At 47.6% G+C, this 288,358-nt stretch overlaps 1 protein-coding gene across 1 annotated transcript; it reads right to left on the minus strand.

Moving 5' to 3' along the window:
- Positions 1 to 47,474: 47,474 nt before the first annotated feature.
- On the minus strand, positions 47,475 to 193,832 carry LOC139230923 (acid-sensing ion channel 5-like). Its single transcript, XM_070862480.1, has 9 exons — positions 193,576 to 193,832; positions 188,620 to 188,857; positions 168,072 to 168,194; positions 119,622 to 119,771; positions 111,661 to 111,808; positions 108,627 to 108,683; positions 104,956 to 105,124; positions 63,746 to 63,837; positions 47,475 to 47,668 (listed from the first exon to the last, which is right to left on the minus strand). Exons 1-9 carry the CDS (start codon positions 193,830 to 193,832, stop codon positions 47,475 to 47,477), a joined length of 1,428 nt encoding a protein of 475 aa, XP_070718581.1.
- Between the last annotated feature and the right edge of the window lie 94,526 nt (positions 193,833 to 288,358).

The following is a 288,358-nucleotide window of genomic DNA, read 5'->3' on the forward strand; positions in this document are numbered from 1 at the left end:
CGGGCTGCTCCTGCACACCCTCAACTTTGCCATCCTCGCCGGCCGTCCGGACACGCCATGGCGTACCATCTTGCCGTCCGGAGGAGGCGGAGGTCCCCGATGGAGGGCACTCTACGCAGGGGTCCTCCCACTATTCATCGGGGACTTGGCCTGGAGGGTGGTGCACGGAGCAGTGCCGTGCAACAAATTTTTAAGCCGGTTCACGGACTCCCAGGCCGCCTGCAATTTCTGCAGTCTGGAGGAGTCCGTGTTCCATGTTTTTATGGAATGCACAAGGTTGCAGCCCCTGTTTTATTATTTGAAGGGGCTGCTCCTGAAATTCTGGCTGCACTTCAGTCCCACTCTCCTGATCTTTGGGCACCCTGTGCGGAGGGGAGCGGGTAGGTCCGAAGGCCTCCTCGTAGGACTGCTCCTGGGCACGGCCAAGGGTGCCATCAGCCGGTCCAGGCAGCGGGCGGTCGAGGGGGTCGTTCAACCTGACTGCCTGCCTCTCTTCCGCTCTTACATCCGGTCCAGGGTGTCCTTGGAGATGGAGCACGCGGTGTCCACCGGTACGCTCGCGGCCTTCCGCGAGAGGTGGGCACCGGAGGGACTGGAGTGCATCATCACGCCCGGCAACCAAATTTTAATTTGATTTTACGTTTTTAAGTTTAATTTGTTTTAATTGCCGGTGCTTTTAGTGTCCCCCTTCCCTTTTATAGGGGGCACTGGGTAAAATTGTGATTTTAGTGCCCAAAAAAAAAAACAAAAAAAGAAAAACACAAAAAAAAAAGGGGGGAAAAAAAAGGGCCTTGTAAATGTCTGGAGTGTCACCCAGGTCGGGTGGCACCGTTTAATGTTTTATGTTTTTGCAGGTGAACTCCAAAAAGAATTTCATGCACAAGGACCAATTGTGGAGCAGTGGAGGCGTGTCCTGCTCAGTTGGAGCTGAGAGCAGTGAGAGGAGCAGCTACCAACCTTAGCTCCTGCCTGGAGAGCCCTGAGACCAGCCCAGGAAGAGAAGGAAGGAAGGGGCTTCACCACCAACTTTCACCCAGAGGGAGAGGAGGAAGCAGAAAACTTTTAAACAACATTTTACCATTCTGCAAAGAGTTGGAGAGAGGGGGAAAAGACCAACAAACATCCAGTGTGGAAGGAGGGAGACTCTACCATTCAACAGGTGGGTGTATTGGTGCAGTCCCAAAAAGACTTTGTTGAATCGGTGGGGGGAGGAAAGAAGACCACTGAGGGCCGGAACATCGCGGGGGGTGTGTGTGTGTGGAAAGTGTGTGTGGGGGCCTTGCTACAACTAGGCCCCACACACAACTGAACCCCCCCCCCAATTGCCTAGCCTGGGATAGCTGGAGCTACCAGGCTGAAGATTTTCCTTAATCACCCTATTTAAACGTCATTAGGAGTGTGTGCCTGGTGGCTCGAGCTGCCCCAGGTGAAGACATCTTCTCCCCTCACCTGAAGACCACCCCAAAGACTTTGTGTTTTGCCATCTGGGGATTGCACCCACCCACAGCTGCGAGGGGAGACCTGCCCTCGCAGTTCCCCCCCGCCTTCCCACCCCCTTCTCTCTTTCTCTGTTACTCTGTTTCTCCCCTCTCTCTCTGAGGCCCCTTCCTCCTAATTTTTTTTTTTTAAAAACCAATTGAGACAACTGAGCAGAGGGAGCAAGGCCCCTCCCCAATTGCCAACTAGGGGAGAGGTGTGCCTCATTAAGGTCTCCTCTGCTCAGTCAATATACAAGAGGCCAATAAAGACCATTAAGGCCTGTTACTTTGGGGTGGGTGTAGCCCTTAAAGGGACCCCGTGATGGCGACCCCATCCACGCCGGTGGCAGGGCCAGCGAAGACGTATGCGCAGGTGGCAACCGCTTCCACAGCACCTCCTGCGCCACCCGCTGCCCTGCCACCATTCAGATTAATGACTAGAAAACACGGGGTCAAGAGCTACACTCACCCCACAATGAGCATTGAGGAGTACGTGCGGGCGATGGCTGGGGTGGTCGGCCCCTCGGCCATTGTCGCAGCCTCCAAGATGTCTGGGAAGGCCGTGTTCTTCCTGGGGTCGGAGCGGGCGGTGTCCCTGGCCCTCGAAAAGGGGCTCACGGTGGGCGGGACGTTCCTGCCGGTGGACCCTCTCGAGGCCACCGCGCAGAGGGTCATCATATCGAACGTCCCGCCCTTTGTTCCCGCTGAGCTCCTCCTCCCTCACCTACACCAACTGGGGGAGGTAAGGTCGGGGATCAACCCCATACCGCTTGGCCTCCGGGAGAACAGCCTGCGCCACGTGTTCTCCTTCCGCCGCCAGCTCTTTGTCCGTCTGGCGCGGGAGGAGACGACCGAGGGGAACTTTAATGTGGTGCACGAGGGGACTGCCTACCGTGTCTTCTGGACGTCGGATGGCGTGCGGTGCCATGCCTGTAGGGAGGTGGGGCACGTTCGCAAGAACTGCCCCGCCTCCAAGGCCGCCAAACCACCGAAGGCGGCCAAGGCTGGCGCCACCGCCACCCCTCCCCCTAGTTGCGTCCGCGTGCCGGGAGCCATGGGTGCGCGTGCATCGTCGGGGGCCTTTGTTTTCACGGCCTCTGGCGGGGGGGAGGGAGAGCGTCCGACCGGTAAGAAGGCGCGGAAGAAGGCAAAACACCCAGAGGCGGATCCCCTCAGTGCGCCAGAAAATTTGACCACCGCGCTCAGCCCAACCCCGTCACCGGCAAGCACGGGGTGCCCTGAGCCCGTGCCTGAGCCCTTGACCAATACCGCAGAGGGGCCCGGGCGCGGGCAAGAAAAGGAAAAGGGGGGAGCGGAGCGGGAGGCTTCGGCAGACATGGAGGTCTCCCTGCCTTCGCGCGCCCCCAGGAATAAAAAGAGGCACCGCCCCAATGAGGCGGAGGGGGAACAACATCCCTCCGCGGAGGAGGCGGTGCCCGCCGCGTATCCCGCGTCCCCCACCAGCGCTCCCAAATTGCGCTGCAGGCGCGAGGAGTCTGTCCCCGGGGAGGGTGAGACAGTCGAGGCTGCCCAGCCGCTGCCTCCTGGGGATGGAGTGGAACATCTGCCTGTCGTGGGGGGCGTGGGGCCAGCGGAAGAATGCATTGCCGCCGGGCCGGGCGTCCCGGGGACTGAGGCGGGCGGGGCCGAAAAGGCCGAACCTGAGCCCGCCCAGCTATTAATCAACTGCCCCCGGGAGTCGCTCGACCCGGCAGAAACACAAATTAATGTTTATTATGACACTGTAGATGCTGGGCCGGGGGGTGGCAGCGGGGAGGGGGAGGAACACCCACCCTCGCCTCTTGCTGTGGAGCTGGAGCACTTGGAGAGCCTGGGGATTTCCTATGGCCGGGTCTCTCCTTGTTCCCCGGTTCCTGGGGCGGAGGGGGAACCCTTTCCGCTGTCATTTCCCGACCCAGCACCATTTTTAAAAGAGCCCAGTGGGGACTCCTCTGCCGACGATCCTGGGGGTGGGATCGGGGCAGAGCCAGGGCCAAATGGAGCGGCCGGTTCATTTGCCGTACCTCGTGCGGTCGATGGGCCGGCTGCTGGCGGCCACCTCCCGGAGGAGGACGGGGACTCGGTGGGGGACGCGGGTGAAGACCTAGAGACCACCGCAAGCGAGGCGGTGGATCTGCTCGCGGCCGCCGCCGAGACCATCCTCATTCCTGCAAAGGAACTCCGGGACTTTTTGGCCCAGAGCCGGGGACGCTGCAACCAAGCCCGACTGGCCCTGGAAAAATGGTCTGAGCCAGAGCTGATCAAGGGGTCCGTCCGCGCCGCCGTTAAAACCTTGGCCGCGGGCGGGCCCTTGACAAAGGCGCAACACCTTGAGCTGCGCGAGCTCGAGGGACTCCTCGCTGGGCTGCGGAGGGAGCGGAGTTCAACAAAAGACTCCGCTCCCTCCCCCACAATAGGTTAAGGTAGAGGTTGCACTATGCTTTTGCCATGAAGATAACCATAGCCAGCCTCAACATCAACGGCGGCAGAGGGGCACGCCGTAGATTTGACAATTTTTCGCTCCTGCGGGAGGGGAAATATGCGGTGTGCTTCCTGCAAGAAACCCACACCGTTCCGGGAGACAAAGCCACGTGGCTCCTGGAATGGCAAGGAGAGGTCCGCATGAGCCACCTCACCGCCATTTCTAGTGGGGTGGCCATCTTGCTGGGCCCGCATTTTCAGCCGGAGATCTTGGGGGTCGAGGAGCCCGTGCCAGGCCGCTTGCTGCACGTAACGGTTCGCCTGGGGGACGTGCCGCTCCATCTCGTGAACGTGTACGCCCCTCAGCCCGGCCCGCAGCAAACGCGCTTCTTTGAAGAGGTGTGCGCTCTTCTTGGCTCCGTCGACGTCGGCGACTGCATTGTCCTCGGGGGGGATTTTAACTGCACCCTCGAGGCGAGGGACCGCTCCGGTGCCCTGCAGTGCATGACGGCGATGGAGAAGTTGAGGGACCTGGTCGGGTCCTTCGACTTGGTGGACGTCTGGCGAAATCTCCACCCCGACTCCAGCGCCTTTACTTGGGTGAGGCCTGGAGTAGGATGGTCTAGAGTCGACCGCCTTTACGTGTCTCGGGCGTACGTTTCCTGCGTCCCGGCGGCCTCCATGCGGCCGGTGCCGTGTTCGGACCACCACCTGGTGTGGGCGGAGCTCGCTTCGCTCCGCGCGAGGACGGGGTCCGCGTACTGGCACTTTAACAACCGGCTGCTGGAGGACGTGCGGTTCCAGGACTCGTTCCGTCGATTCTGGTCCGACTGGAGAAGGAAGCAGGGGGGCTTCCCCTCCTTGAGGCTATGGTGGGACGTGGGCAAGGCTCACATCCGCGTCTTCTGTCAAGAGTACGCGAGGGAGTCGACCAAGAGGCGGGCGGCCAGAGTCGGGCGCCTAGAAAAAGAGGTGCTCGACCTGGAAGCCCGTCTCGGTCAAGTCGTCCGGGACCCGGCCCTGCGGACGGTGTACGAAGCGAAGAAGGCCGCGCTGAAGGACCTGCAGCTCGTCGGGTCCCGAGGCGCGTTCGTGAGGTCGCGGATCCGGTTCCTGCGGGATCTGGACCGCGGCTCCCCCTTCTTCTACTCGCTGGAAAAAAGGCAGAGTGTCCGTAAGCAGCTCTTGACGCTGCTGGCCGAAGACGGCTCTCTCGTCTCGGATCCGGAGGGCGTCAACAACAGGGCCCGTGAATATTACGGGGCTCTGTGCTCTCCGGATCCGTCCAGCGAGGAAGCGCGTAGAGTTTTGTGGGAGGACCTGCCGAAGGTCAGCCCGGAGGGCGCCGAAAATCTGGAAGCTCCGCTAAGCCTGGCGGAGCTGACCGGTGCCCTCGCCCGGCTCTCGAGGGGAAAATCCCCGGGGCTGGACGGGCTGACCGTGGAGCTCCACAGGGCGTTCTGGGACGTCCTGGGGAGCGACTACGCGCGGGTCCTGGGGGAAAGTCTGGCGACCGGGGAGATGCCCCTCTCTTGGCGCAGGGCAGTCATCGTCCTGCTGCCTAAGAAGGGCGATCTCCGCCTCCTTAAGAACTGGCGCCCGGTCTCCCTCCTCAGCACGGACTACAAAATCTTCGCCAGGGCGATGTCTGCTCGCCTTGGTGCCGTGCTGGACCACATGATCCACCCCGACCAGTCCTACACGGTCCCGGGCCGGACAATCCACGATAACATCCATCTGGTCCGGGACCTCATCCATTGTTCCCAGGAGGCTGGTCTGTCGGTCGCCTTCCTATCCCTCGACCAAGAGAAGGCGTTCGACAGGGTGGATCACGACTATTTGCTCGGAACTCTGCGCGCTTTCGGGTTCAGGACGCATTTCGTCGCCCGGATCCGACTTTTGTACACCCACGCGGAGTGTCTGATTAAGGTTAACGGGTCCTTGACGGCGCCCCTTCGCTTTAGGAGAGGGGTGCGCCAGGGATGCCCCATGTCCGGCCAGTTATACGCCGTTTGCGTGGAGACTTTCCAGCGCCTCTTGCAGACGAGGTTGACGGGACTGGCTCTGCAAGGGCCGGGCGTGGAGGTCATCCTCTCGGCTTACGCCGATGACGTGCTCCTCGCGGTAGAGGATCCCGCGGACCTGCGGAGGAGGCGTGAGTGCCAGGAGATTTACTCGGCCGCGACCTCCGCCAGGATCAACTGGGAGAAATATTCCGGACTCCTGGTGGGTCAGTGGCGGGTGGACTCCCTGCCGGAGGAGCTCAGGCCTTTTGCCTGAGCACGACCCATCTCCTCTTTCTGGGAGTCTACCTTAGCCCTGACGAGGGAGCCTGGCCGGCGAACTGGCAGGAGCTGGAGGCCAAGGTCGCCGCTCGCCTAGGGTGCTGGACAGGACTGCTCCGAGTGCTGTCCTACAGGGGTCGAGCGCTAGTCATAAACCAGCTGGTGGCCGCAATGCTGTGCTACCGGCTGGTCACTTTGACCCCTCCCCCTGCGTTTGTCGCCAAGATACAGAAGAAGCTGGTGGACTTCTTCTGGAACAACAGGAAGCACTGGGTCTCTGCCGCGGTCTTGAGTCTCCCGCTTGAGGAGGGCGGTCAGTCGTTGGTGTGCGTCAGCGCCCAGCTCGCGACTTTCCGTCTTCAGACCCTGCAGAGATACCTTTACGTCGAGCCCCCTCCTAGGTGGTGTGCTCTGGCGAGGTATTTCTTCCGCCAGCAGCGCGACCTCAATTATGACACGCAGCTCCTGTTTGTGAACTTGGGGGGTGCCAGGACCGCCCTCCGGGAGCTGCCTGTCTTTTACAGGGAACTCATCAGGGTCTGGAACAAAGTCTCCACCAAGCGCAGCTCTCCGCCGGCTGGAGTGGCGGCCGTCCTGCAGGAACCGCTGCTCGGGAATCCGTACCTCCACGGCCGAGGTTTTATGTGGCGGTCGGAAGAGAGGGCTGTGGCTGGTGAGGTGACCAGGGTCAGGGACCTGCTCGATGGCGGAGGAGCGGGCTGGATGGCGCCAGACACGCTGGCGCGGCGCCTAAATTCTGCCAACGTCCGCCGCGCGGCCGATGCCATCGAGTCGCTAAAAACAGCTCTGGGCCCTGACTCCGTTAGGTGCATCGAGGAGGCTCAAGCACGTGGGGAGATCCCGTCCGAACTGACCCCCGTCCGGACGGAATTCCTCATCGGCGCCAAACCCCGGAACCTCCCTCGGGGGCCGGCGCCTCACAACTTGAGCCGCCTCGGGGAAATCCCCTCCGTGCCTTTCAGATCCGCGCGGAGGGGTTTCCTGTACGGGCTGCTCCTGCACACCCTCAACTTTGCCATCCTCGCCGGCCGTCCGGACACGCCATGGCGTACCATCTTGCCGTCCGGAGGAGGCGGAGGTCCCCGATGGAGGGCACTCTACGCAGGGGTCCTCCCACTATTCATCGGGGACTTGGCCTGGAGGGTGGTGCACGGAGCAGTGCCGTGCAACAAATTTTTAAGCCGGTTCACGGACTCCCAGGCCGCCTGCAATTTCTGCAGTCTGGAGGAGTCCGTGTTCCATGTTTTTATGGAATGCACAAGGTTGCAGCCCCTGTTTTATTATTTGAAGGGGCTGCTCCTGAAATTCTGGCTGCACTTCAGTCCCACTCTCCTGATCTTTGGGCACCCTGTGCGGAGGGGAGCGGGTAGGTCCGAAGGCCTCCTCGTAGGACTGCTCCTGGGCACGGCCAAGGGTGCCATCAGCCGGTCCAGGCAGCGGGCGGTCGAGGGGGTCGTTCAACCTGACTGCCTGCCTCTCTTCCGCTCTTACATCCGGTCCAGGGTGTCCTTGGAGATGGAGCACGCGGTGTCCACCGGTACGCTCGCGGCCTTCCGCGAGAGGTGGGCACCGGAGGGACTGGAGTGCATCATCACGCCCGGCAACCAAATTTTAATTTGATTTTACGTTTTTAAGTTTAATTTGTTTTAATTGCCGGTGCTTTTAGTGTCCCCCTTCCCTTTTATAGGGGGCACTGGGTAAAATTGTGATTTTAGTGCCCAAAAAAAAAAACAAAAAAAGAAAAACACAAAAAAAAAAGGGGGGAAAAAAAAGGGCCTTGTAAATGTCTGGAGTGTCACCCAGGTCGGGTGGCACCGTTTAATGTTTTATGTTTTTGCAGGTGAACTCCAAAAAGAATTTCATGCACAAGGACCAATTGTGGAGCAGTGGAGGCGTGTCCTGCTCAGTTGGAGCTGAGAGCAGTGAGAGGAGCAGCTACCAACCTTAGCTCCTGCCTGGAGAGCCCTGAGACCAGCCCAGGAAGAGAAGGAAGGAAGGGGCTTCACCACCAACTTTCACCCAGAGGGAGAGGAGGAAGCAGAAAACTTTTAAACAACATTTTACCATTCTGCAAAGAGTTGGAGAGAGGGGGAAAAGACCAACAAACATCCAGTGTGGAAGGAGGGAGACTCTACCATTCAACAGGTGGGTGTATTGGTGCAGTCCCAAAAAGACTTTGTTGAATCGGTGGGGGGAGGAAAGAAGACCACTGAGGGCCGGAACATCGCGGGGGGTGTGTGTGTGTGGAAAGTGTGTGTGGGGGCCTTGCTACAACTAGGCCCCACACACAACTGAACCCCCCCCCCAATTGCCTAGCCTGGGATAGCTGGAGCTACCAGGCTGAAGATTTTCCTTAATCACCCTATTTAAACGTCATTAGGAGTGTGTGCCTGGTGGCTCGAGCTGCCCCAGGTGAAGACATCTTCTCCCCTCACCTGAAGACCACCCCAAAGACTTTGTGTTTTGCCATCTGGGGATTGCACCCACCCACAGCTGCGAGGGGAGACCTGCCCTCGCAGTTCCCCCCCGCCTTCCCACCCCCTTCTCTCTTTCTCTGTTACTCTGTTTCTCCCCTCTCTCTCTGAGGCCCCTTCCTCCTAATTTTTTTTTTTTAAAAACCAATTGAGACAACTGAGCAGAGGGAGCAAGGCCCCTCCCCAATTGCCAACTAGGGGAGAGGTGTGCCTCATTAAGGTCTCCTCTGCTCAGTCAATATACAAGAGGCCAATAAAGACCATTAAGGCCTGTTACTTTGGGGTGGGTGTAGCCCTTAAAGGGACCCCGTGATGGCGACCCCATCCACGCCGGTGGCAGGGCCAGCAAGGACATATGCGCAGGTGGCAACCGCTTCCACGGTACCTCCTGCGCCACCCGCTGCCCTGCCACCATTCAGATTAATCACAAAAAAACACGGGGTCAAGAGCTACACTCACCCCACAATGACCATCGAGGAGTGCGTGCGGGCGATGGCTGGGGTAGTCGGCCCCTCGGCCATTGTCGCAGCCTCCAAGATGTCTGGGAAGGCCGTGTTCTTCCTGGGGTCGGAGCGGGCGGTGTCCCTGGCCCTTGAAAAGGGGCTCACGGTGGGCGGGACGTTCCTGCCGGTGGACCCTCTCGAGGCCACCGCGCAGAGGGTCATCATATCGAACGTCCCGCCCTTTGTTTCCGCTGAGCTCCTCCTCCCTCACCTACACCAACTGGGGGAAGTAAGGTCGGGGATCAACCCCATACCGCTCGGCCTCAGGGAGAACAGCCTGCGCCACGTGTTCTCCTTCTGCCGCCAGCTCTTTGTCCGGCTGGCGCGGGAGGACATGACGGAAGGGCACTTTAATGTGGTGCACGAGGGGACTGCCTACCGCGTCTTCTGGACGTCGGACGGCGTGCGGTGCCATGCCTGTAGGGAGGTGGGGCACGTTCGTAAGAACTGCCCCGCCTCCAAGGCCGCCAAACCACCGAAGGCGGCCAAGGCTGGCGCCGCCGCCACCCCTCCCCCTAGTTGCGTCCGTGTGCCGGGAGCCATGGGTGCGCGGGCATCGTCGGGGGCCTTTGTTTTCACGGCCTCCGGCGGGGGGGAGGGAGAGCGTCCGATCGAAAAGAAGGCGCGGAAGAAGACGAGACATCTAGAGGCGGGTCCCCTCAGTGCGCCGGAAAGTTTGACCACCGCGCTCAGCCCAACCCCGTCACCGGCGAGCGCGGGGTGCCCTGAGCCCGTGCCCGAGCCCTTGACCAATACCGCAGAGGGGCTCGGGCGAGGGCAAGATAAGGAAAAGGGGGGGGGCGGAGCGGGAGGCCTCGGCAGACATGGAGGTCTCCCTGCCTTCGCGCACCCCCAGGAACAAAAAGAGGCACCGCCCCAATGAGGCGGAGGGGGAACAACATCCCTCCGCGGAGGAGTCGGTGCCCGCCGCGTGTCCCGCGTCCCCCACCAGCGCCCCCAAATTGCGCTGCAGGCGCGAGGAGTCTGTCCCCGGGGAGGGTGAGACAGTCGAGGCTGCCCAGCCTCTGCCTCCTGGGGAGGACGTGGAAGATCTGCCTGTCGTGGGGGGCGTGGGGCCGGCGGAAGAATGCGTAGCCGCCGGGTCGAGCATCCCGGGGACTGAGGCGGGCGGGGCCGAAAAGGCCGAACCTGAGCCCGCCCAGCCAATACCCAACTTCCCCCGGGATTTGCTCGACTCGGCAGAAACTGAAAATTTTAACATACATCCACATGCTGGGCCGGGGGGTGGCGGCGGGGAGGGGGAAGAACAACAACTCTCGCCCCCTACTTTGGAGCTGAGGGACTTGGTGGACCTGGAGAACTTCCTAAACCAGGTCTCTCCGTGTTCCCCGGCTCCTTGGGCGGAGGAGGAACCCCTTCCGCTGTCGCTTCCCGACCCAGCACCAATTTTAAAAGAGCCCAGTGGGGACTCCTCTGCCGATGATCCTGGGGGTGGGATCGGGGCAGAGCCAGGGCCAGATGGAGCGGCCGGGCCGTTTGCCGTACCTCGTGCGGTCGACGGGCCGGCTGCTCGCGGCGACCTCCCGGAGGGGGACGGGGACTCGGTGGAGGACGCGGGTGAAGATCTCGATTCCATCGCCAGTGAGGCGGTGGATCTGCTCGCGGCCGCCACTGAGACCCTCCTCATTCCCGCAGAGGAACTCCGGGACTTTTTGGTCCAGTGCCGGGGTCGCCGCGACCAAGCCCGTCTGGCCCTGGAAAGATGGTCCGAGCCGGGGCTGCTCGTCGCGTCCGTCCGCGCCGCCGCTAAAACCATGGCCGCGGGCGGGCCCTTATCAAAGGCTCAAGGCCTTGAGCTGCGCCGGCTCAAAAAGTTCCTCGCTGGGCTGCTGAAGGAGTGGAGGTCAACAAACGACTCCACTCCCTCCCCCACAATAGGTTAGGTAGAGGTTGCACTATGCTCTAGTCATGAAGATAACCATAGCCAGCCTCAACATCAACGGCGGCAGAGGGACACGCCGTAGATTTGACAATTTTTCGCTCCTGCGGGAGGGGAAATATGCGGTGTGCTTCCTGCAAGAAACCCACACCGTTCCGGGAGACGAAGCCACGTGGCTCCTGGAATGGCAAGGAGAGGTCCGCATGAGCCACCTCACTGCCATTTCTAGTGGGGTGGCCATCTTGCTGGGCCCGCATTTTCAGCCGGAGATCTTGGGGGTCGAGGAGCCCGTGCCAGGCCGCTTGCTGCACGTAACGGTTCGCCTGGGGGACGTGCCGCTCCATCTCGTGAACGTGTACGCCCCTCAGCCCGGCCCGCAGCAAACGCGCTTCTTTGAAGAGGTGTCCGCTCTTCTTGGCTCCGTCGACGTCGGCGACTGCATTGTCCTCGGGGGGGATTTTAACTGCACCCTCGAGGCGAGGGACCGCTCCGGTGCCCCGCAGTGCATGACGGCGATGGAGAAGTTGAAGGACCTGGTCGGGTCCTTCGACTTGATGGACGTCTGGCGAAATCTCCACCCCGACTCCAGCGCCTTTACTTGGGTGAGGCCTGGAGTTGGATGGTCTAGAGTCGACCGCCTTTACGTGTCTCGGGCGTACGTTTCCTGCATCCCGGCGGCCTCCATGCGGCCGGTGCCGTGTTCGGACCACCACCTGGTGTGGGCGGAGCTCGCTTCGCTCCGCGCGAGGACGGGGTCCGCGTACTGGCACTTTAACAACCGGCTGCTGGAGGACGTGCGGTTCCAGGACTCGTTCCGTCGATTCTGGTCCGACTGGAGAAGGAAGCAGGGGGGCTTCCCCTCCTTGAGGCTATGGTGGGACGTGGGCAAGGCTCATGTCCGCGTCTTCTGTCAAGAGTACGCGAGGGGGTCGACCAAGAGGCGGGCGGCCAGAGTCGGGCGCCTAGAAAAAGAGGTGCTCGACCTGGAAGCCCGTCTCGGTCAAGTCGTCCAGGACCCGGCCCTGCGGACGGTGTACGAAGCGAATAAGGCCGCGCTGAAGGACCTGCAGCTCGTCGGGTCCCGAGGCGCGTTCGTGAGGTCGCGGATCCGGTTCCTGCGGGATCTGGACCGCGGCTCCCCCTTCTTCTACTCGCTGGAAAAAAGGCAGAGTGTCCGTAAGCAGCTCTTGACGCTGCTGGCCGACGACGGCTCTCTCGTCTCAGATCCGGAGGGCGTCAACAACAGGGCCCGTGAATATTACGGGGCTCTGTTCTCTCCGGATCCGTCCAGTGAGGAAGCGTGTAGAGTTTTGTGGGAGGACTTGCCGAAGGTCAGCCCGGAGGGCGCCGAAAATCTGGAAGCTCCGCTAAGCCTGGCGGAGCTGACCGGTGCCCTTGACCGGCTCTTGAGGGGAAAGTCCCCGGGGCTGGACGGGCTGACCGTGGAGTTCCACAGGGCGTTCTGGGACATCCTGGGGAGCGACTACGCGCGGGTCCTGGGGGAAAGTCTGGCGACCGGGGAGATGCCCCTCTCTTGGCGCAGGGCAGTCATCGTCCTGCTGCCTAAGAAGGGCGATCTCCGCCTCCTTAAGAACTGGCGCCCGGTCTCCCTCCTCAGCACGGACTACAAAATCTTCGCCAGGGCGATGTCTGCTCGCCTTGGTGCCGTGCTGGACCACATGATCCACCCCGACCAGTCCTACACAGTCCCGGGCCGGACAATCCACGATAACATCCATCTGGTCCGGGACCTCATCCATTGTTCCCAGGAGGCTGGTCTGTCGGTCGCCTTCCTATCCCTCGACCAAGAGAAGGCGTTCGACAGGGTGGATCACGACTATCTGCTCGGAACTCTGCGCGCTTTCGGGTTCGGGACGCATTTCGTCGCTCGGATCCGACTTTTGTACGCTGCCGCGGAGTGTCTGATTAAGGTTAACGGGTCCTTGACGGCGCCCCTTCGCTTTAGGAGAGGGGTGCGCCAGGGATGCCCCATGTCCGGCCAGTTATACGCCGTTTGCGTGGAGCCTTTCCTGCGCCTCTTGCGGACGAGGTTGACGGGACTGGCTCTGCAAGGGCCGGGCGTGGAGGTCGTCCTCTCGGCTTACGCCGATGACGTGCTCCTCGCGGTAGAGGATCCCGCTGACCTGCGGAGGATGCGTGAGTGCCAGGAGATTTACTCGGCCGCGTCCTCCGCCAGGATCAACTGGGAGAAATGTTCAGGACTCCTGGTGGGTCAGTGGCGGGTGGACTCCCTGCCGGAGGAGCTCAGGCCTTTTGCCTGGAGTACGACCCATCTCCTTTATCTGGGAGTCTACCTTAGCCCCGACGAGGGAGCCTGGCCGGCGAACTGGCAGGAGCTGGAGGCCAGGGTCGCCGCTCGCCTAGGGCGCTGGACAGGACTGCTCCGAGTGCTGTCCTACAGGGGTCGAGCGCTAGTCATAAACCAGCTGGTGGCCGCAATGTTGTGGTACCGGCTGGTCACTTTACCCCTCCCGCTGCGTTTGTCGCCAAGATACAGAAGAAGCTGGTGGACTTCTTCTGGAACAACAGGAAGCACTGGGTCTCTGCCGCGGTCCTGAGTCTCCCGCTTGAGGAGGGCGGTCAGTCGTTGGTGTGCGTCAGCGCCCAGCTCGCGACTTTCCGTCTTCAGACCCTGCAGAGATACCTTTACGTCGAGCCCCCTCCTAGGTGGTGCGCTCTGGCGAGGTATTTCTTCCGCCAACAGCGCGACCTCAATTATGACACGCAGCTCCTGTTTGTGAACTTGGGGGGTGCCAGGACCGCCCTCGGGAGCTGCCTGTCTTTTACAGGGAACTCATCAGGGTCTGGAACAAAGTCTCCACCAGGCGCAGCTCTCCGCCGGCTGGAGTGGCGGCCGTCCTGCAGGAGCCGCTGCTCGGGAATCCGTACCTCCACGACCGAGGTTTTATGTGGCGGTCGGAAGAGAGGGCTGTGGCTGGTGAGGTGACCAGGGTCAGGGACCTGCTCGATGGCGGAGGAGCGGGCTGGATGGCGCCAGTCATGCTGGCGCGGCGCCTAAATTCTGCCAACGTCCGCCACGCGGCCGATGCCATCGAGTCGCTAAAGACAGCTCTGGGCCCTGACTCCGTTAGGTGCATCGAGGAGGCTCAAGCACGTGGGGAGATCCCGTTCGAACTGACCCCCGTCCGGACGGAATTCCTCATCGGCGCCAAACCCCGGAACCTCCCTCGGGGGCCGGCGCCTCACAACTTGAGCCGCCTCGGGGAAATCCCCTCCGTGCCTTTCAGTTCCGCGCGGAGGGGTTTCCTGTACGGGCTGCTCCTGCACACTCTCAACTTTGCCATCCTCGCCGGCCGTCCGGACACGCCATGGCGTACCATCTTGCCGTCCGGAGGAGGCGGGGGTCCCCGATGGAGGGCAGTCTACGCAGGGGTCCTCCCACTATTCATCGGGGACTTGGCCTGGAGGGTGGTGCACGGAGCAGTGCCGTGCAACAAATTTTTAAGCCGGTTCACGGACTCCCAGGCCGCCTGCAATTTCTGCGGTCTGGAGGAGTCCGTGTTCCATGTTTTTATTGAGTGCACAAGGTTGCAGCCCCTGTTCCATTATTTGAAGGGGCTGCTCCTCAAATTCTGGCTGCACTTCAGTCCCACTCTCCTGATCTTTGGGCACCCTGTGCGGAGGGGAGCGGGTAGGTCCGAGGGCCTCCTCGTAGGACTGCTCCTGGGCACGGCCAAGGGTGCCATCAGCCGGTCCAGGCAGCGGGCGGTCGAGGGGGTCGTTCAACCTGACTGCCTGCCTCTCTTCCGCTCTTACATCCGGTCCAGGGTGTCCTTGGAGATGGAGCACGCGGTGTCCACCGGTACGCTCGCGGCCTTCCGCGAGAGGTGGGCACCGGAGGGACTGGAGTGCATCATCACGCCCGGCAACCAAATTTTAATTTGATTTTACGTTTTAAAGTTTAATTTGTTTTAATTGCCGGTGCTTTTAGTGTCCCCTTCCCTTTTATAGGGGGCACTGGAAAAATGTGATTTTAGCGCCCCAAAAAAAAACCAAAAAAAAAAATGAAAAACACAAAAAAAAAAGGAAAAAAGGGCCTTGTAACTGTCTGGTGTGTCACCCAGGTCGGGTGGCACGGTTTAATGTTTTATGTTTTTGCAGGTAGACTCTAAAAGAGTTTCATGCACAAGGACCCCCAGGTCCCTCTGCACCGTAGCATGTTGTAATTTCTCCCCATTCAAATAATATTCCCTTTTACTGTTTTTTTTTTCCAAGGTGGATGACCTCACATTTTCCGACATTGTATTCCATCTGCCAAACCTTAGCCCATTCGCTTAACCTATCTAAATCTCTTTGCAGCCTCTCTGTGTCCTCCACACAACCCGCTTTCCCACTAATCTTTGTGTCATCTGCAAATTTTGTTACACTACACTCTATCCCCTCTTCCAGGTCATCTATGTATATTGTAAACTGTTGTGGTCCCAGCACCGATCCCTGTGGCACACCACTAACTACCGATTTCCAACTGGAAAAGGACCCATTTATCCCAACTCTCTGCTTTCTGTTAGCCAGCCAATTCTCTATCCATGCTAATACATTTCCTCTGACTCTGCGTACCTTTATCTTCTGCAGTAACCTTTTGTGTGGCACCTTATCGAATGTCTTTTGGAAATCTAAATACACCACATCCATCGGTACACCTCTATCCACCATGCTCGTTATATCCTCAAAGAATTCCAGTAAATTAGTTAAACATGATTTCCCCTTCATGAATCCATGTTGCGTCTGCTTGATTGCACTATTCCTATCTAGATGTCCCGCTATTTGTTCCTTAATGATAGTTTCAAGCATTTTCCCCACTACAGATGTTAAACTAACCGGCCTATAGTTACCTGCCTTTTGTCTGCCCCCTTTTTTAAACAGAGGCATTACATTAGCTGCTTTCCAATCCACTGGTACCTCCCCAGAGTCCAGAGAATTTTGGTAGATTATAACGAATGCATCTGCTATAACTTCCGCCATCTTTTTTAATACCCTGGGATGCATTTCATCAGGACCAGGGGACTTGTCTACCTTGAGTCCCATTAGCCTGTCCAGCACTACCTCCCTAGTGATAATGATTATCTCAAGGTCCTCCCTTCTCACATTCCCGTGACCAGCAATTTTTGGCATGGTTTTTGTGTCTTCCACTGTGAAGACCGAAGCAAAATAATTGTTTAAGGTCTCAGCCATTTCCATATTTCCCATTATTAAATCCCCCTTCCCATCTTCTAAGGGACCAACATTTATTTTAGTCAACCTTTTCCGTTTTATATATCGGTAAAAGCTTTTACTATCTGTTTTTATGTTTTGCGCAAGTTTACTTTCGTATTCTATCTGTCCTTTCTTTATTGCTTTCTTAGTCATTCTTTGCTGTCGTTTAAAATTTTCCCCATCTTTTAGTTTCCCACTAACCTTGGCCACCTTATACGCATTGGTTTTTAATTTGATACTCTCCTTTATTTCCTTGGTTATCCACGGCTGGTTATCCCTTTTCTTACCGCCCTTCTTTTTCACTGGAATATATTTTTGTTGAGCACTATGAAAGAGCTCCTTAAAAGTCCTCCACTGTTCCTCAATTGTGCCACCGTTTAGTCTGTGTTCCCAGTCTACTTTAGCCAACTCTGCCCTCATCCCACTGTAGTCCCCTTTGTTTAAGCATAGTACACTCGTTTGAGACACTACTTCCTCACCCTCAAATGTAAATGTAGATTCTTTTCTCTCAATCTGGTTCAGCAAAATTACTGAAACGAATACCGTTTGTGCTTTAAACAAAGCAAGCTTTTATTTAAAAAGCATATCCCGATCGGGGACTTTATCAGACAGAAGGAATGCAAGTCTGTTCGAACGCACTCACTTCCTACGGACAAAGTGACGTTACATTGTAAAGGGACGATGGTTATACATTTTCGGCAAAAGATAACAAGATAGGGCTAGAGTGACATCCGAGTTCAGCCTATCTCTTTGGATCCCTCTTTCCCTTTGTCCACTCATAAGCCGATCTAAGTATGGTCTGATTTTAAACAAAGACCTTCTGTTAATGTTTCAGGTTAATAACATGATTTAATAAGACCTTGAGGTTTTTCTGCAAGCTGTGGGTTTTGTTTCAATACGTGTTAGTGTTGTAACATTTCGCAGTCTCGAGTCTGAGATGTCATGGCTAGTCCTCCATGAATTCTTTGTTAGCTTATACTGTCCCTATACAATTCCCACATTCTCAACTTCAATGTCTCTATACATTTTTAAACATTCACACAATCTGTATTACAAATTCAACCATACTGTGATCACTCATTCCGAGAGGATCATTTACTAGGAGATCGTTTATTATTCCTGTATCATTACACAGGACCAGATAGCTTGCTTCCTTGTAGGTTCTGTAACATACTGTTCTAAGAAACAATCCCGTATTCATTCTATGAATTCCTCCTCAAGACTACCCCGTGCGATTTGATTTGATCAATCGATACATAGGTTAAAATTCCCCATGATTACTGCCATTCCTTTTTCACATGCCTCCATTATTCCCTTGATTATTGTCCGCCCACCGTGAAGATATTATTTGGGGGCCTATAAACTACGCCCACCAGTGACCTTTTTCCCCTTACTATCTCTAATCTCCACCCACAATGATTCAACATTTTGTTCATTGGAACCAATATCGTCTCTCACAATTGCCCTGATATCATCCTTTATTAACAGAGCTACCCCACCTCCTTTCCCTTCTTGTCTATCATTCTGAATTGTCAGATACACCTGTATGTTTAATTCCCAGTCTTGGCCACCCTGCAACCACGTTTCTGTAATGGCCACCAAATCATACCCATTGGTAATGATTTGTGCCGTCAACTCATTTACTTTATTTCGAATGCTGCGTGCGTTTAGGTAGAGTCTTTTAATACTCGTTTTTAAACCATGATTTTTAGTTTTGACCCCTCCTGCAGCCCGTTTATATTCATACATATTATCCCTTCCTATCACCTTGTGGTTTACACTTACCCCAGTGCTACTCTGCTCTGTTGCCTCCTGCCTTTTGCAATCTTTCTTGGGGTCCTGTTCATCTGAGCTCTCACCCAATCTAACTTGCTCAGAGCCCTCTCCTGGGTTCCGAATACTCCTCGCATTGAGGCACCGAGCTTTCAGGCTTGCCTTTTTATCACACTTTGACCCTTTAGAATTTTGCTGTACAGTGGCCCTTTTTGTTTTTTGCCTTGGGTTTCTCTGCCCTCCACTTTTACTCATCTCCTTTCTGTCTTTTGCTTCTGTCTCCATTTTGGTTCCCTCTGTCTCCCTGCACTGGTTCCCATCTCCCTGCCATATTAGTTTAACTCCTCCCCAACAGCACTAGCAAACATTCCCCCTAGGACATTGGTTCCGGTCCTGCCTAGGTGCAGACTGTTCGGTTTGTACTGGTCCCACCTCCCGCAGAACCGGTTCTAATCTCCCAGGAATTTGAATCCCTCCCTTCTGCACTACTGCTCAAGCCACATATTCATCTGAGCTGTCCTGTGATTCCTACTCTGACTAGCACGTGGCACTGGTAGCAATCCCGAGATTACTACTTTTGAGGTCCTACTTTTTAATTTAGCTCCTAGCTCCTTAAATTCGTCTCGTAGGACCTCATCCCTTTTTTTACCTATATCTTTGGTACCAATGTGCACCATGATGACTGGCTGTTCACCCTCCCTTTTCAGAATGACCTGCACCCGCTCCAAGATATCCTTGACCCTTGCACCAGAGAAGCAACATACCATCCTGGAGTCTCGGTTGTGGCCGCAGAAACGCTTATCTATTCCCCTTACAATCGAATCCCCAATCACTATCGCTCCCCCACTCTTTTTCCTGCCCTCCTGTGCAGCAGAGCCAGCCATGGTGCCATGAACTTGGCTGCTGCTGCCCTCCCCTGATGAGTCATCCCCCTCAACAGTACTCAAAGCGGTGTATCTGTTTTGCAGGGGATGACCTCACTACCTTCCTTGCACTGCTCTTCCTGCTGGTCATCCATTCCTATCTGGCTGTGGACCTTTCACCTGCTGTAAGACCAACTCGCAACACGTGCTACTCATGTCATTCTCAGCATCGTGGATGCTCCAGAGTGAATCTTCCCTCAGCTCCAATTCCGCAACGCGGTCTGTCAGGAGCTGGAGGCAGATATACTTCCCACATACGTAGTCCTCAGGGACACCGGAAGTGTCCCTGAGTTCCCACATGGTACAGGAGGAGCATATCACGTGACCGAGCTCTCCTGCCATGACTTAACCCTTAGATACACTTAATTTGGCGACAACACTGTTAACAGGTTACTTACTGATATAAAAAAGAAAAAGAAAAGCTACTCACCAATCACCAGCCAATTTCTTACCCCTTTGGCTGTGACGTCACCTTTTGATTTCTTTCTACTTCTTTTTTGCTTTTTTTCCCGGCTGGAGCTGCACCAGCATGCTTTTTGTAGGCCTCACCAATGCCATGAACTTCTGCCTCCGACTGCCACCGCCTCTCGCTGCCACTGGGCCTTTTGTAGGCCTCACCAACGCCACGAACTCCCGCCTCCGACTGCTGCCGCCTTTCGCTGCCGCTGGGCCTTTTGTAGGCCTCACCAACGCCACGAACTCCCGTCTCCGACTGCCGCTGCCTCTCGTTGCCGCTGGGCCTTTTGTAGGCCTCACCAACGCCACGAGCTCCCGTCTCCGACTGCCTCACCAAGCCTCACCAAGCAACGAACACAGCTCTGTCACATTCTGAGGCTTGGGTGTATTTTTGATGGCCTTGGTTTTCAAGTCCGTGGGCCTGCTGCCGTCAGCAGCAATTTCCTCCCCAGGAATTCGACTTCCAGTGTCATGAAGACGCAATTTGAACATTACAGTCTGAGTCCCACTTTGTCCAGACGATGCAGAACCTCTTCCAGGTTGTTCAGATGTTCGGCGATGTCACGACCTGTGACGAGGATGTCATCTTGGAACATGACGGTTCTAGGAACGGACTTCAATAGATTCTCCATGTTCCTCTGAAATATGGCTGCAGCCGAGTGAATTCCGAAAGAACACCTGTTGTAGATAAACAATCCTTTAGGAGTGTTGATGCACGCAAGTTTCTTCGATGTCTCGACCAGCTCCTGTGTCATGTAGGCCGATGTCAGATCCAGTTTAGTGTCCCCCGGCTCACGTTGCAAACAGGTCATCAGCCTTCGGTAATGGGTATTGATCCTGTTTCGAAACTCGGTTGATCATAACCTTGCAGTCTCCACAAATCCTGACAGCTTTATCACTCTATAACACAGGAACAATGGGGCTGGCCCATTCGTTAAATTCGACCATTGATATGATCCCTTCACTCTGGAGTCTGTCCAGTTCGATTTTGACCTTCCCCCTCATCATGTACGGAACCGCCCGAGCTTTATGATGGATGGGTCTTGCATCCGAGTCCACGTGGATCTGCACCTTGGCTCCCAAGAAATTGCCGATGCCTGGTTCAAACAGCGAGGAGAACTTGCTCATCCTCTGACAACAACATTTTGATATCATTCCAATTTCATTTGTTTTTTTCTAGCCAATTCCTGCCGAACAGCATTGGACCATTGCTTGAAACAATCCATAAAGGTAAATCATGAACCGCATCATCATACTACTGCACTGCCAATCACCGTTATGAGTTATTTAGCGTACGTATGCAATTGGCATTGACTGGACACAGCTTAGGCCTCACAGTCTTAGTATCCCACAGCTTGTGGAATGTCCTCTGGCTCATTATTGATTGACTCCCAACCGTGTCCAATTCCATCGGTACCGGCACACCGTTAAGTTTCACATTAATCATTATTGGTTGGCTGTTTGTTAGGAATGAATACAGTCCATACACTTCCTCCTCTGGTATCTCGGATTGCATATCCAGATCCGCGCTATAGTGGTCATCATCCTTCACGTTGTGTGTCGCAGCACACTTGCTCAGTTGCAGACACATGTGCTGGAGATGCCCCAATCTTGAACAGCCTTTACAAATGTACTGTTTCAACTGACACTGATGAGGTCGATGATTACCTCCACAACGCCAATATGGTGAAATCGAATTCATTCCCGTTGGCGGACTTTGGGCAGCCACAGGTTTCACATACACAGTTGAGTATGCCCTGCCATATGCAGCTCTACCAAAAAAACAATACAATCTTGTTTACAGTACTTGCCGAGTTCTGATTTTTCGATGATATCTGCTTTAAGTTTTTGTCCGTCGTCATGCATGCCTGGGCACTCGTGATGGCCTTGCTCAAATCCAGCGTCTCCGCCACCAGTAGCTTAGGCAGGATCACCTCATGGTTGATGCCAATTACAAAGAAGTCCCACAGCATGTCTCCCAATGTGTTTTCGAACTTACACAGTCCAGCAAGACGTCTTAGGTCAGCAACGAATTCCGACACATCCTGGCCCTCAGAACGATCATGCTTGTAGAATCGATATCATGAGATAATGATGCCTTCTTTTGGTTTGCGATGGTCACATACCACAGTACACAATTCCTCATAGTCCTTGTCTGTTGGACTTGCAGGCAAGAGAAGATTCTTTATGAGTCCATAGATTTTCGGATCGCAAACCGTGAGGAAGACTGCACTGCGCCTAACTGCATCAGTGGGTTCCTCCATCTTGTTGGCCACAAAGTATTGGTCCAGGCGAGCTACAAAATCTGCCCAGTTCTCTCCCTCCACGAATCTCTCCAGAATTCCAATTGTGCTCATTTTTGCATGCGAAGGTTCTGAAGTTACCTCATTGTCAAATGTTATGTATGTAATAACTCGATAGACTGAAAACTGTAAACTAACACAGGTACAAACCTGGCTCTGCTTTAATAGGTCCCAAAATTATTACATTACATGATGACTTGCCTTTTATACCTGGGCCGCACACACATGCTCACAGCCCAATGACCTCCGACAGTGGCGCCACCTGGTGGCTAGTAACCCCAAGCATATATACATGACAGAAACAGCTAGAGGTCGTGGTCCATATTGGGACCAATGATATAGGTAAAATGAGGGATGAGGTGCTACAGGAAGAATTCAGGGAGCTAGGAAGAAAATTAAAGAGTAGGACCTCAAAGGTAGTAATCTCCAGTGCCACATGCTAATGAGTATAAGAATAGAAGGACAGAGAGGATGAACATGTGATTGGAAAGTTGGTGTAGGAGGGAGGGCTTTAAATTCTTAAGGCATTGGGACCACTACTGGGGGAGACGGGACCTGTACAAACTGGATGGGTTGCACCTCAACAGCGCCGGGACCAATAACCCCATGGGGTGTATTGCTAGTGCTGGTGGGAAGAGTTTAAACTAGTTTGGCAATCGGATAGGAACCTGAGAACAAATTCAAAAGGGAAGAAAGTAAAGCAGAAATTGGATAGCAAGAATCTAGAAAGCGAATCTGCAAGACAGAGGAAACAGGGCTTAGTATGTAGTGAGCAAGGAGGTCTTCCTTTGTTGAATGGTATGTATTTAATGCAAAGAATAAGCGAATAAGATGGATGAGCTAAGAGCACAGGTTGACACTTGGGAGTATGATATTATAGCCATTACAGAAACATGTAGCCAGGAATATTGACAAATCAATATTCCTGGCTACAGAATTTTTAGATAAGATAGAGAGGGGGGTAAAAAGGGGTGTGGGGGGGCATTACGGTACTGATTAAAGAAACTATTACAGTGATGAGGAGGGTTGATATGTTAGAGGGATCATCAAATGAGGCCATCTGAGTCGAATTGAAAAATAAAAAAAGGGCATGTATTATAGACCCCCAAACAGTGGGAGGGAGATAGAGGAGCAAATATGTAGGCAAATTGCTGCGAAGTCTAAAAACCATAGGGTAGTAATAGTAGGGGATTTTAATTATCCAAATATTGATTGGGACAAATTTAGTGTGAAGGGTATAGAGGGTGCAGAATTCTTGAAATGCAATCAAGAGAACCTTTTTACTCAGTATGTAGCAAGCCCAACACAAGAGGGGGCGGTCTTGGAGAATGAAGCTGAGCAGGTTGAAGGGGTATTAGTGGGGGAGCACTTGGGTGCCAGGGACCATAATTCAGTCAGATTCAAGTTGGTTATGGATAAGGACAAGAATAGGCCTGGAATAAAAGTTCCAAATTGGGAAAAAGCTAATTTTGCTAAGTTAAGGAGTGATTTGGTCACAGTGGACTGGAAACAGCTTCTTGTGTGTAAATCAGTGTCGGAACAGTGGGAGGCATTCAAGGAGAAGATCTGGAAGGCTCAGGCCAAACATGTGCTCTGAAAGAAAAAGGCTGGGAAAAATAATTCTAGAGCCCCCTGGATGTCCAGGGACTTACAGGGGAAAGTCCTTACTCAACAGTATGAAACCACACGAGGCACATTCCAGGGATAAGGTCACTCCATGACCTTAACTCTTTATTTACAGGACTCCGGAAAGGATGACCCTGCGTGGGACCTCCCTTTTTATACCTGTGTGATCAGGTAAGGAGTGTCTCCCATAAGTTCACCCCTTGTGATCAAGGTGTGCATCTAGGTTGAGTGTATACAGTAATACAGTGGTGTTACATTGTGGTTACATACATGATATCACCTCCCCCCACAAAGTCTTATTTGGAATCAGAGGTTTAGTCTTTCAGGTGGTCTACGCTCCCTCGTGGAGCGCCGCAGTTGGGGCTCTGGTTGTTGGACACTGACGTGAGTGTCTGTCATCTGTGGTGATTCTGGCCTGTCCGGGCTGACCGCAGGGACTGTGCATTCTTCTGATTGCTCTTGTTGCTCATTCACTAATGGTGTTGTGAGCTCCATTTTGTAGTCTTCTTCAGGTTCCTCCGTGTCGATGCTGAACCTTTTTTTTACTTGGTCCAGATGATTACGGCATATCTGACCATTGTTGAGTTTTACCACGATGACCCTCTTCCCCTTTTTGTCAATTACAGTGCCCTCAAGCCATTTGGGCCCCATGGCGTGATTGAGGATGAATACAGCATAATTTATTTCTATACATCTCCCCCTCGCATTACGGTCATGGTACTCATTTTGTGACTTGCGCTTGCCCTCAATTATGTCAGTCAGGACCGGGTGAATGAGAGACAACCGAGTTTTGAGTGTCCGTTTCATTAGTAGCTCTGCGGGCGGGACCTCCTTGAGCGAGTGCATCGGGATCTATAGGCCAGCAGGAGGCGTGATAGGCGGCATTGTAGGGAAGGTCCTTGAATCCTGAGCAACCCTTGTTTAATGATTTGGACCGCACGTTCCGCCTGGCCACTGGAGGCCGGCTTGAACGGTGCAGTCCTGACATGATTGATGCCATTGCCCGACATAAACTCTTGGAATTCGTAGCTTGTGAAACATGGGCCATTATCACTAACCAGGATGTCTGGCAAGCCATGGGTTGCAAAGATCGCACGTAGACTTTTACAGTGATGGATGACGTGCATGAATTCAGAATGATGCACTCGATCCATTTCGAGTACGCATCTACCACAATAAGGAACATCTTACCCATGAACGGGCCCGCGTAGTCAACATGAATGCATGACCATGGCCTGGTGGGCCAGGGCCACGGGCTGAGCGGGGCATCCCTGGGGGCATTACCCAGCTGGGCACACGTCGTGCCCCTGCGAACACAGTGTTCCAGGTCTGAATCAATACCAGGCCACCAAACGTGTGACTGGGCAATGGCCTTCATCAGCACAATGCCTGGGTGCTCGCTGTGGAGTTCCCTGATGAATGCCTCCCTGCCCTTCTGGGGTATAACTACCCGGCTTCCCCATAGTAGGCTGTCGGCTTGGATGGAGAGCTCATCCATCCATCTGTGGAATGATCTGACCTCCTCAGGGCATGCTCCGTGTGCGGGTGCCCAGTCCCCAGTCAGGACACATTTCTTAATCAGGGATCGGATGGGATCTCTATTTGGCCAGATTTTGATCTGGCAGGCTGTGATGGGGGAGCCTGCTCTGTCAAAAGCATCGACAGCCATGACCATCTCGCCGCTTTGCTCCGCTGCCCCCTCAGTGGTGGCCAGTGGAAGCCTGCTGAGCGTGTCAATGCAATTTTCAGTGCCGGGCCGGTGTCGGATGGGGCAGTCATAAGCAGCCAGTGTGAGAGCCCATCGCTGTATGCGAGCAGATGCCTTGCTGTCTGACAACAGGGATGTTAATGGCTTGTGGTCCGTCTCTAATTCAAACTTCCTACCAAAGAAGTACTGATGCATTTTTTTTACACCATAGACACATGCAAGCGCTTCCTTCTTGACCATCCCATTTCCCCGTTCTGCTTGAGAGAGCAACCTGGAGGCATAAGCCACAGATCTTGGTTGACCCTCAGCATTGCCCTGCTGCAACACGCAACCAACCCCATAGGACGATGCATCACATGTCAGAACCAATTTTTTACGGGGTTGTACAGGGTCAACAACTTGTTTGAACAAAGTAGGTTTCCCGCCCGATCAATAGCCCGTTCCTGACAGTCCCCTCAAAACCAATTGCAACCCTTATGCAGGAGCACATGTAGCGGCTCCAACAACATGCTCAAGTTCGGCAGAAAGTTCCCGAAATAGCTCAACAGTCCCAGGAATGAATGCGACTCCGATGTGTTGCAGGGCCTGGGTGCTCGTCGAATCTCCTCTGTTTTGGATTCGGTGGGCCTAATCCCATCTGCAGCAACCCTCCTGCCCAGAAACTTAACCTCATAGGCTAAGAACTCACATTTAGACTTCTTGAATCGCAGGCCTACCCGGTCCAGTCTGCGTAGCACCTCCTCCAGGTTGTGGAGGTGTTCCTCGGTGTCTCGACCCGTGATGAGGATGTCGTCCTGAAATACCATCATTCCAGGAATGGATTTAAGCAGGTTTTCCATGTTTCTTTGAAAAATCACGGCCGCTGATCGAATGCCAAATGGGCACCTGTTATAAACGAACAGTCCCTTGTGCGTGGTGATGGTGGTCAGTAGTTTAGATTCGTCGGCCAGTTCCTGGGTCATATAGGCTGAAGTGAGATCCAACTTGGTGAACAGCTTGCCGCCTGCCAGCGTGGCGAAGAGGTCTTCCGCTCTCGGGAGCGGGTATTGATCCTGTAGGGACAACCGATTGATGGTGGCCTTGTATTCGCCACAGATCCTGACAGAGCTATCCGCTTTTAGGACGGGAACGATGGGGCTTGCCCAGTTGCTGAATTCAACAGGTGAGATGATGCCCTCTCTCAACAGCTGGTCCAATTCGCTCTCGATCTTTTCCCGCATCACAAACGGCACTGCTCTGGCTTTGTGGTGCACTGGCCTGGAGTCCGGGGTGATGTGTATCACTACTTTGGTGCCTTTGAAAGTCCCGATGCCAAGTTGGAATAGTGAATCGAATTGTTGTAGGACTTGTGAGCACAAACTTCGCTCCACAGATGACATCACGTGAACATCCCCCCATTTCCAGTTCATCTCGGCTAACCAGCTTCTCCCCAACAGTGCGGGACCATTGCCCGGGTCAATCCAGAGCGGCAGCCGATTCACTACCCCATTGTGTGTGACAGTTAACATTGCACTGCCTAGCACCGGAATGATTTCTTTAATGTAAGTCCGTAATTGTGTCTCAATACGAGCTAATTTGGGTCTACCTGCTTTAAGTGGCTATAGCTTCTCAAATTGCTGAACACCCATGAGTGACTGGCTGACCCCAGTGTCCAGCTCCATGCGTACTGGGATACCATTTAATAAAACCCTCATCATCATTGGTGGCGTTTTGGTGTATGAACTGTGAATATTCACCACATGGACCCGCTGAACCTCGGCGTCCATCGATTTGCCCCAAAAATCATCCTGCCTCAGAGAACCCTCTTCTGGTCCATCCACCTCATATATTAGTCTGGTTGCAGGCTTCCTGCACATTTGAGCTAAGTGGCCACTGAGATTGCACTTCCTGCAGACAAGCTGTTGAAATTTGCAAGATCTGGCTGAGTGTTTTCCCCCACACCTCCAGCATGAGTTGAAGTTTCCATTGCTGGGAACAAAGGGACTATGGCCAGGCATTCCGTGCTGACTGTCCCTTTGACTGCTCTTGAGTGCCCTATTAGTGGGTGTCAATGGCCCCATAACGGGCTAAATTGTCCACTGTGATGGCGTGAATATCCGTTCAGCCTGCCATTTTCTCTGTTGAAGTCCTACTCTGTGGTCTATAGCTGCCTGGGGAGTGTCGGACTGCCCCTGCTTGCCTGCGGGGCTCTGAGTCGCATTGATGATGTTGACTCCCAGATCCATCACCACGTTAGAGGCAGAATTGCGCGCGTATATTAAATTCGTCTCTTTCTCCCCCGCCATGAAAGTTTGAGCTATCAATGCCATCGCTTCCAAAGCCAAATCCTTGTTCTCAATTAATTTGCGGAAAATTCCCACATGACCGATGCCCTCGATAAAGAAATCCCTTAGCATCTCCCCCCTGCAGGCATCTGTGAACTTACAGAGGCTGGCCAAATGCCAGAGGTCCGCTACGAAGTCGAGTATGCTCTGTCCTTCATGACGGCGGTGGGTGAAGAATCTATGTCGGGCCATGTGTATGCTGCTCGCAGGTTTGAGGTGCTCCCCAATCAATTTGCTAAGTTCTTCAAAGGTTTTGTCCACCGGCTTTTCGGGTGCAGGTAAGTCCTTCATAAGCGTGTAAGTCTTTGGTCCGCAGCTGGTCAGGAGATGAGCCTGTCGCTTGTCGGTCGCTGCATCCCCCAGCCAGTCTTTTGTAACGAAGCTTTGCTGAAGTCTCTCGACAAAATCGTCCCAGTATTCCCCAACACAGTACCATTCCTCTGTGCTACCGGTGGCCATTCTCGTGGGTCATGAATTCCGGTTTCTCGTCGCCAATCTAAAGTCCTTACTCTACAGTATGAAACCACACGAGGTACATTCCAAGGAAAAGGTCACTCCGTGATCTTAACTCTTTATTTAAAGGACTCCAAAGAGGATGACCCTGCGTGGGACCTCCCTTTTTATACCTGTGTGATCAGGTAAGGAGTGTCTCCTACAAGTTCACCCCTTGTGCATCTAGGTTGAGTGTATACAGTAATACAGTGGTGTTACATTGTTGTTACATACATGACAGAGAAGATCTGGAAGGCTCAGGCCAAACATGTGTCCTTAAAGAAAAAGGCTGGGAAAAATAATTCTAGAGCCCCCTGGATGTCCAGGGACTTACAGGGGAGAATTAAGAAAAAAAGGGACAACCTTATGTCATATACCAACAACTAAATAGTTTAGAATCTTTAGAGGAATATGGAAAGTTAACAGGCAAAATTAAAAAGGATATTAGGAATGCTAAGAGAGAGCACGAGAAATTCTTGGCCAGTAAAATTAAGGAAAACCCTAAGATGTTCCAGAAATATATTAAGAGTAAGAGGGTAACTAAAGAAAGGGTAGAGCCTATTAGAGATCATGAGGGTAATCTTTGTGTGGAGACGGAAAATGTTGAGAGAGTTCTTAACGACTACTTTGTATCTGTTTTCACTAAGGAAAGAGGTAATGTAGATACTGCTATCGAGGAGGAGTGTGATATTCTGGATGAAATAAATATAGTGAGAGAGGAAGTATTAAGGGGTTTAGCAGCTTTGAAATTAGATAAGTCCCCAGGCCCGGATGAAATGCATGCGAGGCTGTTGAGCGAAGTTAAGGAGGAAATAGCCGAGGCCTTGACCATCATTTTCCAGTCCTCTTTGGATCTGGGCATGGTGCCGGAGGATTGGAGGAATGCTTGTTTAAGAAGGGGAAAAGGATAGGCCAAGTAATTACAGGCCTGTCAGCCGAACCTCACTGGTGGGAAAATTATTAGAAAAAATCCTAAAAGACTGGATAAATCTGCATTTGGAAGGGCAAGGATTAATTAGGGACAGACAGCACGGATTTGTTAAGGGAAGATCATGTTTGACTAATCTGAGGAGGTAACTAAGAGGGTCGATGAGTGTAGTGTGTACGATGTAGTATATATGGACTTTAGCAAGGCTTTTGATAAGGTCCCACAGAGTAGACTGGGCATGAGGGTTAACGCCCATGGGATACAGAGCAAAGTGGTAACTTGGATCCAAAATTGGCTTGGAGGTAGGAAGCAAAGGGTAATGATTGATGGATGTTTTTCTGACTGGAAGGATGTTTCCAGTGGGGTTCCGCAGGGCTCAGTACTGGATTCCTTGGTTTTGTGATATATAGTAATGATTCAGATTTGAATATAGGGAGTATGATTAAGAAGTTTGCAGACAACACTAAAATTGGCTGTGTGGTTGATAATGAAGTAGAAAGTTATGGGCTGCAGGAAGATATCAATCTACTGGTCAGGTGGGCAGAGCAGTGGCAAATGGAATTTAATTCAGAGAAGTGTGAGGTGATGCACTTTTGGAGGGCTAATAAGAAAAGGGTATACATATAAGCGGTAGGCCACTTAATAGTGTAGATGAACAAAGGGACCTTGGAGTGCTTGTCCACAGATCCCTGAAAGTAACAGGCCAGGTGGATAAGGTGGTTAAGAAGGCATATGGAATGCTTACCTTTATTAGCTGAGGCGTAGAATATCAGAGCAGGGAGGTTATGCTTCAATTGTATAATACTTTGGTTATGCCACAGCTGGAGCATTGCGTGCAGTTCTGGTTGCCATATTATAGGAAGGACGTGATTGCACGAGAGAGAATGCAGAGGAAATTTACTAGGATGCTGCCTGGAATGGAGAATCTTAGTTATGAGGACAGATTGGATAGGCTGGGTTTGTTCTCATTGGAACAGAGGAGGTTGAGAGGAGACCTCATTGAGGTGCGCAAAATATTGAGGGGCTTGGACTCCCTCTTGAATATATCCAATGAACTGGCATCAACAACTCTCTGCGGTAGGGAATTCCACAGGTTAACAACTCTCTGAGTGAAGAAGTTTCTCCTCATCTCAGTCCTAAATGGCTTACTCCTTATCCTTAGACTGTGTCCCCTGGTTCTGGACTTCCCCAACATCGGGAACATTCTTCCTGCATCTAACCTGTCCAGACCTGTCAGAATTTTATATGTTTCTATGAGATCCCCTCTCATCCTTCTAAACTCCAGTGAATGAAGGCCCAATCGTCCCAGTCTCTCCACATATGTCAGCCCAGCCATCCCGGGAATCAGTCTGGTGAAGCTACGCTGTACTCCCTCAATAGCAAGAACGTCCTTCCTCAGATTAGAGACCAAAACTGAACACAATATTTCAGATGAGGCCTCACCAAGGCCCTGTACAACTGCAGTAAGACCTCCATGCTCCTATAATCAAATCCCCTAGCTATGAAGGCCAACATACCATTTGCCTTCTTCACCGCCTGCTGTACCTTCATGCCAACTTTCAATGACTGACGTACCATGACACCTAGGTCTCATTGCACCTTCCCTTTTCCTAATCTGCCGCCATTCAGATAATATTCTGCCTTCGTGTTTTTGCCCTCAAATTGGATAACCTCCCATTTATCCACATTATACTGAATCTGCCATGCATTTGCCCATTCACCTAACCTGTCCAAGTCACTCTGCAGCCTCTTAGCGTCCTCCTTACAGCTCACACCGCCACTCAGCTTAGTGTCATCTGCAAACTTGGAGATATTACACTCAATTGCCTCATTCAAATCATTATTGTATATTGTAAATAGCTGGGGTCCTAGCACGAAGCCCTGCGGCACCCCACTTGTCACTGCCTGCCATTCTGAAAAGGACCCGTTTATCTCGACTCTCTGCTTCCTGTCTGCCAACCAGTTCTCTACCCATGTCAGTACATTACCCCCAATACCATGTGCTTTAATTTTGCTAACAATCTCTTGTGTGGAACCTTGTCAAAAGCCTTTTGAAAATCCAAATACACCACATCCACTGGTTCTCCCTTGTCCACTCTACTCGTTACATCTGCAAAAAATTCCAGAAGATTTGTCAAGCATGAGTTCCCCTTCATAAATTCATGCTGACTTGGACCGATCCCGTCACTGCTTTCCAAATGCGCTGATATTTCATCTTTAATAATTGATTCCAACATTTTCCCCACCACCAATCAGGCTAACCGGTCTATAATTACCTGTTTTCTCTCTCCCTCCTTTTTTAAAAAGTAATGTTACATTAGCTACCCTCCAGTCCATAGGAACAGATCCAGAGTCGATAGACTGTTGGAAAATGATCACCAATGCATCCACTATTTCTAGGGCCATTTCCCTAAGTAGTCTGGGATGCATACTATCAGGCCCCAGGTATTTATCGGCCTTCAATCCCATCAATTTCCCTAATACAATTTCCTACCTAATAAGGACATCCTTTAGTTCCTCCTTCTCGCTAGACCCTCAGTCCCCTAGTATTTCCTGAAGGTTATTTGTGTCTTCCTTTGTGAAGACAGAACCAAAGTATTTGTTCAACTGGTCTGCCATTTCTTTGTTCCCCATTATAAATTCACCTGAATCTGACTGCAAAGGACCTACATTTGTCTTCACTAATCTTTTTCTCTTCACATACCTATAGAAGCTTTTGCAGTCAGTTTTTATGTTCCCTGAAAGCTTCCTCTCATACTCTATTTTCCCCTTCTAATTAAACCCTTTGTCCTCCTCTGCTGAATTCTAAATTTCTCCCAGTCCTCAGGTTTGCTGCTTTTTCTGGCCAATTTATATGCCTCCTCCTTGGATTTATCCTTAATTTTCCTTGTTCGCCACGGTTGAGCCACCTTCCCCGTTTTGTTTTTACTCCAGACAGCGATGTACAATTGTTGAAGTTCATCCATGTGATCTTTAAACTTTTGCCATTGCCTATCCACCGTCAACTCTTTAAGCATCATTTGCCAGTCTATTCTAGCCAATTCACGTCTCATACCATCGAAATTGGCCTTCCTTTAGTTCAGGACCCTAGTCTCTGAATTAACTGTGTCACTCTCCATCTTAATAAAGAATTCTACCATATTATGGTCACTCTTCCCCAAGGGGCATCGCAAGACAAGATTTCTAATTAGTCCTTTCTCATTACACTTCACCCAATCCAGGATGGCCTGCCCTCTAGTTGGTTCCTCGACATATTGTTCCAGAAAACCATCCCTATTATACTCCAGGAAATTCTCCTCCACCGTATCGCTACCAGTTTGGTTAGCCCAATCTATATGCAGATTAAAATCGCCCATGATAACTGCTGTACCTTTATTGCACGCATCCCTAATTTCTTGTTTGATGCTGTCCCCAACCTTACTACTACTGTTTGGTGGTCTCTACACAACTCCCACTCGCGTTTTCTGCCCTTTGGAATTCAGCAGCTCCACCCATACCGATTCCACATCATCCAAGCTAATGTCCTTCCTTACTATTGTGTTAATTTCCTCTTTAACCAGCAACGCTACCCCACCTCCTTTTCCTTTCTGTCTATCCTTCCAGAATGTTGAATACCCCTGGATGTTTAGTTCCCAGCCTTGGTCACCCTGGAGCCATGTCTCAGTGATGCCAATTATATCATATTCATTAACAGCTGCCTGTGCAGTTAATTCGTCCACTTTATTGTGAATAATCCTCGCATTGAGGCACAGAGCCTCCAGGCTTGTCTTTGTAACATACTTTGCCCTTTTAGAATTTGGCTGCAATGTGGCCCTTTTTGATTTTTGTCTTGGGTTTCTCTGCCCTCCACTTTTACTTTTCTTCTTTCTATCTTTTGCTTCTGCCCACATTCTGCTTCCCACTGTCTCCCTGCAGAGGTTCCCATCCCCCTGCCATATTAGTTTAATCCCTCCCCAATAACACTAGCAAGCACACCCCCTAGGACATTGGTTCTGGTCCTGCCAGGCACAGACCGTCCAGTTTGTACTGGTCCCACCTCCCCCAAAACCAGTTCCAACGTCACAGGAATTTGAATCCCTCCCTTCTGCACCCCTCCTCAAGCCACGTATTCATCTGAGCTATCCTGGATTCCTACTCTGACTGGCACGTGGCACTGGTAGTAATCCTGAGATTACTACCTTTGAGGTCCTACTTTTTAATTTAACTCCTAGCTCCCTAAATTCAGCATGTAGGACCTCATCCAGTTTTTTTACCTATATCGTTGGTACCTCTATGCACTACAATAACTGGATGTTCACTCGTCCCCTTCAAAATATCCTGGAACCGCTCCGAGACATCCTTGACCCTTGCACCAGGGAGGCAACATACCATCCTGGAGTCTCGATTGCGGCCGCAGAAACGTCTATCTATTCCCCTTACAATAGAATCCCCTGCCACTATAGCTCTCCTACTCATTTTCCTTCCCTCCTTTGCAACAGAGCCACCCACGGTGCCATGGACTTGGCTGCTACTGCCCTGCCCTAATGAGACATCCCCCCCAACAGTACTCAAAAGTATAATTCCCCGTTTTCTCTCTCCCTCCTTTTTTAAAAAGTGGTGTTACATTAGCTACCCTCCAGTCCATAGGAACTGATCCAGAGTCAATAGAATATTGGAAAATGATCATCAATGTATCCACTATTTCTAGGGCCATTTCCTTAAGTACTCTGCGATGCAGCCTATCAGACCCTGGGGATTTATTGGCCTTCAATCCCACCAATTTCTCTAACACAATTTCCTGACTAATAAGGATTTCCTTCAGTTCCTCCTTTTCGCAAGGCCCTCGAACCCATAGTATTTCCAGAAGGTTATTTGTGTCTTCCCTAGTGAAGACAGATCCAAAATATCTGTTCAATTGGCCTGCCATTTCTTTGAACCCCATTATAAATTCACCTCATTCTGACTGCAAAGGACCTATGTTGGTCTTCACTAATCTTTTTCTCTTCACATATCTATAGAAGCTTTTGCAGTCAGTTTTTATGTTCCCTGCAAGCTTCCTCTCATACTTTATTTTCCCCCTCTTAATTAGACTCTTTGTCCTCCTCTGCTGAATTCTAAATTTCTCCCAGTCCTCAGATTTGCTGCTTTTTCTGGCCAATTTATATGCCTCTTCCTTGAATTTAACACTTTCCCTAATTTCCCTTGTTCACCACGGTTGAGCTAGCTTCCCCTTTTTATTTTTACTCCAGACAGCGATATACAATTGTTGAAGTTCATCCATGTAATCTATAAATGTCTGCCATTGCCTATCCACTGTCAACCCTTTAAGTATAATTTTCCAGTCTATCCTCGCCAATTCATGTCTCATACCATCTAAGTTACCTTTCCTTAAGTTCAGGACACTAGTCTCTGAATTAACACTGTCACTCTCCATCTTAATAAAGAATTCTACCATATTATGGTCACTTTTCCCCAGGGGGCCTCGCAAAACAAGATTGCTAATTAGTCCTTGCTCATTACACAACACCCAGTCGAGGATGGCCAGCTCTCTTGTTGGTTCCTCAACATATTGGTCTCGAAAGCCATCCCTAATACACTCCAGGAAATCCTCCTCCATCGCATTGCTACCAGCTTGGTTAACCCAATCTATATGTAGATTAAAGTCGCCCATGATAACTACTGTACCTTTATTGCATGAATCCATAATTTCTTGTTTGATGCCATCCCCAACCTCACTACTACTGCTTGGTGGTCTGTACACAACTTCCACTAGCGTTTTCTGCCCTTTGGTATTCCGCAGCTCTACCCATACAGATCCCACATCATCCAAGCTAATGTCCTTTCTTACTATTGCGTTAATTTCCTCCTTAACCAGCAGCACTTCCCCACCTCCTTTTCCTTTCTGTCTATCCTTCCTGAATGTTGAATATCCTTGGATGTTGAGTTCCCTTGGATGTTGGTTACCCTGGAGCCATTTCTCCGGAATCCCAATTACATCCTAATCTTTAATAGCTGCCTGCGCAGTTAATTCATCCACCTTATCATGAATACTCCTCGCATTGAGGCACAGAGCCTTCAGGCTTGTATTTTTAACACTCTTTGTCCCTTTAGAATTTTGCTGTAATGTGGCCCTTTTTGATTTTTGCCTTGGGTTTCTCTGCCCTCCAGTTTTACTATTCTCCTTTCTATCTTTTGCTTCTGGTGCCATTTTAGTTCCCTCTGCCTCCCCCTAAATAGTTTCCCAGCCCCCTGCCATATTAGTTTAACCCCTCCCCAATTAGCAAACACTCCCCCAGGACATTGGTTCCGATCCTGCCCAGGTGCAGACCATCCGGTTTGTACTGGTCCCACCTTCTCCAGAACCGGTTCGAATGTCCCAGGAATTTGAATCCCTCCCTCTTGCACCACTCCTCAAGCCACGTATTCATCTTAGCTATCCTGCTATTTCTACTCTGACTAGCATGTAGCACTGGTAGCAATCCTGAGATTACTACCTTTGAGGTCCTACTTTTTAATTGAACTCCTAGCTCCCTAAATTCAGCTTGTAGGACCTCATCCCGCTTTTTACCTATATTGTTGGTACCTCTATGCACTACAACAACTGGATGTTCACTCGTCCCCTTCAAAATATCCTGGAACCGCTCCGAGACATCCTTGACCCTTGCACCAGGCAGGCAACATACCATCCTGGAGTCTCGATTGCGGCCGCAGAAACGTCTATCTATTCCCCTTACAATAGAATCCCCTGCCACTATAGCTCTCCTACTCATTTTCCTTCCCTCCTTTGCAACAGAGCCACCCACGGTGCCATGGACTTGGCTGCTACTGCCCTGCCCTAATGAGACATCCCCCCCAACAGTACTCAAAAGTATAATTCCCCATTTTCTCTCTCCCTCCATTTTTAAAAAGTGGTGTTACATTAGCTACCCTCCAGTCCATAGGAACTGATCCAGAGTCAATAGAATATTGGAAAATGATCATCAATGTATCCACTATTTCTAGGGCCATTTCCTTAAGTACTCTGCGATGCAGCCTATCAGACCCTGGGGATTTATTGGCCTTCAATCCCACCAATTTCTCTAACACAATTTCCTGACTAATAAGGATTTCCTTCAGTTCCTCCTTTTCGCAAGGCCCTCGAACCCATAGTATTTCCAGAAGGTTATTTGTGTCTTCCCTAGTGAAGACAGATCCAAAATATCTGTTCAATTGGCCTGCCATTTCTTTGAACCCCATTATAAATTCACCTCATTCTGACTGCAAAGGACCTATGTTGGTCTTCACTAATCTTTTTCTCTTCACATATCTATAGAAGCTTTTGCAGTCAGTTTTTATGTTCCCTGCAAGCTTCCTCTCATACTTTATTTTCCCCCTCTCAATTAGACTCTTTGTCCTCCTCTGCTGAATTCTAAATTTCTCCCAGTCCTCAGATTTGCTGCTTTTTCTGGCCAATTTATATGCCTCTTCCTTGAATTTAACACTTTCCCTAATTTCCCTTGTTCACCACGGTTGAGCTAGCTTCCCCTTTTTATTTTTACTCCAGACAGCGATATACAATTGTTGAAGTTCATCCATGTAATCTATAAATGTCTGCCATTGCCTATCCACTGTCAACCCTTTAAGTATAATTTTCCAGTCTATCCTCGCCAATTCATGTCTCATACCATCTAAGTTACCTTTCCTTAAGTTCAGGACACTAGTCTCTGAATTAACACTGTCACTCTCCATCTTAATAAAGAATTCTACCATATTATGGTCACTTTTCCCCAGGGGGCCTCGCAAAACAAGATTGCTAATTAGTCCTTGCTCATTACACAACACCCAGTCGAGGATGGCCAGCTCTCTTGTTGGTTCCTCAACATATTGGTCTCGAAAGCCATCCCTAATACACTCCAGGAAATCCTCCTCCATCGCATTGCTACCAGCTTGGTTAACCCAATCTATATGTAGATTAAAGTCGCCCATGATAACTACTGTACCTTTATTGCATGAATCCATAATTTCTTGTTTGATGCCATCCCCAACCTCACTACTACTGCTTGGTGGTCTGTACACAACTTCCACTAGCGTTTTCTGCCCTTTGGTATTCCGCAGCTCTACCAATACAGATCCCACATCATCCAAGCTAATGTCCTTTCTTACTATTGCGTTAATTTCCTCCTTAACCAGCAGCGCTTCCCCACCTCCTTTTCCTTTCTGTCTATCCTTCCTGAATGTTGAATATCCTTGGATGTTGAGTTCCCTTGAATGTTGGTCACCCTGGAGCCATTTCTCCGGAATCCCAATTACATCCTAATCTTTAATAGCTGCCTGCGCAGTTAATTCATCCACCTTATCATGAATACTCCTCGCATTGAGGCACAGAGCCTTCAGGCTTGTATTTTTAACACTCTTTGTCCCTTTAGAATTTTGCTGTAATGTGGCCCTTTTTGATTTTTGCCTTGGGTTTCTCTGCCCTCCAGTTTTACTATTCTCCTTTCTATCTTTTGCTTCTGGTGCCATTTTAGTTCCCTCTGCCTCCCCCTAAATAGTTTCCCAGCTCCCTGCCATATTAGTTTAACCCCTCCCCAATTAGCAAACACTCCCCCAGGACATTGGTTCCGATCCTGCCCAGGTGCAGACCATCCGATTTGTACTGGTCCCACCTTCTCCAGAACCGGTTCAAATGTCCCAGGAATTTGAATTCCTCCCTCTTGCACCACTCCTCAAGCCACGTATTCATCTTAGCTATCCTGCTATTTCTACTCTGACTAGCATGTAGCACTGGTAGCAATCCTGAGATTACTACCTTTGAGGTCCTACTTTTTAATTGAACTCCTAGCTCCCTAAATTCAGCTTGTAGGACCTCATCCCGCTTTTTACCTATATTGTTGGTACCTATCTGCATCACGACAACTGGCTATTCACCCTCCCCCTCCAGAATGCCCTGCTGCCGCTCTGAGACATCCTTTTCCCTTGCATCAGGGAGACAACATACCGTCCTGGAGTTTCGGTTGCGACCGCATAAATGCCTATCTATAACGCATAAACCCTTACAATAGAATCCCCTACCACTATAGCTCTCCCACTATTTTTCCTGCCTCCTGTGCAGCAGGGCCACCCATGGTTCCATGAACTTGGCTGCTGCTGCCTTCCCCTGGTGAGCCATCTCCGTCAACAATATCCAAAGCGGTATATCTGTTTTGGAGGGAGATGACCGCAGGGGACTCCTGCACTGCCTTCCTGCTCCTGTTCTGACTGATGGCTACCCGTTCCCTATCTGCCTTTGTAACCTTTACTTGCGGTGTGACCAACTCACTGAACGTGCTATCCACGACATCCTCAGCATCGTGCATGCTCCAGAGTGAATCCATCCATAGCTCCAGTGCCATCATGTGGTTTAACAGGAGCTGCTGCTGGATACACTTCCTGCACACATAGTCGTCAGGGACAATGGAAGCGTTCCTGATTTCCCACATGGCACAGGAGGAACATGACATGGGTCTGGGCTCTCCTGCCATAACTTAACCCTTAAAATTACCTAATTTAGCAACAATGCCAAAGGTTTCTTACTGACAAGATAAGGAAAAAAGAAAAACTACTCACCAATCAACCAGCCAATCACTTACCTTCTTGGCTGTGACGTCACACTTTGTTTTCTTTTCCTCCCAGGTCGTGGAGTCAGCACTGGTGGGGAAAACAAGATAAAGCAACACCTCCCGCTCCCACTTGGCCGAATTCTCCTCCTTACCTTTGCACTCTGAGCTGCTGCTGCACTCCATATGCATCCTACCCACGGATGCAATGGCTACCCCACTGAGGGATCCCACAACAGTGGCACCCACATGGTCTGTGTGTGAAGGGGGGAAATGTATGAGGCCAGACTCAAGTACAGGGATCAACCTGGCACCCACACAACCCTCACTACACCTGGCACCCATACAACCCTCACCACAACCTCCAATAGCCCACTACTGATCACCTCCCCAGGTCATTACAATAAGGACTTGAAAAATGCTTAGCGGGGAGTCTTGTTATGTATGCTTGCTTGTATTGTTATATGATGTTTGTAACACTGAATGTACCTTACACTGTATACACCAGAGGGTGCTGCTGGAGACCTAAGGGTTACCTACACACTGCAGTTAACCCAGTATAAAAGTGAGCTCACAGTTTGGTGTCCTCACTTGAGGAGCTGCAAATAAAGGACTACAGTCCACACAGTTTAAGTACCATAACCTACCTTGTGGAGTCATTACCAAAGGTGCCTGCATACACTTTAAGAAGAAGCTTCGTTACCCAGAGAGTGGTGAGAATGTGGACCCCATACCACAGGGGAGTACGGAGCAATCATGATATCTCAGAAAGCAATCTTAATAATCATTCATGGCAAATAGGATGTCGAACTAAGCCTATCTATATGTCATGGATTTTAGGAGGCAACCCACAGAGTGCTAAGAGGCACCAACAGCATGAGAACAAATAATGTGTCAGATCCATAATTGAAGTAATGAATTAAAATTGTACTCACTCTGATGAGCCTTGTCAGATCAATAAACTTCTTTTGGCACTGTGTGCCAGTACTGACCACAGAGTCTGAGGCAAAGACCTCCTCAGCAATTTCCCTCCAAATCCTTTTAAATATGGATGGCAGTGGTCTAGAGTCACCCCAAAGATGCAACTCTTTCCATCTTCTTTCCACAGCTTCATTAGCCTCGTGGCTGAATCGCCTGGCACGGTATCTGGAATCGTCGTCCTCCATGATCAAAATCCAAATGTAAAATGGCTGCTTCAGCTCCGGTTGTACTGTGCATGCGTGTGGCAAACCTTGCATTAGCGTTTGTGACTAGAGACCAGACCAGATGCGCGGGAAGAAAAAAAAAAAATTTGCACATGCGCAGAACAGGCGATTTATCTAGCGCGGCACTTTCGGCTCCACCGCAAAAATGTGAGGTGCACCGCCGGAATTAACTCTAATGCTCCTTGTGAACTTTCATTTGGTGAAAGTTTCTTGTTGTGGTGCTAATGTTAACCTGGTGCTAAATTTTTGGCTCTGCCGCAAATTGTGCCCGGTAACGGGTGAAAACGCGAAAAGCCGAAAATCCAGCCCATGTGTTTTTTTCCCATTGCAGAGCAAACTTATGCAGCACACAGCAAAACTCTATGGTACAAGCCTCATCTCTCAGCTGTATTGACAGAAGCCACCAGACCCATCCAGGCAGTGTAATTAGTGCTTGTGCACTCCAATGGTCTTGTTTAAAAAATAAAGACTTGCATTTATATAGCACCTTTCATGGCCACTGGACATCACAAAGCACTTTACAGCCAATTAATTACCTTTGGACTGTAGTCACTGTTGTTATGTGGGAAATGCAGCAGCCAATTTGCACACAAGCAAGCTCTCACAAACAGCAATGTGATAACAACCAGATAATCTGTTTTTGCTATATCAATTGTGGGACAAATATTGGCCAGGATGTCAGGGGTAACTCCCCTGCTCTTCTTTGAAATAGTGCTATGTGATCTTTTACATGCACCTAAGAGGGCAGACAGGGCCTCAATTTAACATCTCATCTGAAAACAGCACCTCCGATAGTGCAGCACAGATTTATGTACTCAAATTCCTGGGGTGGGATTTGAAGCCACAATTTTCTGACTCAGAGGCAGATGTGCTACCCACTGAGCCACAGCTGACAGTTAAGAATAACTGACCCATGGATCTGGTTATAGCACAGCTTAACTGGCGAGCAGTAGTTTCTGAGAGAAGTCTTGAGACACATGTGCAGGGATAGCTTTCATCCCCAAGTAGCTAGCCTCTGACTTGATGTGCAATGGCAATAAGTGGGGGAATGGAAGATTAGTCCAATATAAATGCATCATGGCAGCTGCGAAGAAAGAAGACACAATGTTCAATGATCACACACCAGCTTTAATAAAAGCCCTTATGATTCACCTACACCTGAAAAGGTGATGGATGCTGATTCCATACATAATTTTAAAAGGGAGTTGGACAGATAATTGAGGATAAGGAACTTACAGGCTGACAGACAAAAGGTGGGGCTGTGGGACTAAGCATGACTGCTGTTTCAAAGAAACATGACAGGCTGAATAGCCTCTTTCTGTGCTATCAGTTTCTATGATTCTCTGAAATGCAACTCTGGGCATATTGGGAGGGTAAGGATTTCTCCTCCTCCTCCTCCGGGGTGGGATTTGAACCCACAATTTTATGACTCAGGTGTGCTACCCACTGAGCCACAGCTAACAGTTAAGAATAGCTGACCCATGCGCCTGTAACTCCGTGTGGTCCCTCCAACTCTTGCTGCTGCTCCTCTTCCTCTAATCAATATGGAGTAGCCAAAAGGATTCCCATTATCAGAGGAAACAGAATTGTCAGTACCCCTCTGAGCTTCTTGAAGGTTGTCCCACCACTACAGTAAGTAAATGGCAATTCTGCACCCAAAAATGCAGAAATATAAGCAAATTGTCTGCCAAAACTTTATTGTGATTTAAATTAGCGCAGTTGAGTTCTCCACTAAATATTGTTGGAACTGGTAGCTGCCTACCCCGTACTGCCCATTGTGTAGGCATCAGAAGAGACAAATAAAAAATAGCACCCAGGTCCTAATTGTAAATATATTTATTAAGCTCCTAAATAAAAACAGAAAATACTGGAAATACTCAGCAGGCCAGGTAGCATCTGTGGAGAGAAACAGAGTTAATGTGTCAGGTCGATGATTTTTTGTATGTAACTATGCAATACTTGTCACCAGAGGGCGCAACTGTTGGTGGAGTCCTAATGGTCACCTGCACACATGCGCAGGGCCAGTATAAAAGGTTGGCTGCCATGTTGTTTAGGCACTCTGGAGTTGTAATAAAGAAGACTAAGGTCACACAAAGTTTAGCTCACAGTTCTCAGCCTCGTGGAGTTCTTCTATACAGAACAATTGGCGACAAATAACAGAATACGAACCTTCACGCAACCATGGCTGCCATTGGAATATTAGAGAGATTCATAGAGGGTGATGATTGGGAAGCCTTCGTCGAGCGTCTCCACCAGTACTTCGTGGCCAACGAGCTGGAAGGAGACACTAACACGGCCAAACACAGGGCGGTTCTCCTCACTGTCTCTGGGCCTAAAATATACGGCCTCATCAAGAATCTGCTCGCACCGACAAAACCAATGGAGAATGAATATACAGAATTGTGCATGCTGGTTTGGAATCACCTCAAGCCAAAGGAGAGTATCCTCATGGCCAGATATTGCTTTTACACGCACCATCGCTCTGGTGGCCAGGATGTGGCAGATTACGTCGCCGACCTGAGATGCCTCGCGGGACCTTGCGATTTTGGAACTGCGTTGGGGCAAATGCTGTGGGACTTTTTCATGCTGGGCATCAGCCACGAGGTCATTCTTTGAAAGCTGCTGGCTGCCGAAACCCTAGACCTGAGCTGGACCATCGCAATCACCCAGGCATACATGGCCACGGACGATAACACCAAACAGATATCTTCTCAACACCAACAAGTACTGTGCATAAAATGAGGTCACCAGCAGGCCGAACTTCATATGGCAGGGCCTATACGTCTGCGGCTGCAAGACCTGTGATGACTCAGAGTCCGCCATAGGGAGTGAATGTGAATCCATTAGCACCGTGTTGGCGCTGCGGGGGTAATCGGGTCCATTAATGTCGATTCAAGTACTACGTGTGCAAAGGCTGCGCAACGATGGGGCACCTCCAGCAAATGTGCAAACGTGCTGCGACACACCACGTGGCAGAGGATGATCGATCCGGCGTGGATCACGCAGCACAGGAAAATCCACCCGAGGAAGAAGTGTATGGGGTACATACCTTCACCACCAAGAGCCCTCCTATAATGCTGAAAGTCAAATTAAATGGAGTTCCAGTATCCATGGAGTTGGACACGGGTGCAAGTCAGTCAATAATGAGTCAGAAGGCTTTCGAGAAACTGTGGGGCAATAAAGCACAAAGGCCCAAACTGAGCCCGATTAATGCAAAGCTGCGTACCTACACCAAAGAGCTCATACCAGTCATTGGAAGTGCCGCAGTGAAGGTATCGTATGATGGAGCTGTGCATGACCTATCATTGTGGATTGTTCCAGGCAATGGTCCAACGCTGTTCGACAGAAGCTGGCTAGAAAAGATAAGATAGAATTGGAACGACATCAAAGCACTATCTTCAGTGGATGACACTTCGTGTGCTCAAATGCTGAGCAAGTTTCCCTCGCTATTCGAACCAGGCATCGGCAACTTCACAGGCGCCAAGGTACAGATCCATCTAGGCCCCAAAGCACGGCTCATCCTTCACAAGGCTCAGGCGGTTCCATACATGATGAGGGAGAAAGTCGAGATTGAACTGGACATACTCCAACGCGAAGGAATCATATCACCAGTTGAGTTCAACGAGTGGGCCAGTCCAATTGTTCCGGTGTTGAAAATTGATGGCACGGTCAGAATCTGTGGAAACTACAAGGTAACGATTAACCGAGTCTCACTACAAGACCAGTACCCGCTGCCCAAGGCGGATGACCTGTTCACAACGTTAGCAGGGGGAAAGTCGTTCACCAAGTTGGACCTAACCTCCGCCTACATGACACAGGAGCTGGCTGAATCTTAGAAAAGACTGACGTGCATCCACACACACAAAGGGCTGTTTATACACCACAGGTGCCCTTTCGGGATTCACTCGGCTGCAGCCATTTTCCAGCGAAACATGGAGAGTTTGATGAAATCTGTTCCGCGCACCGTTGTGTTTCAAGACGACATCCTGATCACTGGTCGTGACACCATGGAACATCTACACAGCCTGGAAGAGGTTCTAAGTCACCTCGACAGAGTGGGACTCAGGCTGAAATGCTCCAAGTGTGTTTTCCTGGCGCCAGAGAGGGGAGAAAGATTGCAGCAGATGGAATCAGGCCCACGGACTCAAATACAGAAGCCATCAAGAATGCACCCAGACCACAGAATGTGACAGAGCTGTGTTCGTTCCTGGGACTCCTCAACTATTTTGGTAACTTTCTACCTGGGTTGAGCACGTTGTTAGAGCCTTTGCACATGTTGCTACGTAAGGGTGACGACTGAGTTTGGGGCAAATCTCAAGACACAGCCTTTGAGAAGGCCAGCAACCTGCTATGTTGAAATAAGTTTCTTGTATACTATGACCCATGTAAATGTTTAGTGCTAGCTTGTGACGCCTCATCGTACAAGGTCGGCTGTGTGTTACAGCAAGCCAATGTATCGGGCAAACTCCAACTGGTTGCATACGCGTTTAGACATCTGTCTAAGGCTGAGAGAGCCTATAGTATGGTCGAGAAAGAGGCATTAGCGCATGTGTATATGGGGTTAAGAAAATGCACCAATACCTATTTGGACTTCGGTTTGAGCTTGAAACTAACCACAAGCTGCTCATTTTGCTGTTTTCCGAGAGCAAAGATATAAATACCAATGCTTCGCCCCGCATCCAAAGATGGGCACTAACATTATCCACTTATGACTATCTTATCCGCCACAGACCTAGGCACTGAAAACTCTGCCGATGTTCTCAGCCGGCTACCATTACCCACCAGTGGGGTTGAAATGGCTCAGCCCGTAGACTTGCTACTGGTCATGGATGCTTTTGAGAGAGAGGGGTCACCTGTCACAGCTCGCCAGATCAGGACCTGGACCAGCCAGGATCCTGTGCTATCATTAGTAAAGAGTTGCGTCCTAAATGGGAACTGGTCAGCCGTTCCCGGGGAAATGCAAGATGAAATTAAGCCGTTTCACCGACGCAAAGATGAAATGTCCATCAAGTCGGATTGTCTCTTATGGGGTAATTGTGTGGTTTTGCCAAAAAAAGGCAGGGAAACGTTTATACGCGACCTACACAGTACCCACCCAGGCATTGTCACGATGAAGGCAATTGGCAGGTCGCATGTTTGGTGGCCCGGCTTGGACTTGGAGTCATGCGTGCATCAGTGCAACTCTTGCTCGCAACTGCTCGCACCAAGGGGCGCTCCACTGAGTTTGTGGTCATGGCCCTCCAAACCGTGGTCCAGGATCCACATAGATTTTGCCGGCCCCTTTCTAGGAAAGATATTTTTAGTAGTTTTGGACACTTTCTCCAAATGGATTGAATGTGTAATCATATCATCCAGCACATCCACAGCCACCATTGAAAGCCTCCGGGCCAGGTTCGTCACCCATGACTTGCCCGAACTCCTTGTCAGCGACAATGGACCATGTTTCTCCAGCTCGGAATTCAACGAGTTTATGACCCGCAATGGCATCAAGCATGTCAGGTCTGCTCCGTTTAAGCCCGCGTCTAACGGTCAAGTGGAGCGGGCAGTCCAAACAATCAAGCAGAGCATGAAACGCGTGACGAACGGCTCCCTGCAGATCCGCTTGTCTCGCATTCTATTCTGCTCAGTTACCGGACGCGACCTCACTCGCTCACCGGGGTTCCCCCAGCAGAATTGTTAATAAAGAGAGCCCTCAAAACCAGGATCTCTCTAGTCCACCCAGATCTTAATCATCACGTGGAAACCCGGCGACACCAGCAAAATATGTACCACGATCGCGCGGCTGTTTCATGTGACATTGATAACGACCCTGTGCTTGCGGTCATGGTCCCAAGTGGGTTGCTGGCACTGTTTTGGCCAAGGAAGGGATTAGGGTGTTTCTAATCAAACTGTTTAATGGCCAAATGTGCAGAAAGCATTTAGATCAGACCAAATTGTGATTTACTGACAACCAGGAACAACTTGAAGAGGACATCACCATCAACGATCCACCAACACACACCCAACCAGCAATCGACCTCGCTGTCAATCACGAGCATGAACCCACTGTTCCTGACAGTCCGGTCAGACCAGCCGCGGTGCAGTGCAGCAATGGTCCAACCAACTCACACACGCCAGGGTTTGAACTTAGACGATCAACCAGGGAGCGCAGGGCTCTGGATCGCTTCAACTTGTAAATAACTTGTTCTGAAGACTTTGGGGGGGGGGGAGTGATGTTATGTATGTAACTATGTAATACTTGCCACCAGAGGCGTGACTGTTGGAGCCCTAATGGTCACCTGCACACACGTGCAGGGCTAGGAAAAAGGTTCGCTGCCATGTTGTTTAGGCACTCTGGAGTTGTAATAAAGAAGACTAAAGTCACATTAAATTTAGCTCACAGTACTCAGCCTCATGGAGTTCTTCTATACACAGCAGATGACCTTGCATCAGGACTGGAAAAAAGTTAGAGATATAACTCTCACGCCCACTTTGATCTTTATGTTCTTATCCTACTACACTGTTCCAATGAAGCTTAATATAAGCTTGAAGAACAGGACCACATATTTCAATTAGGCACTTTACAGCCTTCAACATTAGTTCAACATAAGTTCAACAATTTCAGATTATAACCAATGCTTCCATTTTTTTGGACAGCAGCTGTTGGCAATGGCCGTGGCTCAGTCTCACTCCTGAAACTTGAGCAGAAAAATCTAGGCTGACATGCCAGTGCGGTACTGTAGGAATGCTGCACTCTTGGAGGTGCCGTCTTTTGGGTGAGATGTTAAACCGAGGGCCCCATCTGCCCTCTCAGGTGGACATAAAAGATCCCATGGTACTATTTTGAAGAAGAGCAGGGGAGTTATCCCCTGTGTCTTGGCCAATATTTAACCCTCAATCAACATAACAAAAAACAGACGATCTAGTCATTATCTCATTGCTGTTTGTGAGAGCTTGAAAAGTACTTCATTGGCTGTATAGTGATTTGAGAAGTCCTTTTCTGCTATTCCCATTTACACCTCCTCTAGACCCATCATTATTTCTTTACTTGTCCTATTACCATCCCCTTTGCCTTGTACTATCAAACCTTTTGTCATTTTGTCTTTCCTGCCTTCCACCCTATCATAGACCTTCCCTTGTATTCTTTTCTCCCCTCCCCCTTTCCCTGCCTCTGTACTAGCTTAAAACCTGTTACATCTCTAACTTTTTCCAGTTCCAATGAAAGATCGACCTGAAACATTAACTTTATTTCAGATTTCCAGCATCCGCAATCATTTGCTTTTGTATCAGCACCTCCCAGTTTCCGGTGATAGCACTAGCCACCTAAATCAAGGCCACTCAAAAATTGTAACAGACGATTTGCAGTAAATGTTTTTGTTCTGTTACCACCCCATTCACACCAGAAAATGGGCAGAACGGAAACAAGACTCAGCCACTGTATGTCAGTTGAAATTCTAACCTGAACTAAGGCTAAAATGAACAGCATTCACCAATTAGTTATTCCTTTATTTAAAAAGCGGCATAATATAAGTTCAGTTTTGCAATTACAAAAGAGTGGCTATTCCTTATCATTATCTGCTTTTAATAATATATGGATTGAGATTAGATTTTATGATGTCGAGTGATCTTTACATGCTTTTTCATGTACGCTTTGGAATGATCCATAACTCAAACTTCTTTTCCTCAATTTTAAACAATAAAAAGCATTTAATCTCAAGATACAAATGATAAAGATTATATATGCACAGTGGTAGCTAGTTTGCCTCATTAAATATGCAAAATGTTGCAATATGACAAAGTGAAAATCTTTATACTGAATATTTTCAATTCAAATTCATGGTAACATTATTACCTACAGTGAAATAAACAGTCTCAATTACTGCCATCTATTTAGGAGATATCTGTTTTGTTTCTTTTGGAGCAAGATGTTGAATGTTATTAATCCTATTTGGTAATTTTGGTGGTTTCAGTAGCCAAACAATACACATCCAGTAGGATTTGGTGAGCAGGTATTCTAGGATTTCAATGATAGTGATCACGCTTCCACCACAGAATAGGCCAAGTTGACCCCCAATGTCACCTGTGAAAAATAGATGGAAATTATGTAATTATTAACAATAAACTAAGCTACCTATAAAGAAGTAAATTATTTAATTTACTGTACCCCTATTCATGTGACCACTGCTTATGTATTTCTGTAATGTATCACAATTATTCCAAGTTCTTCTGTTGTTAATTGAACATTTCTCCATTTGCACACATTGGACCGAACATTGTGCGCACGCACCCGGTGAGATCTCGCAAATGCCGGTTCTCGGCACACAATGTGCATATGCCGAGAACCGGCTTTTCTGATCTGTCACAATTTCTTTTGGCAGTTCCAATGCATCCCCACAGGACGGACATCCGCGGGGCAGATTGAGCTATTGCCCAGCGAATGTCTTTCAAACTCTTACACCTGATAAAAGCAAGCGTATAGCTTAACTTTACCAGTGTAATATTAAAAACCCTGTCCATTAATGTAAGTTTATTTTAGTCCTGTTAAAACATATTGAAAAAAAATTCAAAAAAATTATTTTTTTTCTAAAACATTTAATTACATTCAATTTCAATTAATTTTAAATATATGAGGTGTTTTTATTTAATTATTGTGTTTTGTTTCTTGTTTTAGGGGGTATTCTCATTGATAGTAATGAGAGCTCGTAAAAATAGAGCTCCCATTATTACCAATGAGAATACAATATAGTGATTGGTGGTCCAGGCCCACGTAATTCCAAGATACGAATAAATACCTGGAGGATATGTTCCCGTTCGCTGCACAGCGAATGGAGGCCTCCGACCGGAATCCTACGTTTCTCTGGGACCACCAGGTATTTTCGTTAAATATTTTTGGGTCGAAATCATTCGTCCGAAGGAAGCCTCCGACCGCAATTTTCCCCCAATGCTTTTTCCCCTAAATCAAATTGAGTCATTTACCTGAAAGTCCCAAATTTTCTAACTTATCACTTACCATCATTTAAGTTATCCTATAAATTTTTCGCTGACCGCAAAATCCTGGCCATTAACTTTTCATGCCGATGTGACCTTACAAACATTTCCAGATCAATTATATGGTGTTCATCATGTCTGGGTGCAACAATTCACTCAGTGGTAGCATAGTGATGGAGGTTTAGTAGCGTAGTGGTTATGTTACTGGACTATTAATCTAGCGGCCTGGTCTAATGATCTGGAAACAGGAGTTCAAATCCCAACACAGCAACTGGCAGAATTGAAATTCAGTTAATTAAATAAATAAGGTCAGAATAGGGATGATTGCTAATGATTGCACAGAGTTCTATCTGCAACTCCTTAGCTAATGAAGCAGTCCGTGCCCACATGCAGCAAGACCTGGACAACATTCAGGCGTGGGCTGATAAGTGGCAGGTAACATTCGCACCACACAAGTGCCAGGCAATGATTATCTCCGACAAACGAGAATCTAACCACCGCACCTTGACATTCACTGACATTGCCATCGGTGAATCCCCCACCATCAACATCCTGCGGATCATCATTGACCAGAAACTTAACTGGACCAGCCTCATAAATACTGTCTCTGCAAGAGCAGGTCAGAGAGTAACTCAACTCCTGATTCCTCAAAGCCTTTCCACCATCTACAAGGCACAAGTCAGGAGTGTTTTGGAATGCTCTCCTCTTGCCTGGATGAGTGCAGCTCCAACAGCATGCAAGAAGCTCAACACTATTCACAACAAAGCAGCTTGCTTGATTGGAATCATATCCACCGCCACAAACATTCACTTCCTCCACCACCAGCGCACTATGTCTGTAGTGTGTACCATCTACAAGATGCACTGCAGCAACTCGCAAAGGCCTCTTCGACAGCATCTTCCAAACCCATGACATCTACCACCTAGAAAGACAAAGGTAGCAGGTATGTGGGAACACCATCACCTCCAAGTCACACACCATCCTGACTTGGAAATATATCGCCTATCCTTCATCATGGCAGGGTCAAAATCTTTGAATTTGCTCCCTAACAGCACTGTGCATGCACCTTCACCACAACTCTGCAGCAGTTCAAGAAGGCAGCTTACCACCACCTTCTCAAGGGCAATTAGGGATAGGCAATAAATGCTGGCCTTACCAGCGATGCCCACATCCCATGAAGAATTTTATTAAAAACCCTCTCAATATAAATCCAGTATTAAGAAGCTGGAAGATCAATGCATGTCAAAGGAACAGTGACAAACAAATGCAGATTAGAGTTGTTTTGATGAATTCATGTGAAGCTTTGTGCATCCAGAGTACATGTTGGGAATTTAAGCCTTAAAATCTACACCTTAGACTTGATTTTAGGACTTTTAAAATGACTGCATTTTTTAGCATGTATCCTTGTAGTTATGTTGTGGTTGACTTTGCTAGCTAACTTGATGTGTATTTTAGCAAAACTGGATTGATTTAAAGGTAACCTGCATCTTCCCTGTCGATAACGATGTTCCTGGTGATGGCATGGCTCTCATTATATGGGTGCTGGGCACGAGTGTTGGGGTTGCGGAGGGGATTCATGGCTGGATAGCCCTGTTACCAAGCAGCCAACCGCGAGCTTGATGTGGTGGCTGGAGGAGAGCTGGCAGGATGAATGCATCGTGGCTGCTGCCAAGATAGCGGGCATTGACGGTGAGGAATCAATGTGTGTAGTCACACATCAGCTGCACATTAAGTGAGTGGTAGCCTTTGCGGTTACGGAATATCTTAGGATTGTGATGCGGTGCCCGCAAAGTGACATGGGTGCAGTCAATGACACCCTGCACCATGGGGAAGCCTGCTATCCTGGCAAAGCTACATGCGTGCTCCAACTGAATTTCTCTGGTCATATGGAAGGAAATGTATTCCCTTTTCCTTCTGTACAGAGCATCTATGACCTCGCGGATGGAGCAATGGATGGCAAACTGGGAAATGTTGTAATATCTCCTGTTGCACACAGGAAGGATCCATTCATGTAGAAATTGTGCACAATAATGACCTTGACTGCCACTGAAAAAGCCATCCTCACCTTGGTCTGAGGCTGGAGGTCTGGTTGCAACAGATGGCAGAGCTCTGTGACCACGTCCTTGCTGAAGCGCAGCCTTCGAACACATTGTCCCTCAGTGAAATTGATGCAGGAGAACTGCTGCTGAAATACCCTGGGAGGGTAAGTTCTCTTGTTGCCAGCCCTGTTGGGTCTCCTCCCTCTCCCTGACTTTCACCCTGTCTTTCTCTCTGCTTAAGTTGCCTCTGACGGTGATGTCTGAGCAGGTGGGAACACAGCCCCCATGAAACAATATCGGCGATGTCCTTTCAAATCTTACCCCAATGAAAGAAAGGAATGTTAAAGAGCCAGAACAGTTCTTCAACTGAAAATCTCTGAAATCTGTCAAACGTCCTGTCTGCTTATGTTTAGTAAGCTGCAAACAGTAATGGTCGGCAAAAATTATTTCTAAAGATGGCGCCTTTAAATAGCACTCCTGCAGCCGACTCTCGACTGAAACTTGGCAGTTGAAGCTGTCGCTGTCAGTAGCAGGCAGTAAGACAGGGGGTGAAATGGAATTTAGCTTCCTGGGCTGTAACGTGGCACTGTGCAGAGCGATGATGTAAGCATCACTGTCCACAGCTGAGCGGGGTGCTACCTGTTAGCGCCAATGCAAACCTCCCACCCCATTTAGCGGGAGGCGCAGCAAAAGCCGCATCCAGCCGAAAACCCATTTGTGCCCCGTTAGCACCTCCCGTGGCCACTAACGGCAGGCACAAAGTACTCAAATTTCGCTCCCCTTCTTATTTGAATACTGGCATGCGTCTTTAACATCCACCTAAAGCAGAACAAAGTGGAAACTGTTCAACCTCCGTCGCCTCCAGTTCAGATCCAAGGTTTCCCCATCCTCTGTCATTGAATTACAGTATGCAGACGATGCTTGTGTTTGCGAATACTCGGAAGCTGAACTCCAAACCATCGTCAACACCTTCATAGAAGCGTACGAGAGCATGGGCCTTACCCGAAACATCGGTAAGACAAAGGCTGTCTACCAACCTGCCCCTCCAAACAATGCTGCTCCCCGATTATCATAATCCACGACGAGGCCTTGGACAATGTGGACCATTTTCCATACCTCGGGAGCCGACTGTCAACAAGGCAGATGTTGATGATGAAGTCCAACACTGCCTTCAGTGTGCCAGTGCAGCCTTCAGTCACCTGAGGAAGAGAGTGTTTGAAGACCAGGATCTCAAACCCAGCACCAAGCTCATGGTCTACAGAGCAGTACTGATACCTGCCCTCCTATATGCTTCCGAGACATGGACTATGTACAGCAGGCACCTCAAAGCACTGGAGAAGTATCACCAAAGCTGCCTCCGCATGATCCTGCAAATCCATTGGCAGGATAGGCGCACCAACGTTAGTGTTCTCGTTCAGGCCAACAGAATTTTGGCCTTTATCTCAAGAGGGCTAGAATACAAAGTGGTGGAAGTTATGCTACAGTTGTATAAGAAGATAAGAACACAAGAAATAGGAGCAGGAGCAGGCCATTTGGCCCTTCGAGCCTGCTCTACCATTTAATAAGATCATGGCTGATCTGATCATGGATTCAGCTCCGCTTCCCTGCCCGCACCCCATAACCCTTTATTCTCTTATCGCTCAAAAACTATTGAACTCCGCATTAAATATATTCAATGACCCAGCATCCACAGCTCTCTGGGGTAGAGAATTCCACAGATTTACAACCCTCTGTGAAAAGAAATTGCTCATCATCTCAGTTTTGTAGAATTTACCAATATTTCGCAAAGATTCATGGTACCTTTCCCCTGTAGAGGAGAAGGATCCCTTTCTGGACTTTTAAAATGAGTTTAAAGGAGCAGAGGAAGCTTGCAGGGGATAAAAGGGGGTGCATTCATGGAGACCGCCCCCCCCCCCCCACCCCACCCCCACCCCCCGCAGTGTTTGGACTCATAGGAAAGGGAATTCAAAATGGACCTAAATTACAGAAGCCTGAGATCCCCTAAACATCTATGGGAAGGAGCATATCAATTTTAAGATTCTACAACATTTTGGTTGCAAAAAAGAGTTACCGAATACAGGAGGTGGGGCTAACCTCTGTGAAGCACATTCATGTGTTAAGGATCCCAGACTGTCTGGGAGAACTATGCAACACCAATTCACCCCTGAAGAGATAATCAACTTATCCAACCAAGCACAATGGAAATCATGGGCCCAACTAGATGGTCAGGAAACTGGACAATCCTAAAACAATGCAAAACCAGTGATAGCACATTATCACACCCTAATCGAGTTACTGCTGACTAGCCCACCAAAAACACTGTCAAAGCAGACATTTTAAAATCAATGGACAGAACAGTTTAAACAAAGCCCAAGAACTGATTTGGCGCAAAGATAAGAAAGCCTGTTTTAGTATAATTGAAGGCCTGTTCTGGCAGTTAGGTGTGCTTCTAGAGACACCATTAAGTTAGCAGTCTCGTTGCATAAGTTCTAGACCAGCCTTGAAAAGTGGGACCCCGAAACATCGGCGAAAGAAATCTCTAAAACCCAGAAGGACAGCACCACGACAGCAAACAGGCTTTCAAAACGACTATTGGAAAGTTTCGGACCATCGTGACCAATCAAACAGTCAACCGGAACCAACCCGACAAAACCGAAGAAAAAGCAAAGATTTTTCCACTCTACAAGCTGGTCCTACACTACCAAGGGGTATAGACTACAGAACGTGGACAACTAAGGCGAACCCCAAGGACAACTAAGGTGAACCCCGGAGTTGGAACTGTCAAAAGGGGATTAGTGAGCATAGCCCCTGAACCCCCCAGAGCTATAACTTAGTTAGTTAGGGGAATTGGGAGGGGCGAGGCTGGGATAACTTGTGTAAATGTATCTGCATTCTCCTCTTTACCCCATTTAGAGTTTAAGCTGTATTCTTTTCCCCACAGACTGTAATTTGACATTTTATTCAATGTGTTGTACCCCTCAGTATGTATTGGTATTAATATTCTGTGTGTGTTATTAAAGGTGTGTCTTTTACTTCTTTTTAAACACAATAAAGCCATACCTGCTTCCTACATTGAAACTGATTGTCTGTCCAGGTCTGTCACAGTCCCTTCATAATTCCAAGGGTGTGGGAGCGATTCGGAACCGCTCATATAAGGTCAGAAGGGAAAGCTGACCCCCTGAAAACCACCCCTTACATAATGGCGACCCAGATGGGACACTGGTGCAAGGGACATGATAAGAGAGAGACTGGTTTCAGGAAGAGAAGCAAAATGGAAGAGGGGATTTCCTCGTATGTGTTTAAGAGGGTGAATGTGGCTAAGGAGTGGATACTCGATCTATTGTATGCTGAGCGTCCAGAAAATGCTGCACCTCAATGGACCGAGAGCAAGGACCATAAAAAGTCGATAGAGAAGGCCATTTGGCTAATGTGCCTTCAGTGACAGATCCGGCTTCTAGTTGAGGAGAATGAGAAATTAAAGGAAGTATTGAGGCAGGCAGAAGAGAGGTCCAGCGCAAGGGCCACAGTCGGGGAAAGGCTGTGGACAGAGGTGGGGCAGTTAAAGGAAAGTAGAGAGCTCACTAAAGAAAGGCACAAAACCCAATTGGACCTTTTACAGGGTCAGATTATTGAAGTCAAGAATAGTGAACTGGCGTTGCAGGAAGAGAATTCCTGCCTCGCCAAGCAAGTTAAAGAGTACGGGGAGAGGGTGAGAGACATTCGGTAGCCTATAAGGTAGCCAGTACCAGGGAATTTAAGGCAGGAGAACACGGCCCCTGCCAGCAGCAGATCCAAAGCTTGAACCTTGCTCTATCCCAGGCTAAAGGCATGGTGTGCCTGATAAACCCGGGTTTAGCCCAGGAACACCTAGTCGAGCAAGGAGAAACCCCTCAGTCATTGTCTGCAGCTCCCGGGAACGTCCCGGAGCAGCAGGGATGTCAGCCAGAGTGCAGGGCAGGCAAGGATTGCAAACTCGGCTTGGCAGCAGGGGGAAGTGGGCGAGCCAATACAAGGAGGGCCGGAACCAGGGCCAATGCACCCAGTCCGGCAGCGGAAGTTTGGCCCACCTGGCGCCAATGGGGCAGCAGGACCCCTAGAAAGCAACTTCGTAGTCCCCTACAACACCCAAAAACTGAGGGCTATGATAGGCCACCTAAGGGGGATCCCTCGGTACACTTCCTGGAAGTGGAACACACAGGGGATATTAACGGGTGCGATGATTCAAAGCAGGCTAAGCTGTTGCTCTTCTCGCTAGACACCAAGCTGTGCCATTCCCTCTCTGCAGACAGCAGAAAGGAGCGAAACACATACGCTACGGTTAAGGAGGAGGTTCTGGAGACCATGGGTATGAACGATGGGAGTCCTTTCTCCCGCTTGGAGAAGACAGTGCAGCTCGATGGGGGGACTCCACAGGCTTTCGCCGACAGGTTGTGGCTGGTCTACGAAAGGGCCTGTAGTGGGGTTCTTGACCGGGCCCACCTGAACCCTAACGAACTGGCTCACTGGCTCCGCAGCCTGGTGGAAAACAGCCTACCTGGAGTAAAGGCAAAAGCCAAGGTCTGGTTCGATCCAAGAGACCCCAGAACCACCGAGGAGACAGTGGTTAGACAGTTGACCCTGGCATACCGGAACGGTAGAGGGACAGAGAAGCCCTCCTCCAAAAGGAGGGTCCATGAGATTAAACCCAGCCAAGGCAAGAGAGAGTGGCATCAGGAAGGTGGGAACCCTCTCCACAAAAGGGGCGAGTGTTTTGGGTGTGGGAAAAGTGGGCACCGGAGGAAGGACTGTAGGAACCCTTGGAAAGAAACTAAGAGAAAGGCCGCTCCAGCCCCAGCCCGTAAGGCCGGGGCAGGAACACCCGACTCATATGAGACGAGTAGCCGCCCTACAGACACTCATAAATGGACAGAGAGCAGTAGCTATCGCAACCGGTGCAGTAGCCGGTACGGTAAAACCCTCTGCTCCAACCCACCCAGATGCATGACTAGAGCCAGCGCAGCCTGTGTACCTGTGTTCCCTAGAGTACGATGCCTGGAAGAGACCGTGTGTTACGATGGAGATGGAGAAAGTGAAAGGGACCTACCTGCTAGATACTGGTGTTTCCAGCACCCTTGTATATGCAGATAACCCAGCTACTTCACCTCTATCGAACGGGGTCCCGTACAGTCTCGTGGGGTTCACAGGCAATGAGCAAACTGGTTCGTTTTCCATCCCGCTCACCATTCAGTTAGGGACACTCAAAACCAAATGGAAGTGTGTCCTGATGAAATGGGAGCAGAAGGGAAAAGGGATCCCGGGGGCTGATTTTATCATTGGCCACCAGATCCTGGTGGATCTCAAGAACCACTGTCTATGGGGAGCCATAGGGACAGACAGGGAAGTTGAGGTGGCAGTGATCCCAGAAAAAGGGGCCAAGGGAACGTTGTGTACCGTGAAGCCAAAGGAGGGTTACGACTTGGAATTACTGGTCAGTAACACCCCAGTGGAGTACCAGGCATATGTACGGGCACACCTTGCAGCATTCGCCACCCACAAACATGACTGTGGTAGGGTAACGGGGGTGGAAGTTAGTATAAAAGGGGACCCCATGACCCGATCACAGAAGCAATATAACTTCCCCAGGGAGGCAGAGGCAGACCTGACAACGGCGCTGGGATCACTGGTAGAGCAAGGGGTGTTAAGACCGATAGCTACCCATGTAAACTCTCCACTGTGGCCGGTTAAGAAACCGGACAACTCATGGAGGGCCATCGTGGACTATCGAGTACTAAATAAGAATATCCCTGCCTGTGCACCCACTGTAGCAGCCATAGTGGATCTCATAGGGAGTATTCTAGCATCCGCAACCACTTTCACGGTGTTGGACATTTCAAATGGGTTCTGGTCCATTCCTTTAAAACGGGAGGACCAGTACAAGTTCGCCTTTACCTTTAAGGGCCAACAATACACATGGAACTGTCTTCCCCAAGGCTTCCACAACAGCCCCAGCATTTTTCACCAATGCATGGCGAACTGTTTAAAAGGCTTTAGCAGACCCCAGCAGTTGGTGCAGTATGTGGATGACCTGCTCCTGTTCACCGATCAGGGGGAGGAACATGGCCCACTGCTGGCCGAGCTGCTGGAGCTGGTAAAAGAAGAAGGGTTTAAAGTAAACCCCAAGAAGGCACAGATCGGCTAGAAGGAAGGCAAATTCCTGGGGCTGACTGTGCGTGCTGGGGAAAGGGCCATAGACAAGGCTAGAAGGGAGGCAGTACAGGAGTTACCAGCCCCCAACACGGTGATAGGGGTAAGATCCTTTCTAGGGCTCACCGGGTACTGCAGAGATTTTATTGAGGATTATGCAGCCACCGCAGCCCCTCTGCTCAGGATCCTACACAGGGTGTAGAGTGGGACTGGGATGAGGGTTGCAAGGCAGCATTTAATCAGCTCAAGAAGGACTTGCAGACTGTGCCAGTCTTAGGAGTGATAGATGTAGGAAAGGAGTTTTTCCTGGAGGTGGCATCCAGTGGCGACAGTTTGAGCTCAGTGCTTCTTCAAGAACGGCACGGCCAGCTGAGACCGGCGGTTTACTCCTCCAGGATCCTCACAGATATGAAGAAGGCGTACTCCAACTGTGAGAGACACCTCCTAGCCACACATTGGGCAGTGAAAAGATCCTTGATCTTCATGGGAGGGTCTCCTCTAACACTCCTAACCCACCACACACCTACTCAGATGCTCCAAGATGGGAGGATTAAGGACGGGGCGGTGAACAGTGCCTGCATTGCTAGCTGGACCCTGCTCCTCTCCCAGATGAACCTCAGAGTAGAAGGCCCCCGTGAGCCAAGGTTCGCAGCCAACCTAATCTACCCAGGGAAAGCCCACAGGTGCTCCATAGAAGGGGTATGGGAGGTGAACATTGGCCTTCGGGCTGGGTTACACCCTACAGGCCGGGACATTCACATGGACGGGTCCAGCACGGTATCTGCTGGCGAGCGACTCACTGAGTGCGGAGTCTATGACCCAAGGGCAGGTATTGCCCTGGCAATCAAGCTCCCCAGCACCATGAGCGCCCAGCATGCTGAACTTTCTGCCGTAATGTACGTGGTGACCCACCCCGAGGAACTCCCTACCCCGTACATGATTTGCTCGGACAGTATGTTCACCTGCAATTCATGTACGGAGTATCTGGCTATCTGGTCCCATCGCGGATACACGTCCGCTGACGGGAGACCCCTAGCAATCAAGCCCCTGCTGGAGAAAATCATGACAGCAGTGGGGGAAAAGGGAAATGTCTACATACATAAGATGAAGGCCCATTCAAAAACCGAACCCCGTGCAGAGGGAAACCAACAGGCTGACAAACTGGCCAAAGAAGGTGCCCGCATGGGAAACTTCTGGGACCCCGATGACACCGGCCGCATAGCAGCGGTCAAGAATAAGAACAGGGCAGCAGAGAGTACAGGGACAGCTTTGGCCCCGGACTTAAAAACAGTTCAGGCACAGGACCCGGCCCTGAAAGCTGTCCTGAACGCGCTAGCTGGAGGAGAGAGAGTAGAAGGTCCGTACGGCACAGCAGCCATTACCGTTAAGGAAGGCATGCTGGTTAAAGAGGGACAATGGGTCGTGCCACAGCAGCACCAGAGGGAATTCCTAAAACTGGCCCATGAGGGTCCAGGAGCGGGACACCCCGGGCCTGAGACCACCTGGCAACAGGTGGAACAGGCAGGATGGTGGCCGGGACTCAGGGAGGACGTCCGCGAGTTCTGTGCAAACTGCCTGGTGTGTGCTGCGAACAACCCTGACCCCTTGAAAAGGAAGGTGTCCCTAGAACACGTCAGGAGGGTAGAGGGACCATGGCAGTCAATCCAAATTACTACATCGGGCCCCTACCCACCGTCCAGGGAGGCTACAAATACTGCCTAGTCCTGGTGGACGTGTTCTCAAAATGGGTTGAAGCCTTCCCCTGCCGAACAGCCACTGCACTAGGGACAGCTAAGATTCTAGTGAGGGAAGTGTCCTCTTGGTTGGGACTCCCACAGTATGTGGAGTCGGACCAGGGGAACCATTTCACCGGGCAGGTAATGCAGGCAATCCTTAAGGTGCTCGGCATTGAGGGGAAATGGCACGTTGCCCACAACCCACAGTCATCAGGTATTGTGGAGCGTTTAAACCACACCATTAAAGAAAGGCTGTGGAAGGAAATGGGAGATTCACCCCAAAAGTGGGTGGAGGTCTTACCGTTGGTCCTAATGGGGATCCGAGCTAGCCAGTCAAAGAGCACGGGGTATTCCCCATACGAGCTCATACTTGGCCGGATCATGCGGACCCCCACCCATGTCCTAGCCCCGGTGCTCACAGAAGGTCAGCTCAGAAAGATGAACCGGGACCGGTTTGTCAGGAACCTGTTTGAACACCTCAAACAGATTCACTGGCAGGCTGCTAGTAACGTGGGCAGACAGCATCAGAGTAACCGATTGCTGCTCGAACCCAGCAAACACCACGAATGGGAGATAGGGGACCAGGTCATGGTGAGGAACTGTGCTCGGGTAAGGGTTTTTGAAGCATTATATATGGGGCCATACAGCATTGTCGACAAGGCAAGCCCGATGGTCTATGCCATAAAGCTGCCCCGCCGTACTAAGTGGTTCCACATCAACCAGTGCAAGCTGTACAACCCTGGGTCAGCCAAGCACAGAGGGCAGCTGGGAGGGGTGAACCGTCCTCAGGACAGGGACCCTCCGTTGGCCACCCCCGACGGTGGAGGGCCCACAGGGAATGTGGCAGGCTCAGAAACCGTGCCTATAGGGGCGGTGAATTGAACTACTGGAGGGGCTATCCCACCTATCGTTTGGGATTCGGACACACCCCCAGAAATCCAAGCCCTGAGAAGGACCCTCCGTACACCATGGCCAAAGATACCGTGGTCACCAGCATCTGAGCCTCAGCGATGTTACCCTCAGAGAAGGGCAGCCTGACAGGGAAGGCCAAAGGTCAGAAGTACAGAGGCCGCTCAGAGTAGGGACCCCCAGCCAGCCGCCTCCAGCGGTGAGAGTCTCACAGGAGCAGTAGCAACGAGCTGTCCCAGAGACAAGGGTCTCCAACTCACAGGCTGCGGGGAAACCTGAGCATCCAGGCGGCTATCAGACCGCACAAGGCATGGGCCTGACAGGGACTAACCAGGCAACCCGGACACGGGTGGAAATTGTACATAGCTCTAATTTTTAGTTTAAGGCAGCTGACTGCACTATTTTACATGTTAATTTTTAGTTTAGAATTGAGGTTAATGTTGCAGTAATGTTTAGGTGATTGTTTTGAGTTTGTCTTGTGTGTCATCCAGCCTGAGAGCAGTTCTCAAGGGCAGGATCCAGACGTTACCAGGTGATGGACAAACCTCAGGAGACCAATTGATGTTGTTTAATTTTAATCTATGTTTTTCCTTCTGTAATGTGGTTGTAGATTGCCTACAAGCTGGTGAATATAATGTAATTGAAAGGAAATGTAACTGTGCTGAAATGCAATTATAGTGATGGAACCCCCTCCAAGCTGGGAGGGTGTAAATGTAAAAAGTTTGTAACTGTAAAGGGAAAAGTGTGTATCCATGGTGATGTTGCATAAGTGTAATGCATATTTTGGGTATTAGTTTAGTTAATTTACGGGGAAGGTTATCTCTTGGGAGTCAGGAACTTTGCTCACCTGGAAGATGATACCATAAGCGATATGGTATCACAGGGGGGAATGTAGAATTTACCAGTATTTCGCAAAGATTCCTGGTACCTTTCCCCTGCAGAGGAGAAGGATCCCTTTCTGGACTTTTAAAATGGAAGGAAAAAAACTTCTGGACACAAATAAGTTTTAAAGGAGAAGACAAAGCCTGCGGGGGATAAAAGGGGATGCATTCATGGAGACCGCCCCCCCCCCCCTCCCCGCAGTGTTTGGACTCATAGGAAAGGGAATTCAAAATGGACCTAAATTACAGAAGCCTGAGATCCCCTAAACATCTATGGGAAGGAGCATATCAATTTTAAGATTCTACAACATTTTGGCTGCAAAAAAGAGTTACCGAATACAGGAGGTGGGGCTAACCTCTGTGAAGCAAATTCGTGTGTTAAGGATCCCAGACTGTCTGGGAGAACTATGCAACACCAATTCACCCCCGAAGAGATAATCAACTTATCCAACCAAGCACAATGGAAATCATGGGCCCAACTAGATGGTCAGGAAACTGGACAATCCTAAAACAATGCAAAACCAGTGATAGCACATTATCACACCCTAATCGAGTTACTGCTGACTAGCCCACCAAAAACACTGTCAAAGCAGACATTTTAAAATCAATGGACAGAACAGTTTAAACAAAGCCCAAGAACTGATTTGGCGCAAAGATAAGAAAGCCTGTTTTAGTATAATTGAAGGCCTGTTCTGGCAGTTAGGTGTGCTTCTAGAGACACCATTAAGTTAGCAGTCTCGTTGCATAAGTTCTAGACCAGCCTTGAAAAGTGGGACCCCGAAACATCGGCGAAAGAAATCTCTAAAACCCAGAAGGACAGCACCACGACAGCAAACAGGCTTTCAAAACGACTATTGGAAAGTTTCGGACCATCGTGACCAATCAAACAGTCAACCGGAACCAACCCGACAAAACCGAAGAAAAAGCAAAGATGTTTCCACTCTACAAGCTGGTCCTACACTACCAAGGGGTACAGACTACAGAACATGGACAACTAAGGCGAACCCCAGGGACAACTAAGGCAAACCCCGGAGTTGGAACTGTCAAAGGGGATTGGTGAGCATAGCCCCTGAACCCCCAGAGCTATAACTTAGCTAGTTAGGGGAATTGGGAGGGGAGAGGCCAGGATAACTTGTGTAAATGTATCTGCATTCTCCTCTTTACCCCATTTAGAGTTTAAGCTGTATTCTTTTCCCCACAGGCTGTAATTTGACATTTTATTCAATGCGTTGTACCCCTCAGTGTGTATTGGTATTCCTATTCTGTGTGTGTTATTAAAGGTGTGCCTTTTACTTCTTTTTAAACCGATTGTCAGTCCAGGTCTGTCACAGTCCCTTCATAATTTCAGCGTCTAGGACCAAAGGTGGGGGAGCGATTCGGAACCGCTCATATAAGGTCAGAAGGGAAAGTTGACCCCCCGAAAACCACCCCTTACAGTTTTAAATGGGCGGCCCCTTATTCTGAGACTATGCCCCCGAGTTTTAGTTCACCTTATCGAGTTCTCTCATTATATTATATGTTTTGATAAGATCACCTCTCATTCTTCTGAAATCCAATAATTATAAACCCAACCTATTCAAACTTTCTTCATAAGTCAACCCCCTCATCTCCAGAATCAAAATAGTAAACATTCTCTGATTCTTCCTTCAATGCAAATATATCCTTCCTTAAATACAGAGACCAAAATTGTATGCAATACTCCCGATGTGGCCTCCCCAATACCCTGTGAATTGGTAGCAGGAGTTCACTGCTTTTATATTCTATCCCCCTTGCAATAAAGGCCAACATTCCATTTGCCTTCCTGATTAGTTGCAGTACCTGCTTACTAACTTTTTGTGTTTCATGCACAAGGACCCCAGGTCTCCCTGTATTGCAGCACTTCGCAATTTTTCTCCATTTAATTTATAATTTGCTTTTCTATTATTTCTGCCAAAGTGGATAACCTCACATTTTCCCACATTATACTCCATCTGCCAAACTTTTGCCGACTCACTTAGCCTGTCTATATTCCTTTGCAGATTTCTTGTGTCCTCCTCACAATTTGCTTTCCCACCCATCTTTGTATCATCAGTAAACTTGGCTACATTACACTCAGTCCCTTCATCCAAGTCATTAATAAATATTGTAAATAATTGAGGCCCAAGCACTGATCCCCGCAGCATCCCACTAGTTACTGTTTGCCAACTGGAAAATTACCCATTTATCCTGACTCTCTGTTTTCTGTTAGTTAGCCAATTCTCTATCCATTCTAATATATTACCCCCAACCCCATGAACTTTTATCTTGTGCAGTAACCTTTTATGTGGCATCTTATCAATGCCTTCTGGAAATCCAAATACACTACATCCACTGGTCCCCCCTTATCCACCCTACTCGTTACATCCTCAAAGAACTCCAGCAAATTTGTCAAACATGATTTCCCTTTCATAAAACCATGCTGACTCTGTTTGATTGAATTATGCTTTTCCAAATGTCCTGCTACTGCTTCCTTAATGATGGTCTCCAGCATTTTCCCAATGACAGATGTTAAGCTAACTGGTCTGTGGTTTCCTGCTTTCTGTCTGCCTCCTTTTTAAAATAGGGACATTACATTTGCGGTTTTCCACTCCGCTGGGACCTCCCCGGACCCAGAAACCCCTGGTTAGATTGCATCTGGAGCAGTGCAATCAGTTCTGGGCACTGCACCTAGGGCACTACAAATTATAATTTAAATACATTAGCCTTGGAGCTGTGCAGTTCATCAAAATGATACTGGTGCTTTTTACGTTATGAGGATAGGATGTATAGACTAGGTTTGCATTCCCTCGAGTATAGAAGATAAAGGGGTGACATAATTGAGATATTTCGATAATTAAAATATTTGATAGAGTAGCTAGGGAGAAACTATTTTCTCTCGTGGGGAAGTCCTGAACAAGGGGGCATAACCTGAAAATTAGAACTATACCTTTCAGGAGTGATGTCAGGAAACATTCCTTCACCCAAAGGATAGTGGAAATCTGGAACTCTCACCCTCAAAAAGCTGTTGAGACTAGGTCAACTGAAAATTTCAAAACAGAGATTTATTTTTGTTATGCAAGGGTATTAAGGTATATAGAACCAAGGCCAGTAGATGGAGCTAAGGTACAGATCAAGTATGATTTAATTGGATGGTGGTATAGGCTCGGGGGCCTGAATGGCCTCCTCCTGTTCCTTTGTTTTTATGAAGGATTTATTTTGATTGCTACATATCCACTTGATTATTTATGTAAAACACAGAATTTAAGCCATTGCTCCTATTAAATTCTGGGCTACAAAATAAGTGCATGGTTATATATAGGACAGCATTTGACATTTTATTTTAATCATTGATCGAAATATTTTGTTTTCCCATTGCGGGCTAGAAAAGGAAGTGTGTCTGGAGGAGTAGAATAGTCCAACTCACCAATAAGCTCAGTAACTGACAGTGCCTTCTGCTGCTGCGTCATTTCATAGTTGAGATCCTTGTAAGCTATATCAATGTGAACAAAATTTTCCCTAGGAGTGAAATAAATAATATTTTATTTATGTTCCACCAAAATGTTTTTTGTCATAAAATGCTTTCAATATTTATTTAATTCTGTGTAACCATTTGCAAACATGGATTGTTAATGTTGATAAATAGACTTTAGTTTATTCATGATCGTTATTAAGATCACTGCTCTTTTTGAGATATATTAATGATCTGGTCTTAGGCATAGGGGGCATAATGTCAATGATTACAAGTGACACAAAACTTGGACAGCAGTAGACTTCAGGAGGACATAGATAGACATGTGAAATGGGTAGACACATGGCAGATGGAATGTAATACTGTGCAGTGTTAAGTGATGCATTTTGGAAGGAAGATTGAGGCCAGGCAATATAAACTACATTGTACAATTTTAAAGGGGGTACAGGAACAGAGAGATCTGGGAGTTTACATGCACAAATCTTTGAAAGTGGCAGATCAAGTTGAGAATGCCGTTAAAAAAGTATATGGGTTATTTGGCTTTATTAATTAGAGACAAAGAGTACAAAAGTAAGGACATTATGCTAAACCTTTATAAAACACTGATTAGGCCTCAGTCGGAGTAAAGTGTCCAATTCTGGGCACCACATTTTAGGAAGGCTGATTAGGTCTTGGAGAGGGTGCAGTGGAGATTTACTAGACTGGTACCAGGGATGAGGGATTTCAGTTATGTGGAGTGACTAGTGAAGCTGGGATTGATCTCCTTAGAACAGAAAAGGTTAAGGGGAGATTTAATAGAGGTGTTCAAAATCATGAAGGGTTCTGATAGAGTGGATAAGGAGAAATTGTTTCCTACATTACAACAGTGAATACACTTTTAAAAAGTACTTAATTGACTGTAAAGCGCTTTGGGACATCTGGTGGTCATGAAAGGCACTATATAAATGCAAGTCTTTCTTTTTCCTTTTTTAACCAGAAGATACAGAGTTGAAGAACAAGGGCGGGGTGGGGAGGGGGTAAGGGTGGTGGTGAGGAGAATTTTTTTAATGCAGTGAGTTGTTTTGTTCTGGAATGCAGTGCCTGAAAGGGTGGTGGAAGCAGATTGAATAATAACTTTCAAAAGGGAATTCGATATATACTTAAAAAGGAAACATTTGATGGGCTGTGGGGAAGAGCAGGCGAGTAGGCCAAATTGGTAGCTCTTTCAAAGAGGCGACCCGGACACAACTTCAAGATTTCATCATGAATTCAACTTTGCACACTGGTGGTCGCAAAGAAAAAGTCTCAGTTAAGCATGGCAAAAGGAGGTGAACCCAGAATTTCTCAGATGCTAACCTACAGATTCTCCTGGATGAGATCTGCCAGAGCACAGACCACCTGCTGGGCTCACAGGGAAGGAGGCTACTGAAGGCAGTCACAAAAGCCATGTGGAGGGATGTGGCACCTTCTCCCGGACCCTGAGGATAGTAGAACTGTGCTGCAAAACGTACAATGACCAGACGAGGGCATCGCTTTGGCACCATGGTTTGTCCTACACTGATTATCCTCACTTGTTAAATGGAATGGCGAATATCGATTTACAATGAACCGTGATTTAATGAGTTTTTAACTCTTCCACCTGGAACCTTCATTTGGAACTCTTCTAAAAGCCCTGCTTGCATATAGTTCCTTACAATCCAACCTCCTAAGTTGCAGGATCGTTCTGGTACTTTACCTACTGATAATATCTTTCCAGGAGAAACTGGCACACAATGCCCAAGCAAGTCAGACCACCGATGGAAAGTAACCTGAATATAACAGAGCTGATAAGATTTCAAAGAACAGTTTATTGAACTACAGGGGAGGCAAGGGGCTTTGGTATACAACGATGAGAAGGTTGGTGGGCCAGTGCCAACTGCAGAGGAGTGGGTGCTGAGCAGTACCTGCTCCTCTGCTTTATAGTGCCTTGGAATTCCAGAGCTATAGTTATCCTGTCACCGTCTCCTAGTGATGCACATCCATACTTCCCTCACTTCCTCTTCTGTTGTGGGTGTGGATCAGCGAGAGGGAGGGTCAGAAGATAATGTAGCAGTTCATACTCTCATGCAGCAAGATCTGGATGACATTCAGGCTTGGGCTGATAAGTGGCAAGTAACATTTGTACCACACAAGTGCCAGGCAATGACTATCTCCAACAAGAGAGAGTGTAACCATGGCCCCAATGTTACCATCTACATGGTGCACTGCAACAACTCGCCAAGACTTCTTTGGCAGCACCTCCCAAACCCATGACCTCGACCACCTAGAAGGACAAGGGCAGCAGGCACATGGAAACGACATCACCTGCAAGCTCCCCTCCAAGTTACACATCATTCTGACTGGAAAGTATATTGCCGGTCCTTCATCATCGCTGGGATAAAATCCTGAACTCCCTCCGTAACAGCACTGTGGGAGTACCTTCACCACATGGACTGCAGCGGTTCAAGAAGGTGGCTCATCACCACCTTCTGAACGGCAATAAATGCTGGACTTGCCCGTGACGCCCACATCCCATGAAATAATTTTTTTAAAGATAATTGTGCTGCTGATGATAAGGAACATACTGGTCTTTGCACCTTCCCACATGCCTGTCCCCTCTCGACCATCTTCATTACCTGTCTTATTGGTCCGACATTACAGCTCAGTGACCTTTACCCAGGCGATATTGCACTAAGTGACTCGCTGTGCATGAGGAAGCTGGAAGAATGGAGAGTGGATGAGGCCTTGGCCATTCCACAGCAGACCCTATGGAGATAGGCTGTGGACCTAGATCCTAAGTACTGTTATAAACATCATACCTATGTGCAGGCACTGAGGCTGCTTCTCCAGGATGTGCAGCAGATGACAGGAGTCTTGATTCATTCTACTGCCAACAATGGGGACATTTTACCCTCATTGCAGAGATGAATTGCCTCCTGTGATATATTCTTTATGACCTCACAAACACACAGGCTCCAAGATGGCTCAATTCCTTTTATTCTTGTCGTAAATAGCAATGGCTGCATTACCACAGTAGTCCTCTAGGTGTAGCAGTAGTCCACTAGGTGGAACTATATATTACAACTCCTGTTCATTGGAAGCACAGACTGTGGCCCTGAGGCCATGGGGGACAGATCCCTGCACTCCAGACGTGTCACACTTGGAGCTGGTTTGCAGAAGCAACACTTTCTAGAAGCTTTAGATCTACCATCCTGCTGATTAGTGGTCACTCTGAGCCTGGGCATAGTAGCAGTGACACTGCTGGAGTCAACTGATATGAGACTGCTGTTTCTCATGAGAGAAATATATGCTAGGCATAAAAACAGAAAATGCTGGAAACATTCAGAATGTCAGGCAGTGCTGTTGAGGGTTTTCAGCTTTCTGTTTTTATTTCAGCATCCGCAATTTTTGCTTTTATTTTAGCACATGCCAAAAGTCTGGGTTAGCCACTCAGGAACCTTCTCAAAAAAGCATGCCAGACTGCCCAGGCATTGCCATGAGGTGCAGCCATTAGCGGGTCAGTCTCAGAACACTTTTGTCTTGAGCCAAGTACTATATCAGACCATCTTGTAGCCAACCACCTGGGCCTCAAGTGACACCAGCACAAGTATTAGAAATACCGTCGCTGATGCATCTGTCCATGACTATTGGTAGCACTGACCACTGCACAGTCCTTATGGAGCCAAAGTCATATCTTCACACTGAGGACACCCTCCATCATGTATGGTACTACTACTGTGCTAAATAGGATATTTTCAGAACAGATCTAGCAGCTCAAAACTGGGCATTCATGATGCATTGTGGGCCATCAGTAGCAGCAGAATTGTATTTCATCACAATCTGTAACCTTGTGGCCTGGCATATCCCTCACTCTACCATCACCATCAAGTCAGTGGACCAACCCTGGTTCAATGAGATGTGTAGAAGAGCATGCCAGGAGCAGCACCAGGTGTACTTAAAAATGAGGTGCCAATCTGGGGAGGTTGCGACACAGGACTATATGCATGCTAAACAGCAGAAGCAGTATGCTATAGACAGAGCTAAGTGATCCCACAACCAAGAGATCAGATCAAAGCTCTGCCGTCCAGCCACATCCAGTCGTGAATGGTTGTGGACAATTAAACAACTCACAGTAGGAAGACGCTCCATGAGCATCCCATCATCAATGATGGCAGAGCCCAGCACACAAATGCAAAAGACGGGGCTGAAGCGTTTGCAACCATCTTCAGTCAGCAGTGCCGAGTGGATGATCCATCTCAGCTTCTTCCTGAGGTCCCCACCGTCACAGAAGCCAGTCTTCAGCTAATTCGATTAAATCCACATGATAGCAAGAAATGGCTGAGTACTGGATACAGCAAAGATTATGGGCCCAACAACATCCCGGGTGGCGTGCTGAAGACTTGTGCTCCAGAACTAGCTGCGCCTCTAGCCAAGCTGTTCCAGTACAGCTAAAACACTGGTATCGGCGACAATGTGGAAAACTGTCCATAAAAAGCAGGACAGCTCCAATCCAGCCAATTACAGTCTACTCTCAACCATCAGCAAATATCAAGTGATACTTACTCACCAATTACTTGCTCACTGTAACTCAGTTTGGGTTCCGCCAGGATCACTCGGCTCCAGACCTCATTACAGCCTTGATCCAAACATGGACACAAGAGCCGAATTCCAGAGGTGAGGTGAGAGTGACGGCACTTGACATCAAGGCAGCATTTGACCATGCGTGGCCTCAAGGAGTCCGAGTAAAATTGAAGTTAATAGAAATTAGGGGGAAAACTATCCACTGGCTGGAGTCATACCTAGCACAAAAGAAGATGGTTGTGGTTGTTGGAGGCCATCGATCTCAGCCCCAGGACATTGTTGCAGGAGTTCTTCAGGGCAGTATCCTAGGCCCAACCAGCTTCATCTGCTTCATCAATGAACTTCCCTCCATTATAAGCTCAAAAGTGGAGATGTTCGCTGATTATTGCACAGTGTTCAGTTCCATTTGCAACTCCTCAGATAATGATGCAATCCATGTCTACATTCACCCAGACCTGAATGATATTCAGGCTTTTGCTAATAAGTGGCAAGTAACATTCATGCCAGAAAAGTGGCAGGTAATGACTATCTCCAATAAGAGAGCATGTAACCACCACCCCTTGACATTCAATGGGATTACCTTTGCTGAATCCCCCACTATCAACAGCCTGGGGGTCATCATTGACCAGAAAATTACTGGACCACTGACATAAATACTGTGGTCACAAGAGTCAGTCAGAGGCTGGGTATTTTGTAATGAGTGCTTTACCTCCTGACTCCCCAAAGCTTTTCCACCGTCTACAAGGCACAAGTCAGGAGTGTGATGGAATACTCTCCACTTGCCTGGATGAGTGCAGCTCCAACAACACTCAAGAAGCTTGACACCATCCATGACAAAGCAGCTCACTTGATTGGCACCCCATCCACCACCTTAAACATTCACTCCCTTCAACACTGGCCAACCGTGGCTGCAGTGTGTACCATCTATAAGATGCACTACAGCAACTTGCCAAGGCTTCTTCGACAGCACCTCCCAAACCCATGACCTATACCAACTAGAACGACAAGGGTAGCAGGCACATGGGAACACCATCACCTCCAAGTTTCCCTCCGACTCACATACTATACTGACTTGGAAGTATATCACCGTTTCTTCATTGTCGCTGGGTCAAAAGCCTGGAACTCCCTCCCTAAAGCACTGTGGGAGTATCTTCACGGCACAGACTGCAGCGATTCAAGATGGTGGCTCATCAACACCATTTCAAGGGCAAGTAGGGATGGGCAATAAGTGGTGGCCTTGCCAGAGACACCCACATCCCGTGAGCAAATCCCGTTACGATGGTGTCTAGGCACACAGGATAAGTAGGTTTGATCACTGACATTGTAAACTCAGTATGTTGCAGTTGGAATTGGCTCTGTTGTTAGATGAACTCATGATGTCTCACGAGGTCTTGTAAATGTGCCATTTCTGTTCAAAGGAGGTCAAAAACACAGTTATTTAGATATGTAATGATTGTAGTTGACAGGAATTCTGGGAATATGTTGTGATGGAATATTCCTAACAGTCCTCTTTAATCCAAGGAGAATGTTCTGTTTGTGATCTGCCTACAAATTTTCCTTGAAGCTGACATGGATGAGTTCTCCTGACACTTTTCTCCTTGTTCCTCAGCATGATTACCATCCAGGCCTCCTCCCTCCCAATTATTAAATTGAGAAGGACACAATAAGCAATGATGATATAAGAGATCACCCAGAAGCAGATATCAGTGCCCCTCATGATTTAACAAGAAAATGACGCCTGCGCACAGACAGAGGCTGAACTCCAGGACATAGTCGACGTATTTACTGAGGCATACGAAAACATGGGCCTTATGCTAAACATCAGTAAGACAAAGGTCCTCCACCAGCCTGTCCTCATCGCACAGCACTGGCCCCCAGTCATCAAGATCCACGGCGCCGCCCTGGACAAGGTGGATCACTCCCCTTATCTCGGGAGCCTCCTATCAACAAGAACAGGCATCGACAACAAGATCCAACACTGCCTCCAGTGCGCCAGTGCAGCCTTTGGCCGCCTGAGGAAAAGAGTTTTTGAAGACCAGGCCCTCAAGTCTGCCACCAAGCTCATGGTCTACAGGGCGTAGTAATACCTGCCCTCCTGTATGGTTCAGAAACATGGACCATGTACAGTAAACACCTAAAGTCGCTGGAGAAATATCACCAACGATGCCTCCGCAAGATCCTACAAATCCTCTGGGAGGACAGATGCACCAACATTAGCGTCCTCGAGCAGGCAAACATCCCCAGCATTGACGCACTGACCACACTTGATCAGCTCCGCTGGGCGGGCCACATAGTTCACATGCCAGACACGAGACTCCCAAAGCAAGCGCTCTACTCAGAACTACTTCACGGCAAACGAGCCAAAGGTGGGCAGCAGAAAAGTTACAAGGACACCCTCAAAGTCTCCCTGATAAAGTGCAACATCCCCACTGACATCTGGGAGTCCCTGGCCAAAGACCGTCCTAAGTGGAGGAAGTGCATCCGGGAGGGCGCTGAGCTCCTCGAGTCTCATCGCTGAGAGCGTGCAGAAATCAAGCGCAGACAGCGGAAAGAGCATATGGCTAACTGATTTTTTTTTAGCTTGCTTAAAACGTATCAGATTGTAGTCATGGAATAAAGTTTGAATCACATTAATCATCATATTTAAAATAAATATTAATGCATAAAGCAGCATTAGAATGCATGAGTTAATAGTCATGGAGACTGGGAGGAGGGGGCGGGTGCTTCAATCTGATCTGCACCAAAGAATAACTATTACAGTAGAGCAAACAATGCTGGATTATTTACAAACCTGGTAAGAACTAATCATTAGCGAATGTAAATTTACAAATAAGAACAAAGGAGCTTTCTTGGTTGCCATGTATTTCTCAGATTAAGCCAGAGAACTCATTTATATTGTTCATTGGGTGTTTACTGTCCAGTGCAGATAATACTTTAGTAGAATAAAAATCTAGCTAGCCAGTATGTTTGATTAATCATAATGAGCAGTAGCAGAACAACCTCTGAGATATCAAGGCTATTTAAATAATTACTAAAGTACACAGGAAATTCCTTAGTTACAAAATAACAAATCCTTTAGGGCATTTGCAATGTTTCATCTGAAGAACTGTTAAATGGCCTCAATAAAATTGTTGAAAACCAGTGTAAATTACAGAATGAAAGTTCACAGAATTGTTGGTACAGTTCCCAGTACTACTGCCAGAGCTAACAAACTGATCCTTAAAATTCCTCGATCAGCAGATTTCCTCTACTGACAAGTTGCATTGGCCCGTGATTTGTAGTCAGCGATGAAACAAATGCGTTCGCCGCTCGTCGCAAATTAAGCTTCCCACAAAGATCTCGATCTCTGTGGTGAGAAGTTTGGCTTTTCTGACTTTCAATTGAGATCACTGTAAGTTAACGGGGAATTCCCAGTGCAAGCTGTTGTGATGGCAATAAGCTGTCTAAGCAACCAATTGTAATACAGAATCCTCACAGACCTGGAAACAGGAAGTGAATAAGCTCATTTTATTCTAACTTTTTAAAAATGTTAGAGAGCAAAAGAAAGATTGTAGCTGTCAAATGGGAAAAAGGTAAACCTGAGATAAAGATGAATAAACTTTAAAAAAAACATTTTTTTAAGTTCCTCAAAATTTTTAATTCTTATTAAAATGGATCAATTTGAAATTTCTCAAAATTAAAATTAGTTTTTCAGGGCCATAACATTTCTTTAGCTGGCAATATGCTGTTAAAATCCCAGTTGTACCTAATCCAAAAGGGTCTAACATTTGATGGGGTATTTAGCAGCAATATTACCATGGAAAAGCCAAAGTTTATCAGTTTCACTGATTTCCCTGATTATTCTGCCTGACCGTTGGACGCTGGCTTAAATGGGGCAGATGTAACATGTTTGATCCCATTGCAGGTCATGAATTCTTTGAACTGGGCACTGGTGAAGCACGGCCCATTGTCGCTCACAAGGACATCAGGCAGTCCGTGCATGGCAAACATGGTGGACGTGCTTGCTGACATTATCTCCATTCAATCCATTTGGAGTACACATCTACAACCTCAAGGAACATTTTACCCAAAAACGGGCCTGCATAGTCGACATGGACCCTGGACCACGGTTTTAAGGGCCAAGACCATAAACTTAGCCTCCCTGGGTACATTGCTTAACTGCGAGCATGTGTTATATTTGTGCACGCAGGACTCTAAGTCCGCAGTGATACTGGGCCACCACACGTGGGATCTGGCTATCGCTTTCATCATTACTATGCCTGGGTGAGTACTGTGGAGATCACTGATGAAAGTGTCCCTGTCCTTCTTGGGGACCACTAGCCGATTACCCCACAGAAGGCAGTCTGCCTGTATAGACATTTTATCTTTGCGTCACTGGTACAGCTTTATCTCTTCCTGCATTTCCACTGGGACACTGGACCAGCTCCCATGAAGCATACAATTTTTCACTAGGGTCAGTAAGGGGTCCAGGTTCATCCAGGTTCTAATCTGTCGGGCTGTGATGGGTGATTGCTCACTCTCGAATGCTTCCATAACCATTACTAAATCTGCAGGCTGTGCCATTTCCATCGCTGTGGTGGGCAACGGTAGCCTACTGAGAGCTTCGGCACAGTTTTCTATGCCTGGCCTGTGGCAGATGGCTTAGTTGTATGCGGACAACGTGAGCACCCATCTCTGGATGCGAGCCGATGCATTCTTATTTATCCCCTTACTTTCGGAAAAAAGGGATATCAGTGGCTTATGGTCAGTTTCCAATTCAAATTTGAGCCCAAACCGATATTGATGCATTTTTCTTACCCCATAAACACACGCTAACGCTTCTTTTTCAATCATGCCATAGGCTCTCTCAGCCTTAGACAGAGTTCTGGATGCATCAGCAACCAGTTGCAATTTCCCAGATTCATTAGCTTGTTGCAATACACACCCGACGCCATACGACGAAGTATCACATGCTAGTACCAAACGCTTACATGGATCATACATACAACACAAGCAATTTGTTTGAGCATAACAATTTTCTAGCTTTTACAAAGGCATTTTCTTGGCTTTTGCCCCATACCCATTCGTCTCCTTTACGCAGTAAGGCGTGCAGTGGTTCTAACAGTGTGCTGAGACCCGGTAAGAAGTTACCAAAGTAGTTCAGGAGTCCTAGAAATGACTGCAGCTCCGTCACGTTCTGTGGCCTCGGTGCATTCTCGATTGCCTCCGTCTTCAAATCGGTGGCCTGATGCCATCCGCCGCGATTCTTCTTCCCAGGAACTCCACTTCAGGCACCAGGAAAATGCACTTCGAGTGTTTTAACCTGAGCCCCACGCGGTTGAGTCAACTAAGAACCTCCTCCAGATTCTGCAGATGCTCGAATGTGTCCTGACCTGTAACAAAGATGTCATCCTGGAAGACCACCGTGCGTGGGACCGACTTCAATAAGCTTTCAATATTTCTCTGGAATATCGCCGTGGCTGATCGAATTCCAAATGGGCATCTGTTGTAGATGAAGGTGAAGAGACTTTTGATGCAGGTGAGGCCCTTCGATGATTCCTCCAGCTTCTGCATCATGTAGGCTGATGTCAAGTCCAGTTTCGTGAACGTCTTTTCTCCCGCCAGCATAGCAAAAAGGTCGTCAGCCTGTGGTAGTGGGTATTGATCCTTCAGGGAGAAACGATTGATAGTTACTTTGTAATCACCACAGATTCTGATGGTGCCATCTCCCTTGAGGACTGGGACAATCGAACTGGCCCACTCTATGAATTCGATCGGCGAAATGATGCAGCCGGTCTAGCTCGATCTCTACCCTTTCTCTCATCATGTACAGTACTGCTCTTGCATTGCGATGGATGGGTCGCACCCCTGGAATTAGGTGGATCTGCACTATTGCTCCTTGGAACTTCCCGATGTCTGGTTCGAAGGGAACTTGTTTAAGACCTGGGCACACGAAGTGCCATCAGCAGACGAGAATGCTCGCACGTCGTCCCAGTTCCAGCGTATCTTTCCCAGCCAGCTCCTGCGAGCAGCGTGGGACCATCGCCTGGTACCACCCAGAGTGGTAGCTTCTGCACTGCTCCATTGTAGGAGACCTTTACAGGATTACGGGAATCAGTTTCTTTGTGTAAGTTCTCAGTTTCGTGCAAATGGGAGTCAAGACTGGCCTTGAGGCCTTGCTGCACCACAATTTATCGAAAGTCGTTTTTGCTCATAATGGACTGGCTCGCGCCCGTGTCCAGCTCCATTGACACCGGGAGTCCTTTTGTTTCAACCTTCAGCATTATTGGGGGACACTTTGTGGTAAATGTGTGCACCCCATATACCTCTGCCTCGTTGGTCTGAGGCTCTGGTTCGTCATGATCCGCTGTGGATCTGTTCTCCTCTGCAACATGGTGGTTTGCAAGATTAACAGGGTTTTGCAACTCGCCTGCACATACGTTGGAGGTGTCCCATTGTTCCACAACCCTTGCAAACGTACCCTTTGAAGTGGCATGAATGAAACGATGATCACCCCCACAGCGCCAACAAGGTGTTAATGGCCTTGCATTCATCGCCCTTGATGGTGGACTCTGAGACATCGTGGATGTGCAGCTGCAGGCATGTGGGACCTACCCTGTATGTTGCGATTTGAAAACGACATCACTTTGTTCACAGTACTTGTAGCAGCACTCGTATGCTTAGTATTGTCACTGGTGGCAATGAAAACCTGGGCTATCCCTATGGCTTTACTCAAGGTTGGGGTCTCTACAGTCAAACGTTTGTGAAGTATCACTTTATGGCCAATGCCAACCTTGAAAAAGTCTCTGAGCATGTGATCCAAATGTGCTTCAAATTCGCACAAGGCATCTTAGCTCAGTGATATAACTTGCCACTTCCTGGCCTTCAGACCTTTTGTAGATGTAGAACCGGTACCTCGCCATTAGAACGCTTTCCTTCGGCTTCAGATGTTCCCGGACCAGTGTGCACAAATAATCGTACGATTTCTCTGTGGGTTTTGCTGGAGCAAACAGATTTTTCATGAGGCCATACGTTGGTGCACTGCAGACAGTGAGGAGAATCGCCCTTCGTTTGGCAGCATTTGCTTCTCCTTCCAGCTCGTTGGCCACGAAGTATTGATTGAGTCACTCCATGAAGTTTTCCCAATCATCTCCCTCCAAGAATTTCTCCAGGATGCCCACTGTTCGCTGCATCGTTGGGTTCATCATCTGTATCTCATCGCCAGTTGTTATTGATGAACTCAAAGTATAATGTGACCTTAGTCTTTTATTGCAGGTCTCTAGAGTGCCTCTCCAGCCTGTGAGGCCTTCTTAAGTACCTGTGCTCCCAAGGGATTGTGGGATCCCTTGGTACTCCAGGGGATGAGCCCTCTGGTGGCTAAACAAGGTATATACAGGTTTACATATGCAACGTGAGTGATATATCATGAAAAGAAATCTAAAGGAGCATATTTGTGTGTTTTGGAGATTTGATTTGAAGTGCCCCCTCACACAATTGCACACACACACTTATGAATCGAAACAGAATTTAATCCAGTTGATGTACTAAAAATGTTGTCCTATCTTTCATTTTCCTTTCAGTTTTTTTAAACTTTCAGATGTGTTGTGTGTGCACAGCAAGAAAGAATAGAGCATTTAAGGAGAGAAGCTGAAAATCCACTGAAGCAAAGCAGTGGATAGAGCAATGGTCAGAGCAGAGCAGTGGATGGAGCAGTACGGTGGACGGAGCAGTGCAGTGGACAGAGTGGTGGAGTGGACAGAGCAGAGGACAGCAGCGGGTGGAGCCGTGCAGTAGATAAAGCAGAGCAGTTCAGTGGACAGAGAAATGGACAGAGCAACAACAACTTGCATTTATATTGCACCTTTAACATAGTGAAATGTCCAAAAGCGTTACACAGAGACATAATCAAACAAGATTTGACACCGAGTCACAAAAGGAGATATTAGGACAGGTGACCAAAATCTTGGTCAAAGAGGTTGGTTTTAAAGAATGTCTTAAAGTAGGAGAGAGGTCGGCAATAGAGAAGTTTAGGGAGGGAATTCCAGAGCTTAGGGCTAGGCAGCTGAAAGCACGGCCACCAATGGTGGAGCGATGAAAATCAGCCATGGACAAGAGGCCAGATTTGGAAGAGTGTAGAGATCTCTGGGGGTAATCAGGTTGGAGGAGCTTACAGATATAGGTTGGGGCGAGGGCAAGGAGAGATTTGAAAATGTCTCTAACTGGGACTGAATACAATAGTTGGTGCTTCAAAATGGAAGAAATCACAGGTTTCACCCTCTCCACTCCAATAATTTCTTTATCTTAGTCACACCAGGGGGTGGTGATAGATAGAACAGAGCCCAATCACCTCAACAATGGCGGAAAAATCAGCAGGAGCATCATCATGAGGACAGTGTCGCATAGAATCATAGGTACAGCAAGTGATCAGGAAGGCCAATGGAATCTTGGCCTTTATTGCAAAGGGGATGGAGTATAAAAGCAGGGAAGTCTTGCTACAGTTATACATGGTATTAGTGAGGCCACACCTGGAATACTGCGTGCAGTTTTGGTTTCCATATTTACGAAAGGATATACTTGCTTTGAAGGCAGTTCAGAGAAGGTTCACTAGGTTGATTCCGGAGATGAGGGGGTTGACTTATGAGGAAAGGTTGAGTAGGTTGGGCCTCTACTCATTGGAATTCAGAAGAATGAGAGGTGATTTTATTGAAACGTATAAGATTATGAGGGGGTTTGACGAGGTGGATGCAGAGAGGATGTTTCCACTGATGGGGAGACTAGAACTAGAGGGCATGATCTTAGAATAAGAAATTTCTTCTCTCAGAGGTTTGTAAATCTGTGGAATTCGCTGCCTCAGAGAGCTGTGGAAGCTGGGACATTGAATAAATTTAAGACAGAAATAGACAGTTTCTTAAACGATAACAGGATAAGGGGTTATGGGAGCGGGCAGGGAAGTGAAGCTGAGTCCATGATCAGATCAGCCATGATCGTATTAAATGGCCGAGCAGGCTCGAGAGGCCGTATGGCCTACTCCTGTTCCTATTTCGTATGCTATTATGTTCTTATCAATAGTCATCATCATCATAGGCAGTCCTTTGAAATGAGGATGACTTGCTTCCATGCCAAAAATGGATGAGTTCACAGATGTCTCAATGAAGGACCTAATATTCCGAATCCTGAACTATATCTTGAAGGGTGGAAGATGCCTGTGCGTGGATTTTTTTTTTAAACGTGTGGTGGCTGCACCACACGAGCTTGACAGAGCTAGGGCTTGGTCCAGTGGCAAGGATTAACCAAGACAACTGGAGACCAGCTCTGCTACATGGAACGAGTGCGCACACATATTGCAGTGTGGGCTGGCCTGTGCTTCCCTGGGCTCTCGCCTTATAGAATAGTACAGCACAGAAGGAGGCCCATCAGCCAATCGAGTCTGCGCCGGTTCTTTCGAAACAGCAATCCAGTTAATCTCACCACCCAGCTCTTTCCCTATATCCCTGCAATTTTTTCTCCTACAAGTATTTATCTGATAGAGAATTCAAACAGGCTGCATTTAGACAGGTTGAGAAAACAGACTCCCATGCCTACGTGTGACTGAGCACATTGCATTAAGTCATCAATCAACTTGACAATTTAGGACCTTTGGGTAGCGAGCCAATTAAAGGTTAAAAGACTATAAAATGAGCCAATAAGGTCAAAGGAGGCGAGTTCATTTCTGTAAATTGAACCAGGTATAAGTACAGCCATTTGGACCATGTGATCTCAGAAGGACAAAGGCCTGGCTTAAAGCCAGAAGCTTGTTGCTGCTGCCAAAATAAAGTTACATTAAAACTACAATTGGAGTTCGCATTTCATTGAAAATTAAGAGATCTAACATATCCAATTCCCTTTTGATAGCTATTATTGAATCTGTATCAACAACAACAATAACTTTTATTTATATTGCACCTCTAACGTAGTAAAACGTCCCAAGGAGCTTCACAGGACTATTATAAGACAACGAAATTGATAGTAGGCCACATAAGGAGAAATTAATAAAATTAAGAAAAAATAAAAAAGCAAATTATTATTTAAATGGGGAGAGATTACAAAATGCTGCGGAACAGAGGGATTTGGGGGTCCTTATACATGAAACACAAAAAGTTAGCATGCAGGTACAGCAAGTAATTCGGAAGGTAAATGGAATGTTGTTTTTTATTGCAAGGGGGATGGAATATTAAAGTAGGGAAGTCCTGCTACAACTGTACAGGGCATTGGTGAGACCACACCTGGAGTACTGCGTAGTTTTGGTCTCCTTATGAGGGATAAGAACATAAGAATTAGGAACAGGAGTAGGCCATCTAGTCCCTCGAGCCTGCTCCGCCATTCAACAAGATCATGGCTAATCTGGCCATGGACTCAGCTCCACTTACCCGCCCGCTCCCCGTAACCCTTAATTCCCTTATTGGTTAAAAATCTATCTATCTGTGATCTGATCTTGGCCTCAACTCCACTTCCCTGTCCACTCCCCGTTTAGAAGAAGAAAGGTGATCTTATTCTAACCTATAAGGCTTGACAGGGTAGATGCAGAGAGGATGTTTCCCCTTGTGGGGGAATCTAGAACTAGGGGGCATAGTTTCAGAATAAGGGGTTGCCCATTCAAAACAGAAATGAGGAGGAATTTCTTCTCTGAGGGTCGTGAATCTTTGGAATTCTCGACCTCAGAAAGCTGTGGAGGCTGGGTCATTAAATATATTTGGTGGAGATAGACAGATTTTTGAACGATAAGGGAGTCAATGATTATGGGGAGCGGACAGGGAAGTGGAGTTGAGGCCAAGATTAGATCAGCCATGATCTTATTGAATGGCGGAGCTGGGGCGAGGGGCAAATGGCCTCCTCGTGCTCCTATTTCTTATGTTATAATGTAAATTAGGGAAGATGGCCAAAAGCTTAGTCAAAGAGGTAGGTTTTATGGTGTGTCATCAAGGAGGAAAGGGAGATAGAGAGGTGGAGAGGTTTAGGCTGGGAATTCCAGAGCTTAGGGCCTAGGCAACAGAAAGCACGGCAACCAATAGTTGAGCGATTATAATCAGAGATGCTCAAGAGGGCAGAATTAGAGGAGCGCAAACATCTTGGGGATTGTGGGGCTGGAGGAGATTACAGAGATAGGGAGGGGTGAGGCTATGAAGGGATTTGGAAACAAGGATGAGAAGTTGAAATTGAGGCATTGCTTAACGGGAACCAATGTAGGTCAGCGAGCACAGGGTGATGGGTGAGCGGAACTTGGTGCGAGTTAGGACGTGGGCAGCCGAGTTTTGGATCATCTCTAGTTTACATAGAATGTGGGAGACCAGCCAGGACTGCATTGGAATCGTCAAGTTTAGTGGTAATAAAGGCATGGATGAGGGTTTTAGCAGTGGATGAGCTGAGGCAAGGGTGGTGACAGATGATGTTAAGGAGTTGGAAATAGATGGTCTTAGTTATGCCACGGATGTGGTTGGAAGTTTATTTCAGGGTCAAATATGACAGCAAGTTTGCGAACAGTATGGTTCAGCTTCAGACAGATGTTAGGGAGAGGGATGGAGTCAGTGGCTAGGGAATGGAGTTCATGGCGGGGACTAAAGGCAATGGCTTTGGTCATTCCAATAGTTAATTGGAGAAAATTTCTGCTCTTCCAGAACTGGATGTCGGACAGGCAGTCTGACAATTTATAGACCACGGAGGAGTGGAGAAAAATGGTGGTGAGGTGTCATCAACGTACATGTGGAAACTGACGCTGTGTTGTCTGATGATGCCGCCAGGGGGCAGCATGTAGTTGAGAAATAGGAGGAAGCATGGATAGATCCTTTTGGGACTCCAGAGGTAACGATATGGGAGTGGGAAGAGAAATTATTGCAGCTGATTCTCCGGCTACAATTAGATAGATAATGGAACCAGGGGACTGCAGTCCCGCCTAACTGGACGATGGTGGAGAGGCATTGGAGGAGGATGGAGTGGTCAATCATGTTAAAGGCTGCAGAAAAGTCAAGAAGGAGGAGGAGGGACAAAAGCAAAATACTTCGGATGCTGGAATCTGGAATAAAAACAGAAAATGCTGGAAATCTCAGCAGGTCAGGCAGCATCTGTGGAGAGAAAGCAAGAGTTAAAGTTTCTGGTTAACGACCCTTCGTCAGAACTGGAGATGTTCGAAAAGAACAGATTCTTAACAAGCACTGAAAGGGAGAGAGGAAGAAAGAACAAAAGGGAAGGTCTGTGATAGGTTGGAAGACAGGAGCAATTAGAGACAAAATGGATGATGGCCCAAATTCAAAGGGTAATGCCAGTTTACCTTGTCACAGCTACAAATGATGTCACTTGTGTTTTGGTACTGTGACAGGGGCTGAAACCTGATTGGAGGAATTCAAACATGGAGTTGTGGGAAAGATGGACACGAATTTGAAAGGCGACATCACATTCAAGGACTTGAGAGGAAAGGAAGTTTGAAGATGGGGCAGTAATTTGCAAGAACGGAGTGATCAAGAGTTGATTTTTTGTGTCGACGGCAGATTTGAGGGAGAGAGGGACAGTACCTGAGGAGAGAGAACCGTTAACAATTTCAGCTAACTTGGGAGCCAGAAAAGCAAATTGGGTGGTCAGCAGTTTAGTGGGAATAGGGTCAAGGGAGCAGGAAGTGGTTCTCATGGAAAAGATGAGGTCGGAGAGGTTATGAGGGGAGATTGGAGAGAAACTGGCAAAATATGTGAGGTCAGGCTAAGGCAGAGGGAATCGTTAGAGGAAGTTTGATCCAGTGGGCTAGGGGAAGGAAGAGAAGAGACAGAGGCAGCTGATCGAATGGTCTCAATCTCAGAGACAAAGAAGTCCATGAGCTCCTCACACTTGTTGTCGGAGGTGAGGGTGGAGGAAACAGGGGAGAGTGGTTTATGAAGATGGTTAGTAGTAAAGAATATAAGCTGGAGTTTATCTTTGCATTCCAGAATTACTCTGGAATAGTGAGCACTTTTGGCTGATGAGAGTAGGAGCCGATAATGCTTGATGTGGTCCCGCCAGACCTGGTGGTGAATGGTTAAACCAGTTGTCCACCATATCCATTCAAGTCTGCGTTCCTTGGGCTTAAGGTAGTGAGAGAGAGTAATTGTTTTAATATGGACTAGGGCAGCAAAAGTGGTACTGAGGATGTGGTTGAGCAGCTGCAGAAATGTCACGATGAATGGAGGGCCAAATGCTGGACAGTTGGCATTTCATAAGTCCAGTTGTAAGAGAGTTGGAAGAGAGTGTTTTCCTGGGGCAGACATAGAGGAAGAGGAAGATGGGTAGAGGGGTTGGGAGGTGGAGGAAGTGTGATGTGGGTGGAGAGCGATACGAGGAAGTGGTCAGTGTTGGCCATATCTGTGATTGACACAATAGGTGATGACCACGAGAGATGGCAAGGTCGAAGGGTGGCCGTGAATATTGGTTGGAGAGTTTACATGGAGGGAGAGTTTAAGGGAGGATAGGAGGCTAGTGAACACAGATGAGAGAGACCATGATGAATTGAGATGGAGGTTGAAATCACCGAGGATAAGAAGTCGTTCGGTGCAGAGGCTGAGGGAGGAAAGCAGGGAAGATATCTTGGTATTAAAATTCATTTAGTACTTGGGTGGGTCATGGAGAACAAGAATTTTAAATGAGAAGTGACAGGGGTGAAATAAGGTGAGATGTTCAAAGGAGGAGAAAGTGCCGGAGGAATAGGGGGACAGACCAAGGTGTGATTTGCTGATGAGAGCCACACCGCCACCACGGCAGCCTGGGCAGGGCAATTGGTGGAAGGTATAGCCCAGCAGGGAAGCTTCATTTAAGGGTAAGGTATCATCACCCCTTAGCTAAGTCTCCGTCAGGGCCATGATGTCAATGCCATCATGCATGAAAAGCTCATTGATGGGAAGGGCCTTGTTCACAAGTGAATGGACATTCTGGAGGGAGATGCAGAGAGAGTTAGTGATGGTTGACCCACTGCCAGCGTCTACAGTGTCGGAACTGGGGGAGGTGGGGGGGGCGGAGTTGGGCGGAAGGAGATTGGCAAGATAAGTCCCCAGTGGGCGCGCTGGGTGGAAAGGTAGGCAAGAGAGTAGGATGGGTTAGTTAAGGTTGCTGTTCGTAAGGAGGCAGCGATGAGTGCCTCGATGGGCCCCTTCCTAGGATGCCAAGAGAGGGACAGAGGGAAGCTGTAGGCTTATCCAGGAATGAGTTAAGCCTGGGATGATGGCAGGAGAGTAGCAAGGTTGAAGAGTAAGGAACGATTGGCCATAGGGATTTGGGAGGGCATAGTATTCGAGAGAGGAGAAATAAAAGGAGGCACGATGACAGGAGATAGTGGTCAGGGAGGGATAGAGTGAAAAGGGAAGTATAAAGTGAAAAGGGAAAGGTGGGAGAAAGAAGTGGAAATAAGTGAACGGCTCGGGTATGGAGTGGCAGTCAAAGTGTGTATGTGAATGGACAAAAGCAAAAGCTTAGGTTACATAAGCCTGATAAGAACATAAGAACATAAGAAATAGGAGTAGGAGTAGGCCATTTGGCCTCTCGAGCCTGCTCCGTCATTTAATAAGATCATAAGTGATCTAATCTTGGGCTCAGTTCCACTTCCTATAACCCTCTACTCCCTTATCGTTAAAAAATCTGTTTATCTCCACCTTAGATACATTCAATGACCCAGCTGCCACAGCTCTCTGGGGCAGACAATTCCACAGATTTACGACCCTCTGAGAGAAGTAATTCCTCCTCATCTCAGTTCTAAATGGGCGACCCCTTATACTTAAACTATGACCCTAGTTCCAGATTCTTTTCTTTTCTTAAGTAGATTTTCTTTTTTCTTTTCTTTATCAGTAAGTAACCTTTAGCATTTTGTTGCCAAATTAAGTTTATCTAAGGGTTAAGTCATGGCAGGACAGCTCGGACACGTGTTACGCTCCTCCTGTACTATGTGGGAAGTCAGGGACGCCTCCAGCTCCTGATGGACCACATTGCGGCACAGGAGCTGCGGGTGGATTCACTCTGGAGCATCCATGATGCTGAAAATGACATGAATAGCACGTTTAGCGAGTTGGTCTTACCGCAGGTAAAGGATACACAGCCAGATAGTAAATGGGTGACCAACAGGAAGAGCAGTGCAAGAAAGGTAGTGCAGGGGACCCTGCGGTCATCCCCTTGCAAAACAGATACACTGATTTGGGTACTGTTGAGGGGGATGACTCATCAGAGGGGAGCAGCAGCAGCCAAGTTCATGGCACAGTGGGTGGCTCTGCTGCACAGGAGGGCAGGAGAAAGAGTGGGAGAGCTATAGTGAAAGGGGATTCGATTGCAAGGGGAATAGATCGACGTTTCTGCGGCTGAAACCGAGACTCCAGGATGGTATGTTGCCTCCCTGGTGCAAGGGTCAAGGATGTCTCGGAGCGGGTGCAGGACATTCTGAAAAGGAAAAGCCAGTTGTTGTGATGCATATAGATACCAACGATATAGGTAAAAAAAGGATGAGGTCCTACAAGACGAATTTGGGGAGCTAGGAACTAAATTAAAAAGTAGAACATCAAAAGTAGTTATCTCAGGATTACTACCAGTCCCATGTGCTATTCAGAGTAAGAATCACAGGATAGCTCAGATGAATACGTGGCTTGAGGAGTGGTGCAAAAGGGAGGGATTCAAATTCCTGGGACAATGGAAACGGTTCTGGGGGAGGTGGGACCAGTACAAACCGAACGGTCTGCACCTGGGCAGGACCGGAACCAATGTCCTAGGGGGAGTGTTTGCTCGTGCTGCTGGGGAGGAGTTAAACGAACGTGGCAGGGGGATGGGAACCTATGCAGGGAGACAGAGGGAAATAAAATGGAGGCAGAAGCAAAAGATAGAAAGGAGAATAGTAAAAGTGGAGGGCAGAGAAACCCAAGGCAGAAAACAAAAAGTGCCACTTTACAGCAAAATTCTAAAAGGGCAAAGTGTGTTAAAAAGACAAACTGAAGGCTCTGTGCCTCAAAGCGAGGCGTATTCGGAATAAGGTGGACGAATTAACTGCGCAGATAGCAGTTAACGGATATGATGTAATTGGCATCACGGAGACATGGCTCCAGGATGACCAAGGCTGGGAACTCAACATCCAGGGGTATTCAACATTTAGGAAGGATAGGCAGAGAGGAAAAGGAGGTGGGGTGGCGTTGTTGGTTAAAGAGGAAATTAATGCAATAGTAAGGAGAGACATTAGCCTGGATGATGTGGAATCGGTATGGGTGGAGCTGCGGAATAACAAACAGCAGAAAATGCTAGTGGGAGTTGTGTACAGACCACCAAACAGTAGTAGTGAAGTTGGGGACAGTATCAAACAAGAAATAAGGGATGTGTGCAATAAAGGTACAGCAGTTATCATGGGCGACTTTAATCTACATATTGATTGGGCTAACCAAACTGGTAGCAATGCGGTGGAGGAGGATTTCCTGGAGTGTATTAGGAATGGTTTTCTCGACCAATATGTCGAGGAACCAACTAGAGAACTGGCCATCCTAGACTGGCTGATGTGTAATGAGAAGGGACTAATTAGCAATCTTGTTGTGCGAGGCCCCTTGGGGAAGAGTGACCATAATATGGTAGAATTCTTTATTAAGATGGAGAGTGACACAGTTAATTCGGAAACTAGGGTCCTGAACTTAAGGAAAGGTAACTTCGACGGTATGAAGTGTGAATTGACTAAAATAGAATAGCAAAGGATACTTAAAGGGTTGATGGTGGATAAGCAATGGCAAACATTTAAAAATCACATGGATGAACTTCAGCAATTGTACATCCCTGTCTGGAGTAAAAATACAATGGGGAAGGTGGCTCAACCGTGGCTAAGAAGGGAAATTAAGGATAGTGTTAAAACCAAGGAAGAGGCATATAAATTGGCTAGAAAAAGAAACAAACCTGAGGACTGGGAGAAATTTAGAATTCAACAGAGGAGGACTAAAGGGGAAAATAGAGTACGAGAGGAAGCTTGCAGGGAACATAAAAACTGACTGCAAAAGCTTCTATAAATATGTGAAAAGAAAAAGATTAGTAAAGACAAACGTAGGTCCCTTGCAGTCAGGTTCAGGTGAATTTATAATGGGGGACAAAGAAATGGCAGACCAATTGAACAAATACTTTGGTTCTGTCTTCACGAAGGAAGACACAAATAACCTTCCGATTGTACTAGGGGACCGAGGGTCTAGTGAGAAGGAGGAACTGAAGGATATCCTTATTCGGCGGGTAATTGTGATAGGGTAATTGATGGGATTGAAGGCCGATAAATCCCTGGGGCCTGATAGTCTGCATCCCAGAGTACTTAAGGAAGTGGCCCTAGAAATAGTGGATGCATTGGTGATCATTTTCCAACAGTCTATCGACTCTGGATCAGTTCCTATGGACTGGAGGGTGGCTAAGGTCACATCAGTTTTTTAAAAAGGAGGGAGAGCGAAAACGGGTAAGTATAGACCGGTTAGGCCTGACATCAGTAGTGGGGAAAATGTTGGAATCAATCATTAAGGATGAAATAGCAGCGCATTTGGAAAGCAGTGACAGGATCGGTCCAAGTCAGCATGGATTTATCAAAGGGAAATCATGCTTGACGAATCTTCTGGAATTTTTTGAGGATGTAACTAGCAAAGTGGACAAAGGAGAACCAGTGGATGTGGTGTATTTGGACTTTCAAAAGGCTTTTGACAAGGTCCTGCACAAGAGATTGGTGTGCAAAATTAAAGCACATGGTATTGGGGGTAATGTACTGACGTGGATAGAGAACTGGTTGGCAGACAGGATGCAGAGAGTCGGGATAAACGGATCCTTTTCAGAATGGCAGGCAGTGACTAATGGAGTGCCGCAGGGCTCAGTGTTGGGACCCGAGCTATTTACAATATACATGAATGATTTAGATGAAGGAATTGAGTGTAATATCTCCAAGTTTGCAGACGACACTGAGCTGGGTGGTGGTGTGAGCTGTGAGGAGGACGCTAAGAGGCTGCAGGATGTCTTAGACAGGTTAGGAAAGTGGGCAAATGCATGGCAGATGCAGCATAATGTGGATAAATGGGAGGTTATCCATTTTGAGGTCAAAAACACGAAGGCAGAATATTATTTGAATGGCGGCAGATTAGGAAAAGGGGAGGTGCAACAAGACCTGGGTGTCATGGTTCATCAGTCATTGAAAGTTGGCATGCAGGTACAGCAGGCAGTGAAGAAGGCAAATGGTATGTTGGCCTTCATAGCTAGGGGATTTGAGTCCAGGAGCAAGGATGTCTTACTGCAGTTGTACAGGGCCTTAGTGAGGCCTCACCTCGAATATTGTGTTCAGTTTTGGTCTCCTAATCTGAGGAAGGACATTCTTGCTATTGAGGGAGTGCAGCGAAGGTTCACCAGACTGATTCCAGGGATGGCTGGACTGTCATATGAGGAGAGACTGGATCAACTGACCCTTTATTTACTGGAGTTTAGAAGGATGAGAGGGGATCTCATAGAAACGTATAAGATTCTGATGGGACTGGCAAGGTTAGATGCAGGAAGAATGTTCCCGATGTTGGGGAAGTCCAGAACCAGAGGACATAGTCTTAGGATAAGGGGTAGGCCATTTAGGACTGAGATGAGGAGAAACTTCTTTCTCAGAGAGTTGTTAACCTGTGGAATTCCCTGCCACAGAGAGTTGTTGATGCCAGTTCATTGGATATATTCAAGAGGGAGTTAGATATAGCCCTTACGGCTAAGTAGATCAAGGGGTATGGAGAGAAAGCAGGAAAGGGGTACTGAGAGAATGATCAGCCATGATCTTATTGAATGGCGGTGTAAGCTCGAAGAGGCAAATGGCCTACTCCTGCATCTATTTTCTATGTTTTTTATCTTTCTATGTTTCTCCCACGAGTGGAAACACCCTCTCTGCATCTACTTTGTCAAGCCCCCTCAGTATCTTATATATTTCAATAAGATCACCTCTCATTCTTCTAAACTCCAATAAGTATAAGCCCAACCTGCTGAACCTTTCTTCATATGTCAACCACTTCATCTCAGGAATCAACCTAATGAATCTTCTCTGAATTGCCTCCAATGCAAGTACATCCCTCCTTAAATAAGGAGACCAAAATTGCACACAGTACTCTAGATGTGGTCTCACCAATACCCTATACAGTTGAAGCAGGACTTCCCTGATTTTATACTCCACCCCCCTTGCAATAAAGGCCAACATTCCATTTGCCTTCCTGATTACCTGCTGTACCTGCATGCTAACTAGTTGAGGCCCCAGCACCGATCCCTGTGGCACCCCACTAGTTACTATTTACCAACTGGAAAATGACCCATTTATTCCGACACTCCGTTTTCTGTTAGTTAGCCATCTTCTATCCATGCTAATATATTACCCCCAACCCCGTGAACTCTTATCTTGCGCAGTAACCTTTTATGTGGCATCTTGTTAAATGACTTCTGGAAATCCAAATGCACCACATCCACTCATTCCCCCTTATCCACCCTGCTCATTACATCCTCAAAGAACTCCAGCAAATTTGTCAAACATGATTTCCCTTTCATAAAACCATGCTGACTCTGCTTGACTGTATTTTGCTTTTCCAAATGTCCTGCTGTTGCTTCCTTAATAATGGACTCCAGCATTTTCCCAACGACAGATGCTAACTGGTTGATAGTTTCCTGCTTTCTGTCTCCCTCCTTTTTTAAATAGGGGCATTACATTTGTGGTTTTGCAATCCGCTGGGACCTCTCCAGAATCCAGAGAATTTTGGTAGATTGCAACCAATGCATCCACTATCTCTGTAGCCAGTTATTTTAACACCCTAGGGTGCAGGCCATCTGGTCCAGGGGACTTGTCCACCTTTTGTCCCATTATTTTACCGACTACTTTTTCTTTCGTGATAGTGATTGTTTTAAATTCCCCCTTGATTATCTATTATTGGGATGTTTTTAGTGTCTTCTACCGTGAAAACTGATACCGACTATTTGTTCAAAGTCTCTGTCATTTCCCTGTTCCCCATTATTAATTTCCCAGGGAAATTAAGGGACCAACATTTACTTTAGTTACACTCTTCCTTTTTATAGACCTGTAGAAGCTCTTACTATCTGTTTTTATATTTCTTGCTTGTTTACTCTCGTAATCCATCTTCTCTCTATTATTTTGTCGTCGTCCTTTGCTGGTTTAAAAAAAAATTCCCAATCCTCTGGCCTCCCACTAATCTGGGCGACATTGTTTGCCATTGTTTTCAATTTGATACCATCCTTTATTTCCTTAGTTAGCCCCAGATGGTTCACCCTTCTCTTAAAGTCTTTCCTTTTCACTGAAATATATTTTTGTTGAGAGTTATGAAAAATATCTTTAACTGTCTGCCCCTGCTTATCAACTGTCTTACATTTTAATCTATTTTCCTAGTCCATTTTAGCCAACTCTGCCTTCATACCTTTATTGAAGATCAGGACCTGGTTTGAGACCTAACTTTCTCACCCCCCAACTGAATTTGAAATTCAAGTCTTTCCTCGAGGATCCTTTACTGTGAGATCACCTATTAATCCTGTCTCATTACACAGTACCAGATTTAAGATAGCCTGCTCCCTGGTTGGTTCCACAATGTACTTTTTAAGGAAACCATCCCAGATACACTATGAACTCTTCCTTAAGGCTACCTTGGCCAATTTGATTTGTCCAATCAATATAAAGATTAAAATCACCCATGATTATTGCTGTACATTTCTTACATGCCTCCATTATTTCTTGATTTATATTCTATCCAACAGTGACATCTTCCCCTTATTATTTTTTATCTCCTCCCAAACTGACTCTACATCTTGATCTTCTTGCAGTGTGGGGCTTGCGGCAGTAATGAGACGGTAAAAGTGCGCACTACTGCCACTCCGCCCCCGGGAGAGGGGGAGAGGGTGGAGAGAGAGGGGGCGAGGGTGGAGAGAGGGGGAGAGGGTGGAGAGAGAGGGGGAGAGAGAGAGAGAGAGGGTGGGGGAGAGAGAGAGGGGGGAGAGAGAGAGAGAGGGGGGGAAAGAGAGGGGTAGAGAGAGAGAGAGGGGGAGAGGGTGGAGAGAGAGGGTGGAGAGAGAGGGGGAGAGGGTAGAGAGGGGGAGAGAGAGAGGGGGGAGAGAGAGGGGGGGAGAGAGAGGGGGAGAGAGAGAGAGGGAGAGAGAGTGGAGAGAGAGGGGGAGAGGGTGGAGAGAGAGGGGGGGAGAGAGAGAGTGGGGGAGAGAGAGGGGGAGAGGGTGGAGAGAGAGGGGGAGAGGGTGGAGAGAGAGGGGGAGACGGTGGAGAGAGAGGGGGAGACGGTGGAGAGAGAGGGGGAGAGAGAGAGAGAGAGGGGGGAATGAGAGAGGGGGGAATGAGAGAGGGGGAAGGGAGCAAAAGAGAAAAGAGAAAGAGATAGAAGTGAGGAAAGGGAATGAGAAACAGAAAGAGAAAGAGAGAAAAGAATAGAGAAAGTGAAAAGGGAGAAAGAAACAAGAGAGAAAACAATAGAGATCACGAGATTCACAGAGAGAAAACTGAAATCTCAATCCAGGTGCTCAGACTGGAAATGTCACCCTAGCTCAGCATTCTGAGTGGTAACAAATGGGAATCTGTTTCACCTCTGCCGTCTCCAGGCTAGATCCAAGGTCGTCCCATCCTCTGTCATCGAACTACAGTACACAGATGACACTTGCGTCTGCACACACTCGGAGGCCAAACTCCAAACCATCCTCAACACCTTCACCGAGGCAAATGGAAACATGGGCCTTACACTAAACATCCGTAAGACAAAGCTCCTCTACCAAACTGACCCTGCCACACAGCGCAGCCCTGGTTTTCAAAAGCCACGGTGAGGCCTTGGACAACGTGGACCATTTTCCATTCCTCGGGAGCCTACTATCAGCAAGGGCAGACATCAATGACGAGATCCAACACCGCCTTCAGTGTGCCAGTGCAGCCTTCAGTCACCTGAGAAAGAGAGTGTTTTAAGACCAGAACCTCAAATCTGGCACCAAGCTTATAGTAACCAGGGCAGTGGTGATACCCGCCCTCCTATATGGCTCAGAGACATGGACTATATTCAGCAGACACATCAAAGCAATGGAGAAGTACCATCAACACTGCCTCCGCAAGTTCCTGCAATTGATTGGGAGGACAGACATACCAACGTCACTGTTCTCGCTCAGGCCAACATCCCCAGCATCGAAGCACTGACCACGCTCAATCAGCTCTGATGGGGGGGGGGGGGGCACATCGTCCGCATGCCTGACACAAGATTCTCAAAGCAAACACTCTTCGTGGAGTCTCAACATGGCAAGCGAGCCCCAGGTGAGCAGAGGAAACGCTTCAAGGACACCCTCAAAGCCTCCTTGATAAAGTTCAACATCCTATCCGGCACCTGGGAATCCCAGGCACAAGGCCGCCCAAAGTGGAGGAAGAGCATCGGGGAGGGCTCTTAGCACCTCGAGCCTCATCGCCGCGAGCAACCAGAAACCAAGCGCAGACAGTGGAAGGAGCGTGCGGCAACCCAAGCTCCCCACCCACCCTTTCCTCAACCATTGTCTGCCCCACCTATGACAGAGACTGTAGGTCCCGCATTGGACTCTTCAGTCACCTGAGAACTCACTTTTAAAATGGAAGCAAATCATCCTTGTCTGCGAGGGACTGCCTATGATGATGATGATGATAATGCTCACCTCACATTATACAGCATCCCAGATATAGGTGCGAAAAATAAAGATTTAATACATAATCAATATAACTCCAAACAACTACCAGAACAATAAACAGTGCAGAAAAATAACATATAAACATAATTTACCATTCTTGTGTATTTTGTTATAACCCCTCTTATGCGTGCCTAACCTATGACTTCGCCTCAGTGTCTCCCCTGTAGCTGACTCATGAGTCTGGGAGGGCTGCTGTGTTCCCTGTGTGGAAGTTGCAGATGTTCTTCTAGGATGCCCTCAAGCAGCTTTGGGCCTGGAAGGGCCGGCTGGAGATTGGTCAACACTCTCCTGGGAGGGTTCAGTCTGGCTTGGCTCGGATGAGGCACTGGCTGAGTGACAGGTCTGGGGCCAGGAATGCTGCGAGCCAAAGGGAGCACATTGTCCGTATCCTGGCCCGAGGAACCGGAGCAACTCAGCAGGGGCGGCACAATAGCACCACCACCAATCTGAGGGAGCTCATATTGGTGCTGTGGCACCACACCGGTAGGTCCCCCGTGGTGGACCCAGCCGTGAAAGCAACATTGAGGTCTCGAAGGGCATCCAGCTAAGACTGCGTGTGAGCAGCCACAGTCTGTAAGCCACCAGATATGACAGCATTTTGGGCCCAAGTTTCGGCCTCAGTTGCTCCTGATTTTTTGGAGCAACTGGTGTAGAACGGAGTATCTTAGAAATTCAAATTCTCGGCATTCAGTTTGCTCCAGTTCCAGTCAGTTAGAACAGTTTCACTTTGGAACAGAATTTTTTTTTCAAAAGGGGTGTGTCCGGCCGCTTACGCCTGTTTTCAAAGTTTCGGCAGTGAAAACTTACTCCAAACTAACTTAGAATGGAGTAAGTGAAGATTTTTGTACGCTCGAAAAAACCTTGTCTACATTTTAGAAAATCAGGCATAGGTTACAAATCAGGCATAGGGAATGGTGGGTGGGGGGGGGTTTAAAGGGAAGTTTACAAACATTAAACACTTCAGTTTTACAAATAAAGAGCCATCATCAATAATAAATGATAAAAACATCAATAAATCAACCAATAAATCAATCAAAAAAAATTAATAATAAATATATATTTTTTTAAATCAACAAATAAAACATTTTCTACTTACTGACTGCAGCACTGGGAGCCCTCCAACAGCGTGCTGGGATGCCCCCCACCCCCCCGCCCCCCCACCCACAGCGTGTCTCTGTCAGTGTCTCTATCTCTCTGTCTGTCTGTCTGTGTGTGTCTCTCACTCTCTGTCTGTCAGTGTCTGTGTTTCTGACAGCGAGGGGTGGGGGAGGAGGGGGGTTGAGGGAGAGGTGGGGGGGTAGAGGGAGGGAAGGGAGGGAGGCAGAGGGGGAGGGAGGAAAGGGGGAGAAGGGAGAGGAGGGAGAGAAGGGGGAGAAGGGGGGGAGAAGGAGAAGGGGAAGGGGAAGGGGGGGAGAAAGGGAAGGGGGGAGGAGGAGAAGGGGAAAGGGGGAGGAGGAAAAGGGGAAGGGGGAAGGAGGAGAAGGGGAAGGGGGAAAGGAGAAGGGGAAGGGGGAAGGAGAAGGGGAAGGGGAAAAGGAGAAGGGGAAGAGGGGGGGGAAAGGAGAAGGGGGGAAAGGAGGAGGGTGGGGAGGCTGAATGGGCCGGGCCTGGCGGCCGAGCCCAAGACTTCGGGCAGGGCCCATCCCCAGCACCAAATTTACAGGTAGGTGGCGTTGGGTCGGGTCGGGCTCGGGGCCCGGGGTCGGGTGCGCGGGTCGGGTCGGGGGCAGCGCGGATCGGGGTCGGGAGTGCGGGTCGGATCGGGTCGGGGCCGGTCCGAGGGGGGGGGGCGGTCGAGAGCACGGGTCGGGTCGGGGGGGGGGGGGAGGAGGAGGGAGGTCGGTTCGGGTCAGTTCGTGTCGGGGGCGGGGGAGGGAGGTCAGGTTGGGTCGGGTCCGGTCTGGGTGGGGGGAGGTCGGGAGCGCGGGTCGGGTCAGGGGGCGGGGTGGTGGGAGGCAGGTCGGTTCGGTTCGGGTCGGGGGCGGGGGGAGAGCGCGGGTCGGGTCCAGTCTGGGGGGTCAGGGGAAGCGGTGTAGCGGTCGGGTCCGGTCCGGGGACGGGGGAGCGGGAGTTGAGTCGGGTTGGGAGGAAGCAGGAGCTGGGCGTGGGAGGCAGCCTTATTCACACAGCCCCAGTGAGGACATTCGGCCAGGGCTAGGGGCTGCGTGCTTCGGGCCCCTCCCACACAGTTTTGGGCGCCTGGAGCTACTGCACATGTGCACCCACTGTAGCGTGCATGTGCAGAGGTCCCGGCACTGTTTTCAGCGCAGGGACCTAGCTCCGCCCCCCACAGCTCGTGCTGCGCTGCACCGAGGGCCAGAGGACCAGCAGGGAGCCGGAGAATCTGGAATTTTTTTTAGGCGCACTTTGTGGCGCGAAAAATGGGTGTCCAGGTCGGGGCTGCGCCGTTCTAGGTGCGTCCCGAAACTTGGGCCCTTAGATACTCCGTCAACTCTTGCAGAGCCGTGGCCATCCTCTCCAAAGCAGCACCGATACGCTCGTTCCCTTGCGCCTGTGCTGCAATGGCAGCTGCCACATCACCCCAAGGGTGAATTGCCTGTGGGAATAACGCCCCAATTAAATACTGCAATTTTCAGGTTTGAAGGGCTAATAAGACTGGAACACTTTTTCATGGTCAAAAAGCTGAATTTGGATCCAATTTGAATCGCAACGATTGCGGTGCTAATCGGGTAAAAAAGCTTTTAACACCTACCAGCTTTCTGGCAGCACTGAATTTCAGGGCCAACAACCTCAGTTTGTCCAGAATATCCACATAACTAATCGCTTATCCCTAGAACCATTCTAGTAAATCTCTTCTGTACCCTCTTCCAAAACCCCAAATTAGACACAATACTCCAGCTGTTTTATATAGGTTTATCATAACTTCCTGACTTTTGTACTCTTATGCCTCTATTTCTAAAGCCCAGGGTCCCATATACTTTATTAGCCGATTCTGCCACTTTCAAAGATTTTTTACAAGAGCACCCCAGGTTTCTGTGCTCTTGTACCTTTAAAATGTTACCATTTAGGTTGTATTGTCTCCTCATTTTTTCTCCCAAAATATGTTACCTCACTTTTTTTGCATTGAATTTTATTTGCCATATGTCTGTCTGTTCCAGCAGCCTGTCTATGAGATCTATTACTATCTTCCTCACTGTTTACGACACTTCCAAGCTTCGTGCCATTGGCAAATTTTGAAATTGTGTCCTACAGCCCAAATTCCAAGTAATTAATTTATTAATTTCATCAAAAACAGTAGTGTTCCATTACTGAGTAACACCACTGTATACCTCCCTCCAGTCTGAAAACTAGCCATTCACCACAACTCTCTGTTTTCTATCTCTAAAGGGGCAAAGTGTGTTAAAAAGACAAACTGAAGGCTCTGTGCCTCAAAGCGAGGAGTATTCGGAATAAGGTGGACGAATTAACTGCGCAGTCAGCAGTTAACGGGTATGATGTAATTGGCATCACGGAGACATGGCTCCAGGGTGACCAAGGCTGGGAACTCAACATCCAGGGGTATTCAACATTTAGGAAGGATAGGCAGAGAGGAAAAGGAGGCGGGGTGGCGTTGCTGGTTAAAGAGGAAATTAAGACATTAGCCTGGATGATGTGGAATCGGTATGGGTGGAGCTGCGGAATAACAAACAGCAGAAAACGCTCGTGGGAGTTGTGTACAGACCACCAAACAGTAGTAGTGAGGTTGGCGACAGTATCAAACAAGAAATAAGGGATGTATGCAATAAAGGTACAGCAGTTATCATGGGTGACTTTAATCTACATATTGATTGGGCTAACCTAACTGGTAGCAATGCGGTGAAGGAGGATTTCCTGGAGTGTATTAGGGATGGTTTTCTAGACCAATATGTCGAGGAACCAACTAGAGAGCTGGCCATCCTAGACTGGGTGATGTGTAATGAGAAGAGACTAATTAGCAATCTTGTTGTGCGAGGCCCCTTGGGGAAGAGTGACCATAATATGGTAGAATTCCTTATTAAGATGGAGAGTGACACAGTTAATTCGGAAACTAGGGTCCTGAACTTAAGGAAAGGTAACTTCGACGGTATGAGGGGTGAATTGGCTAGAATAGACTGGCAAATGATACTTAAAGGGTTAATGGCGGATAAGCAATGGCAAACATTTAAAAATCACATGGATGAACTTCAGCAATTGTACATCCCTGTCTGGAGTAAAAATACAACGGAGAAGGTGACTCAACCGTGGCTAAGAAGGGAAATTAAGGATAGTGTTAAAACCAAGGAAGAGGCATATAAATTGGTTAGAAAAAGCACAAACCTGAGGACTGGGAGAAATTTAGAATTCAACAGAGGAGGACTAAGGGTTTAATTAAGAGGGGGAAAATAGAGTACGAGAGGAAGCTTGCAGGGAACATAAAAACTGACTGCAAAAGCTTCTATAAATATGTGAAGAGAAAAAGATTAGTGAAGACAAATGTAGGCCCCTTGCAGTCGGATTCAGGTGAATTTATAATGGGGAACAAAGAAATGGCAGACCAATTGAACAAATACTTCGTTTCTGTCTTCACGATGGAAGACACAAATAACCTTCCGAATGTACAAGGGGACAATGAGTCGAGTGAGAAGGAGGAACTGAAGGATATCCTTATTAGGCAGGAAATTGTGTTAGGGAAATTGATGGGATTGAAGGCCGATAAATCCCTGGGGCCTGGTAGTCTGCATCCCAGAGTACTTAAGGAAGTGGCCCTAGAAATAGTGGATGCATTGGTGATCATTTTCCAACATTCTATCGACTCTGGATCAGTTCCTATGGACTGGAGAATAGCTAATGTAACACCACTTTAAAAAAAAAGGAGGGAGAGAGAAAATAGGTAATTATAGACCAGTTAGCCTGACATCAGTAGTGGGGAAAATGTTGGAATAAATCATTAAGGATGAAATAGCAGCGCATTTGGAAAGCAGTGACAGGATCGGTCCAAGTCAGCATGGATTTATCAAAGGGAAATCATGCTTGACGAATCTTCTGGAATTTTTTGTGGATGTAACTAGCAGAGTGGACAAAAGAGAACCAGTGGATGTGGTGTATTTGGTATTTCAAAAGGCTTTTGACAAGGTCCTGCCCAAGAGATTGGTGTGCAAAATTAAAGCACATGGTATTGCGGATAATGTACTGACGTGGATAGAGAACTGGTTGACAGACAGGAAGCAGAGAGTCGGGATAAACGGATCCTTTTCAGAATGGCAGGCAGTGACTAGTGGAGTGCCGTAGGGCTCAGTGCTGGGACCCCAGCTCTTTATAATATACATTAATGATTTGGATGAAGGAATTGAGTGTAATATCTCCAAGTTTGCAGATGACACTAAACTGGGTGGTGGTGTGAGCTGTGAGGGGGACGCTAAGAGGCTGCAGGGTGACTTGGACAGGTTAGGTGAGTGGGCAAATACATAGCAGATGCAGTATAATGTGAATAAATGTGAGGTTTTCCATTTTGGGGTCAAAAACATGAAGGCAGAATATTATCTGAATTGTGGCAGATTAGGAAAAGGGAAGGTGCAACGAGACCTGGGTGTCATGGTTCATCAGTCATTGAAAGTTGGCATGCAGGTACAACAGGCGGTGAAGAAGCCAAATGGTATGTTGGCCTTCATAGCTAGGGGATTTGAGTTTAGGAGCAGGGAGGTCTTACTGCAGTTGTACAGGGCCTTAGTGAGGGCTCAACTGGAATATTGTGTTCAGTTTTGGTCTCCTAATCTGAGGAAGGACATTCTTGCTATTGAGGGAGTGCAGCAAAGGTTCACCAGACTAATTCCAGGGATGGCTGGACTGTCATATGAGGAGAGACTGGATCAACTGGGCCTTTATTCACTGGAGTTTAGAAGAATGAGAGGGGATCTCATAGAAACATAAGATTCTGATGGGACTGGCAAGGTTAGATGCAGGAAGAATGTTCCCGATGTTGGGGAAGTCCAGAGCTAGGGGACATAGTCTTAGGATAAGGGGTAAGCCATTTAGGACTGAGATGAGGAGAAACTTCTTCACTCAGAGAGTTGTTAACCTGTGGAATTCCCTGCCGCAGATAGTTGTTGATGCCAGTTCATTGGATATATTCAAGAGGGAGTTAGATATGGACTTTACGGCTAAGGGGATCAAGGGGTATGGAGAGAAAGCAGGAAAGGGTTACTGAGGAATGATCAGCCATGATCTTATTGAATGGCGGTGCAGGCTCGAAGGCCCAAATGGCCTACTCCTCCACCTATTTTCTATGTTTCTATGTTTCTATGTGAGCCATTTTAGTATATATGTTGCTACTGCCCCTTTTATCCCATGGGCTGCAATTTTGCTAACAAGCCTATTAAGTGATACTTTATCAAATGTCCATATACACAATATCAACTGCACTGCCCTCATCCACAATCTCGTTAAAAACTCAATCAAGTTAGTCAAACATGATTTTTCCTGAACAAATCCATGCTGGTTCGCCTTTATTATTCCATACTTATCCAAATGATACGTCCTTACTATACGGTATAAATGCACACGAGGCCCATGCTTGAGAGAAAGTCAGTCTGTGACCTGTCCTTTATTCCATAGCACTCAAGTGATGAAGGTGGGTGGAGCTTCCCCTTTTATACCTGAAGGTCCAGGTTAGGAGTGTCTCCCAAAAGTTCACCACCTAGTGGTCATTGTTCTCACAGTGTACAACTTGTTAGTTTAAACATGGGTTACAATGCTGGTTGAATACATGACATCACCTTCCCCCCCCCCCCAAAGTCTTATTGGGATCACAGGTTAAGTCTCTCTGGTAGTTTACGCTCTCTTGTAGAGCGCCTGAGTTGGGGCTCTGGTTGTTGGGCGCTAGCCTGAGTGTCTGCTCTTTGCGGCGCCTCAGGCCTGTCCAAACTGCCCACAGTGACTGGGCTCTCCTTCTTTTGGTTCCGGTGTTCGGTCACCTGTGGTGGAGTGAATTCTATATCGTGTTCTTCCTCTGCTTCTTCTATGGGGTTGCTGAACCTCCTTTTTGTTTGATCCACGTGTTTGTGGCAGATTTGTCGATTGGTAAGTTTAACTACCAGAATCCTATTCCCCTCTTTTGCAATCACGGTACCTGCGAGCCATTTGGGCCCTGCAGCGTAGTTGAGGACAAAGTCAGGGTCATTTAGATCAATACATCGCGCCCTCGCATTCCTGTCATGGTAGTCACATTGTGACCGGCGCCTGCTCTCGACAATTTCTTTCATGGTGGGAGGTATAAGGGATAACCTGGTTTTGAACGTCCTTTTCATTAGCAGCTCTGCGGGTGGAACCCCTGTGAGTGAGTGTGGTCAGGATCTGTAGGCCAACAGGAAGCATGATAAGCGGGTTTGTAGGGAACTCCCTTGGATTCTGAGCATCCCCTGTTTGATTATTTGCATTGCTCGTTCTGCCTGGCCGTTTGAGGCCTGCTAGAACGGTGCCGTTCTGACATGGTTAATTCCATTGCCTGTCATGAAATCCTGGAATTTAGTGCTTATGAAGCACGGGCCATTGTCGCTGACCAAGATATCCGGTAGACCGCGGGCGGCTAACATTGCCCGTAGACTTTCCACCGTGGCAGAGGATGTGCTTGAATATAAAATGTCACACTCAATCCATTTGGAGTAGGCGTCTACTAAAACCAAAAACATTTTCCCCATGAAAGGACCTGCGTAGTCCACATGGATGCGTGACCAAGGCTTGGCGGTCCAGGACCAGGGGCAAAAGGGGTCTTCCCTGGGCGCATTGCCCAGCTGGGCACATGTGTTGCACCTGCCAACATAAAGTTCCAGATCTGCGTCTATCCCTGGCCACCAAACGTGTGACCTGGCAATTGCCTTCATCATGACAATGCGCAGGTGCTCATTCTGGAGTTCTCTGATGAACACCTCTCTACCCATCTGGGGCATGACTACACGGTTTCCCCACAGTAGGCAATCGGCTTGAATCAACAGTTCATCCCTGCGCCTGTGAAATGTTTTAAATTCCTCAGGGCATGCACTGTACGTGGCTGCCCAGTCCCCATTCAGGACACATTTCTTGACTAAAGACAATAGCGGGTCTGTATTTGTCCAGACTTTGATCTGACGGGCTGTGACGGGTGAGCCTTCGCTTCCGAAAGCTTCAACAGCCATGACCATCTCAGCAGCATGCTCGGTAGCCCCCTCAGTGGTGGCTAGTGGGAGCCTGCTGAGTGCATCGGTGTAGTTTTCGGTGCCCGGTCTGTGCCGAATTGTATAGTCATATGCGGCTAATCTGAGTGCCCACCTCTGTATGCGGGCCGATGCGTTTGCATTTATGGTCTTGTTGTCAGCCAAAAGGGACGTTAGGGGTTTATGATATGTCCCCAGCTCAAATTTCCTGCCAAACAGGTACTGATGCATTTTCTTTACCGCATATACACATGCTAGCGCCTCCTTTTCTACCAGCCCACACCTCCTTTCTGTCTGGGAAAGACTTCTGGAGGCATATGCTACCGGCTGTAACTGACCCTTGGCATTAACATGCTGCAACACACACCCAACACCATAGGACGACGCATCACATGTTAAAACTAGTTTCTTACACGGGTCATATAACGTTAACAGATTGTCGGAGCATACAAATTGTGTGCTCTATCAAAAGCCCTTTCCTGGCTGTCCCCCCAGACCCATTCGTGACCTTTATGTAGGAGCACATGTAGCAGCTCTAGCAGCATGCTCAATTTGGGAAGAAAGTTACCAAAATAGTTCAGGAGCCCCAGGAACGAACGCAGTTCCGTCGTGTTACGGGTTCTGGTTACTCTCTGGATCGCTTCCATCTTGGACGCAGTAGGGCTGATCCCGTCTGCTGCTATCCTCATCCCCCGGAATTCTACCTCTGGAGCTAGGAAGACGCACTTCGCCTTTTTCAGTCGCAGCCCTACCCGGTCCAGTCTGCATAACACCTCCTCCAGGTTGTGGAAGTGTTCTTCAGTATCGCAACCCGCGATGAGGATGTCGTATTGAAAAACCACCATTCCTGGAATCGACTTGAGGAGGCTTTCCATATTTCGTTGGAAGATCGCGGCGGCCGAGCGAATCCCGAACGGACATCTGTTGTACTCAAACAACCCCTTGAGTGTCATGATGGTGGTCAGCTTCTTCGACTCACTCGCCAGCTCCTGGGTCATGTAAGCTGAGGTCAGGTCCAATTTTGAAAAAAGTTTGCCACCGGATAGCTCTCGGTAGCGGGTACTGGTCTTGGAGTGACACCCGATTGATGGTGGCCTTTTAATCATCACATATCCTGACCAAACCATCCGCCTTGTTAGCGGCACAATCGGGCTCGCCCAGTCACTGAATTCGACTGGTGAGATGATGCCTTCCCTCAGCAGGCGGTCCAATTCGCCTTCTATCTTTTCACGCATCACGTACGCACTGCTCTGGCCTTGTGGTGTACTGGCCTGGCGTCCGGGTTTATGTGAATCACTACCTTGGCCCCCATGAAAGTGCCAATGCTGGGTTGAAACAGTGAGTCAAATTTGTCCATGATCTGTGAGTATGATACTCGCTCCACAGAAGAAATTGCATTGACATCGCCCATTTCCAGTTCATGACAGCAAGCCAACTCCTCCCCAGCAGTGCGGGACCATATCCCAGGACAATCCAGAGTGGCAACCTGTTCTCCGAATCTTTGTGGGTCACGACTACCGTGGCGCTGCCTAGCACCGGAATGATCTCCTTTGTGTAAGTCTGTAGCTGTGCGTCAATCGGCGATAATTTTGGCCTCCTGGCCTTGGATGCCCACAACCTTTCGAACTGTTTGATACTCATCAGGGACTGGCTGGCCCCCATGTCTAGCTCCATTGATACTGGGATGCCATTGAGGAGCACTTTTATCGTTATCGGTGGCATCCTGGTATATGAACTGTATATGTGCTCCACATGAACTCGCTGAACTTCAGCTTCCAGCGATTTCCCCCAGCGTTCATTTCTGCAATTGCTGTAGGTATTTTACTCATCTCTGCAAATTCTGGCTGAGTGTGTGTCTCCACGCCTCCAACATGAGCTGCTGTTGGAAACAAAAGGTTCCTTGCCAGTCGATCGTCTCTGGCTGCCTCTGTGACTGTCCTGAAGTGCGCTATTACCAGGTGTTGATGGCCCCAATACTGACCGCATTGTCCCTTGCAATGGTGTGAATCGCCGTCAGCTAGCCATTGTCTCTGTCGAACTCCCCCTCTGGGCTGGACTACATGTTGGGGCATGCCCAATTGCCCTTGTCTGCCTGGAGAACTGCGTGCTGCTTTAACAATGTTGATTCTCTGTCCCAACCATTCCTTAACACAGTACCTCTTGTCTGTTCTGCTAGTGGCCATGCTCGCGTGGTTTAAATCCCAGTTGCTCGTCGCCATTGATACGTCCTTACTATACAGTATAAATGCACACGAGGCTCATGCTTGAGAGAAGGTCAGTCTGTGACCTGTCCTTTATTCCATAGCACTGAAGTGATGAAGGTGGGTGGAGCTTCCCCTTTTATACCTGAAGGTCCAGGTTAGGAGTGTCTCCCAAAAGTTCACCACCTAGTGGTCATTGTTCTCACAATGTACAACTTGTCAGTTTATACATGGGTTACAATGCTGGTTGAATACATGACAAAATAGCTGTTAATTTTCTTTGGGATTATTGTTTCGAAAAGCTTCTCCACCAACAATGTTAAACTGACTGGCCTGTGAGTAAGGGTGTAATATTTGCAGTGCTCCAGTCCTCTGGCATCAAAGGTGAACTGAAAGTTTGTGGTCAGCACCTCTGCAATTTCTAGCCTTATTTCCCTCAGCAACCTAGGATGCACACCATCCAGACTGGGTGAGTTATCCACTTTAAGTACTGACAACCTTTCTAGTTCCTCTTTATCTATTTTTATCTTATCCTGACAGCCTCCTCATTTACCATAGTTTTGGCAAAGTCCTTTTCCTTTGTAAGCACCGATGCAAAGTAGTCAAAGTAGCTCAGATCTATTGGTGGAAGAAGAAGGCTTGGCTATGGAAGACATACGCTCCATTAGTAATCCTAGCTGTTGGCTAGAAAGCAGCTTTACTGAAGGAAAATATAGGAAAAGGTCATCTGCTTGCCTTCTTGGCAAGTCCTGCCGAATCTGTGTGGGAAGGAAAGGGAAATACATAGGGGCATGACAATCTGTGGCAACATGCTAGTAAAGGATCCCCTTGGAATGAGTAAACATAGCATAATTGAATTTCAAATTCAGATGAAGAGCGAGAAAGTTGGATCTCTAACCAGCGTACTAAGCTTAAATAAAGAAGACTATGAAGGTATGAGGGCAGAGTTGGCTAAAGTGGACTGGGAAACTAGATTATGGTTGATGAACAGCGGTGTACATTTAAGGAGATATTTCACAACTCTCAAGAAAAAGTGAGGAGGAAAGGGTGTAAAAGAAAAGATAGCCATCCGTGGTTAACTAAAGAAATAAAGGACGGTATCCAATTAAAAACAAGGGCATACAAAGTGGCCAAAACTAATGGGTGGACAGAAGATTGGGAAGCTTTTAAAAGCCAGCAAAGAATTACTCAAAAAATGATTAAGAAAGGCAAGATAGACTTTGAAAGTAAACTCGCACAAAATATAAAAACTGATAGCAAGAGTTTCTATAGGTATATAAAAAGGAAAGAGTGGCTAAATAAATGTTGGTCCTTTAGAGGGTGAGACCGGGGAATTAGTAATGGGGAACATGGAGATGGCAGAAATTCTGACAAATATTTTGTATCAATCTTTACGGTAGAGAATACTAATAATATTCCAACAGTGGATAGTCAAGGAGCTATAGCGGGGGAGAGGGGGAGGAACTTAACACAATCACAATCACTAAGGAGGTGGTACTCAGTAAGATAATGGAACTAAAGGCAGATAAATCCACTGGACCTGATGGTTTGCAGCATAGGGCTGTAAATCTGTGGAATTTGCTGCCTCAGAGAGCTGTGGAAGCTGAGATATTGAATAAATTTAAGACAGAAATAGACAGTTTCTTCAACGATAAAGGGTTATGGGCAGCGGGCAGGGAAGTGGAGCTGAGTCCATGATCAGATCAGCCATGATCTTATTGAATGGCGGAGCAGGCTCGAGGGGCCGTATGGCCTACTCCTGCTCCTATTTCTAATGTTCTTATGTATAACATTCCACTAATAAACTAATGTTTAATAATGCATGGATTAATACTGTTTGGCTTGATGAGCTTGAAAAATCAGCAAAGAGATATTTGTGCTGAGGAACTGAACATTTTTCTATTTCAGGCACTCAGTGTTAGCATCAGGTTCTTCCAGGTTGGTGCACATCAGTTAACCACAGAGTAAAGCTTCCCCGACTCTACATCAGCAAATTGTTCTAAATGCAATCTCGGAAATTACTCCCTACTGCAGTAGTGTAAATTTCTATTTCACATATCAGCCATTCTTTAGTCTATTGAACACGATTGTGAAATAGCTGCAAATTAAGGGTAGTTCTGAGCTGTAGAACTAGGTTGAGAATTTTTAATCTTGTTTTATGTAGAATCATTGTAGGCAGCAAATGGAGGAGAAGCTTTATCTGATCAATCTGATCTGGATTTCAATCCAGGTCGACCACCCAATCTCCTATAGGCTGATACTTTTTTCATGAAGTACCAAAAATCATTAGTTATTTCAGTACTGTTCTGAGTTAGTCAGTCAATCTCACCTGAGGTGACAATGAGAGTGGCTTAAAATAGCTTTTATGGTACCAGACTAGCAGGGAGAAGGGGTCTGGCCCTGATTATTAAGTGATCCCCGACATAAAACAATTCTGTATATAAAAATGTGGTGGAGCAATCTAAATGAAAATAGTTGTTCTTTTCTAGCTGACATATTTAGGGCACAATGGGGCAGGATGAATAATTATTTCTCTTAATTTGGGTTATAATCGGGCTGTGTGATATTAGTAACTAACACATTCTAATGAAATTCCTCTGTCCACTATTTTAACAAAACCTGTTTAGAATGTATACTTGGAACAGCCCAGCCCAAGTTCTGACGGACTTTGCAATTTTGACTTCAGAAGCCAGAGGATAGATCTCCCCAAAAGACAACACGTGCCAGCTGAAGTCACTTACCCCAGCGCAAGTGCATCCCTCCCCCAGCCAAAGTCCTTTATACCAGCAAAGTCCCTTACCCCCCGCCCCGCCATAGATTGGGCATTGTGTGCGGATTGTTAACAGGTTTATTCGGTACAAAGTGAATAGTCTCTCTCTCTCTCTCTCTCTTCCCCCCCCGCCCCGCCGCCCATCCCCGGGCTGTCTCGGTCTCTCTCTGTGTCTGTCTGTCTGTCTGCCTTTGAGGATCAGGAGGCCCGGTCGGCAGTCACACGGAGGCTCGCGGAACGTGGTCGGACAGATTGCAGGGTCCAACTTCTGGTTCCGGGTGGGAGACATCGGGGACGCAGGCACAGAAGGACCGAAAAAGGACAGTACAAATAGTCATATCATAAACCACGTGAACGTAAAAGATCCCATGGCACGATATGAACGAAGAGCAGTGGAGTTATCGCTGGTATCCTGACCAATATTTATTCCTCAATCAACATAACAAAACAGATTATCTGGTCATTATCACATAGCTCTTGTGGGAGCTTGCAAATTGGCTGCTGCATTTCCTACAGTAGAAGAGTAACTGCACATCAGAAGTGATTGTGAAGCGCTATGGGATTCCTGAGGTCATGAATGGCACTATATAAGTGCAAGTCTTGTCTTTCTGTATTTCAAGCCGAAAGATAGGTAGACCGCGGGCTAAATTTTCCCAATGGTTGCACGATTTCAGGCAGTGTCCCTGCAATATTCTGATAGGCCATCTGCTGTGCGGCAGACAGTACGGGCGGCACAGGGTCTCACAAAATTCCCTCCTACAAATATAAACATCTGTAGCTTTACTCTGATTATCAACAGGCAACATTACTCACCTGATGTACTGTTTGCTTTTCTGAAATTCATCAGACAGAAACTGCAACCCTCTGTGACTTGGAAAAGTAGAGTAAGAGACTGTGGTGGAGTACTTGGTATCTTCACATGGAACTGGACAGTTGAAGCTGTGTGCACCTGCTTTACAAAGTCCCTCTTTCTCTATGTAATCTTGGATATAAAACAGATAAGAAAACTATTTCTATTTTTAATCAGTAGTTGACAATATTCATACCACAAAATCCATGGTACTATATAAATGCAAGCCTTTCTCCTCTATCTTGATGCATGAAATGTAATATGTGGGGGAAGATGAGGGGTGGTGGGTGAGTGGGAAGGAGTAGAATTGGGGGAGGGAGGGGAGGGAGAGTAGGGAGAATAGGGGTGTGAGGGTGGACAGTGGAAGGGGGATGATTGTGGGCAGCAGAAATGTTGTGGGGCAACATTGCTGGCAGTGATGGCCTCGACGATCTGGTCCCACATCCTTCTTTCCGGAGGACCTTCTGGCTCCCTGTGGGTAGAGGACTTCTCTTTCAGTGTTGACCAATGCACAAAGATTCATATAAGATTCTAAGGTAGATGCTAAGAGGTTGTTTCCCCTGGCTGGAGAGTCTAGAACTATAGGGCATAGTCTCGGGATAAGGGCTCGCCCATTTAAGACTGAGATGAGGAGAAATTTCTTCACTCAGAGACTTGTGAATCTCTACACCAAAGGGCTGTGGATGCTGAGTACTTGAGTATATTCAAGGCTGAGATAGATAGATTTTTGGACTTTTCGGGGAAGCAATGGATATGGGGATTGGATAGGAAAGTGGCATTGAGGTCAAAGATCAGCCAAATTCTTATTGAATGGTGGAGCAGGTTCGAAGGGCAATATGGCCTGCTCCTCCTCCTAATTCCTATGGTCTTAAAGCTGGAGTGCTGTATGTGAGACCCTTGTTGCCCTTTCCCTGATTGTTGAGCCATTTGTGTTAATGCTAAAGCACTTTTACCATTTATTTACATGCACAAGGCAGTTCAGCTTTAAATTTTGGAATTATTTTAATTTGTTTTTCAGAAGGCCGTTTAGCTCAAAGGGCTAGAAACTGACTATTTTGAAATGATTTTTATTTTTTTATTTAGAAAGGCAGTTTCCCAGTAAGGGTTCGATACTGTTTTCTAAAATGACAGGCTAGCTTTAAGACAATGCTGGTGTGCTACGGCGACGCTACATTGGGCCTCCTGCTGGATGCACTGCCTGAAACAGCGTGCTTCATGGTAGGTTCTGCAATCCGATCACTTAAATCATCATGCAGCACCAAAATAACTACTGCCTGTGCTCTTTTTACAGACGTGAGTTAACTGTGCCCCGCGGTGGCTCCACACGTTTTCCTCCATTATCGGATTTCTACGCCATGTTTGCCGAGGTGTAACAAAGTAAAATCCTATGTGGCCACTTGATGCAGAGATTTTCAGACTGATATATTGATTTGTGGAAAAACATTTACATTTTTGCAAGCTATTTGTAATTGGTAGATGAAAATATTTGTTTTTAATTTGTTCACGAGATGTGGGCATTGCTGGAAAAAGGCCAGCATTTATTGCACATCCCTAAAGCTGGTGGTGAGCCACCTTCTTGGTGAAGGTACTCAAAAAGAGATGTTGGATAGGGAGTTCAAGGATTTTGAACCAGCGACGATGAAGGAAAGGTGATATATTTTCAAGTCAGAATGGTGTCTAACTTGAAGGGGAAATTCGAAGTGGTGGAGATCCCATGCTCCTGCTGCCCTTGTCCTTCTAGGTGGTAGAGGTCGCAGGTTTAGGGAGTGATGTCGAAGAAGCCTTGGTGAGTTGCTGCAGCTCATCTGGTAGATGGTACGCACTGCCGCCACGGTGCACCGGTGGTGGAGGGAGTGAACGTTTAAGGTGGTGGAGGGGGTGCCAATTAAGTGGACCACTTTGTCCTGGATGGTGTCGAGCTTCTTGAGTGTTGTTGGAGCTGCACTCATCCAGGCAACTGGAGAGCATTCCATCACACTCCTGATTTGTGCCTTGTGGGTGGTGCGGACGCTTTGGTGGGTCAGGGGCTGAGTCGCTCGCCACAGAATACCCAGCCTCTGATCTGCTCTTCTTTTTTTTTTAAGTGGTTGATCCAGTTAAGTTTTTGGTCGATGGTGACCCCCTGGATGTTGATGGTGGGGAATTTGATGATGGCGATGCCTGTGAATATCAAGGGGTGATGATTAGACCCACTCTTTTTGGAGGTAGGCATTGCCTGGATCTTGTGTGGCACAAATGCTACTTGCCACTTATCAGCCCAAGGCTGAACGTTGTCCAGGTCTTATTGCAAACGGGCATGGACTGTTTCATTATCTGAGAGTTGTGAATGGCACTGAACACTGTGCAATCATCAGCAAACATCTCCCCTTCCACCTTATAATTGAGGGAAGGTCATTGATGAAGAAACTGAAAATGGTTGGGCCTGGTACACTGCCCTGAGGAACTCCTGCTGCGGTATCCTGGAATTGAGAGGAATTTTTTTGTTCACAGGATGTGGGCGTCGCTGCCAAGGACAGCATTTATTGCCCATCCCTAATTGCCCTTGAGTAGATGGGGGTGAGCCGCTGCCCTGAATCACTGCAGTCCTTATGGTGAAGGTACTCCCACAGAGCTGGATTTTGACCCAGCGACAATGAAGGAACGTCAGTATACTTCCATGTCAGGATGGTGTGTGACTTGGAGGGGAATGTGGAGGTGGTGGTTTTCCCTTGCACATGCTGCCCTTGTCCTTCTAGGTGGTACAGGTTTGAGAGGTGCTGCCGAAGAAGCCTTGGCGAGTTGCTGCAGTGCATCTTGTAGATGGTACACACTGCAGCCATGGTATGTCGGTGATGGATGGAGTAAATGTTTAAGACGGTGGATGGGGTGCCAATCAAACTGCTTTATCCTGGATAGTGTCGAGTTTCTTGAGTGTTGTTAGAGCTGCACTCATCCAGGCAAGTGGAGAGTATTCCATCACACTCCTGATTGGGCTCCAATAACCACAACCATCTTCATTTGTGCTAGATATGACTCCAGCCATTGGAGAGTTTTCCACCTGATTTCCATTGACTTCAATTTTACTAAGGCTCTATTTCTTTTACTATGTCCAGTGCCATGCACTCAGCCTTCTTCTTGATATCACGTGGAATGAATCGAATAGGCTGAAGACTGGCATCTGTGATAGTGGGGAGTTCAGCTCTGTCTATAGCCTGTTGCTTCTGCTGTTTAGCATTTAGCATGCATGTTATCCTGTGTTGTAGCTTCACCAGGTTAGCGCCTCATTTTTAGATATGCCTGGTGCTACTCCTGGCATGCACTCCTACTTGAACAAGGATTGTTCTCCTGGCTTGATGGCCCCTCTACACTCTCCCCCCTCACCATTGTGTCCCAATTTTTGTACCAAATCCCTAGATATTGGTGAGGTAGATTTTGCAGGGTTGCTTGGGCTGGGTATACCTTTGTCATGTCCAAATCCAATGCCTAGATCACTTTTTAGTCTGCTTTGTATTGCCATTAAAGAATTGTTTTTGTTATGTTTAGTAAAAAGAAATCAAATTGTACTGTCTTGGCTTAATTTACCACTCCTGTTAAGATACTGTAAACATAAAGAGAAGAAGATTATTTTTGATTGCAATCAAGGCATGATACTTACGCAGCATGGGATATGCACAGTTGTAATACTTTTGTGGTTCACATTCAGGCCCATTTCCTTGAAAAAAATGCATTTTAATAATGTTAAAGCTGTGGCATGCAATAACCACATAGTTCAAGTACCTGTTGTTGCCACAGAATCACTAAATCTACAGTGGTAAGGATTCTGATGCAGCATTAATAGTGTCCCCACATTTATTTATATGTGTGTATGTGTATATGTGTATATATACTTATACTCCTGTAAATATATATATATATCTTCACAGGAGAGTTTGACATCAAGCCACAATAGGAGAAATTAGAGCAGATGACCAAAAACTTAGTCAAATAGTAGGTTTTAAGGAACAAAGGAGGAAAGAGAGGGGTGGAGAGGTTTAGGCGGGGAATTCCAGAGCTTAGGGCCTAGGTAGCTGAAGGCATAGCCACCAATGGTTGAGCGATTATAATCAGGGATGCTTAAGAGGCCAGAATTAGAGGAGTGCAGATATCTCGGGAGATTGTGGGGCTGGAAGAGATTAGAGATAGGGATGGGCAAGGCCATGGAGGGATTTGAAAACAAGGATGAGAATTTTAAGATCGAGGCGTTACTTAACTGAGAGGCAATTTAGGTCAGTGAGCAGAGGAGTGATGAGTAAACAGGACTTGGTGTAAGTTAGGACATGGGTAGCTGAGTTTCAGATGACCTCAAGTTTACATTTGGTAGAACATGGGAGGTCATCCAGGAGTGCATTGTAATGATCAAGACTCGAGGTAACAAAGGCATGGAAGAGGGGTTTCAGTAGCAAATGAGCTGAAGTGGGAAGGCAACGGGCGATATTAGGCGGTCTTAGTTATGGTGCAGATATGTGGTCGGAAGTTCATTTTAAGGTCACGTATGACACCAAGGTTGCGAACAGTCTGGTTCAGCCTCAGACAAATGTTAGGGAGAGGGATGGAGTTTGTGGAAGGGACCAAAGACAATGGCTTCGACCTTTCCAATATTTCATTGGAGGAAATTTCTGCTCATCCAGTACTGGGAGTCGGACAAGCAGTCTGAAAATTTAGAGACAGTGGAGGGGTCTAGAGAAATGGTTATGAGGTAGGGCTGGGTGTCATCAGCATATACATGGAAACTGATGCTCTGTTTTCAGATGATGTCACTGAGGAGCAGAATGTAAATAACAAATAGGAGGGGGCCATATAGATCCTTGGGGGACACCAGAGGTAACAATGTGGGAGCAAAGAGAAACCATTTCAGGTAATTATCTGGCTACGATTAGATAGATAAGAATGGAACTCAGCAAGTGCAGTCCCACCTAGCTGGATGACAGTGGAAAGCCTTTGGAAGAGGGTGGAGTGGTCAACCATGTCAAAGGCTGCTGACAGGCTGAGAGGGACAAGGAGAGATAGTTTACCTTTGTCACAGTCATATAGGATGTCACTAGTGACTTTGATAAGAGCCATTTAATACTGTGGCAGGGGCTGAAAAATGATTGAAGGGATTCAAACATGGAGTTCCAGGAAAGAAGGGTTTTGGAAAGTAAAGGGTGGTTGGAGATGGGATGGTAGTTTGCAAGGATGGAGGGATCAATGGTTGTTTTTTTGAGGAGAGGGATGATGTTGCCATTTTTAAAGTAAAGGGGGACAGTACCTGAGAGACAGAACCGTTAACAATGTCAACTAACATGGCAGCCAGAGAAGAAAGTTGGGTGGTCAATAGTTTGGTAGGAATAGGGTCAAGGGAGCAGGAAGTGGTCTCATGGACAAGATAAGCTCAGAGAAGTCATGAGAGATTGGAGAGAAACTGGAAAAAGTTGTGAGGTTAGGGCTAGGGCAGGGGAGAACATTAGAGCCGGTGGGCTAGCGGAAGGAAGGGAAGTAGCAGAGGCAGCTGAATGGATGGTCTCAATCTTGGGGACAAAGAAATTCCATGAGTTCCTCATGTGTTGTTGAGGAGACAGGAGAGAGCGGTTTAAGAAGATGGTTAGCAGTAGAGAATAGTATTATTTAGAATGGTTTATCTTTGCATTCCAGAATTATTCTGGAATAGTGTGCAGTTTTGGCAGATGAGAGCAGGACCTGAATGCTTTAAGTGGTCCAGCCAGGTCTGGCGCTGAATGGCTAAACCAGTTGTCCACCATATCCATTCATGTCTGCATCCCTCGAAGATGAGGGCGTACCAGAGGGAACGGCCGGGGTGTGAGAGAGTAATGTTTTTAATAGGGACTAAAGCATCAAAGGTGGTGGTGAGGGTACAGTTGAGCAGATTGGAAGCTGCAGAAATGTCGTGGTGAATGAAGAGCCAAAGGCTGGACAGCTGGGATTTCATAAGTACAGTTGTAAGTGAATTCAAAGAGAGTTTTTTCCAGGGGCGGACACAGAAGGAAGTAGGGTTGGGTGGTACCATTCTGTCAATGCCATCATCTCTAACTCTGAGGTGGTACCACTGTGCCACATTCTTTAAAATATACAACCCAAAAATACCCTTTTACTTGGAAATCGTTGATTGAAGTGCAGGAGTTTGCAATGAAGTTACAGGTGTTTTTCTTTTTCTTTTAATGCTGAATTCAACATCTAGGGAATGGATGACCATTATACTTTAGTATGCCTTAGTGCTCAATCTTAATTCTTTGGTGCAGATGTAAAAACAAAGTCATTTGATATACACTATCTGTGTTCCAGCAGAGAGGAATAAAATGTTTATCTTTTGTGTCATAGCAAATAGAACGGTGGTTAGAGTCATTGTTAGCCTCAACACAAATAATAGTGCAAACAATTTAGTCCTGACCTTTACCCTTTATTCATCGGTCCTGTTCCCTGTTTGATAAGAAAGTACATACATGACCATATTGTTATTGATGCCTATTCTGACCCCGAGCAGTTTCCAAAAATAATTAAAAAAATTATTGGAATATTATGTGATATTAATAGAAATGTGACTGACGAATTAAGAAAGCCATTAATATACATGGAAACTTCCCAAACTAACCATATTCAGTAAAGGCAGCAATTGATTTGGATAAGAGAACACGGGGGGTGAAATGATTACTAACCTGGCAGCAGAAAGGGTATGCAGCCACAGTGTTCTTTTATATGCTTTGACTTACACTCTTGTAAACAGCCGTAAGTTGTATAAGTGTCATGATATTCCAGCTGTATATTGGGATTACATTCGCCCCATGGATACTCCTGGTTTACAGTCTGCAAGAAAAGAAACATGAAAACAGAAAGGCTTTTCCAATCAAATGTTGATCCAGGATATACATATTCAGTTGCAGCTCAAAGTGACAGAGGCTTGGGAAACTATTAACTTTAAAGTGTTAAATACTTATCAGTGAAACTTTTTAGCTGGGAAATTTTGGATGATCACAAACAATGCATCCATTATCTCCACAGCCACCTCTTTTCGAACCCTAGGATATCGGTAATCAGGTCCAGGAGATTTGTCAGCTTTCAGTTCCTCAAGAACTTTTTCTCTACAAATCTTAATTGCTTTAAATTCCTCATTCTCATTAGCCCCTTGGTTCCCCACTATTTTTGGTAATGCTTTTGTGTCTTCTACTGTGAAGACAGATACAAAATAATTGTTTAAAGTCTCTGCTATTTCCTTATTCCCCATTATAATTTCTCCTGTATCAGCCTCTAAGGGACCAATGCTTACATTTGCTGCTACTCTTCCTTTTTTTGCATACTTGTAGAAGCTCTTACAATCTGTTTTTATATTTCTTGCTAAATTACTTTCATTCTATTTTCTCCCTTTTTTAAAACAATTTTGTGGTCGTTCTTTGGTGGTTTCTAAAGCTCTCCCAATCCTTAAGCTTACTACTATTCTTCACAACATTATAAGCTCTCTTCTTTTAATCTAATACTATTCTTAATGTCTTTAGTTAGCTATGGTGGATCACTTTTTTCCTGTGGGTTGATTATTTCTCAATAGAATATATATTTGTTGAGAATTTGGGAATATTTCTTTAAATGTTTGCCACTGCTTATCTACCGTTATACCTTTTAATCTAATTTCCCAGGCTGCCTTCGCCAACTCACCCCTCATGCCTATATAACAGACTCTAGTTTTTAATTTGAGTATTTCACTCTCAAACCCAATGTGAAATTCTAACATATTATGATCACTCTTCCCCAGAGGATACTTTACTGTGAGATTACTAATTAACCCTGTCACATTGTGCTCATTCGGTAGCATAGTGATTATGTTACTGGATTGTAATCCCGAGACATGTGTTCAAATCCCACCATGGCAGCTAGGGGGATTTAAGTTCAGCTAATTAAATAAATCTGGAATCAAAAGCTAGTATCAGCAATGGTGACCATGAAACTGACCGGATTGTCATAAAAACCCAACTGGTTCACTAATGTCCTTGTTAGGGAAGGAAATCTATCATCCTTACCTGGTCTGGCCTATATGTGACTCTAGACCCATAATGTGGTTGACTCTCAACTGTCCTCTGACATGGTGGTTTACCACCACCCTCTTAAGGGCAATTAGGGATGGACAATAAATGCTGGCCTTGCCAGCGACGACCATAATCCCAGGAACTAATACAAAAAAAAATTACACAATACAAGATCTAAAATAGCCTGTTACCTGGTTGGTTCCATGACGTATTGTTCTAGGAAACTGTCCAGAATGCATTCCCTGAACTCGCCCTCCAGACTACCTTCACCAATTTGATTTGTCCAGTCTATTTGAAGATGAAGTACCCCACAATTATTGAATTACCTTTGTGACAAGCTCCTATTATTTGTTAATTAATCCTTTATCCAATGGTATAGCTACTATTAGTGGGCTTATAAATTATTCCCACCAATGTTTTCTGCTCCTAGTTATTTCTTATCACCACCCATACTGATTCTATTTCCTGATCTTCCTTTCTCACTACTGTCCTTATGTCATCCTTTATTATCAGGGATACCCCGCCTTATTCCTCCTACCAAAGCATACCATCTCACACTTATCTATATTGAAATTAATTTGGAATTTCCATACCTATCCTGCAAGCTTATTAGTGTCATCTTATATTTTGCCGCAATCTTCCTCACTATTAATTATACTTTGCAATTTTGGTTTAATCTGGAAATGCTGATATTGTTCTTCCGATTCCCAATTCTAAATCATTTATGAAAATGGTGAACAATAGTGGTCTCAATGATCCCTGTGGAATACCACTTCTCACCTACCGCTAGTCAGAGTAACTACCTTTAACCCCTAATCTCTCTTTTCTGTTTTGTAACCAGTTTGCTAACCTGCCATTTGTTCCCTGACTGTGGTCCTTGTATTGGACTGTTCAGCCACCTAAGGACTCATTTTAAGAGTGGAAGCAAGTCTTCCTCGATTCCGAGGAATTGCCTATGATGATGATGCTACATGCTCTGCCCTCAGTCATGAGTCTACTATAGCTTATTAAAGGCCTTTTGAAAGTCTATGGGTGTGAAATTCAATTGGTTATCGCCTCCCATTAGTGCCCAGGAGTGGTGGTAAAGTGTCGCTCGTGGCTTAACGCCAGTCCGCCTCAATTTTAGCAGCGCCCGCAAAATTTTGTTCACTTTTACTGGCAGCACCAACAGTTAGTGCCTCACCCTCTAGCACCAGAGAGTTCATGGTGTCAGTATACATGCAATGCCCTGTTAGCACCCCGGACGCAAAATTCAGTTTGTGCGCCTCATTACTGCCAGCCGTTGAACAAGCCAGAGAAAGCAGGTGGTCCCAGCTTCTTTGGATGATGCCAGGAGGGTATTTAAAGGGATGAGCAACCGGATTGCTCAGAGATCACAGCGAGTGCTAAGTTTTCACATCGCACAATGTGTAATGGATTGCTGAGGCAGATATTGTTTTGCAATTTACACTTACCTAGCGATTTGAAGAAGTGCATTTTGATGGGTGCAGCGCTAGCACGTCACCTTTGCAACTTCCAAGCAATTGGTAGGCGGCGTCTACAGAGAAGGGACATTGGGAATGTGGGGCCATGAATGAGAAGCTCTATACACATCGAGACAGGAAGCCTTACCCCGCCCTGGGTTTATCATACGTAAACATGTCTGAGGAGCAGTGCGTTAGAAGGATAGAAGGTTAGAATCAGTTTGGGTGGAAATAAGAAATAATAAGGGGAGGAAGTCACAGGTGGGTGTAGTCTATAGGGCCCCCATCAGTAGCTAAAAGTTGGACGGAGCTATCCAGGGAGCACATCCACTCTGTGAATGCCTGCTATCCTGGCAGCGCACAAGATGCTTCCATCTTGCGGGAGAGCACTGTGCCACGACTCTTCGAGCCACCACATGAAGGTTGGGGCTGGCTGTTCAGTGCCAAAGGCTATGCTCTAACCACCTGGCTCCACAACCCAAACACCCCTGCTGAGCATCGGTACAAGAGCCATGACGTCAATCAGAACCTCATAGAACAGATCATTGGGTTGCTGAAGCAGCGTTTCCGCTGCCTTGATCGCTCTGGAGGGAGCCTTCAGTACTCCGCTGATCAAGCCTCACTCTTCATTGTTGTTTGCTGTATGCTGCACAACCTGACCATCATGAGGGCTCAGGCATTGCCACTAGGGATTGCAGCTCTACCTCTGCAGGAGGAAGAGGAAGAGAATAATGATGATGCACAGCATGGCGAAGCAGATGAGGAGGAGAATCAGCAGCCACAGAGGAGGCACTCTGCCAATGCTACCGCTGCAAGGGCTGCATATCAGCACCTCATCCGCCATCGATTCCGCTGAATCAACCAACAGATGTCGACTAGGCCTCATAGTTACATCGCTATGTGCTCGGCTCAGGGCACAACTCCGTGAAATTCTCAATTAATACACATGACGGCAATGCAAACGGTCAAATAAACATTTTATTATCTGTAACCAGAGTGTGCCCTCAAGCAGCACATCAATAACCCATCACCAGCAACTATTAAAGAATGTAACAAATGCCCCTTGAAACAGCATAACAAACAATCAACTTCATGAATATATGTACAAATGCTGCTCTCATCTGAAATGCAAGACCAGCTCCCTTGAAGCATGTTATGCCAAAACCCTTCCACAAATAACAGGTGTCAAACATCACCCATGAAATATGTACAATTATATTTACAAGATGTGGATATCTGACCATGGTGGGAAACACCTTAGTGAAAATTACTGACAGACTTGCCAGACATTCCCTTCCCCCCCTCCCCCCGACCCCTGCCCCATACCTACTGCTCCTCCTCAATGTGGTTGCAGTGCCTGCAACAAGGCTGCTTGAAGACTGCTGTGTCTGTGAGGCAGAGACTGCAGATGGCCTAGCATGACTCCTTGGACCAGCTCTGGACTGCACCACCTCTGCATGGGCAGCAGCAGCCTCTGATGGGTGGGCTGCAGATCGCGGCGGGTGAAAAGGCGGAGTGGTAGTGGTGGGCACGGGAATGCTGTCATTGATGATAACACCTTCCATTTCCATCAACACACTCCCGGGGCAGAGCCTCAGCATCCAGAGCAATCTGCTGCAGCACAGATTGCTGGCCTGCTTCAGCACCGTAAGTTCCCTGTTGGACTGTGGGGAATCCAGAGACAATGGCAGCAGTCAGTGCTTGCTTGGCATCAATCTGAGTCTGCATGAGAGCAGATTGAGTCTGCATGAGAGCAGACTGATTCTGAAATGTAGCAGACTGAGAATTGATGCCACCAACCAGGGACTGTATCACATCACAAAGACCTTGCATGACTTCGGCCTGTGCTGTAATAGCTGATGCCATGTCAGCCATGGCACGCACCATCACCTCTGGGTCACCATGGCTGCTCGTCGACTCCAACATCCATTGGTAAGTGCCAAGGATGGGCTCGATCGGCTGCTGAGAGGCATGAGCAATGTCTGAGGCGGCCTCCCCCAACCTCACAGCAAATGCATCCATGCTCTGTAGGACCCTTGCCAATGCACCCATAAGCTCGCGGTGCATCCCCTTAGACTCTGTTGCCGTACCATCAAAATCCAGGTCCACATCTGAGTCATGCTCAGCAGAACTTGGGCGCCGGCTCACCCTCCTGGGAGCTGGCCCCTGAGCTTCCCTTCGCTCTTGGCATTGCTGCAGACCACTGGGTCCAGGAACATCAGGCTCCTCAAAGCCCACAAAGATCGGATCATTCACCGAGGTGGTGTCCCCTCTGTCTGCAGAAGCTGGATCCTACTGGACTGACCCACAACTGTCATGTCCTTCCTCCTCATCTTCCCCCTTCGTTGGAGGTGGACAGCTCACGGACAGACTACTGCGCTTCTGGCTCATTATCTGTAAGCACAAAGCGACAGTGTGGTTTAACTGCAGGGGAGGGGGAAGGAAGGGATCAAGGATGTGACATACAACAGTTACATGTAATGTGGGAAAGGCATGTGGTTTCAGGGGTAAATGGTCGCATAGAGGAGGGAAAGGGAATGAACATACCGTCACTGTCCCCAGGGGGCTCATCTTCCCCGACTACTACTGCACCCACTTGTGCGCCCATGAGGGCGGACACTTGCTCTTCCACCTCCATGAGGCTCCCCTCCTGGTCTGCATTTGGTCTCGCCTGTTGTGTGCAGGCTTCACCTGCAATAACAAACAGAAGAATGTCTGAGTAAGTGCGCAGCTAATCCTCTGCCAGATGTGCCTTGCATAGTTGAATAGCTGCAGATGTCTATTTCATTCAACAGCTGTGCAGAGTGGCTGTGTGAATGGTGGGATTTGAGGGCTATCATCTAAAATTAAGGGTAAGGCTAAAGTTTTCCAAATGCATGTAAAGAGTGAAAAGGTAGTAAGAGGAGGGGTGGGGCTGAGTAGGGACCAAGAAGGAGAGCGACACATCGAGGCCCAGGATATGGCTGATAAACTGAGGCAGAACTTTCCAGCAATGAAGAGCATGGGCTGGTACACCTAGTGAAGGAGCAGGTACTGCACAGACCGTGTGAGACAGTGAGCTTCACATTATGACTTTGTAAGGTTAATGGAAAGGGTACTCAGCCTGACGACCCGAGTGAGGTCGTTCAACTTCTTGAAACATTGTGTCACAGTTCTGGGCACCGTGCTTCTTGCTGACACATGCTAAGCCACCTCCCTCCACAGATGTCTAAAGACTCTTGGTGGCCTCTTGCCACTCTCTGGCTGCAGGACATCCCTTTGCCTCTCCGCAGTCTCTATTAAAGCCTCCAGGGTCGTGTTTGAAAAGCAGTGGGCATGCTGCCAAATTCCACCCTCAGCCATGTTGCTGCTTTGACCAGACTGCAATAGTGAGACAGCACCTGCGCAGAAGAAGCGACTGGTGCCGGAATGTCTAACGACCATCGCCTCATCCACATTCGCTCTGGGAAGATAGCGCAATGATGTTTGGCTTCACTGCCCACTGAGAACTGTGCAATGCCTGATTAGCTGTACACCAGCCCTCTGGCACTGTTCCCTATCCTATTGATCTTTTATTTATATATCCTCGTGACTTTGCTATCTTTTCCTGAGATTCTTTGAGTGTGTTTGGATACAATCCATCTGGACCTGGCATTTAATCCTCTCTAAAAGATGTCTAATTTGGCACACAACAACACCAAGTGGGTATGAACAGGAGGAAAGCTGTCATCGATCCATTAGAAGAGGCAGCCATAGAAACTGTGAGCAGGGGACACATCGGGAGCACAGCCATGGGTGAGGTTGGAGGATACGCATCATTGGGTGTTTGGCCATCTTAATAACTTTTACTCCTCAATGAAATCACTCTCGCACACATTCTGCATGATAAGGTGGTGTTGCTTTGAGCTGCCACTCCAACAACACTCAAGAAGCTTGAAACCATCCAGGACAAAGCAGCCCGCTTGATTGGTACACCATCCACCACCTTAAACATTCACTTCCTCCACCACTGGCCCACCGTGGTTGCAGTGTGTACCATCTACAAGAGGCACTGCAGCAACTCGTCAAGTCTTCTTCAGCAACACCTCCCAAATCCACAGCCTCTGCCACCTAGAAGGACAAGGGCAGTAGGCGCATGGGAACATCATGATCTGCAATTTTCCCTCCAAGTTACACACCATCTTGACATGGAAATATATCACCATTCCTTCATCGTCGCTGGATCAAAATCCTGAAACTCCCTGTCCAACAGTGCTGTGGGGGTACCTTCACCACAAGGACTGCAGCAGTTCAAGAAGGCAACTCACCGCCACCTTCTCGAGGGCAATTAGGGATGGTCAATAAATGCTGGCCTTTCCCAGCGATGCCCACATCCCAGGAACAAATTATTAAAAAATCTAACTCTGCTTTCCCTTGCCAGTAACTGCTTACTCTTGTCCCTCTCTTCTAGGGCCAGCAGAAGTAGAAGTCCCAGTTGGATCAGAGGAAGAGGAGTAAATCTCTCCTGTTACTGAACCATAATCTTACAGGCACCAGCTCAGAAATTGTCACCTCGCTGAGTTTAGAGAGTCAGCTAAAAAGGTCCGCACTGGAAGATTCAAGTAGTACAAGTGTGGAGGAGAAAGAACAGAGGGATAGAATAAGTCAGGGAACCACCTTATTAGAGGTCAGCTTGTAACCTGGCCCTGCTGCAGAGGATACAGATGCTGGCTTCAAGGGCCCAGCCTATAAAGAAGAGTGCATTGGACTGCCTGCTTGAGCAAAATGTTGGAGAGCATGGAATCCAGCTCCAATTGTGTTGGGTATACCAGGAGGTCACAGACATGTTGCAATCAACCACAGAGCACTTGGTCAGCTCTATGGACACTGCAGCACTGAAATAATGAGTAAAGTCAAATTGAATTTCTCCAATATCCTTATTTTCTATCTACCAACCACCAGACTCCCATGCAAAATTCATCTACCAACATAAAGGTGCTCAATAAACTGTCGCTCACATTCAGAAGACTGTAAAATGGAATACTGGTCAATTATTCTCACAGTAATACCAACGACATTAGTAGCAAAACTAGAAGCTGGTTTGTCAATCTGTTGGAAAAAGCTCAAAGCATGATATGTTGTTGTTTTACAATTTGTTTTGGGTATTATTTTCCTATTTACCTTCAATTGGCGTATTGCAGCATGGGCATGCATCCCAACTCCTGTCAACAAGCCCATTGCCTTAACTTGTGGTGGTTCTTTAGGTGAATGGATGACAAAGTAAATTCCAGCATCGACAAAGCCAAGGGAAGGATTATCTGTCATCTCTGGCTACAAATGAAAAAAAACATGAACAGCATTTGGTCGAATAAGAATGTTGATGTTAAGGCTTGTTAAAGTGAATATTATTTCTCAACAATACCTTGTCTTAATGTTTTAAAAAAATTAACTTTCAAAATATCATGATTACAAACATTACATTAGATTGCCAATAAAGTTTGCTATTCCTCAATTGACTCAATTTAGCATCTTGTTTTCAAGATAGTTTATCAAGATGATGGGCTTTCTTCAATTACCTAACTAAAAGAATAGATTTTGAAACTTCCCCAATGGCAAAAGGTTTATCCAGTCACTAGCTGAGCTATTCACAGTAGGAAGATCCCAAATTTGATCCCTGTTTTATGCTGAATTAGCAGATCTCAACTGGGCAGCAATTGGACAACCTGAATTCACCTCAGCACCCACAGTTCCTGCTCCCAACTGCTAATCAGAGATCCCAGCTAGATATGTGCTTAGATGTGGACATGCAGTGAGGACAGATTGTTCTTGGATTTGTTATTTCCCTGTCCTACCCGAGTTGACTGCTGTTACTCATTGTCAAGGCTCACAATGAATAATGGCCAACTCATTGAGGTAATAAAAAATGTACATTCAATCATGGCGGAGCCCAGCACACAAGTGCAAAAAACAAAGCTGAAGCATTTGCAGCCATCTTCAGCCAGAAGTACCAAGTGGATGATCCATCTTGGCCTCCTGTTGAGGTCCCCACCATCACAGAAGCCAGTCCTCAGCCAATTCCATTCACTCCACATGATATCAAGAAATGGTTGAGCAAACTGGATACAGCAAAGGCTATGGGCCCTGACAACATCCTGGCTGTCATGTTGAAGATCTGTGCTACAGAACTAGCTGTGCTTCTAGCCAAGCTGTTCCAGTACAGCTATAACACTGTCATCTACCTGACAATGTAGAAAACTGCCCAGGTATGTCCTGTCCACAAAAAGCAGGACAAAAGCAATCCGGCCAATTACTGCCCCATCAGTGTACTCTCAATCATCAGCAAAGTAATGGAAGATGTCATCGACAATGCTATCAAGCGACACTTACTCACCAACAACCTGCTCAACGATGCTCAGTTTGGGTTCTACTAGGGTCACTCGGCTCCAGACCACATTATCGCCTTGGGTGCAAACATTGAATGTATTCAAATCACAGATAGATAGATTTTTAACCAATAAGGGAATTAAGGGTTATGGGGAGCGGGCGGGTAAGTGGAGCTGAGTCCACGGCCAGATCAGCCATGATCTTGTTGAATGGCGGAGCAGGCTCGAGGGGCCAGGTGGCCTACTCCTGTTCCTAATTCTTATGTTCTTATGTTCTTATGGACAAAAGAGATGAATGCCAGAGGTGAAGTGAGAGTGACTGCCCTTGACATCAAGGCAGAATTTGATTGAGTGTAGCATTAAGGAGCCCTCGTAAAATTGTAGTCAATAGGAATCAGAGGTAAAACTCTCCACTGTTTGGAGTCATACCTAGCACAAAGGAAGATGGTTGTGGTTGTTGGAGTTTAATCATCACGACTCCAGAAAATCACTGCAAGAGTTCTTCAGGGCAGTGTCCAAGGCCCAACCATCCTCAATTGCTTCATCAATGACCTTCCCTCCTTCATAAGGTCAGAAGTGGGGATGTTTGATGATGACTGCACTGTGTTCAGTTCCATTCTCAAATCTCCAACAATTGAGAGTCTAACCACTGTCCCTTGACATTCAACAGCATAACCATTGCCGAATATCCCACCTTCAACATCCTGGGGTCACCATTGACCAGGAACTCAATTGGAACAGCCATATAAGTACTGTGGCAACAAGAGCAGGTCAGAGGCTGGGTATTCCTGGTGAGTGTCCCACCTCCTGACTCCCCAAAGCATTTCCACCATCATCAAGGCACAAGTCAGGAGTGTAATGGAATACTCTCCATTTGCCTGGATGAGTGCAGCTCCAGCAACACTCCAGAAGCTCAACACCATCCAGGAAAAAGTAATCTACTTCACTGGCATCCCAACTTCCACCTTTAAACATTCATTCCCTCAACTATCGGCACACCGTGGCTGCAGTGTGTACCAACTACAAGATGCACTGCAGCAACTTGCCAAGGCTTCTCGACACAATCTCCCAAACCCATGACCTTTACCACATAGAAAATCAAGGGCAGCAGGCGTATGGAAACACCTCCACCTCCAAGTTCCCCTCCAAGTCACGCAGCATCCTGACTTTGAAATTTATCGCCGTGCCTTCAGCATCACTGATTCAAAATTCTGGAACTCGCTCCCGAACAGCACTATGGAAGTCCCTTCACCGCACGGGCTTCAGTGATTTCAAGAAGTTGGCTCACCACCGCCTTCTCAAGGGCAATTAGGGATGAGCAATAAATGCTGGCCTTGCCAGCAATGCCCACATCTCGTGAATGAATGAAAAAAATCTTGCCACCTGTGAAACCATGGCCTGGAACTTCCTTGAAACATATGCCAAAAAATGACGTAATGCCAATTTTCAGCTCAAAACATGAAGGAAATTCAGGCATCAGTGACTTATGCCCGTGTATAAGCTACACCCAGATTTGATGGAAATTCTGTGCAGGTTTGGCAAATGCCTCTGATGTGCCTTAAAATACCTCCTCCCCCCCTCCATGCAGAAGCCAGAGAACATGAGAGTTCTTCATTTACTCCAGATCTGAATGGGCTGTAAACTTCTACCTAAAATTTTAGGTGCAGCAGGACCCAAAGTCACATTTCTCTTTTTTAGAGAGAAAGAGAGAGAGAGAGAACGAATGAGAATGGACAGACTCAATGTCCCAGCACGAGTCCGCTGAGAATGAGGAGGACAAAGGAGACCCTCGTCGGGGAGGTGCACCAAGATGGGCCCAATTAACCCGGGGTGGGCGTGGGGAACTCCACCCCGGGCATACCGGAAGATTTGGGGTGAGATTACCGACATGGTAAGGGGGTCGGACCAGTGCCGCAACCGCTGGAACAGCCTGGTTGCTTCGGCAAGAGTAAGTATTAAATAGATTTTAAATTGTAATGATCTACATAATATGTAAATCTCCCGGATTGAAATTAAGCTGGTTATTCTTGCATATAATCCCTGCTAAGATCTGGGCAGGGCTCGGAACCTGCGCCCTTAAGTCTTTTTATGTCTAACTTTGGCACCGTCTCCTTTTGGATTAAATTGGTGGATGGGGCACGACTGAGCAATGAGGGGTCTGGTGACCTTTACCCAGACTGTGTCAGTCTCTCCGGCTGCTGTCACGTACACAGTGAGCCAGCCAGGATTGGTGGAGAGCTGCCCTGGCTCACTGTCTGCCCTGGGACACTTTCGGACATTAGCTCCTATCATTCCCGACCCGTCCTGATTACCACCCCACCCCCCCCTGGAGGCCCCCATGGAGATTGTATTTGAGATGTTTTGTGTCAAGCATTAGATCCTAAACACGATCATACGAAATATTTTATCTGAACGTAGATGTTATAACCACGCATCAATTGTGGATACAAACTGTATGAGCATAACCTGTTGTTTTTCCATGATAGTATCTGGTCAATTAGCTCATGCTAGATTTTACCTCTTGTCACGTTTGCAGAGGAAGATGTCTGTTATGTCTTTAGATGCTCTGATAATGACTCCACAAGGCAATGTATTGTATTTGAACTGTAGTGAGCTTAGTCCATTTAATGTAATTCCAGAGTGAGGATCACATCTGGTGGCCTGCCTTTTATACTAGGCCAGGCACACCTGTTTCGGTAACCTACAAGTCTCCCACTGCAGTGCCCTCTGGTGGCACACCTTAGTGACCATACAGCTGGTGTACAAGTTTCCCATAGTCGTGCCCTCTGGTGGCACATTTTATGTAATAGTACAAGTAGTAAACCTGTTTGGATACATGACAATATCTAACAACAGAATGAGCAGAGGCGCACCAGAGGAGGCCCTGCTCAGCTACAGATGCTGACAGACCTCGGAGCATGCATCAGCACTTGTGTGGACCCACAGTCGCTCGGCCACTACCCATGGTGTTGCAGAACCCTCCCTTGTGTCACGTGAGTAATGTGTAAAGCAGTGTTAATTCAAAGTAATGTAACGTCATTTCATTATAATATACGAATTATGTCATGTTATGCGTGCAGCTTCTGTGCTACTCTCAGGTTAACAACTTAAGAACATAAGAAATAGGAGCAGGAGCAGGCCATCTGGCCTCTCAAGCCTGCTCCGCCATTTGATAAGATCATGACTGATCTGATATAGGGCTTAGCTCCACATACTCTGTCCGCTCCCCAGAAACCTACACTCCCGGATCATTCAGAAGTCTGTCTATCTCCGACTCAAATATAGTCATTGATCCAGCCTCCACAGCTCTCTGGGGCAATGAATTCCACATAGATGTACTACCATATGATCATTGGTATGTAACATCTCTCAGTTTATTGTAGTAGTGCTGCTCCTCCTATATATACCAGCGCAGTGCAAGAATCATGTGTACCCTTCTGTTCTAATAAAGTCAATTGTGTTTTGCAGGTCACCCAGCTCCAGAGGCACATAGGGAGGCCACACCTGCACCTGCCCCATTGCAGCTGGTCAACACCATGGGTGTTGAGGAAGAGGAGACCACCGAGCCAGAGGAGGACGATGTTATGCATCCCTGTGAATGTTGTACTGTGGTCACTTCGTCGTCTTCGACAGAAGAAGTAGTGGGCCCAAGCGGCTTGCAGCAGGCGACTCCAAGGCGTACAGTGCCCACACCAACCCCGTGGAGGTTGAGTCAGTGAGGTCCGTTGAGCAGGAACCTGTTGTCCTCTCTCAGGCAGCATTGCTGATCCCTCCATTGCCACACCTCCATTGCACTTCTCCATGCCTGTCACCCAGCCATCCCAGCTTGGCACTGCCCAGCCTGAGATGGTGTAGTCTACAGCCGGGCCTTCCAGGCCCAGAGCTGGTGGTAGCTGCTGCTGCTGCTCCTGCTCCTCCTCCTCATTCTCTTGATCCTCCTGAGGTGGAAGGGCTATGAGAGGTGGCAATGGCTGTGCCCTCATGTTGGCCTGGTTATGCAGCATGCAGTACTCGACGACTAATAAGGACACCCACTCAGGTGAGTACTGGAGGACTCCTCCCGAGAGGTCAAGGCAGCGGAACTGTTGCTTCAGCACCCCAATGGTCTGCTCAATAATGCTTCTGGTGATAGGATGGCTCGCATTGTACGAGTGCTGGGCAGGAGTGGTAGGGTTGCACAGGGGAGTCATGAGCCAGGTGCATAGAGGATATCCCTTGTCTCCAAGCAGCCAGCCGTGAGCTTCATTTGGGATCTGGAAGAGCTGGCACACCGGTCTGGTGCAAAATGATGGCATCGTGGCTGCTGCCAGGACAGCGGACATCAATGGACATTATTCTGCGTGTGTGGTTGCACACCAACTGCACATTCAGTGAATGGGGGACTTAACGGTTAAGGAAGATCTCGAATTGTGCTGTGGTGCCCTCAAAGTAATGTGGGTGCAATCAATGGCACCCTGTAGCATGGGGAAGCCCGCTATCCTGACAAATCCATTTGCTTCTCTCTTGTCATGGGAAAGGAGATGTAGTGCCTCCTCCTTCTGTAGAAACCATCTGTGATGTCATGGATGGCACAATGGATGCCAAACTGGGAGATGTTGTAGATGTCTCCTGTTGCTCCCTGCAATGATCCATTGGTGTAGAAATTTAGAGTAATTGTCACCTTGACTGTCACTGAGAGAGCCATCCTCACCCGGCTGTGAGGCTGCAGGTCTCGTTCGAGCAGCTGGCACAACTCTGTTACCACCTTCTTTCTGAAACTCAGCCTGCACACACTCTTCTCAGTGAGATTGATGTATGAATATTGGTGACGGAATATCCTTGCAGAGTAAGGTCTTCTGTTGGCAACCATGTGGTGCCTTCTTCCTTTTAAAATAAAATGGGCAACAGAAAACACAAGTCAAAGATGGCGCCTGTCAATATCGCTGGCGCATCCGGTTGCCAACTGCAACTTGCCAACTCCAGCTGTTATTGTCAGTGCCAAGTGCTGAACTTGGCAGCGTGGGGCAATTTCATTTCCGGGGCGCTAAGGATCATCATCGCTGTGCATCGCCGAGCAGGGCGATTGACCCATGTGCAGAGAGCTACCTTCTTTTTTTATCAGTAAGTAACCTTTTAACATTGTTGTTGCCCAATTAAGTTAATCTAAGGGTTAAGTCATGGCAGGAGAGCTTGGACACGTGTTATGCTCCTCCTGTACTATGTGTGAATTCAGGGACGCTTCCGGTGTCCCTGACGACTGCGTGTGCGGGAAGTGCATCCGCCTGCAGATTCTGACAGACCGCATTGCGGCACTGGAGCTGCAGGTGGATTCACTCTGGAGCATCCACAATGCTGAGAATGACATGAATAGCACGTTTAGTGAGTTGATCCCCTGCGGTCATCCCCCTGCAAAACAGATACACCACTTTGGGTACTGTTGAGGGGGATAACTCATCAAGGGAAGGCAGCAGCAGCTAAGTTCATGGCACCGTGAGTGGCTCTGCTGCACAGGAGGGCAGGAAAAAGAGTGGGAGAGCGATAGTGATAGGGGATTCAATTGTTTGGGGAATAGATAGGTGTTTCTGCAGCCGCAACCGAGACTCCAGCATGGTATGTTGCCTCCCTGGTGCAAGGGTCAAGGATGTCTCGGAGCGGGTGCAGGGCATTCTGAAAAGGGAGGGTGAATAGCCAGTTGTCGTGGTGCATATAGGTACCAACGATATAGATAAACTACGGGATGAGGTCCTACGAGACGAATTTAGGGAGCTAGGAGCAAAATTAAAAAGTAGGACCATAAAAGTAGTCAGGATTGCTACCAGTGCCACGTGCTAGTCAGAGTAGGAATCGCAGGATAGCTCAGATGAATGCGGGCTTGAGGAGTGGTGCAGAAGGGAGGGATTCAAATTCCTGGGACATAAGAACCGGTTCTGCGGGAGGTGGGATTTCCTGGAGTGTATTAGGGATGGTTTTGTTGACCAATATATTGAGGAACCAACTAAAGAGCTGGCCATCCTAGACTGGGCGATGTGTAATGAGAAGGGACTAATTAGCAATCTTGTTGTGCGAGGCCCCTTGGGGAAGAGTGACCATAATATGGTAGAATTCTTTATTAAGATGGAGAGTGACACAATTAAATCAGAAACTAGGGTCCTGAACTTAAGGAAAGCTAACTTCGACGGCATGAGGTGTGAATTGGCTAGAATAGATTGGCGAGTGATACTTAAACGGTTGACGGTGGATAGGCAATGGCAAACATTTATAGATCACATGAACGAACTTCAACAATTGTACATCCCTGTCTGGAGTAAAAATAAAACTGGGAAGGTGGCTCAACCGTGGCTAACAAGGAAAATTAAGGATAGTGTTAGATCCAAGGAAGAGGCATATAAATTGGCAAGAAAAAGCAGCAAACTAGAGGACTGGGAGAAATTTAGAATTCAGCAGAGGAGGACAAAGGGTTTAATTAAGAGGGGGGAAATAGAGTACGAGAGGAAGCTTGCCGGGAACATAAAAACTGACTGCAAAAGCTTCTATAGATATATAAAGAGAAAAAGAGTAGTGAAGACAAACGTAGGTCCCTTGCAGTCGGACTCGGGTGAATTTATAATGGGGAACAAAGAAATGGCAGACCAATTGAACAAATACTTTGGTTCTGTCTTCGCGAAGGAAGACACAAATAACCTTCCGGATGTACTAGGGGACCGAGGGTCTAGTGAGAAGGAGGAATTGAAGGATATCCTAATTAGGCGGGAAATTGTGTTGGAGAAATTGATGGGATTGAAGGCGGATAAATCCCTGGGGCCTGATTGTCTGCATCCCAGAGTACTTAAGGAAGTGGCCCTAGAAATAGTGGATGCATTGGTGATCATTTTCCAACAGCCTATCAACTCGGGATCAGTTTCTATGGACTGGAGGGTAGCTAATGTAACACTACTTTTTAAAAAAGGAGGGAGAGAGAAAACTGGTAATTATAGACCGGTTAGCCTGACATCAGTAGTGGGGAAAATGTTGGAATCAATTATTAAGGATGAAATAGCAGCGTATTTGGAAAGCAGTGACAGGATCAGTCCAAGTCAGCATGGATTTATGAAAGGGAGATCATGTTTGACAAATCTTCTGGAATTTTTTGAGGATGTAACTGGTAGAGTGGACAAGGGAGAACTAATGGATGTGGTGTATTTGGTCTTTAAAAAGGCCTTTGACAAGGTCCCACATAAGAGGTGCAAAATCAAAGCACATGGTCTTGGGGGTAATGTACTGGCATGGATAGAGAACTGGTTGGCAGACAGGAAGCAGAGAGTCAGGATAAACGGGTCCTTTTCGGAATGGCAGGCAGTGACTAGTGGAGTGCCACAGGGCTCAGTGCTGGGACCCCAGCTCTTTACAATGTACATCAATTATTTGAATGAAGGAATTAAGTGTAATATCTCCAAGTTTGCAAATGACACTAAACTGGGTGGCGGTGTGAGCTGTGAGGAGGATGCTAAGAGCCTGCAGGGTGATTTGGACAGGTTCGGTGAGTGGGCAAATGCATGGTAGATGCAGTATAATGTGGATAAATGTGAGGTTATCCACTTTGGTGGCAAAAACATGAAGGCAGAATATTATCTGAATGGCGGAAGATTAGGAAAAGTGGAGGTGCAATGAGACCTGGGTGTCATGGTTCATCAGCCATTGAAAGTTGGCATGCATGTACAGCAGGCGATGAAGAAGGCAAATGGCATGTTGGCCTTCATAGCTAGGGGATTTGAGTATCAGAGCAGGGAGGTCTTGCTGCAATTTTACAGGGCCTTGGTGAGGCCTCACCTGGAATTTTGTGTTCAGTTTTGGTCTCCTAATCTGAGGAAGGACATTCTTGCTATTGAGGGAGTGCAGTGAAGGTTCACCAGACTGATTCCAGGAATGGCTGGACTGACATATCAGGAGAGACTGGATCAGCTGGGCCTTTATACACTGGAGTTTAGAAGGATGAGAGGGGATCTCATAGAAACGTATAAGATTCTGACGGGACGTGACAGGTTAGATGCGGGAAGAATGTTACCGATGTTGGGGAAGTCCAGAACCAGGGGACACAGTCTTAGGATAAGGGGTAGGCCATTTACAACTGAGATGAGGAGAAACATCTTCACTCAGAGAGTTGTGAACCTGTGGAATTCCCTGCCGCAGAGAGTTGTTGATGCCAGTTCATTGGATATATTCAAGAGGGAGTTAGATATGGCCCTTACGGCTAAAGGGATCAAGGGGTATGGAGAGAAAGCGGGAAAGGTGTACTGAGGTGAAGGATCTTATTGAATGTTGGAGCAGGCTCGAAGGGCCGAATGGCGTACTCCTGCACCTATTTTCTATGTTTCTATGTTTCTATGTTGCTGCGTCTCCGCTAAACCTGGGGGCAATTCTGCACCGGGCAATTTTAGCGCCACGTCGGGCAATCTCTGCTTAGTGCCTCCAGGAGGAGCTAATTGGACGTTAATGGCTGGCGCGATTAGGGGTCATTTCTGCCCCTAGGTATTCAAGAATGCCAAAAAGGTGGGATGTGGTCTCCCACAAGGATCGTTGCTGAGACCACTGTTATTCATTATTTACATAAACCATTTGGACTCTGGGATCGGAAGTACAATTTCAAAATTTGCGGACACCACATTGGGGAGTATAGTTGATACAAAGGAAGACTGCAACAAAATACAGTAAGACATTAATAAATGAGGCATGTAATTAGCAAATGAATTTCAATGAGAGAAAAGAAGGAAAGACTAGTATTTATATCACAGAATTATTGAATCATAGAATGGTTACAGCACGGAAGAAGGTCATTCGGCCTGTCGAATCCATGCCGTCTCTTTGCAAGAGCACTTCAACTGGTCCCACTCCGCCGCCCTTTCCCCACAGCCCTGAAAATGTTTTCTTTCAGGTTCTTATTCTACTCCCTTTTGAAACTCACAATTGGGTCTGCCTCCACCACCCTACCAGGCAGTGTATTCCAGATCCTAACCACTCACTATGTAAAAAAGTTTTCCTCATGTTGCCTTTGGTTCTTTTGCCAATCACCTTAAATCTGTGTCCCCTGGTTCTCTTCTGCCAATGGGGAGAGTTTTGCTTTCTCTCTACTCTGTCCAGACACCTCATGGGTTTGAACACCTCTATCAAATCTGCTCTCAATCTTTTCTGCTCTAAGGAGAACAACCCCAGCTTTTTCAGTCTATCCACATAACTGAAGTTCTCGAACACATTCTTGTAAATCTTTTCTGCACCTTCTCTAAGGCCTTCACATCCTTCCTACAGTGAGTGCGGTGCCCAGAATTGGACATCATAATTTCCACGCTTTTATACTCTATGGGCCAGAGTTTGGTCAAACTTAAGTTCCATTCATTTACCGTCAAAGAGACCACTAAGATCCTGACTGTAGTTTGGGTGGAAGTTTGGTAGAAAAATGGAAAAAAAAAACACACGGCGGAAAACATGAATTTTACATGCCAGCGGGCAGTAGTGCAGATTCTGGGTGGCGAAGGCTAGAGTCGGGTCCAGGGAGGGGAAACGGAAAAATAAAAATCTTCATCAAATGAAAAAAAAAATGACACATCCTTCATAGGAACCTATCAAACAAAATCGCTGAAAAGAAATAAAGCAAACCATTTCACTAACCTTTTCTTGCAGGTCTTCATACCTACCATTCAGGTAAGACCTGCCTCCATGTGGCGGTCTTTCTCCTGCTGGAGCGGAGGACTGCCCGGACCAATCTCAGGAGTGAGCAGGCGGGAGGATTTTTTTTGGTGTTGCACGCCAGCGGGCACTGCCCAGCGATCTTCTCACACCGCTGGCATGAGGGCCTCACCAAACTCGCTCGGAGGGGAGAGTGCTGAAAAAACGGTGACTGGCAGCTGGTGGTATGTTGACCAAATTCGGGCCCTATATCAGTATTCATGAAGCCCAGGATCCCGTAAGATTTTCTAACTGCTTTCTCAACCTGCCCTGCCACCTTCAACAATCTGTGCACATCTCCCCCCAGATCTCTCTGTTCATGCACCCACTTTAGGATTGTACCCTTTAGTTTATATTTTCTCTCCTCATTCTTTCTAGAAAAATGTATAATTTCACACTTTCCTGCATTAAATTTCATCTGCCACATGTCCACCCATTCCACCAGCCTATCTATGTCCTCTTGATGTCTATCACTATCCTCCTTACTGTTCAATATACTTCAAAATGTTGTCATCTGCAAATTTTGAAATTATGTCCTGTACACCCACATCCAAGTCATTAATATACAAGAAAAGCAATGGTCCTAGTACCGACCCCTGGGGAACACCACTGTATACCTTCCTCCAGTCCGAAAAACAACTGCTCACCACTACTCTCTGTTTCCTGTCATGTAGCCAACTTCATATCCATGCTGCCACCGTCCCTTTTATTCCATGGGCTTCAACTTTGCTGGCAAGCCTATTATGTGACACTTTGTCGAATGCCTTTTGGAAATCCATGTACACCACGTCAACTGCATTGCCTTCATCAAATCCGCACTGTGACTCCGGGAGGAGCTCCTCAGCCACAGGGAGAAGACAGTTGAGGAGGACTCTAGCGACGGCTTTCCCAGTGGCTGATAATAGGGAGATTCCTCTGTAGTTGCCGCAGTTGGACTTGTCGCCTTTTGCCGCCTGAGGAAAAGAATGTTTGAAGACCAGGCCCTCAAATCCACCACCAAACTCATTGTGTACAGGGCTGTAGTAATACCCGCCCTCCTATATGGCTCAGAGACATGGCCCATGTACAGAGGACACCTCAAGTCGCTGGAGAAATACCACCAACGATGTCTCCGCAAGATCTTACAAATCCCCTGGGAGGACAGATGCACTAACATTAGCGTCCTCGACCAGGCCAACATCCCGAGCATTGAAGCACTGTCCACACTTGATCAGCTCCACTGGGCGGGTCACATCGTTCGCATGCCAGACACCAGACTGCCAAAGCAAGTGCTCTACTCGGAACTCCTTCACGGCAAGCGAGTCAAAGGTGGGCAGAGGAAACATTACAAGGACACCCTCAAAGCCTCCCTGATAAAATGCAACATGCCCACCAACACCTGGGAGTCCCTGGCCAAAGACCACCCTATGTGGAGGAAGTGCATCCGGGAGGGCGCTGAGCACCTCGAGTCTCATCGCCGAGAGCATGCAGAGATCAAGCGCAGGCAGCGGAAAAAGCATGCGGCAAACCAGTCCCACCCACCCCTTCCCTCAACAATTATCTGTCCCACCTGTGACAGGGACTGTGGTTCTTGTATTGGACTGTTCAGCCAACCAAGGACTCATTTTTAGAGTGGAAGCAAGTCTTCCTCGATTTTAAGGGACTGCCTATGATGATGATGGTGATGCCCTCATCAACCCTTTCTGTTATCTCATCCAACAACTTGTTCAATTGGTTACATACAATTTGCCTTTAACAAATCCATGCTGGCTTTCCTTAATGAATCCACACTTGTCCAAGTCACTGTTAATTCTGTTCCTGATTATTGTTTCTAAATGCTTCCACATTACCAAGGTTAAACTGACTGACATATAGTTGCTTGGTTTATCTTTACACCATTTTTTGAACAAGGGTTTAACATTTACAATTCTCCAGTCCTCTGGCACCACCCTTGTTTCTGAGGAAGGTTGGAAGATTATGACCAGTAGCTCTGCCATTTCTTCCTTTACTTCCCTCAGCGTCCTAGGATGCATCCCATAAGGTCCTGGTGATTTATCTACTTTAAATACAACCGGCCTTTCTAGTACCTCGTCTTTATCAATTCTTATCCCATCCAATATCTCCTCTACCTCCTCCTTTACTATGTCTATGACAGCATTTTCTTCCTTGGTGAAGACAGATGCTATTTACTCATTTAGTACCTGAGCCATGTGCTCTGCCTCCATGCTTAGGTCTCGTTTTTGGTCCCTAATCAGCCCAACCCCTCCTCTTACTACATGGTTACTATTTATATGCATATAGAAGATTTTTGGATTACCTTTTATGTTAGCTGCCATTCTTTTGTCATACCTTCTCTTTGCCCCTCTTATTTTCTTTATCACTTCTCCTCTGAACTTTCCAGATTTAGCATGATTCTCAGATGTATTCTCGATCTGACTCCTGTCATACGCGCTCTTTTTCTGTCCTAACTCGCACCAAATCCCGTTCACCCATCATCCCTGTGCTCGCTGACCAACATTAGCTTCTGGTTAAGCAAAGCCTTGATTTCAAAATTCTCATCCTTATTTTCAAATCCTTCCATGGCCTCATCCCTCCCTATCCTTATAATCTGCTCCAGCCCACAACCCCCCCCCCCCCCCCCCCGAGATGTCTGCGCTCCTCTAATTCTGCCCTCTTGAGCATCCCTGATTATAATCGCTCAACCATTGTTGGTCATGCCTTCTGTTGCCTAGGTCCTAACCTCTGGAATTCCCTGCCTAAACCTCTCTACCTCTCTTTCATCCTTCAAGATGCTCCTTAAAACCTATCTTTTTGACCAAAATTTTGGTCACCTGCGCTAGTTTCTGCTTTTGCGGCTTGGTGTCAAATTTTTTATCTCATAAAAGTCCTGCGGAGCGCCATGGAATGTTTCACTACGTTAAAGGTGCTGTATAAATATAAGTTATTATTGTTGTTGTTCATCTTACACTCGATCTCTTTCGTCCCCAAGATAGCTCTGACTTTAGTTGCTCTTTCTTTTCCCCTAATGCGAATGTACCTCGACTGTACTCAAACTATTTCATCTTTAAAGCCAGCCCATTGCTCCACTGCAGTTTTGCCTGCCAATCTTTTATTCCAATTTACCTGGGTCAGATCCATTCTCTGAAATTGGCCTTCCTCCAATTAAGTATTTTTTACTCTAGCTTGCTCCCTGTCCTTTTACATAGCTAATTTAAACCTTTATGATACTACGATCACTGTTCCCTAAATGTTCACCTACTGACACTTGATCCACTTGACCTACCTCATTCCCCAGAACCAGATCCAGCGATGCCTCCTTCCTCTTTAGGCTAGAAACAAAGTGATCAAGAAAGTTCTCCTGAACACACTTCTGAAATCCTTACCCCTCTCTGCCCTTTACACTATTATTATCCCAGTCTATATTAGGATAGTTGAAGTCCCCCATTATCACTATTCTATAGTTCTTGCGTCTCTGCAAATTTGCCGCTCCATATTTTTACTACTAGTTGGTATCTATAGAATGCACCGAGTAGTGTAATGGCACTTCTATTATTTATTAACTCTAACGAAATAGATTCTGTTCTTGACCTCTCCAGGACATCCTCTCTACCCAGCACTGTAACATTCTCCTTAACTAATGCTGCCACACCACCTCATCTTTCCTTCCCTAGCTTCCCTAAACACGCTATATCCAGGAATACTTAATACCTAATCCTGCCCTTTTTTGAGCCAGGTCTCTGTTATTGCCACAGCCTGCAGCTCACCAACCTTGTTTACTATGCTCTCTGCATTCACATACATACATTTTAAACCTATCTTACAGAATCCTGCATTCTCTCTTAGTCTGAACCTGACCTTACTATTCCTTGTTTTAGTGCTATCTGTCTCTCCCAATCCTTTGTGCCCTTTGTTTCTCCTTTCTAATGCTACATCCTGGTGTCCATTCCCTGCCAACTTAGTTTAAACCCTCCCCAACAGCACTAGCAAACCTCCCGTGAGGATAGTAGTACCGGCTCTGTTGAGGTGCAACCCATCTGGCCTGTCTAGTTCCCACCTCCACAATAGCTGGCCCCAATGCCTCAGGAATCTGAAGGCCTCCAATTTGCACTGTCTCTCCAGCCACGCATTTATGTGCTCTATCCTCCTATTTCTATACTCACTCGCACGTTGCACTGGGAGTAATCCAGAGATTACTTACCTTTTGCGATCCTGCTTCTTAATTTCCTTCTTGGAGAGCAAATGCAAAATGTTTTTAAATTTTGAAATCGTTAGCGCCTGGGGCAATAGTGAATTTCTCCCCCAATGTTTCCACTTACCAGGGAGTCCAGAACGAGGAGCCATAAATATAAGATAGCTACTAATAAATCCAATTGTTAATTGAGGAAAAACTTCTTTACCCAGAAAGTGGTTAGAATGTGAAACTCGTTAGTTGAAGCGCATAGCATAGATGCATTGAAAGGAAAGCTAGATAAACACCTAAGGGAGAAAGGAGTAGCAGGATATGTTGATGGTGTTAGATGAAGAAGGGTGGAAGGAGGCTCGTGAAGAACATAGACACCTGCATGAACCTGTTTGGATGAATGGCGTTTATCTGGGCTGTAAACACCATGGCCGTAACTTTCACATTGCAGCGAGTGCGGGTATGGGAGAGGATTGGCAGTTAAAAGCATTGAAATTGACAGCGCATTGGAAACCCGCCATCATCCCATCAACTTCCTCATTTAACTGGGACGCATTTCGAAGCATGAAATGGACCCGTTCAGGAGAGGCGAGCAACCTTATTGAGGAATTACCTGCTTGTTGAGTGACTCTTAAGAGCATTTTTAACATGAGGATTTATCTTTAACTGCTTGCGCACAGAATTCACAGACTTCGGGAAGCTCACCAGTGAGGGCAAGGTGGTATCTCAGTGGCCATCGTACTACTTCATAAAGTGACAGCTGGAAAAAGCACATAAATACTCAGATTACACCTGCTTCCTTGCCTAAGGGAAAGGCTCTGGTTGGCACCATTTTGTGCAGAGATTTGCTTTTGCGAGTTTGAATGTGATTTCTGCAACCTCGGAAGCCATTCTCACCACATTGCAAGTCACTCTCACTGCACTGGAAGATTGTGCCTCTGATCTCCAATTTACCTGGCATCGATTTAGATCAGCATGGGATTATGCTATTTCACTTTGGACCTCAGATTCAGACTAAGAGAAGCCCCAACACCAACATCACCAGCCACAACAGCAGCAGCAGCAACAACAACACCAGCAGCCATCCCCTCACCGACCTGATGCTCCCCAAGAGAGAGGGTGTCAGCACAGGGGTGCACTGCACTGGAGGCGATACTCCCAACACAGGGTATCCAGGCATGACTGAACTTGAATGAACAGCAGTGCATCAGGAGGCTCAGACTATCGCACCAGGTCATATCAGACATTTGTAGCTTGCTGGAAGATCTGCTGTCCAGAGGACCTGGTGGATACTCCTTATCAGTGGCTGTCAAAGTCACCACCACCCTCAACTTCTTCACCTCAGGTTCCATCCCGGGATCCGCAGCAGACATTTGCAGGATCTCGCAGTCAACCACCCACAGATGCATCATCCAGGTGACCGGTGCCATATTTCACAAGTTAGCCACCTGTGAATACTTTGCCACAGATGAAGCCAGTGTTACTGAGCGGGCGCTCGGCTTTGCGGCTCTGGCTGTCTTCCCACAGGTGCAGGGCATCATCGACTGCTCACATTTGGCCATTAAGGCACCCCCAAATCACCCAGGAGTATTTGTGAACTGGAAGGGTTTCCACTCCCTCAATGTGCAGCTCACCTGCAACCATAAAAATATAATCATGCATATGTGTGCCAGATTCCCATGACTGTTTAGTGCTGCACTAGTCCACCCTCCCTCAACTCTTTGAACTTCCAAACAGACTTATCGCTGGCCGCTTGGAGACCAGGGCTGTCTACTGAAGACCTGGCTGATGATGCTGCCCTGGAGGAGGCCAAGCAATGAACCTGAGGAGTGCTATACTGAAAGCCACATGACAACGAGATGTGCTGTAAAGCAAGCCATCAGCATGCTGAAGATATGTTTCAGATTCCTTGACAGATCTGGCGGAGCCCTTCAGTACACACCAGGATCATCATTGTATGCTGTGTGCTGTACAACACAGTACAGCAGCGAGGATTGGAGTTGCAGGATGAGTTTCACAGCCTCTTCAGTGGAGGAACAGGTGGAACCTAAGACGGAGGAGGAGCCTGCAGTGCAGATGACACAAGTAACGACACACATTGCTGCCCGGGAGGCACTGGATGTCTCAATGTCCCAATTTGGTTAAGTGCACCCATTTGGCTCCCAAATGCTGTACCAACTACCCACCTACCCCCACACATCCCCAACATCACCACAAAGAAGTCCTAAAATGATCAAACCATTCATGTCCAACACACACCCATTGCTCAAGGTTAAGTAACGTCTCATAAGACCATAAGAACATAAGAAATAGGAGCAGGAATATGCCATTTGACCCCTCGAACCTGCTCCGCTATTTAATATGATCATGGCTGATGTGATCATGGATTCAGTTCCACTTCCCTGCCCGCTCCCCATAACCTTTTATTCCCTTATCGCTCAAAAATCTGTCTATCTCCACCTTAAATATATTCAATAATCCAGCCTCCACAGCTCTCTGGGGCAGAGAATTCCACAGATTTACAACCCTCTGAGAAGAAATTCCTCCTCATCTCAGTCTTAAATGGGCGGCCCCTTATTCTGAGACTATGGCCCTTCGTTTTAGTTTCTCCTATGAGTGGAAATATCCTTCTTGCAGCCACCTTGTCGAGCCTCTCATTATCTTATATGTTTCGATAAGATCACCTCTCATTCTTCTGAACTCCAATGTGTATAGGCCCAACCTACTCAACCTATCTTCATAAGCCAACCTCCTCATCACCGGAATAAACCTAGTGAACCTTCTCTGAACAGCCTCCAATGCAAGTATATCCTTCCTTAACTACGGAGATCAAAACTGTACGCAGTACTCCAGGTGTGGCCTCACCAATACCCTGTACAGTTGTAGCAGGACTTCTCTGCTTTTATACTACAACCCCCTTCCAATAAAGACAAACATTCCATTTGCCCTCCTGATTACTTGCTGTACCTGCATACTCACATTTTGTGTTTCATGCACAAGGATCCCAGGTCCCTCTGTACTGCAGCACTTTGCAATTTTTCTCCATTTAAATTGAAATGTGCTTTTCTATTTTGTTTCTGTCAAAGTGGATAACCTCACATCTTCCCACATTATATCCATCTGCCAAATTTTTGCCCACTCACTTAGCCTGTCTATATCTCTTTGCAGATTTTTTGTGTCCTCCTCACAATTTGCTTTCCCACCTATCTTTGTATCATCAGCAAACTTGGCGACATTACACTCGGTCTCTTCATCCAAATCATTAATATAGATTGTAAATAGTTGGGGACCCAGCACTGATCCATGCGGTACCCCACTAGTTACTGTTTGCCAACCAGAAAATTATCCATTTATTCTGACTCCCTGTTTTCTGTTAGTTAGCCAGTCCTCTATCCATGCTAATATATTACCTCCAACCCCGTGAAGCTTTATCTTGTACAATAACCTTTTTTGTGGCGTACTATTGAATGCCTTCTGGAAATCCAAATACACCACATCCACTGGTTCCCCCTTATCCACCCTGTTCGTTACATCTTCAAAGAACTCCAGCAAACTTGAACAAACATGATATCCCTTTCATAAAAACATGCTGACTCTGCTTGATTGAATTATGCTTTTCCAAATGTCCTGCTACTGCTTCCTTAATAATGAACTCCAGCATTTTTCCAATGACAGATGTTAGGCTAACTGGTCTATAGTTTCCTACTTTTCATCTGCCTCCTTTTTAAAATTATTCTCACCATTCACTCCAAGTGACAAGGCCACTTCCCAGGTAGCAGGCAAAAATGGAGAAGACGGGAAAGTGATGGAAATAAATAAATTTGTGCCCGTCATAAATAGAACTGAAACTTAACATTAACATTTTGGCAAACATCCATGTGCATAACTGTGTGCATCTACGATTGTGCCTTTTTTCTCTTCCGAGTGCTTCTACGAGCTGCATTCCCTATGGCTTCAGGAGAGGTAGAGGCAGGCTACTTATTTCACTGCTCTGACTGCTTTGACACTTTTGGCGGATGTCATATGCGTTTTGGGGCCTGTGAGGGCCCCGCCAAACACTACTCCTCCTACAACTGTGTAGGAGTAGACTCGGCCATTGGGATCCAAGGCAGCATGTGGGGCTCTGACTGAGGGGAAGGCAAATGGGGAGAAGTGGGAGCGCTTTGAGCAGAATCCCACTTCCATCATTCCTCTTACCAACATCCTGCTCATGGGCCACCCGCACTTCCCTGCTAGCAAGGTGCTGGAGAGCATCTTGCTGCACATCAGTGGGGTGATGAATACCCAAGTCTACATTGCTATCCCTTCTAGAGAAGAGTTCAATGAGAGTCTGCAATCTGTTGTTCACTGCAAGCATCTTCTCATTTGACTGGAGCATTTGCTGCTCCATGCAGGTGGCCATCCTTTCCATGGAACAACACATCGTCGCCACCACCTGCAACATGGTGCTACTCATGTTGGAGATGGGCTCCTCCATTCTCTGGACAAGCACACACATCGTGGCCAGAAAAGCTGCCAGAACCTTGCGCGTTTGTTGCTGCTCCTCCAAGATCAACCTGTTTGTTGACAGTCCCCGAGGTTTAGGATCTTCATCCAGCTGAGCAGAGCTTGGAGCATCTTGCACCCACTGGCGAGGATTCTCCACTGCTGTCTCTGTCTCCATCTGCTCTTGCACACTTGTGATGTGTAAGGCACCAGGTGAGATCACTACCCTGTATCTCGCTGTACCCACTGTGCTGCGCGTATATGCGCTGGTGCTGGGTGTGCTTGGTCTGGTGACCGTGCAGCCTCAGAAATGGAGCTTCCTCTGAGGAGTCGTCTTCCACCTCCAGCTGGACAATGGGAGCGGGGGCACTTGATGGACCTGTGGGAGAGTAAAGACATGATAATTATGTGTAATGTCACTATTATGCACATGATGATATTTCACTGGCTGCTGACATCAGTTACCATGAGTGACGGTTGTATGCCATGTGGAATATTTAATTCTGTCACCAGGTTGCTGGGAGGTCCCCCTCTCTCCGTCTCCCACCACCAGCAGCTCTGCCACTCCACTTATTTTGAGCACATCCTCCTTGGCTGGCGTCAAATTAGTGCATATTGGAGGGACACCTCCGGTTCCTCCTCTTTCTCTCCTGTTCTGTGCTTTCTTCTCATGCAAGACAGGAAAGAAGAGAACTTTGAGTGAGAGTGCTGGAATGATTGTAAGGGATGGATGGGCTACATCTGTAGAGGGTGATTATGAAGGAGTGGCATGGCATTGCCAAATGGCCGCCTTCTGTGGCATTACTTTCTAGGATCACATTAGGCTGAGGGTGAGTGTCAATACTGGTTAGTCAGATGAGGATGTGAGTCAGTGCATAGATAGAGAGGAATGGGTGCACCTGCAAGATAGGTTGGTGTAAGGAGTGACATGCAGGAGTAGACTTGGGAAGGCAGAGTGATGGGATTGGGGTGACACACACATCAGAATGTGGTTGATTGCGGCATTGTATTCACCTTTCCTGGCCTCATGAGATCATTAAATCTCTTGCAGCACTGTATCCAGGAGCAGCTGACAACACCACTGCTACTCACTTCTTGTGCGATCTCCAGTCATGTCTTGGTTTCATTGGATGGTCTCTTCCTGACGTTACCAGAGTATAGGACCTCTCTCCATGCGCAGACTCTCTGGACCAGGACATCCAGGCAGGCATCCGAGAACCTGGGCATGGCCTTCTTGCGCTGTGATTCTATTCTTCCTTGCACCCTCACTAAAGTTTTCGATAGATAAGAATAGCCACCTCTCCCAACGACCTGTAAGCCTCCTCGAACAACCTTCAATTGTGATGTGTACAAGGCTCCTTTAAATATCTGAGCGAGTCATCGGTGATGTCATCAGACCCGCTTCAGTTAATTGGCCAGGAAACCCACATGCCTCTTTCAATTGATCCAGTTAAATGCACAGTCGAGACAATGCTATTGAAAACTTCATGATGGTGACCCGCTATATGGCCCTCATGCACCCGCCCCGACTCAAAGGTAAAAATTCCTACCTATCTAATACTATGTAAAGGTTGTTATACAGACTGGTGGAAGGTGGGAAATGGTGTTCCGGAGGGATTGGTGCTGGGACTACTGTTGCCCACTATTTACATACATGATTTGGACTTAGGAAGCAGAAGTACAATATCAAAATTTGCAGACGTCACCAAATTGAGGGGTACAGTTAATACCGGGGAAGGACTGCGACAAAATACAAGACATTCACAAACTTGCAGAATAGGCATTTAAATGGCAAATTAATTTCAATATAAATAAGTGTGGGGTGGTGTATTTTGGTAGGTGGAGTAAGGAGGTCACCTACTCCTTGGAAAATAAGAGCCTAAATGGGATAGAGGCACAAAGGGATCCAACGGTACAGCTTCACAAATCATTAAAAGTAGCAAAGCAGGTTAACTAAGCCATATATAGCACTGAAGTTCATTTCTATAGAAATAGAATTCATTAGCAGAGAAATTATGTTAAACTTATATGGAACTTTGGTTAGACCACACTAAGGGGGGAAAATTCATTGTTGACTAATTTGAGGCGCAAACATTGCTTGGTCGGTAAGTTTAGCACCTGGCGATGATTAGCGCGGCGATCGCCAAATTCAGTTTTATCGTCCCAAGAGGGAAATGGAGCACTAAATCAAGTGGTGCACACTTATCTTAGGGCGATACAGGCGCCAAGTGGGGCGCTAACGTCAGATCACTAATCAATTTCTGGTGCGCTAATCTGGAGTCTCATCAGACATACTGGCGCGTTCTGGTTCTTAAAACGGAGGTTCAATGATGCGACACAGCCTCAATCCCATCATTGCAGTCTGTGCACTGGGCCAGCAAGCAGCAAGTTGACATGCTCAGAGGCCATGTCAAACCTGTGCATTTTAGCAATAATGCTTTGGAGGCTTGAGTCGAGGTGGTGAAGTGACGACGGCCACAATTGTTCCCTGATACTGGCAGGAGGCCACTGCCAAATGCTTTTCGACACCTGCGGAGGGAAGTGGCTCAGTATGTGTCGGCGAGGAGTGGGGTGGACAATACTGCCACCCAATGACGTAAAAAATTCAATAACCTCACCCAGGTGGTCAGGGTGAGTACGTTCTTCCAAAACCTATTTATGCCACAATGTCAGCCTCATTATTTACACACACTGTAGAAACGGCCACATCCCAGCACACACCCACAAACTATGCCCACCTAATAAAACATCCACATCTCACCACTTCCATACATTAACAGCTATTCTACTATGGTAGGTACATGTGTCAAACACATAGCTCCACATTCACTCACGTGCTTTCTTTTCTCTTGCAGGCCAAACTTGCTCATAACCGCCTTGAGCAGGAAAGGACAGGTGGAGGTGAGGTGGAACTCATGCCTCCTCACAGACCTGGAGGAGCGAGTCCACCAGATCATCGGCCCACAACTCCTGGGAATTGCAGCACGTGATGTAGCCAACCCCACTGGGGTCAATATTAATATGTTCCGCACCTCTCCCTTTTCTCTCATGTCACTTCCCCCTCAAACTAGAAACCTTTCCCACTTTCCAGTTAAGTATACTGTCTCCATTCCTTACTCCCTTCCTGCCCCTCTCCCCTGACCTTAACCACACCCTTGTGCCTTTATGCTTTCAGATAATCAGTCAGCACCACAACAGCCTGTCTCTCAGCCTCCCATTGGCAGCGATTCAGAAGAGGAAGGAGATGACACACCATCACTGCCTATCTCAATGCAAGAAGCTGCCTCCAACTCTAGGGAGACGATTTTGGTGAAGGAGGCAAGGTTTGAGGGGTTTGATTTGGGTGAAGCTCTGTGACCCAGCAGCATGCAGCAATGCCATTGGGCAAGGGGAGCTCGGGGACCAGATCCCTGGAGGGTGAGTTCACACACAAGTCCTGCGCAGCAGGACTCGGATGAGGATCTCGATGTGGAGCCTTTGGTCAGACGGTCAGCGGGCATATACAGCGAGCTTATGGGTGCAATGGCAAGGATGCCCGAGAGCATGAATTAACTTGCTAGGAGTTTGGAGGAGTCCGCCTCCAGCACCGCGCTTGTCTCCCAGCACACCTTTGAGCACATCCTTGGCAGTTTGCAAAGAATAGTAGACTTGCAGAGAAACCGTGGTGACCCAGACCTCATGGAGCATATTATGGGTGAAGTGGCAGCAGCTATTGCAGCACAGACTGAAGCAATACAAGCTGTAATGGAGTCAGTCCTTGGTGGCATGCAATTTCAGTCTGCTCTTGTGCAAACTCAGATTGATGTCATGCAAGCGTTGACTGCTGCCATCGTTTCTGGGTTCCCTGCAGTCCAACAGGGATTTCATGGTGCTGAAGCAGGCCAGCAATCTCTGCTCGAGCAGATTGCTCTGGATGCTGAGGCACTGCCCCAGGGAGTGGCAGTGTGTCGGTTGAAATGGAAGGTGCTGTCCTCTCTCAAGATGACAGCATTCCATCTCCCACCACTACCACTTCACCATTGCATCTGCCGCTATCTGCAACCCAGCCATTCTAGACTGCTGCCGCTCATGCTGAGGTGGTGCATGTCATGTTTGTAACTACAATGTAACACGACTGTATTACTGTATACACTCAACTTAGATGCAAACCTTGACCACAGGGGGTGAACTTGTGGGAGACATTCCTTACCTGATCACACAGGTATATAAAGGGAGGTCCCACACAGGGTCATCACTTCTGGAGTCCTGTAATAAAGAGTTAAGGTCACTGAGTGGCCTTGTCCCTGGAATGTACCTCGTGTGATTTCATGCGGTAGAGTAAGGACTTTACATTGGTGACGAGAAACGGGAACTCACGATCCACGAGAATGGCCACCGGTAGCACAAAGGAACGGTACTGTGTTGGGGAAGACTGGGACGATTTTGTCGAGAGGCTTCAGAAAAGCTTCGTTATGAAAGACTGGTTGGGGGATGCAACGGCCGACAAGCGACGGGCTCATCTCCAGACCAGCTGCGGGCCAAAGACTTATGTGCTCATGAAGGACTTACTGGCACGTCAAAAAGCCGTCGGACAAAACCTTTGAAGAGCTTAGCAAATTAATCGGGGAGCATCTCAAACTGGCGAGCAGCATACACATGGCTCGACATAGATTCTACACCCACCGACTTCATGAAGGACAGAGCATACCAGACTTTGTAGCGGACCTCCGCCGTTTGGCCAGCCTCTGTAAGTTCACAGACGCCTGCAGGGGGGAGATGCTAAGGGACTTCTTCATCGAGGGTATCGGTCATGCGGGAATTTTTCGCAAGTTAATTGAGACCAAGGACTTGACCTTGGAAGCGGCAGCGTTGTTAGCTCAAACCTTCATGGCGAGGGAGGAAGAGAAGAAAATGATTTACCCGCGCAATTCTGCCTCTAACGCGGCAATGGATCAGGGAGTCAACATCATCAATGCTACTCAGAGCCCCGCAGGCAGGCAGGGGCAGTCCGACATGCAGCAATAGATCTCAGAGCAGGATCTCAACAGAGACAATGGCAGGCTGAACAGACGTTCACACCATCACAGTGGATAATGCGGCCCAGGATGGGGCCATTTACACCCACTAATAGGGTACTTAAGAGCAGTCAAAGGGACAGTCAGCATGGAATTTCTGGCCACAGTCCCTTTGTCCCCAACAATGGAAACTTTAACTCATGCTGGAGATGTGGGGAAAACACTCAGCCAGATCTTGCAGATTCCAACAGTTTGTCTGCAGAAGCTGCAATCTCAGTGGTCATTTAGCTCGAATGTGCAGAAAACCTGAAACCAGACTAATGTATGAGGCAGATGGACCAGAAGAGGGTTCTGTGAGGCAGGATGACTTTTGGGGCAAATCGATGGACGCCGAGGTTCAGCGGGTCCATGCGGCGAATATTCACAGTTCATACACCAAAACGCCACCAATGATGATAAGGGCTTTGTTGAACGGTATCCCAGTACACATGGAGCTGGACACTGGGGCCAGCCAGTCACTCATGGGCGTTCAGCAATGTGAGAAGCTATGGCCACTCAAAACCAGTAGACCCAAATTAGAACGTATTGAGACACAATTACGGACTTACACCAAAGAAGTGCTCGGCAGTGCAATGATGTGGCTGTCACACACAATGGGTTAGTGAACTGGCTGCCACTCTGGATTGTCCCGGGCAATGGTCCCGCACTGTTGGGGAGGAGCTGGTTAGCCGAGATGAACTGGAAATGGGGGGATGTTCACGCAATGTCCTTGGTGGAGCTAAGTTCGTGCTCACAATTTCTACAACAATTTGAGTCACTATTTCAAACGGGCATCGGGACTTTCAAAGGCACTAAAGTAGTGATACACATCACCCCGGATGCCAGGCCAGTGTACCACAAAGCCAGAGCAGTGCCGTATGTGATGCGGGAAAAAAATCGAGAGCGAATTGGACCAGCTGTTGCGAGAGGGTATCATCTCGCCTGTTGAATTCAGTGACTGGGCGAACCCCATCGTTCCCATTCTAAAAGTGGATGGCTCTGTCAGGATCTGTGGCGACTACAAGGCCACCATCAATCGGGTGTCCCCACAAGACCAATATCTGCTCCCGAGAGCGGAGGACCTCTTCGCCACGCTGGCAGGTGGCAAGCTGTTCACCAAGTTGGACCAACCTCAGCCTATATGACCCAGGAACTGGCCGACGAATCCAAACTACTGACCACCATCACCACACACAAGGGACTGTTTGCGTATAACTGGTGCCCGTTTGGCATTCGATCAGCCGCCGCGATTTTACAACGTAACATGGAAAGCCTGCTTAAATCCATTCCGGGAACGATCGTATTCCAGGACGCCATCCTCATCACGGGTCGAGACACTAAGGAACACCTCCACAACCTGGACCGGGTAGGCCTGCGACTCGAGAAGTCTAAATGCATGTTCTTAGCTCCTGAGGTTGAGTTTCTGGGCAGGAGGGTTGCTGCAGATGGGATTCGGCCCACCGAATCCAAAACAGACGTGATTCGACGAGCACCCAGGCCCTGCAACACATCGGAGCTGCGCTCATTCCTGGGACTATTGAACTATCTCGTGAACTTTCTACCGAACTTGAGCATATTGTTGGAGCTGCTACACGTGCTCCTGCGTAAGGGGTTGCGATTGGTTTTGGGGGGACTATTAGGAACGGGCTTTTGATCGAGCGCGTAACCTACTTTGTTCAAACAAGTTGTTGACCCTGTATGACCCCTGTAAACGTTTAGTTCTGACATGTGATGCATCCTCCTATGGGGTTGGGTGTGTGTTGCAGCAGGGTAATGCTGATGGTCAGCTACAACCTGTGGCTTATGCCTCCAGGTCGCTCTCTCAAGCAGAACGGGGCTATGGGACGGTCGAGAAGGAAGCGCTTGCATGTGTCTATGGTGTAAAAAAAATGCATCAGTACCTCTTCGGTCGGAAGTTTGAATTAGAGATGGACCACAAGCCACTCACATCCCTGTTGTCAGACAGCAAGGCTGTCAATGCCAACGCATCAGCTCTCATACAGCGGTGGGCTCTCATGCTAGTTGCTTATGACTACTCCATCTGGCACCGGCCCAGCACTGAAAACTGCGCTGATGCGCTCAGCAGGCTCCCACTGGCCACCACTGAGGGGGCAGCTGAGCAAAGCATCATGGCTGTCGATGCCTTTGACAGTGCAGGCTCCCCTATCACAGTCCGCCAGATCAAAATCTGGACAGAGATCCCCTCCTATCCTTGATTAGGAAATGTGTCCTGACTGGAGATTGGGCATCCGCACATGGAGCATGCCCTGAGGAGGTCAGATTGTTCCACAGGCGGATGGATGAGCTCTCCATCCAAGCCGACTGCCTACTATGGGGCAGCCGGGTAATCATGCCCTAGAAAGGCAGGGATGCATTCATCAGGGAGCTCCACAGCGAGTACCCAGGTATTGTGATAATGAAGGCCATTGCCCGGTCACACGTTTGGTGGCCTGGAATTGATTCAGACCTGGAACACGGTGTTCGCAGGTGCATGACCTGTGCCCAGCTGGGTAATGTCCCCAGGGAGGCCCCACTCAGCCCGTGGCCCTGGCTCACCAAGCTATGGTCACGCATTCACATTGACTACGCGGGCCCATTCATGGGGAAGATGTTCCTCATTTGTAGTAGATACGTACTCGAAATGGATCGAGTGCATTATCCTGAATTCATGTACTTCATCCACCATTGTGGAAAGCCTACGTGCGATCTTTGCAACCCATGGCTTGCCGGACATCTTGGTTAGTGATAATGGCCTGTGTTTCACGAGCTATGAATTTTGGGAGTTTATGTCCGACAATGGCATCAACCACGTCAGGACTTCAAGCCGGCCTCCAATGGCCAGGCGGAACGTGCAGTCCAAATCATTAAGCAAGGTGTGCTCAGGATTCAAGGACCCTCTCTACAATGCCGCCTATCGCGCCTCCTGCTTGCCCATAGATCCCGTCCACACTCGCTCACGGAGGTCCCGCCCACAGAGCTACTCATGAAAGGGACACTCAAAACTCGGTTGTCCCTCATCCACCCAGTCCTGACCGACATAGTTGAGGGCAAGCGCAAGTCAAAAAACGAGTACCATGACCGTAATTCAAGGGGGAGATGTATAGAAATAAATTATCCTGTATTCATCCTCAATCACGCCATGGGGCCCAAATGGCTTGAGGGTACTGTAATTGACAAAGAGGGGAATAGGTTCATCGTGGTAAAACTCAACAATGGCCAGATATGCCGTAAGCATCTGGACCAAGTAAAAAAAAGGCTCAGCATAGACACGGAGGAACCTGAAGAAGACCATGAGATGGAGCTCACACTACCGCCAGTGAACAAGCAACAAGAGCAATCGGAAGAATGCACAGTCCCTGAGGTCAGCCCAGACAGGCCGGAATCACCATAGGTGACAGACACTCACGTCAGTGTCCAACAACCAGAGCCCCAACTGCGGCGCTCCACGAGGGAGCACAGACCACCTGAAAGACTAAACCTATGATCCCAGTAAGACTTTGCGGGGGGAAGGTAATGTCATGTTTGTAACTACAATGTAACACCATTGTATTACTGTACACACTCAACTTAGAAATACACCTTGACCACAGGGGGTGAACTTGTGGGAGACACTCTTTACATGATCACACAGGTATATAAAGGGAGGTCCCATGCAGGGTCATCACTTCTGAATCCTGTAATAAAGAGTTAAGGTCACAGAGTGGCCTTGTCCCTGGAATGTGCCTCGTGTGGTTTCATGCTGTAGAGTAAGGACTTCACAGTGCAGTCTGCAGCCGACTCTTCCAGGCTCAGAGCTGGCCAAAGGCACCCTGCTAGGTGTCTGTGTCGCAGACTGAACAGCCTGATACCAGCCCTGCTGCAGCAAGTGGGTCCACATTAATGAGGAGCAGTAGGGCTGGGAGGCGGGTGAAAGCAAAGGGGAGGGAAAGCATTCAAAAAGGGCCAATAAGGCACTTTGCTAACATCATGACTTGATGTCTTTGAAAATATATTTTTGTTATTTGTTGGTTCTTATGTTTGAAAACCGTCTTATCTTAGGCAGCCCTCGGATTCGAGGATGACTTGCTTCCACACTAAAAGTGAGCTGTCAGGTGACTGAAGAGTCCAATGTGGGACCTACAGTCGCTGTCACAGGTGGGGCAGATATTGTTTGGAGGAATGGGAGGTTGGGGTGCCTGAGTTGCCGTGCGCTCCTTCTACTGACGATGCTTGGCTTCAGCTTGCTCTCCCCGAAGAGACTCTAGGTGTTCAGCGTCTTCCTGGATGCTTTTCCTCCATTTTTGGTGGTCTTGGGCCAGGGATTCCCAGGTGTCGATGGGGATGTTGCACTTTTTTAGAGAGGCTTTGAGGGTGTCCTTGAAGCATTTCCTCTACCCACCTCGGGCTCGCTTGCCATGTCGGAGCTCTGAGTAGAGTGATTGTTTTGGGAACCTTGTGTTAGGCATGCGGACGAGGTGGCCCGTCGATCGGAGCTGAACGAGCGTGATCAATGCTTGGATGTTGGTGAGCGAGAACACTGACGTTGGTGTGGCTATCCTGCCAGTGGATTTGCAGGATCTTGCGGAGGCAGCATTGGTGATACTTCTCTCGTGTTTTGAGGTGCCTGCTATACATAGTCCATGTCTCTGAGCCATATAGGAAGGCCGGTATCATTACTGCTCTGTAGACCATGAGCTTGGTGCTGGGTTTGAGGTCCTGGTCTTTAAACACTTTCTTCCTCAAGTGACCAAAGGCTGCATTGGTACACTGGAGGTGGTGTTGGACCTTGTCGTCGATGTCTGCCCTTGTTAACAGTAGGCTCCTGAGGTATGGAAAATGATCCATATTGTCCAAGGCCTCGTCGTGGCTTTTGATAACTGGGGGACAGTGCTATGTGGCAGGGGCAGGTTCTTAGAGGACATTTGTCTTATGGATGTTTAGTGTAAGGCCCATGCTCTTGTACACCTCAATGAAGGTGTTGACGATGGCTTGGAGTTCGGCCTCTGAGTGTGCACAGACGCAAGAGTCGTCTGTGTTCTGTAATTCAATGACGGAGGATGGGATGACCTTGGATCTGGCCTTAAGGCGGTGGAGGTTGAACAGATTCCCGTTTGTCCCGTAATTTAGCTCCACTCCAGCGGGGAGCTTGCTGAGGGTGAGATGGAGCGTTGCAGCAAGGAAGATTGAGAAGAGCGTTGGTGCGATGACGCAGCCCTGCTTGACCCCGGTCTGAACGTGGAATGGGTCTGTGGTGGATCCGTTGGTCAGGATCACGGCTTGCATGTCATCATGGAGCAGGCAGAGGATGGTGACAAACTTTTGAGAGCAGCCGAATCTGAGGAGGACACTCCATAATCCGAGTGGTTGAAAACCAAAGGGTTGTTTATTAATAATTTGTTCCAATTGGTTGTGGTTTTTTATTTTTGAAAACCAAATGTTTGCTTGTAAATATATTCTTGCTGGTCATTTTGGGTACTTATGGATGACATTGTGGGTAGACTTAAATGGGTAATTTGACACATTAATTTTTGTAGTGTTTCTCATTTGACCTTTGCAGGGTTATAGGGGCTGCGCTCTGCACATAGCGATGTGTTGGTGCTGTGCAATCGCCATGTGATCACTACTTTAGTGGAACAGCTGTCTAATGAGGCGCTCATGCGCGGCCCTTGCAGAAGCAACATTGAAAGGCACCTTACTCCGTTGCTGTTGCTCCTCCTCTTCCTCTTCATCCTCCACCTCAGTCTCACCCTGCTCCTTCACTCCTTCTTCGTCCTCCTGTGGTGGACCTTCAATCCCTGCTAGCAGTGGCTGGGCCCTCAGAATGGCCAGGTTGTGCAGCATACAGCACACAATGACAAAAAGTGAGACTCAATCAGGGGAGTACTGCAGGGCTCCTCAAGAGCGGTCAAGGCAGCGGAACCTTTGTTTCAGCACCCCGATGGTCTGCTCAATGAGATTCCTGGTGGTGGTATTGCTCTCATTATATGAGTGATGAGCACAACTGTTGGGGTTGCGAAGGGGTGTCATCAGGCAGGTGGCGAGTGCATAACCCTTGTCCCCGAGCAGCCAGCCACGAACTTCATGTGGTGGTTGGAACAGTGCTGGAACACTGGTCTGTCACAGGATGAATGCATCATGGCTGCTGCCAGGATAATGGGCAATGACGGCGAGGATAAGCTGCCTATGGTCACATCCCAACTGAACATTCAGAGAGTGGTAGCTGTCATGTATCTTACATGATTATAGATAACTGTATCCTAACATGCTATACATGACTGTAATAAGATATGACCTTTAACCACCAGCATACCTTACCACCAGGGGTGTACTTGCAAGAGACAGGTATATAAGGACAGGTCTCAGGCAAGTGCAGCATTCCAGAGCTGTGAAATAAAGGTGCAGGTCCAGAGTGACCTTGACTTCACTACATGCCTCGTGTGAATCTGTACTGAGGGGACAGGACTTTACAGTGGCGACGAGTTACGGGATTACAGAATCCACAGAATGGCGAACAACGGATCAAATGAAAAGCACAATGCTGGAGACAATTGGGAGGACTTTATAGAAAGGCTTCAGCAAAGCTTTGTAACCAAAGACTGGTTAGGAGACGACAAAGCAGACAAGAGAAGAGCCCATCTCTTGACCAGCTGTGGCTCGAAAACATAAGCTTTAATGAAGGATCTGCTGACACCCGAGAAACCAGCAAGCAAGTCTTTTGAAGAATTGAGCACACTGGTAAGAGACCACCTGAAGCCAGCGAACAGCCTACACTTGGCCAGACACAGGTTCTACAACTACAGACGCTGTGTGGGCCAGAGCATACCCGACTTCGTGGCGGAACTTCGGAATTTGGCTAGTTTATGTGAGTTCTCTGATGAACTGAGGAGAGAAATGCTGAGAGACTTTTTCATTGAAGGAATAGGCCATGCAGGCATATTCCGAAAGCTCAGAGAGACCAAGAACCTGACCTTAGAGACAGCAGCACTGGTTGCACAGACATTCTTGGTAGGGGAAGAAGAAATGAGGTTGATTTACAATGCAGGTACGACAACTAACGAAATATCGGAACAAGAAGTTTGCAGCACTAAACAAGCTGCTACCCCCACATACACACAAAACCGGGAGAACAGGCTCTCGACAGCATGCAGTGGCGTCAGAAGCCATCAAGGGCCACAGGAACGGCCGTTCACACCTCATCAACCCACAATGCGAGCAATCAACTACAAACTGAGAGAAGCTCACGAGAGATCAGCCAGATGCAGCTCATTCTTTGGGAACAATAGAAGCAGTCTATGCTGGAGGTGTGCGGGTGGGCACTCGTCAAGGGGATGTCAATTTCAGCAGGCTGTTTGCAGGAACTATGAATATACAGGGCATTTGGCCCGCATGTGCAAAAAAACGGCAGCTCGGCTGGTATACGAATCGGATGCGTCAGAAAGCGGACCAGAAGACGGTGGGGACAGTACCCGGGACACCGATGTACAGCGGGTCAACACGATCAATGGCCGCTGCTCCTACAACAGGACGCCTCCTATAATGATGAGGGTCCTACTCAACGGGATGCCTGTCAACATGGAGCTGGATACGGGAGCGAGTCAATCTCTCATGGGCGCTCAACAATTTGAACAACTGTGGCCGCATAAAAGTGACAGACCAAAACTCACAAGGATTGACACCAAACTAAGGACCGAGACCAAAGAAATCGTACCAGTCCTCGGCAGCACCATGCTCTCTGTCACACACAAAGGGACAGTGAACCGACTTCCCCTGTGGATTGTCCCCGGAGACCACCCAGCACTGCTGGGAGAAGCTGGCTGGCAAAACTAAACTGGAAATGGGATGATGTCCATGCCATGTCATTAGAGGAACGGACCTCCTGCTCAACAGTTATAAAGCGATTTGAACATCTCTTTCAGCCAGGTGTGGGCACTTTCAAAGGGGCCAAAGTCAAAATCTACATCACACAGGATGCTAGACCGGTCCATCACAAGGCCAGAGCTGTACCCTATGTGATGAGGTAAAAGATTAAACATGAACTAGACAGGCTTCTACGGGAAGGCATTATATCACCTGTGGAATTTAGCGACTGGGCAAGTCCCATCGTCCCAGTCATGAAGCCTGATGGATCCATACGAATCTGTGGGGACTACAAATCTATCATAAACAGAGTCTCCCTACAGGACCAGTACCCGCTGCCCAGAGCGGAGGACTTATTTGCCACATTGGCTGGAGGTAAACTTTTCTCAAAACTAAACCTCACATCTGCGTATATGACGCAAGAATTGACCGAGGAATCCAAGCTACTCACCACCATCAACACACATCGAGGCCTTTTCATGTACAATCGATGCCCATTTGACATCAGGTCGGCAGCTGTCATATTCCAGCGCAACATGGAGAGTCTGCTCAAGTCCATCCCGGGGACAATTGTATTTCAAGACGACATAATTATCACGGGCAGGGACACCGACTTCCATCTCCATAATTTGGAGGAAGTACTAAAGTGGTTGGATCGGGTAGGCCTACGAGTCAAGAAATCCAAGTGTCTGTTTCCCGCACCCGAGGTTGAATTTTTGGGCAGAAGGATTGCCGCTGATGGAATCCGCCCAACAGAGTCCAAAACAGAAGCAATTCGCCTGGCACCCAGGCCTTGGAATGTCTCAGAACTGCGCGCCTTTCTCGGGCTAATCAATTACTTTGGGAACTTTATGCAGAACTTAAGCACGCTGCTGGAGCCTCTCCACATGCTACTCAGGAAGGGGTGCGATTGGTTTTGGGGGGACGCCCAAGAATGCGCCTTCAATAAGGCACGCAACCTTCTGTGTTCCAACAGTGTTTTGACTTTCTTTGACCCAGGTAAAAAGCTAGTTCTCACATGCGATGCGTCAGCGTATGGAGTCGGGTGCGTTTTACAACATGTCAATAGTGCGGGCAAATTACAACCCATAGCTTATGCCTCTAGGTCACTTTCGCGGGCGGAGCGCGGGTACGGAATGGTAGAGAAGGAGGCGCTCGCGTGCGTGTACAGTGTCAAAAAGATGCACCAATATCTTTTTGGGGCCAAGTTCACGATAGAAACTGACCACAAGCCCCTCACGTCCCTCCTATTCGAGAGCAAGGCAATAAACGCCAACGCCTCGGTGCGAATTCAATGGTGGGCACTCATGCTGGCGTCCAACGACTATACCATAAGGCACAGACCACGCTCAGACAACTGTGCCGACGCGCTCAGCAGGCTACCACTGGCGACCACGGAAGGGTCTGACGAACAGGACTGTGAGATAGTCATGGCAATCAATGCATTTGAGTCCACAGGTTCGCCCATGACGGCTCGCCAAATCAGAGCCTGGACGGCTAGCGACCCCACGTTATCCTTTGTAAAAAGATGTGTCCTAACCGGTGACTGGGCAGAGGCTCGCGATGCCTGCCCCGAGGAATTAAAACCCTTTCACAGGCACATGCATGAGCTATCACTACAAGCAGACTGCCTGATGTGGGGCAGCCAAGTAGTCATGCCTCTGCGAGGCAGAGAGGCATTTGTCCGGGAGCTCCACCACGAGCACCCGGGGATCGTTCTCATGAAGGCCATAGCCAGATCCCATGTCTGGTGGTCTGGTATTGACGCAGACTTGAAGCTCTGCATCCGAAGGTGCACCATTTGTGCCCAACTCAGCAATGCCCCCAGGGAGGCTCCCCTGAGCCCCTGGCCCTGGCCTACCAAACCATGGTCGCGGGTGCACGTACACTATGCGGGCCCATTCATGGGCAAAATGTTCCTCGTAGTTGTAGATGCATTTTCAAAGTGGATCGAATGCACCATTTTTAACTCGAGCACAACCTCCACCACTGTGGAGAGCCTCGCAACCATGTTTGCAACGCACGGAATCCCTGACATATTGGTCAGTGACAATGGTCCGTGCTTCACCAGCGCAGAATTCCAAGATTTTATAATTGACCACGTCATAAATCACGTCAAGGCGGCACCGTTCAAGCCGGCCTCCAACGGCCAGGCGGAGAGAGCAGTGCAAATCATTAAACAAGGCATGCTGAAAATCCAAGGTCCCACGCTGAAGGGTCACCTGTCGTGACTGCTGCTGGCATACAGATCTCGTCCGCACTCATTGACTGGGATCCCCCCCGCGCAACTGTTGATGAAAAGGACTTTAAAAATAAGGCTCTCATTAATCCTCCCAGACATGCATGAAATCGTTGAGGCAAAGTGCCGTAAGCTGACTGAGTACCATGACAGAAATTCGAGGGGGAGATGGAATGAGATAGGGGACAAAGTGTTTGTACTAAACTATGGCAGGGGTCCCAAATGGCTTGCAGGGACAGTAATGGGCAAGGAAGGAAACAGGCTACTGGTACTACAAATGGACAATGGCAAAACCTGTCGGAGGCATGTAGACCAAGTCAAAAGCAGATTTACCAACAACACTGCGGAACCAGAGGCATACTATAATGTGGAACTCGCACCACACCTGGTGGACAGACAGAGGGAACAACCTGAGGAAAGGGCAATTCCAACAGACAGCCCAGGCGAGTCAACAACAATCACACCAATCGAAACAGACAGCCCAGGCGAGATACCAGCCACCACACCCAAAGAAAAACAGACACCAAGGCAAACAATTGAACCACAACTCAGACGCTCCACGCGAGAGCATAGACCACCTGAGAGACTGAACCTATAAAGACAATAAGACCTTGGGAGAGGGTGATGTCATGTATCTTACATTATTATATATAACTGTATCCTAACATGCTATAAGATATGACCTGTAACCACCAGCATACCTTACCACTAGGGGTGCACTTGCAAGAGACAGGTGTATAAGGACAGGTCTCAGTCAAGTGCAGCATTCCAGAGCTGTGAAATAAAGGTGCAGGTCCAGAGTGACTTTGACTTCACTACATGCCTCGTGTGAATCTGTACTGAGGGGACAGGACTTTACAGTAGCCTTTCCTCCCGGCTGTACCTCCTGCGGCGACTGGGCGGCTGGCCCTGGCTATTGGGCCACTACCTCCTCCCCCCCAATCTGGACCTCTCCTACCCCACTGATGGCCTGGCCTTCTCGCCTCCTCCAGCACGTGGTGAGTACAATGACTGTGACCCCCCCCTGCCCAACACCTTCTGAACCCCAGTGCACCGCTGGCGCCCCCCAATGCCTGCCCACAACCAGGCCTTGGACCACCTACCACCAAGGGTGCTATCCAGCACCGAGCCTGCGGCCAACACCTCGCTGTAGGCAATTAGACCCATTTAGCAGTGCCTGGTCTCCAGTTGTCCTGGACCCCCTTGTCACTGGACCAAGACCTTGCTCAGCTAAGCCCGTGTGGTAGCCGGCATGCAATGATCACCCCACATTAAAAGAAATCAAGCACAGGCACCTTCCACTCCCCTAACATGAAGTTTGGGACCTGGAACGTCAGGACCCTCATGGACAACTCCAACAGTGACAGAGCGGAACGTTGCACCGCCATAGTTGCCCTGGAACTTAGACGTTTTGATATCGACATCGCCGCCCTAAGCGAGACCCTGCGGGCACAGGAAGGCCAGCTCGAGGAACAAGGTGGAGGTTACACCTTCTTCTGGAAAAGGAAACCAGAGGCAAAATGGCGTCTCCACGGAGTCGGCTTCGCCATCAAAAGCGAGCTGGTCGACTGCCTCAAAGACTCCCCCTGCGGGACGAACGAATGCCTCATGACACTTCGACTCACCCTATCTCGGAATCAGTGCGCCACAGTCATCAGTGCTTATGCCCCAACACTCGATGCAATAGATGAGGCCAAAGAGGGTTTTTACTCCAATCTTGAAAAATCCCTGTCCTATGTCCCCGCGGGCGACAAACTGATCCTCCTCGGCAACTTCAACGCCAGGGTCGGCAGGGACACAGACCTCTGGGGAGGTGTGATTGGGAGAGAGAGGGTAGGGAAAGCCAACTCCTGTGGTACCCTATTCCTGACAAAATGTCTGGAGCATGAACTTGTCATCACCAACACCTTGTTCCGCCAGAGGGACAAATACAAGGCATCGTGGCAACACCCTTGCTCCAAACACTGGCACCTGCTCGACTATGTCATCGTCTGAGCCAGGGATCGCAAGGATGTGCGCATCACCCGCGCCATGACAGGAGCTGACGACTTCTGGATGGACCATCGCCTAATCCGATCCATCATCAACATCAACATAGCCCCAAAGCGAAGGGGGCAGCAGAAGCAGCGTCGCAAAAAAGTTAATGCCGGAGCACTTAAGGACCCAGTTAAAAGAGTCCTTTCCAGTCAGCGCCTCACAGCTAACCTGGCGTGCCTTGATGACACCGAGATGCAGAATGTCCACAGCACTTGGTCTGCCCTCCAGGCCTGCATAACCAGTGTCTGCAAGGAGGAGCTAGGTCACTCAACCAGGAAACACCAGGACTGATTTGATGAGAATGATCAGGAGATTCAAGAACTACTTTATTGCAAGCGCAGGGCATTTCTGAGCCTTAAACAGCAACCCAACTCGGGAGCAGCAAAGCAGTATTACAGACGGCTAAAGGCTAAGGTCCAACAAAAAACCCGAGACCTAAAGAACAGGTGGTGGATGGAGAAAGCACAGGAGATACAGCAGCTGGCCGACATCCATGATATGCGAGGATTCTTCATTGCAGTCAAGGCCACCTACGGTCCAAACACCCTAGGCCCCACCCCACTCCTAGCCAAGAATGGGGAAACACTCATCAAGGACACTGAGGCAGTCAGGGCCCGCTGGAAGGAACACTTTGAAGATCTCCTCAATCGAGATTCTGCCTTTGACTCAAGTGTCCTCAACTCCATTCCGCAGCACGTTACCCGCCAGCACCTCAGTGAGACCCCAACACTGTACGAGGTAGAAAAGGCCATAAGACAGCTAAAAAACAACAAGGCTACGGGAGCGGATGGAATCCCTGATGAGGCACTGAAGTATGGTGGAGAGGCACCACTGGCGCGAATACACGACCTCATCTCTCTCATCTGAAGGGAGGAGAGCATGCCGGGAGATCTTAGAGATGCAGTGATCATGACCATCTTTAAAAAAGTTTACAAGTCCGACTGCGGCAACTACAGAGGAATCCCCCTGCTATCAACCACTGGGAAGGTCGTCGCTAGATTCCTCCTCAACCGTCTTCTCCCCATGGCTGAGGAGCTCCTCCCGGAGTCGCAGTGCAGATTTTGTCCCCTCCGGGGCACAACGGACATGATTTTTGCAGCGCGACAGCTGCAGGAAAAATGCAGGGAACATCGCCAGCCCTTATACATGGCCGCCTTCGACCTTACAAAGGCCTTTGGCACTGTCAACCGCGAGGGTCTATGGAGCGTCCTCCTCCATTTCAGATGACCCCAAAAGTATGTCACCATCCTCCGCCTGCTCCACGATGACATACAAGCCGTGATCCTTACCAACAGATCCATCACAGACCTAAATCCACATCCAGACCGGGGTCAAGCAGGGCTGCGTCTTTGCCCCAACCCTCTTCTCAGTCTTCCTCGCTGCCATGCACCACCTCAAAGTTGATAAGCTCTCCGCTGGGATGGAACTAAACTACAGAATCAGTGGGAAGCTGTTCAACCTTCGCCGTCTCCAAGCCAGGTCCAAGATCACTCCAATCTCTGCCGTTGAGCTACAGTATGCGGACAATGCCTGAGTCTGTGCACACACGGAGGCTGAACTTCAGGACATAGTCAACGTATTTACCGAGGCATATGAAAGCATGGGCCTTACGCTAAGCATTAGCAAGACAAAGGTCCTCCACCAGCCTGTCCTCGCCACACAGCACTGCCCCCCAGACATCAAGATCCACGGTCTGGCCCTGGACAACGTGGACCACTTCCCCTATCTCGGGAGCCTCCTTTCAACATTGACGATGAGATCCAACACTGCCTCCAGTGCGCCAGTGCAGCCTTCGGCCGCTTGAGGAAAAGAGTGTTTGAAGACCAGTCCCTCAAAACTGTCAACAAGCTCATGGTCTACAGAGACATAGTAATACCCGCCCTCCTGTATGGCTCAGAGACGTGGACCATGTACAGTAGACACCTCAAGTCGCTGGAGAAATACCACCAACGATGTCTCTGCAAGATCCTGCAAATCCCCTGGGAGGGTAGACACACAAACATTAGTGTCCTCGTCTAGGCCAACATCCCCAGCATTGAAGCACTGACCACACTTGATCAGCTCCGCTGAGCAGGCCACGTAGTTCACATGCCAGACACGAGACTCACATAACAAGCGTTCTACTCGGAACTCCTTCACAGCAAACGAGCCAAAGGTGGGCAGCGGAAACGTTACAAGGACACCCTCAAAGCCTCCCTGATAAAGTGTGACATCCCCACTGACACCTGGGAGTCCCTGGCCATAGACCGCCCAAAGTGGAGGAAGTGCATTCGGGAGGGCGCGGAGCTCCTCGAGTATCGTCGTCGAGAGCATGCAAAAATCAAGCGTAGGCAGCGGAAGGAGCATACGGAAAACCAGGCTCCCTGCCCACTCTTTCCTTCAATGACTATCTGTCCCATCTGTGACAGAGACTGTGATTCTCGTATTGGACTGTGCAGCCACCTAAGAACTCATGCTAAGAGTGGAAGCAACTCTTCCTCGATTCCGAGGGACTGCCTATGATGATGATGATGGATATGGAACACCTCTGCATGGTGATGAGATTCCAGCAATGCCACATGGGTGCAGTCAATGGTGCCCTGAACCATGGAGAAGCCTGCTATCCTTGCAGAGCCACATAAGCGTTTCTGCTGCTTCTCTCTAGTCATGCTGAATAAGATATAACGCCCTTCTCCTGCTGTACAGTGTGTCTGTTACCTCCCGGATGCAGCAATGGATGGCGAACTGGGGAATGTTTGCTGTATCCCATGCTGTAGCCTGGAGGGAGCCACCAGCTACCGTGAACTTAACTGCCACAGAGAGTGAAGTCCTGCTCCTGATTTGTGGCTGGAGGTCTGGCTGCAGGAGGTGGCAGAGTTCTGTGGCCACCTCCTTGCTGACACGGAGCCTTCTAAGGCACTGCTCCTCTGAGAGATTAATGGAGAAGAACTGCTCCTGGAAAACCCTGGGAAGGTAAGGCCTCCTGTTGCAATGTCTCACCCTGCCTCTACCCACATTTGGCATGATCTGTTGCTACAGAAGTAGTTGTTGGATGGCAAGGTGCATTGCCAGCACAGCCCCCATGAATGAGACAAAGCAGCAGGTCTAAATATTTAGAGAAATGCTAGTGAAGAAACTGTAAGAGCAGCAACAAAGCAACCATGTGCAAAATGTGAAAGCTGTCCAAATGCTATCTGTAAAGGTAACAATCAATCTGACCTCTCAATGACCTGGTTGCTCCTCCCTTTAAATATTGCCCCCGGAGCAGCAATTGCAGGTATGAATGTTTGCTTTTTCTGGCATAATTAGCGACAAGCGGTAAGTGAAGCGAATGAATTTTGCGAACAGGGCACTAGCGGGCCATTGCACATTCATTTGAGGTCACAGTCTCACAGGTTCAGGGGCTAATTATTCGTGCTGCCGGTAAAACGATACTGAATTTTGCATCCACCGCTAAAATCTCTGCACCTGGACGATCAGTCATTACCGCTTGAGCCCGGGCGCTAACAGGAGATGCTAATCAAATGAATTTCTAGCCCAAAGAGTATTGTGCACAGTTCTAGTCTCCATATTACAAAAGATATATAGAAGAACTGGAGCAAGTGCAAAAAAGATTTACAAGGATGATACCGGAACTGAGAGGGGCCAAATTTGGTGCAGGTTCTCTACTGTCCTGTGACAGTTTGAACTGGTGCTCTCCACTCTCTGTCCTGTGACAGTTGGAACTGGTGCTCTCCACTCTCTGTCTTGTGACAGTGGGAACTGGTGCTCTCCACTCTCTGTCCTGTGACAGTGGGAACTGGTGTTCTCCACTCTCCCGTCCTGTGACAGTGGGAACTGGTGCTCTCCACTCTCCTATCCTGTGACAGTGGGAACTGGTGCTCTCCACTCTCCTATCCTGTGACAGTGGGAACTGGTGCTCTCCACTCTCCTGTCCTGTGACAATGGGAACTGGTGCTCTCCACTCTCTCTCCTGTGACAGTGGGAACTGGTGCTCTCCACTCTCTGTCCTGTGACAGTAGGAACTGGTGCTCTCCACTCTCCCGTCCTGTGACAGTTGGAACTGGTGCTCTCCACTCTCTGTCCTGTGACAGTTGGAACTGGTGCTCTCCACTCTCTGTCCTGTGACAGTTGGAACTGGTGCTCTCCACTTTCCCATCCTGTGACAGTTGGAACTGGTGCTCTCCACTCTCCCGTCCTGTGACAGTTGGAACTGGTGCTCTCCACTCTCTGTCCTGTGACAGTTGGAACTGGTGCTCTCCACTCTCCCGTCCTGTGACAGTTGGAACTGGTGCTCTCCACTCTCTCTCCTGTGACAGTGGGAACTGGTGCTCTCCACTCTCCCGTCCTGTGACAGTTGGAACTGGTGCCCTCCACTCTCTGTCCTGTGACAGTGGGAACTGGTGCTCTCCACTCTCTGTCCTGTGACAGTGGGAACTGGTGCTCTCCACTCTCTGTCCTGTAACAGTTGGAACTGGTGCTCTCCACTCTCCCGTCCTGTGACAGTTGGAACTGGTGCTCTCCACTCTCTCTCCTGTGATAGTTGGAACTGGTGCTCTCCACTCTCCCGTCCTGTGACAGTTTGAACTTGAGCTCTCCAATCTCTCTCCTGCGACAGTTGGAACTGGTGCTCTCCACTCTCTCTCCTGCGACAGTTGGAACTGGTGCTCTCCACTCTCCCTTCCTTATATATATCAGTAATTAACTTTTAGCATTGTTGTTGCCAATTTAAGTGTATCTAAGGGATAAATCATGGTAGGAGAGCTCGGACACGTGTTATGCTCCTCCTGTAGTATGTGGGAATCAGGAACACTTTCGGTGTCCCTGACGACTACATGTGCGGGAAGTGTGTCCACCTCCAACTCCTGACGCACCGCGTTGCATAGCTGGAGCTGCGGGTGGATTCACTCTGGAGCATGCAGGATGCTGAGAATGACGTGAATAGCACGTTTAGTGAGTTAGTCTTACCACAGGTAAAGGGTCCACAGCCATATAGGGAATGGAAGACCAACAGGAAGAGCAGTGCAGGGAAGGTAGTGCAGGGATCCCCTGCGGTCATCCCCCTGCAAAACAGATACACCGCTTTGGGTACTGTTGAGGGGGATGACTCATCAGGGGAGAGCAGCAGCAGCCAAGTTCATGGCACCGTGGCTGGCTCTGCTGCACAGGAGGGCAGGAAAAAGAATGGGAGAGCGATAGTAATAGGGGATTCAATTGTAAGGGGAATAGATAGACGTTTCTGCAGCTGCAACCGAGACTCCAGGATGGTATGTTGCCTCCCTGGTGCAAGGGTCAAGGATGTCTTGGAGCGGGTGCAGTACATTCTGAAAAGGGAGGGTGAACAGCCAGTTGTCGTGATGCATATAGATACCAACGATATAGGTAAAAAACGGGATGAGGTCTTACGAGACGAATTTAGGGAGCTAGGAGTTAAATTAAAAAGTAGGACCTCAAAAGTAGTAATCTGAGGATTGCTACCAGTGCCACGTGCTAGTCAGAGTAGGAACCACAGGATAGCTCAGATGAATGCGTGACTTGAGAAATGGTGCAGAAGGGAGGGATTCAAATTCCTGGGACATTGGAACCGGTTCTGGGGGAGGTGGGACCAGTACAAACCAGACGATCTGCACCTGAGCAGGATCGGAACCAATGTCCGAGGGGGAGTGTTTGCTAGTGCTGTTGGGGAGGAGTTAAACTAATATGGCAGGGGGATGGGAACCTATGTAGGGAGACAGAGGGAAATAGAAGGGGGGCAGAAGCAAAAGATAGAAAGGAGAATAGTAAAAGTGGAGGGCAGAGAAACCCAAGGCAAAAAGCAAAAAGGGCCACATTACACCAAGATTCAAAGGAGGCAAAGTGTGTTAAAAAGACAAGCATGAAGGCTCTGTGCCTCAATGCGAGGAGTATTTGGAATTAACTGTGCAGATAGCAGTTAATGGATACGATGTGATTGGCATCACGGAGACATGGCTCCAGGGTGACCAAGGCTGGGAACTCAACATCCAAGGGTATTCAGCATTTAGGAAGGATAAACAGAAAGGAAAAGGAGACGGGGTGGCGTTGCTGGTTAAAGAGGAAATCAATGCAATTGTAAAGAAGGCTATTAGCCTGGATGATGTGGAATTGGTATGGGTGGAGCTGCGGAATTCCAAAGGGCAGAAAACGCTAGTGAGAGTTGTGTATAGACCACCAAGCAGTAGTAGTGAGGTTGGGGACAGCATCAAACAAGAAATAAGAGATGTGTGCAATAAAGGTACAGCAGTTATCATGGATGACTTTAATCTACATATTGATTGGGCTAACTAAACTGGTAGCAATGCGGTGGAGGAGGATTTCCTTGAGTGTATTAGGGATGGTTTTCTAGACCAATATGTCGAGGAACCAACCATGGAGCTGGCCATCCTAGACTGGGTGATGTGTAATGAGAAGGGACTAATTAGCAATCTTGTTGTGCGAGGCCCTTTGGGGAAAAGTGACCATAAAATGATAGAATTCCTTATTAAGATGGAGAGTGACAAAGTTAATTCGGAAACTAGGGTCCTGAACTTAAGGAAAGGTAACTTCGACGGTATGAGGTGTGAATTGACTAGAATAGACTGGCAGAGGATACTTCAAGGGTTGACGGTGGATAAGCAATGGCAAACATTTAAAGATCACATGGATGAACCTCAACAATTGTACATCCCTGTCTGGAGTAAAAATAAAACGGGGAAGATGGCTCAACCGTGGCTAACAAGGGAAATTAAGGATAGTGTTAAAACCAAGGAAGAGGCATATAAATTGGCTAGAAAAAGCAACAAACCTGAGGATTGGGAGAAATTTAGAATTCAACAGAGGAGGACTAAGGTTTTAATTAAGAGGGAGAAAATAGAGTACGAGAGGAAGCTTGTAGGGAACATAAAAACTGACTCCAAAGCTTCTATAAATATGTGAAGAGAAAAAGATTAGTAAAGACAAACGTAGGTCCCTTGCAGTCAGATTCAGGTGAATTTATAATGGGGAACAAAGAAATGACAGACCAATTGAACCAATACTTCGGTTCTGTCTTCACAAAGGAAGATACAAATAACCTTCCGAAAGTACTAGGGGACAGTGGGTCTAGTGAGAATGAGGAACTGAAAGATATCCTAATTAGGCGGGAAATTGTGTTAGGGAAATTGATGAGATTAAAGGCCGATAAATCCCCGGGTCCTGATAGTCTGCATCCCAGAGTACTTAAGGAAGTGGCCCTAGAAATAGTGGATGCATTGGTGATCATTTTCCAACAATCTATCGACCCTGGATCAGTTCCTATGGAACGCCACTTTTTTAAAAAGGAGGGAGAGAGAAAGCGGGTAATTATAGAATGGCTGGCCTGACATCAGTAGTGGGGAAAATGTTGGAATCAATCATTAAGGATGAAATAGCAGCCCATTTGGAAAGCAGTGACAGGATTGGACCGAGTCAGCATGGATTTATGAAAGGGAAATCATGCTTGACGAATCTTCTGGAATTTTTTGAGCATGCAACTAGTAGAGTGGACAAGGGAGAACCAGTGGATATGGTGTATTTGGACTTTCAAAAGGCTTTTGACAAGGTCCCACATAAGAGATTGGTGTACAAAATCAAAGTGCATGGTATTGGGGATAATGTACTGACATGGATAGAGGACTGGTTGGCAGCCAGGAAGCAGAGAGTCGGGATAAACGGGTCCTTTTCAGAATGGCAGGCAATGACTAGTGGAGTGCTGCAGGGCTCGGTGCTGGGACCCCAGCTCTTTACAATATACATTAACGATTTGGATGAAGGAATAGAGTGTAATATCTCCATGTTTGCGGATGACACGAAACTGGGTGGTGGTGTGAGCTGTGAGGAGGACACTAAGAGGCTGCAGGGTGACTTGGACAGATTAGGTGAGTGGGAAAATACATGGCAGATGCAGTATAATGTGGATAAATGTGAAGTTATCCATTTTGGAGGCAAAAACACAAGGGCAGAATATTATCTGAATGGCGGCAGACTAGAAAAAGGGGAGGTGCAACGAGACCTGGGTGTCATGGTTCATCAGCCACTGAAAGTGGGCACGCAGGTACAGCAGGCAGTGAAGAAGACAAATGGTATGTTGGCCTTCATTGCTGGGGGATTTGAATATAGGAGCAGGGAGGTCTTACTGCAGTTGTACAGGACCTTAGTGAGGCCTCACCTGGAATATTGTGTTCAGTTTTGGTCTCCTAGTCCGAGGAAGGACGTTCTTGCTATTGAGGGAGTGCAGCGAAGGTTCACCAGACTGATTCCAGGGATAGCTGGGCTGTCATATGAGGAGAGACTGGATCAACTGGGCCTTTATTCACTGGCGTTTAGAAGGATGAGAGGGGATCTCATAGAAACATATAAGATTCTGATGGGACTGGACAGGTTAGATACGGGAAGAATGTTCTCGATGTTGGGGAAGTCCAGAACCAGGGGACATAGTCTTAGGATAAGTGGTAGACCATTTATGAGTGAGATGAGGAGAAACTTCTTCACTCAGAGAGTTGTTGACCTGTGGAATTCCCTCCCGCAGAGAGTTGTTGATGCCAGTTCATTGGATATATTGAAGATGGAGTTAGATGTGGCCCTTACGGTTAAGGGGATCAAGGGGTATGGAGAGAAAGCAGGAAAGGGATACTGAAGGAATGATCAGCCATGATCTTATTGAATGGTGGTGCAGGCTCGAAGGGCCAAATGGCCTACTCCTGCACCTATTTTCTATGTTTCTATGTTTCTATGTTGCGGCCGCAGCTGCCGTGGATCCGCTGGTAATGTATGTTTTCTGGGTGACTCCTCCAGAACAGCCCATCTGCCGTCCAGGTTCCGCCCGGTGTGAGATTGGTCACGGAGGGATCCGCCGGCGTGATGTCTTGCCGACCGTCCATGCCGAATGCTGAAAATCGGCCATTTTGGTGAGGGATGCTGGCCTCAGATTGACCTGCCGCTCACCAGAAAGCTCACAAAAAGCAGGTCTGACCCTGGCCATGAGTCGGGCAACAGGGAGAAGGGCTCCGAGTGCTGCAGTCCTTCAAGAAGTTCTCAGGGAAGCACTACATATCACAGAGGGTGAGAGGGTTAGGGTTAGAATAATCTATTGTAAGCTTGAGACAGCTGCAGACTCTGACAACATTTGTATGGGAGGAAAAGGGTATAAAGTTACAGCAATTCGACTTTAGGAGCAGCGCGATTACAGATCAAACTGAGGAGAGACTACGATCAATAGAACACAGCAAAAGACAAACACCACGGTGATTCAGTGGCCTACCATTGAGGTTTCAATGACTAGACTGTCATTATTGCCTTGTTATTATGTCTTTCTTTGTGCTGCAAGCAAACTACTTCATAAAATCTGTTCTGATTCATCACAAAAGACTTGTCCCCAGCATGCCTTGTTGCGGTGATGGAATTAATCTGATACATCGAATAACCCTCACAGCATGTTGTGGTAGCCTGATAACCGTACCTATTATACAGTGCAGTCCTATGTGGATGGGACGATATTCCTGATAAAGCAGATAGCCTGAGGGACAGATGTGTGTTTCTTATAAGGTACCACACACTCACCAAGAGAGGGTCAACAATGAGTGTATTTACAAGTGCGCAATAACAAAGGTTACATAACATTATTACATTTACACCACCAACAACCATCTCTCCACCCGGCACCACCACCTTCTTCCCCCTCCCTCCCCTTTTGAAGCGATGCCAAAGCTCCTCTTCCTTGCCCTGTCTGCACCACGGCGTCCCACTCCACTTCCTCTGGTTGGCGAGGTTGTGCAGGAGGGCAATGGGATGTCTGCAGATGTGTGCATCTAGATGAGAAGGCAGGTGGAGTGGCCGAAGGCGCCGGGATCTCCTGCTCCTCTGGACCTGTCTGCCATGAGGGTATGGGTTCAGGGGCTTGAACTGCCCGTCCAGAAGCCATCTCTTCCCTCATCGCCTCAACGGTCTTGGTTGTGCGCTTCAACACAGTGATGTGCTGGTCCATCTTGTCATCATGCTGCTGGGTGAAGGTGGCCATGCTGGCAGCGATCCAGCCATGGTCTGGAGCATATCGCGACCTATCTACAAAATTGTAGAAACCGTGGTGAATCCTCAGGTGGATGATCGCTGCTGGTGGGTTCTGGGACCTTACTTGCCTTCGTTCCACGGCCTCTGTGCTTCGTTGAGCTTGCCAATGTGAAGTCCGTTCCAAACCCCAGGAACTCGGAGGCCGACGTTGAGGTTCTGCTGACACCTGGCTCACATGGCAGGAGGCTGCTGTCATCCTGTTCCTGCTCCTGGAGCTCAAGGGGCTCAAAGACTAGCCCTTCTCTCTCCTCTCTCCTCTCTCCTCTTCTTCATGGCTCCGGATTGTGGAGGCTTGCCACGACCATCCCGAGTGTGGTCTTTGTATCTGCGCTCCAGCTCTGTCATGAGTTCCTCCAACTCCTGCTCATTAAACCATGGAGCTCTGGGCCTGGTTTTGCCAGTCTTCATTGCTGATTTCTGGCCTCTCATCATCAATGATGAAAGGAATGGCTGCTCAAGAGTTTGTGTGCTCAATTTCTCCGACTGCTCCTCTGCAACACAGACTGCCCCCTCTGCAACTCTGCCCTCTCCAACCTCCAACTCTCTCCTTTCCAAACTCCAACTCTGCCCTCTCCAACCTCCAACTCTCTCCTTTCCAAACTCCAACTCTGTCCTCTCCAACCTCCACCTCTCTCCTCTCAAATGCCAACACGCTTCTCTCCCCTCACACTCACAGGTGGAATAAAGTGATGTGCCTTTATGCGTATGCTGTGCTGCGCACGCGCAATCGGCCTCAAATGGCCCCGAAATGATGACACGTCGGAAGACAAAAGCTACCCCAAAAAATCGCGATGTCTTGTGCATGCGCCTTGGAGGCCCTCCGAAGATCTCTGAGTGGAGAGGCCTCCAACTGCGGCACACTGATGACGCTGGCCGCTCACTCCCACTCTCACCCGGCGACTGCTACTGCCTGTCGCCAACGCTGCCGCCCAACCAATGGAGCCAAAAATGGCTCCCATCGGGACCTGGCGGCAAAAAGTTAGGTGCCGCCTGGGGGCCACCGAGAAATGAGCGGGGGCCAAATTCGGCCCCAGATGATATAACTCTCAGGAAAGACTGAATAGGATGGGGCTCTTTTCTCTAGAAAGGTAACCTGATAGAGTTTTTTAAAAATTATGAATGGTTTCAATAGGGTAGATGTAGAGAATAATCTTCCACTTGTGGGGGAGTCCAAAACTAACGGCCATAGATATGGTAGTCACTAATAAATCCATTAAGGAATACAGGAAAAACATCTGCATTTAAAGGGAAGCTAGATAAGTACATGAGGGAGAAAAAAATTGAAGGATATGTCGATAGGCTGAGATGAACTAAATAGAGTGGGGGGAGGTTCATGTGGAGCAAAAACCCCAGTGTACAGCTGAATGGTCTGTTTGTGCTGTAAATTCTATGTAAATATGTTTTTTCACTGCGTTATACCAAGTTTTTTGAATAGTATCCTTACCACTCTTGATACTAAGGTCATCACACTCCACCAGTGCCATCACATGTACATGGTTTATGCTACAGAATTAATTCCCATCACTGACTTAAATCACATATTATTCAAGTAACATAATTTCCTTTCACAAAATAATATATTCTGTAAAATAAAGATAATACTAGTAGTAAATACTTGGATGGCTATTGTATGGTAAAGTTTTTAATTAACTCCAACTGTTGAGATTTCCCACAATTTCCAAACTAAACAGTTTATTTTATTATTTAGTATCATTAAAGATAAACCTGTTTGACATCAAGCATCACGCTTAGTCCTCTTCCTGAAATGTTTGCACTCCTTTTAGCATTAACGTCATCATGATTGAAAGTGTAACAATTGCCATACTCAGTAAAAACATGTTTGAAATCCTAGAAAGCAAATACAAAAGTTAGCCAAATTAGGTTTGCTTTTTTTCTCTTTTTTATGCAAAGTGTAAAGATACAAAAATACACAAATGTACTGTGACAACTGAAAAAGAAATGGAAGACAGCAATCATCAGATCACAATAATAACTGGAAGAAAATCAACTTCTGGCTGACTGACATGCTGAAAAGATATTTCAGTCATTTTCAACCTTAACAGGTTAATTTGTGATTTCAACTTTAAAATTAACTGAGCAAGGTAAATTTGTTTATACTTTCTAAATATTGGACACAATGACCGCAAACATCCTGGACTCAATTTTATGCTGGTCAGATCACTGAAGTTTAACCTGCTAAGTGATTTATTGAGTGTAGTTGTAAAAATAAAATACACTGTAAAGGGATTCTATAATTGCAAGGTGTATAGGAACATAGGAATTGCTAGACTAAAAAAGATCAAGGTCCATCTAATTCACCATTTACCATCCTGGTAGTCGTATAATGATTGATTACTGTGATTAGTCAACAATTCCAATCTCTCTGAATTAGTCCACAACAGACCCAGACATGAGGTGAGTAAAATCCCTAGTGATGGAAAGCTTTGGGAACCATAGGTTAAAAGTAATTTATTCCTTTCAAGTATGTGACACTTACCATATGTAATATCTGAAGTTATCATATATTGTACAGCTTATATCTTGGGTTGTATCATCTAACCCATAAAATAATACCCATCATGACTTTTTATAATATTTCTTAGTCCAGAAATTGTGTGATTTATTTCAGACCATTCAGTAGTAATTTTGGCAGGGGGAAGAAAGCAGGATGGAACATGCATCCACTAGATTTCTGCCCCTTCTGAAGTGTGCTGGAAATTCTAATCGAGAGTGGTGTGCGTACTTCTGCCGCCCACCCCCATCCATATTCCAGTAGCAGTTTGAGGGATCGACTGGTAATCCTGTCAGATATATCCTGGTTTGGCTGATAGCTTTAACTGCATCTCTTAATCAGCAAAGCAAAGGGATTGATTGCTGTTGCATACTGAGATGGATGCTGTGAGAACAGTCTTAAAACAAATTATGCTGGTTTTCTGTCTTCAGATGGAATGGCCTTTGGTTCCCTCTCTTAGAGTGTCAGGGTTCTGCTTGAACATAAGAAGAACATAAGAAATAGGAACAGGAATAGGCCATACGGCCCCTCGAGCCTGCTCCGCCATTCAATAAGATCATGGCTGATCTGATCATGGACTCAGCTCCACTTCCCCACCTGCTCCCCATAACCTCTTATCCCCTTATCCCCTTATCCTTTAATAAACTGTCTCTTTCTGTCTTAAATTTAGTCAATGTCCCAACTTCCACAGCTCTGAGGCAGCGAATTCCACAGATTAACAACTCTCTGAGAGAAGAAATTTCTCCTCATCTTTGTTTTAAATGGGTGGCCCCTTATTCTAAGATCATGCCCTCTAGTTCTAGTCTCCTCCATCAGTGAGTATAATGTCCTCTCTGCATCTACCTTGTCAAGCCCCCTCATAATCTTATATGTTTCGATATGATCACCTCTCATTCTTCTGAATTCCAATGAGTAGAGGCCCAACCTACTCATTCTTTCCTCATAAGTCAACCTCCTCATCCCCGGAATCAACCTAGTGAACCTTTTTTGAACTGCCTCCAAAGCTAGTATATCCTTTCGTAAATATGAAAACCAAAACTGCACGCAGTATTCCAGGTGTGGCCTCACTACTACCTTATATAGCTGTAGCAAGACTTCCCTGCTTTTATACTCCATCCCCTTTGCAATAAAGGCCAAGATACCATTGGCATTCCTGATCACTTGCTGTACCTGCATACTATCCTTTTGTGTTTCATGCACAAGTACCCCCAGGTCCTGCTGTACTGCAGCACTTTGCAATCTTTTTCCATTTAAATAATAACTTGCTCTTTGATTTTTTTCTGCCAAAGCGCATGACCTCACACTTTCCAACATTATACTCCATCTGCCAAATTCTTGCCAACTCACTTAACCTGTCTTGTCGTCAGTTGTTATGAATGGCGAAAGAGTCAGACTGAACACTGTGAGCTCAAAGTAAAGTGTAACCGTAGTCTTTTATTGCAGGTCTCCAGAGTGCCTCTCCAACCTGTGAGACCTCTTTAAATACCTGTGCTCCCAAGGGATTATGGGATCCCTTGGGAATCCAGGAGATGAGCCCTCTGGTGGCTGTACAAAGTAAATACAAGTTTACATATATAACACCTCACACATTGAATATCCATGCCTCACTTGGTTGAGAGCTCCTGTTGCATCATTACCGGTGCGTGTGCCTGCCCTTGTTATTTAAATTACCCTAACCTGGAATTTTGGGAAAGGTCACCAGCAGTGGGAAAAGGCTCTGTCCGGATGCATCTGGAGATGTAAAGTCACAGTGAAATTTGTGCCTCCTTTGTCTGCTGTGATTGTGACATTATCACTGTTGAGTCTGTCTGAAAATTTTCTTCTTCCTCCTTTTTCTGCTTTCGAATTGGTTATTTTATATTTTCTACCATTCACCAATCATAAGCTTTCTTCTTAATTTCAATTTTATCAATCATATGCAACTAAAATAAATTGTAACCAATCACATTCCAGCAGAAAACTTTTCTCAGGAATAGCAACCATGACAATTCCTCACCCAGTCATAAAATTCCTCACCCATCTCTCATATAACAAACATACATGCCCTGATTACATAGAAGCATTGGAGCAGCAATAATCTATTCAGCCTCTCAAGCCTGTTCTGCTACTCACTTAGATTTTGTCTGATCTGCACCTCGACTCTTTTCACCCACCTTTGATCCATTATACCCTTACCTAATAAAACTCTATCAGTCTCAGTTTTGACCCATCCTTTAGTAGAAGAGAGTTTCATATGACTACTACTCGATGTGTGAAAAAGTGCTTCAGTATTTACCAAGGAAACTAAAAAGATGGATATGACATTAGAAGAAGAGGTCAAAAAAGATATGAAGATAGAAAGAGGGAATATAATTGATAAACGAATCAAACTTGGAGAGGATAAAACCTCTGATCTGGATGGATTGTATCCGCGCATATAACAAGAAGTGAGGGAAGAGATAGCATAGGTGCTATTACATATATTTAAAAATTCATCAGAAAATTGAATAGTGCCAGAGAACTAGTTGACAGCTAATGTGATTCCTATATTAAAGAAGGGAGATAAAACAAGTCCAGGGAACTATAGACCACTTAGCTTAACATCAGTGGTCAGTGGTGAAAAAATGACACTTGTAGTTCATTACGTTGACAGTTGCCCAGAGACTTTTTGAGCTGCAACTTCCTGCCATTGGGCATCTGAGCCAGCACGGCGCCATCTATAGGGGATCTGTGGTGTGTGTGAGCAGGGAAGCAACAGCGTGACTCTTCGACAAATCAGTTTGAAGAATCCTCACTGAGCCACACAGGGCTGAATCTTAACTCCCAAAAACTGGTGGTTGGGGTCGTGTCACCAATGCAAAAAATCTGGGACACGAGCCCGCCCACTTCCGGTTTTAACAGAGGTGGGACAAGGGGATCAATCCGTTCACGAGATGCGGGTTGGTCAATCAAATATAATAAGACTGCCTGCCTCTGTTTTAATGGTCATTCTATTTTTAACCACAAGTGACTGGGTTTCCTGGGCCTCTGGAAACATGACAGCTGAAAGCAAGTTAGAAGGACTGAATCCATAAGTGCCTTTATAAACATTGCTTGTGGCCCAGGAAGAGCAGAGTGCTTCCTCCAGGCCCAACAGCTACCCTGTAATGCCCCCCCCTCCTGCAATCTGTCTGTTCCCCCCACCCCTCGCAACCACCATCAGATGCCCCGATCACCATCGGATATCCCCCCTGGAATTGAGACGACCAGACCACCATCGGACCCCCGCACGATGCAGACCTCCCTGCAATCCAGGCCCCCCCTCCCCCATGATTTGGACTCACTCCGCGATCCGGATACCCTCACGATCTGGAACCCCCCAAGATCTAGACCCTCCCGCGCGATCCAAATTCCCCCCACAATCTAGAACTCCCTCCCATGATCCATGAGCCCATGATCACTCCTTACTCCTTTCTTTGGGAGGAGGTGGAAAAAAATCAAGTTTAAAAAAAAAATAATAGTAGTTAGTATTTTAAGTATGGAGGTTCAAATGTTATTTTTCAAAGCAACTCCAGTCTCTGATACAACTACATTGGGGAAGAGTTCCCCCACTTACCTGCTGTCATAGGGTTCAGCCTATAGAAGCAAGCTTCCCATCTGAAAGGCTTCCAGCCTGTCAATCAGACGGCCGGTGGGTGGGAACCCCACTTAAAGAAGCCTTGCAGTTAAATTCTGCAGGACATTGGGGAAACACCTTCTTCTGGGTTACCCGACCTCTCAACAGCCCTTCTGCACATAAATTGCTTCCAGGCTAAGATCCAGGCTGCAGAGTCTGAACCAAGAAGTGAAAACCAGGAAGTATAAATTCATAAAAAATTGAAATAAAGATAGGGAAAGAAAGACGGCATTAAGAGAGCAACAGGTAAAAGAGACAGTGAGAAAAGGTTAAAAATAAATAATTTCTATATTTTTTAAAATCTCCAACACTAGCTAAATCCTGAAGGAATGGGACATCATACTTGTAAAGTTAAATTTTCTGGCACAGAGAGGTTGTTTGGCAATAATTATGAAGTATCACACGGGTAGAAATTCACTTATACGTGAATGTACCAACCGTAACTTTTTCTGCAGCGTTTAGCGGATTATCACTAGGTAAGTGCAACAGCTGCAGTGCCAGATCCATTGGTGAGTTGTTGTTATAATGCAGCCTGTGGAGGAGCAGAGTAACACAGAAAGCAACATACAGATTTCCACGTTTAACTGCACATGTACAGACTCCAGAAGTCACTGTCGGATTTACTCCATAATAACATTAAGTGCTGTTAGCCTCACCGTTATTCTCAATGCAAAATCTGGGCCACAGGAATCTTTACATGAAGATGTAATACAAAAAACATTTAGAAACCAAAAATATAATAAATAGCAAAGATTTTAAAAGGGAAAGTTATGCTTGATCATTATTGAATTATTTGAAGAGGTAACAGAAAGAGTAGTTAAGGGTAATGTAGTAGCTGTAATATATTTAGATTTTTCAAAAGGCCTCCATCATAGTCACCCTCGACAGATGTAATGCATCCATTCCTTACACTCATTCCATCACTCTCACTCAACCTTTTCTTTCCCTCCTTGAATGAGAAGAGAGCTCAAAATAAGAGGGAGAGAGAGAGAACTTGAGGTGGGCCTCCGTCATTTGCGACCCTCACAACAGCAGAGGAGGCTACATTGGAAGCATCTGGAGTGGCTGAATAGCTGGTGGTGGGAGACGGAGGGAGAGGGACATCACAGCAACACGGTGACAGAATTATATATCATACAGCTACATGGCATACATCAATCACTCATATGAAGACTTACGTCATCAGCCACTTAATGGTCAGCATGTACATAATGGTATGTGCACATATTCTTCATATGACATATTTAACTAATCTCTTTACTCTTCCACAGGTCCATCAAGAGCAGCACCCCTCTGCCTGCCCCCCACTGTTCAGGACAAAGAGAAAGACGATTCCTCCGAGGAGCCTTCAGCCTGTGGTTCGATCAGAGATAGAGGCAGCCTGCTCACTTCCTTGCTGCAACTGCTTAGACACTCTTGGCAGATGTCTTCTGGGTTTTGGAGCCTCTGATGGTCCCACCAAAGTCTGCACATCCTATGACTGTGTAGGGGCAGACATGGCCATCGCAATCCGAGGAGCCATCTGGGGCTCTGACTGAGGGGGCTCCTCTCAAAGTGCTTACACTTCTCCCCCATTGCCAACCCCCTCTCGTGCTGTTGAGCAAGTAACTTTCACACCACACAAGTTCCAAGCAATGACTATCTCCAAAAAGCGATAGTCGAACAACTACCCCTTGACATTCAACGGTATTACCACCACCGATTCTTCCACCATCAACATCCTGGGGGTCACCATTGACCAGAAACTTAACTGGACCAGCCACATAAATACTGTGGCAACAAGGTCAGGTCTGAGGCAGGGTATTTTGTGGCGAGTGTCTCACTTCCTGAATCCTCAAAGACTTTCCACCATCTACAAGGCACCAGTCAGGAGTGTGATGGAATACTCCCCACTTGCCTAGATGTGTGTAGCTCCAACAACATTCAATGTGCTCAAGACCATCCAGGACAAAACAGCCTGCTTGACAGACACCCTATCCACCACCTTAAACTTTCACTCCCTCCACCACTGGCGCACCTAGGCTGCAGTGAGTACCATCTACAAGTTGTACTGCAGCAACTCGCCAAGGCTTCTTCGGCAGCACCTCCAAAACCTACAACTTCTACCACCTAGAAGGACAAGGGCAGCAGATGCATGGGAATACCATCGCCTCCAAGTTCACCTTCAAATTACACACCATCCTGACTTGGAAATACATCACTGTTCCTTCATCATCGCTGGGCCAAAATCCTGGAACTCCCTCCTAACAGTACTGTGGGAGTTCCTTCATCACACGGACTTCGGTGGTTCAAGCAGCCGGCTCACTACCACCTTCTCAAGGACAATTACAGATGGGCAATCAATGCTGGCCTTGCCAGCGACGTCCAGATCCCATGAATGAATAAAAAAAAATCCGCTGCTCCATGGATCTGGAAGCCAGTATCTTGCCAGCATCCTAATTGTTATGTCTTTAGTACATATATAAAGACTCCACAAGGCTCTGTACTGTGCTTAAACTGGTGTGGCCTTAGCCCATTTATTTCAACTCCAGAGTGAGGCTGCAGCATGGTGGGCACCCTTTTGTACGGCCCTGCACACCTGGGCAGGTAATCCCTGGGGCCTTCAAAAGTAGCACCCTATGTACATCATGCCTGTTTACATAGTTAATATATAAAGTATACAGACATAACATCATTCCCCCCAAAGTCTTTGACATGAGTAACTGTCTGATTGGACTGTTGGGAATGGTGGGATGATCCTCGTGTTTGATCGTGAAGTCCGTTGCAGATTTGGTGTGTGCTGGTGGGTCGCTGGAGACTAGGTCCTTTCACAGTAGTTCCTGGTTATCTGTAGTTCGCAGCTTGGTCTGGTCCAAATGCTTTCTGTGTTTGTCTATTACATGATTTCACAACAAACACTCCATTTTCATCACAAACACTCCATTCCCCTCTGTGATAATACAGTGCTAGCAGCCCATCTGGGGCCATGATCATGGTCTACATAATTTATTCTGATGTCACGTGGAGGAGCTGTGCGATCATGGTACATTCTCTGCTGATAGCATACGGAAGGCTCAGTTCTGAGTGGTTCTGTCCAGTGACTTTGCAGCACCCGGGATAGCTTGGTCTGTGGGGAGTCTACCGTGACATGTGTGGTACTTGGTTTTATCATTTGGGATGCCCGCTCCGGACTATTGTCACTGACCCTAAGGTCTGGCAAGTCAAGGATGGCCAATATGGCCTTGAGACTTTCAGTAGTGTGGGAGGCCGTGTGGTCCCCGTGGATCCTGGGCCATGGTATGGAGGCCCAGGTCCATTGACTGTGTGTAGCCTCCCTGCCTTTCTTTGCAACATTGCAGGGTTGCCTCATAGGGAGCAATCTGATGGGATGAGCCTTTCGTCTTTGCGATGGATTAACCAAAACATCCCGTCTAGCGGTTCGCCATTAGCAGGTGGTAACGTGGGATCCTGGCTGGTCCAGGTCCTAAACTGGGGAGCCGTTACGGTTGACCCCTCGCTTTCTAGCACTTCCATAACAACGAGCGGGTCTGCAGGCTGTGCCGTTTCCACCCCGGTGGTGGGCAATGGTAGCCAACTGAAGGTATCAGCGCTGTTCTCAGTGCCTGGTCCGTGGCGGATCATGTTACAGTGCACAGACAGTGTTAGACATATTTGAAACAAAGCATTGATAATAGTGCCTCTGCTGTCCAAAAACTGTGAGATTGGCAGCTTGTCTGACTTGAGCAAATATTGCGACACACTTTGGTACATCTCTTTTGTCCTGTGAACGCAGGTTACTGCCTTGGTTAACCTATAGAATACATGTACAACCAGTTGGGGTTCGCCCGCTACTTTGGCTTGCTGTACAACATGCCCAACCCCGTGTGATAACACATCACCTGCTACAAGTACTTTGTTAGATACATATACGACCGGTTGGTGTTTGCCTGCTACTTTGGCTTGTTGTAAGCTACCCCCGACCCCATATGATAATACATTGAAAGTTGGTATGCAGGTACAGCAGGTGGTGAAGAAGGCAAATGGCATGTTGGCCTTCATAGCGAGAGGAATTGAGTATAGAAGCAGGGAGGTCTTACTGCAGTTGTACAGGGCCTTGGTGAGGCCACTCCTTGAATATTGTGTACAGTTTTGGTCTCCTAATCTGAGGAAGGACATTCTTGCTATTGAAGGAGTGTAGCTAAGGTTCACCAGACTGATTCCCAGGATGGCAGGACTGACATATGAAGAAAGACTGGGTCGACTAGGCTTATTTTCAATGGAATGTAGAAGAATGAGAGGGGATCTCATACAAACATATAAAATTCTGACGGAATTGGACAGATTAGATGCAGGAAGAATGTTCCCGATGTTGGGGAAGTCCAGAACCAGGGGTCACAGTCTAAGGATAAGGGGTAAGCCATTTAGGACTGAGATGAGGAGAACTTCTTCACTCAAAGAATTGTGAACCTGTGGAATTCTCTACCACAGAAAGTTGTTGAGGCCAGTTCATTAGATATACTCAAAAGGGAGTTAGATTTGGCCCTTATGGCTAAAGGGATCAAGGGGTATGGAGAGAAAGCAGGAATGGGGTACTGAATTTGCATGATCAGCCATGATCATATTGAATGGTGGTGCAGGCTCGAAGGACCGAATGGCCTACTCCTGCACCTATTTTCTATATTTCTATGTTTCTATGTTACATCATTTGCTGCGAAAGGGCACTAACATGAGTTACACGGTGCAAACAACTTATTGGAACGTAGTAGGTTCCTGACCTTCTCAGTGGCAGCCTCTTTACCTTTGCCCGAAACCCAGTCCTCTTTCTTGCTGGGCAACACATGCCTCTGTTTTGTTGCGGCGACATCCCGTGGTCTGGACGCACTCTTGTCCTGTGGTCTGGACGCACTTTCGTCCCGTGGTCTGGACGCACTCTCATCCCATGTCTGGATGCGCTTTAGTTCCATGGTCTGGACGCACTCTCGTCCGTGTCTGTGATGCCGACTGCCGCGATCTTCCTCCCCATGGATTCTGCTTCTGGCGTCGGGAAAGCGCATTCGGATTGTTTCGGACCACTCTGCTTGGTTGACCTGGAGCCTCTTCCATCGTCGCGAAGAGGTTGTCGGCTTTGGGTGGAAGGTACTGCGCCTGTAGCGCTGCTCGGTTGATCTTTACTTACTCGTGGTCATGATGAACGGCCTGTGCCTCGGGGATCTGCAAATGGATCTGCACTTTGATGCCTGGTTCAGCCGAAGGTGGGGGCTTGCTCAGCCTTTGAGCACGGGAGACGTTGTTCACCGGAGAAGGTACACAGAAGCTTCCCAGTTCCATCAAATCTTCCCCATCCACCTTCTACCAAGCAGTGTTGGCCCATCACCTGAAACAAACCACAGTGGTAAATCGCGCACCGCTCTCTCATGGGATACACTTATGTCCGCACAACCAATAACTGGTATCAGTTCCTTGGCGTAGGTGCGCAGCTTTGCCTGAATTGCGATCAGCTTGGGTCATTGTGCTCTGTCGCCCCAAAGCCTCTTGAATGCCTTCATGCTCATAATTGATTGACTCGCCCCCGTGTCCAACTCTGAGCAGTAATCTCTGGGGCCTCCAACAGTAGTGCCCTCTGGTGGTACATCATGCCTGTTTACATAGTTAATACATAAAGTATACATACATAACACTAATTACTCACTGCAAAGGAGGCAAGAGCAGCAGAAATTGCAATGTAACAGTATTGTATCCTGCTGGCCCAACTTCTCCTAATATCAGGCCATTAATGGGGCAGATGGAACTTTTGTTCAACTCCAACACTGCCCCAAGGGGAAACGGCTAGGTTACAAATCTAGGGCAGTGACCTGGCATTTTTGAGTTCAGCCAGTTTCCCATCCTTGCCAGGCCTTTATTGCCTGACTTACATCAGATCTGCACTCTATTCCCCATGAAAATCAGGTTCAATATGTTATTTAATCCTAAATTGGGACATAAATCCAAATTCTCTGATTCAAAGGTAACTTTATTACCCATTGATCCAATTAACTCCAAGCTGTTAGTGGGGATTAATAATGTGGGTGCAGTTGTACCCCCACCAACCAAACACACAAAACTTCCCTATCTCTGCTACTAATTATTTTAAGCAGTATGCACTAGTTATATTGATCATTCTGGTATAACTAAAACTCATTCGGAATGGGTATTCAGGATGCACCGTTCTATTTCTATTATGATGGTGCAAAACTGTATGGGGTTAGTTTTGTAAGATCTTGCTGCCAATGTTTGGTGGTGGCAAATGCAGGTTGGAATTCAGCATTATACCTTTAGAGTCCTCTCTCCACTACTGCGCACACCTCTATCAAGGCTCTTCAGCAGGAGCATAGCTGTACAAAATTACCATATCTGGCCTTTAATAAGATCTTCAGAGTCATTAACAAGCCTGTAACATTTTTCTTTCTTTTTCCTATTCTTCCTGCACCTATTTTGATTTTTTAAAATTGGGATTAGTGGAGATAACAGAAAACAGAAATAAATCATTTACTACTTCTTCTCAGCAGTTTATCTCTGGTCATTTTTGTTATGTTCAGAATAAATGCACAAGACTGCATCGCAAGCTCAAACTGTTGTGACCTTGGTTTCTTTATTCAGACTCCAGAGTGGGGAAGCAGCATGGTGAGTCACCTTTTATACCTGCTTGCCCCAGGGTGCACAGGTGACCCTTAGGTCTCCCACAGGTGTGCCTCCTAGTGGCAAGTCTTACATTTTGGTAAGGCTTACATACATACATAACATCACTCACCCGCGCCCCCCCCCCGCAAAGTCTTATGTGCAAGTTATTTGCAAGTTGAGGTCATCTGGCGCCCCGCATCACCGGGTCGATCGTCCTGACGTGGTGGGTTCATCCTCGTGGTTGACAGCGAAGTTGATCATGTTACTGGGTCGCTGGGGGCCAGGTCCTTTCAGTGTAGTTCCTGGTTATCTGTGGTTCGCAGTTTGATCTAGTCCAAATGCTTTACGCGTTAGCCCAGTACACAGATTCACAATCAAATGCTCCGTTTGCAATACATACACTCCATTCACCTCCTTGGCTAATGCGTTGCTAGCGGCCCAATAGGGGCCCTGAACATGGTCTACATCACTTATTCTGATGTCGCGTGGGGGGACCGTGCGATCGTGGTGCATTCTCTGCTGATCGCCTCCAAAAGGCTCGGTTCTGAGTGTTTCTGTCTGGTGACTGCGTAGCACCCAGGATAGCCGGGTCTGTAGGGAGTCTACCGTGACACGCGTGGTGCTTGGTTTAGTGATTTGGGCTGCCTGCTCTGGGCAATTGTCGCTGACCCTGAGGTCTAGCAAGCCCAGGATGGCCGCAATGGCCCTGAGACTTTCGATAGTGGCGGAAGGCCTTGTGGTCCCCGTGGGTCCTGGGCCGTAGTATGGGGGCCCCGGACCACTGACTGTGTGTAGCCGCCCTGCCTTACTTTGCAACGTTCGGCTGGGCCTTTCATCTTTGTGACGGATAGGTTGCAACATCCCGTCTAGCAGTTCACCTTTGGCAGGCGGTAATGTGGGATCCTGGCTGGTCCAGGTCCTAACTTGGGGAGCCGTTACAGTTGACCCCTCGCTTTCTTGCACTTCCAAGACCACGAGTGGGTTTGCAGGCAGTGCCGTTTCCACCCCGGTGGTGAGCAACAGTAGCCAACTGAGGGCATTGGTGCCGCTCTCAGTGCCTGGCCCGTGGCAGATCATGTTACAGTGCACAGTGTTAGATGTTCTCAAAACAAAGCATCGATAATGGTGCCTCTGCTCTCCCAAACTTATGGGATGAGCGGCTTGTCTGACTCGAGTACATATTGGGACACTCTTTGGTACATCTCTTTAGTTCCATGAATACAGGCTGCTGCTTTGGTTAACTTATTGGATACCTGTTCAATTGTTTGGGGCTCGCCCGCTACTTTTGCTAGCTGCACACCACTCCCGATCCCGTGCGGTAACATATCACTTGCTACGAATACTTTGTTAGATACATATACAACTGGTTGGGGTTCGCCCGCTACTTTGGCTTGCTGTACAACACACCCGACCCTGTTTGATAACACATCACTTGTACCAAGTACTTTGTCAGATACATATACGACCAGTTGGTGTTCGCCCGCTACTTTGGCATGTTGTAAGGTCCCCCTGACCCCATGCAATGGTACATCATTGGCCCCAAAGGACCGCTCACATGGGTTACATAGTGCAAACAACTTATTGGAACATGGTGGGTTCCTGGCTTTCTCAGCGGCCGCCCCTTTACCTTTGCCCCAAACCCAGTCATCTTTCTTGCTGGGCGACACATTACTCCGTTCCGTTCCGGCGACCTCCTGTGGTCTGGACGCTCTCTCGTCCTGTGGTCTGGACGCCCTCTCATCCCGTGGTCTGGATGCTCTTCCGTTCCATGGTCTGGACGCCCTCTCGTCTGTGTCTGTGATGCCGACTGCCGTGATCTTCCTCACCAGGGATTTTGCCTCTGGCGTCGGCAAGACGTATTCGAATCATTTCGACTGGAGTCCCACTTTGCTTGGTCAACCTGGAGCCTCTTCCATTTTCGCGAAGAGGTCATCGGCTTTTGTGGTGGGTACCGCGCCTGTACCACTGCTCGGTTGATCTTCAGCTCATCGTGGCCGTGATGAGCGGCCTTTGCCTCGGGGATCTGCAATTGGATTTGCACTTCGATGCCTGGTTCAGCTGAAGGTGGAGGTTTGCTCAGCCTTTGAGAAGGGGAGACATTGTTCGCCGGAGAAAGTATGTAGTGGTCTTCCCAGTTCCATCGAATCTTCCCCATCCACCTCCTGCCAAGCAGCGTTGGCCCATCACCTGAAACAATCCACAGTGGTAAATTGTGCACTGCTGCCTCATGGGATACTCTTATGTCCGCACTACCAATAAGTGGTATCAGTTCCTTGGTGTAGGTGCGCAGCTTTCCCTGAATCGGGATCAGCTTGGATCGCTGTGCTTCATCGCCCCACAGCCTCTCGAATGCCTTCTGGCTCATAACTGATTGACTCACCCCTGTGTCTAGTTCCTTGGAGACTGGAGCGCCGTTAAGTTGAACTTTTAACATTATCGGAGGGCTTTTGGTGGTGAAGGTGTGAATCCCATATACTTCCTCTTCATCCTCAGATTCAGCTGTCTCTCTTGCTCGTTCATCATGATCCTCGTTGGATCGGTCGTCCTCTCCTTACTCTGCCACGTGGTGAGTCAGAGATCGTTTGCACATTCGCTGGAGGTACCCCATTGTTCCACAGCTCTTGCATACATAGGGCTTGAATCGACATTGATGAGCTCTATGACTGCCCCCGCAGCACCAACATGGTGCTAATGGATACGCATTCACGCCCCACAGTGGACTCTGAGTCACTCTAGGCCTAGGTCTGGCATCTGCAGTTGTGTGGGTTCTGCCCTATGCCGTTCTGCCTGCTGAAAACATTATTTTATGCATAGTACTTGCCAGTGAGCTTCGGTTCTGTGAAGATAGCTGTTTCGTGTTATCGATCGTGATGGCCTTGCTCAGATCTAGGGATTCGGCAGACAACAGTTTGCGAAGGTTGACCTTGTGGCCAATTCCAAGCATGAAAAAGTCCCGCAACATTTCCCCCAAAGGTCCTGCAAATTCGCACTGCCTCGCAAGGCGTCTTAGGTCGACGACAAAACTCGCCACGTTCTGGCCCTCGGCTTGAGATGTTCCTTAGCCAGCGTACATAGCTCTGCGTAAGATTTGTCCATTTGTTTGACCAGTAGCCAATTTTTAAGGAGGCCTTATACCAAGACCCCTTAGGTCTCCCACAAGTGTGCCTGCTAGTGGCAAGTCGTATATTACATAATAATTTTTAATTCCCATTAACACCGACAGGAAAATTTAGGGTAGTATTTCTGTTATATATGTAAACTTGTATATACTCTGTACAGCCACCAGAGGGCTCATCACCTGGAGTCCCAAGGGATCCCATAATCGCTTGGGAGCACAGGTATTTAAGGAGGCCTCACAGGCTGGAGAGGCACTCTAGAGACCTGCAATAAAAGAGTGTAAAACTTTACTTTGAGCTCACAGTGTTCAGTCTGACTCTTTGTCCATACATAAAAACTAGCGACCAGATACAGATAATGAATCCAAAGATGCAGAGAACAGTGGGTATCCTGGAGAAATTCTCGGAGGGAGATGTTTGGGAAACTTTTGTGGAGTGACTCGACCAATACTTCGAGGCCAACGAGCTGGATGGAGAAGAGAATGCTGCCAAACAAAGGGCGATTCTCTGCACCATCTGTGGGGCACCAACGTATGACCTCATGAAAAATCTGCTTGCTCCAGTGAAACCCACAGAGAAATCATATGATGATTTGTGCACACTGTTCCGGGAGCATTTGAACCCAAAGGAAAGCGTTCTGATGGCGAGGTACCAGTTCTACACCTACAAAAGGACTGAAGGCCAGGAAGTGGTGAGTTATGTCGCCGAGCTAAGACGCCTTGCAGAACATTGCAAATTTGAAGGACATTTGGAGCACATACTCAGAGACTTTTTCGTACTTGGCACTGGCCACAAACCCATACTTCGCAAACTTCTGACTGTAGAGACCCCAACCTTGAGTAAGACCATAGTGATAGCCCAGGTGTTCAATGCCACCAGTGACAATACTAAGCAAATCTCTCAGCACACAAGTGCTGCTACAAGTACTGTGAACAAAATGATGTTGTTTTCAAATCGCAACGAGTAGGGCAGGTCACACATGCCTGCAGCTGCACGTCCGCAGAAGTCTCAGAGTCCACCATCAAGGGTGATGAATGCTCGGCCATTAACACCTTGTTGGCCTGCGGGGATGATCATCGTTTCCATTCATGCTGCTTCAAAGAGTACGTTTGCAAGGCCTGTGGAACAATGGGACACCTCCAACATACATGCAGGCGAGCTGCAAATCCTGTTACTCCTGCAAACCACCATGTTGCAGAGGAGGACAGATACACGGAGGATCACGACGAACCAGAGCCTCAGACCGAGGAGGCAGAAGTAAATGAGGTGCACACATTCACCACAAAGTGTCCCCCGATAATGCTGAATGTTGAACTAAATGGACTCCCAATGTCAATGGAGCTGGACATGGGCGCAAGCCAGTCCATCATGGGCAAAAAGACTTTCAAAAGATTGTGGTGCAGCAAGGCCTCAAGGCCAGTCTTTACTCCAGTTCGTATGATACTAAGTACTTACACAAAAGAACTGATTCCCATAATCGGCAGTGCTACATTAAAGGTCTCCTACGATGGAGCGGTGCACAAGCTACCACTCTGGGTGGTATCGGGCGATGGTCCCACGCTGCTCGGCAGGAGTTGGCTGGGCAAGATACACTGGAATTGGGACAACGTCCAAGCGCTATTGCCCGCTGATGACACTTCATGTGCCCAGGTCTTAAACAAGTTCCCTTCGCTGTTTGAACCAGGCATCTGGAAATTCCAAGGAGCAAAAGTGCAGATCCACCTAATTCCGGGGGCGCGACCCATCCATCACAAGGCGAGAGCAGTACCGTACATGATGAGAGAAAGGGTAGAGATCGAGCTAGACCGGCTGCAACGAGAGGGCATAATTTCACCGATCGAGTTCAACGAATGGGCCAGTCCTATTCTCCCAGTCCTCAAGGGAGATGGCACCGTCAGAATCTGTGGCGATTACAAAGTAACTATCAAACGTTTCTCCCTGCCGGACCAAAAGGCGACGACCTCTTTGCAACACTGGCGGCAGAAAAGACTTTCATGAAGCTGGATTTGACTTCAGCCTACATGACGCAAAAACTGGAGGAATCATCGAAGGCCCTCACCTGCACAAACACGCACAAAGGTCTTTTCATTTATAACAGGTGCCCGTTTGGAATTCGATCCGCGGCAGCAATATTCCAGAGAAACATGGAATGCTTACTGAAATCGGTCCCGCGCACTATGGTCGGGGCACAGTTGAGCATCTGCAGAACCTGTAGGAGATTCTTATTCGACTCAACCACATGGGGCTCAGGTTAAAACTCTCAAAGTGCATTTTCTTGGTGCCTGAAGTGGAGTTCTTGGGGAGGAGGCTCATGGCAGACGGCATCAGGCCCACCGATTCGAAGACGGAGGCAATCGAGAACGCACCAAGGCCATAGAACGTGACGGAGCTGTGATCGTTTCTCGGACTCCTGAACTACTTTGGTAACTTCTTACCGGGTCTCAGCACACTGTTAGAACCACTGCATGTCTTACTACGTAAAGGGGATGAATGGGCATGGGGCAAAAGCCAAGAAAATGCCTTTGTAAAAACTAGAAAATTGTTATGCTCAAAACAAATTGCTTGTGTTGTATGATCCATGTAAACGTTTGGTACTAGCATGTGATGTGTTGTCATATGGTGTCGGGTGTGTATTGCAACAAGCTAATGATTTCGGGTAACTGCAATCGGTTGTTTACGCATCCAGGAGTCTGTCTAAGCTGAGACAGCCTACAGCATGATTGAAAAATAAGCAGTAGCGTGTGTTTATGGGGTAAAGAAAATGCATCAGTACTTGTTTGGTCTAAAATTCGAATTGGAAACTGACCATTAGTCATTTATTTCCCTGTTTTCCAAGAGTAAAGGGATAAATACCAATGCATCGGCCCGCATCCAGAGATGTGCGCTCAAGTTGTCCGCATACAACTACGCCATCCACCACAGGCCAGGCCCAGAAAACTGCGCCAATGGTCACAGTAGGCTGCCATTGCCCACCACGGGGGTGGAAATGGCACAGCCTGCAGATTTAGCCATGGTTATGGAAGCATTTGAGAAACATAGAAACATAGAAAATAGGAGCCTGCACCACCATTCAATATAATCATGGCTGATCATTCCCTCAGTACCCCTTTCCTGCTTTCTCTCCATACCCCTTGATCCCTTTAGCCGTAAGGGCCATATCTAACTCCCTCTTGAATATATCCAATGAACTGGCATCAACGACTCTCTGCGGCAGGGAATTCCACAGGTTAACAACTCTTTGAGTGAAGAATTTTCTCCTCATCTCAGTCCTAAATGGCCTATCCCTTATCCTAAGACTGTGTCCCGTGGTTCTGGTCTTCCCCAAAATCGGGAACATTCTTCCCGCATCTAACCTGTCCCGTCCCGTCAGAATCTTATATATTTCTATGAGATCCCCTCTCATCCTTCTAAACTCCAGTGAATAAAGGTCCAGTTGATCCAGTCTCTCCTCATATGTCAGTCCAGTCATCCCTGGAATCAGTCTGGTGAACCTTCGCTGCACTCCCTCAATAGCAAGGACGTCCTTTCTCAGATTAGGAGACCAAAACTGAACACAATATTCCAGGTGAGGCCTCACCAAGGCCCTGTACAACTGCAGTAAGACCTCCCTGACCCTTTACTCAAATCCCCTAGCTATGAAGGCCAACATGCCTTCATGTGAGTGAGCAATCACCCATTACTGCCCAGCAGACCAAAACCTGGACGAGCCAGGACCCCTTATTGTCCCGAGTCAAAACTGTGTGCTTCAAGGAAGCTGGTCCAGTGTCCCAGTGGAAATGCAGGAAGAGATAAAGCCATTCCAGTGGTGCAAAGATGAAATGTCTATACAGGCAGACTGCCTTCTGTGGGGCAATTGAGTAGTGATTCCCAAGAAGGGCAGAGACACCTTCTTTGACCCCCCCCAACATACACACCAGTGGCAACCGGCACTACGGTTGGCCATGAAGCAGAACCCATCATCCACAGCAGCCCAGCAGGATCCACCACACCAGGCAGCCCAGTGAGGACCCAACAATTCACTCATCAATACCAGCTTTCCCACCTAGACGATCAACCGGGGCAAGAAGGGCCCCAGATCGACTCACATTGTTAATAGTTACACTATTGACTTTGGGGGGGCGGGAGTGTTGTTATATATGTAAACTTGTATATACATTGTACAGCCATCAGAGGGCTCATCCCCTGGAGTTCCACAGTATCCCATAATCCCTTGGGAGCACAGGTATTTAAGGAGGCCTCACAGGTTGGAGAGGCACTCTGGAGACCTGCAATAAAAGACTGTCACACTTTACTTTGAGCTCACAGTGTTCAGTCTGACTCTTTCTCCATACATAACAACTTCCATTTGGTGATTTTCATGTTTGACTGTTTAACATGCTTTTACTACATTCCTGTGTGTACCACTTTTACACAAGCATTAATTAGAGCCCCGATCTTATCTCAGAAGTGGAAAGTGAGCAGAATTTAATGGCAGGACCTGATTTTTTGTCTCCGTTTCCCAGCCGCAGCCAACCATATTGTGAGGCTAGCTAGCTGTTTAGCAGTTAGGCCTTCGGCACTAGGCCACAGCTGGTGAGCGGAGGGGGGAGAAAGAGATTGGAAAGGCTGGTGCAGGGAGAAGATTTAAGACCAGAGGGAAGATCGGGGCTGGAGCAGGGGCGAGATCAGAGACCAGGAGGCAGATGGGAGGCTAGAGGGAGGATTGGAGTCCGGGGTTGGGGGAGATCGGAGGCCAAGGGTGAGGTCAGAGGGCAGGGTTGGGGGAGATTGGAGGCTAAGGGTGAGATCAGAGGGCAGGGTTGGGGGAGATCGGAGACCAGGGTCAATTTGAGGCCGGGGTTGGGGTGCTCTTAAGTTGCAGGGGAGATCGGAGGTTGGGGTCGGGGAGATCAGAGGTCGCAGGGGAGATTGTAGGCCAGGGTTGGGGGGGATCGGAGGTCACAGAGAAGATTGTAGTTCGGGGTCGGGGGAGATTGGAGGTCATGGGGAGATTGTAGGCTGGGGTCGGGAGAGATCGGAGGTCGCAGGGGAGATTGGAGGCCGAGGTCGGGGCAGATCGGAGGTCGCAGGGGAGATCAGAGGTCGGAGTCGGGGGAGATTGGAGGCTGCAGGCCGGTGTTGGGGGAGATCGTAACAGTCAGATGGAGATCGGAAGGATCGGGGGAATGTATGATCACGGAGAAGGGGTTGGGGGGTGGGGGTGACTGAAGAAAGACTTGCATTTATATAGTGCCTTTCATGACCACTTACAGCCAATGAAGTACTTTTGAAGTGTCGTCACTGTTGTAATGTAGGAAATGCAGCAGCCAATTTTGCACGCAGCAAGCTCCCACAAACAGCAATATGATAATGACCATATAATCTCTTTTTGTTATGTTGATTGAGGGATAAATATTTGCTGGAGTTAGGCATGGGAGTGGTTAGAAGCCAGCAGGGAGATTGGAGGCTAGGAGGCTCTTCTTCAAGATAGTGCCATGGGATCTTTTATGTCTACCCAAGAGCAGATGGGACCTCAGTTTAATGTCCCATTTGAAAGACAGCACTTCTGATAGAGGCAGCACTCCACTGGTGTGTTACCCTAGATTTTTGGTGCTTGAGTCTGTGTAGTGGGACTTGAACCAACAACCTTCTGACTCAAGAGTATGAGTGCAACCTACTGAGCCATAGCTGACACTCATATAGAGCCAGCAGTTTAAGTTGAAAGGCACTTACCTCCTGGATCCAGCAGTCCTCACCTTCCATTAGCTGCCATAATTCCTGAGGCACGCAGCCTCATTATATTTAAATGTTCAACTCACCTCCTGTGAGCAGGTTGATTGCCTGCCTCCCATCCCACCTCTGTTAAAACTGAAAGTGGGCGGTTTGGAGCTGGGATTAGATTTTTATCATTTTAACATCCCACCAAACGGACCCGTTTTTGAGGGTTAAAATTCTCTCCTATTATTTATCTTAAATGTGTTAAAACCTCTAAATAGAATGTCATATGGACATATATCATCAACAGTTATTTCTAGGTTTATAAGCAGATAGTAGCTTCACAGAAAATGTGATGGCAGAATATGTTCATATTTGCATCAATGTAGTTCAAAACATATCTGTAAAGTAAGAGATAACAAAAGCTCTATCTATGAACTTTAAGGGAAGTTAAGAGTTTAACAACTGGAATTTCTACGGGAGTTCTCTCGATCTCCCGGCATAACTTTGCTGGAAGATCAAACAGACACCCTGGAGAAATGACAGAAATGGTTATTTACATTGCTTCTCCAAAGTTTCCACCAATCATCCGCTGTATTGATGCTGGGAGATCAGACGAACCTATGGACATTCTCCCCTTAGAAGTTTAACTTCAAAATAAGGTGAATAAAATTAATTTACCTTTGGATAGCAGGGCTCCCCAAAGAAGTCACATTTTAAGAGAGTCGAGTTATCAAGTTGGTAACCATATTCTTTAGTGAAATTCTTGATGCTGAAAGTTGGGTTTCCTTGAAAAAAGTCTTGGATATCTTGAGAAGTATTGCTATTTCCATAACTTTGAGCAATGCTTATGACGGCACACACGATAGTCCACAATATATATATGATGTTCATGTTGGTTACTGCTTGGGCTTGGTATCTATAGGCAACAGAACAAAATGACTTTTTGATATTGGTATGAAACACAAATACAATGGAAGAATGAAATTGACCATTGAGAGTGCACAGTTTAAGCATCATACTCTGCCTCGTGGAGTCATTACTAAAGGTGCCTACAGACACTACAACTGGCGACGGGAATACGAGGTCACGAACCACACGCTCAGCATGTCGAATCTCAGCAACTTTCAGCAATTTACTGATGGGGAAGATTGGGACGCTTTTGTAGAAAGATTGGAACACTTAAGGAGACTGGCTGCACCGTGTGACTTTGGCGACCACCTAAATGAAGCACTAAGGGACTTTAAACTGACGAGAGCAGTGCACCGCACTGATACTTGTAAGGGCAGAAACGCTGTCCCCTAAGTCCCGCAACCCTGAGTCTGCCATATGGGGCAAACTGGCTAGCCCCGTGCTGGCGCTGTGGAGGAAAACACAGGGCCCACCAGTGCTGCTACAAAGACTATGCATGCAAAGAGAAAAGGCACCTTCAAAGGATGTGCAGAAAAAGCTTTACTCACCGCGTCTCTGATGAGTTGGCTGATCACCGGGGCTCCAACACAGAGGAAGATGAAGTTGCTCAACCCCTGGAAGAAAAGTATGGAACTCATACCTGCTCCACCGAAAGTTCTCCGTGGGCGATGAAAGTAGACGTCGACGGGGTCCCAGTTTCTATGGAGAGTGACACAGGGGCGAGCCAGTCTGTGATGAGCCAATCGACCACAGCGGCAGCCTGTCCAAGCGAAGCTGCTCCCAGGCTTTGGGCTCCGGCAATCGACCTCGAACATGGATCCATCGCTGCATCCGGAGATTCCACTGTCCAGCTCGAATGCCCACAGCACCCCGGCGAAATCTCCGAGACCGAGGATCCAAACTCCACTTTCCGGGCAGGGGCAGCATTCCAAGAGGTGAACATCGATGAAAGAAATGGATTCCCAACATCCAGGATCGAACCTGTGGAAGAAAAGAGCACCACAGCCTACCTGCGCAAGACCAGAAAATGGCTGCAGCACCACAAGCAGCAGAACCTGTAATCAAAATGGTCTCCACCATGCCACGAGTGAACATGGAGGAGCACCATGTGACATCGAGCGGCCAATCAGATTTGCAGGCTCCCTTAAAGGAGACCGATAATCAAAAAAATTTCAAGGGGAAGTTTCAACTATTTGAGTACACGGACTTTAATGGTAAAGATGCGATTAAAGGGTGCAAGTATGAAAATGTATGCAATGTAACAATGAATTGTGATGCTGGTTTAACTAATGTGACTAATGATATGAATGCAGGTGTCAGTAAGGTTAAGAACTAGTTTATTATGCTTAACAGTAATGATAGACATTGTGAAATGCCTAATGTAACCATGTCTGTTGAAACCAGGACACCCAAAAGTGATGCAAATACTAGAATGTATAATGCAGGCTCGACTATGTGTGATCAGAGCCAAGGTGTCATGTATACTGGTAGGACACTGCCAAAGGACATTGGGTCCTACAGGACCAAGCTGATGGGAGACCCCCAGGTCCAGCAGGCTACCTGACAAATGTAGCCTGGACCTTTGGAACGAATGTGATGCCCCTTGCAGGACACACACACAGACAGTGGGAGCAGACCCACTACAGGGACAGTGATCAATGGGCAGCCCAGCCACCACCAATGGCAACCTGCACCAGACCAGCCCGACAGCCCCTGGTCACCAGGGCTAAGACCAGGAGCCTGAGGCCAATACCCTCCAGCTTCCCTGGAAAACCCTGGGATGACCTGACCCTCATCCCTATTGGTGGACAAGGAGTCACCCAGTCTTGTGTCCCTGCTCACCACCCCACAACTGCCTACATCACAGTGTATACACACCACCCACTGCTGCCGTGGCTACCTCCCTGAGGGATCCCACAACAGTGACACCCACTTGGTTTGTGTGTGAGGGAGGGGAAATGTATGAGTCCGGCCTCAAGCACAGGGGTCATACCTGGCAACCAGACAACCCTCACCACTGATCACCTCCCCTGGTCATGACAATAAGGATATGAAACATGCTTGGGGGGGAGTATTGTTGTGTATGCATGCCTGTTCACTGTGTGATGTCTGTAACACTGTTATGCCACATTGAATGTACCCTTATAATGTACACACCTTACCGGTACACCAGAGGGTGCTGCTGCTGGAGACCTAGGGGTTGCCTGCACACGGCAGGTAACCCAGTATAAAAGGGAACTCACAGCTTATTGTTGTCACTCAGGAGCTGCAAATAAAGGACTACAGGTCTGCACAGTTTAAGTATCATACCCTGTCTCGTGGATTCATTACTAAAGGTGCCTACATACACTACAGAGAGTATGACAAGTATTATAAAAATATAGAGCCCAGAGATAAACCTGAAAACATTCCATGGAGTTTTGGAACTTATCAGAAACAGTGAGTCAGCATTCATTGGATTGTCCTGCTTCATAATTCTCCACTTAACCCAGCAACTGATCAATTACCAACGAAAGGTATTTGTCACATTTCAGCTTGTTTGATCAATTGGTTTCCTCACAGAAAGGATTTTGAGATTGTGTTAAGTCTAAGTGTGTTTTAAAACAAAATAAATTTAAACAGGTTTCAAAAAAAAAGGCCACAGGCTGCAGGTATTAAAGATGTGTATTAAAGCTTGGCCCAGTCAATTTGTCGAATGTTACAGCTCATAGTCTGTTTTAAACTGATACAATGAGGGTCTATAGCCTCACACCTCAGCTGGAATGACTGGGGATGTTAAGCAATTCATCATCTCAGATGGCCAATAAATATTTACACCTACTGTGGTGAGGACAATTCATGTAGGCAAACTATAAGGGGGCTGGTTTTAAGAAACATAAGAAACATAAGAAATAGGAGCAGGAGTAGGCCATTTGGCCCCTCAAGCCTGCTCCGCCATTCAATATTATGGCTGATCTGATCATGGACTCAGCTCTACTTCCCTGCCTGCTCCCCATAACCCTTTACTCCCTTATCGCTCATAAATCTGTCTATCTTCACCTTAAATATATTCAATGACCCAGTCTCCACTGCTCTCTGGGGCAGAGAATTCCATAGATTTGCAACCCTCTGAGAGAAAAAAATTCTCCTCATCTCAATTTTACTGGGCAGCCCCTTATTCTAAGAAAATGTTCCCTAGTTCTAGTTTCCCCTATGAGTGGAAATATCCTCTCTGCATCCACCTTGTTGAGCCCCCTCATTATCTTATAAGTTTCAATAAGATCACCTCTCATTCATCTGAACTCCAATGAGTATAGGTCCTACCTACTCAACCTATCTTCATAAGTCAACCCCCTAATCTTCGGAATAAACCTAGTGATCCTTCTCTGAAAAAACTCCAATGCAAATATATTATTCCTTAAATACCGAGACCAAAACTGTACTCAGTTCTCCAGGTGTGGCCACACCAATACCCTGTACAGTTGTAGCAGTAATTCTCTGCTTTTATACTCCATCCCCCTTGCAATAAAGGCCAACATTCCATTTGCCTTCCTGATTACTTGCTGTACCTGCATACTAACTTTTTGTGTTTCATGTACAAGGACCCCCAGGTCCCTCTATACCGCAGCACTTTGCAGTTTTTCTCCATTTAAATTGAAATTTGCTTTTTTATTTTTTTCTGCCAATTTTCCCACATTATATTTCATCTACCGAATTTTTGCCCACTCACTTAGACTGTCTCTATCCCTTTGCAGATTTTTTGTGTCGTCCTCACAATTTGCTTTCCCGCCCATCCTTGTATCATCAGCATACTTGGCTACATTACACTCGGTCCCTTCATCCAAGTCATTAATATAGATTGTAAATAGTTGAGGACCCAGCACCAATCGCTGCGGCACCCCACTAGTCACTATTTGCCAACCGGAAAATGATCCATTTATCCCGACTCTCTGTTTTCTGTTACTTAGCCAATTCTCTCTCCATGCTAATATATTACCCCCAGCCCCGTGAGCTTTTATCTTGTGCAGTTACCTCTTATGATGCACCTTATTGAATGCTTTCTGGAAATCCAAATACACTACATCCACTGATTCCCCCTTATCCACCCTGCTCATTACATCCTCAAAGAACTCCAGCAAATTTGTCAAACATGATTTCCCTTTCATAAAACCATGTTGACTCTGCTTGATTGAATCATGTTTTTCCAAACGTCCCGCTATTGCTTCCTTAATAATGGACGCCATCATTTTCCCAACGACAGATGTTCGGCTAACTGGTCTATAGTTTCTTGCTTTTTTTCTGTAGGGGTTTGCCTGGTCATCTGCCATTACTTTGGGGAAATCCTGGAAAACTAACTTAAACACTGTATACATGACACACAAAAGTCTCTGCATTACTTAGCTTTGTGGAAGCTTTGTGATCTCATCACAAATGTTTAGTTAGGTCAGATATTGCATATCTCTGTACCTGGGAGTGTGTCCAACCTTTAACTAGCTGCTACTGATTACCCTTTTCTGTTCCATACCTTCACACAATTGATAGAATGCTTCATGTAATCTTACTCTCCTTCAGAACTGACATAACTCATATCTTGTTTATGCTTGTGGAACATCACATGTTGTCATTGCTCATTTGTGTTTGTCAACCAGACCATTTTTGTGTTTTGCATTTTTCTTCATGTGAATTTTTATTAAACAGTCATAGAGAAACATGTGAAGAGTGAATGAAAAATATAGCGTGTCATACCTATTTAAATTGCAGAGAGTAACAGCAGGAAATTCAATATGCTCGACATACTTTATAGTGACAGATGTAGATGTTGGCCAGCTAAAGTAGTGACTGAAACACTGGGTGATCTGACACGAAACCACGATCACACAGCCAAGCACGACAACCATCCAGAAAACCCTGCGAGTTCTAGGTCTGCTGTGCAGTGCATTTTGTAAACCATGGAAAGAGGTTGATGCAGCAAACTCATGGTCAACGTGCCGTATGTTCTCCATGGATAATAATATTTTCCCCAATAAGAAAGTCCAAAATTTTTTTAATGCCCCTAAAAAGATGCAAACAAAAGAAAACAGTCAGTAGATGTTCAACTTAAATAACTTGTTGATACAAGTGAAAGGAAGCTTCCAAATATGAAACAACTATGCAGTTCGCATTGAGCTATAATCTTACTTCGTGTGGCTTAATAAATAGTCCAAGTGCCTTTAATAATGTAGAGACAAATATTTAGAAATATATTTTGAAAGTATTTATTTCTCAGTTTTCCCTATTTATATTTTTTACTGCATCCTCCAATCAAAAGAATGGGGTCGATCCTCAACTTCTGCCCGAAATCGATGGCGTGGCCATGCCGCCTGCCCGTTGCCAGCTTTGGGAGGCCCAAAATTAGCTTTCTGCTCAGTCAGATGGGTGACAGGAAGGGAGGAGAGCTGATCACAGGAGGAGGACTTGTGTTGGCTGGCAATAGGCTTGAATATTTCCTACATCTCCAAGCCCCACAAAATTTGTAAATAAAATATCCTGGACTGTTTTTTGAGTTGCCTCCAGTGGTAACATCAAGGAAGAGATACACTTGGTATAAATCGTCAAATTATACACCCTCCACACAGTTCTGCCTGAAAATTGCAATCAGGGTCCCACAACCAATGTAGAACCCTAATTTGCATATTTAATCAGTCTGTCTCCAGTTTTAGGCTGCCGACTGTTCGACCATTCATAGGCCAGAGTGAATATTGTATCAGGTGAGCCTTGGGCATCAATGGGGCAGCTGAGGTGCCACTCCCAATTTTCAACTCCCCAAATCCCATTTTGAAGGATGGTTGCTTGAAAATCATCGTCCTCCTTTGTATCTCTGTCTAAATGTGCCTTAAATTTCTCTTCAGTCACTATCCACCTAATAAATAAATGTTGGGTGAATATCATGTGTTATAATTATCACATGCCTAGTCATGGATTCATTGTTTTGTGTTGTAAATGTTTTTTTTTAATAAAATGTTTATTTATGTTTCTCTGTGGTTTATTAGGGCTAGACTTTCCACGTTGAAAAATAGCTCAGTTTTTTGGCGCTATTTCTGATTAATGCCTATTTTTTGTGCCAAAATAGTGCCAAAAAAATAAGAAATAAGTTTCGCCAAAAGTTTTTTTAACTTTGGCGTTGCACTAAAATACTTCCATTTTTAAGAATGGAGCTAACATTTTTTGCAATAAAAATAATGCCCGTTCTGTGCATGCATAAAAAAAGAAGAAAATCACCCGTTTTCCATGTGAAGGGTGTGCCCGCGCATGCACAGTACACTTTCTGGTCTGGATCAGCCATTTTTAAAGACCATTGCAACTTGCAGGAGATTTCTGAGTACTTCCACACAGGAGCTCCAAAACGAAAAATGAACTGTGAATCGGAAAGGAAAAGGGCCAAGAAGTTCACCTAGGACGCCAATGATGCCCTGGTAGCTGCTGTGAAAAGTGGATGGCAACAGATTGGCAAGAAGGGTTCTGGTAAACTGATACCTGCAGCAATGGCTCTCTGCTTGAATCCAGAGGGATGGCAAGCAGTGCCGGAATAAGTGGCAGGATCTTGGCCAAGTAGTTCGAGTAAGTAATATTTTTATTTTTGCACTGCAACTACTTGTGACTATCTGTGTGTGCCATGACAGCAGAAGGCCCCTCTCTTAAAAATTTCGATTGCCATCTTTGCAGAAAAAATTGTCCGACAACCACTGGAGGAGGTCTGGCAAAACTGCAGCCACTAACACCCTTGGAAATGAGGGTTGCAGGTATTATTGGTGGCATCAGAAGATCGACTGTTATGTATATATGTAGACCTTACCCAAATGTAAGACTTTCCACCAGGGGGCACACCTGTGGGAGACCAAAGGGTCACCTGTGCACCCTGGGTCAGGCAGGTATAAAAGGTGAATCATCATGCTGCTTCCTCACTCTAGAGTCTGAAATAAAGAGACCAAGGTCACAACAGTTTGAGCTTGCGATATAGTCCTGTGGATTTATTCTGAACAGAACAAATTGGCGATGAGTAACGGATCACGAATTTTCACGTGGTAATGGCTGCTGTTGGTATTCTTGAGAGATTTGTTGAGGGTGATGATTGGGAAGCCTTCGTTGAGTGCCTCAACCAATACTTTGTGGCCAACGAATTGGACAAGGCTGAGACAGAGGCCAAGCGCAGGGCGATTCTCCTCACCGTATGTGGGTCATCGGTATATGGCCTCCTAAAAAACTTGCTGGCACCGGTCAAAATAACAGACAAATTTTACGCAGAGCTGTGTACGTTGGCTAAGTAACATCTCAAGGCAAAGGAGAGCACCCTGATGGCCAGGTACCACTTTTACACGCACGGTCGTTCCGAGGGCCAGAACGTGGCGAGTTTTGTCGCCGGCCTAAGACGCCTTGCGGGGCACTGTGACTTTGCAGGATCCTTGGGGCAAATGTTGTGGGACTTTTTCATGCTTGGAATTGGCCACGGGGTCATTCTTCACAAACTGCTGTCTGCCGAATCCATAGATCTGAGCAAGGTCATCACGATAGCCCAAGCCTTCATATCCACGAGCGATAACACGAAACAGATATCTTCACAGAATCGAAGCTCACCGGTGAGCACCATGCACAAAATAAAGTTTGCAGCAGGCAGAACGGCACAGGGCAGGGCCCACTCAGTTGCAGAGGCCAGGCCTAGGGCTAGAGTGAGTCAGAGTCCGCCGTGGGGTGTGAATACGTATCAATTAGCACCATGTTGGCGCTGCGGGGGCAGCCATAGATGTCATGTATCCTACATGGCTACTGTTGGTACTATCACAAGGCGTGCCACCAGAGGGCACAGCAGTGGGAGACTTGTAGGTTACTTGTACAGGTGTGCCTGGACTAGAATAAAAGGCAGGCTACCAGGTGTGATCCTCACTCTGGAGTTAACTAATAAAGGACTAAGGTCACTGCAGTTCAAGTACAACACATTGCCTCGTGGAGTCATTACTAGAACATCTAAGGACACAACAATTGGCATCGAGTTTACGAACTTCCACACGGAAATGGCTACCTTTGGTACGTTGCAGCAGTTTGCCGATGGTGATGATTGGGGCGCCTTTATGGAGAGGCTAGAACACTTCTTCACAGCAAACAACCTGGCAGGAGACGACCCGGCCACACTGGCTGATAAGCGCCGAACTATCTTGCTAACCAGTTGTGGGCCCACCATCTATGGCCTCATCAGGGACTTGCTGGCATCAGCGAAGACAACAACCAAGTCATACAAGGAGCTCGTAACCCTGATCCATGAGCAACTCAAGCCCAAGGAGAGCATCCACACAGCCATCCACTGCTTCTACACCGACTGATGGCCCGAAGGCCAGGAAGTCGCAAAGTACGCCACAGACCTCAGGAGACTGGTGGCACCGTGCAAGTTCGGCATCCACCTCAACGAAGCGTGGGGGACATTTTTGTCATTGGAATTGGCCATGAGGGCCTTCTTCACAAGCTACTGTCGGCGGATACCACAGTCACACTGCAGAAGGCCGTCTCTGTGAGCCAGGCATTCATGACCTTGACTTGCGTCTCTAGGCAGATGACTCACCCTCAGGACTCAAACCCGGCAGGTATTGTGCACAGAGTGGCGCCGTTTAGAGGCTGGACTGTACAGCGCGAATCCTCTCAAGGAAGAGAGAACAGGCCCCCGAGTCCCTTAACTCAGAGTCCGCTGAGGGGGTGGCTAATCGAGTAGCACCATGCTGGTGTTGCGGAGGGAATCACAGGACTCACCAGTGCTGCTTTAAAGACTATGTATGCAAAGGCTGCAGCACAAAGGGCCACCTCCAGTGAATGTGTAAGAGAAATATGACTCACTGTGTCGATGAAGAGTCTGCAGATGACCATGAATCCAGCGTGGATTATGAATTGATAGGCAGAGAGGCAGCCCAGTCCCACAGGGAGGTACAAAGCATGTTTACCTGCACCACCGAGTGTTCCCCGTTGAGGATGGAAGTCGAGATAAATGGCGTTCCAGTCTTCATGGAAGTGGACACGGGGGCAAGCCAGTCAGTGATGAATCAAGGAGCCTTTGAGAGGCTACGGGACAATCAAGCTGAACGACCCGAGTTGGTCCCGGTTCAGGCAAAGCTGCACATCTACACCGATGAACTTATCCCAGTCATTGCTAGCGCGAATGTAAAGGTACTCCATGATGGCGTGGTGCACAAGTTACCTCTGTGGATTGTTGCAGGTGATGGACCAATGCTGCTCGGCAGAAGGCGGATGGAGAAGATCCATTGGCAATGGGAAGACTTCACCCCTCCAGCGATCGAAGCCCTCTACGCTCAGAGGCAAAGCAAGCCCTCACCTGAGGTTGAATCCGGCACCAGAGAGCAGACCAGAACAGCGCCTGAGACACAGACCACTCAGCACAACTGCATGGAGATGACCTGAACGCACCTTCCAGGCTCCAGTGGCAGAACTCCGGAGGAAGAAAATCAGATCCAAAGCCGACTTCCCAGCTTCGGAGGCAGAACTGGGGGAGAAGAGGATCACCGCAGTTGACATCGTGGATGGAGGAAAGTTGGTGCCCAAACCACGAGGTGAGGCACTGAAGACAAAAATGGCCACGGCCAGACCACGAGGTGCAGCACTGATGGAGCAACACGTGGCACCAAACAGAGAAGCGGATTGGGGTAAAGAAAGCAAGGCTCCCTTAAAGGAGGCCGGCAACCCACCACAATTAAAGGGACAGTTCCACACACTTTAGCAATGTAACAGTAATTGTAAGTCAAAGGAAAAAAGTGTAATTGATCATGTAAAATGTGCAAATGATAATCTGAATTGTATATATGCAACCAGCGAAGAAAAATCGCGCGATCATGTAAAATGTGCAATGGATGATCTGAACTGTGCACATACAACCAGCGGGAAAAAGGTGGCGCGATCGCATTTGGACCCACAGTGTGTCCAGCATAAGTAATGAAAAGTTGTGCAATGCAGGGTTTCAACTGCACGCAGCCAATGCAATGGGCAGGCACCCATCAGGAGAACACAGGTCCAGCGAGCTACCCAATCCTGTAGCCTATGTCCCGGGGACCATGCACCATGAAGTTTAGCCACAAGCAGCCGACACACACGAGCTGCAGAACAAGCGATCTCAGGAGGGCCATGGCATCGGTATCGATACCCTGCCCCTGATCGGTTCCACCTCTCAGGCACCCGATGGCACCAACTGCCATGAGCCTGAAGGAGCAGACTGCACTAAGGCGCAGTCCCCAGACCCATCACCACCAAGGCCATATCCGTAGATGTAGGGTCACCTGCCACAGTTCCCCCAAAGGAAACAGGCACCAGCCAGAATCCCAAATCAAACAACGCTAAGACCAGCGAGTCAGCAGTTCCTGTGCACTGCTAGACGACAGCTCCTCAGGGAGCAGCTCTGACCCAGTGCGCAAAGAAAGGATAGGGAGGTCACAGGCATCTGTGAACCGGCCTGACGCTAGGGACCACGGCAACAGCCCTGAGAGCAGGCTACGCGAGCCAACCAGGTTCTTACTGCGAACACTGGGCAATGAGCCGCCACCAGACTGCAGGGACACAACCCAGCAGCTCCAGAACTAGCTTGTTCTCATGCACCGGTCACTGCATTGATAAGGCATCTAAAGTTCTTGTCACACCATGGAACCACAAAACAATGCAAAACCCACTTTCCTGAACATGAATGTACATGAATGCTAGGAACCCCCGCCATAATCAATGTGGGGGTGGGGCAAGTGATGCGGGGGGGAGAATGGAGTGGTCAGGGATACACACACACAAACAGCAACCACCAGCAAGTTACTGCACCAACCACTCACCCAAGATTGAAGTGACCTGCCAAGGGTCAACCAGACAGAGCCCACTTAGAGCTAAGCCCAGAGCACAATCAATGCAGAGGCGATTTGCACTAAAGGCTCAGGGAGGAGTGATGTCATGTATCCTACATGGCTACTGTTGGTACTATCACAAGGTGTGCCACCAGAGGGCACAGCAGTGAGAGACTTGTAGGTTACCTGTACAGGTGTGCCTGGCCTAGTATAAAAGGCAGGCCACCAGGTGTGATCCTCACTCTGGAGTTAACGAATAAAGGACTAAGGTCACTACAGTTCAAGTACAACACATTGCCTCATGGAGGCATTACTAGAGCATCTAAGGACACAACAATAGAGCTCATCAATGTCGATTCAAGCCCTGTGTGTGCAAGGACTGTGGAACAATGGGGCACCTCCAGCGAATGCGCAAACGATCTCTGACTCACCACGCGGCAGAGTCAGGAGAGGACGACTGATCCAGCGAGGATCATGATGAACGAACAGAAGAGGCAATTGAACCTGAGGATGAAGAGAAAGTATATGGGATACACACCTTCGCCACCAAAAGCCCTCCGATAATGTTAAAAGTTGAATTTAACGGCACTCAAGTCTCCATGGAACTAGGCACGGGGATGAGTCAATCAGTGATGAGCCAGAATGCTTTCGAGAGGCTGTGGCGCGATGAAGCCAAGCGACCCAAGCTGATCCCAATTCAGGCAAAGCTGCGCACCTACACCAGTTATTGGTAGTGCAAACATAAGTGTATTCTATGAGGAAGCAGTGCACTATTTATCACTGTGGATTGTTTCAGGTGATGGGCCAACGCGGCTTGGCAGGAGGTGGATGGGGAAGATTCGATGGAACTGGGAAGACCTCTGCATACCCTCTCTAGCGAACGAGGCCTCCCTTTCCCAAAGGCCGAGCAAACCCCCTCTTCCAACTGAACCAGTCATCGAAGTGCAGATCCCCAAGGCACAGGCCACTCATCATAACCACGAAGAGGTAAAGTTCAACCGAGCAGAGGTACAGGCGCAGTACCCACTACCCGAAACCGATGACACCTTCGTGACGATGGAAGAGGCTCCAGGTCAGCCATGCAAAGTGGGACTCTGGCCGAAATGATCTGAATGCGTCCTCCTGACGCCAGAGGCAAAATACCTGGGAAGGAAGATCACGGCAACCAGTATCACGGACACGGACGAGAGAGCGTCCAGACCACGGGATGAGAAGGTGTCCAGATCACGGGACGAAGATGGGTCCAGACCATGGGATGAGAGTGTGCCCAGACCACAGGACGAGAGAGCGTCCAGACCACGGAAGGTTGCCACAAAGGAACGGAGGAATGTGTCGCCCAGCAAGGAAGACGACTGGGTTTGGGGCAAAGGTAAAGGAGTGACCGCGGTGAAAGCCAGGAACCCAACATGCTCAAATTAATTGTATGCACCATGTAACCTGTGCGAGCGGTCTTTTGTGGTCAATGATGTACCATTGTATAGGATTGGGGGTACCTTACAACAAGCCAAAGTAACGGGCAAACACCAACCGGTCATATATGTATCTGACAAAGTACTTGTAACAAGTGTTGTGTTATCACACGGGGTCGGGTGTGTTGCACTGCAAGCCAAATTGGTTGGCGAACCCCTACCAGTTGTACATGTATCTAACAAAGCATTCGTAGCAAGTGAGATGTTCCACACGGGGTCGGGCGTGTTGTGCAGCAAGCAAAACTAGTGGGTGAGCCCCAAACGATTAAACATGTATCAAATAAGTTAAACAGAGCAGCAGCCCGTGTTCACGGAACTAAAGAGGTGTACCAAAGAGTGTCCCAATATGTGCTCGAGTCAGAGAAGCTGCTCATCCCACAAGCTTAGGAGAGCAGAGACACCATTGTTTGGAGAATGTCCAACACTGTCTGTGCACTGTAACATGATCTGTCACGGGCCAGGCACAGAGAGCGGCACCCATGCTCTCAGTTGGCCATCGTTGCCCACCCCTGGGGTGGAAACGGCGTAGCCTGCAGACCCACTCGTGGTCGTGGAAGTGCTAGAAAACGGACCCCCAGCTTAGGACCTAGACCAGCCAGGATCCCATGTTACCGCCTGCCAAAGGTGAATTGCTAGATGGGATGTGGCAACCTAGCTACCAAAAAGACGATAGGCCCATCCCAACATTGCAAAGCAAGGCAGGGCGGCTACACGCAGTCGGTGGTCCAGAGCCCCCATACTATGGCCCAATGTCCAGGGGGACGACTAGGCCTCCCACCACTACCGAAAGTTTCAAGACCATTGCAGCCATCCTGGGCTTGCCAGAGCTCAGGTTCAGTGCCCAAATCACTTAACCCAGCACCATGTGAGCCACATTAGACTCCCTACCGACCCGGCTATCCTGGGTGTCACACAATCCCCAGACTGAATCACTCAGATCCGAGCCTTCCGCATGCCATCAGCAGAGAATGCACCATAAGTGCACGGCCCCTCCATGCGACCTCAGAATAAGTGATGTAGACCATGTTCAAGCTCCAGTCAGTCCACTAGCACCGCATTAGCCATGGGGGGGAATGGAGTGTATGTGGTGAAAACGGAGTGTTTGATTGTGAAACCATGTACCGGACTAAAGAGTAAAGCAGTGGGACAAGGCCAAACGGAGAACGACAGATAACCAGGAACTACACTGTAAGGATCTGGCCCCCAGCGACCCACCAACACGATCAACTTCACCATCAACCACAAGGATGAACCCACCATGTTAAGAATTCAACCCAGGTGATCGACCCGGGGGCACAGGGTGCCAGCTCGCCTCAACTTGCAAATAACTTGCACCATAAGACTTTGGAGGGGAGTGATGTTATGTATGTATGTAGACCTTACCCAAATGTAAGACTTGCCACAGGGGGCACACCTGTGGGAGACCTAAGGGTCACCTGTGCACCCTGGGGCAGGCAGGACATAAATAAAAGGTGACTCACCATGCAGCTTCCTCACTCTAGAGTCTGAAATAAAGAGACCAAGGTTATAACAGTTTGAGCTTGCGATATAGTCCTGTGGATTTATTCTGAACATAAGGGCCCAGGTTGCCGAGAAAGGGTAAGTCCTGCAACATCCACAGTCATGGTTGGCTCAATTTTAACTAAGGTGTGGGCTAGGCTTCGGTTTAAGCGATGTGGGAAGTCAGAGACGCTCCCTGTGTCCCTGACGACTACATGTGCAGGAAGTGTATCTGGCTGCAGCTCCTGACAGACTGCATTGCGGCACTGGAGCTGCGGGTGGATTTACGCTGGAGCATCCGCGATGCTGAGGATGTCGTGAATAGCACGTTTAGTGAGTTGGCCACACCGCAGGTAAAGGTTACACAGCCAGATAGGGGATGGGTGACCAACAGTAGGAGCAGTGGAAAGAAGGTAGTGCAGGGATCCCCTGCGGTCATCCCCCTGCAAAACAGATACACCGCTTTGGGTACTGTTGGAGGGGGGATGACTCATGATGGGAGAGCAGCAGCAGTCAAGTTCATGGCACCGTGGGTGGCTCTGCTACACAGGAGGGCAGGAAAAAGAGCGGGAGAGCTATAGTGCTAGGGGATTCTATTGTAAGGGGATTAGATAGACATTTCTGCGGCCGCAATCGAGATTCCAGGATGGCATGTTGACTCCCTGTGCAAGGGTCAAGGATGTCTCGGAGTGGCGACAGGACATTTTGAAGGGGGAGGATGAGCAGCCAGTTGTCGTGGTGCATATAGGTTGAGGTCCTACAAGATGAATTTAGGGAGCTAGGAGATAAATTATTAAACAGTAGGACTTCAAAGGTAATAATCTCAGGATTGCTTGCTACCAGTGCCACGTGCTAGTCAGAGTAGGAATAGCAGGATAGCTCAGATGAATACGTGGCTTGAGGAGTGCTGCAGAAGGGAGGGATTCAAATCCTGGGACATTGGAACTGGTTCTGGAAGTTGGGACCAGTACAGACCGGATGGTCTGCACCTGGGCAGGACCGGAACCAATATACTAGGGGGAGTGTTTGCCAGTGCAGTTGGGGAGGGGTTAAACTAATATGTCAGGGGGATGGGAACCTATGCAGGGTGACAGAAGGAAGTAGAATGGGGGCAGAAGCAAAAGATAGAAAGAAGGAAAGTAAAAGTGGAGGGCAGAGAAACCCAAGACAAAAATCAAAAAGGGCCACATTGCAGCAAAATTCTAAAGGGGCAAAGTGTGTTAGAAAGACAAGGCTGAAGACTCTGTGCCTCAATGCAAGGAGTATTCGTAACAAGGTGGCGAATTAACTACGCAGGCAGCAAGTATCGAATATGATATAATTGACATCACGGAGACATGGCCCCAGGGTGACCAAGGCTGGGAACTCAACATGCAGGGGTATTGAACATTTAGGAAGGATAGACAGAAAGGAAAAGGAGGTGGGGTGATGTTGTTGGTTAAAGAAGAAATTAACGGAATAGGAAGGAAGGATATTAGCTTGGATGATGTGGAGTCGGTATGGGTGGAGCTACGGAATACCAAAAGGCAGAAAATGCTAGTGGGAGTTGTGTACAGACAACCAAACAGTAGTAGTGAGGTTGGGTCAGCATCAAACAAGAAATTAGGGATGCGTGTAATAAAGGTACAGCAGTTATCATGGGCGACTTTAACCTACATATAGATTGGGCTAACCAAACTGGTAGCAATGCGGTGGAGGAGGATTTCCTGGAGTGTCTTAGGGATGCTTTCTGGACCAATATGTCGAGGAATCAACTAGAGGGCTGGCCATCCTAGACTGGGTGATGTGTAATGAGAAAGGACTAATTAGCAATCTTGTTGTGCGAGGCCCCTTGGGGAAGAGTGACCATAATATGGTAGAATTTTTTATTAAGATGGAGAGTGACACAGTTAATTCAGAGACTAGGGTTCTGAACTTAAGGAAAGGTAACTTCGATGGTATGAGACATGAAATGGCTAGGATAGACTGGCGAATGATGTTTAAAGAGTTGACGGTGGATAGGCAATGGCAAACATTTGAAGATCACATGGATGAACTTCAACAATTGTACATCCCTGTCTGGAGTAAAAATACAACGGGGAAGATGGCTCAACTGTGGCTAACAAGGGAAATTAAGGATATTGTTAAATCCAAGGAAGAGGCATATAAATTGGCCAGAAAAAGCAGCAAACCTGAGGACTGGGAGAATTTTATAATTCAGCAGAGGAGGACAAAGGGTTTAATTAGGAGGGGGGAAATAGAGTATGAGAGGAAACTTGCTGGGAACATAAAAACTGATTGCAAAAACTTCTATAGATATGTGAAGAGAAAAAGATTAGTGAAGACAAATGTAGGTCCCTTGCAGTCAGATTCAGGTGAATTTATAATGGTGAACAGAGAAATGGCAGACCAGTTGAACAAATACTTTGGTTCCGTCTAAACGAAGGAAGACACAAATAACCTTCTGGAAATACTCGGAGACCGAGGATCTAGTGAGAAAGATGAACCGAAGGATATCCTTATTAGGTGGGAAATTGTATTAGGGAAATTGATGGGATTGAAGGCTGATAAATCCCCAGGGCCTGATAGTCTGCATCCCAGAGTACTTAGGGAAGTGGCCCTAGAAATAGTGGATGTATTGGTGATCATTTTCCAACAGTCTATTGACTCTGGATCAGTTCCTATGGACTGGAGGATAGCTAAGATGACACCACGTTTTAAAAAATGAGGGAGAGAGAAAGCGGGTAATTATAGACCAGTTAGCCTGACATCAGTAGTGGGGAAAATATTGGAATCAATTATTAAAGATGAAATAACAGCACATTTGGAAAACAGTGACAGGATCGGTCCAAGCCAGCATGGATTTATGAAAGGGAATTCATGCTTGACAAATCTTCTGGAATTTTTTGAAGATGTAACCAGTAGAGTGGACAAGGGAGAACCAGTGGATATGGTGTATTTGGACTTTCAAAAGGCTTTTGACATGGTTACACACAAGAGATTGATGTGAAAAATTAAAGCACATGGTATTGAGGGTAATGTACTGACGTGGATAGAGAACTGGTTCGCAGACAGGAAGCAGAGAGTCGGGATAAACGGAATGGAAGGCAGTGATTAGTGGGATGCTGAGGCCTCAGTGCTGGGACCTCAGCTCTTTACAATATACATTAATGATTTGCATGAAGGAATTGAGTGTAATATATCCAAGTTTGCAGATGACACTAAGCTGGGTGGCGGTGTGAGCTGTGAGGAGGATGCTAAGAGACTGCAGAGTAACTTGGACAGATTAGGTGAATGGGCAAATGCATGGCAGATGCAGAATAATGTGAATAAATGTGAGATTATCCACTTTGGGGGCAAAAACACGAAGGCAGAATATTATCTGAATGCCGGCAGATTAGGAAAAGGGGATGTGCAACGAGACCTGGGTGTCATCGTACATCAGTCATTGAAAGTTGGCATGCAGGTACAACAGGCGGTGAAGAAGGCAAATGATATGTTGGCCTTCATAGCTAGGGGATTTGAGTATAGGAGCAGCGAGATTTTACAGGGCCTTGGTGAGGCCTCACCTGGAATATTGTGTTCAGTTTTGGTCTCCTAATTTGAGGAAGGACGTTCTTGCTATTGAGGGAGTGCAGCGAAGGTTCACCAGACTGATTCCCGGGATGGCTGGACTGACATATGAGGAGAGACTGGATCGACTGGGCCTTTATTCACTGGAGTTTGGAAGTATGAGAGGGGATCTCATAGAAACATATAACATTCTGACAGGACTGGACAGGTTAGATGCAGGTTAGATGCAGGAAGAATGTTCCTGATGTTGGGGAAGTCCAGAACCACAGGACACAGTCTAAGGATAAGGGGTAAGCCAGTTAGGACTGAGATGAGGAGAAACTTCTTCACTCAGAGAGTTGTTAACCTATGGAATTCCCTACCGCAGAGAGTTGTTGATGCCAGTTCATTGGATATATTCAAGAGGGAGTTAGATATGGCCCTTACGACTAAAGGGATCAATGGGTATGGAGAGAAAGCAGGAAAGGGGTACTGAGGTGAATGATCAGCCATGATCTTATTGAATGGTGGTGCAGGCTCGAAGTGCCGAATGGCCTACTCCTGCACCTATTTTCTATGTTTCTATGTTTGTAGAATTTTTTGAGGATGTAACTGGTTGAGTAGACAAGGGAGAACCAGTGGATGTGGTGTATTTGGACTTTCAAAAGGCTTTCGACAAGGTCCCACACAAGAGACTGGTGTGCAAAATTAAAGCACATGTTATTGGGGGTAATGTACTGATGTGGATAGAGAACTGGTTGGCAGACAGGAAGCAGAGAGTCGGGATAAACGGGTCCTTTTCTGAATGGAAGGCAGTGATTAGTGGGATGCTGAGGCCTCAGTGCTGGGACCCCAGCTATTTACAATATACGTTAATGATTTAGCTGAAGGGATTGAGTGTAATATCTCCAAGTTTGCAGATGACACTGAGCTGGGTGGTGGTGTGAACTGTGAGGAGGACACTAAGAGGCTGCAGGATGACTTAGACAGTTTAGGTGAGTGGGCAAACACATGGCTGATGCATATAATGTGGATAAATGTGAGGTTATCCACTTTGGGGGCAAAAACACGAAGGCAGAATATTATCTGAATGGCGGCAGATTAGGAAAAGGGGAGGTGCAATGAGACCTGGGTGTCATGGTACATCAGTCATTGAAAGTTGACGCGGTGAAGAAGGCAAATGGCATGTTGGCCTTCATAGCTAGGGGATTTGAGTATAGGAGCGGGGAGGTCTTACTGCAGTTGTACAGGGCTTGGTGAGGCCTCACCTGGAATATTGTGCTCAGTTTTGGTCTCCTAATCTGAGGAAGGACATTCTTGCTATTTGATGGAGTGCAGCGAAGGTTCACCAGATCGATTCCCGGGATGGCAGGACTAATATATGAGGAGAGACTGGATCGACTGGGCTTGTATTCACTGGATTTTAGAAGGATGAGAGGGGATCTCATAGAAACATATAAAATTCTGACAGGACTGGACAGGTTAGATGCAGGAAGAATGTTCCCGATGTTGGGGAAGTCCAGAACCAGGGGACATAGTCGAAGGATAATGGGTAAGCCATTTAGGACTGAGATGAGGAGAAACTTCTTCACTCAGAGAGTTGTTATCCTGTGGAATTCCTTACCGCGGAGAGTTGTTGATGCCAGTTCATTGGATATATTCAAGAGAGAGTTAGATATGGCCCTTACGGCTAAAGGGATCAAAGGTTATGGAGAGAAAGCAGGAATGGGGTACTGAAGTTGCATGATCAGCCATGATCTTATTGAATGGTGGTGCAGGCTCGAAGGGCCGAATGACCTCCTCCTGCACCTATTTTCTATGTTTCTATGTTTCTATGTACTCTCCATCAGCTACGCTTCAGTTTATACGATATTACTTTCCATCGGCTATGCTTCAGTTTATGTGATGTACTATCATTCGTTGTGTTCCTTCAAATGAGCCTGCACTATATGAGCCTACTCATGTCACCCTGCCCCCTCCCCTGCTGATAACCATTCGTCTGTTCTGTTAAATTTTGCAGATGCTGCACAGACATCCAATAATGAAGCAGAAGGCCCCGCCACCATGCCACAACCAGAAGTGGATGAGCCTGCCGATCTCGGCTATACTGAAGAAATTATAGAAGTCGATCAGGACGAGGATGAGAATGAGGAGGAGGAACAGGAAGACAACAATATTTTTATTCAAGGGGGGTGGAGGAGGATTTGGAGGATGAGACAGTGACATTGCAATTGGAGGTGGTGCAGGACACACATGCACCAAGCACTTTCGGCAGCTCTACGCACGAGGGGACATTTCATGGTTGTACACCCTCCGAGGTCATGGTAGGTCCCAGTGCATTGCAGCAATGCACACCTAGGGCAGCAGCAGCAGGCCTGTCTGTACGGGTGAGAAGGAAGATGTGACCTGAACAGTGCTCTCCTGAAATGCAGGCTACACGGGAGGTGTGAGAGCACACGGGAATGAGTGGGGAGAATTGAGCTTACCAGTTCGCTCTTGGAATCCATGGGTGGGATCAAGGGAGAAATAACAGCACTGTCAGGAGGAATGGCAACAAACTCTGCTGACATTAGGGAGGGCATATCAGAGGGAATAGCAGCAATATCTGCAGAGATTAGGGAGGGCATGTCAGAGATAGCTGCTGCAATGTGGGAACACACCCAGGCTGTCATTGGCCAGCGGCAATTGACAGTATCAAGTGATGCCACTCCCACTCCAATCCCCAGACCAACCTCAACAGTCAGTGTGCAGGTTGATCTACAGGCTGAAGAGTCCCAAGCCGGGCCTTCCGCAGCCAAAGGTTTTCAAGGGCTTCCATTGCCGTCTTCTGGGTCTGTCCCCCAACAAGCGGAGCGCACAAGCCGAGACACTAACAAAAGCCTTGGGCTTACTGGGAGTAGAGCTAAAGCTAAGCCTGCGGTAACGGGCAAGGCTAATGGCAAGGGCAGGGGCAAGTAGTGCGGGCGGCAGGGCGGTGTTTAAATAAGCAGGGTGGGGGAGAGATGGCTGCAGCTGAAGCTTGTTTGCTGCTGTTGTTGCAGTTGTTTTGCTGTTCTTTTGTTCTTTTATTGTTATTTAAGTGATGTTAATTGAAAAGTTTAAAGTTTAATATGACATTTGTTATTAAAGTTAAGTACAAATGTACAAATGCAAATTATTTTTTCAACTCAAGCAAAATTCATGATTTTTTCAACTAAACCAAAATTACGTACATTATTTTTTCAAATAAACCAAACGGAGGTAATGTCTCATTCACAGAATAACAGGTAGAAATAGTCAACGTGGTGGGATACAATGATCAAACGTGCCTTTCAGCCTTCATGCAAAGTAGTGCGGTATCAGGTGCAGACGTAAGGTTCTTGTTATGGTGTAACGTCCACGAGGCATCCTCCCCCGTCATCCTGCGGCTTATAGTGGTCCCATGGGTTCCTCGTCCTCCTCCTCCTCTTCCTCGTCGTCAGCCTCCTCCCCATCCCCCGCTCTCGTCTGAGGTGGTTCTGCAATGTCCTCCAGTGTCAATATCTGTTATCTGTCCCTCGTGATGGCTACGTTGTGTAGCATGCAGCACACCACAGTGAACTCATCAATCTGCTGAGAGGAGTATTGCAGGTTGCCTCCAGAGTGGTCCAGGCATCATAAACGCCGCTTTACACTCCAATTGTCTTCTCGACGATGTTGCGCGTGGCTATATTATGGAGTAACTATTTGCACTAAGTCTCCTGACACATGCGCTGAAGCAAGAGTTAGGACAATATCATCGACTCCGCCCTCCCACCAGCCCCCAGGCGGGAGTCGAGAGAGGCAGCGGCCGATAAAAGGCTCAGCAGTCCGGGGAGTCGAGAGAGGCAGCGGCCTATAAAAGGCTCAGCAGTCCGGGGAGCGTCGAGAGAGGCAGCGGCCTATAAAAGGCTCAGCAGTCCGGGGAGCGTCGAGAGAGGTGGGAGTCGAGAGAGGCGTACTTGTGCAGCTCCAGCTGAGAGAAGTCAAAAAAGAAGTAGAAAGAAATCAAAAGGTGACGTCACAGCCAACGTGGTAAGTGATTGGCTGCTGATTGGTGAGTAGTTTTTCTTTTTCTTTATTAGTCAGTAACTTTTAACATTGTTGTCGGCAATTTAAGTGTATCTAAGGGTTAAGTCATGGCAGGACAGCTCGGTCACGTGATATGCTCCTCCTGTACCATGTGGGAACACGGGGACAACACCAGTGTCCCTGACTACATGTGCGGGAAGTGTGTCCACCTCCGGCTACTGACGGTCCGCGTTGCGGAGTTGGAGCTGAAGGTGGATTCACTCTGGAGCATCGACGATGCTGAGAATGATGTGAGTATCACGTGTAGCGAGTTGGTCTTACCGCAAGAGAAGGGTCCACAGCCAGCGAGGGAATGGAAGACCAGCAGGAAGAGTAGTGCAAGGAAGGTAGTGCAGGGGTCCCCTGTGGTCATCCCACTGCAAAACAGATACACTGCTTTGAGTGCTGTGGAGGGGGATGACTCATCAGGAGTGGGCAGCAGCAGCCAAGTTCATGGCACCGTGGCTGGCTCTGTTGCACAGGAGGGCAGGAAAAAGAGTGGGCGAGCGATAGTGATAGGGGATTCAATTGTAAGGGGAATAGATAGGCGTTTCTGCGGCCGCAACCGTGACTCCAGGATGGTATGTTGCCTCCCTGGTGCAAGGGTCAAGGATGTCTCGGAGCGGGTGCAAGACATTCTAAAAAGGGAGGGAGAACAGCCAGTTGTCGTGGTGCACGTTGGTACCAATGACATAGGTAAAAAAAGGGATGAGGTCCTACAAAATGAATTTAAGGAGCTAGGAGCTAAATTAAAAAGTAGGACCTCAAAAGTAGTAATCTCGGGATTGCTACCAGTGCCACGTGCTAGTCAGAGTAGGAATCGCAGGATAGCTCAGATGAATACGTGGCTTGAGCAATGGTGCAGCAGGGAGGGATTCAAATTCCTGGGGCATTGGAACCGGTTCTGGGGGAGGTGGGACCAGTACAATCCGGACGGTCTGCACCTGGGCAGAATCGGAACCAATGTCCTCGGGGGAGTGTTTGCTAGTGCTGTTGGGGAGGAGTTAAACTAATATGGCAGGGGGATGGGAACCAATGCAGGGAGATAGAGGGAAACAAAAATGAGGCAAAAACAAAAGACAGAAAGGAGATGAGGAAAAGTGGAGGGCAGAGAAACCCAAGGCAAAGAACAAAAAGGGCCATTGTACAGCAAAATTCTAAAAGGTCAGAGGGTGTTAAAAAAACAAGCCTAAAGGCTTTGTGTCTTAATGCAAGGAGTATCCGCAATAAGGTGGATGAATTAACTGTGCAAATAGATGTTAACAAATATGATGTGATTGGGATTACGGAGACGTGGCTCCAGGATGATGAGGGCTGGGAACTCAACATCCAGGGGTATTCAACATTCAGGAAGGATAGAATAAAAGGAAAAGGAGGTGGGGTAGCATTGCTGGTTAAGGAGGAGATTAAGGCAATAGTTAGGAAGGACATTAGCTTGGATGATGTGGAATCTATATGGGTAGAGCTGCAGAACACCAAAGGGCAAAAAACGTTAGTGGGAGTTGTGTACAGACCTCCAAACAGTAGTAGTGATGTTGGGGAGGGCATCAAACATGAAATTAGGGGTGCGTGCAATAAAGGTGCAGCAGTTATAATGGGTGACTTTAATATGTACATAGATTGGGCTAACCAAACTGGAAGCAATACGGTGGAGGAGGATTTTCTGGAGTGCATAAGGGATGGTTTTTTAGACCAATATGTCGAGGAACCAACTAGGGGGGAGGCCATCTTATACTGGGTGTTATGTAATGAGAGAGGATTAATTAGCAATCTCGTTGTGCGAGGCCCCTTGGGGAAGAGTGACCATAATATGGTGGAATTCTGCATTGGGATGGAGAATGAAACAGTTAATTCAGAGACCATGGTCCAGAACTTAAAGAAGGCTAACTTTGAAGGTATGAGGCGTGAATTGGCTGGGATGGATTGGCGAATGATACTGAAGGGGTTGACTGTGGATGGGCAATGGCAGACATTTAGAGACCGCATGGATGAACTACAACAATTGTACATTCTTGTCTGGCATAAAAATAAAAAAGGGAAGGTGGCTCAACCGTGGCTATCAAGGGAAATCAGGGATAGTATTAAAGCCAAGGAAGTGGCATACAAATTGGCCAGAAATAGCAGCGAACCTGGGGACTGGGAGAAATTTAGAACTCAGCAGAGGAGGACAAAGGGTTTGATTAGGGCAGGGAAAATGGAGTATGAGAAGAAGCTTGCAGGGAACATTAAGAGGGATTGCAAAAGTTTCTATAGATATGTAAAGAGAAAAAGGTTAGTAAAGACAAACGTAGGTCCCCTGCAGTCAGAATCAGGGGAAGTCATAACTGGGAACAAAGAAATGGCGGACCAATTGAACAAGTACTTTGGTTCGGTATTCACGAAGGAGGACACGAACAACCTTCCGGTTATAAAAGGGGTCGGGGGGTCTAGTAAGGAGGAGGAACTGAGGGAAATCCTTATTAGTCGGGAAATTGTGTTGGGGAAATTGATGGGATTGAAGGCCGATAAATCCCCAGGGCCTGATGGACTGCATCCCAGAGTACTTAAGGAGGTGGCCTTGGAAATAGTGGATGCAGTGACAGTCATTTTCCAACATTCCATTGACTCTGGATCAGTTCCTATGGAGTGGAGGGTAGCCAATGTAACCCCACTTTTTAAAAAAGGAGGGAGAGAGAAAACAGGGAATTATAGACCGGTCAGCTGACATCGGTAGTGGGTAAAATGATGGAATCAATTATTAAGGATGTCATAGCAGTGCATTTGGAAAGAGGTGACATGATAGGTCCAAGTCAGCATGGATTTGTGAAAGGGAAATCATGCTTGACAAATCTTCTGGAATTTTTTGAGGATGTTTCCAGTAGAGTGGATAAGGGAGAACCAGTTGATGTGGTATATTTGGACTTTCAGAAGGCGTTCGACAAGGTCCCACACAAGAGATTGATGTGCAAAGTTAGAGCACGTGGGATTGGGGGTAGTGTACTGACATGGATTGAGAACTGGTTGTCAGACAGGAAGCAAAGAGTAGGAGTAAATGGGTACTTTTCAGAATGGCAGGCAGTGACTAGTGGGGTACCGCAAGGCTCTGTGCTGGGGCCTCAGCTGTTTACATTGTACATTAATGATTTAGATGAGGGGATTAAATGTAGTATCTCCAAATTTGCGGATGACACTAAGTTGGGTGGCAGTGTGAGCTGCGAGGAGGATGCTGTGAGGCTGCAGAGCGACTTGGATAGGTTAGGTGAGTGGGCAAATGCATGGCAGATGAAGTATAATGTGGATAAATGTGAGGTTATCCACTTTGGTGGTAAAAACAGAGAGACAGACTATTATCTGAATGGTGACAGATTAGGAAAAGGGGAGGTGCAAAGAGACCTGGGTGTCATGGTACATCAGTCATTGAAGGTTGGCATGCAGGTGCAGCAGGCGGTTAAGAAAGCAAATGGCATGTTGGCCTTCATAGCAAGGGGATTTGAGTACAGGGGCAGGGAGGTGTTGCTACAGTTGTACAGGGCATTGGTGAGGCCACACCTGGAGTATTGTGTACAGTTTTGGTCTCCTAACTTGAGGAAGGACATTCTTGCTATTGAGGGAGTGCAGCGAAGGTTCACCAGACTGATTCCCGGGATGGCGGGACTGACCTATCAAGAAAGACTGGATCAACTGGGCTTGTATTCACTGGAGTTCAGAAGAATGAGAGGGGACCTCATAGAAACATTTAAAATTCTGATGGGTTTAGACAGGTTAGATGCAGGAAGAATGTTCCCAATGTTGGGGAAGTCCAGAACCAGAGGTCACAGTCTAAGGATAAGGGGTAAGCCATTTAGGACCGAGATGCGGAGGAACTTCTTCACCCAGAGAGTGGTGAACCTGTGGAATTCTCTACCACAGAAAGTTGTTGAGGCCAATTCACTAAATATATTCAAAAAGGAGTTAGATGAGGTCCTTACTACTAGGGGGATCAAGGGGTATGGCGAGAAAGCAGGAATGGGGTACTGAAGTTGAATGTTCAGCCATGAACTCATTGAATGGCGGTGCAGGCTAGAAGGGCCGAATGGCCTACTCCTGCACCTATTTTCTATGTTTCTATGTTTCTATATTATAGCGATGCTCGGGTTCTGTCTGAGGATTCTAGAGGGGGGTTACAGGTGGCGAGCCTGTAACCTTTGTCCCCCAGCATCCAGCTCTGCCCTTCTGGCTGCTGCTGAAATATCTGTGACACACTGCTCTCACGCAAGATGAAAGCATCATGGATGCTCTCTGCATATCTAGCATCTACTGCCATGATACGCTGCATATGGTCACTGGCGATCTGCACGTTCAGTGAGTGGAATCCTTTGGTGTTTCGGTAAACCTCCAGATCGTCTAAAGGTGCTCATAGGGCGATATGCGTACAGTCAATGACAGCCTGTACATTAAGGAAGCCAGCAATTCATGCAAAGCCTAAAGCCCTGTCATTTTGTGCCTCCCCGGTCATTGGGAAGTTAATGAAGTCGTCCCTGCGTGCGTACAGTGCAGCAGTCACCTGGCAAATGTGTAGCGTGCTGCGAGATGCAGCATACGTCCCCAAATGATGCCTGAAAGGAGCTGGAGGCATAGAAGGAAAGTGCCGCAGTTACCTTGACCTCGATGGACAGCGCAGTCCTCCCGCTTCTAGGTTGTATGTCTGCCTTTATGAGCTGGCATATCTCTGCGATCACATCTTTTCGAAAGCCCAGAGTTTTAATGCGCTGTCCCTCAGTCAGGTGCAGGTATGAACGCCTCTTCCTGTGACCTTGTTTTGGGTAAAGCTTCCTCCCCATAAGTCTGCGACCTCTTTGATTATGCAGATAATGCTGCTGAATAAGCCTTCCTCGATGATAAGACATAAACACGCTCCACATGTGGCAAAGACAGAATAGCCACCATTCTTTAAATGTACTTAAATGTCCTTAAAAACGAATTATAAACTCACAAAAAGCTCAATCTGTAAACGCAACCTTCCCTCCAAAAGCTTTCACTCAGCTCTGTTTTCCAAGATGGCGGCATTTACTTTATACAACTTTGAAAAACTTTTCACACAAAACCCGTTTCAACACCCAACCTGCAAAGGGTGCCGATCTTTTCGGACTTTCTGAAGTCACAGTTGTACCTGTTCTTTTTGGAACAGCCCGGTGTTTTAAAAGAGGAACATTGCTGCATCAAAATTGCAGAGAAATAAAAATAGTTTCCCATAAAATAAAGTTATTATTTTCTTCAAAGTGGCAATTTAAAAAAATACCAGCTAATTCGGAGTGTGAGGACACGAGTTAGCTTTAGCGGGCCCACTGTAAACAAGCTAGTGATTGGATTTATGTAAAAGAAAATCTAAGATAGCACTGTTAGAGCGGATTTCCATCCGACTCCACCAGGTTTTTAAAAACACTGTATTTAGCACTGTCCTTAAAATATCCTTTTTGGTGAAACTCACAAAAAATGGTGTTATCGTTGGGTTTGACCCCAAGTGGCGTCAAAAAAATCAGTACTCCAAAAAATCAGCCCTTATTTTTTAAGGACGGCGTTACACCACTGGCAAAACTCGTAAAATGGCCCTAAATTCATTTAGCTTCAAAAAAACTTTTAAATCCAAAAAATGGAGTTAAATTTTGGGCCCTATATGTTATAATCATGGGGGGAGGGAAATTCAATTGCGCAGTTAGTCAGACTTTTCACCTCGTGGTTCAAATCCAGTTCAAATTGAGGAGATGAAAGTTTATTGGCTATATGGGTTCCTTGTGAAATTAGTTTTGTGTTTCTCAACCCAATTCCTATTGGACATAAGCCCACAACACAAAGTTAGCCATTTTATTCAGCGAGGCCATGATAATGGTCAATGATGAAAGTTTAAAAACTCGCATTGTTGAATTGGGCTAAGGCATGTTAAAACAGAGTAAATTAGCATTTTTTCTGCAGCTGGCTATGTTATACTTGATGCTGAGTGGAAAAGTGTTCTGTTCCTCAGCAATGACACCCTTCACTTTGCTGGCACAAAGTTTATCAAATAAAAGTTTACTGTGAGTGCATAATGCACATTAATCAAATATGCATTTTACAAAAGTGTAGTGATAATATTGCATATTTGACATCCTTCTCCACCCTAAAAATGTTCCTTTGTCCGAAAGGAATATATTTTGAAAATGTTTTTTTAAGTCATTGCATTCTTAAAAATATACTATGAAGCAGCCCAGAACTGCTAAGGTTTTGAGACAAACTGTAACAATAACAGTTATACCATACCATACTGGATACTCATCTGGATAATGGATGGCAGTGCAGGGAAATGGAACACTTTATCCATTGTTGTCAGTCCATGGCAGCATGAAGCATTCTGAGCTTAGGCTGTAAAGTTCCTTTTGCTCGGCTCAACAAGTTGCTTAATCCCAATGTCAGAGAGCACCCTCTACTACCCCAGTGCAAACTTTTCCATTTCCCACACCAGCTGCCATTATTGCCTCTCTGATGCTGCTGTTGGTAACGTGCATCAAATAATATCTTTAAAATAATGAGAGCCAGACTACATTCCATGCGCATACTCGCTACCTGATTGCCAGTAAAGCTTAAAATGCCATTGTGCTTGTATGAGTATTTGTGCCAGTGTACATTCAGTCACGCTTCAGGTCTCAGATGAAAACAGAGTTGTCAATCTATATGGCCTGTGCAACTTAGCTGAATAAGTCTACCAGTTCAGTAAGGCAGTTAATGTAAATTATGACATTATGATGAACATTGGGTTCTGGGGTCTAATGTTACTCTGGTTATGCTTAAACCAGCTTAGAAAACCTCCAATGTCATGCTCACTCATTAGGTGGATCTCAGTGGGAGTGAAACAGTTGACTGAGAGTGAGATTTAGCTGCTCTTTGCTATGAATTTAGTATAACATTTGCCTTATGATTTCAGCATGGGGGAGAATTCGGCTAATCCCCAAAAGCAGGCGTGGGGATCGTGGTACGCGATTAATCCGTGCCCATTCATTGCATTGCAGGCAGCTTGTTAACTTGGTGCTGCCTGCTCCTTTAAATGACTGCTGTATGCAGCCAGCACTCCCGGCACTGTTCACTGGCTGCACAAGTCAGCAGGGGTCTCATCTCTCAAGTGGCTACCACTATGTAAAAGCAACCTGCGCATCTTAAAAAGGGAAGGTGGCTCAACCGTGGCTATCAAGGGAAATCAGGGATAGTATTAAAGCCAAGGAAGTGGCATACAAATTGGCCAGAAATTGGCCAGAAAACCCGGGGACGAGGAGAAATTTAGAACTCAGCAGAGGAGGACAAAGGGTTTGATTAGGGCAGGGAAAATAGAGTACGAGAGGAAGCTTGCAGGGAACATTAAGATGGACTGCAAAAGTTTCGATAGATATGTAAAGAGAAAAAGGTTAGTAAAGACAAAAGTAGGTCCCCTGCAGTCAGAATCAGGGAAGTCATAATGGGGAACAAAGAAATGGCAGACCAATTGAACAAGTACTTTGGTTCGGTATTCACTAAGGAGGACACAAACAATCTTCCGGATATAAAAGGGGTCAGAGGGTCTAGTAAGAAGGAGGAACTGAGGGAAATCCTTATTAGTCGGGAAATTGTATTGGGGAAATTGATGGGATTGAAGGCCGATAAATCCCCAGGGCCTGATGGACTGCATCCCAGAGTACTTAAGGAGGTGGCCTTGGAAATAGCGGATGCATTGACAGTCATTTTCCAACATTCCATTGACTCTGGATCAGTTCCTATGGAGTGGAGGGTAGCCAATGTAACCCCACTTATTAAAAAAGGAGGGAGAGAGAAAACAGGGAATTATAGACCGGTCAGCCTGACATCAATAGTGGGTAAAATGATGGAATCAATTATTAAGGATGTCATATCAGCGCATTTGGAACGAGGTGACATGATAGGTCCAAGTCAGCATAGATTTGTGAAAGGGAAATCATGCTTGACAAAACTTCTGGAATTTTTTGAGGATGTTTCCAGTAGAGTGGACATGGGAGAACCAGTTGATGTGGTGTATTTGGACTTTCAGAAGGCTTTTGACAAGGTCCCACACAAGAGATTAATGTGCAAAGTTAAAGCACATGGGATTGGGGGTAGTGTGCTGACGTGGATTGAGAACTGGTTGTCAGACAGGAAGCAAAGAGTAGGAGTAAATGGGTACTTTTCAGAATGGCAGGCAGTGACTAGTGGGGTACCGCAAGGTTCTGTGCTGGGGCCATAGCTGTTTACATTGTACATTAGTGGTTTAGACAAGGGGATTAAATGTAGTATCTCCAAATTTGCAGATGACACTAAGTTGGGTGGCAGTGTAAGCTGCGAGGAGGATGCTATGAGGCTGCAGAGTGACTTGGATAGGTTAGGTGAGTGGGCAAATGCATGGCAGATGAAGTATAATGTGGATAAATGTGAGGTTATCCACTTTGGTGGTAAAAACAGAGAGACAGACTATTATCTGAATGGTGACAGATTAGGAAAAGGGAAGGTGCAACGAGACCTGGGTGTCATGGTACATCAGTCATTGAAGGTTGGCATGCAGGTACAGCAGGCGGTTAAGAAAGCAAATGGCATGTTGACCTTCATAGCGAGGGGATTTGAGTACAGGGGCAGGGAGGTGTTACTACAGTTGTACAGGGCCTTGGTGAGGCCACACCTGAAGTATTGTGTACAGTTTTGGTCTCCTAACTTGAGGAAGGACATTCTTGAGGGAGTGCAGCGAAGGTTCACCAGACTGATTCCCGGGATGGCGGGACTGACATATCAAGAAAAACTGGATCAACTGGGCTTGTAGTCACTGGAGTTCAGAAGAATGAGAGAGGATCTCATAGAAACGTTTAAAATTCTGAGGGGTTTGGACAGGTTGGATGCAGGAAGAATGTTCCCATTGTTGGGGAAGTCCAGAACCAGGGGACACAGTCTAAGGATAAGGGGTAAGCCATTTAAGACCGAGATGAGGAGAAACCTCTTCACCCAGAGAGTGGTGAACCTGTGGAATTCTCTACCACAGAAAGTTGTTGAGGCCAATTCACTAAATATATTCAAAAAGGAGTTAGATGTAGTCCTTACTACTAGGGGGATCAAGGGGTATGGCGAGAAAGCAGGAATGGGGTACTGAAGTTGCATGTTCAGCCATGAACGCATTGAATGGCAATGCAGGCTCGAAGGGCCGAATGGCCTACTCCTGCACCTATTTTCTATGTTTCTATGTTAAAGAGGCAGTCAATTTGGCTGCAAGAAGTATGAGTTTTTTCAAAAGACAGTGATATTTTGAGCAATAGCTGAACATGTTCGAAAGCGAGCACCAATATCTTCAGACACTGCACTGGAGGTCTTGGTGGAAGAGGTGGAAAGAAGGAGAGACATCCTGTATCTTCAGGGGACAGGAGGCCCTCCAGATGGATGCTCAGGAGGCAGTGGGAACAAGTAGCGGCAGAGGTCAATGCCAGGAGAATTGCTCCAAGATCATGGATGCAGTGCAGGGAGAAGTTTAACAATATCACACGAGTTGTCAAGGTAAGTGAGTTCATCTTCAAATAGCACACCTTACCTAATGCACCACTAGCCTCTTCACTAACTCAATCCACTACACTCCCATCACCCACCTACCAACAATTTCTATCAACCCTAATATTCATATGCTTTACCACACCCTCACACACTTAGCATTGTTGCCACCCTCACACCCACAACTCACAGCTTGCATATACTGACAGCTATTCAATCATGAAAGTCACACCACCCAAACATATTACAAGACACTCACTGACACACTTCCCTCTTTCTTGTGGTTGAAGGTGGCGCATAATAGCAGCAGCTGGAAAGAACTGGAGGAGGACAAGCTCACCTCCATGTTTTAACCCCCATGGAGGAGACAGTGCTGGCCATCATGGGAAGGGGCATCGCTGAGGCCGTGGCCACTGCTGGCACTGAAGCGATTGATGATGAGGGTATCTGCATACCAAATCCTCCTTCCCTCATCCCACTTCTTCCTCAGCTCAGAATCTCTTCTGACTCACTAGCTGCAGATGGTGTAAGCACGCACTTCTTACTCTCTCCCCTCCCCTCATCACAACCCAACCGCTGTTCCTTTTTTAATTTCAGATACCAACGAACTGGATCCTTCCCAGTCAGTGGAGGAAGAGGAAGAAGACAGTAAAGATGAAGTGAGACGGTCACTCGATCTACTACTCGCAGTCAGCAGCTCAGAGACTGGCACGGCACATATTCTAGAGGCTTGGATAGAGGAGGAATCTGCACGTGGTAAGACACCGGACACAAGTGCGTAGAAGCCAGGGACTGGGGGAAAGAATAGCTTAGGATCCAGCTCGCCGGAGGTCGAGGTCACACACTAGTTCTGCTACAGAGGGGTCAGATGAGGACTTTGATGGGTAAGACTACAGAAGAAGGATGATGGGTATACATAACCGAATGCTTGGTGCAATGGAAAGCCTGCCAGAAAGTGTGCGCACAATGTCAAGGAGCATGGGGGTGACACAGGACTTTGTGCAGAGCTTAGAGCCCATCCTCTCCAACATGGAATGGGTGGTCACCTCCATCAGCATACCTGTGGAACCTACCATGATGCAGAATCGGATGGCCAATGTCACAGCTTCCATTGCAGCACAAACAACTTCCATCAAAGGTCTGAGTGCTGCAATGGAAGCTCAGACTGCTGTCATCATGGTTCTGGATACCACTGTTTAAAAGGGATTCCAGGGTGTCAAAGCAAAAGAAAATAAAGAATTGCATTTAGAAAGCTCCTTTCATGACCACTGGATAACTCAAAATGCTTTACAGCTAATGAAGTACTTTTGGAGTGTAGTCACTGTTGTAACGTGGGAAAGCAGCCCATAAATCTATTCACCATTGCTGAGGTGCCACCACAGGAAAGTGGCAGAGGTCTGTGAAATACAAACCTGTTGTTCTCTCTCAGGATGACAGCTTTCCTGCTTCCACCCCTGCCACTCCTGCCTTGCTGTTGGCTGTCAGCCAGTGAGCCCAGACTGCTGCAGCACAGGCCGAGACGGTACAGTCTGACAGTGCGGCAGCATGGCTCTCATTGTAGGCCTTTTATGCACATGTGCATGGGCTCTGGACCAGATTCATGAGCCATGGCATGACTGGATGACCCTTGTCGCCCAGTAGCCAGCCTTTGACTTGCTGCGGTGGGTCAAATGCAGCTGGCACAGAGGATTTCAGCAGAATGAAGGAATCGTGACTACTGCCAGGATAACAGGCATTCACCTGCATGCTGCGCTGTCTGAGGTCACACACCAGCTGCACATTGAGGGAGTGGAATCCCTTTCAGTTCATGAAAATGGCTGAGTTCACATGAGGTGCACACAAGGCACTGTGAATGCAATCAATGGCAGCCTGCTCAACCGGGATGCCTGCAGTCCACGCAAACCCTCATGTTCACTCCGCCTGCTTATACTGGCAAGAGGGAATGAGATGAATTGTGTACAGAGAGCCTCAGTAACCTCCCTTATGCAGCAGTTTATTGCAAATTGTGAGATGTTGCTAGATCTACAGCAGCAGACTGGAAGGAGCCAGATGCATAAAAGAGCCATGGTCATCTTGACAGCCATAGGCAATGCTGTCCTTTCCCTGCTTTGAGGTTGCAGTTGTGGCTACAATAGTTGGCAGATTTCAGTTACAAACACTTTACTGAAATGCAGGTGTCTCAAGAATTGGTCTTCACTGAATTTGAGGTAAGAGAATTGCTCCTTAAAGATCCTTGGCCGATATGGCCTGTTGCTGAGTGCCCTTCTCCCCCTCCTCTTCCCTCTTCTTGCAGCTTGTCCTGCTCTGCGTGAACTCTCTTCATTCTCCCAGTCATGCTCAATTCCCAGATGAAGCTCTGCCTGGCCACCCATGTCTGGAAGCAACTCAACACTAGCTTTTAAATCAACAAAAAAATTACTTCAGCACCAGCTGGACCACTCCTTGTAGTCGACTGGAACTTTAGCCAAGTATAGGAAAGCTCTAAAAACACTAACATCTGCACCAGCAGCCATAAGAAATAATCCAACATCTAAACTGTAAGTAGTTCATGATCTCTATAAATAACACTGGTGGGGAGTCCTTCATTTTGTTTGAACTCATGTTCAGATGTAGGAGGTTAAGACAGGATGTAGGCTGGAAAATAAAATTTGAAAATGGTCGTGCTGGTGTCAAATCAGAGTTGCACACTGATTCACAACATTATCTTCCTGCTCTGCATGCTGCCAGTGGTCATTAGTTTGTGTGCGCAAACCCCTTTACCAAGATGGCATCCAGTGCATTTCCCGTCTGAAGGGTGCGTGTGCATCTCAGCTAAGAATCGAGTGCTACATAGCCCAATTTCTCCCCCTATTTATGCAATACAATATTGTTACATCTGCCACAGTGCTATAATGTGTGCTCAATAACCAGCACTCTCACATCAAAAAGAAAACAAGTCTTGGATTTATATTGCGCCTTTCACGATGTCTCAACGCACTTTAAAGCCAATGAAGTATTTTTTGAAGCGTAGGCAGTGTTGTAATGTAGAAAACATGACAGCCAATTTGTGCACAGCAAGCTTCCACAAACAGCAATGTGATAATAACCAGAGGATCTGTTTTTGTTATGTAGGTTGAGGGATAAATATTAGCCAAGACACTGGGAATAACTCCCCTGCTTTTCTTCGAAATAGTGCCATGTAATCCTTCACACCCACTTGAGAGAGCAGACAAGACCTCACTTTAACTTTTCATACGAAAGACGGCATCTCCAAAAGTGCAGCACTCCCCTGGAGTGTCAGCCTAGATTTTTGTACTCAAGTTCCTGGAGCGAGAGCTGAACCCACAACTTTCTGATTTAAAGGTAATTGTGCTACCCACTGAGCCATGTCTGACACTACATCAGCCACATCAGTTCTGAGTGAAAGTAACTGCAGAAATTGCCTAATGATTAATCCTGCGATGAGAGCCGAAAACATCACATGGAGATGATTTTCATTTTCATTTAAATCTGGCATATTCTACAGCAAGACGTTGTAAATTCTTCCTGGAGTATATTCATTTAAGAAGATGCTGTTTATTTTTTAAATACAGAAGTAATTATTTCATATTTACTTGTTGCAATAGGTTGAACAATTACAGAAATATCGTTTACAACAATAATCTTACCAGTTGCCTTAATCTGTGGAGAAGGATCCATAGAGAATCAACAAAGCTCAAATGAGGATTAAATGTAGGTCTTGCACTGAGCTGTTTTATCAGATATAGCAGCAAACGTACTATTGGAACTGAATCACTCTTTGGAAGAGGAAGAAGGTACTTTATCAACACAGGTGGATTACAGCAAAATGGGAGGAGTTTTATACTGGTACATACTTCAAACACTGTGCAGTGTTTTCCTGTTCAATGCCTTCTTCTTGAAACATGATTTCACATTTCCTTCACCATTAATTCAAATATTTACACAGAGTAATCACATTCCAATTAGTCTTTCTCTATAATAATGTCTGCAGGAGCCATGAGAAAAGCATTGCACAAAGAGCATTATAGCAAGGACATTCTAAATAGTTTTTGTTATGTATTTAACCCCTTGCAACCTGTATTACACTACCCCCAGAGGGCATACCTGTTGGAGTCCCAAGGGATCCCAGCATCCCTTGGGAGCACGGTGTCTAAGCAGGCCACCCACGAGGTACCTGCACTCTGGAGTTTCGTTAAAGGAGCTAAGGTCAGACTTGCTCATTGTACACAGTACTCAGTTTCATCTTTTATTATGAACGCATCAATTGGCAACGAGGTAACGAACAACCGCGCGAGAAGGCAAAGAACAGTTGGTATCCTGGAGAAGTTCTCAGAAGGGGACGCTTGGGAGGCCTTCATGGACCAATACTTTGTGGCCAACGAGCTAAAGGGGACGAGAAAGCTGCTAAATGAAGGACGGTCCTTCTGTGGGGCAACAACCTGTGGCCTCATGAAGACTCTCCTAGCTCCGGTAAAACCACAGCTAAATCCTATGAAGAATTGTGTACACTGGTCCGGGAGCACCTAAATCCGAAGGAAAGCGTTGATGGTGAGATATCGGTTTTACACGTGTCAATGGTTGGAGGGCCAGGAAATGGCGTGCTATGTCACCGAACTAAGGCGCCTCACAGGACATTGCAAATTTGAGGGATTCCTAGAATAAATGCTTAGAGACTTTTTTGTGCTGGGCATTGGCCATGAGATAATCCTTCGCAAACTATTGACTGTTGAAACTCGGAATCTAAGTAAAGCCATAACGATAGCCCAGGCATTTATGTCCATCAGCGACAAACATAGGAAAATAGAAACAAAGAAAATATGTGCAGGAGTAAGCCATTTGGCTCTTCAAGCTAGCATAACTATTCAATAAGATCATGGCTGATCATTCACCTCAGTACCCCTTTCCTGCTTTCTCTCCATTCCCCTTGATCCCTTTAGCCGTAAGGGCCATATCTAACTCCCTCTTCAATATATCCAACGAACTGGCATCAACAACTCTCTGCGGTAGGGAATTTCACAGGTTAACAACTCTCTGAATGAAGAAGTTTCTCCTCATCTCGGTCCTAAATGGCTTACCCCTTATCCTTAGACTGTGACCCCTGGTTCTGGACTTCCCCAACATTGGGAACATTCTTCCTTCATCTAACCTGTCCAAACCCGTCAGAATTTTAAAAGTTTCTATGAGATCCCCTCTCATTCTTCTGAACTCCAGTGAATACAAGCCCAGTTGATCCAATCTTTCTTGATATGTCAGTCCCGCCATCCCGGGAATCAGTGTGGTGAACCTTCACTGAACTCCCTCAATAGCAAGAATGTCCTTCCTCAAGTTAGGAGACCAAAACTGTACACAATACTCCAGGTGTGGTCTCACCAAGGCCCTGTACAACTGTAGTAACACCTCCCTGCCCCTGTACTCAAATCCCCTTGCTATGAAGGCCAACATGCCATTTGCTTTCTTAATCACCTGCTATACCTGCATGCCAACCTTCAATGACTGATGTACCATGACACCCAGGTCTCGTTGCACCTCCCCTTTTCCTAATCTGTCACCATTCAGATAATAATCTGCCTTTCTGTTTTTGCCACCAAAGCGGATAACCTCACATTTATCCACATTATACTTCATCTGCCATGCATTTGCCCACTCATCTAACCTATACAAGTCACTCTGCAGCCTCATAGCATCCTCCTCGCAGCTCACACTGCCACCCCACTTAGTGTCATCCGCAAATTTGGAGATACTACATGTAATCCCTTCGTCTAAATCATTAATGTACAATGTAAACAGCTGGGGCCCCAGCACAGAACCTTGCGGTACCCCACTAGCCACTCCTGCCATTCTGAAAAGTACTTATTTTAACTATTAGTTTGCCAAGTACAAATGCTGATAGAATCATAGAAGCTTACAGCTCGGAAGGAGGTCATTTCGGCCCATCATGTCCGCACCAGTCAAATAAAGAGCTATCCAGCCCATTCCACTTTCCAGCTCTAGGTCCGTAACCTTGCAGGTTACGGCACTTCAGGTGCACATCCAAGTACTTTTTAAATGTGGTGAGGGTTTCTGCCTCTACCACCCTTTCAGGCAGTGAGTTCTAGACCCCCACAACCCTCTGCGTGAAGAAATTTCCCCTCAAATCCCCTCTAAACCTTCTACCAACTACTTTAAATTTATGCCCGCTTTTTATTGACCCCCTCTGCTAAGGGAAATATGCCTTTTCTCTCCACTATATCTAGGCCCCTTATAATTTTACATACTTCAATGAGGTCTCCCCTCAGTCTCCTCTGTTCCAAGGAAAACGAACCCAGCCTATCCAATCTGTCCTCATAGCTAAGATTCTCCTGGCAACATCCTCGTAAATCTCCTCTGTACCCTTTCCAGAGCAATCATGCCCTTTCTGTAGTACGCTGACCAGAACTGCACGCAGTACTCCAGCTGTGGCCTAACCAGTGTTTTATACAGTTCAACCATAACCCTCCTGTTCTTATATTTTATGCCTCAGGTAATAAAGGCAAGCATTCCCTATCCCTTCTTAACCACCTTATCCACCTGGTCTGCTACCTTCAGGTATCTGTGGACAAGTTCCCTTTGTTCTCAGTGTCCTATCATTTAATGTGTATTCCTTTCCTTGTTAGCCCTCCCCAAATGCATTTCCTCACACTAAATTCCATTTGCCACTGTTCTGCCCACCTGACCAGTTGATTGATATCTTCATGCATTCCCCAGCCTTTTTCGTCATTATCAACCACACAGCTGATTTTAGTATCATCTGCAAACTTCTTAATCATACCCCCGATATTCAAGTCTAGATCAGCAAGGGACCTAATATTGAGTCCTGCGGAACCCCACTGGAAACATCCTTCCAGTCACAAAAACACCCATCAACCATACACTTTGTTTCCTGCCTCTGAGACAATTTTGGATGCAACTTGCCACTTTGCCCTGGATCCCATGGGCTTTTACTTTCGTGACCAGACTGCCATGTGGGACCTTGTCAAAAGCTTTGCTAAAATCCATATATCCTACATCAAACGCAATTCCCTCATTGACCCTCCTTGAAAAATTCAATCAAGTTAGCTGATGGTGGTCATCATAACACTAAAACATAGGTGGGACCAAAAAAAAACATTCCACCTCACAAAAAGAACATTACCTGTCCAATCCAGCAAAAGAACCCAAATGTTAATGGACTAGAAGAAATGTGTGTTTTGAAATCATAAACTGGATTATGTGAAGGGGGTTATTCACAATTAATAGACAAAATGGTAGTAGAATTAGTAAAGGACGTGTTATTAAAGAATAGAAAACAGCATCCCGAATGCTAGTAAAGGATAGAAACCAGGAACCACGGACTGAGGGAGATGGGGAACAGAAGGAGAATCAGTTTAAATTGCCCTCCTTCCATAGATGACAGAGTGTTCAGTCATCTTGGTTATACCGTTTGGAATGCCTACCCCATACCCAAACCATTCTGCCTCTCCACTATACTCTCTAACTTTATAAATCTCCTCAAAATCCATCTCTTTAACAAAGGTTTCAGTCACCCCTTCTCATCTCTCCCTTCTGACTTGGTGCTCCATTCTCCAAATGCATATTTTTGAAGCATAAGAACATAAGAAATAGAAGCAGGAGTCGGCCATTTGGCCTCTCGAGCCTGCTCCGACATTTAATAAGATCAAGACTGATCTGATCCTGATCTAAACTCCACTTCCCTGCCTGTTCCCCATAACCCTTGACTCTCTTATCATTCAAAAATCTGTCTATCTCAACCTTAAATATATTCAAAGATCCAGCCTTCACAGCTCCCTGGGGTAGAGAATTCCAAAGATTCACGACCCTCAGAGAAGAAATTCCTCCTCATTTCTGTTTTAAATGGGTGACCCCTTATTCTGAAACTATGCCCCCTAGTTCTAGATACCCCCAGAGGGGAAACATCCGATCTGCATCTACCCTGTCAAGCCACCTCAGAATCTTATATGTTTCAATAAGATCACCTCTCATTCTTCTAAACTCTAAGGAGTTTAGGCCCAACTTACTCAACCTTTCTTCATATAACACCTTCATCTCAGGAATCAACCTCGTGAACCTTCTCTGAACTGTCTCCAATGTAAGTATATCCTTCCTTAAATAAGGAGACCAAAATTGTACACAATACTCCAGGTGTGGTCTTACCAACACCCTGTGCAGTTGGAGCAGGACTTCCCTACTTTTATACTTCATCTCCCTTGCAATAAAGATCAGTATTCCATTTGCCTTCCTGATTACTTGCTGTACCTGCATATTAACTTTTTGTGTTTCATGCACAAGAACTTCCAGATCCCTCTGTACTGCAGTATTTTGTAATTTCTCCCCATTTAAATAATAATTTGCTTTTTTATTTTTGCTACCAAAGTGAATATCCGCACATTTCCCATATTATAGTCCATCTGCCTAATTTTTGCCCAATCACTGAGCCTAACTATATCCCTTTGTGTTAGAGACACTGGCTCTGAAATTACATGGGAGTTCTCCTGATCTCCCAACATAGCCAAAAGGAAATCATCAAAGCCTCCAGAGATATGGCTTTACCAGCCATTTTTAGCCACCCACCTTGTTTCATCGGTGGTTCCGCCGTAGTTACCAAAGGTCGGAAATAGGGAGAAAATATGCCGAAATTCAGGGACGCAATAAATATGCAAGTTATTGTTGCTGAGTTACAATTTTCCACAACCAACAGGTGGTGTGCTTGTTCAGTAAGGTTTTCCTCTGCCTCCTCCCAATCACAAATCTGCAGATTGCCTCATCGAGTGGTGTAGCTGGGAGCTGAGAAAACCTGTTTATTAAAGACAGTTAGTTTGAATGGCATTTGAGACAAGGGGCTAGAAATTGCATAGTGCCCTGTTTGGGGCGATAACTTTTGCAGGAACTCAGAAGTATCGCCGGGCGCTACCCAACCTGTAACCATTCCTATGGGAACATCCGCTTTAAGAGGGAAGTGGAGTGCTAAATCAAGTGCTAACACTTCCCTTAGAGCGCTAAAGGGAGTGAGTGGGCGGTAGCAGCAGAGCGCTGCACAATGTTCCGTGCAACGCTGTCTGTTTCACAGGCTCCTCCCCTCCCTTAAAGGGAAGGGCCAATGCTGCATTTATTGAAGCCTAAGACTGTGGCTGTCCAGCTGCAGCACCTGCGATATACGCATAGCAGCCCCAAGAACTCTTAGAGAGTGCAGGGCTGAACAATCGCTGGCTGGAAAAAAAATCTAATTCAGCATACTGGGGACATTATTCAATTTTGGCCTACCTGACCACCATTGCCTTTAATTAGCGCTCCCCCAAGTGACCAGCCGATGTGACAACACCTCCTGCAGCTGCCATTGTTGACGCCCGGCGATGCTGCATGCGGCAGATGTGATTTTTACATCCAGGGCGATAACGGGGTGTTGCACACTCGATGATGGCACAATTTCTGGGGTGCAAGAGATCGAGGCAGTAAGTTTTAGCACCAATGCTACCCTGCCATGGAAGTTTGTGGGTGTCGATGATTTCACTGCGCCCTGTCGGTAACCCCTTAGCCCCCCATTATCGCCCCTAGAGGTACTAACGGGAGGAACAAAGGTTACCACACTTCATCAATGTTTATGGAGATGAGCTTAAAACAAATACCTTGAGGAGAATTTTAAAGTAAACAAAAGGTGGGTTTGGAGCGCGGGGTTAGTTAAATTGTTAAAAATCAGATTCCCAACCTGAACCCGTCTCCAACTCAGCCACTTCCGGTTTAACAGAGGCGCGATGGGATGCGGGATGGGGACGGGCAGCCAAGCCGCTCCCAGGAGGCAGGACGTCAATTTCAATATTATAATGAGACTGGAAGCCTCGGTTTTAACCTCCATTTTGTTTTTAACTGCATCTGGTCTGGTTTTATACAATTCGTAAAACGCTGCAGTTACAGCAAGGCGAGGACTGCTGCATCCAGGAGGTAAGTACCTTTACACCTACCTCCTGGATCCAGGGTCCCTCCCTGGACTGCCCCCTGCAATCAGAGACACCCACTTAAGGCCTCTGATTGTCTTCCTGGTCACCCCAGGATGATCCTGAGGCCAGCCTGATCCTCCAGTGGCCAGCCCCGATCGCCTCTTGCTGCCCACACCTCTCTACCCGCCCCCCCCCCCCCTCCAAACCGATGCTCCTGAGGCCGGCCCAATCTACTGGTGGCCAACCCGTTCTCCCAGGTTTCCCGCTTGCATCAGAGCCCCTCTGCCCCAACCCACCTCCCTCATGAAAATCCTGCCAATTGTATCATGTATTGTGGCACTTCCAGAATTATACCAACATTAAATAATCAAGTGAAATATAGAACTACAGGTACAACGTCTGAAATCCGGAAATCTCGGGACTGAATCCGTGACAGGTTTTGGGTTTTGCCAGATTTCAGACAAGAAAATCAATCGTCTGAAATCCGGAACCTCGGGGCCGAGTCCGTGCCGGTTTTCGGGTTTTGCCGGATTTCGGATCTTGCTGTTGGCGCTCCTCGTTGTCTGACGATCCACTGCTCCTTGCCACTCGCCAATTCCAGCTGCTTCTCTGCTCCTCGCCACCCACCAACCCTCCGCTGTTCACCGCCCACCAATTACCGCTACCCATGGCCCCCTGACGCTGAGTTTTTTACCGTTTTCCTCGTTCCTCACCGCCCGATGTCGCCATCTTGGCTGCCTCAAAAATGTCCAGTTTTCGGACAATTTCAGTTTTTGGAATTCTGGTTTCAGGACATTGTACCTGTATAAATAAGAGTAAATCCATTTTTGGATTTGTTTTTGTCTAATGTATTTTAATAAATATCCGTATTTGGAGCCACTGGTTAAAAAAAAGTTTTTATACTAATTTTATGAAAATTATGTGCTTTCATAGAATCATACATAGAGTCATAGAAAATTACAGCACAGAAGCAGGCCCTTTGGCCCATTGTGCCTGTGCTGGCTGAAAAAGAGCTATCCAGCCTAATCCCACTTTCCAGCTTGTCCGTAGTGTGTAGGTTACAGCACTTCAAGTGCATTTCCAAGTACTTTTTAAATGCAATGAGGGTTTCTGCCTCTCCCACCCATACAAGCAGTGAATTCCAGACCCCCAACCCCCCTCTGGGTAATAAAAGTTCTCTTCAACTCCCCTATAATCTTTCTAGCAATTACTTTAATCTATGCCTTTGGTTATTGACCTCTCTGCTAAGGGACATAGGTCTTTCCTATACACTCTATCTGGGCCTCCCATAATTTTTTACACCTCAATTAAGTCTTCCCACTGCCCCCTGCCCCCCGCCTCGCACCCGCCCCCAGCCTCCTCTGTTCCAAAGAACACAACCCCAGCCTATCCAATCTTTCCTCAGCTAAAATTCTCCAGTCCTGGCAACATCCTCGTAAATCTCCACTGTACCCTTTCTAGTGCAATCCAATTCCACCTAATATTGCAATCACATCTTTCCTGTAATGTGATGACCAAAACTGTACACAGTACTGCAGCTGTGGCCTAACTAGTGTTTTATACAGTTCAAGCATAACTCCCTGATCTTATATTCTATGCCTCAGCTAATAAAGGAAAGTATCCCGTATGTCTTCTTAACTACCTTATCTGCCTGTACTGCTACCTTCAGGGATCTGTGGATATGCACTTCAAGGTCCCTCTGTTCCTCTACACGTCCATGTATCTTACTATTTATTGTGTATTATCTTGGCTTGTTAGCCCTCCCCAAATGCATTACCTCATACTTCTCCGGATTGAATTCCATTTGCACTTTTCTGCCCAACTGACCAGTCCATTGACATCCTCCTGCAGTGTACAGCTTTCTTCCTCACTATCAACCACACGGCCACGTTTTGTAGCATCTGCAAACCTCTTAATCATGCCCCCTACATTGAAGTCTAAATCACTGATGTATATCACAAAAAGCAAGGGACCTCGTACTGAGTCTTGCAGAACCTTACTGGAAACAGCCTTTCAAATCTCAAAAATACCTGTCAACCATCACACTTTACTTCCGGCCACCAAGCCAATTTTGGATCCCACTTGCCACTTTCCCTTGGATTCCATGGGCTTGAACTTTTCTGACCAGTTTGCCATGTGGGACCTTGTCAAACGCCTTGCTAAAATCCATATACACTGCCGTTGTTATATATATATATTTGTATTTACTCTGTACAGCCACCAGAGGGCTCATTCTCTGGAGTCCCAAGCGATCCCATATCCCTTGGGAGCACAGGTATTTAAGGAGGCTTCACAGGTTGGAGAGGCACTCTGGAGACCTGCAATAAAAGATGAAGGTCACACTTTACTTTGAGCTCACAGTGTTCAGTCTGATTCTTTCTCCACACACAACTACATCAAACGCACGACCCTCGTCGACCTTTCTTGTTACCTCCTCAAAAAATTCAATCAAGTTAGTCAAACACGACCTTCCCTTAACAAATCCATACTGGCTGCCCTTGAATAAACCGTGACTTTCTAAATAATGATTAATACTGTCCCTCAAAATTTTTTCCAATAATTTGCCCACTACCGAGGTTAGGTTAACTGGCCTATAATTATTTGGTCTATCGCTTTCTCCCTTTTTAAACAATGGTACAATGTTAGCAGTCCTTCAGTCTTCTGACACCACACTTGTAGCCAGAAAGGATTGGAAAATGATGGTCAGGACCTCTTCTATTTCCTCCCTTGCTTCTCTTAACAACCTGGGCTACAATTCATCCGGGCCTGCCAATTTATCCACTTTGAAAGATAGTAAACCTCTTAATAATTCCTCTCACTCTCTGGGGCCAAGTTCCGGCCTGAGTTGCTCCTGTTTTTTTGGAGCAACTGGTTTAGAACGGAGTATCTTAGAAATGTGAATTCTCGGCATTTAGTTTGCTCCAGTTCGAGTCAGTTAGAACAGTTTCACTTTGGAACAGAATTTTTTTTTCAAAAGGGGGCATGTCCGGCCACTTACGCCTGTTTTCAAAGTTTAGGCAGTGAAAATTTACTCCAAACTAACTTAGAATGGAGTAAGTGAAGATTTTTGTATGTTCGAAAAAACCTTGTCTACACTTGAGAAAATCAGGCGTAGGTTACAAATTAGACGTAGGGAACGAGGTGGGGGGGGGGGCGCAGAGGGGGGAAGGGAAGTCATTAAATTCTACAATCAATCCTTAGTTATACTTATACAAATATTATACAAATAAATCCAACCCGAATAAAAATTTATAAGCAAAGAAAAGATGTTATAAGCCATGTTACTACCTGTGTGAAACAGCAGCAGCCTTCGAGCTGCTGTGCTTCAGGCAGGCCTTTCATGTTGGAGACAGGCAGAGACAGCAGTGTCTCGACGGCAGCGGCAGCAAGCTTCGAGCTGAGCTGCGGTGCTTCAGGCAGGCCGTCATTCTCTTAGTGGCTGGCCGGCAGCCGAAGAATCACACCGGATGGACGTGAGGCCATTCGGCCATGGGATAGCAGCGGCGTCAGTGGCTGGCCGGCAGCCGAAGAATCAACACCTGACACACGCAGCTCTTTATGGTGCTTGAGGCCATTCGGCCACGCTTTAGGGGCGGCGTCAGTGGCTCGACGGCAGCCGAAGATACAGCAGCAGCCTTCGAGCTGTGAGGGGGACTGGGGCCATTTGGACAGGGAGAGGCAGCCACATCAACAGTTTTATATTTAAATTTGCAGAATGGGTGCTGCATTGTCAACACCATGGATTATGCAATGGTTCGCCATCAATTCACTGCATAGGAGAGAATTGAATAGAGCTCACCGCACCAGGAATGTCGTAGCCCATAGGTTGATGGGCAGGAGACCTTACCCATGTCGACAATATCGAGCCAGGTGCTCGTACCTGGATATGAACGAGGCTGATAGCGTGAAACGGCTGCGTTTGCTCAGAGAAGTTTTCACTGAGATCTGTGATATGGTGAGAGCAGATTTGCAGCCCAGAAGCAGAACGCCCTGCCTGTTGCAGTGAAGGTAACAGCTGCACTTTCTTTCTATGCCTCGGGATCGTTTCAGGCTACAACTGGAGATGTGTGTGCCATCTCTCAACATACATTACATGCCTGCATTTACCAGGACACGGCTGCACTGTATGCGCGAAGGAATTACTTCATCAATTTCCCAATGACCGCACAAGCGATCCATGAGAGGTCTGTGGGCTTCTTCAGGATTGCTGGCTTCCCAAAGGTACAGAGCTGCATTGATTGTACCCACATAGCCTTGCGAGCACCTGTGGAGGATTCCGAGCAGTACCGAAATAGGAAAGGTTTCCACTCTATCAATGTGCAGCTCGTGTGTGATGACAAGCAACGCATCGTGTCAGTCGATGCGAGATACCCTGGCAGCACCCACGATGCGTTCATCCTACACGACAGCGTTCTATCTGACATGTTTCAGCAGCAGCCAGAAGGGCAGAGCTGGCTACTGGGAGACAAAGGGTACGGCCTGACCACCTGGCTCATGACGCCCCTACGTGTGACACGGACAGAAGCTGACCGTCAATACAACATGGCGCACATTGCGACGCGCAACATCATTGAGAGGACCATTGGCATATTGAAACAGCGATTCCGGAGGACAGTTGCTATACTTTCCTCAGATGGTCGGTCACTTCACTGTTGTGTGCTGCATGTTTCATAACTTAGCCATCATGAGGCAGCAGGAGCTGGTAGTGGAACCAGAAGACCTCCGTGAGGGTCCAGTGCATGATGATAGTATTATGGAAGAGCAGGATGAGGATGATAACGACGATCAGGAAAGCATGCAAGTGCCTGATGCCAGAGCACGAGGTCGGAGGAGAGCCGTCCTTCGTGCCCCTTTAACGATTGCTCGAGCCTTGAGCCAGCAGCTCATCCGTGAATGCTTCAACTACTGATGCCTGAGGGCTCTGCGACCACTGTTGCGCATGGACATATTTATTCTTTGCAGTTGTTCCTACGTTGTGTTGTGTTAATGGAACATGAAACAGTTTTAATGAAAAAATATTTTATTGAAAAGTTAACGTCACTGTAATAAAATATTTGTTGTATCAAACTATACTTTTTAATATGACTCTTGAAGATCACTTAAAAACCTTAACATCACTTAATGGGCCCAAGTTTCCACATGATTTGCACCTGATTTTTAGGAGCAACTGGTGGAGAACGGATTATCTTAGAAATCGCAATTCTCCACATTTTTTTTTCTGCAGTTCTAGTCAGGTAGAACAGTTCTACTTTGGAACAGAATTTTTTCTTCAAAAGGGGGCGTGTCCGGCCACTGACGCCTGATTTCAAAGTTTCCACAGTGAAAACGTACTCCAAACTAAAGTAGAATGGAGCAAGTGAAGATTTTTGTAGAACTGAAAAAACCTGTTCTACACATTAAAAAATCAGGCGTAGGTTACAAATTAGGCGTCCAGAACGAGGGGGGGGGGGGAAGGGAAATCATTAAATTCTACAATCAATCCTTATTTATACTTCTACAAATATTATACAAATAAATCCAATCTGAATAAACATTTATAAGCCAAGAAAAGATTAAATAAACCATCTTCCTACCTGTGTGAAAGTGCTTCAGCCATCGTTCGTTGCCGCGGGGGGTCGGGAAGGAAACCGCCGTTTGCCGCCGCGGAGGGGAGGGAGGGGAAGGAGACAGCGGTTTGTTGCCGCCGCGGAGGGGAGGGAGGGGGAGGAAACCGCCGTTTGTTGCCGTGTAGGGTGGGGAGGGGAAGGAGACAGTGAGAAGGGAAGCCTCAGTGCTGATGTACTGATGGCAATGTGCTTTTATTAAAAAATGTTCAAAAATTAAACAGCTACAAAGAACTACAAAAATGGCCGAGTGACAATGTTTTTTTCACACTGAGCATGCACGAACGCTCCAACGCACACGCGCAGCATTGCTGGCAGGAAAAAAACTAATTTAAATAGTACCAGGAGGAAGAGTAGTGCAAGGAAGGTAGTGCAGGGGTCCCCTGTGGTCATCCCACTGCAAAACAGATACACTGCTTTGAGTACTGTTGAGGGGGATGACTCATCAGGGGAGGGCAGCAGCAGCCAAGTTCATGGCACCGTGGCTGGCTCTGTTGCACAGGAGGGCAGGAAAAAGAGTGGAAGAGCGATAGTGATAGGGGATTCAATTGTAAGGGGAATAGATAGGCGTTTCTGCGGCCGCAACCGAGACTCCAGGATGGTATGTTGCCTCCCTGGTGCAAGGGTCAAGGATGTCTCGGAGCGGGTGGAGGACATTCTAAAAAGGGAGGGAGAACAGCCAGTTGTCGTGGTGCACGTTGGTACCAATGACATAGGTAAAAAAAGGGATGAGTTCCTACGAAATGAATTTAAGGAGCTAGGAGCTAAATTAAAAAGTAGGACCTCAAAAGTAGTAATCTCGGGATTGCTACCAGTGCCACGTGCTAGTCAGAGTAGGAATCGCAGGATAGCTCAGATGAATACGTGGCTTGAGCAATGGTGCAGCAGGGAGGGATTCAAATTCCTGGGGCATTGGAACCGGTTCTGGGGGAGGTGGGACCAGTACAATCCGGACGGTCTGCACCTGGGCAGAATCGGAACCAATGTCCTCGGGGGAGTGTTTGCTAGTGCTGTTGGGGAGGAGTTAAACTAATATGGCAGGGGGATGGGAACCAATGCAGGGAGATAGAGGGAAACAAAAAGGAGGCAAAAACAAAAGACAGAAAGGAGATGAGGAAAAGTGGAGGGCAGAGAAACCCAAGGCAAAGAACAAAAAGGGCCATTGTACAGCAAAATTCTAAAAGGACAGAGGGTGTTAAAAAAACAAGCCTAAAGGCTTTGTGTCTTAATGCAAGGAGTATCCGCAATAAGGTGGATGAATTAACTGTGCAAATAGATGTTAACAAATATGATGTGATTGGGATTACGGAGACGTGGCTCCAGGATGAGCAGGGCTGGGAACTCAACATCCAGGGGTATTCAACATTCAGGAAGGATAGAATAAAAGGAAAAGGAGGTGGGGTAGCATTGCTGGTTAAGGAGGAGATTAAGGCAATAGTTAGGAAGGACATTAGCTTGGATGATGTGGAATCTATATGGGTAGAGCTGCAGAACACCAAAGGGCAAAAAACGTTAGTGGGAGTTGTGTACAGACCTCCAAACAGTAGTAGTGATGTTGGGGAGGGCATCAAACAGGAAATTAGGGGTGCGTGCAATAAAGGTGCAGCAGTTATAATGGGTGACTTTAATATGCACATAGATTGGGCTAACCAAACTGGAAGCAATACGGTGGAGGAGGATTTTCTGGAGTGCATAAGGGATGGTTTTTTAGACCAATATGTCGAGGAACCAACTAGGGGGGAGGCCATCTTAGACTGGGTGTTATGTAATGAGAGAGGATTAATTAGCAATCTCGTTGTGCGAGGCCCCTTGGGGAAGAGTGACCATAATATGGTGGAATTCTGCATTAGGATGGAGAATGAAACAGTAAATTCAGAGACCATGGTCCAGAACTTAAAGAAGGCTAACTTTGAAGGTATGAGGCGTGAATTGGCTGAGATGGATTGGCGAATGATACTTAAGGGGTTGACTGTGGATGGGCAATGGCAGACATTTAGAGACCGCATGGATGAACTACAACAATTGTACATTCCTGTCTGGCATAGAAATAAAAAAGGGAAGGTGGCTCAACCGTGGCTATCAAGGGAAATCAGGGATAGTATTAAAGCCAAGGAAGTGGCATACAAATTGGCCAGAAATAGCAGCGAACCTGGGGACTGGGAGAAATTTAGAACTCAGCAGAGGAGGACAAAGGGTTTGATTAGGGCAGGGAAAATGGAGTATGAGAAGAAGCTTGCAGGGAACATTAAGACGGATTGCAAAAGTTTCTATAGATATGTAAAGAGAAAAAGGTTAGCAAAGACAAATGTAGGTCCCCTGCAGTCAGAATCAGGGGAAGTCATAACGGGGAACAAAGAAATGGCAGACCAATTGAACAAGAACTTTGGTTCGGTATTCACTAAGGAGACACAAACAACTTTCCGGATATAAAAGAGGTCAGAGGGTCTAGTAAGAAGGAGGAACTGAGGGAAATCCTTATTAGTCGGGAAATTGTGTTGGGGAAATTGATGGGATTGAAGGCCGATAAATCCCCAGGGCCTGATGGACTGCATCCCAGAGTACTTAAGGAGGTGGCCTTGGAAATAGTGGATGCGTTGACAGTCATTTTCCAACATTCCATTGACTCTGGATCAGTTCCTATGGAGTGGAGGGTAGCCAATGTAACCCCACTTTTTAAAAAAGGAGGGAGAGAGAAAACAGGGAATTATAGACCGGTCAGCCTGACATCGGTAGTGGGTAAAATGATGGAATCAATTATTAAGGATGTCATAGCAGTGCATTTGGAAAGAGGTGACATGATAGGTCCAAGTCAGCATGGATTTGTGAAAGGGAAATCATGCTTGACAAATCTTCTGGAATTTTTTGAGGATGTTTCCAGTAGAGTGGATAAGGGAGAACCAGTTGATGTGGTATATTTGGACCTTCAGAAGGCGTTCGACAAGGTCCCACACAAGAGATTGATGTGCAAAGTTAGAGCACATGGGATTGGGGGTAGTGTACTGACATGGATTGAGAACTGGTTGTCAGACAGGAAGCAAAGAGTAGGAGTAAATGGGTACTTTTCAGAATGGCAGGCAGTGACTAGTGGGGTACCGCAAGGTTCTGTGCTGGGGCCCCAGCTGTTTACACTGTACATTAATGATTTAGATGAGGGGATTAAATGTAGTATCTCCAAATTTGCGGATGACACTAAGTTGGGTGGCAGTGTGAGCTGCGAGGAGGATGCTGTGAGGCTGCAGAGCGACTTGGATAGGTTAGGTGAGTGGGCAAATGCATGGCAGATGAAGTATAATGTGGATAAATGTGAGGTTATCCACTTTGGTGGTAAAAACAGAGAGACAGACTATTATCTGAATGGTGACAGATTAGGAAAAGGGCAGGTGCAAAGAGACCTGGGTGTCATGGTACATCAGTCATTGAAGGTTGGCATGCAGGTGCAGCAGGCGGTTAAGAAAGCAAATGGCATGTTGGCCTTCATAGCAAGGGGATTTGAGTACAGGGGCAGGGAGGTGTTGCTACAGTTGTACAGGGCATTGTGAGGCCACACCTGGAGTATTGTGTACAGTTTTGGTCTCCTAACCTGAGGAAGGACATTCTTGCTATTGAGGGAGTGCAGCGAAGGTTCACCAGACTGATTCCTGGGATGGCGGGACTGACCTATCAAGAAAGACTGGATCAACTGGGCTTGTATTCACTGGAGTTCAGAAGAATGAGAGGGGACCTCATAGAAACATATAAAATTCTGACGGGGTTAGACAGGTTAGATGCAGGAAGAATGTTCCCAATGTTGGGGAAGTCCAGAACCAGGGGTCACAGTCTAAGGATAAGGGGTAAGCCATTTAGGACCGAGATGCGGAGGAACTTCTTCACCCAGAGAGTGGTGAACCTGTGGAATTCTCTACCACAGAAAGTTGTTGAGGCCAATTCACTAAATATATTCAAAAAGGAGTTAGAAGTGGTCCTTACTGCTAGGGGGATCAAGGGGTATGGCGAGAAAGCAGGAATGGGGTACTGAAGTTGAATGTTCAGCCATGAACTCATTGAATGGCGGTGCAGGCTAGAAGGGCCGAATGGCCTGCTCCTGCACCTATTTTCTATGTTTCTATGTTTCTATGTTTACCCGCCCCCTCCCACTTACAAAATCGGCGCGAGTGTAGGCTCCGCCCCCCTGGGCGCCGCGCCAAACAGACAAGGAGCTGCAGGGCGCTCCAGAATCGCGAGTTTTTTTTCCGGCGCCGTTTTCGGCGCGAAAAACGGGCGCCCAGCTCGGAGGGGCGCCCGTTTTTTATCCTGTGGAAACTTGGGCCCAAAAACTTGTAAAGTTACAAAAGTTACAAAACAATTTCTATGTGCAAATTTTTACACTCTAAGATCACTTAAACTTCAAGATCACTTTTTAGATGCAAAATTAAATAATTTACAGAATGTGAGAGCATTTACACTACAAGATCACTTGAAAACCCTGAGATCACTTATATGTTGTAAAGTTACAAAACTTACAAAACAGTTTCATTGTGAAAAATCTTACACTCTGAAGAACACTTAAACTTCAGGATCACTTTTTAGGTAAAAAATTAAATAAGATACAAAAAAATGTGAGAGCATTTACACTATAAGATCACTTAAAAACCATAAGATCCCTTATAAGTTGTAAAGTTACAAAACTTACAAAACAATTTCAATTTGAAAAATGCGACGACAGCTACATCAAGAACAGGAACAAAAGCAGCAAAGAAAGGCTGCAACCATGTCTCATCCATATCTCAGTGAATGTTCACTTCCTCATGGGAGTGTCATTTGATTGGCTGGGCTGTGTGCCCTTATTGCAGCAGCTACCTCAACCAGGCCCTCCCTGCTGGCCTGTGCCGTCATTTGCATGCCCTCCCTGACGGCCTGTGCCATCGATTGCACTCCCTCGGACATTCCCTCCCTAAGTTCCCGTGTCATTACTGCTATTTCTCCCGTCAGGACCGTCAACTCTTCACCTACTGCACTGATGCCACCGATGAGTGATTGGGTAAGCTCATTGGTCTCCATACCCAATGCCACAACCTGAGTCGCATCTGTTGCACGCTGCATCTCAGGAGAGCGTGTCTCCAATCTCCTTCTCCTCTGCCTGGGTCTGCCTCGTGGCACCACTACACTGGGAGGCACGGGCTGGGACTGTGGGACGCTCTGTGTTCCAGACGGCAGAACTAGAGGGAGAGGCTCGGGCTGGAACGGTGGGATGCTCTGTATTGCAGACGGCAGAACTAGAGGGAGAGGCTCGGCTGGAACGGTGGGATGCTCTGTGTTGCAGACAGCAGAACTAGAGGGAGAGGCTCGGGCTGGAACAGTAGGACGCTCTGTGTTGCAGACGGCAGTACTAGAGAGAGAGGCTCGGGCTGGGATGGTGGGGCGCTCGGTGTTCCAGACGACAGCACTCGAGTGCGAGCCCTGGGCTGGGATGTTGGACGAATGGGTGTAAACTGCTCCATGATATAAGCAGCAGCACTGGGACCCGCAGCGTTGGAATCAAAACCATAGTAGGTGGAAGCAGAACCTATGCAAGAGGGAGGCGCAGGCTGGGACGGTAGTGCACTGACTGTAGAATGCTGCATTATACCAGCAGCACCACCGGGACCCGCAACATCGGAAGCGAAACCATGGAAGGTGGAACCAAGACCTATGCTAGGGGTTGAAACTCTGATGCCCCTTGATGGGAGCTCATAAACATTAATTTGGAAGCTCTCCCCTGCAGACATTTCAGTCATCGCTGCCATCATCCAGTCTGGTTCGTCCGCAGCTGGTTGTACTGGTTCTTGTTCTGTACCCTCAGGATCCTCAGGGTTGGCAGCAGCAGCATCGTCATCATCATCATCATCATCATCATCATGTTCTGCAAAATACATCAGAACAGTCAAATGTTTAACAGAAAGGGAGGGGGCCGGATGGGTGGCATGAGTACTCTCACACATAGCAGGTTAGGCAGCAGGTTGATTTAAAGGGCCACGATGCATTTTCAGGACTTACCCTCTTCCTCGCGTGCGGGCCCAGCTTGTGCTGTACCGATTGCTTTTCTCCATGTATGACTCATCATAGCAGCTACCCTTTGTTCCAAGGGTGTCAGTGGATGCAGATTGGGCATGCCTCCTCCTGTCCGAGTTGCCTCCCTTTTGTTGTGGGCCAATTTCTTCTGCAAAGTGTAAAATATAACTTTTTACAGAGTGTGTCAGTTTGCAAGATGGGACATACAGATAGCCAGGTTACAATTACGATTAAATTAAAAATGGGAAATATTACTTACACTAACTACTTGACCAAGGTCGTGCCATTTCTTTTTACACTGGCTTCCAGATCTCCTGGTATGCACCACGGCGCAGTAATCTTCTGCAACTTGGTTCCAGCGTTTCTTCATTTCTTTTGGTGGTACTTTTATGCGACCTCTGTTGCTGGTATCTTGCTCCTGCCATCTCTGCTCAATTACGTTGACTAATATCTCTACTTCCTCATGAAAGAAATTCTTTGTTCTTGGTGGACGTTGATCCATTGCAAAGTTGAATTGGCACTCTTATTTCTCCAAACACACAGTCCTTAATTTGCATGCACCAATGTAGCACCGGTTCTGCAAGTTTAGCAGTGAAAAGCTGAACTCACTGATTTCAGCAGGTGATTTATTCAACAGTGCTGCTAAAAGCACTCCCTCACACACAAAAATATCACAAAAATTAAATTACAAGCCTTTCTAGGAGTCCAAGAGACAAATCTTCACTTTTTCTCTAGTCTCTTTAAAAATGGCCGAGTGCCAATGTTTGTTTGACACTGCGCGTGCGCACACGCTCCAACGCGCATGCGCAGGGTTGCCGGCATGACATTGGCTCATTTAAATTAGACCCGCCCCCCCACTGCTTACAGAATCGGCGCGTGTGTTTGGCTCCGCCCCCCCGTTGTGAAGTGCGTGCCGCGCCAAGTAGAGATCGAGCTCCGAGGAGCCGGAGAATCTCGCAGTGTTTTTCATGCACACTTTTAGGCGCGAAGAACAGGCATGCAGCTCGGGGCTGCGCCGTTTTCGGCGTGGCCAGAAACTTGGGGCCTCTATGTTTATTCTATCTAATATTGCACCCTCCACCTCCAGCTGTGAAATTTGAATTCAGTTAATTAATCAAAATCTGAAATAAAAACCTAGTGCCAATAATGGTGACCATGAGCTAGACCTTTCCTAAAGGCCCCTCACCACCCAATTACCGCCCAGAAATAACGCTAAGGTTCTGCAACTAACGCTGGTGAAAATTTCTATTACAGAGATAAGAAATACCACCCGGCGAGAAAATGGATCTTGCACCAAGATTCTCGGCGGTTTCTCGGCGGTTAAAGTTGAAACTCGGGAAAACGGGTGGTTCTTATCAGAATGGACAGTAAGTATTTAAAATTTAGTCCGAGGCCTAGGGAGGGGGGGAAAAAATCAAATATTTTTTCACTTAAAAAAAGTTATAAAACATTCTCAAGAGAGTTTTTAAGGTAATTGCCATTTTAGAATTTTAAAAATAATAAGAAAAACCTTTAACTTACCTTTCTTTGCAGGGTACTCACCTACCACCCTGTTTCAGGCAGCTCCTCGTGGGCGGTTTCCTCGATGGTATGTTGAGGCCAAACTTAGATCCTTGCGGTTTTCTCGGCGGTGTACGGAGATGCACGTGGGCGGTTTGCTCCCTGGCGGTCTTTTCGAAATGTGGGCGGAAGTCTTTAAAAAATAAGGGGGAAACTTTCGCCGGGTGGTTTCTCATAAAAAACAGCTGTACCGCCGAGAAAACCGAAAATGAAGACGAAAGTCTACCCCATGAAACTATCGGATTCTCGTAAAAACCCATCTGGTTCACAAACATCCTTTCGGAAAGAAAATCTGCTGTCCTTCCCCGGTCTAGCCTATATGTGACTCCAGAGCCACAGAAATGCGGTTGATTCTTAATTGCCCTCTGAAATGGCCTAGTAAGCAAATCAGTTGCAACAAACTGCTACAAAAAGCAATAAGAATAAAACCAGATGGACCACTCGGCACTGGCTATCGACATGCAAACTGCACATCCAGACCAATCAACCCTGCAAATTCCTCCTCACTAACATCTGGGGTGTTGTGCCAAAATTGGGAGAGCTATCTCACAGACTAGTCCAGCACCAACCTGACAAAGTCACACTCACAGAATTATACTTTTCAGCCAATGTCCCAGACTCCTCCATCACCATCCCAGGGTATGTCCTGTCCCACCGGCACAGTGGTAAACAGTCAGGAGGGAATGGCCCTGGGCGTCTTCAACACTGACTCCTGTTCCCATGAAGTCTCATGGCTTCAGGTCAAGCCTGGGCAAAGAAAGCTCTTGCTGACTACCACCTACCACCCTACCTCAGCTGATGAATCAGTTCTCCTCCATGTTGACCATCACTTGGAAGAAGCACTGAGCGTAGCAAGGGCACAGAATGTACTGTGGATGGGCGACTTCAATGTCTATCAGCATCACTACTGACTGAGCTGTCCGAGACCTGAAGTCCTCCCAGACTGGGCCTGAAGCAGGTGGTGAGAGAACAAGAGGGAAAAACCTACTTGACCTCATCCTCATCAATCTACCTGTCACAGATGCATCTGTCCACCACAGCAATGGTAGCAGTGATCACTGTACAATCACATGGAGACAAAGTCCCATCTTCACACTGAGGACACCCTCTACTGTGTTGTGTGGCAATACCACCATGCTAAATGGGATAGATACAGAACAGGTCTAGCAGCTCAAAACTGGGCATGCATGAAGCACTGTGGGCCATCAACAGCAGCAGAATTGTATTCCACCACAGTCTGTAACCCCATGGCCCAGCATATCCCTCACGCTACCATTACCACCACACCAGGAGACCAACCCTGGTTCAATAAGGAGTGGAGAAGAGCATGCTAGGAGCAACACCAAGTGTACCTAAAAATGAGGTACCAAACTGAGGAAGCTGCAACACAGGACTACATATATGCTAAACAGCAGATGCAGCATGCTATAGACAGAGCTAAGTGATCCTACAAGCAACGGATCAGAATAAAGCTCTGCAGTCCTGCCACATCCAGTCATCAATGGTGGTGGACCATTAAACAACAGACGGGAAGAGGAGGCTCCATGAATACCCCCATCCTCAGAGATGGCGGAGACCAGCACATGAGTGCAAAAGGCATTGTGTCGGGCATGCGGACGATGTGGCCCGGCCAACGTCAATGCTTCGATGCTGGGGATGTTGACCTGAGCGTGAACACTGACGTTGGTGCGTCTATCCTGCCAATGGATTTGCAGGATCTTGCGGGGGCAGTGCTGGTGGCATTTCTCCAGCATTTTGAGGTGTCTGCTGTATATAGTCCATGTCTCTGAGCCATATAGGAGGGCAGGTATTACTACTGCCCTGCAGACCATAAGCTTGGTGCCGGATTTGAGGTCCTGGTCTTCAAACACTCTCTTCCTCGGGCGACTGAAGGCTGCACTGGCGCACTGAAAGCGGCATTGGACCTCGTCGTCAATGTCTGCTCTTGCTGACAGTAATCTCCTGAGGTAGGGAAATGATCCTTGTTGTCCAAGGCCTTGTCGTGGAATTTGATAATCATAGGGCAGTGCTGTGTGGTGTAGGGGGTGGTCTTGGGGGTCAGGTTCACCTCTGATCTTCTGAATGGTTCAAATCATTCCCACTCCCTGGGGTCTAGACTTTGGATTTATTTGGGGATGTGACAAAGTGCAAGAGACAACTGGTTTTGGTGCAAAGAACTTTGATTTTATTAAGGACAAGAACATACAATGTCAAGCTTGTAATTACTAGAATAAAGAACACTTTATCACACATTCAAAGGGGTTACAGAAAAATAATACACCTCCCACCTCCCAATGCCTAACTCTGACGAGGTTGAACTCCAGGGCAAACAGGGATTATGCTCACCAATCCTTTTATTGTCAGTTGGCGGTGGTTCGCGATTTCAGGGTTCGCAGGACTCTGTAGATTCTGCTTGCTATACCCTGAACGTCGTGGAAGACTTCTTACTGCGTAGTCTTCAGTTAGGTGGTGTCCGCTGATGCGGTAGGATGCGTACTGGACTTATGGGTGAGTACCCACTTTCTTCCATCAGCAGTAGGTTTCAAAGTCTCTTTAGGTAATGGTTCACCTGTTGGTAGCTAGGAACAGATTGTAGAGTGGAAACTTTCGAATCTTCGGTTTCTTCTTGAGGAGTTTTGTTCTTAGAATTTGTCGATCGCGATGTTTTCAATGTTACCACATTGGCTGTGGTCAGTTGCTGCCGTGATGATGATGTCCGAAGTTACTGGGAACTGCTTTCACTGCCATGGTGATGTTCTTCCTGCTTCTTCAATAGCAGGGCAGTGTGGCCCAGGAGTGTCGTCGAGGCTGGAGATGTTGGTGCCCAGAAGAGCTGTATAGGAGGCTGTGTAGCAAGATCTCTGGAAGACTTGTTAAAAACTGTTGCGATGGTCTCTCTCCTTTCTCCCTCCTTCTCCTCCTTCTTTCATTAAAAAAACAGGGCCCCAGTTATACTTTGGGAGCTGTTCTAATCTGCGCGCTAAATCAGCCCCGATTCTTTGTTTTAATTTTGGCAAACTTGATATATTTTTGTTATATTTTGGCGGGCCCATTAATGGTAACCTATCTCGGATGTCTCGATCTTTCGAATTTGTTTCTTGATCGGGAAAATTAGCTTTTTGGTATTTGCAATGTCAGCCTAGGCCTGGGTTTTCCATGCGGGCTGGATGGGCCATTATCATTATGTATGCGCTGGATGGGTTTCCTGCTCAGAGTGATGTCTGGCTATCTCTGGGTTGATTGTTCCTATGTTAATGTCTCCTGGAGAGAAGGTTTTCGAGTTTACATAATTCCCCAGACAATTTGTTTAGCTTCAATACCCCAGACAGCTCCAATACCCAAAACTGGTTTCCTTGAAGGATAGTTATCCTTTACTTCTCAGCCCTTTCCACATGGACCCAATCTGCCTTGTAATATCCCAAATTTGATTAAAACTTGTAGTTTCTTCCATGTGCACTTTAGGATCCCAAACTTTCTGGTTAATAGTTCCAAATTGAATATCCTTTCCAATGAGTCCAAATGCTGGGGGGCGGGGTTTCCCACGAATTTTGCAATCCTACAGTCCTCCCTGTCATACTCTACATGCTAGAGTATCATGCTAGGTGAGCAAAATTCCTGATTCCCGAGAGTCAACCTTCCCCTGTATTTACCTAACTAAATTTAAACGTAGGTACCCTCTTTGAAATGCAATGCGTTTACAGGCAAATACAGTCGTTCCAATTACGTTACAGCATAGAGGGGGGGTCCAATGCCCCTCCATTACTCCGACTTTACAGAAAATAAAGGTACATAGTCAAACACATTTTTAAGTAACATTCTTACAACACTCGACCTCTGTGTTTTTACAACAGGTGAAAATGAAAACAAATCAAGCATGGTAATATGGTGTTACCCCTCTGTTTGATCTCTTAATTTTCAATGAAATGCGAACTCCGGTTGTAGTTTTAATGTAATTTTATTCTTGCAGCAGCAACAATCTTCTGGCTTTAAGCCAGGCCTTTGTCCTTCTGAGACCACATGGCCAAAATGGCTGTTCATATACCTGATCAGTTTACAGAAAAGAACTCGCCTTCTTTGACCTTATTGGCTCAATTGATAGTCTGTTAACCTTTAATTGGCTCGCTACCCAAGGTCCTAAAATGTCAAGTTGATTGATGACTGAATGCAACATGCTGAGTTGCACGTAGCAGCTTTGACTTGGGGTCTGTGAATTTTCACAGCCTGTCTGAATGCAGCCTGTTTGAATTCTCTATCAATCCCCCCTTTGATTCTTTCACAAACTGAATCATAAAACATCAGCTGTCACTCGTTAAACATTCTACAAAATAATTTCATACATGTTAATAGAGTTTCCTTCTAAAACTTGTTGATGTTTTTCACCACATGTCCGGACTAGTAGCTTTCACACAAATTTACACCAACCCGAATTCCATTGTGGCCACAATGGAAATCTGGTTTTAGTAGGTTAATTAACCTTATTCCAATTTAATCCAAATCAATATCTTAATTCAACCAGTAATCAATCATCCCTGAAGTATAATATACCCCTGTGCCAAGTACAGATGGTCTGCTGGGACGGGCAAGGTGTCTCACCTGCGGGACAGCAGCTACAGCCGCCTGGTCGCAACAACATTTAATCAACATAAACAAACAATATAAAAGTAAAATAATTACAACGAATAGAATTAAACCTTCCAACAATTAAGTTCCTATTGAACCTAGCCATTCAGTGGCTCCGCTCCACAAAGTGAATGATGGGGGTTGCTTAAGTTTTTCTACCTCCTTTTGAATATGCTCCGCTAAGTGGGTAATTTCTTCGGAGCTATCTGGGATATATGTGCAACACTCAGTTCCGAGTAGGGCGCAAGTACCTCCCTTTTCAGCCAGGATGTAACCAAGGGCCAGTCTATTCTGTAGGGCTACTGTGCGGATTGCTACCATTTCTGCATTGATTTCAACTAGGGCCTCTGAGGTATCATTGGCTACCGTTTCCACAATGGATGCCATGTTAATGGATTCCCTTGCCAGTCTGGCGGTCCCATACCTGGGGATCAGAATGGCAAAGAACTTCTCTGTTTCTGGAATAGCTCTCTTAGGATGGTGTAAATGTTCCGACAATGACTTTATATGATACATATATGGCACAATATAAGCTAAATAGCAGGATCCCGTCTAATTCTGGGGCAGCCAAGGGTAGGCCTTGTGGCCACACACCCAATAGGTACCATTATAGACAATGAATGTTAGCTGTTTCTTTGTTTTCCATCTGTTTTATTCAGAATCCCCGTTACGTTAAGAATTCCCACATTGGCCCAGTTTGGACGGTTCCGTGGCTTGATTATATTATAATTCCGGGAGCAGTTACTATACCCCATACTTTGGCGTCCTTTGATATTTCTAATCAGACAGACCGATTCCCCCGGTCTTCCTATTCGCGTTGTATTAGTGATAACAAAAAATGGGGGCCATTTGGAATTATTGTAGCACGGTTGGTACCCCCCTTCAAAGGCAGTCAGATTGTAACCTGCTGACTTCCATTTACGTGCCCAGTTTTCCGTATCCTGAAACGCATTGCCTATTTTGTTTTGATTAATTATCCACTCAGCTATTTCCGAGATATTCAAGGGAACTGGCCTCAAGGGAATCCCTCCCTTTGAGTGAATAGGAATATGCGCACACACCCAACAACTAGAAATGTTACCTTGTTTGGCATAAATGTATGACATATATAAAAAGGTATTTACATGTAATTCCCTTGCTACCCTACTATTTCCCTTTGGTGCAGAAGGTTGGCTAGTAAGAAGTATGCCTATGCCTAGAATACCTACAATCAGTAATACAGTAAATTTATATATTTTGGCAAAAAGTAATTGTCCTTATGGGATTTCAGCTTCAGTTACGGGTGCTCGTTTAACATGTGAAGCGCAGATCCAGGCTTTCTTTCCTTGGACTTTAACAGCTGCCTGGGTGGTCAATAACACTTGATAAGGTCCCTCCCACTTGGCACCCAAAGGTTCTTTATGCAACTTTTTCACATACACCCAGACTCCCGGGATGATGTCATGTTCTCCTTCGGGTGGATTACCCCAAGCTGCCGATACCTGTCGGGAAACAGAACTAATAGCATTGGTTAGGTTCTGACAGTATGATAACAAAGTGTCACTCATTAAGTGAGCATCAGCTTTCCGTAAATCAATAGTTCCTGGCAGCGACATGGGTCTTCCTGTTATAATTTCAAATGGGCTTAGACCTGTAGTTCAGTTTGGGGTTGCCCTAATGCTACATAGCACTATTGGTAGTGCCTGGGGCCATGGTGTTCCTTCTTGGTGATATTTGGCAAGCCGTTATTTCAGAGTTCGATTTATTCGTTCTACTTGTCCTGATGATTGTGGATGATAAGGACAGTGTAAATCCAACGTAATGTTCAGTAACCTACAGACTTCTTGGCAGACAGCACCTGTGAAGTGTGTTCCCTGATCTGAGTCAATGCTACTCGGGACTCCCCATCGGGGAATGTAATCCTTACACAAGGCCTTTGCAGTGTGATTGGCTGTGGCTATTTTAGTTGGGACAGCTTCTACCCATCTAGAGAATCTGTCGACCATGACAAGAATGTTAGTGTATCCTTGGCATGGAGGGAGAGATATATAATCAACCTGCAGATGCTGGAATGGTCCGACAGGGGCAGGGGGCCTCAGTTGGGGCATTACCGTGATGGGTCCAGAATTATTTTTCTGGCAGACCACACAGCGGTCTGCTACCAGCTGGGCATTTTTTTAAAATCCCCGACCCCACCAGCTTTTCTGGAACCGTGCCGTCATCTGTTGTGAGGCCAAGTGTCCCCATGAGTGGATCTGTTGGGCTAAAAAAGGCATAAGCGCTTGTGGCGCGACTGGCTTGTCGGTAACTCTTTGTCTCCAGGCACCATCTTCACATAGCTTAATTCCTGCCTCAATCCATGTCCATTTTTCCTCTCGGGAGCACTCGCCTTGTATTGTTTGAAGGTCTCGTGTCAGAGTCCTGAGTGCTTTCAATCTGCACATCTGTGTTGGTTCTTCTGGAGCAACGCCCTGTGAAGCGGCATCTTTAGCTGCCTGGTCGGCTAGGGCATTTCCCTGTGTTTCCGTGGTATTTTCCTTGGTATGGGCCTTGCACTTCAGGATGGACACTTCCTGAGGTAATTGTATGGCCTCTAGTAAGTCTTGGATTTCTTTTCCATTTCGGATAGGTGTACCAGCAGCAGTGAGGAATCCCCTTTTCCGCCATAACAGACCAAAGTCGTGAGCGACTCCAAAAGCATAACGCGAATCTGTGGAGACATTAGCTGTCTGTCCTTCTGCTATTCGACATGCTTCTGACAGGTCCCGTAACTCGGCCTGTTGTGCTGACGTTCCTGAGGGTAAACATCCTTTTGCCACTACCTCATATAAGGTTGTAACTGCCCATCCTGCTTTTCTGGTACCATTGTCAACAAAGGTGGAACCATCTGTAAACAGGATGAGGTCTGGGTTGTGTAGAGGCTCCTCTGCTGCTAAGGCTGCTTCTTCTGTTTCTTTTAAAATCTCCACGCAGTCATGCTCTTCACATTCTCCCCCCTCTTGCTCCCTTGATTCTGACATCGGGAGCATAGTTGCGGGATTAACCGGGCTGGCCCGGACGGTATGGAGATTAGGAGCTTCAAAAACTGCTGTCCAGCGGGTTCATCTAGCTGCCGTTATCTGAGACATTCTAGTCATAGACAGCAAAGCGTATACGGTGTGGGGACACTTGACAATCAGCTTTTGGTCGAGGACTAGACCCGCAGTGGTCATTACCGCTCGACATGTAACTTCCATGGCCCTTAGGCAACTTCCTCATCCGAGGGCTATCGCATCCAGTTTTGCCGAATAATAGCCAATAGGTCTTTGCCGATCCCCATGTTCTTGTGTCAGTATAGCTGTCATATATCCTTCTTTCTCATGGACAAACAGGGTAAATGGCTTACCACTGTCGGGGATTCCCAGAGCCGGTGCCGAACACAAAGCCTTTTTCAAACTCAGGAAGGCCTCTTGCTGTTCCTTAGTGAGGGTGATGGCTTCTTTAGAGGCACGTTTTCCCTTTAAGATATCATTCAATGGCTGAGCAAGCTGTGTGAAAGAGTCAATCCAATTTCTGTTAAAGTTACAGAATCCCAAAAAAGACCTTAGTTCCTAAATAGTGGTGGGTTTTTTCGCAGCCCAAATGGCTGCAGTTCTATCCTGTGTAAGTTCTCTCTATCCTTGTGAAATCTTTTATCCCAGGTATACAACCTCTTCTTGGGATATTTGTGCTTTGTCGATGCTGGCTTTATGTCCTTTCAGCCAAAGGTGGTCCAGCAAATCTCGTAAATCTTGTTCATGCTGTTCTTCTGTGTTTGAAGCTAGCAGGATATCGTCTACATATTGGATGACTGTGGATGACAGGGGAGGTAATTCTCGCAAATGGCTTTGCAAAGCCACGTGGAATACCGTAGGGCTGTTGTGGAAACCCTGCGGTAACCGGGTTCAAGTATACTGTTGTCCTTGGACCATGAAAGCAAACTACTGGCGAACCTCCGGTGCCAGAGGCACCGACCAAAATCCGTTGGCCATATCTATAACCGAGAAATATTTATGTTCCTGTTTGAGGGCATTAAAAATGATGGAGAGATCAGCGACCAAAGGAGCTTTTTGATCAATACACTGGTTAGCTTTCCTATAATCGACAGTCAAACGCCAAGTCTCATTAGATTTCTGTACCGGCCACACGGGGCTATTGGAGGAGCTATGCGTTTTAATAAGCACCCCTTGTTTCTCCAATTGCTGAATAACCGGTAAGATTCCCGCGATGGCAGTTGGACTGATGGGATACTGTTTAGTGCATGGATGCTTGGTCCCAGTAAATGATGCAGGCTCCATTAGGAGTAGGCCACAATCATTCTTATCTTTAGCCCATATCGGGTGTTCCTTCAGTTCTTCTTTCTTCAAAGTTCTAACTGACCATGTCACCCGACCATCCTCGAAATGCAACGATGAATCTATTTGGATTAGAACGTCCATTCCCAAAAGGGGTTGATCTACTGGGCCTATCCAGACAGGCGTGGTTAGTTCATGTGGACCCAGCCCTATAAGTACCGGTGTTGTCCTTTTAATTTCCATTTTATGGCCCCCAACTACATAGGCTGTACGTGCCCTACCATCCAATGACAAAAAGTCTCCATATTGTAGGGGTAAGCATGTTAATTCCGCCCCTGTGTCTAAAAGACAGTCCACATCCTTATCGCCCACCCTCACAGTTATATATAGCCCATCTCCCCTTTGTTGTATTAGTGCGAGGATGGGGGCCAGGGTGGGCTCTAATCATTTTTCGCTATCCCAAGTAACTCCTTCTGTTGCTGTATTGTTAGTCGCTTAAATGCTTCTATGAAGTTGTTATCTTGTGACAAGCCTGGTTTGTTGGCTGAATTGTATCCCTGGCTGCGTCCTCTTCCCCAGCCACGACCTTTCTGTTTTGCCCTGCACGTCTTGGCCCAGTAACCTTCTTTCCCACAATAATGACATTTTCCGGGTAATTTTCCTAATAACTGTTTATCGGAATCCTGGGATTTCCATCCCATAGCCTGTACAGCTCGGACTTTAGCTCCCATATCCCGATCCAATTGGTTACATCGATCCACCAATGCTGCAAATGCTGGAAGGGTCCCAGTCCGGTAACACTACCTTAAGCATTTTGGACAGTTCTGGCTTTAGACCTGCCACGAAAGCTGCTTTCAGGGGTCCAAACACTTGTTCATCCATTTCCTCATCCGTATTATTCATACCCGAATGTTCTAGCCACGTGCATCTAAACCGCTCGTCATACTCCAGGACCTCCTCTGTTCCTTTCTGTTGGCAGGCTGCAATTTTTCCCCAGTCTGTCTTAGCTGGACTGAAGGCTTGCAGCCAGTGTTTAATCGCCTCCCATTCTGCGTCTAATTCTTGCTCATTCTGCCCCAAAGCTTCATCTACCTTGTCGTGCAATTTTCTTCCCTGTGTTTTTGGCACCATTGTAGTCAAAATTTGCACTCTGTCCCAGGGATGAAGTTGATATATATTTCTTTAGCGGTCCAATTGGTCCCACGTTTTCACTCCCCCTTTCTTTGGATTGGGCAACTCCTTGGACCATTTATCAATTTTCTCTGGGTCTGCCAGATCATGAACTAAATATTTTGCATACACCCTTTTCCTCGTTTTTTTGGTTCCGCCCTCATCCGTAGTCTCTTCTGATTTGACTACAACTCGTCTTTTTTTAAACGGGGCAAAGCGCACCCCTAATTCTTCATCCTCCGACCCTGTATTGTCAGAGGATTCAGAATCTGCATCTGTTCCTCGGTCGTTTCTTCGGGTTTGCGCTTTTAATTTATCCAAACATGGGTACCCTGGAAATTGACCGATACATTTTCCTTTTCCTATTACTGTCTCTTGACCGAATGATTTTTTTCCATTCTTTAATTTCACCTTTAAGATCTTTAACTTCCGCTTCCGACTTTTCAAGTTCAAGTCTTGTCTGTCACAGCTGTGCACAAACAGCTTGCAATTGGTCCTTTGTACTGGTCAGTTCTCTATCATGTTGGGAACACATTATAATTTAATTCCGCTTTCGGATCTGTCCCATAACGGCTAGGGACCATCTAGTTCGCTCTTTATTTTTAATACGGGTCGTTTTACCCCAGACCCTTTTAATCTCATCCAAGAACCATTGTCCTTTGGAGGTTCCTTACTTTTGTTCGATCTTAATACAGGTTTTAGATAAGTCGAATTGTTGCTCTATGTATTCTTTCAACTGTTGGAGGATTTCATCTATCGAAACCTCAGGTGGTGCCTGCCCACCTTTTACAGTTGTAGGCAATTCTTTGCTCTTATCTCCTGCTGCCATAATACTGATTTCTTTACTGGGGTCTCGAGTCGAAGGCTTTCCAGCCGATCAGTGGGTCGGTGATTAATTAACTAACACACCGCCGAAGTTAGACGTCTATGGGAGCTCGAGCCGACTACCAACCGGAGGGTTCGCAAACCGGAGGCTTTTGGAATCGGGTAGAAGGAGAGGTGAATTTAGACTTTTGACCGAGGACTTTTATAAAGAGGAGTCCTTACCTCAGTATGTAGGTCTGATGTCCAAAATTCAGTTTCTTTCCTCAGCGATCCTGTTCGTGACGCCAAAATTGTTAGATCTCTTAATTTTCAATGAAATGCGAACTCCGGTTGTAGTTTTAATGTAATTTTATTCTGGCAGCAGCAACAAGCTTCTAGCTTTAAGCCAGGCCTTTGTCCTTCTGAGACCACATGGCCAAAATGGCTGTACTTATACCTGGTTCAATTTACAGAAAAGAACTCACCTTTGGCAAACTTGGCCAAACTTGGGGATCGCACAGGGAGGGATAATACCTTTGATGCCTGACCTGATAGCCTCTGCTTTTCACTCGGCAAGTGAGACACCATAAGTAAAGAATAATCGTGAGTTGGCAGACAACCAAAATGTGGAAAGCTATTCAGATCCCGGCAGGAACTTCTATATTTCTGAAAATATCCCACCAAGGTGGAATTGTGATCTCGAGAATTTTTCTCCCTATCTCAATTATTTTCTGTTCTAGAGTATAGAAATATTTTTGTGAGACGACTACAGCTTCTAGCAGAGCGGTAAGATGTTCGGATGGAGGGGGAATTTCATAGTCAAAATGAACAACATAATCCTGCAGGTTTGTGATGTTTTCTTTCACAGTGAGGTGAATAGTGGAGGATTCGGGAATGGGGACAATCCGTTCCTGGGCCACTTGAACTTCTGCCTTGAGTTTAAAGCAAAAACTGCTGTCACTGACCGGACACCAGAAGTGTTGTCCATGTTGGTAGTGGGCCGCACTGGTGGTGACACAATATGTCCCACCCCCTATGTATGTTACCTGTGGAGGGACATGGTCTTGTGCGATTACCCCCATGGTACAGTTAAGAGGCTGTGTGCCAGCAGCTTTAAACCCACACTGTGGTTTAGAATAGGCGTTCAAGTGCTGGGGACACAGTATTATGTGTGCACCCCGGCTCCGGCACCTGGAGAGGTCAGTACCCGTCATAGCATGCTCCCAGTTTATGACATATGGTGGGACCGCTGTGAAACGAACGTGTGCACCTCCTTGAATGACTCCAATGTTTTCCATTCTGTGTATCGGTGTGGGTTGGGCTGTCCCATCCATGACCGACATCCTTAGTTCTAACCCCATGATGGTATGATTAGAATGCCCGCAGTCTTTTGGGACAGGGTAGGCTTAAGAAGCTAGGCGGAGCTGACACGGGCTTAGTGAATTACTATACGGGTGGAGGGCTGCGAGGTGCTTGTGGCTGATCCAGGACGGGATCAAACCTTGTTTTAAAACCTCCAGGTTGTTGCGGCCCTTGCCCAACAATCATGCCCTGTACAGCACCCACACCTCATTTTGTGCAGCCTGGTCTGGAGCATTCCTATCCTCCCATATGAGTGCATTCACTGTTTGTGCATGGTTTTGCAGCTCAGCAACGATCTATTTTAAATGGACTGTCATAGCTTGGTCCTCGTCTAGCTCTGAGCCTACTACTATATTTTCCTCCTTTAGGATCTTTCTCAGTTGGTTCTTTAGACCATTTATCTGCGTTTGCAGTTCCATATCATCCAGGCTATTTATCACAGAGGATCCTGTATTATATGCAGTATAAGGTTCCCCTTCTAGGTCTCCCCATGCCAATGGCATCCCTTGCGTGTAGGGTGCATAAATCTGCTTTGTCTACATTCCCAAAATCTAACTCGGAAAATTTCTTGAACATTTCTCTGAGTAGGGCCTGGTACAGCAGTTCTGTTTCCTTCGGGCACCAGTCAGGTAAGTGCACCTTGGTAAGTTTAAAATAACTGAAGCTACTATATAGTGTACCCACTGGTATAACACCTTTTCGGTCGGTACCAATACTAATCCATTCCCTGGTCCCTTGGTGGTGGTAGGACACCTTTATATTATTATTCGCATTGGCGGGGTCATGGGCAGGGGTTTCTTAATGCGTGCTACAAGTTCGGTGGCATTAATTGGGATTGGGGAGTGTGGGCCCGCATACTCGTGTAGGCTAGAATCCCATCCCATCCATTCCCCGTCATCTTGCCATTGCCTGGCGAAGGCGATTGAAGGAGTGCAGGACAGATCTTCTCTGATCACCACATGCAGACTTAAATTCCCTGTTCAGATTCCCACCACTTGTTCCAACATACCTTCGCTCCTCCCCGTGTCCCCGTGATGGTATGGTACGTATCGTTACCAAGTCATTCCCAGTCAGATTCCTTGTTCCAACCCCGCCCCCCTCCCCCCGTCCTTGCTCAGCTTCCTGAGCCACCACCATCTACCCAGGGGAATCTGTCCTTTACAAGTCAAACACACACGTTTTCCCTCCGTAACACTGACCCGCACAGCAACGACCCGTATCCTGGGGCATGGAACGGAAGCCTCCCCATAGGTAAACCCTTCCTGGCTGGAGTAGTGGGTGAAATTAAACCCCATCCACCCTGGCCACCTTCCTTCGTGGGCATAAATGGTGAGCTCTTCCATGCCCGGTGTGCTACTCCCTGCAGTTACAATCGGTGCTCTCTCTCCTGAGCACCCATAGATGAGGGATTCTTCCACGTCTTCTCGCCACTGCTGCTCATCCTTATCAGGGCGAGCAGGAACAGGACCCTTTTCATATCGTTCTCCTTCCTATCGGGTCACATAAACCAGATAGTCCAGTTCTGAGAAAGCTCTCCGGCTTGACAAAAGGTGATTGAGTTCCAATTTGGGCTCATTTCTTCTCGGAAACATAATAAAGTCTTTAATCAACTGGCTGTCTTTTCCAGTTCCTGTCAGAATTGATGTCTGTGTTTAACTTTTGTCTCATAGTCATTTTACTCTTCTCATTCTTGTAGTGTCTCTTTTACTGCCTACAATGTGGGGTCTTTTCCTTTCCCCAAGAACTATTACCGGTGCTTCCTTTAATAGTTGTACTAGTAGATTCTTCATACTCCTGAATGCTACCTCTTCTAATAGCTGCACAGGTGGATTCTTTTCATACCCGCAAATAGGCTCTTACAAGTCTCCTCCCAAATACTACCAGGCACATGTCACTAGTTGGACACCAGCTGTCAGCTGAAACTCTTTCATTCCTATCCTATTTTACTCCTTTCACTACTTCCATACGCGTGTTTTTTTAAGGTCACGGTGACCAAAAAAACCTTACACTCATAATCCTATGCTACTCCAGATTCTTATTAAACACACCTAAAACTCATGTCGTCCTATTTATGTACATCTGCCACCCATCTCCGGGTGGTCAGGTTAACTCCTTTCGTCTCTGGCCTCTGGGTTTCCAGTGGGGCCGGTAGTAAGTCAGCCTGTACCGCAGGACCTGGAATGTCCTGACCGGAGGTGGGTCTGAGTCCCACATTATTAGGGGAACGTCCCCTCCGGTGCTGCAGCACACTGCCTCTTTGGGGGTGGCGGCGCAGTTCTTTTCGTTACCTGAGGGTTCTACCTGGTCGAGGGCTACGGGCTGGGAACTCCCAATTGGTGGCTGGTCCACCACTAGCTCTTCCGGAGGTCCCTATTTGCCCGAGGCTATCAGCTGGGGGTCCCTGCTCATAAGCTGGTCCCTGATCTTAGGTATCTTTTTGCGGCTGGTCCCTCTCCCGGGGCTGAACCACTTAAATTGGGGCGCGGGTGACCACGGTGTCTCAGGCCGTGGCGTGCGGGGAGTCCTTCTCAGGGTCCTGACTACTGGGGGTGCGTCCAAGTCCCAAATGATTGGGGGGATAGCTCCTCCAATAACACAGTCCACCGCCCCTCTAGGCGCAATCTGAGTCTGCCACGTCCCCTGTGGGATTTCCACAGTTGGAGGCTGCTGGCTGAGGATCCCTGCCCTTAGAATGGTTCATTGTTTCTGGCTGTCCCTTACACTTAGCTGCTATTCCAGGGTTAAACAGTTTACACTGGTTTATGTGGAACCACTTTGTACAGTGGGGCATCTTTATGGCATAGACCATGGGGCTTGCCTTGTCGACAATGTGGTACAGCTCCACGTACAGTGCCTCAAAAACCTCGAGCATAGTTCCGTACCATGACATGGTCCCTTACCTCCCATTCATGGTGTTTGCGGGGTTCTAGTAGCAGTCGGTTGCTCCGATGCTGTTTTCCCATGTTGTTAGCAGCCTGCCTGTGAATTTATTTAAGGTGTTCAAACAGATTCCTGACAAAGCTGTCCCGGCTCGCTTCCCTAAGCTGACCTTCCGTGAGCGCCGGGGCTAATACATGGGTCTACCGGTCATGAGCTTGTACGGGGAGTACCCCGTGCTCTTTGACTGGCTGGCCCGGATCCCCATAAGGACCAATGGTAGGACTTCGACCCACTTCTTGGGTGAGTCCCCTGTCTCCTTACGTAACCTTTCTTTTATCGTGCGGTTTAAACGCTCCACAGGCCTGCGGGTTGTGGGCGACATGCCATTTCCCCTCGATGCCGAGCACCGTAAGGGTCTCCTGCATCACCTGTCCGGTGAAGTGAGTCTCTTGGTCAGACTCCACTACTGGAGTAGTCCCCATTGGGAAAACACCTCCCTGACCAGGATGCTGGCTGCTCCCAGAGCAGTGGTTGTTCAGCATGGGAAGGTTCCACCCATTTGGTGAATACATCCACCAACACTAGGCAGTACTTGTAGCCTCCCTGGGCAGTGGGTAGGGGCCCCATGTAATCGACCTGGATCAACTGCCAGGGTCCCTCTACCTTCCTGATATGTCCCATAGACACCTTTCTTTTCTGGGGGTCAGGGTTGTTGGCAGCGCACACCAGACAGCTAGCACAGAACTCGCGGACATCTTCCCTGAGTCCCGGCCACCACCCTGCCTGTTCCATCCATTGCCAAGTGGTCTCAGGTCCGGGGTGTCCTACTCCTGGACCCCCGTGGGCCAGCTGGAGGAATTCTCTCTGGTGTTGTTGCAGTACTACCCATTGCTCCCCCCTGAACAGCATGCCTTCTTTAATGGCAATCGCTGCGGTGCCGTACGGGCCGTTTACCTTTTCTCCCTTAGCTAGTGTTTAGGACAGTTTTGAGGACGGGGTCTTGGGTCTGAACCGTTTTCAGGTCCGGGGACAATGCTACCCTTGCCCTCCCTGTCGTCCCAATCCTGCCCCTGACTGCTGCGATGGGGCCTGGGTTTTACAGACCCCAGAGCATGCCCGTGCGGGCACCTTGCTTGGCCAATATGTCAGCCTGCTGGTTTCCCTTGTTATGGGGTTCAGTGGTGGAATGTGCCTTCACTTTATGCCTTTGCTTCCTCCCCATGGCTGCCATGATCTTTTCCAGTAAAGGATTAATTGTCAGGGGTCTCCCGTCTGCGACAGGACCAGATAGCCAGGTACTCCGTACATGAATTGCATGTGAACATGCTGTCCGAGCAAATCGTGTATGGGGTAGGGAATTCTTCGGGGTGTGTGACCACTTACACCATCGCTGACAGTTCAGCGTGCTGGGTGCTCATTGTAATGGGGAGTTTAACCGCCAGGGCAATGCCTGCCTCTGGGTCATACACGCCGCAGCCTGTGAGTTGTTCGCCTGCAGATACCGTGCTTGAACTGTCCATGTAGATCTCTCGGCCTGTGGGGTGTAACCCGGCCCGAAAGCCTATGTTAATTTCTCATACCCGTTCTACGAAACACCGGTGGGCTGTTCCTGGATAGATCATGTTGGCTGCGAGCCTCGGCTCGCAGAGACCGTTTACCCTTAAGTCCATCTGAGAGAGGAGTAGGGTCCAGCGAGCAATGCGGGCACTGCTCACCGTCCCGTCCTTGATTCTCCTGTCCAGGAGCATTTGGGTGGGCGTATGTTGGGTAAAGAGTGTAATAGGGGATCTTTTCACAGCCCAGTGAGTGGCTAGGAGGTGCCGCTCACAGTTGAAGTATTCCTTCCCCACGTCCGTGAGTATCCTGGAGGAGTAGACCACTGGTCTCAGCCGGCCGTGCCGCTCCTGGAGCAGTACTGCGCTCAGGCTGTCCCCGCTGGCTGCTACCCCCAGGAAAAACTCTCTACCCCCATCAATAACCCCTGGAACTGGCACGGTCTGCAGGTCTTTCTTGAGCTGGATAAAAGTTGCCTCGCAATCTTTGTCCCAATCCCACTCCACTCCCTTGTGCAGGAGTCAGAGCAGAGGGGCTGCTGTGGCTGCATAATCCTCAGTGAAATCTCTGCAGTACCCGGTCAGTCCTAGAAAAGCTCTTGCTCCTGTTACTGTGTTGGGGGCTGGTAACTTCTGCACTGCTTCCCTTCTAGCTTTGTCAATGGCTCTTTCCCCAGCGCGCACAGTCAGTCCCAGGAATTTTACTTCCTTCTGACCGATCTGTGCCTTCTTGGGATTCACTTTAAACCCTTCTTCTTTTAGCAGCTCCAGCAGCTCAGCCAGCAGTGGGCCATGCTCCTCTCCCTCATCAGTGAACAGGAGCAGGTCATCCACATACTGCACCAACTGCTGGGGTCTGCTGAAGTTCTTTAAACAGTTGGCCATACATTGGTGGAAAATGCTAGGGCTGTTGTGGAAGCCCTGAAGGAGACAGTTCCAAGTGTATTGCTGGCCTTTGAAGGTAAAAGCGAACTTATACTGGTCTTTTCTAAAGGGATGAACCAAAACCCATTGGAAATATCCAGCACAGTGAAGGTAGTCGCGGAGGCTGGGATACTTCCAATGAGGTCGGAGACGGCAGCAACCGTGGGTGTACAGGCGGGGATATTACTGTTGAGTACTCGATAGTCCACCGTGGCTCTCCAGGGGTTGTCCGGTTTCTTAACTGGCCACAATGCAGAGTTCACATGGGTAGCTATTGGAATACTTTCCACTTGCCTGGATGAGTGCTGCTTCAACAACACTCAAGAAGCTCGACATTGATGTGTCCTGACTATACAGTATAAATGCACATGAGACCCATTCTTGAGAGAAGGTCACTCTGTGACCAGTAACCTTTATTAGCCAGCACTGAAGTGATGAAGGTGGGTGGAGCTTCCCCTTTTATACCTGAAAGTCCACGTTAGGAATGTCTGCAACAAGTTCACCACCTCGTGGTCAATGTTCTCATGGTGCACAACTTAGGTCAGTTTATACATGGTTTACAATGACAGTTGAATACATGACATCACCTCCCCCACAAAGTCTTGTTGGGATCACAGGTTAAGTCTCTCTGGTGGTTTACGCTCCCTTGTAGAGCGCCTGATTTTGGGCTCTGGTTGTTAGGCGCTGGCCTGAGTGTCTGCTGTTTGCGGTGCCTCAGGCCTGTCTGGACTGCCCACAGTGACTGGGCTTGCCTCCGCTTGGTTCCGGTGTTCGGTCACCTGTGGAGGAGTGAACTCTACATCATGTTCTTCCTCTGCTTCTTCTATGGGGTTGCTGAACGTCCTTTTTGTTTGATCCACGTGTTTGCGGCAGATTTGTCGATTGGTAAGTTTAACTACCAGAATCCTATTCCCCTCTTTGGCAATCACAGTGCCTGCGAGCCGTTTAGGTCCTGCAGCGTAGTTGAGGACAAAGTCAGGGTCATTGACATCAATACATCGCGCCCTTGCATTCCCGTCATGGTAGTCACATTGTGACTGGCGCCTGCTCTCAACAATTTCTTTCATGGTGGGCTATATAGGGGATAACCTGGTTTTGAGCGTCCTTTTCATTTGCAGCTCTGCGGGTGGGACCCCTGTGAGCGAGTGTGGTCGGGATCTATTGACCAACAGGAGGCGTGATAAGCGGCATGGTAGGGAACCCCCATGGATTCTGAGCATCCCCTGTTTGATTATCTGCACTGCTCGTTCCACCTGGCCGTTTGGGGCCGGCTTGAACGGTGCCGTTCTGACATGGTTGATACCATTTCCTGCCATGAAGTCCTGGTATTCAATGCTTGTAAAGCACGGGCCATTGTCGCTGACCAAGACGTCCGGTAGACCATGGGTGGCGAACATTGCCCGTAGACTTTCTACCGTGGCAGAGGCTGTGCTTGAATTGAGAATCACACACTCGATCCATTTGGAGTAGGCGTCTACTACAACCAAAAACATTTTTCCCATGAAAGAACCTGCGTAGTCCACATGGATCCATGACCATGGCTTGGCGGGCCAAGACCAGGGGCTAAGGGGGTCTTCCCTGGGCACATTGCCCAGCTGGGCACACGTGTTGCACCTGCGAACACAAAGTTCCAGGTCTGCATCTATCCCTGGCCACTAAACGTGTGACCTGGCAATTGTCTTCATCATGGTAATGCCCGGGTGCTCAGTGTGGACTTCTCTGATGAACATCTCTCTGCCCATCTGGGGCATGGCTACTTGGTTTCCCCACAGTAGGCAATTGACCTGAATCGAGAGTTCATCCTTGCGCCTGTGAAATGGTTTGAATTCCTCAGGGCATGTCCCATACGTGGCTGCCCAGTCCCCATTCAGGACACATTTCTTGACTAAAGACAGTAGCGGGTCTCTATTTGTCCAGACTTTGATCTGATGGGCTGTCACGGGTGAGCCTTCGCTTTCAAAACTTCAACAGCCATGACCATCTCAGCAGCATGCTCGGTTGTCCCCTCGGTGGTGGGTCGTGGGAGCCTGCTGAGTGCATCGGCGCAGTTTTCGTTGCCCGGTCTGTACCGAATTGTATAGTCATAGGTGGCTAGCGTGAGTGCCCACCTCTGTATGCGGGCCGATGCATTTCATTTATGGCCTTGTTGTCGGCCAAAAGTGACGTTAGGGGTTTGTGATCTGTCTCCAGCTCAAATTTCCTGCCAAACAGGTACTGGTGCATTTTTTTTACTGCATATACATATGCAAGTGCTTCCCTTTTCTACCATCCCGTAGCCCCTTTCTGCCTGGGACAGACTTCTGGAGCCATAAGCTCCTGGCTGTAACTGACCCTTGGCATTAACATGCTGCAATACACACCCGACCCCATAGGACAACTCATTGCACGTTAAAACAAGTTTCTTACATGGGTCATATAGCGTTAAAAGATTGTTGGAACATAACAAATTGCGTGCTCTATCAAAAGCCCTTTCCTGGCTGTCCCCCCAGACCCATTCATGACCTTTGCATAGGAGCACGTGTAGCGGCTCTAACAGCATGCTCAATTTGGGAGGAAGTTATCAAAATAGTTCAGGAGCCCCAGGAACGAACGCAGCTCCATCGTGTTACGGGGTCTGAGTGCTCTCTGGATCGCTTCCGTTTTGGACGCAGTAGGTCTGATCCATCTGCTGCTACCCTCATCCCCAGGAATTCTACCTCTGGAGCTAGGAAGATGCACTTCGCCTTTTTCAGTCGCAGCTCTACCCAGTCCAGTCTGCGTAGCACCCCCTCGAGGTTGTGGAGGTGTTCTTCAGTATCACAGCCCTTGATGAGGATGTCGTCTTGAAAAACCACCGTCCTTGGAATCGACTTGAGGAGGCTTTCCATATTTCGTTGGAAGATCGCGGCGGCCGAGCGAATCCTGAACGGACACCTGTTGTACTCAAACAACCCCTTGTGTGTCGTGATGGTGGTCAGCTTCTTCGACTCACTCACCAGCTCCTGGGTCATGTAAGTTGAGGTCAGGTCCAATTTTGAAAAAAGTTTGCCACCGGATAGCGTCGCAAAGAGGTCCTCCGCTCTCGGAAGTGGGTACTGATCTTCGGTGGCCTTGTAATCACCACATATCCTGAATGACCCATCCGCCTTGAGCACTGGCACAATCGGCCTCACCCAGTCACTGAACTCGACTGGCGAGATGATGCCTTCCCTCAGCAGGCGGTCCAATTCGCCTTCTATCTTTTCCCGCATCACGTAAGGCATCGCTCTGGTCTTCTGGTGTACTGGGCTGGCGTCCAGGTTTATGTGAATCACTACCTTGGCCCCCATGAAATTGCCAATGCCGGGTTGAAATAATGAATCAAATTTGTCCAGGAATTGTGAGCATGATATTCGCTCCACAGAAGAAATTGCATTGACATCGCCCCATTTCCAGTTCATGACAGCAAGCCAACTCCTCCCCAGTAGTGCAGGACCGCCCCCGGGACAATCCAGAGTGGCAACCTGTTCTCCGAATCTTTGTGGGTCATGACTACCGTGGCGCTGCCTAGCACCGGAATGATCTCCTTTTTATATGTCCGTAGCTGTGCGTCAATCGGCAATAATTCTGGCCTCCTGGCCATGGATGCCCACAACTTGTTGAACTGTTTGATACTCATCAGGGACTGGCTGGCCCCCGTGTCTAGCTCCATGATTACTGGGATGCCATTGAGGAGCACTTTCATCATTATCGGTGGAGTCCTGGTGCATGAACTGTATATGTGCTCCACATGAACTCGCTGAACTTCAGCTTCCAGCGATTTCCCCCTGTGTTCATTTGGTCTCGTAGGGCTTACATCGAGACCGTCCTCCTCGTACATCATCCTGGCTGCAGGCTTCCTGCACATACATGCCAAGTGACCGCTGACGTTGCAATTTCTGCAAGTATATTTCTGATACCTGCAAGCTCTGGCTGGGTGTTTGCCTCCACACCTCCAACATGAGCCGTTGTTGGAAACAAAAGGTCCATTACCAGTCGATCGTCTCTGACTATGTCTGTAACTGTCCTTAAGCGCACCATTGTCAGGTGTTGATGGCCCCATTAATGATCGCATTGTTCCTTGCGATGGCATGAATCATCGTTCAGCTAGCCATTGTCTCTGTTGAATTCCTCTTTGGGTTCGACTACATGCTCGGGCATATCTAGTTGCCCCTGTCTGCCTGGAGAACTGTGTGCCATGTTAACAATGTTGACTCCTTGTCCATTTGCTGCATTTAAGTCAAGATTTTTGTCAAACATCATTCTGGTCTCTTCCTCCCCTGAGATAAATGTCTTGGCTATCAAAGCCGCCGTTTCCAGGGTCAAGTCTTTGGTCTCAGTCAGTTTCCTGAAAACCCCAGCGTGCCCGATGCCCTCAATAAAAAAGCATCGCAGCATCTCCGCTCTGCATGCATCTGGGAACTTACATCGGCTCGCCAGTCGCCGGAGGTCTGCCACGAAGTCTGGAATGCTTTGCCCTTCTCGTCGCCGGTGCGTGTAAAACCGGTGTCTCACCATGTGCATGCTGCTCGCCGGTTTAAAGTGTTCCCCAATCAACTTACTTAGCTCTTCAAAAGTCTTGTCCGCCGGCTTCTCTGGCGCTAGAAGGTCCTTCATCAGGGCGTACGTCCTGGATCCACAATCCATCAGGAGATGAGCCCTGCGTTTGTCGGCCGAATCCTGTCCCAACCATTCCTTGGTGACAAAACTTTGCTGTAGTCACTCAATAAAATCATCACCAACACAGTACCTCTCGTCTGTGCTGCTAGTGGCCATGCTCGCGTGGTTTAAATCCCAGTTTCTCGTCGCCAATGATGTGTCCTTACTATACAGTATAAATGCACACGAGGCCCATACTTGAGAGAAGGCCACTCTGTGACCAGTAACCTTTATTAGCCAGCAATGAAGTGATCAAGGTGGGTGGAGCTTCCCCTTTTATACCTGGAAGTCCAGGTTAGGAGTGTCTCCCACAAGTTCTCCACTTAGTGGTCAATGTTCTCACAATGTACAACTTAGGTCAGTTTATACATGGGTTACAATGTCAGTTGAATACATGACAGACACCATCCTGGAAAAAGCAGCCTGCTTGATTGGCACCATCCACCACCTTAAACATTCACTCCCTCCACCACCGGCGTACCGTGGCTGCAGTATGTACCATTTACAAGATGCACTGCAGCAAACTGCGACCACCAAATACGCACCATGATGCTGCATGCTGGGAAATTATAGACCTATTAATCTCATGTCTATCGTGGGGAAGTTACTAGAATATGTCATTTGGAACAGAGTGACTGGGCACTTGGACAAATATGAACTAGTCAGAGAGAGCCAGCTTGGATTTTAAAAGTGTCTAACTGACCGAGCTGAATTTATGGAGGAAGGTAGGAAATTGGCCAGCATCTACACTGAGCTTGCTGGCAGGTAGGATTGTGCCGGAGTAGGGGTATCCTTGGCTATGTTCTGTCCCACCGGCAGGACAGACCCACCAAAGGTGGTGGCACTGCGTTATATGGGCGGGAGGTAGTAACCCTGGGAGTCCCCAATATTGACTCCAGACCCCATGAAGTCGCATGGCTTCAGGTCAAGTATGGGCAAGGAAAGCTCCTGCTGATTACAACTTACCATCCTTCCTTTGCTGATGAATCAGTACTCCTCCATGTTGAATTCCACTTGGAAGACGCACTGAGAGTAGCAAGGGCACAGAATGTAGTCTGGGTGGGCGACTTCAATGTCCATCACCAAGAGTGGCTTGGTAGTACCACTACTGACATAACTGGCAGACTGGTCCTTCAGCAGGTGGTGAGAAAATCACCATGATGGAAAAATCTACTTGACCTCATTCTTACCAATCTACCTGTCGTAGAAGCATCTGGCTATGACAGCATTGGTCGCAGTGATTGCCACAAAGTCTCAGCATTCATGAGGCGCTGTGGGCCATCAGCAGCAGCAGAATGTTATTCCACCATAATCTGCAACCTCATGGCCCGTATATCCCTCACTCTACCATTACCATCAAGCCAGGGGACCAACGCTGGTTCAATGAGGAGTGCAGAAGAGCATGCCAGGAGCAGCACCAGGTGTACCAAAAAATGAGGTGCTAACCTGGAGAAGCTGTAACACAGGACTACATAAGAACATTAGAACATAAGAAATAGGATCAGGAGTAGACCATACGACCCTTTGAGCCTGCTCCGCCATTTAATATGATCATGGCTGATCCGTTCATGGAATCAGGTCCACTTCCCTGCCCGCTCTTCATAACCCCTTATTCGGGAACCGATGTCCTGGGGGGAGTATTTGCTAGTGCTGTTGGGGAGGAGTTAAACTAACATGGCAGGGGGATGGGAACCTATGCAGGGAGACAGAGGGAAATAAAATGGAGACAGAAGCAAAAGATAGAAAGGAGAATAGTAAAACTGGAGGGCAGAGAAGGCCAAGGCAAAAAACAAAAAGGGCCACATTACAGCAAAATTCTAAAGGGGCAAAATGTGTTAAAAAGACAAGCCTGAAGGCAATGTGCCTCAATGTGAGGAGTATTCGGAATAAGATGGACGAATTAAATGCGCAGACAGCAGTTAACGGATATGATGTAATTGGCATCACGGAGACATGGCTCCAGGATGACCAAGGCTGGGAACTCAACATTCAGGGGTATTCAACATTTAGGAAGGATAGGCAGAGAGGGAAAAGAGGTGGGGTGGTGTTGCTGGTTCAAGAGGAAATTAATGCAATAGTAAGGAGGGACATTAGCCTGGATGATGTGGCACGGTATGGGTGGAGCTGCAGAATACCAAAGGACAGAAAACGCGAGTGGGAGTTGTGTACAGACCAGCAAACAGTAGTAGTGAGGTTGGGGACAGCATCAAACAAGAAATAAGGGATGTGTGCAATAAAGGTACAGCAGTTATCATGGGCGACTTTAATCTACATATTGATTGGGCTAACCAAACTGGTAGCAATGCGGTGGAGGAGGATTTCCTGGAGTGTATTAGGGATGGATTTCTTGACCAATATGTCGAGGAACCAACTAGAGAGCTGGCCATCCTAGACTGGGTGATGTGTAATGAGAAGGGACTAATTAGCAATCTTGTTGTGCGTGGTCCCTTGGGGAAGAGTGACCATAATATGGTAGAATTCTTTATTAAAATGGAGAGTGACACAGTTAATTCGGAAACTAGGGTCCTGAACTTAAGGAAAGGGAACATCGACGGTATGAGGTGTGAATTGGCTAGAATAGACTGGCAAAGGATACTTAAAGGGTTGACGGTGGATAAGCAATGGCAAACATTTAAAGATCACATGGATGAACTTCGACAATTGTACATCCCTGTCTGGAGTAAAAATAAAATGGGGAGGGCCATGGCTTACAAGGGAAATTAAAGATAGTGTTAAAACCAAGGAGGAGGCATATAAATTGGCTAGAAAAAGTAACAAAACTGAGGACTGGGAGAAATTTTTAATTCAACAGAGGAGGACTAACGGTTTAATTAAAAAGGGGAAAATAGAATACGAGAGGAAGCGTGCAGGGAACATAAAAAGTGACTGCAAAAGCTTCGATAAATATGTGAAGAGAAAAAGATTAGTGAAGACAAATGTAGGACCCTTGCAGTCGGATTCAGGTGAATTTATAATGGGGAACAAAGAAATGGCAGACCAATTGAACAAATACTTCGGTTCTGTCTTCACGAAGGAAGACACGAATAACCTTCCGAATGTACTCGGGGACAGTGGGTCTAGTGAGAAGGAGGAACAGAAGGATAACCTTATTTGGCGGGAAATTGTGTTAGGGAAATTGATGGGATTGCAGGCTGATAAATCCCCGGGGCCTGATAGTCTGCATTCCAGAGTACTTAAGGAAGTGGCCCTAGAAATAGTGGATGCAATGTTGATCATTTTCCAACAGTCTATCAACTCTGGATCAGTTCCTACGGACTGGAGGGTAACTAATGTAACGGCACTTTTTCAAAAAGGAGGGAGAGAGAAAACGGGTAATTATAGACTGGTTAGCCTGACATCAGTAGTGGGGAAAATGTTGGAATCAATCATTAAGGATGAAATAGCAGTGCATTTGGAAAGCAATGACAGGATTGGTCCAAGTCAGCATGGATTTATGAAAGGGAAATCATGCTTGACAAATCTTCTGGAATTTTTTGAGGATGTAACTAGCAGAGTGGACAAGGGAGAACCAGTGGATGTGGTGTATTTGGACTTTGAAAAGGCTTTTGACCAGGTCCTGCACAAGAGATTGGTGTGCAAAGTCGAAGCGCATGGTATTGGGGGTAATGTACTGACATGGATAGAGAACTGGTTGGCAGACAGGAAGCAGAGAGTCGGGATAAACGGGTCCTTTTCAGAATGGCAGGCAGTGACTAGTGGAGTGCCGCAGGGCTCAGTGCTGGGACCCCAGCTCTTTACAATATACATTAATGATTTGGATGAAGGAATTGAGTATAATATCTCCAAGTTTGCAGATGACACTAAGCTGGGTGGCGATATGAGCTGTGAGGAGGACGCTAAGAGGCTGCAGGGTGACTTGGACAGGTTATGTGAGTGGGCAAACGCATGGCAGATGCAATATAATGTGGATAAATGTGAGGTTATCCATTTTGGGGGCAAAAACACGAGGCAGAATATTATCTGAGTGGTGGCAGATTAGGAAAAGAGGAGGTGCAACAAGACCTGGGTGTCATGGTTCATCAATCATTGATGGTTGGCATGCAGGTACAGCAGGCAGTGAAGAAGGCAAATGATATATTGGCCTTCATAGCTAGGGAATTTGAGTATAGGAGCAGGGAGGTATTACTGCAGTTGTACAGAGCCTTAATGAGGCCTCACCTGGAATATTGTCTTCAGTTTTGGTCTCCTAATCTGTGGAAGGATGTTCTTGCCATTGAGGGAGTGCAGCGAAAGTTCACCAGACTAATTCCAGGGATGGCTGGACTGTCATATGAGGAGTGACTGGATCAACTGGGCCTTTATTCTCTGGAGTTTAGAAGGATGAGAGGGGATCTCATAGAAACGTATAAGGTTCTGACGGGACTGGACAGGTTAGATGCGGGAAGAATGTTCCCGAGGTTGGGGAAGTCCAGAACCAGGAGACATAGACTTAGGATAAGGGGTAGGCCATTTAGGACTGAGATGAGGAGTAACTTCTTCACTCAGAGAGTTGTTAACCTGTGGAATTCCCTGCCACAGAGAGTTGTTGATGCCAGTTCATTGGATATATTCAAGAGGGAGTTAGATCTGGCCCTTACATCTAAACGGATCAAGGGTATGGAGAGAAAGCAGGAATGGGGTACTGAAGTTGCATGATCAGCCATGATCATATTGAATGGTGGTGCAGGTTTGAAGGGCTGAATGGCCTATTCCTGCACCTACTTTCTATGTTTCTATGTTTCTCTGTTTCTATGTTTCCCTTATCGTTTAAGAAACTGTCTATTTCTGTCATAAATTTATTCAATGTCCCAGATTCCACAGCTCTCTGAGGCAGTGAATTCCACAGATCCACAACCCTCTGAGAGAAGAAATTTCTCCTCATCTCAGTTTTAATTAGGCGGCCCCTTATTCTAAGAATATGCCCACTAATTCTCGTCTCCCCTATCAGACTACATGCATGTTAAACAGTGGAAACAGCATGCTATAGATCGGGCTAAACGATCCCAAAATCAACGGATCAGATCAAAGCTCTACAGTCCTGCAACAAGCAGTTGAGAATGGTTGTGGACAATTAAACAACTAACAGGAGGAGGAGGCTGGACTGACATATGAGGAGAGAATAAACTGGGCCTTTATTCACTGGAGTTTAGAAAGATGAGAGGGGATCTCATTGAAACGTATAAGATTCTGACGGGACTGGACAGGTTAAATGCGGGAAGAATGTTCCCGATGTTGGGGAAGTCCAGAACCAGGGGACATAGACTTCGGATAAGGGGTAGCCCATATAGGACTGAGATGAGGAGAAACTTCTTCACTCAGAGAGTTGTTAACCTGTGGAATTCCCTGCTGCAGAGAGTTGTTAATGCCAATTCATTGGATATATTCAAGAGGGAGTTAGATATGGCCCTTACGGCTAAAGAGATCAAGGGGTATGGAGAGAAAGCAGGAAAGGGGTACTGAGGGAATGATCAGCCATGATCTTATTGAATGGTGGTGCAGGCTCAAAGGGCCGAATGGCCTATTCCTGCACCTATTTTCTATGTTTCTATGTTTCTATCCCCATCCTCAATGATGAAAAAACCCAGCACGTGAGTGCAAAAGAAAAGTTTGAAGCGTTTGTAACCATCTTCAGCCCGAATTGCCGAGTGGGTGATCTACCTCAGCCTCTTCCTGAGGTTGCCATCATTACAGAAACCAATTCGATTTGCTCCACATGATTCAAAGAAATGGCTGAGAGAAATGGATACAGCAAAGGCTTAGGGCTCCGACAAAATCCCTGCTGTCGTGCTGAAGACTTGTGCTCCAGAACTAGTCCCGCCTCTAGTGAGCCTGTTCCAGTACAGATACAACACTGGCATCTATCTGACAATGTGGACATCTGCCCAGGTATGTCCTGTCCACAAAAAGCAGGACAAATCCAATCTGGCCAATTACCATCCCATCAGTCGACTCTCAATCATCAGCAAAGTGATGGGAGCTATCGATGTCATGTATTTCACCATTTTGCAATGACTATAATATGTAACTGTCACTCATGCATACTGTACCTGTACCCTTGTAATGCACACCCTGACCACAGGAAATGAGCTCCTCACCTGGGCTTCTAGGTATAAAAGGGGAGGTCCCACCCAGGATCAGCACTCTTCAGTCCACAAGCGGAGGGCGCATCTACTGACCAGCTGTGGTCCACAGACCTGCTCGCACCCCAAAAGCCAGCGGACAAGTCCTTCGAAGAGCTCAGCCAGCTGATCAGTAAGCATTTCAAGCTGGCAAGTAGCGTACACATGGCCCGGCACGGGTTCTACTCTCATCAGCGTCGGGAGGGTCAAAACATCTCGGACTTCGTGGCAGAACTGCGGCGTTTGGACAGTCTCTGTAAGTTCTCCGATGCCTGCAGCAGGGAGATGTTAAGGGACTTTTTTATCGAGGGCATTAATCATGCTGGCATTTGCAGGAAGCTCATAAAGACTAAGGATTTGACTTTAGAAGGGGCAGCGTTGATAGCTCAGACCTTCATGGCAGGGGAAGAGGAGACCAAGCTAATTTACGCACACAGCCCTGGTTTCAATGTTGCGATGAACTAGGGAGTTAATGTTGTAAAAAGGACACAGAACCCCACAGGTAGGCAAGGGCAATTCGACACCGTCAAGGCAGGCAGGCAAGGGCAATTCGACACCGTCCAGGCAGCAACTAGCTGCAGGGTGGGCCTGCAACAGGGACAATGGAAAGGGGATCGGCAATTCACGCCATCATGAGGAACAATGCATTCTGCGATGAGACAATTAACACCCTCCATCAGAGTGCTTAGAAACAGCCAAACGAGCTATCAGCGAGGAATGCCTGGGAATAGCCCTTTTGTTAACAGCAATCTCAGCTCATGTTGGAGATGTGGGGGCAGACACACTGCAAAAATCTGTAGGTTCCAACTTTACACCTGTAGGATTTGTAATGTCAAGGGACACCTGGCCAGGATGTGCAAAATGGCATTGGCGAAGCTAGTCTTTGAGACAGACGAACAAGACGAGGGGTATGAAATGTAGGATGAGGCCTGGGGAACAACCATGGATGCTGAAGTTCAGAGAGTCATGTGGCCGACGTCCACAGCTCATACACCAAAACCTCACCCATGATGATGAAAGTCTTACTGAATGGCATCCCGTGCACATGGAGCTGGATACCAAAGCTAGCCAGTCCCTCATGAGCGCCCAACAATTTGAGAGACTATGGCCACACAGAGCTAGCAGGCCCAAATTGGAACGCATTGAGACACAGCTACGTACGTACACCAAAGAGATCATCCCAGTGCTGGGCAGTGCAAACTTGGTGGTAACGCATAATGGATCACAGAACTGGCTGCCACTCTGGATTGTTCCGGGAAATGGTCCCCCGCTCTTGGGGAGGAGTTGGTTAGCTGAGATGAATTGGAAATGGGGGGATGTGCACGCCATTTCATCCGTGGAGCGAAGTTCATGCTCGCAGGTATGCAAAAATTCGAGTCACTCTTTTGACCAGTGCCAGACCAGTGCACCACAAAGCCAGAGTGGTGCCATACGTGATGCGTGAAAAAATTGAAAGTGAACTGGACAGGCTGCTCAGAGAGGGCATAATTTCGGCCATTGAATTCAGCGACTGGGCAAGTCCCATTGTTCCCGTCCTCAAAGCAGATGGCTCGGTTAGGATTTGTGGCGACTACAAGACCAATATCCGCTCCCGAGAGCGGAGGACCTTTTTGCCACGCTGGCAGGTGGTAAGCTGTTCACGAAGCTGGACCTCACTTCAGCCTACATGACTCAGGAACTGGCTGAAGAATCCAAGTTTCTGACCACCATCATGACACACAAAGGATTATTTGTTTACAATAGGTGCCCGTTTGGCATTCGTTCGGCAGCGCTATCTTTTAGCGAAACATGGAAAGCTTGCTCAAGTCCATCCCTGGAATGATCGTGTTCCAAGACGACATCCTTATAACGGGTCGAGACACTGAGGAACACCTCCGCAACCTGGAGGCGGTGCTACGCCAATTGGAACGGGTAGGCCTGCGGCTGAAAAAGGCCAAGTGCGTGTTTTTTGCCCCAGAGGTCAAGTTCCTGGGCAGGAGGGTTGCCGTAGACGGGATCCGGCCCACTGAATCAAAAACTGAGGCGATTCGCCGGGCGCCCAGGCCTGGCAACACATCAGAGTTGCGATCATTCCTGGGACTCTTGAACTATTTTCGGAACTTCCTGCCGAACTTAAGCACATTGTTGGAGCCGATACACATGCTCCTCCGTAAAGGTTGTGAATGGTTTTTGGGGGGATTGTCAAGAACGAGCTTTCAATAAGGCGAGGAACCTGCTGTGTTCCAACAAACTGTTGACTTTATATGACCCCTGTAAAAAACTGGTTTTAACATGCGATGCATCATCCTACAGGGTTGGGTGTGTTTTGCAGCAGGGTAACGATGACGGCCGACTCCAACCGGTGGCTTACGCCTCCAGGTTGCTCTCCCAGGCAGATGGTCGAGAAGGAGGCACTCGCGTGTGTGTACGGTGTGAAAAAGATGCACCAGTACCTTTTTGGTAGATGGTTCGAGCGAGAGACGGATCACAAGCTGTTAACATCCTTGTTGTCCGACAGTAAGGCTGTCAACACTAATGCGTCAGCTCGCATACAGCGATGGGCTCACACACTGGCTGTGTATGACTACACCATACGGCACTGGCCAGGCACCGAAAATTGCGCTGACGCGCTCAACAGACTCCCACTGGCCACCAGCGAGGGGGCGTCGGAGTAGAGTGCCGAGATGGTCATTGCCGTTGAGGCTTTTGAGGCTCCCCCATCACAGCCCGCCAGATCAAACTCTGGACCAACAGGGACCCCCTCTTATCCATGATAAAGAAATGTGTCCTGACTGGGGACTGGGCGCCCACACACAGGGCGTGCCCCGAGTAAGTCAGGCCGTTTCAAAGACGGATGGATGAACTTTCCGTCCAAGTCGACTGCCTGTTATGGGGCAGCCGGGTAGTCATGCCCCAGAAAGGAAGGGAAGCGTTCATCAGGGAACTCCACAGCGAGCACCCTGGCATTGTGTTAATGAAGGCCATTGCCCGGTCACATGTGTGGTGGCCGGGGATTGACTCAGACCTGGAACTCTGGGTTCGCACGACATGTGCCCAGCTGGGCAATGCCCCCAGGGAGGCCCCACTCAGCCCGTGGCCCTGGTCCACCAGGCCATGGTCACGTATTCACGTGGACTATGCGGGCTCGTTCATGAGAAAAATGTTCCTGATCATTGTTGAAGCATACTCGAAGTAGATCGAGTGCATCATATTGAACTTGTGCACGACATCCATCACAGTGGAGAGTCTGCATATGGTTTTCGTGACCCACTGCTTGCCGGACATCCTGGTCAGCGATAATGGCCCGTGTTTTACCAGCGATGAATTCCAGGAGTTTATGTCGGGCAATGGGATCAAGCACGTCCGGACAGCGCCGTTCAAGCCAGGCAGAACGGGCGGTCTGAGTCATAAAGCAGGGCATGCTACGCATCCAAGGACCCTCCCTTCAGTTCCGCCTATCACGCCTCCTGCTGGACTACAGGTCCCGGCCGCACTCACTCACGGGAGTCCCGCCAGTGGAACTCCTCATGAAACGCACGCTCAAGACGCGGCTGTCCCTCATTCACCCAGCCCTGGCAGACATTGTTGAGGGCAAGCGCCAGTCCCAAACCGAGCTCCATGATTAAGGCTCAAGGGGGAGGTATACAGAAATAGATGACCCGGTATTTGTTCTTAACCATGCTTTGGGATCCAAATGGCTTGAGGGCACTGTAATTGGCAAAGAAGGAAACAGGATCATGGTGGTCAACTAAACAATGGGCAGATATGCCGCAAACACTTGGACCAAGTAAAGACAAGGTTCAGTGCAGACACGGAGGAACTGGAAGAAGAGCACGATGAGATAGCACCCACATCACTGCCAGCGCACAAGCAACAAAGACAGCCCTCAGCATGCACAGTCCCTGCGGCCAGCCCGGTCAGGCCGGAATCACCTCAAATAACAGAGACGTGTGCTGAGGCTCAGCCACCAGAGCCACAACTGCGGCGCTCCACGAGAGAGCGTCGACCACCCGATAGACTTAACATCTGAAACTAAAAGTCCTAAGGGGGGAGGTGATGTCATGTATTTCACCATCTTGCAATGACTATAAGTATGTAGCTGTAACTCATACATACTGTACCTGTACCCTTGTAATGCACACCCTGACCACAGGGAGTGAGCTCCTCACCTGGGCTTCCAGGTATAAAAGGGGAGGTCCCACCCAGGATCAGCACTCTTCAGTCCTGGAAATAAAGTGAAGGTCACAGAGTGACCGTGTCTGATATATCCATGCCTCGTGTGAGTTTGTAACAAGATGCAGAGACACTACAATCATCAACAGAGCTATCAAGTGGCACTTACTCACCAATAACCTGCTCACCGATGCTCAGTTTGCATTCCACCAGGACCTCTTAGCTCCAGACCTTTTTACAGCCTTGGTCCAAACATGGACAAAAGATCTGTATTCCAGATTGTGGCTTTAAGGAACTCTCGTAAAACTGAAGTCAATGGGAATCAGGGTGGAAACTCTCCACTGACTGGAGTCAAACCTAGCACAAGGGAAGATGGTTGTGGTTGTTGAAGGTCAGTAATCTCAGCCCCTGGACATCGCTGCAGGAGTTCCACAGGGCAATGTCCTCGGCCCAAACATTTTTAGCTGCTTCATCAATGATCTTCCCTCCATCATAAGGTCAGAAGTAAGGATATTTGCTGATGATTGTACAGTCATCCATACCATTTACAACTCCTCAGATAATGAAGCATTCCATTGCCACATGCAACAAGACCTGGAAGACTTGGCAATGACTTTCTCCAATAAGCTACAGTCTAACCACTGCCTCTTGACATTATGATCGCCGAATCCACCGCCATCAATATCCTGGTGGTCACCATTGATCAGAAATTTATCTGGACCAGCCACATAAATTCTGTGGCTACACGGGCTGGGTACTCTGTGGGGAGTGTCTTACATCCGGACTCCCCAAAGCCTTTCCACTATCAGAAGACATAAGTCAGGAGTGTGATGGAATACTCACCACTTGTCTGGACGAGCGCAGCTCCAATAACAGTCAAGAAGTGTAACACCATCCAGAACAAAGCATTCTGCTCGATTGGCTCCCCACCTTAAATATTCACTCCCTCCACCACCGGCACACCGTGGTTGCAGTGTGTACCATCTACAAGATCCACTGCAGAAAATCGCAGAGTCTTCTTCGGCAGCGCCTCCCAACCCCGCGACCTCTACCATACAGAAGGACAGGGGATCATGAGGAAGGGAACCCTATCACCTCCACGTTCCCCTTCAAGTTACACAACTTCCTGACTTGGAAATATATTGCCGTTCTTTCATCGTCTCTGGGTCAAAATCCTGGAACACTCCCCCACCCCCCTGCCCCCACCACCAACAGCACAATGGAAGTACCTTCACCACAAGGACTGCAGCGGTTTAAGAAGGCAGCTCATCACCACCTTCTCAAGGGTAATTAGGGATGGGCAATAACTGCTGGCCTTGCCAGCGATACCCACATCCCAGGAATATCCTGGCTGGTTGGAGAGCACTCAAAGGACTGGAAGCAGATTGGAGTTTTTTGCGTGGGCCGGGAGGCACATTCCTGCAGGTGTTATTGTAATTGGAAATAAGGAAATGGCACAATTGCTAAATTATTGCTTTGTATTGGTAAAGGAAGAGGATAAAGTACCAAAGAAATGAGGACAAATAAAAAATAATTCAAGGGGAGGAACTTACTAGATTAAATATGTAAAGAAAAAAGGTAATGGGAAAAAAATGAGAGTGAAGATTGACAAATCCTAGGACCTGATGATTTCCACCCCTGGGTATTAAAAGAAGTATTGAGGAAATTGCAGATGCATTGTCATGACCTTGAATCTCTTGATTCAGGAATTGTCCCCTTGGATTGGAAAATTGCCAATGTCACGCCATTATTTAAGAAGGGCAGGGGAGAGAAACAGGAAATTATAGACCTATTAGTCTAATGTATATTGTGAGGAAGTTATGAGAATCTGTCATTCGGAACAGAGTATTTGAGCACTTGGACAAATATGAATTAATCAGAGAGAGGTAGTATGGATCTGAAAAAGGTCATGTCTAACTAACCAAGCTGAACTTATTGAGGAGGTCACAAACATGATAGGTAAGGAATGCCTCTGGATGTTATTTATTTAGATTTCCAGATGGCATTCGATAACTTCAGGAAAAATGAAAGCGCATGGAATTGGAGGCAGTGATGGCCTCGGTGATCCAGTCCCACATCATTGATGTTAGGAGGCAGGAGACAGAGAGGAGGGATCATGGGTATTACTCCAATTGGCAAGATGTGACTAGTAGTGCCCCTCAGCGATGTGTTCTGGAGCCTCAGCTTTTCACTATATTAGGTGACACAGTAAATAGTGTAGATGGAAGTTGAAAGTTACAAAGTAACATCAATAAAGTAAATGAGCAGGCAAAACTGTGGCAGATAGGATTAAGTGTGGGGAATTCCAAGGTCATCCACTTTGGTCTTAAGAAAGATAGATCAGAGTATTTTCTAAATGATGAGAAGCTAGGAACCGTGGGTGAGATGAGATTTAGGGGGTCCATGTACAATAATCACTCAAAACTAATGGACAGGTACGAAACAAAAATTCATAGAATCATAGGCCCAGAAATTGGGCAGCTTACCCATTAGCGTTGGAATTCTGGGGAAAAATGATGGCAGCCACTTTAATGCCTTTCTCTGGTCCGGGAATTGGCGGCCGCCATTTTTATGACCACTGATCTGAGGTCATGAAGCTTCTTTGGGCACTGGAGCCAGGTGGTAGGGAGGGCAACACTGCTGGCAGCAATGGCCTCGGTGATCTGGTCCCACCTCATTCTTTCTGGAGGACCTCCAAGCCCCTGTGGGTAGAGGACCTCTCTTGCAGTGTTGACACCTTGCACAAAGGTGGAATGCTGTGTGCGAGACCTTGGGCGCCTCTTCCCTGGTTTGCTGAGCCATTTGTGTTAGTGCTAAAGCACTTTTAGCATTGTTTTAGTTGTGGAAGGAAATTCAGCTTTAGAGCTGAAGACTCCCATGTGGGAATTCTTCATAATATAAAAAAAATTTTGAAGGCATTTGAACGGTAAGGGCTAGAAACTGCCTATATTTACATGATTGTGATTGTTTTCATTTCAGAAGGCAGTTCCACTTTAATGGACCGGAATGCTTTCTGAAATGAAAGCCTTGCTTTAAGAGAAGGCTGTTCTTGCTACAATGATGCTATGGCAATGATACATTGGGGCCTCCTGCCGGGACGACCGGCCATCAGAATGACGTTACACGGTATGTTTAGTGCTGCATAATATTAATTAGTCAGCAGCGCTAATTGTCCAGTTCTGCCAGTGTTGTGTATCTGTAAAGCATGCACTCTCATGTTCCGCCACCAGGGAGCGCATCCCCTGAAGTCCCAAGGGATCCCAGCATTCCTTGGGAGCACTGTATATAAGCCGGCCCCTAAGGCTTGTTCCTCACTCTGGAGTGTCTTAAAAAAGACTAAGGTCACTGTTACTTTAGATTCTCTGTGTGCAGTCTCATCTGTGTTAGGAACACAATAACTGGCGACGAGTATACGAATCCAACGCAAAGATGCAGCAAACTGTGGGCATCCTGGAGAAGTTCTCGGAGGGTGAGGACTGGGAAGCCTATGTCGAACAGCTAGACCAGTACTTTGTAGCCAATGAGCTGGACGGAAAAGGAAGCGCTGCAAAAAGGAAAGTGGTCCTCCTCACGGTCTGCGGGGCACCGACCTACAGCCTCATGAAGAATCTTCTGGTTCCATTGAAACCCACAGATAAGTCGTATGAGGAGCTCTGTACACTGGTTCGGGAGCATCTTAACCCGAGGGAGAGCGTGCTGATGGCGAGGTATCGGTTCTATACGTGCCAGCGATCTGAAGGTCAGGAAGTGGCGAGCTACGTCGCCGAGCTAAGGTGACTTGCTGGACAATGTGAGTTTGATGGCAACCTGGAGCAGATGCTCAGAAACTTTTTTGTACTGGGCATTGGCTACGAGACCATCCTACAAAAACTTTTGACTGTAGAGACACCGACCCTCAGTAAGGCCATTGCGATAGCACAGGCGTTTATGTCCATCAGTGATAACACCAAACAAATCTCTCAGCACACAAGTGCTAGCAATGTTCATAAATTAACTGGAACTGTGTTTGCAGTCAGAAATGTACAGGGCAGAACCCACAAGTCTGCAACTGCCAGCAGGCCTCACGTGACCCAGATGATTCAGAGTCCACAACAAAGGATGAATGCAAGGCGATTCACACCTTGTTGGTGTTGTGGAGGCTTCCATTCAGCCTATTCATGCCGCTTCAAAGGATATGTTTGCAAGTGCTGTGGAAAAATGGGGCACCTCCAATGAGCTTGCAGACGAGTTGCAAGCTCTGCAAAACCTGCTAACCACCACGTGGCAGAGGAAGATCGGTCCACGGTGGATCAAAGCAATTTCGAGCCTCAGAGAGAGGAGGCAGATGCTGAAGTACACGGGGTGCACATATTTTCAACGAAATGTCCACCTATAATGCTAAATGTAAAATTGAATGGCTTACCCGTAGTCATGGAACTGGACACTGGCGCTAGCCAATCCACCATGAGTAAAAAGATGTTTGAGAGACTGTGGTGCAACAAGGCACTCAGACCAACCCTGAGCCCCATTCACATAAAACTGAGAACGTACACCAAAGAGCTCATCACTGTCCTGGGCAGAGCCATGTTCAAGGTCACCTACGAGGGCACGGTGCACGAACAGCCACTCTGGATTGTCCCGGGCGATGGACCCACACTGCTTGGAAGGAACTGGCTGGGCAAAATCCGCTGGAACGGGGATGACATCCGAGCGCTATCACGTGTCGATGAGGCCTCATGTACCCAGGTTCTTAACAAATTTCCTTCCCTTTTTGAGCCAGGCGTTAAAAACTTTTCCGGGGCGAAGATGCGGATCCACTTGGTCCCAGAGGCACGACCCATTCACCACAAGGAGCGAGCGGTACCTCACACGATGAGGGAGAGAGTGGAAATCGAGCTGGACAGGCTGCAACGCGAGGGCATCATCTCCCCAGTGGAATTCAGCGAGTGGGCCAGCCGATTGTTCCAGTACTCAAAAGTGATAGCACGGTCATGATTTGCGGCGATTATAAAGTAACTATTAATTGTTTCTCGCTAAAGGACCAATACCCACTACCTAAGGCAGTCGACCTATTTGCGACGCTGGCAGGAGGCAAGATGTTCACCAAGCTCGACCTGACTTCGGCCTACATGACGCAGGAGCTGGAGGAGTCTTCAAAAGGCCTCACCTGCATCAACACGCACAAGGGACTGTTCATCGACAACAGATACCCGTTTGGAATTCAGTCGGCTGCAGCGATCTTCCAGAGAAACATGGAGAGTCCACTCAAGTCAGTACCACGCACAGTGGTTTTTCAGGACGACATATTGGTCACGGGTCGGGACACCGTCGAGCACCTACAAAACCTGGAGGAGGTCCTCCAGCGACTGGATTGTGTAGGGCTGCGGCTGAAGAGGTCAAAATGCATCTTCATGGCAACAGAAGTGGAGTTTTTGAGGAGAAAGATGGCGGCAGATGGCATTTGGCCCACAGACACCAAGACAGAGGCTATCAGGAACGCGCCCAGGCCACAGTACGTCACGGAGCTTCCTACCGGGGTTAGCACCCTATTAGAGCCCCTACCTGTGTTATTGTGCAAAGGTGAGAACTGGGTATGGGGAAAAAAACAAGTAATTGCTTTTGAGAAAGCCAGAAACATTTAATGCTCCAACAAGCTGCTTATATTGTATAACCCATGTAAAAGACTTGTGCTAGCATGTGATGTGTCGTCGTATGGAGTCGGGTGTGTATTACAACAAGCTAACGTTGCGGGGAAGTTGCAACCTGTCACCTATACTTCCAGGAGCTTGTCTAAGGCCGAGAGGGCCTACAGCATGATTGAGAAAGAGGCATTAGCGTGTGTGTTTGGGGTAAGGAAAATGCATCAGTACCTGTTTGGCCTCAAATTTGAGCTGCAAACCGATCACAAGCCCCTCATATCCCTGTTCGCTGAAAACAAGGGGATAAATTCTCATGCCTCAGCCCCATACAAAGGTGGGCACTCACGCTATCAGCGTATAACTATACCATCCGCCACAGACGAGGCACCGAGAACTGTGCGGATGCTCTCAGTCGGCTACCATCCTCTGCTGTCCCTAGCAAAAAACTGTGTACTGCATGGGAGCTGGACCAGCATCCCTGTTGAAATGCAAGAGCTAATCAAGCCGTTCCAGCGGCGAAAGGAGGAGCTGTCCATTCAGGCAGACTGCCTGTTGTGTGGTAACCACGTAGTGCTACCCAAAAAGGGCAAGGAGACGTTCATCTCGGATCTCCACAGCACACACCCGGGTATAGTAATGATGAAAGTGATAGCCAGATCCCACGTGTGGTGGCCCGGCATCGACTCTGACTTAGAGTCCTGTGTACGGCAATGCAGCGTGTGTGCTTAGTTAAGCAATGAGCCCAGAGAGGCAGCACTAAGTTTGTGGTCCTGGCCCTCCAGACAATGGTCAAGTATCCATATCGACTATGCAAGCCCGTTTCTCGGTAAAATGTTCCTGGTGGTGCTGGATGCTTTTTCAAAATGGATTGAATGTGAAATAATGTCGGGAAGCACCGCCACTGCCACTATTGAAAGCCTGAGGGCCATGCTTGCCACCCACTGCCTGCCTGACATATTGGTCAGTAACAACGGGCCATGTTTCACCAGTGCCGAATTTAAAGAATTCATGACCCGCAATGGGATCAAACATGTCACCTCGGCCCCGTTTAAACCAGCCTCCAATGGGCAGGCAGAGCGGGCAGTACAAACAATCAAACAGAGCCTTAAACGAGTCACAGAAGGCTCACTCCAAACCCGCCTGTCCCGAGTACTGCTCAGCTACTGCACGAGACCCCACTCGCTCACAGGGGTGCCCCCGGCTGAGCTACTCATGAAAAGGATACTTAAAACCAGACTCTCGCTGGTTCACCCCAACCTGCATGATCAGGTAGAGAGCAGGCGGCAGCAACATAATGTCGCGCCACTGTGTCCCGGGAAATTGATCTGAATGACCCTGTGTATGTGCTAAACTATGGACATGGTCCCAAGTGGATCGCGGGCACGGTGATAGCTAAAGAAGGGAGTAGGGTGCTTGTAGTCAAACTAGACAATGGACAAATTTGCAGAAAGCACCTGGACCAAACGAGGCTGCGGTTCACAGACTGCTCCGAACAACCCACACCAGACACCACCTTTTTCGAGCCCACAACACACACCCAAAGGATCAATGACACCATCCCAGACCAGGAAATCGAACCCATCATGCCAGCAAGGCCAGGCTCACCCAGCAGCCCTGCAGGGCCAACAACACGCCAGCCCAGTGAGGGCACAGCCAATACACCAGAACAGACATTTGTACCGAAGCGGTCCACCAGGGAAAGAAAGGCTCCCGACCGCTACACCTTGTAAATAGTTTTCACTTTGACTTTGCGGGGGAGTGATGTTGTGTTTCTGTAAAGCATGCACTCCCATGTTCCGCCACCAGGGAGCGCATCCCCTGAAGTCCCAAGGGATCCCAGCATCCCTTGAGAGCACTGTATATAAGCCGGCCCCTAAGGCCTGTTCCTCACTCTGGAGTGTCTTAATAAAGACTGAGGTCACTGTTACTTTAACCTCCCTGTGTGCAGTCTCATCTGTGTTCGGAACACAATAGCCAGCGCCACCATTTTCGACGACCGTTAACACCAGCCAGTGTGGCACTGGAAAATTTTTACCGATCACAAATTTCTAGGCCATACAGCACAGAAGGCGGCCATCATGTCTTGGCCAGTTTTGAAAGTGCTATCCAATTATTCCCATATCCCTGCTCTTTTCTCATAGCACTGCAAATTTCTCCTTTTCCAGTATATATTTAAAAAGGCTAATAAAATTCCAAATGGACTGAATACAAAGCAGTGGTAGTTATGCTATGGCAGTTGCATAAAGCTCTGGTCCGACCACATCTGGAGCACTGTGATCAGGAAGGCTATATATTGGCCTTGGAGTGGGTGCAATGCAGATTCACCATAATGATACCAGGATTAAAAGGGTTAAATCATGAGGATAGATTGCATGGGCTAGGCTTGAATTCCCTTGAGCATAGAAGATTAATCTGCGATCTAATTGAGGTGTTTAAAATGATTATAAGATTTGATAGGGTAGATAGAGAGGGGGCAAAATTGCTCCTTTTTAAAGCCCTAGAGTGGGGCGCTATTGCCTCCTGGGAAATTGTCCAGTAGTTTGCGGAGGCGCTGCTATGGCATGCCCCGGGCCGCCACGCAACCGAGGATAATGTCATCACTGTGCACGGCGACCCCTCACCGCCCTGCGGAGGAAATTGTCCCGCAAGCCACAAGGCTGGCACGAGCAGATGTCAACACCAGCATCGCATGTTGCGAAGCTGGCCGACATCCACTCTGGGGGCGGTAGTTAAAGGAAAGGGCCCAAGTGCCCTGGGTCACAATCTTTTTTGGATTGGCAACTCTCGTTTTGGGTGCCGGGCTGCAGGCCTGTTCCAACGCAGCCCTGGTGGCCTCGTGAAGGGTATTGAGGGATCTGGAATCAAATCTGGTAAATGGAGTTAAGATACAGATCAGTCATGATCTAATTACATGGCCGAGGGGCTGAATAGTGTATTCTTGTTCCTACGTTACTGATGGGCTTCTCAAAACAATGAAAAGTTTCCTGGACCAGTTTGTGAGCAGCCTCCAGTGGTCTCTTTAAGGACCATTCGTTCAGCCGTTCAACTGGGGGTACAAATGATCAGAGTGTGGATGGACAGACAGAAAGGAAAAGGAGTGGGGTAGCTCTGTTAATAAAGGACGAGATCAGTGCATTAATGAGAAACGATACTGGTTCAGAAAATCAAAATGTTGAATCAGTTTGGGTGGAGATAAGAAATAATAAGGGGAAAAAGTCACTGGTGGGCATAATCTATAGGCCCCCTAACAGTAGCTATATTGTTGGACAGAGTATAAATCAAGAAATAATGGAGGATTGTAATAAAGGAACGGCAATAATCATGGGTGATTTTAACCTTCATATTGATTGGACACAGCAAATTGGCCAGGGTAGCCTTGAGGAAGAGTTCATAGAGTGTATCCAGGATAGTTTCCTTGAACAGTACGTTGCGGAACTAACCAGGGAGCCGGCTATCTTAGATCTGGTACTGTGTAATGAGACAGGATTAATAATCGATCTCCTGGTAAAGGATCCTCTAGGAATGAGTGACCATAACATGGTTGAATTACAAATTCATTTGGAAGGTGAGAAAGCTGGATCTCAAACCAGTGTCCTAAGCTTAAATAAAGGAGACTACAAAGGTATGAAGGCAGAGTTGGCTAAAGTGGACTGGGAAAATAGATTAAAGTGTGGGACGATTGATGAGCAGTGGCGAACATTTAAGGAGATATTTCATAACTCTCAACAAAAATATATCCCAATGAGAAAGAAAGGCAGTAAGAGAAGGGATAACCATCCGTGGCTAACTAAGGAGATAAAGGATGATATCAAAATTGAAAACAAGGGTATACAAAGTGGCCAAGACTAATGGGAGGCCAGAGGATTGGGAAACTTTTAAAAGCCAGCAAAGAATGAATAAAAAGATAATAAAGAAAGGGAAGATAGGTTATGAAAGTAAACTAGCACGAAAAAAAAACAATAGTAAGAATTTCTACAGCTACATAAAAATGAAAAGAGTGGCTAATGTAAATGTTGGTCCCTTAGAGGATGTGGCTTGGGAATTAATAATGGGGAACAGAGAAATGGCAGAGACTTTGAACAAATATCTTGTACCGGTCTTCACAGAAGAAGACACTAAAAACATCCTAAAAGTGGATAATCAAAGTGCTAGAGGGAGGGAGGAACTTAATACAATCAGTATCACTAAAGAAATAGTGCTCGGTAAAATAATGGGACGAAAGATGGACAAAAGGTGACCAGAAAGCAGGAAAGTATAGACCAGTTAGCCTAACATCTGTCATTGGAAAAATGCTGGAGTTCATTAACAAGGAAACAGTAGCAGGACATTTGGAAAAGCATAATTCAGTCAAGCAGAGTCAGCATGGTTTTATGAAAGGGAAATCATGCTTGACAAATTTGCTGGAGTTCTTTGAGGATGTAATGAGCAGGGTAACCAGTGGATGTGGTGTATTTGGATATCCAGAAGGCATTCGATAAGGTGCCATATAAGTGGTCATGGTGTTGGGGGTAATGCATGGGCAATTGGCTAACTAACAGATAACAGAGAGTCAGGATAAATGGGTCATTTTCCAGTTGGCATACGGTAACTAGTGGGGTGCCACAGGGATCGGTGATGGGGCCTCAACTATGTACAATCTATATTAATGACTTGGATGAAGGGACCGAGTGTAATGTAGCTAAGTTTGCTGATGATACAAAGATGGGAGGGAGACAAATTGTGAGGAGGACACAAAAAATCTGCAAAGTGACATAAACAGGCTAAATGATTGGGCAAAAATTTTGCAGATAGAGTATAATCTGGGGAAATGTGAGGTTATCCACTTTGGCAGAAAAAATAGAAAAGCAAATTATAATTTAAATGGAGAAAAATTGCAAAGTGCTGCAGTACAGAGTGACCTGTGGGTCCTTGTACATGAAACACAAAAAGTTAGTATGCAGGTACAGCAAATAATCAGGAAGGCAAATGGAATGTTGGCCTTTATTGCAAGGGGGATAGAGTATAAAAGCAGAGAAGTCCTCACCAATACTGTACACGGTATTGGTGAGGCCACACCTGGAGTACTGCGTACAGTTTTGGTCTCCGTATTTAAGGAAGGATATACATGCATTGGAGGCTATTCAGAGAAGGTTCACTGGGTTTATTCCAGAGACGAGGGGGTTTACTTATGAAGATAGGTTGAGTAGGTTGGGCCTAAACTCATTGGAGTTCAGAAGAATGAGAGGTGATCTTATCGAAACATATAAGATAATGAGGGGCTCGACAAGATGGATGCAGAGAGGATATTTCCATTCATAGGAGAAACTAGAACTAGGAGCCATAGAATAAGGGGCCACCGATTTAAAACTAAGATGAGGAGGAATTTCTTCTCTCAGAGAGTGGTAAATCCATGGAATTCTCTACCCCAGAGAGCTGTGGAGGCTAGGTCATTGAGTATATTTAAGGCGGAGATAGACAGATTTTCGAGTTATAATAGAATAAAGGGTTATGGGGAGTGGGCAGGGAAGTGGAGCTGAGTCCATGATCAGATCAACCATGATCTTATTAAATGGCGGATCAGGCTCAAAGGGCCAAATGGCCTACTCCTGCTCTTATTTCTTATATTCTTATGTACACTCTCTGCCCATTTGTACCTGAAAATTGCAATCGGGGTTCGGCAATCAGTGAAAATTGGCCCACCTGAAAATTGCATCAGTTGGGCCTTGAGCATAAATGAGGTGATCGACATACTCACTTGATTTTTAATTGCTTGCTGTCCATTTAAAAAATTGAAAAGTAGCCCCCATTTTTGAGTGTTTATTAACTGAGTGGACTAGATATTATTAAACAACCTACTAAGTCCAACGAATACATTTGTGAGTAAATAATTACACAACATGACATTGGCATCAAATGTTGTTATCATTGACAAACTCAGGTATTTATTCTAGTTTAGTAGGTTTGATATCTCATTTTATATTATTTTGATATACCATTTCATATTTATATACATACTTTCTTCATGATATTATTAGTAGGCTCCTGTTTAACTGTTCCAAAATTTCCATTTGCAACAGATGCTGAACCTTGAGTATCTGAACAACAACAAGAACAACAACTTGTATTTATATAGCACCTTTAACGTAATAAAATGCCCCAAGGTGCTTCAGAGGAATGTTTTAAGACAAAACAAATACATTTGATACAGAGCCATAGAAGAAGAAATTATGGCAGATGACCAAAAGCTTGCTCAAAGAGGTAGATTTAAGGAGCGTCTTAGAGGAGGAAAGAGAGATAGCGAGGCGGAGAGGGTTCGGGATGGAGTTCCAGAGCTTGGGGCCTAGGCAGCTGAAGAGATGGCCAGCAATGGTTGCGCAGTTATAGAAACATAGCAACATAGAAAATAGGTGCAGGAGTAGGCCATTCGGCCCTTCGAGCATGCACCGCCATTCAATAAGATCATGGCTGATCATTCCCTCAGTACCCCTTTCCTGCTTTCTCTCCATACCCCTTGATCCCCTTAGCCGTAAGGGCCATATCTAACTCCCTCTTGAATATATCCAATGAACTGGCATCAACAACTCTCTGTGGCAGGGAATTCCACAGGTTAACAACTCTCTGAGTGAAGAAGTTTCTCCTCATCTCAGTCCTAGGTGGCCTATCTCTTATCCTAAGACTATGTCCGCTGGTTCTGGACTTCCCCAACATCAGGAACATTCTTCCCGCATCTAACCTGTCCAGTCCCGTCAGAATCTTATATGTTTCTATGAGATCCCCTCTCATCCTTCTAAACTCCAGTGAATAAAGGCCCAGTTGATCCAGTCTCTACTCAAATGACAGTACAGCCATTCCTGGAATTAGTCTGGTGAACCTTCGCTGTCCTTCCTCAGATTAGGAGACCAAAACTGAAGACAATATTCCAGGTGAGGCCTCACAAAGGCCCTGTACAACTGCAGTAAGATCTCCATGCTCGTATACTCATATCCCCTAGCTATGAAGGCCAACATACCATTTGCCTTCTTCACCGCCTGCTGTACCTGCATGCCAACATTCAATGACTGATGAAACATAACACCCAGGTCTTGTTGCACCTCCCCTTTTCCTAATCTGCCGCTATTCAGATAATATTCTGTCTTCATGTTTTTGCCCCCAAAAAGAATAACCTGACATTTATCCACATTATACTGCATCTGCCATGCATTTGCCCACTCACCTAATCTGTCCAAGTCACCCTGCAACCTCTTAGCATCCCCCTCACAGCTCACACCGCCAGTCAGTTTAGTGTCATCTGCAAACTTGGAGATATTACACTCAATTCCTTCATCTAAATCGTTAATGCATATTGTAAAG

Source organism: Pristiophorus japonicus, chromosome 2, assembly GCF_044704955.1.
Source record: "Pristiophorus japonicus isolate sPriJap1 chromosome 2, sPriJap1.hap1, whole genome shotgun sequence".
In the NCBI taxonomy this organism is placed as follows: domain Eukaryota; kingdom Metazoa; phylum Chordata; class Chondrichthyes; family Pristiophoridae; genus Pristiophorus; species Pristiophorus japonicus.

Coding starts and splice junctions, on each gene's coding strand:
- LOC139230923 (XM_070862480.1), bottom strand. CDS start 193,832: ATGGAGAACATACGGCACGTTGACCATGAGTTTGCTGCATCAACCTCT. Junction 108,684..111,660: donor CATACCCTTTCTGCTGCCAG/GTTAGTAATCAT, acceptor ATTTTTTTCAAG/GAAATGGGCCTGAATGTGAA. Junction 63,838..104,955: donor AAAAGCAAACAGTACATCAG/GTGAGTAATGTT, acceptor TTTCACTCCTAG/GGAAAATTTTGTTCACATTG.